At 45.5% G+C, this 288,358-nt stretch overlaps 5 protein-coding genes across 14 annotated transcripts; 3 read left to right on the top strand and 2 right to left on the bottom strand.

The window, feature by feature from the left end:
• The first annotated feature begins 449 nt into the window (after positions 1 to 449).
• Positions 450 to 77,758, top strand: LOC144720924 (CLIP-associating protein 2-like). 5 transcript variants are annotated; one of them, XM_078598093.1, is made up of 33 exons: positions 450 to 526; positions 2,714 to 2,801; positions 7,828 to 8,097; positions 8,538 to 8,623; positions 9,417 to 9,509; positions 10,958 to 11,103; positions 11,487 to 11,622; positions 12,722 to 12,792; positions 13,500 to 13,559; positions 14,005 to 14,082; positions 16,588 to 16,749; positions 16,844 to 16,887; positions 17,751 to 17,936; positions 18,498 to 18,524; positions 19,267 to 19,395; positions 20,631 to 20,813; positions 22,150 to 22,284; positions 26,078 to 26,148; positions 27,559 to 27,585; positions 27,736 to 27,950; positions 29,275 to 29,338; positions 30,444 to 30,607; positions 31,268 to 31,340; positions 32,150 to 32,296; positions 40,702 to 40,836; positions 42,284 to 42,390; positions 46,374 to 46,515; positions 49,327 to 49,645; positions 51,611 to 51,810; positions 52,587 to 52,715; positions 66,204 to 66,410; positions 69,003 to 69,119; positions 73,714 to 77,758. In XM_078598093.1, exons 2-33 carry the CDS (start codon positions 2,726 to 2,728, stop codon positions 73,795 to 73,797), a joined length of 4,083 nt encoding a protein of 1,360 aa, XP_078454219.1. In that variant the 5' UTR covers positions 450 to 526; positions 2,714 to 2,725; the 3' UTR covers positions 73,798 to 77,758. The 5 variants fall into 5 exon arrangements, with proteins under 5 accessions (XP_078454219.1, XP_078454220.1, XP_078454221.1 ...); XM_078598096.1 differs by having other exon boundaries at positions 455 to 526; positions 8,535 to 8,623; XM_078598094.1 differs by lacking the exon at positions 27,559 to 27,585 and having other exon boundaries at positions 8,535 to 8,623.
• Positions 77,759 to 83,447: 5,689 nt separating this feature from the next.
• On the top strand, positions 83,448 to 112,731 carry TFCP2L1 (transcription factor CP2 like 1). 2 transcript variants are annotated; one of them, XM_078598099.1, is made up of 15 exons: positions 83,448 to 83,837; positions 90,717 to 90,868; positions 93,811 to 93,887; positions 94,942 to 95,047; positions 96,472 to 96,578; positions 97,774 to 97,926; positions 103,436 to 103,546; positions 104,049 to 104,143; positions 104,360 to 104,429; positions 104,895 to 104,988; positions 106,074 to 106,164; positions 106,991 to 107,040; positions 107,929 to 108,071; positions 109,301 to 109,352; positions 110,168 to 112,731. In XM_078598099.1, exons 1-15 carry the CDS (start codon positions 83,773 to 83,775, stop codon positions 110,203 to 110,205), a joined length of 1,404 nt encoding a protein of 467 aa, XP_078454225.1. In that variant the 5' UTR covers positions 83,448 to 83,772; the 3' UTR covers positions 110,206 to 112,731. The 2 variants fall into 2 exon arrangements, with proteins under 2 accessions (XP_078454225.1, XP_078454224.1); XM_078598098.1 differs by having other exon boundaries at positions 107,926 to 108,071; positions 110,168 to 110,339.
• A 15,798-nt stretch (positions 112,732 to 128,529) lies between these two features.
• Positions 128,530 to 145,209, top strand: PDCD6IP (programmed cell death 6 interacting protein). The gene is made up of 18 exons (XM_078598100.1): positions 128,530 to 128,846; positions 132,693 to 132,747; positions 132,861 to 132,930; positions 133,165 to 133,292; positions 133,887 to 134,040; positions 134,990 to 135,090; positions 135,646 to 135,762; positions 136,049 to 136,271; positions 136,619 to 136,742; positions 136,896 to 137,073; positions 137,326 to 137,437; positions 137,553 to 137,722; positions 140,402 to 140,650; positions 141,806 to 141,940; positions 142,138 to 142,232; positions 142,350 to 142,458; positions 142,874 to 143,031; positions 143,407 to 145,209. The coding sequence occupies exons 1-18, from the start codon at positions 128,650 to 128,652 to the stop codon at positions 143,657 to 143,659; spliced, it is 2,628 nt and encodes an 875-aa protein (XP_078454226.1). The 5' UTR covers positions 128,530 to 128,649; the 3' UTR covers positions 143,660 to 145,209.
• Positions 145,210 to 156,716: 11,507 nt separating this feature from the next.
• On the bottom strand, positions 156,717 to 182,763 carry LOC144720928 (SH3 and cysteine-rich domain-containing protein 3-like). Its single transcript, XM_078598101.1, has 11 exons — positions 181,946 to 182,763; positions 174,950 to 175,307; positions 174,361 to 174,473; positions 171,091 to 171,172; positions 169,697 to 169,818; positions 168,035 to 168,113; positions 167,282 to 167,346; positions 166,896 to 167,101; positions 165,830 to 165,881; positions 164,662 to 164,799; positions 156,717 to 161,205 (listed from the first exon to the last, which is right to left on the bottom strand). The coding sequence occupies exons 1-11, from the start codon at positions 182,036 to 182,038 to the stop codon at positions 161,107 to 161,109; spliced, it is 1,407 nt and encodes a 468-aa protein (XP_078454227.1). The 5' UTR covers positions 182,039 to 182,763; the 3' UTR covers positions 156,717 to 161,106.
• A 7,680-nt stretch (positions 182,764 to 190,443) lies between these two features.
• Positions 190,444 to 251,216, bottom strand: LOC144720929 (R3H domain-containing protein 1-like). 5 transcript variants are annotated; one of them, XM_078598102.1, is made up of 28 exons: positions 250,399 to 251,216; positions 249,311 to 249,385; positions 234,527 to 234,634; positions 226,899 to 227,903; positions 226,168 to 226,209; positions 223,582 to 223,674; positions 222,889 to 223,009; positions 219,795 to 219,873; positions 219,445 to 219,504; positions 218,568 to 218,708; positions 217,477 to 217,588; positions 215,684 to 215,779; positions 214,782 to 214,819; positions 214,570 to 214,626; positions 213,098 to 213,339; positions 211,942 to 212,169; positions 211,036 to 211,241; positions 210,528 to 210,641; positions 209,768 to 210,025; positions 207,893 to 207,995; positions 205,574 to 205,734; positions 204,549 to 204,697; positions 202,675 to 202,781; positions 198,180 to 198,352; positions 196,842 to 196,980; positions 196,616 to 196,716; positions 196,294 to 196,366; positions 190,444 to 196,129 (listed from the first exon to the last, which is right to left on the bottom strand). In XM_078598102.1, the coding sequence occupies exons 4-28, from the start codon at positions 227,643 to 227,645 to the stop codon at positions 195,405 to 195,407; spliced, it is 4,365 nt and encodes a 1,454-aa protein (XP_078454228.1). In that variant the 5' UTR covers positions 227,646 to 227,903; positions 234,527 to 234,634; positions 249,311 to 249,385; positions 250,399 to 251,216; the 3' UTR covers positions 190,444 to 195,404. The 5 variants fall into 5 exon arrangements, with proteins under 5 accessions (XP_078454228.1, XP_078454231.1, XP_078454230.1 ...); XM_078598105.1 differs by having other exon boundaries at positions 190,444 to 196,123; positions 250,399 to 251,215; XM_078598104.1 differs by lacking the exon at positions 234,527 to 234,634.
• Positions 251,217 to 288,358: the final 37,142 nt, after the last annotated feature.

The following is a 288,358-nucleotide window of genomic DNA, read 5'->3' on the forward strand; positions in this document are numbered from 1 at the left end:
GCTGGGGAGAGAGAGGAGAGATGTGAGAGGGTAAGAGAGATGAGGAGGAGGAGGGGAGAGTCAGCTGGAGAGAGAGAGATGAGAGAGGGTAAGTGTGGAGGAGGGGAGAGTGCTCTTATTCTAGAAGGTTTGTGCCGTGCTGTGTTTGTGTGCGGAGCGCGCCGTGCTCGCTTCGCAGTGCCGGAGGAGGAGGAAGCGGAGGCGATGATGGAGCAGTGGGATGAATCCATCGCATCCTCCACAACCACCCACCCCTCACGTCCTCTCTCTCCTCCCAATGAGAGAGCCTCTCCCGCATAAAGAGGCAATTGTGACCGGCGGCTTCTGTCCCAACGCTCTCGCTTGCTCTGCTCTCGCTCGCTTGTTGGGGGGGTTTTCTTGTAAAAAAAAATAAGAATCTGGACATTTATTTATTTATTTCGTCCGCTAACCTCCCCCACCCCGGCCCCCCCACCCCACCGCCTCGACCATCTCTCGACGCAAGAAGAAGCGTCCAGCATTCATCACACAATGGCTATCGGGCAAGGTGAGTGAGCGCGAGAGAGACATTTTGTGTGGATGTTGCTTTGGGTTTTGGTGGTGGGGGGGGATTGACGGGGTTGATGGTTGTGGTGGTGGTGATGGTGGTGGTGTCGTCTGTCCGTGCATGCGGAGTGATGCGGCGGCGGTGCTGAATTGTCAACGAGACGTCGTTTGGTGCTGCCCTCGGCTGCGTCCTAATTTGCCCGATGGCAGCGGGCAGGCAGCCCCCCCGGCTCCGTGTTTCCCACCCACAACACTGCCCACCCACCCACCCCTCTCCTCCTCCTCCTCTCCCACCTCCACGCATGCTAAAATGTACAATGTTCACGGACCAATTCCTCCGTTGCTACAGCCTCAACGTAGCGAACCGGTGCCCGTGCGCGATATCGCGGCGGCGGCGGTGGCGGTCACGTTCACGCAGCCAGTGGGGAAGAAAGCCATCGTCTCTTTGCTGCTGATCTAGGGAAGGTAATGTCAAGGTTGAAAGATATTTGAGCGCACATGGACGATGGTTCAGCTACGACTGACGCAGGCATACAAGAATACAATTGTGTGTTTCATAAATCAAAGCTTGCCTTTGCCTGCTCCCCACAGCGTTTGTATTCCCAGTGCAGCGGCAGCAGCAGCAGCGAAATGTGTTTGCAACGGGAAGAGATTGCAGTACTGTACAGTGTATTTGAACCGTATCATTCTAAGCGTTTGCAGTGGCACAGTTGGTAATGTGTGTCAACGGAGGTTAAACCTGGCTTGCTTGCAAATCATTCTCATTAAATTTATTTTCTGTCGGTTAACGTGTAGCGATCGAAGCGGAATTGCCATAACGAGCATGACGTTTCCTCCCCATGCCTGCCATCGCAATTACAGCGTCCGTAATTGCGAAGAGGATTTTAAATTCCTTTTGAAGATTTGATATTTTTTTCTGAGAATGTCCCCTTCCTGACATCTTTGCATCGCAGCCTCCCAGAGGTTGGAGCTCCCCAACCGCCTGCAGACTCTTTGATTGATAGCATTGAAGTGTGGCACGGAACGAGACAATATTGTGCTGTGCTGTGGGTCAGAGATGAGTTTCGGATTTTTCAGGAAAATTAGGGATCTTAAAGTGATCATTTAACAAGCAATTCGTGCTCACAGAAAGTCGACCAATGCCACGTAACACCACTTTGGCGGGAAACGCTGACCAGATGCCATGGAAGTAACCTCGCATCCTGTTATGTCATCTTTCCGGCTCAGTGAGAAACAAAACACTTTTTGGATCATTCAAAAAATGCCATATATCTTTGCCCGAGCTTTCGGACTAATCCACAAATGTAGAACACATTCCTGGTGTGGGCTCATGTGGCCTCCTTTCATCAAGAGGGAGTCACTTGGCTCACGAGGTCTCTACCATCAATGTGCTCATGTCAGGTGTCATGCATTCCCATTACAATGCCAAGCTGAGACAAGTCTCTTCTCATAACACGCGTGTTCAGGAGCAAGGCAATGCCAGTAAGAAGGTGATAGGTTATGAACATTCAAATCTGTCCATTCAGGGAGCTTTTGGTGTTTTCATATATATAGTTGGCTGACATTTCAATCAAGTTCCTTCAGAGCCAACAGAGAGCAATAACAGAAGCATACAAGAGTCGGATATTACAATTTACACCATGGGGCTTTGAGAAGAGCGGGCAATTTTAAATGTTTACATTTTAGAGATGGATGCAGTGATTGTTTTTAGAGTTGAGGTTCCACACCGCTGGCAACGCAGAACCATTAATTGCATTTATCTCTTTGCACATAGCAATGTATTGATGTGCCGAGTGTGGAACGTACGGTGTATATCTTCCGTCAGTCAAATATGTGGGGATATCGAATTCACCTGCAGATGATGCTTGATATCCAAAGAGACACATTGACGCTTAATTTCGTCTCATGGGAAGCGGTCTAAGCGTCTGCTGATGAACTTATGTTTGACCAAATGTAGTGGGGATTTCCCCCCCCCCTTTTTTTTCAGTACTGTTAATATCTTTGGCGTTGAGCCTGTTTTTGAGTTGTTCCAGCAGCACTTGCCAAGTCGTACAGAAGAAACGCGTGGAATACTAATCGAATCGCCGAATGTGTGCCAGGTTACTGTACATTCGGCGGGAGTGCATGTGGCATTTAACAGTTTGACAGGTCGTTAAAAAAAGTGATTGCCACTTACCTGTGTTAACAGGTAAGGGCAGGAATGCCTTTGGATGATGAAATCCAATGCTGGGGAAGAACATTGGAAATTGTCATTGAAGCAGCAGTCATGTGGAAAGGTAACGAATACGCCTGGGGAGTGGAGCGATCAGCACGCTGCCCTGTAAACTCGGCAACCTGAGTTCAATTCTTCACCACAGTTGACATCCTTAGCAAGTTGTATATGAACCAGTCCCATGCATCCGCTTCACGAATCCACAATGCCAGTGTGGTGTGTGGAGACTTTCATCCAGCAGTGAAATAACGAGGGTTCTACTGGGGTGGAATTTTGGGTGGGCATTGTGCTTTGAACCCAGCGACCTGAGTCTGATTCTCAGACTCGGCTACCGCCGACGGTGACTGATATAGATGAACCGGCCAGAGGCCACCGCTTCACAAACGTGCAATGACTAATTTGAAGAAGTCGGTCAAACAACCCACGTCAAAGACCTGGTGTGTGGGTAGGTCTTCATCCAGCAGTCTATTGCCTAAGAGAATACAATAATTAATTCGTATTTTAAAGAAACAACTTTAACATAATTTCAGTTCGTGGAAGCCAGTGGGCTTAATATTCAAGTGAATCGACTGTAAAAACGTTTTTCATTGTAAGCCGCTTTTCCGCTACTTACAGGAGGTGACCTTTTTTTAGCCAAATGCCTGACATCTGGCTGCTGGAGTAAACACGCGGAAACCCATGAGTGCGTGTGGGTGTGTGTGTGCGCGTTCATGTATGTGCGCTTGTTTCAATGTGTGTGCATGTGCGTTTCTGCATCTTGGTGACCTTGATTTGCAATTTGCGGAACCGTGTCCGGGCGCCGTCCAGTCTGAGGCGGTGGTCTTATGACCAGCCTCACGCCACAGTGTATAAAGGATTGCCTTTCAAAATCCCACTTGCATTTGGGCTCTTTGTCAAAGGCCACCGAAAGCCGTACTGCAGACACTGTATTAACACAAGTTTAATAATGGAGATTAAACAAAGCAACAACGTGAAATGATGGCAAATGCCAATGTGAATTACGTATACGTATGTTGATCTTACAATTTAGATTTAAAGCTTTCGTGACTGCAGGGATTCATATTCTTGGTTCTTTCGGTAAAGTCACGTAGAAGGGAAATAAAAATTAAACAATAACATTCTCACGACGTTTCGATTGCAGCACAAGCAATCATCACCAGGTGTGAAAACCACAGCAAGAACATTTGATTGCTTGTGTTGCAATCGAAACGTCGTGATAATTGTATTGTTTTATTGTTTTGTTTTGTATTGTTTTATTTTTATTATTTCCCTTCTACGTGACTTTACCGAAAGAACCAACAATATGTTGAACTTATTTCACACCGCGTTAATGGGAGGTGCGGGGGAAGGACAACAAACTCAACTCAAAAATGTTATACAACTTTAACCTCGAAGTAAAAACCAGCCACTTCTTCTTAATACAATAATTGTGACATGTCTACAGATAAGTTACACAGTTCATGGCCCAAGACAAGGTTTAAATGATCACTCGCCACTGACGTTCGCTGCTGTCCGGTAATCGAACCGAGGTCGCCGAATTCATAGCGCATATCGCGTGAATAGCTGGCAACGCACGGTGGTCATCTTCACGGTGTAGTCAGATAACTCCGATGAACAATTCGGCATGGGAAAGCCTTCATCCAGCAGTGGAGTGACAAAGTGCTGTACGGTGCACGTCATGGCATCATCCACATGTCGTTGCGTGCCTCAGTTTGACGCACGCAAACGTGAATGTCAGTCCCTGTTATAAGGCGTCGGGTGAAATTCCTGCGATGCCAGTCTCAGCGTGTTCTTGTAAAAGGTAAAGGTGCAGCCATTACAATGTGTTGATCATGCCACTGCTAGCAGAAGAGCCTCCTCCACTAGAGAGAGAGAGACAGGCAGCTCTAGATATGTCCTCGTCTAGAGGGCATGTTTGACCAACTCTTACATGCTGGCCAAACGTCTCGGAAGAGGTGGGTATACCCACACTTTAACTCACCACACGCAACTCGTCGATCAACTAACTGCGGTGTTCCCATTTATACTGATGGGTGGATAGAGATGGAGGGGGGGGGGACTTTAATAAACTTGTCCCATTGTTGATGACCTCTGGATTGCAAGTCCATTGTCCCCACCATTACCACCGTGGTGTACTGTACTTGTATCTGCGTGTACATATAGCCACGTGTACATGGTAGTTCTATGCGCATGTGGCTGTGTATCCACGCAGTTGTGTGCTCATCTAACCGTGTTGTACCATGTGTCTTGCGTGTACATACAGCCCACGTGTACGTGCAGCTGTAACGTGGACATGTTAACTGCGCCCTTGGGGGGGTATATCCTGTGGTCACTCTGCCTGCCCACGCTTTGCTGTTGCTGAGCGTACGTGGAGTGAGAAAGCCACGGGTTTTCTACACACGACCTCCAGCTTATTCCTGGGCACGGCTGGGCCTGGCTGGTTTTAGCACGATCTGAACCAATCTCTAGCCAGGAGCGGCAAACATCGCATGGCCATTGCTTTGATATATGGCATGATCGGGTAGTAAAACCACACAGTTCTGTGGGCAGCGAGAGGACAGCGGAGGTGACAGTCTGCTGAGTGAACATATCTCGGAGGTACAGTAATCATCACGGACTGTTTTGTAATAATATTGTTAGAACACTAAAATGTTCAGTGCAATGGCTCATGCTAGAACGAGGCTGCAGCGTGAAGCTAGTTAAATATAATTAAAGCTAACGGTGCATGATATATACGGATAAAATTCAGTTTCTGGACTCCATTAAAGGGACAGATGCCCGGGTGTATAGCAAGCTTGTCGGTTTTTTGGCAACATGGACCAGACTGCAGAATTATTCATCGGTGATGCGGGAAGGCTTGAACAGTCATGTTTGAGACATGACTTCAAAGTGAAGGATAGATCTTGAAGACAGGCAGCTTCTCCAGAGAGTTCACACCTCTCGGTCATTTGAAATGGACACTGCAACGCATGCGTCTATACATCAAGTTAGGGACGATCCGTGGCTTGTGTTGTTTCCGAAACGTCGTGATTTTTTATTTTGTTTTATATTACTTTTATTAATTTAAATTTTTTACCTACGTGACTTTACCGAAAAAACCTAAGAATATAACTAGTGCCATGTTCACAACGGTGTTTTAAAGGAAAATTAAAAGATACATATTGCTATACTCAGGAATTGTTACGTCGACCTCTCTCTGTCTGAGGACACTTCACATGTCTTGAAGATAATCACAATAGCCCTAAACCAATTGCTATGAAACTTAACCACACAGCCTAACAATGCCATTGCCCAGAGCTTTTGAGAAATATGTGCAAGAAAATACTCTCAACAAAAGCATAAAAAAATACTTTATGTTGTGTACCAGTGTGATTAGCGCATATGTTAGGATGCCAGTGTGTGGGTGTTAGAATGTTATAAAATATGTGAATTTTTATATACATTTGCATGTTTACGTTTGTGTGTTTTTGTGCACACATTCCTTCTTACGTTGAATTCCCTAGAAAAATGCAGGCACCCTAAATGGATTGGCTTGCCAGTCTATTTTTAATTGCATATGCCCATTTTATTCCGTTTACTTACGTTATATAAATGTGTAAAGTCCCATTTTAAGTGACTGTAAACATTCTAGTGGTGGCTAGTTGGATCAGAGGCTCGAGAGCGGTGCTGGCATCTCTGAGATCCAGGCAGCCCCCTGTGATTAAACCAGGCTCCCACGTGTAGCGATGTGATGGTCTCTGGCCAATCACCAATGACTACACTAAAAAACTACGATACAAAATGTTGTTCTTTGCTTAATTTTACAAAATAGCAGCTCAGATAATAAACATTAGTTTTACTGTCACGTGGTAAACATCGCTCAGTGGCAGAGCAGGTGAAAAAGTACTGTACTGCCCTTTGCTGTGTTGACCAGAGGTCGTTTAAGGGGATATCAGATGCATTCCTGTAGTATATCCACTTCTGTGGCCCATTCTCTAACTGGAATACTTGCGCTGCTTTCCCTGAAATCCAAATGGATACTCCATCTCATGACATGAAGCCGATAGCACATTCGAATGAAATTTTAAAAATATCTAAACTAGATCAATACATTGACTATTTTTCTACAATGTTTAGTTTATATCTATGTATTAATAATAGTAGATTACTGTAACATAGATCAAGGTTACCACATTGCAAGACCATGAAAAAAAAATCTACATGCATATATTAATTGTTGCCAGTACTTGTATTCATGGCTCTGTCTTGTAAATAATACAGAAATACCTTACATATTCTATTTCACAGCACAGGCCTGAACTACATTCCATAGGAAATGTATTATAATTTAACCTGATTTTTTACATGAAAGGCCTTTTGGGAAATTACACCTTTAATTCGGCCCAGAGTTTTGACCCTTGAGATACGTGGAAATTGTCACCTGCTGAGAAATCCGTTTTGAATTTGATCTTTAAGTAGGTGTCTTCTTTCTCAGCAGAAACTGGTGTAATGAGGCTGCTCTAGCTCAATAACGGATCTTGCAAACTTTGCCTCTTCCTCCTTTAGTGCACAATCCATCATTTACCTATGTCTGGTTTTGTACCTTGATTATGCTAAAAAAAAATTGCAACCAAGGCACCGTGGGAAAGCAATCACCGAATTCCACTGTACCGTTTTGAGAGGTGCGCCCACCTAAATGTTCCACAGCGCGACGTTTGTTTCCACTGCACTGTGAAGAAAAATTGATTGCATATACTGTAAAGTAGGTTTTCATTGTACAATGTAATATTGAACATATAAAAAAATGTATATGCACCAAATATGAATAATTTAATTACACACTTACATTCATGAAAAATCTAAAACATTGGTCTATGACACACAGCAACCAGAGTTTTTGGGGAGGTGGGTAGTGAAGGTGGTGGGGTGTGGGGGGGTGCAGGAATGGTTCAAATATCACTGGCCACAGATGTTAGCTTTGGCTGGCCATCAAACTCACGTTGCCAAGTATTGGGGCTACTTATTTACAGTATTATGAAACAAATAAACAATTTCCAACCCCCCGCCCATTGGTTGTGCCTCTGTCTTCTGATGGTGGGTGCATTTGTCAGAGTCTGGGGTGGAGGAGGAAGATGACTCCGTGGATGGGATCCAGCCTGGCCCAGCCCAGGCCCAGGCTTTGTCTCAACAAGGCCAAGCCCAGGCTCAGGCTCAAGGCCAGGCCCAAGGCCAGGCACAGGCTCAAGTCCAAGCCCCGGGGCCTCTGCCACCCCCAAAACCACACTCCCGTGTGCCCACGGCCAAGAGAGGCCCTGGCCTGCCGGTGCTCCTCGCCCAGAGGCCGACGCCGCCACCCATCCCAGCCAAACCAGCCTCCCTAGGTAAGGTGCCGCACATGCGGATTCTGCCCCGTTTTCCTTCAGTCGTCAAAGTGCACGTTGACTACAATTAGGTTTAGTTAAAGCGGTAAGTCAGGAAAAGAACATCACAGAGTTGGTAGATCTTCTAAAGTCATCAAAGCTCTAATTCTAAAATTAAGCAAGTATTAAATGAAGTAACCCTCTGCAGGAATCTGAATTCCTATCTATCACGAGATAATGTACAAGTATTAAATATGGTAGATGGGTACAGGATCCTCAATGAATACGTGGAATCGCTCCTAAATCAGCATGATGTCCTCGTCCCAGAAAGTCAGGAAGCTTGCAGTTAGTCGCTTTGATAACATTTTGTCGTGAGCTAATCTGAAAAAGTGACTTCATCTACTGACACAATCACTTAATTCATTACACTGTGTGAAAAAACACGTGTCTATTTCCAGCAGCCGCATGTGGACCTGCAAGGGAAGGGGCTGGCAGTGTGGATCATGAGGACTTCATTCGTGGATTTGAAGACGTGCCCGTGGTGCAGGTGAGAGCCCCTTTGCCAATATTCTTTGAGGAATGGCCATGAATAGCAGCCAATAACTCAGTCAGCCCCGCCCAATTTAGAGAGCCTTACCCCCTCGATAAACAAGCCCCTGCCCCACACACTGAGCACTATCCCTGTTTCCAGATGTCGATTCTGCCCACCTAAAGATTCCGCCAACCTCGTACACTCCATAGGTAACCCTGGCCTTTGCCCACGTCACGAGTTGAGCATGAAGCAAAACGGTTTTTAAACATTAAGAGCATCATTCATGTGTTGGGGTAGAGTAGTGGTGCAGTGGTTTGCGCACTGGATTGTGGCATGGTATGACCCCCGAGTGATGGCGACGACATGGCTGGCTTCATCCAGCAGTGGATAGAATATGGGTGATGATGACTAGCATTAGTTATTTCGTTTTAAAGAGTACATTTCTCTTTTGAATGTATTCATTGCTATGGTGATGTTAAGCATCATCAAACCGTGACATGTCAGTATGGAAAAGCAGTGTAATCCTTGAGTGATAATCACAATGTATTTGTCTAGAGGCTTGGGGAGGATCTATTATAGCTCTGCAGCTTTTCAGTTATCATTGTATGTTGGCGTTAGTTCGGTGAGTGATAGCACTAATAGTAATAATAGGTCCAAATTATAGCGGGCGCAGAATTGTGCAGTGAGCCGCTAACCCAGTTTAGATGCGCGGATACAAATCAGAGGCAACACGATTGAAGTGTTCAGCTTTAAAGACTAATATTAATGAAAAAAATATGGATAATAAACGGTAATAATTATTTTACAGATCTACTCAAGTCGTGATCTGGAAGACAGCCTCAACATAATCCGCGGCACCCTTTCAGACGACAAGCACGACTGGGAGAAACGCATCGCGGCAGTAAGCACGCACTGTGCGGCCATTCACGCACACGCACATTTCCCTGCTCTGCTCTTCCAGTAGTCATGTCACATGGACAGATGTAAAAAAACATAAATGCAGTACAATCAGTTATTGATTATGCAGGGTAATGGAGGCAGGGGTGGCCTGGATGGAAAAAAAACACAGATAATGCAAAACGTGTAAATTAGGTTATAAAAACACAGTTGTCGTTTACCTATGAAGAATGGGGGGTGAAACCCTACTATGTGTCGTCTGTTTTTTATGGATTCTTTAAGTAAAACATTTGCTTTCCAACATGTTGTTGGCCAGGTGGGCACTGAGTCACAGACCCGCGAAGAGCAGAATGGCTAGTAATTAAGCCAGCGCACACGTGAACATAATCACAGTTGATCTGCAACCCAGATAATCTGCTCACAGATAAACGAGGGTTGGCTGTCGTGCATATGGCGAAGCCTGGGTAGGCCTGCACGCAACAGTGGATTATAAAATGGCTGTATATTATAACGTTTTTAGAACGTATTATATTTTAATATTTATCGACGTATAATTACAATAGAAAATATGTTTTCTATCCATAATAGAGATTTGTTTGGGTTAGATCGCGAAAATATAAATGCGTCGTTAAACCCGCCACCATTCGACACAGCCAATTAGTAAGGTTTGTCACGTAAACAAAATATGCCAATTAGTTACTAGATCAGCACACCGGTGCGTTGAACTAGTAAACCCACAACATTTACATTTAGATTCCGAAGTTTCGCCGCTAATTACAACCAGACTCATCAGGCGACAGCCAGAATTGTGGATACATCCTCCTGTTTTGATTTTTCTTGGACAGCCAGGTACCTGTAGGAGGCAATACAGGATACAGGAGAAGGTTATTGGCCTGCCTGTGGAGTCTGGAGTTTCTTATCGCGGTTTCTACAGTTTCTCCACCTGGCTTCAAGCTGCCTCCTCATCATTGGGCCTTGCTGAACAAGTTCCGGACAGGGCAATGTATCTGTGCAGCCAACCTCCACCCACCATTGGGGTCTTCGTGACAATCCAGACTGCAGCTGTGGCACTGTACAATATCGCATGCGGTTGATGACTGTCCACTGACCAAGTGCTTTGGAGGTTTACAAGAACTACACATGGTCACCGAGGACGCTATTGCTTGGCTTGGCGATTATGCACACGCTAAATGAATGAATGGAGTTTGGTTGTTATCTTCTCACCTGCGAGGATTTTTTCCAGGCACGCCAATATCCACGCATGTGAGAACATTAGCCACACATGCCATGCAGGTCCCTCTTGAAAAGAGACTTGAGACTGAGTGAGATTTTTGCTCGATCGTTTGCAGTATTCATCGTTTGTCGTGTCAGCTCACGATGCGGGATGCAAGCCTATTGCGTCTTGTGGTTGATTTGTGATCTTCGCGTTTCCTTGCTGTGGCTTCTTCACAGCTGAAGAAACTGCGATCCCTCGTGATTGCAGGGGCACCTGAATACGATTGCTTCTTTCAGCACCTGCGTCTGCTGGACAGCGCCTTTAAGCTCTCTGCCAAAGACTTGAGGTCTCAGGTGGTGCGGGAGGCCTGCATCACACTCGGGTAATAATTTACCACCCTCTCACCTGGTCCATGGCCTGCTCATTCACCCCGAGCAAACCACACGCTGATCTCACACCCGTTAACTTACCAGATATCCATCCACAGCATTGTGCTTGAAAGAGCACTGCATTGACTTCATAGCGCATTCGTGACATGTCATTTGCAGTTAATGGGTCACCCGGCTAGAGAGGCAGTTAGCTCCCCGGTGGATCTAATATAATTGTTTTTACACATGAACTAAAATCAAATTGCACGTGGCACAGTGCCAGAACACAGAGGATGTGGAAATTGACGGTGGCCTTGGAGTTTGTGCGCTATTGTTAAACTTCACCTGCCCCATCCCCCCCCACTCCCCACCGCACCATCCCACCCCGCTTGTCCAGGCACCTGGCCACGGTGCTGAGGAACAAGTTTGACCATGCAGCCGAGGCCATAATTCCGACCTTGTTCAACCTGGTCCCCAACTGCGCCAGGATTATTGCCACCTCTGGAGTGGCTGCTATTCGTCTCATCATTCGGGTGAGGCTGTGTGTCCTTTGCGTGTGTGTATGCATGTGTACGTGTGTTATAACGTGAGGAGCAGGAGCCTAGTGGTGAGCGTACTGTGCTATAAACCCGGAGACCCGAGTTCGTTCCTGATCACAACCAACATCTGTGACGAATAAATGAACTGGTTTTGGGCCTCCCCTAGGTGGACTCAGCCTTAAATGAGTACCGGTGCTGTCTACAAACATTAACATTGGGAGACAAAAGCGGCTTGGCGAGGTTCTGGCCATACCACTCCGTCGTGTCTCTAGAGGTGCTTGCTAAAAGCACTCACCTTAAAATCCTGCTTTCGGCTGCACGGCAGATCTTGACTTGAATTATATTGTGTTCGTCTTCTTGGTTCTTTTGGTAAAGTCACGTAGAAGGGAAATAATAAAATAATGTTATATTTTATTACGTTTTATTTTTATTATTTTATTATATCCCTTCAACGTGACTTTACCGAAAGAACCAAGAAGATGAATCCCTGCAGTCACAAAAGCTTTAAATCGAAATTATATTGAGTTGTTGGGTTTGTTTTGAGCGATCTATCAATGGCACGTTGCTAATTGTTTCATGCAAGTTGGGGAAATTCGTGTTTTGAAAGGAGCCATACAGATAAACAAGATGACGGCTTTCATTTGTCTGTACTGCAGGCTCATGTCACAAGTAAAATACATGCTTACAATTAATACAATTTATATTTATATAGCTTTGCAATGCAACCACATCTTAAGATGCTGTAGAAAAACACTGGGGCACGTGCATCACGGGGAAAGGAGGCATATATAAAGACAGAGAGACAGTCAGTCACAGATAAGAGGAGGAATGCCTTGAGCCTGGACTTTAAGAGGGATTGCACAGGGAATAACACTTACTGAATTAAAACTCCAACCTGTGAATGCCAGCGAAGATCTTAGTGGGCGCAGGAGGGCAGTAATGCACCGTGTAAGGATCTGTGCTTTTGAGAATTGGTGATAAAAGGTTTTATGAGAGTCTGTCAGTAGTGCTGCAGCAAACCTGATTGATGACGGAGCTGATTAAGCTGATGCAGGAGCCAGCTGCAGATAACGTCAACTGTTTCTACCCACAGCACACTCACGTGCCTCGGCTTATCCCGCTCATTACTGGAAACTGCACCTCCAAGTCAGTTGCAGTGCGCAGGTAATCACGCGAGCAGTCACTGCATTTATTTCTAGATTTTGAATCTCTGTCAATTAAATTATTGGATCAACAGAGAATCGAAGCGCCTGTGCTAAATCATTATTGTGTTAATGGTAATGACATGGTAATTATATATTCGAAGTGTCATTGAAGTCATTAATTTAATTTAGTAATGATTGCATTGTCTGTGGTGAGTAACTGGTAAAGTGTGTAAACATCAGTATTGGGGAGACGAAGGCAGCCAGGTCTCGTGCAGGCCACAAAACCTTCCTGTGCGCCATGCTGGTCTTAAATATATACTTACGAACAGTAAAGTCACGTAGAAGGGAAGTAATAAAATAATAATAATAAAACAATAAAATAATTCTCACGACGTTTCGGCCACAACACAAGCAGCCGTCCTCAGGTGAAGACCAGGTCTGTCGGGGAGACAGCGTCTGACATTCAGACGTCTGACATTCAGACGCTGTCTCCCCGACAGACCTGGTCTTCACCTGAGGACGGCTGTTTGCGTTGTGGCCGAAACGTCGTGAGAATTATTTTATTGTTTTATTTTTATTATTTTATTACTTCCCTTCTACGTGACTTTACCGAAAGAACCAAGAAGATGAATCCCTGCAGTCGCGAAAGCTTTAAATCGAAAAATTACGAACAGTACTTGCCTGGATAGACTAGAAGACGAATTCTCGTTTTTGTGTTGCATGCAGGCGATGTTATGAGTTTCTAAACCTCCTGCTACATGAGTGGCAGTCGCACATCCTGGAGAGGTGAGGCAGTAGCGGAGATGCAGCTCATCATTGAGCACCCAACTAATTTCCACACCACTGAGAGTGGAGTGTCACATCAGCTGTGCCTTGCTAGTATGCAGTCCACGAGCTATGCAGACGAGCAGCTAAAAAATAAACTGTATTTGTGGCCTTTTTATTTCAGACCAGCTCACATTTTTTGTTTTAAAATTAGCCAACCAACAGGCAGCAGCGAAACACATTCGGTTTTTTTCATGCAGTTATTTTTTGTGTTGCTCGTTTGCGTAAGGCTGACAGCTTTTGTACATGCAATGCACATCGTTGTGTATCACGGATAAGAGGAGTTCTACTGTACGATAATGATATTTAATCTACACAACCACTTGCTACTAACTCAAGTGCCGAGCCGACTGTTAATGTGCCACTGGTTGTTTAAGGGTTTCACTCACTGTGAGTCTTCCTTCAGGCATGTTGCCGTTCTGGTGGAAACGATTAAGAAAGGCATTCCTGATGCAGATGCTGAAGCCAGAGTGGAAGCTAGGAGGTGAACACTTTCTCTTTTGTGTGTGTGTGTCCTCATCTTTCCTGTTGTGTGTGAGTACGGTCTGCCCAATGTGCCTTTGTGTTTTGGGAGTTTTGCGTGAGCTTGCTTCTTTGTGTGTCTGAGCCGGTGTATTCCTTTTGAGGCTACTCGAAATCCACCTAGCCTGGCACAAGTGCTGTGGTGACATAAAGGTCACTTCGTGGCGAATGGCTGCTGTTCTTGTTGGTGCATGCATGCACAGAAATGTATTTCTTTGTACGGCTGTACAGTTTTTTTGTCGGTCCACTGCTGGATGAAGACCTCACCACGTCTTGCGGATTGTGGGGGTTATTTATCTCTACTATTCTTTGGCCAGTGTGGGTTGGTGAAGGTGGATAGCGTAGATGTGGAAGCATAGCAATGCAGTAAACAAATATATATTTCTGCACTGCCCTCTACTGCCCACCACGTAGCTCTGTAACCATAAGACATCCTGTTTGTTCATGGTGGTCAGCCACATGAGCACTGCCTAGGCTCAAGCCTGCATAGCTTTTGTTATCTGATGAGGTCAGGCACATTTCAGGCAATTTTGTCATGGAAGTATTTCTCTCCTTGTCAGCAAATACATGCAAGGGAGTTGGATGTAGGCCAGAAGAGTAAAATTGCTGGCCTGTTGATTATTTGATGGTTTGTTTACTTTGTGCGAAGATGAAATGTGTGTTTAGGCCCCTTTTATTTCGTGGAGGGATGGCTTTTAACTGTTAACGTTATGGGCAAGTTGGCAGCTGAAAAAGTTCTTCAGAATCTTTCAGACAGTGACCATAAAAATTGTATACATGCTGGCATAGTGGAATTTTATCCATATATTCTTAACCCTTTATTTTTCGAACAAAGTGCCTTGGAAAATTAACATTTTAAAGCCACTATACTGCAATGCATGTGTTCAGTGTGGCTATATAGGCATTGGGGTTGGTGAATTTTCCTAGGATGGAAACACTGGCAATCTGCTGTCCCAGTGCAGTGCTCGGGCTTGTATTGTATCTTGTGTACACAATCATCATCTACTGTTGTCTATCCAATTCATGATGAAGGCCTCCCCATGTCGTTTCCATTCCTCATGGCCAAGTGCTGCTACCAAATATCTCGCTCCTGCATATGAATCAATCTCATCACTCCATCTCCACAGTGGTGGTCATCCTCTTAGACAATGTCTCTCCTTTGGCTTCCATTACATCACCAGTCTCATCCATCGAACATCATCCCATTTAGCAATTTGTTCTATCCAAGCTGAGTTAATTTCCTTTAATTATAAATATGATGTCTCTGATTTGCGTTGGTTCCACAGTCCAATCGTTTCTCTTTCCAAGCGTGCATCTCTCCAACCTTTGTGCATTTTTCAGTTGTTGTGAATTTTTTATTGCTCTGTGTCTGTGTTCCCAATTGGTGTGTTATATGCACAATGTGTAGTAAATACATGCCTTGCTGCGTGGGAAAGAATTTAGAATTTAAAAATTACTAAGGATTTTTTTTTTGTCATCGATGTGCATATACCCTAAATGCATCTGATCCATCTTCATGATAATTTTAGTGCAGCTGGCTACACTTTAAAATGTCTTCTTTTGATATTACGTGTAATGCTCAATTCAAACTCCACAATGGGTTGGTTTTGTGAGTACACTTTGGTGCCAAGTACTGTATTGTCTTCAGCACAAGTTGGCAGCCCATTTCTTTAAAACCACGTAGAGGGCTTTTTAAAATGCAATTCTCTTTCAACCGTAATCGCCTCATCTCATGCGAGACTTCCAGCTCGCCCGAGTGCCTCAGGACCAGTGGACGAGACTGTATAGAGCTTGCGAGCGACCGCATATACTTTGCCCACATGAACCTTCATGTGCATGAACCTTTACTCCCGTGACCCTTCGAGAGCATGAACCTTCACCTGCGTGAACCATCACAGCTTGAACCTTTGCCCGCAAGAACCGTCGCCCACATGAATAAATAAAAACAGCAGCATGAACCTAATAAAAACATGTGATTACATTTATTGTTGTAGTCAACGATCACTATGAGTGTATGAAAATCATCAAGCATGACGATTAATAGGACTGCTGCCCACCAAAGATAAAAGCTTGATAGACTATGACGAGACAAAATTAATTAGTCTGAATAAAGATGTAGGCTAAGATAATTTCTTACGGTGGATGTGCACTAAGGAAGGTAATTGGCTATATATATACTGAATTCACTAATTGGATAACATAATATATCAGGGAGGGGGATGGGGAGAAATTGGCGTGCCCACACACCAACTTTAAATCCATAAAAGTGGACAACATTGTTAACTGCTTTAGCTAACTAGCCTAGGAGAATGAATAAATGGAATCCACAAACCAAGCCTTGACTAAAACTCCGCAGGCTGTTGTCGACTAGACCTAAGACTATGATTAAAATGAAAAATTCAGACTAAATTAACACTGACCGCACGAGGCCCTGTGCACGCGTGTTCCTCTCCTCGCCTGGCTGCAGGGCCTACTGGGGACTGTACGGCCACTTTCCAGCGGAGGCCGAGGCTCTGCACGCGACGCTGGCGTTCAGCTACCAGAAGGCTCTCCTGAGCGAGCACGGCGGTGGGGCGAGCTCTCTCAACCGCTCCGACCACTCCACCTCATCGTCGCAGGAGAGCCTCAAGTACGGCGTCCTTGCTGGACAGGACGCCTCTGTTTATGTTCTACATGGAGGTGCTTATCTTGTCACCGATTATCTCATTTATTTCCCGTTACAGCCGAGCGCCACCTGCCAAGAGCTCCGTGACTCCTAAAATCAAAGGTACCGCCGCTTTCGCAATAACATTCTCAGATTTGAGGTCCAGCATGTAGCTTAAGCATTAAACACAGAAGATGTGTGGGTGGCTCATAGGCTAGAAGACTGGTATAATATTTTTTTTATATTTCACCTACAAAATATCCGTTGAGATGGATCGTCTTATTTCCAACGCTTTCCAGAGTGTTGACTTATTTACAAGCATTTAAAAGCTACCACCATGACCCTGAGTTTAAATCGAAGTTTCAGCCATCTGCGGTTAAACCAGATTCTTAAGTGGTACTGCGGTGATCGTCTCAGCCTGGCCATCAATGACTGCACGAAAAAAACACAATGTTAAACTAATCACAAACACCTCCTTGGATTCGAACACATGATCTCCGCAGCACCAGCTCAGCAATCTGTCCTCGATGACCACTCGGCAAGCTCTGCCAATTATACAAAAATTGTTTCACGTGACAAAGTCTCCTGGTCATAGTCCTTTAATTGCAAAGGAGATCCAAACTTAAGTTTTTTTCTAGATTTGAAGCTTTCGTGACTGCAAGTATTCATATTCTTAGGGTTTTTCGGTAAAGTCACGTAGGTAACAAATCTAAATTAATAAAATAAAAATCACGACGTTTCGATGTAATCATTGATTACAGCAAGTGTGCTGTGACGGTTCCACCTGAAGACGGAAGCTTGTGTTGCCTCCGAAACGTCGTGATTTTTATTTTAATTTTACTTTTATTAATTTAGATTTTTTACCTACGTGACTTTATCGAAAAAACCTAAGAATATTAAGTTTTTTTCTCACGTCTTATATCCAGTCCTGCCTGTGTCTAGTACAGTACTGAATCCTGTCCACATTGCTTGTATCCCTCACCCAGGAGTCGTGTCCCGGGCCTACTGCAGATCGACGCCGCTGCCTCCTCCTCTCCCCGTGACTCTGCAGCGCTCCCGCAGCGACGTGGACGTCAACGCGGCCGCTGGGGCCAAAAGTCGCGCAAGCGGCGGGAACACGAAGAGGCTGACCGTGGCCGCGAGCCTCGCCCTGGGCTCCACCACTTCGCTCGGTGGGACACGCACCACGGTCGCCCCGTGTCACCATTAAAATACTGCTGGGGGCAGGAGCTGTTGTCGAGTGCCTCTATTAAGGGCAAGCACGACGCATGCCACGCATCTGAGTACAATGCGGTTGAGTGCGATACTCCGTGATGCCAACTCGTCAAAGCGTAAAGTCATCAAACGAACCTGAAATAAGTCACGAGATAGACCTTAAATTGGCCTAAAGACTCACTTGACAATTGACCAAATATTAACCATGGTAAATGATGTTTTAGCACGCTCTGTCACTTCTGCTACTGCAAAGGCCTCTTCGTACGTTTTTTTCCGCGTGTTTATTCGGCAACGCTGAGGTGTGTGTGTTCATGTGTCATCCACCACTGGCCGTCAGTGAGGAAAAGGTTCCCTGCCCCTGGCCTTCCTGGACACTGAGGGCATGCAAAACTTACGTTCGGCTTGTGCTCTGAACAAATGTAGTGTTGACAATAATCATTGACGTTAAAGACTGAAGATTAGCAGACCTTTGTGGTAAACTGATTCCGTCTCGTTGTGTCTGTTCCTTTACCGGGCAGCGGACAGCACGGAGGATGATCCTGGAGGTAAGCCGAGGCTGCTGTAATACTCGTCGTCTCTTACTCATATATACCTACCAGCCATGATCAATCCACTGCTGATTGAATACTTTTCCAAGCTGTTGCCATTCCCTCACTGTTCTGCGATCTGCCTAGCATCTGTCCATTAGCTGATTTCACTGCTCGATCTCCGTGGTGGTGTTCGTCCTCTCAGATGATGTTTACTCAAAAAGCATATATCTTTTTGAATATTTTTTTTTCATTGTTTCACGGTTGTTTCAGATTGTTAGCCACGAAAAGTATATTTTGCATTTGTTTGCACTGCACATGGGTAACTCCAATACAAGAACATGCAGTACAACGTCGCACATCTGACTCTCGGAGAACTGAGGTGTAGGTGGGCATGTGAAAAGATCAGATGTGTGAACATCTGTAGAAAATTACACGTTACACCACCATGCACAATTTGGTTACCTCGTCAAAAATAAAGCGCAGACTGCTTTAAACGTAGTAAAATGCTCAACTGCGCTGTAGAAGGGACAGCACCTTCGCGAGACTAAGAACACATCACTCCACGTGAAAAGGGCACATTTGTGAAAATGCCATGAAAGTGGCGATTGCACCGTGAGCAAATACCGCACTAGTTGGTGGCGGTTAATTGGTCAGGGTGGACACGTGACGGTCAGCTTTGCGGCGTTGTACTGCGTTGTTATTATGGGAGAGGAGTCTGGCTTCAGAGCTGCCTGCCGAACCGCGTCTGTGTTTCTAGGTCACGCGCGCTCGCGTCACACGGCACCGGAGAGCTTCTTTGGACTCTCGAGCGGTGGAGGAGGAGGCACGGTAGCCGCTTTAAGCGAAGTCAAAGACCGCAGCCGCGCCAAGGGATCGCAGTCCCAGCGTGAGTCCTAATATCCCAGCTAGTGGCGGCAGTAGGCATAGGCAAACAAATGAAATGCTGAGGGCCCCAAGCGACTCAAGGGGTGGCGGGGGGGGGCAGATTGGTGGAAATATGAGTGAAGCAAACATGAATTCGAATTCAAATCCTCATGAACTTGACAAAAAGAATTAACATACGAATGTTATTGACATTATTTTGTATCTGACTCTTCTGTCGCGTAACTCCATCGATGTCTCCTGTCCTCATCTCTCGTTTCACGAGAATACTTATCTGTTTCACCTTTATCGCTCTTCTCTCATCTCAATATAACGCTATCGTTGGCCTACATTTCTATTGTCGGACTACTCTATCTCGTGTCTACGTGTTTTCTGTCATCTGACTAGGAGTTTCTAAGTTGAAAGGGGGGAACCCCCAAAATAGTTTATGGTTAGGGTCGCAAATCGACCACCAGCACCTCTGCTCCCAGCCTTGACGTCAAATACACTTGTGCACCTGCGCACACACATCTGTTTTTAAATATTTTACAACAATCTTTCTGTAAGGGTATTCATATGTGCAAAAAGTGATTTCTAAGCAGCAAAATGCATGATTTGACCAGAGCATCGGATCTCCCATCATGCCTTGTATATCGTATAACATCACCATATTGTGTGTTTCAGGCAGACAGCCTTATTTTAGATCACCACTCAAAAGTCAAATGTGCAGCCATAATTTTTTGCTGTCAATAAATCACCATTTTTTGTGCATTTACACTTATCCAGCCTGTACACACTTTTCTGCGCGATGGATTTTTCACAGAAAGTGTTACAATTGGTTTACAATCTTTCTGTGTTTGCAAACAATTCCACGGTTTCTTCAAAAGATATCGTTAACCCACGTGTACATGTTATTATTGCTATTTATCTTCTTGGTTCTTTCGGTAAAGTCACGTAGAAGGGAAATAATAAAATAATAAAAATAAAACATTAAAATAATTCTCACGACGTTTCGGCCACAACGCAAGCAGACCTGGTCTTCACCTGAGGACGGCTGCTTGCGTTGTGGCCGAAACGTCGTGAGAATTATTTTATTATGTTTTATTTTTATTAGTTTATTATTTCCCTTCTACGTGACTTTACCGAAATAACCAAGAAGATGAATCCCTGCAGTCACGAAAGCTTTAAATCGAAATGTATTGCTATTTACTCGTGTGTGTGCACGCGTGTGTGCATGCGTGTGCTTGGTCGATGCAACAGCTGGAAGCAGGTCGGGTTCCCCGGGGAAGACGCTGAGCGTGGCGCCATCCCCCTACGGCTGCCTGAGTCTGTCGCCGTCGAGCGGCGCTCCCCTCGCCGTGTCTCCCACGCAGTACAAGGCCAGCCGCGTGCCACGCAGCCAGGGCTGCAGCCGGGAAACGAGCCCCACTCGCCTCTCGCTCGGTGAGCACGTGGGCTCGCTCGCACGCACGCACGCACGCTCGCACGGATTTGCGCATGCAGCACGTGCGCAAGGACATGCACTCACACGGATGCATGCATTCATGCGTGCGCCGACAAGCGCCCGGATGAACGCGGGAACGCACATGCATGGATGCTATGTATTTAACAATTTCCATGCTAGTGATTCAATGAATTGTCATGATTCGTGAAAATGAATTATCCTGATAATTATATCAATGATCTGTTTTTTTTTTTATTTAGGGAGTATATTGTTGTTTTGGCTCTAGGAGCCACAGGAGTTTCCATGGATGATTCTCACGTGCACAATTTGAAGCATGTATCGTGACCATAAGGATCGGTCGAGTTTAATCGACGAAAAGATAAATCATCATGCGCCTCATGGATGTATACTCTTAGGATGGGACCACAAACTCTGTATTGCCATCGCTGTGAAATTTGAGTTTGTAACCTTTTAATATTCTTAGGTATATGTTTTTTTAAAGTTGTGCATGGATTGAAATTTCATCATGAGAAATGACATGTGGCATTAAACACAAACAAATATTCCTGCCTATTCATACATTTATTTAAATGTTATAGTCAAACTGGATTGTGCTGCTTGTGATGCAGTGGAAATCCCTGCTCCTTTCTGTCATCATATTGTTTTTAAATAATCCTTTTAATTTTCTGACCCGGTCTCTTCAGTGCGACTCATAAATCCATGCGAAGGTGAAGCCTCATCACACGAGAAATGCCTTCCACTCCCACACTCAACTTGCTTCGACCCATCCCATCACACACAGTAAATCAGCCACAGCCAGGCCTCGTACGAATTGAAAGTGTAAATGGGCATCGTATTAAATCTTTTGTATAAATCACAGTGTAGATGTGGCCTTCTTATGCAGACCATCATGACCATTAACTCAAAGGCTTTCTTTTATCATTGCATTAAAAAGCAAAGCAATTCATTTATAGCTTTAGAGCACTCACTAATTATTCACACTGTATAATAGATGCATGCAACAGGATCGTTAATTCAACTTAAAATGTGTATTTACACATCTGTAAATGCAGACACTCAATCCACTGTTGACCACAACATTGCCTCCCAGCAGCCAGCTATCTTAATTTGATCTGGCTTTCTCTGCGTCAGTGACCCATAAAATATCTCTGCAACATGCACACTACATCCAGTATACATATTGCTATGTGTGTGGCTCCCACTACAGTCAACTAGAAATATTCAGTGACAAATGATGCCCTGCCCAGCACTAACCCTCTTGTCTCACCTCGCCTTCTCCATTCTCCTCCCCATTGGCGCACACGCTCATGCTAGCGCGGTGCGGCGGCGGCGGTGGCGGTGGTGGTGGCGGCGGTAGCGGCAGTCGAATCCCGCGGCCGAGCGTGAGCCAGGGCTGCAGCCGGGACAGCAGCCGGGACACGAGCCCAGCCCGCGGCCTGCCCTCGCTCGGTAAGCCAACCCCATTCCGTGTCGCTGCCGTGCACCCCCACAGTGCCAGACGCTCACGGTGACAGCTGCCATGTGAGGCATCGGGCTCCTGTTCTCTCGCTGTCTTTGCGCCGAGTGGTGTCACTGTTGTATTTTCTGCACTCACATAACCACTGCAGACAAGTTCTATTGGAACTGTCACTTGTTTTCAAAATCCTCGCACTGTGTGCGGCGCCGATCGTGCGGGTACTGATTTTCGCCATTGGTCAGAACATCTGTGGAGAACTGCAGGGTCACCAACTCCAAGTACAGGCGCATAAGGAAACCCATCAGTAACACTATCAATGTATGTATGTTGAACTTCTTTCGCACCATACTTAGCCAACCGTACCAATCGGAGGGGTGGATAGTGAGCGGTTCTAGGATTAGTGGCAGCCGAGGATTGAGGACATTGTGAAGGTGAATGATCCCTGTAACCACAGGAACACCTTTCACGATGGCTGTGGCTACTAGCGACGTGTTGAACTCCAGTCAAACCGCGAGCTGGAACATATTTAACGAGATGTTAATTTTTGCCAGTGACCAAGGTAGCCTTTACCTATAACTGACTGTCCCTCCCCAAATATTGTTATTACAATACAATGAGTCAGATCCTCATTGTATTGTAATAACAATATTTGACTTGACTTCCACGGGTGAGAACATATTATGTAATTGGTATATTGTGGTGGTTTTCAAATGAATGCTATAAAATTAGATGCGTTTTATCAATCCAATGTTCACGCAAAGCCATCAGCTGTGGCAGATACTGGGAGTGCGTGCGTGCAGTGGCAACATTCAGCTGCTTCTCACTTGCTGACTGCTGCCCCCTAGTGGCCGTTTTACAGATAAACATTTCCGAAGGTAAAATCCAATCCAACCGGCCAAAGCTGATGGGCACATTCAGCCAGAAAGGCTGTCGAGGTAAAGCCTGCCTGGCACGAGATATCATGGGGAAATTTGTAAATGCAATTCAATACAGTTTGGATTTATATAGCATCCAAGTAATGCCTGCATCTCAAGGCGCTGTACAAAGGTTGGGAGGGACATCTCGGGGGTTGACTGGAAATGGACGGACAGTTAACAACCCTCCGTAACCCCGGGGGAATTGGAGGGAAGGGGCGTTGGCCCGGATAAAACAAAAACAAGGTTTTGTATTGTCACTGCTTAAAATGGGGCGTGAAGAAGTAGAACGTGTTGTCAGTATCTAGTGCTCAAAGTTAATCAGATGACTTGCCGACATGTTTGTGGGCATGTTGGCACCGAGTCACTGGCCATCAGTGAGTGAGGAGCAGCTAGTAACTAAACCAGCATGAGCAAAGATATATATTGTTTTTGCCAGTACGCCAAATTGAAGGCTTAAGGTGCAATTGAAGACGCTCTCATGGATAGGAGACAGTCATAGGCAGGGAACAGAGACAAATTTAGAAACTTGCCAGGGGTTGGGACAGTCCTAAGATGGCAAATGTTATAAGTAGAGACCTACATTAAATTATTAAAAAATACCTCATTAAATATTATACTGGTAGGAACCTCCTGGTTACACCAGCCCACAGGGGCTTATTGCGTCCGTCCGTCGTGCATCCAAAAATGGAAGGGGTGGGGCTGAGTGGAGAGGGGCTGGGTGGGGAGCGGCTGGGTGGGGTGGGGAGGGTGGGGATGGGCTGGGTGGGGAGGGTGGGGCTGGATGGGGGGTGGGAGGGGTGGGGCTGGGTGGGGAGGGGCTGGTCACCCCGTGGTGCCCTTATAAAACTCAACGTTGAACCTACTCACACCGGCTTGTGCCCGCCCTCACAGTTGGGCATGTTTGTGGAATACACCACACCGCCGTTGACCCTGGCCACTGACCGAGCACCCCAAAGTTCCTACCAGCTCCCTCCGCAGGAATGTGTATTTGGCAAATATCGATAAAACACCGATTTCAGGGTCTCAGGAGCTTGGGGAGTTATTGCCCCCATCGCTGCCCCCCTTCCTTGAATCCACCACTGCCAGGGGAGATGAGGAATGTCTTAGACTTCAAAAGAGGCAGGGACTTGGCACGGGAGGGAATTCCCGACCGGGGGGGCAGCAGCACCAGAACAACCTTCATTGTTAATCCAAGGGGGACATGGGTTACAGGGTCGAATACGAGAATAACAAAATGTTTACCAAATTGCATGACATTTTTAATTTAAATAAAATAACGTAAACAGGTCTCACAGATAATAAAAAAAATAACAAGTTTCCACAGGAAACAGTTAAAAATATCACCAATAAAGGAAAAATAAAGCGCACAAAACAGGGAATTAAGCAACCTTCCGTTGAGCAGACACTGACTGGGAGTTGTTCTAGAAGGCACTGGGATGCTGGAGTGTTGTAGAGTGAGACGAGCGGTCAGCAGGGGAAAGTCGACGGAGGATCTTTCAGGCGGTGAGTTGATTTTGAAATTGGTCTGGGATTTTATTGGGAACCAGTGGAGGGATAGGAGCATTGGGGTGATGTGGTCTCACCTAGGGGTACAGGTGAGATTTTCGGTAGGAACATTTAGGATCATCTGGAAATTTGGACTTGAGGGATTTGGGTACACGACAAAGGACAGAGGTGCAGTATTCGAGTTGTATTGTGATGAAGGCGTGCATTTGTAGCAGCTGAGGTAAGAATACGCCGGATGCGGGAGATGTTGCAGAGATGGAGGTATTAGGGCCTCGTGGGAAGGGAATAAAAGCTGAGGATCAACGATACATTATTTTTGCCAGCGCCATGACAGCGTGCACACTCAAACTGTAGTCTTGAGTGTCAACCTTTTTTGTCAACGACGACTACTTCTCTTTGTGCAACATTTATCTGGAGGAAGTTAGAACCATTGGGAGAGCGTGAGACTGCGTCCAGGCAGGATGTGAGAGTGGGGCTTGGCGCTGGGGAGTAACGCGCGCGCTCGCTCTGTCTGCAGCCCCACGCCACCACTCCAAGTCGACGAGCGCGCTCGCCGCCGCTGAGACTTATCTCTGCGCAGGTGACGTGCGGCGCAGCCCTCCTGCCCGCACGAAGCCCCGCGGCCGCCTGCCCTGTGCCATTCCCTTCCCCCCCCCCCACCACCGCATGCATTTATTCATTCATTAGTTTGTTGAATTGTTCCCTTAATCGGTTCCTTGAAATTTAAACGCTGGGCCGAATATGAATCGGTGCTCCCTGAGATGTGTTGCAGAGCAAGCCACGGTGCGTTTTTATTGTGGTTGCTACTGTCACCCTGCCCTGCATGGCGTGCCCGGGGTGAATACCGAGCACACTGGGCCTCGTCAAGCATGGGACCTTCCCCATTATTTGATGATTTCTTCATCGGCCACACGCGGCGACACAGCTGTCGCAGCAGGAGCCAGATGCTTTTGTGCTGAGATCGGGCACGGAACGCTTGTCGCTGTCCTCCGCTTGTTCCCCAAGCAATGCCTGCGCACGACAGGAGTGAAAACATCGTGAAAAGTGCAAAACATTCACCGTATTGCGATACGGAACATCAGGTGGCAGCAACAAAGCAATCCGGTCCACGCCGTTTGAACTTCACTCCAGGTGTGGTATGTGTCGGCGATGGCTTCGCACTAGAAATTGTTTACTCTGCAACGACAGCAATGATTGTTTTGGCCATGTCTGTCGTGGAAAATCAGCAAACCCCAGACCGGATAACTTTGTCTTTGCCACCTGCGACTTTCCTGGAGAGATGCCAGTGCTTCGCTATTTTCGCCGACTGTGCTGATAAAACGTTGGTTTGTTTCCCGGCCCGCGTGTGTTTCTCTGAGTGCAGAGCGGTTTGGCTTCGTGCCGCCCGCCAGGCTCCTGGGACTGGACGTGGAGGCCGCTGTCGCCAGTTCTCTCGTAAGATGCCTGCATCCTGTCTCCACTCCAGACGTTTCTCTCTCTGATATCACAGTGTTGTTGTTATGATGATAATTATTATTCCAACACTGTATTCTGTTTTGATTACATATGATTACATTTTGATTTAAAGCTTTCGTGACTGCAGGGATTCATATTCTTGGTTCTTTCGGGAAAGACACGTAGAAGGGAAATGATAAAATTAAAAAAATATAGAACAATTAAATTCTCACGACGCTTCGACTGCAACACAAGCAATCATCATCAGGTGTGAAATCCACGTCGTGAGAATTGTATCGTTTTATATTTTAATTATTTTATAATTTCCCTTCCACGTGACTTTACCGAAAGAGCCAAGAATACATATTTCTGTTCATTGGCCTCAGACAAAATAAGACTGGCAGGGAATACCAAGTGTTGTAGCCTTGGACTGCGATGTAAACCAGGAGATGGAATCACAACATCAGATGCTTGATTCTCCGTGTGGAGCTTTGAGTGTTTCTCCTTTGTGTGCGTGGGCTTTCCCCAAGTACTTTGGTTTCGTTCCACATGCCAGACACTCATAAACAGAATCGGCCAAACATTACAATCCAGGACCCTTCAGAAAATAATGATTTCGTATTTTTCTCTCCCCCTGGATTCTTCCCCCTCGACCATCTCGTATGTATATTTTAAATGTGTTTCCCATCCCCCGAGTTTGTGTTTCAAAGCAAATTGTAAAGTGGGTGTGTGCTCCTCCTCAATAATCTGCAGCTGACTGAACACCTGCAAAGGAAAACAAACATCCAATTTAAGCCCCGTTTAATTATTCAACAAGCGTTATCTCTTAAGTAGTTTTTTTTTATGGTGGCTAGCAATTGCAGGTTAAGAACAATTCTCCACCCGGTGAAAAGATTCATTAGTGGGCATTTGCTGTTCACGCAGGGTGTGACCCCTGCAGCAGCCACTAGAGGCGCTACATTCAATACTACTGTACGGTAAAAACTATTGAGTCAAATCGCAACCCATGAAATCGTGCCTTAAAACCGCTAGAGGGGCGAGTTGTTACATGCTGACTGGATACCATGCAAGTGACCTCGAAGTAATTCATCGTGACCTCATGCATTCAAGGCAGGGGATTTTTTTTTAAATATAGAAATGTATTTAATCTGTGGCACAATCATAAATGGATATGATCATGTGAACCCATAAATGCGACCACATCACCCCAATGCTCCAATCCCTCCCCTGGCTCTCAATCCAATCCCTAATAAATTTCATGAACGCACTCTCCACATTTAAGCTTCTCCATGGACTTGCCCCTTCCTACCTCTCTTCTCTCATCCGAAGACTGGTTCTGGTATCTTGGAACCTTTGTGATGGCGCTGACCATCATTATTGTTCATTATTTATACCTTGCCTCCCATGCAGTACCTCTTGAGGAGCCAGAACAGTAAGGTATTTTTTGCAGACCAAATACAACGTTCAAAAACAATACAGTAGACACAATCTGCACAACAAACGGGAATAAACAACATTTTTAAGAACTCAACTTCGCAGGAGACCACTGTTACCGAGTGACTTCTGCCACCGCCGCATCGTCCACAGGGCATGAGTTCGGACGATGAGGGGGACGGTGATCTGTCAAGCGCCGGCTCGGAACCGTCGGGCTGCAGCTCGCGCGACATGCCGCCCTGCCAGCGCGCGCGCCCGCCGGAGAGCGTGGCGGCGCTGCTCAGCCACTGCGCCAGCGCCGACTGGGTGGAGCGCAAGGACGGGCTGCGTGGCCTGCGTGCGCTGCTCGCCTCGCGAAGACCCCTCAGGTGACCCTCCTCACCCCCCACTCTCTCCGCCCAACAGCCCAGTGCTCGCCTTCCGTCTCACAAAGTACGGTGGCTTCTTGGTTCTTTCGGTAAAGTCACGTAGAATGGAAATAATAAAATAATAAAAATAAAACATAATAAAATAATGTTTTATTTTTTTTATTTTTGGTTCTTTCGGTAAAGTCACGTAGAATGGAAATAATAAAATAAAAAAAATAAAACATAATTAAAAAAGATGTTTTATTTTTTTTATTTTATTATTTCCATTCTACGTGACTTTACCGAAAGAACCAAGAAGATGAATCCCTGCAGTCACGAAAGCTTTAAATCGAAAAGTACTGTGTGTTAACTACCTCGCGTGGTTTCGATCCCGACCCTGACACCTGCATATTTGGAGTTTGCGGTGTCTCTCTCTTCCCGTGGTTGCGTGGATTTTTGTATTGTTCCTCCGGTTTTTCCCTCCACATTTAGAAAATATTTAGAGAATTTGACTGCTGTAAATTTCCACACGATAAGCCGCTTCGTTATTATTTGCGGTCAGGTCTCTTCTCAAAAAGAGCTATATAGCTCAGTGGGCCGTACCTGGTACAATGAAAAGTTTAGTTAGTATAGCCAACGAAGAGGTTTCTCTTCTGTTTCGAGAGGTTGTGTTTGGGGGAAGGTCCCACTGACAAGGTTGTAGTCGCTTTGTTATTCAACTTTAGTTACTGCACCTGGCTAACTTAATTGACGAGCGATATCACTACTGGTCCTTTACCAACCCACACTAGCCAACGTGGTGAAGTGTTGGTCAAGCTATGCCCAATACAAAAAAGGGGTGAGGCCTTCTTCCAGCAGTGGCTTGACAAAGGGTTGTCTATCATTTGTCTATTTTTGTCCAGCTAGAAAGGTATCTTGTAATGAAGCCTCTGTCTGTTTTAAAATCCAGGGGTTTATTTTGGCGTGGGAATTTTTTGATGCATGGAGATTTTTTATTTTTACCAATTTTAGATATATTTTTTTTATTACAATGATTACAGGATGTGCAAAACTGACAAATTATTTTCTATACATGAACTCATTGCTTGTGCAAAGTTTCATTGATTCGTTGATTACAATTAATTCTCACAAATTGTGTATGGCAGAATTGAGTACAGTATTTAGTGTATATTTTGTAATGTTTTTACGTGATCCCTGGAGCAGCCATTGGGGGCGCTCCATTTAACACATTGTTGAACAATATAGACTAAATAGAAATCAAATTGTGTCCCCTGAATGGTGACAATCCATCGTGGCACACATTGCATTAAATTCATCATGTATTTCATGTTTTCCATGTGTGCAGCCAAGCAGAGCTTAGACGGCTGTGCGACACTTTCACCAGAATGTTTGCAGACCCACACGGCAAGGTGAGACCTCTCCAGGCTGCTGTCCTGTCTCCATGGTTTAGTGGAAGTTTTAGAAAGGAGAAGAAAGGTCGGGAAATATAAAGTAAATTATGGCTCAAATAATAAATCCCATCAAATAATAAAAATGAGTCTGCTGACCGGTCCATGCAAAATTTTGAGTTGTCTGCTTTACCAACCCCGCTGATGAAGCAAAGTCAAATAACCCCTGTGACCCGCATTGTGTAGGGAGGCCCATATTCATCAGTGGATTGACAAAGCGGCTATACACACACAGAGTACAGAAGACTTGGATTTCCTCCCACTGCAAAAAAAAAGATAATTTTGCCAGACATCCCACGCACATCTTCCAGAATAATTATACAGAAGCTGGACAGCACTTCCCTTAATAAATAAACGTCCCTTATTACATTTCTATAGTATGTCCAAAGGCTATACATGCGTATAAACCGGCAGCACATGGTCATGAATTTGATTAACTCTTACCTCATATTAACTTGCGATTGTGTGCATGTGTGTGTCTATTCGCGGGGAGCGGTAGTGCATACTGTGATACATTTTCTCTGACCTGGATTGAATTCATGACCAGTGCTGCCCCGATTTCGACTCAGCCTTAAATGCATACCTCATATACTGTTTGCAATGTGTAAACATAATCACTGGTAATACGAAGATGTGATGCTAGCCACACTCTGTGTATTGGTGCCATCCTTTATAATTGCTTGCCGATTGAACTTTCCCCCAACAGTCTGTAAAAAATTCTGCATAATTCGCGTACCATGTGTAAGTAAAGTGGGTGTGTACCTGTGGGGAGCGGTAGTATAGTGGAAAGCTCACCAAGCTACGAACCTGGTGAACAGCATTCGATTCCCGCTTATAGCCAACATCATTGTCGAATATCTGAACCGGTCCTGGGTTTCCGACTCAGCCTTAAACGAGTATCTGGGGAGACAAAGGTGGCCGGATATGGTACTGACCACACCATCCCGCCGTGTGCTGTGTCGGCCTTCCTATTTGCTCACCGACAGGACTTGCACAAACACCCTGTGTAGGCCACAGGGGGGGGGGATATTTGTCTTTACATGCGTATCTGTTTGCGTGTTTGCAGGTGTTCTGCGTGTTCCTGGACACGCTGGTGGACTTCGTGTCGCAGTGCCACAGCGAGCTGCACCACTGGCTTTACGTACTGCTCACGCAGCTGCTGTCACGTGCGTGTGCCAGCCTCCTGGGCTCCGTGCAGGCCAAAGTGCAACGAGGTCTTGACATTACCAGGTGCAGCATGAATTCACCGATGGCAAAATTGTCCCGTTTTTCACCTGGATGAGTGTGTAAACATTTTTTTTTTAACACATTCTTCAATAATACTGCGGCACAAAAAAATATATAACTCAATAAAACAGGCGACGTGTCAGGCAATTTCCCGTCCAAGATGTCTATTTTGTGTTTTGTTATTTGTGCTGATGCGCTTTTGCCAATGCAGTATGACATAAAAAAAAACACGTTTCATGAAATAAATTGTCCTCTTTTATTGATGCTGAGATAAAGCTCCCGTCTCGTTAACCCCCGTATTGTATTGCTGGTGAGTAATGAAATAACAATGCTCAGTTGCTTTCCAGAGGTCGCCAGTTCGATCTGCCAGCACGGGCGGTTGAAACAATGGAGCAGGTTTTTATAGATTCCCCGCTGCACAGCTGTCCCACCCGGCAGTATAAATGGGGGACACCACTATTAGTCGATTGGCATGTCTTGTCTGGAAGGGTAAAGTGTGGATTCCCCCACCTCTCCAAAGATCAGTTGGCCCTATACCCTCCAGGTGAGCTCTCCAGAGCTCCCTTTTGTGGAGGACCCGTTCGCCAACTGTGGCATGAGCAAGAAACTGCAGGGGCAGCATGATCACCACCTTTTCACCCGTTTACTGTTGTTACGTTGCAGAGATTGCTTTCCGTTCGACCAGCAATTCAACATCATCATGAAGTGCATCGTGGATCAGAGCCAAACAGCCAAGGTGAGTAAAAATGTGAAATTCTGTGTTTGAATGTACCAACAATGTTCTCATCTATTTCAAAATAAAAATACACTACAATGCAATGTTCTTATGAAGGTAAAATATTGGATAACTTTTGGGATAGTTAAAAAAAAATACATAGTAAGAGATAAGAGCTCAAATAAGCCAGCACTGCTCAATTCCTGGATAGGAATTCAGGATTTGGCTACTGTGGTTAAACTGGATTTTCAAGTATAGCGAATTGATGGCTTATGTCTGGTCAGCATATGCTACATATGGTTTTTCTTTGATTTCAATGTATTCCAACTCTGAAAATGATAAATGTCACTTTGATCACATTCTTTACTTTGTAAATATATTTATCATCTGACTCCAGAACTATTTATTTCATGTCATCTACTGGGGCCGTTTTTTGACACAAGCCAAAATTACTGCTTGCTGCAAATTCATGATGTGGCACTGGTGGTACAATTATAATTAAATTGGCATTGAAATGTAAAAACTAAAAATTAACAAAACTAACGTCCTTGTGGGTGTGTAATCACTGACACACGATGTGTTGCATGGGCCCCGGTGCCAGAAATTAAATGAGGTCCCTACAATCCAATATCCCCCGTGTTTGTAGCCAGCGCGTGGGCCTCTTCGACCTGTGGCCCACAGTGCATCTGCACCACCCATATGCTCTACAGCTACACCACTGCGTCTCGTAGTCGTCTTATTGACCCCAGTGAAACCCGGTCTCCCTGGAGATGCTAAATGTGGAATCATTACTCCAGGGCTGTCTGGCATTTCCTGTTTGTGCGCTGCAGATGAAGTTGGCGACGATGCGGTACCTGGAGGGGCTTGCGCGGCGCATGGACCCGGAGCACTTTGCCAACTCGAGTGAGACGCGGCACGCCGTGTCCCGCGTCATCACCTGGTCAACGGAGGCCAAGAGCTCGAGCGAGACACGGAAGGTCAGTGCTGGATTCAGGCCCCCACCTGTCCCAGGAGTGTAACGTGGTTGGCATCGACCTTGATGCACATAATAAATGCACCTCTCACTGTCTAATATCCACCCCCACTCTTTGTAGGCCAGTGGGCCCCGGTGCAGTTGCACTGCCTGCACGCTTAATAGCTATGCCACTACGCCATTCTACCCTGACCCCACATGACCTTGTCACCAATTATTTCAAAAAGTCTTCACAAAGATGATACTATGGACCTGTCAAGAAAGGATTTTTTTGTACAACAGTTGCTTTATCTATGTGGATCATGCCGTGGTTCCCTTATTTACTTCCTCTCCAAATAAGCGAAAGCCTTCTAAAGGAATCATGAGATTTAGTGAGGCTAAAGGATCTGTTTTTAATTCATTGGAGCAACCCAAGTGCTGAGCGATATCTGAACAGCCCATTTGTCAATCACCTTATAAGTAACTGCCACGACCTTCCCACTCTGTGGAGGTCGTGGCAGTTACTTAACCATACTTCACCTTACTGATCAATCTGGATGGTGGAGGAGGGAAGCATAGACATTTTGGGCAGCACTGCCCTCTGCTGTCCACAATGTAGCACCGCAGCTTTACGACAACCTCAACGTGGTTCACACAAAACGCTCAACACATTCATCGATCACAGAGGCCTTAAAAAGGAAAATATCAAATAGGCGATTATTTGCACAATGGCCCTTCTTCATAGCACATAAATGTTTATCTTTGTACATGGTGGTCACCCATCCAAGCACAATCCAAGCTCAACCATGTTTGGCACATTCCAGGTGATTTGGTCATGTCTGTTATGGGGACCGCCTGCTCTTACATAAGCTGTGATGTATCACCAGAGGGCGTACAATTGCAACTTAATCGGCCGGGCCAAAGCCGTGCACTTGGGCGTTAATGGTTAACCTGTTTTGCCAACAATGGAGTTTCTATAGAATTCACAAGAGGCTTCATGCTGGCAAAACAAATAGAGCTTGCTGATAATCTTTATGAGTTTTAAACTAATTTTCTCTTATCCTTGGCTTAAAAACAGCGTTAATTTCTAAGACTTGTAATTTCTGATTATCACTAGGACAGAGTGACCTCAGTTGTTTAAACTATATTTAAGCAGGCTTTGATGATTACAGGCGAGAGCATGCAGTGGAGTGTTGATTCGCCAGCTTACCAGGTTCAAAAGGGTCCTTGAAATTAACACGCAATTGCAGCCAGCTACAAAGGCAACAAGGCCAAGATGCTTGTGACCGCGATCATGGTTGTTTAATGTAAATCCGTGCTGAGTTTGTGTTGATGCTGTCATTAAGATGATGCTGTCATTAAGCAGTCAAGGGTGGCGAGAAAGCTCAGAGAAAATCATCGTCGAGACTGCATTGCGTTTACAACCGCAATTTCGCAGTCTGCGTGAGCTCCACGCATACTGCTCCACAGAGGGTCTGGCTAATTTGCCCTCTCACTCTGTGAAAAAGTGCAAAACCACTACACTTGAGAACTCAGTTTGATTAATGGTGGCTGCCCAGATTGCATACCAACATCTCTAAGGGGGGCCACCTCAGTGCTCTCTGACCTCTGAGACACCCAGCCATCGCTTATACTGGCATTATACTGGTAGGAACCTCTTGGTTACACCAGCCCACAGGGGATTATTGTGTCCGTCCGTCCGTCGTGCAGGGAGGGGCTGGGTGGGGAGGGGAGGGTGGGGAGGGGCTGGGTGGGGATGGTGGGGCTGGGTGGGGAGGGGCTGGGTGGGGATGGTGGGGAGGGACTGGGTGGGGAGGGTGGGGCTGGGTGGGGGGGGCTGGGTGGGGAGGGGTTGGTTACCCCGTGGTGCCCTTATAAAACTTAACGTTTAACCTACTCACGCCGGCTTGTGCCCGCCCTCAGTCGGGCATATTTGCGGAATACACCACGCCGCCGTTGACCCTGGCCATTGACCGAGCAACCCAACGTTCCTACCAGCTCCCTCCGCAGGAATGTGTTTAGAGACCGCACATAGACATCTTGCCTATCTGTTATGTATCCTGACAAAATATACATTTTGTAGACAGAGTGGCATTCGGTGTACATAAAAACACTAAATTGATTATTTAGTCATTTAATTAACCATGCACACACGAGTTCATAAAAAGTTGCTTTAATTGCTGGACGACATTTAATCATCTCTTGTATTTTTGACCATAACCATCGTTACTAACAAATAACCAGATCCTCACCTTCATTATGATCACTCGTAACAGCAGTACAAAGTCGCACAGTTTGAACATTCCAACAAATTCTTTTTAAAACCTTTAATACATTTTTATTGCATGTTCCACACTTCAAGCACTTACTACCAAGCCTATTTTATCAGTGCCAGGGTGGCTTTAACACATTTTGTGTCGGAACACACGTAAAAACGCGAGGCTATCGCAACTTAATTTAAGACTGTTTAGCGAGAGTGCCCATAGTGGGCTGTAAAGATTACGGCGCCGTTTATGGGCTGCCGAGATTGTTGGCGCGTAAACCCGAGTCCCCTTCACCGTGACCTCTCCCTACAGGGCTGTCGTGAGTTCTTCGTGCTCACGCAGCTATTGCCACCATAGCAGTCATTTGCCAAAGCATTAGACGTTATTGCAGTTAAACATTAAACTTAACACTGTGCCGCGTTTTATGAGAAGGGTACGGAGTCAGTCTTTACGTTGGGTAGCCTATTATTTCACACGTGATTTGAATATGGACCCGGTATATTCTGATTTAGTAAGAATTTTTTTATAATATGATTTGTTTGTCCAGAAAAGCATCACTGAGTGTCAAGACTGTTTTTACGCAGATCCTATATTGAGATGTTGAGCCAATTATTTGTTTCTGTGTCGTTATGTGGAGGTGGTCAGGTGGTTCAGATGTCAGAGCGCTGAGCTGGCGCCACGCTGGCGAGGTGTTAACGACCTCGCCTGGTATAGAGGAAGTCGTGGGTTTGATTCTGACCCTGACACCTGCTGTATATTTGGAGTTTGCATGTTTTCCCCGTGGTCGCGTGTATTTTTCTCTGGGTCCTCCGGTTTTTCTTTCCGCATTTAGAAGCATGCGTTTAGAGTATTTGGCTGTTATTCATTTTCACGTGGTAAACCACTTATTTGAGCTACATTTGTGGCCAGGTCGCTTCTGAAAAAGAGCCATATAGCTCATAACAAAACTGAGATCCTGAATTAGAATCTATGCAGCTGCAATCATGTTATGCGATAAAGCCAGGTTCTCAAATGTATTGATTTAATGTTTTCAACCCAGTCGCCAATGACTAAACAATACAACCATGGCATATCATTCGGTTCTGCACTTAATTTGCATACTTTTTTCTGTCTTCCATCAGGTGAGGTCAATTGAAAGAATCGCAGATGTGGCCCTGTGATATCCACTTTTGTGGGAAATTTCAAATATGAATGGTTTTACTGCTCTGTAAAATATCAGAATGAATACTTAATCTCATGACATGACACCGAAAGCACAATGGGGATAAAGTTTTTTGTAAAAAAAGACTGTTTTAGTTCAGCTGTCATAATATAAAAAAAAAATTTGGGATGGGAGGAAAACTGAAATACCCATTGAAACCCCATTTATACAAGGGGATAACACTTAAAGGTTAAACAGCTAAAATTAACTTCCAGGGCACCTGACCCAGCCTTGGGTTGATGTGTGAAACCCACTGTTCTCATAGCTGCTTTAACAAAAAATGTCTCATGACCTTTGCATCTGGGCCTAAACTGAACTTCCCCTACATTAAGTAAATTGGAAAAATTGTGTGGCCTGCTCAGTGAGCTGTGAATCTCATTACTGGAGGCTTTTAATTTCTGATTTTTGAAATTTTATTATTTAGGACTCCTTTGAAGCCCATACGTGGGACACAGCCTCATAAATCCCGTAATGGACACAGTCGGTGGTTATTGATTAGCCGTTAAGTAGCTAATGTAAGCCCAGCATGCAGCTGTGAGTTTTCGTGTAGCTCACTGAAGGCATGAAACGTTGAGTCTTGTCGACTTGTAATTGACTCAAAAGAAACAGAAGACTAATTTTGCATATGTCTGCTGTCTGATTTTAAAAATAATAATGATTTACACTTTTAAGTGCCTTTCACCCAGAGATCACAAGGTGCTGTGAACAGTGAATGTGGTTAGAACCTAGGGCCCAATTCCCATCTTAACAAAGCAGCTGAAACATAATTTTTTTTGATTTGCTGCATTGTTGGTGATGGGGACATTGGCAGGTTTATAGGAAAATCTAGTAAGCATAAACACACTCGTCAATATTATAATCTGATGCAACTTACATGTTTTTTTATATTTTAACATTGCCATATTCTCCTCTGAAGAAGGGCATTACCTGAAACATTACATTATCATACTTATATAGAGTTATTAGCTAGTTTTTACATAACTGTGATATAACACTTAAGTTTTTCATTTATATAGTATGAGCTTAGATTTGTTTGTTTATTTTGTGGAATGTAATATATGAACATAGATTCATTAATTAGGTGGAAGATGAATATAAAAAAACTCATGCTACGAGCAATTAGGCACTTAATAATGCAGTACTTGAAAGTAAGTAGTGGAGTTTTGCACTGATTATTTAAAAGTGGGAGAAGTTCATGAAGGTTTATGGGTATGAGATGGAGAGATATGACAGTCAGAACACGTGCAGCTCACTTGATCACGTGGTTTTTTCAGTCATATTTAAAGATCTATCAGAATTACTTTCCGATGTGTTGTTGGATTGTACAGCATGTTGTTCATTTCCTTTAGAAGCTCCTAATACCTTTGAGATCCCTTTTGAAAAGCGCTATATGAATGTAATTATTTTTATGCTGAGCATTGCCGCTGTACAAAAACACACAGAGAGCTGTAAATCACATTTGCAGAAACATACACATTCGCTATTAGAAGTGTTTTGGTGCTAGGGTCATTTGGAAAAATTTATGCTTTGATATATATGCATGGTTTTCAGCTATTAGAAGCGTCATGATGCTCGGGTCATTTGGAGAAAAAAAAGCATGCTTTGATATATGCATGTGTGGTTTAACACTGCGGGCAGAAATAAAATGGCCAAAACACAGCACACTGGGTGATTTTCCCCATTGATGGTGATTGAGACAATTGGGCGCGTTCTCACTCACAGACACTAACTTCAGACGAACAGGAGCAATCGCCAACACGTGAATCTGCCACACACGTTCGATAGTGCTCGATGGGATTTATTTGGTAAAACATCTCTCCTTGGAAAAATGTCCACCTCTACGTGGCGCACTCGTGACGTAAGCTATTAATCAGAGGCAAGGGCAGTTGGAGGGGAGGGGAGTTCTACCCTGTTATGAATGCAGTGTTAGCAGTAAATACTGCTGAATCAACGTGTAGGAGCTTGCCAAGTGCCAAGCAAATATAAATGCCGTTCCTCTCGAGTTACTTTTGTTATCACACAAGCAAATTCGACAACGAGCACTGTGGGACATACACTCCAGCTGACAGGCCAGCTGGGTTACCTGCGTAAGGAAGTCTCTTATCAAGCTCGACAATTTTATATTGACAGCCCTTTTCCAATCTGCTGCTGGATGAAGGCCTCCCCACACCATGTCGGTCATGGAGGTTTTTTTTTTATCATACCTCACCAAGCTGGCTCGTGCAGGTTGGTGACAAATTGGGGTGGACAGCAGTAGTTCAGATTTCACTTGAGAATGACGTCAGCCGTGGCCGGGAATCCTACTCAAGTTCCTGGGTTCCAGTGTGCTACAATTGTATGTCTAAATAAAGCGTTATATGTCTCAAGCATCATCATCCTCATATAACCATTGCTTTTATTTGCTCCTACAGCTCAAAATATGAAGCACATGATGCATTTTGGAGGTCATGATTATAATCCGCAATAATAATAATAACTTGCAGCTCTTTGTCAATCATCTTTGAGAGTGTTTGTCTGCTATACATTTCCACATGACAAGCCACTTCATTGAGCTATCATTTGTGACCAGGTCGCTTCTGAAAAAGTGCTATACAGTACAGCTCAGTGGGCCTTATCTGGTAAAATAAATAAATAAAATAGTTTAACTACTACATGAAGACCTCCCGATGGCAGTGTTGGTCTCATGGGGGTTGTTTGACTATACTTCACCAAGGTCAGCTCAGATATCATCGCTGGTTCTCCCTTCGCTGGGAATCGTGCTCAGGTGACTGGGTCCATAGTACAGTCTGCTATAACCACTGTGACCCAACTCAAACTCAATATTTGTTCATCTTAACTGGTATTATTTGAAACCGTTTAAAGGTTTTTTTTCTGTATTAATTAAATTCAAAATAAATACTGTGCTGGTTATTCAAATCCTTTTTTGCGTAGGATGGTGTTATGATCGAAAGCCTTGTTGGGGTAATGTGATCCAGGGTTTGTGTTGGTGGCTGACATAAATTTAGTTAATGGTTAGCTAACTCTAGTTAAGCTCACTAACATGTCACTGTTATTGCATTGATACTACTCTACACGTGCTTAGCTTGATATAAGTCAATTTGCGTTTGCAAACAAAAATTCAAAGTAATGATAGTTTAGTACAGTTGGTATTTGAGTCAATCTTAATGTGCAGGGCCATCACATGGGCGCTATGTTTCACAGATAAGGTCTGCAGTGGGTTCACAGTCGGGGGGCAATGTCACTTTGTGGAATCACAATTGAGTAATTTGCAAGTTATTTTTAAAATGCTGTCGGTACACAATCGCCTACTATTTTTCAAACAATGTCACGGAATCTTTAACGTTGACTGTGAAGCAGACGGCGTGTACATTACGGTTAATACTCCTGCGGTATTAACCAGGGCAGCCTGCCGGATTTGAATATTGAACCTTCACACAATAGCGTCTAAGGGTAATTATACAGTACGCACTCAAGGTGATTTTTACGAGGCAAAATTTGAATCTCGATTAGTGAGAAAAAAAAATTACTTTAAAAGTTGATGTCACTGTTGTGTAACTACCGCACTAGGTCATACATCACTCTAGTTTACCTGTAAGTCACCATAATATGTATTTCTCTCGTTACTAACACTCGTGTTGGGCAGCCAGAGACGCATGGCCTAAGTGCAGATATTTAAGGGCTATTTTTGTGTCATTTTAAACAATACTTTGAGTAGGATTAAACACCGAGCTTCATCTTAACACCTGTTTTATTGCCAGAAAGGGTATAACCCCTATTCTTCTATTGTGATATACTTCGATTTAACGCTTTCGTGACTGCAGGGATTCATCTTCTTGGTTCTTTCGGTAAAGTCACGTAGAATGGAAATAATAAAATAATAAAAGTTAAACATAATAAGATACAATTCTCACGACGTTTCGGCCACAACGCACACAGCCGTCCTGCTTGCGTTGAGGACGGCTGCTTGCGTTGTGGCCGAAACGTCGTGAGAATTATTTTATTATGTTTTATTTTTATTATTTTATTATTTCCCTTGTACGTGACTTTACCGAAAGAACCAAGAAGTTGTGATATACTGGCAAGGGAGGTCCCACGATTCATGCCTTCTCTGTGACCTAAAACCAATTCTAATATTTTCTTCAAATCATGGAAAACTCGTCAGACAGGTGCTAGTGTGACCAAAGGCGGCGCGTATCTTCCTTCACGATTAGCTTGTAACGTGACATTACCATGCTGCATGTATAATGCACACAGCCTTGTTTGAGACCACCAACTGAAAAGATTCTCAATTGTGGGCACATTATTTTCGACAGCAGTTGGACAATGAGACAACGGAAACCGGTTAATCATTATCATCGGTACAGCATCGCCTGAATTGCCTCCTACTACTGCCTAGCGCCTCTACAACCTCTACACTTGACCATCTCTGCTGAGTGGTTGTGGGTACTGTAAACCTCTCAATGTATTATCGTGGAAGTGGCTTTATGTAATTTTATATGAAAAGAAACTCATCACATTACATCACTCCTATGATACGATTCATCCCTAAAGGTGGAACCTTAACATAGGCCTAACATCAAGTTTTTAAATTAGACAGCTAGATAGCTTTCATATAAGCCAGGTAAGAACTGGTTGACACCAAATGGCTCTTTTGCAATGGAAAATGCTTAGTAAAACAAGTGAGTTTCAACAATCATCATCATCGGCCATGATCAATCCACTGCTATCATCTCACAGCCCCACAATTCAGCAATACATCCAGCATCTGCACGCGAGCTGATTTTCAAAAAGCAGTTCTAAAGAAATGAGTTTTCAATCTAGATTTAAAAGTGCATAGCTCCAGTGGCTTCCTAATATTGGAAGTAGAGCGTTCTGGCCGGCCATAGAAGCGCATCTGAAAGCACGCGATGCAGTGGAGATGAGATAACGCAAACGATGATACCGCGTGTCGGGGCGTGTGTGCAGGTGGCACAGGCGGTGCTCATCGCTCTCTTTGAGCTCAACACGGCCGAGTTCACCATGCTGCTCGGAGCGCTGCCCCGGACCTTCCAGGAGGGAGCAACGCGCCTCCTACACTCGCACCTGCACGCGCTGGGCGCGGTACAGCCTGCACGCCGCGACACGCGGCCCTCGCTGTGCTCACCTTGCACACTCTGTACATTTGTGCTCTGTTCAACAATAGTATTAATACAAATGACAAATTGTAACGTGCACAATTTCGCAAACGGACTAGAGTCGGATCACGACTTGGAGGTGTTGCCAAACGACCCACTTTGGTTGGGAGAGTCCCGGTTCCAGAAAGACCATCCTGGCATCTTGAAACATTGAGATTTTGTCCAAGTTGAAATCTTCTGGCCTCATGCTGAATTCATTATATGGGCAAAGGGCAGGGTTACCTGGGAAGTGGGAGGGGTTGACAGGCGAGTAGACCGGGTCTATGAACAGTAGCCGGGACCAACGTCAGAAAGACTGAAGCCGTTCACCTTATGGGTGGTGCTAGTGTTGAAGTGGGTGTGGTTATCCAAGCTCACCACGTTTTCTGGTTGAGCCTCTCATACATCATTGGAACCTCATTTGCCAGTAAAAAATATGATAATTGGTTTTTTACCCTTCTATCTGGTAACAAAACTGACGCTGTCGCCTCAACAGACCTGGTTTTCACCTGAGGACGGCTGCTTGTGTTGTGACCGAAACGTCGTGAGAATTATTTTATTATGTTTTATTTTTATTATTTTATTACTTCCCTTCTACGTGACTTTACCGAAAGAACCAAGAAGATGAATCCCTGCAGTCACGAAAGCTTTAAATCGAAATAAAACTGACACTTTTTTTTATAAGGAGTCATGTTTGCATAGACCACAATACCTGCAGTCATAATGCAAACAAAAAACATAACTCTGATAATGTGCACTGGCAAATGAGGTTCCAATGGTGTAAATGCTTACCCCGAGCTCTCATACTCTGATGGTGCATTGTCTTTGAGTTGTGCACCTTTTGGCGTCATCTGGTCCAACCCATGTGAGACTAGGCTCTAAGGAAAGCTGTCTCGGGTGTGGACCAATCAACTTTAAGGACAGTGCACATTATCAGAGTTATGTTTTTTGTTTGCATTATGACTGCAGGTATTGTGGTCTATGCAAACATGACTCCTTGTCAAAAAAAGGTGTCAGTTTTGTTGCCAGATAGATAGGTAAAAACCCAATTATCACCTCTCATGCATGTTGTAGTTTAGCCCTCTGTGCTGTGCTGGCTCTGCCTGATCAACCTCCCCATGAGGCATGTCCAGCAACCAGATCTCCACTGCCACAGTGCACTGTGGTGTTAAGCCCCTCAAGGAAAGTGCAAAGTAAAAAAAAACTGTTCTTATTTTGAACATATACCCACTCAGGCTGTGTGTATCTGCGGCCCAGGTGGATCGTTGCATAATGAGACCGTGAGACACGGCGATGGTTTGGCGAGGCTTTATCCAACAGCGGATTGATCATGGCTGGCGATGAGGTATGACGACGGCCCAGGTGTCGTAGCGTTGCTTGTCGTTGTGTCGCAGAGTGGAGCTGGCGGCGTGCTCACCGTGGTGAGCCTTAACCCCGCGCTGGCGTTGGCGAGCCCGACCTCATCACCCACCGTGTCCTCACATGGCACCTTCTCGCCCAGGTGAGCCCCCCCCCCACCCCCACCGGCACCAGCCCCCCCTTCCTCACAAAAAACCCGGCCCCTCCATAGCCCCTCCCCCTGCCACCCCCTAGCACTCTCAGAGTGCCAGGGGCTCTTTGACTGATGGCCTTAATCTAAGTTGTCTTATGGTTGTTGTTGTTGTTTGACTTGCATCCCACTGGGATTTTTGCACACAGCGTTGGTGTACTGTGTTTTTTTCTGCAATATTTTGCTGTCTTTTCTTGGATTTTCTGTTTGCACTTAGTCACATATTCACTTTAATATGTTTTTTGTTCATGTTTTTGTTTTTTGTTTGTTGCGGTTGCACCCGATTCAAGAGCCGAATGGCTCACAGGGCTATACCTAATAAATGAACTTGAACTTGATGCTCAGCGGTGCAACGTTGAACATTATAATCTGAATTAATGAGAATTTATTTTCAACATCGTACTCTTGGTAGGAAAAACATTTGCTCCCTTCAAAATGTTTAGCTCTGCGTGCCAATGCTGACTCCCACCTGCCAGTACATTTCCATCCAATGTCCCTTCCAACTGCACAGCAGTCCTCTTTGCTGTTTTTTCATTTTAAGTTTTAATTTCATTTGCATCTGGTACGACAGAGTGGAACGAAGTGTTATATTTTATTTGAATTTGGCACAAAGATGGGTAGTTAATTACACATTGCAGAATTTGGCATGCGGAAGTCTTAAACGGTGCAGAGATATTTGTGTATGTGTGTGTGTGCACCCCTTTTGTCAATCCACTGCTGGATGAGGGGTTTCTCCATGCCATGTGGGTCGTTGAGGTTATTTGACCATATTTCTCCACGGGGGCCAGTATGAGTGGGGGCATAGAGATGAGCGCCCACTGCTATTTGCTTCAAGGGCATTTACAGCAGTCGAGCAGAATTACACTCAAATTGAAAAATAATCTGCTTCGTGGAGTAAAACAGTGTCATCACTATTTGTTTGTAAGAAGGTGTGTACTGATTACAGATCATCAGACATTAACAACCATTTTTATCCCTGAGAAAGGAGTTCCCCCCCATGGCAGCATCTCGTATGGCAAAGTGGGAACTTAACACTTTCCAGGCTCAAACCTGCTTAGCTTCTGTGATATGAACTTCATCATCATCTATTGAGATCTGATGAGTTTAGGTGCATTCTAGGTGATTATGTCATTGGCAGATATATTTATCTGACTAAATGATAAGTCCGGTGTCATCGATGTTGAATCATTCATTCATTCATATAAAGTGTTTTGTCAGTGTAAGTAAGTGAGCAAGGTCATGCTTTTGCACTAACATTATGGGGTGCCATGGTGGCGATGTTTTCTTCCTCGCCTGGTATACAGGAGGTCGTGTGTTCGACCCTGACACCTGTATATTTGGACCTTTTCCCCGTGGTCGGGTTGAATTTTCTCAGAGTCCTCTGTTTTTTCCCCTCCACATTCAGAAACATGCGTTTAGAGTATTTGGCTGCTATACATTTCCACATGATAAGCAACTTTGTTGAGCTATATCATTTGTGGCCAGGTCGCTTCTGAGTAAGGCCCACTGAGCTGATAGCTCAGTGGGCCTTACTTGGTAAAATAAAAAAAATTGTAAAAATACAATTACACATCCGTGGTGAAAACCGAACAGAAAATGGAATACAACATACACATAAACAACATCTTCATCATCAGCCATGCCCATCTCCATCACCAGCCCGCACTGACCTGCGTGGTGAAGTATGGTAAAATAATCCCCCCACCCTCCAGACTGGTACAACTCATCCATAAACAGGGTGCCTCTTGTAAATCGGTACAGGGATTCGTAAGATAGATAAAACGACAGGATACTGCTATCCAACAATCGGCCCATTCACTTGCTCAGAAAACTGCCATACCTGTTTCACTTGTATCGTCTCCATCTGTCATGAGTCACAAGTGATAATCGTAATGATAGTAGCAGCAGTGTTGTCAAAACTGAGCGTTTGTAAACAACGTCGAGGTTAATGAAGATCACGCCCCTGATTGCTTCAAAAACAAACGCTCGCTCAGCAGAGATCTTTGCAGAGGGGGAGGATACTGCGGAGCGGTGGTCCCGGATGATTAGAGCGCAGACATCTTCAGGCTCGGGAGATAATTTGTCACGCAGGTATTGGGCCTGCTAAGCACAACATAATGCATCTGGAGATGATTGCATCTTCCAACGGTGAGTCGTTCGTTCGAGATATCTCAGACGTTCACAACATCGCCCCTGCAGCCCCAAAATGGTTTACTAACGTCGACATCGAACGTTGCCAATGACTATGTCGTATGAAAGAAGAAGCATTTACAGTGAACTGCCTGCTATCCGTGGCCCTGTTACCTTCAATCGCTATTACCCGAGATCACGATTGATCTGGGATGAATTCCATTACCTGCTTATGCATTCTTCCTATAAATTGAAAACTCATGTTCTAGATTGAATACTAATTTCTTCAGAACTGTTTTTTTGTTTTTAGTTTGTTGTCCTTCCCTCCTGCACATCGATTATCCGGGTTTGCTACGGTATGAAAGAAGTTCACCATGCATACATTATCCACGTCTTGTCACAGACCAGAGGGGTGACATACAAGTGGTGGCAAATTCATCCCGTCCTTCCTCATTTATCCATGTACAAGTGACCCAGAAGTTGCGTCCCAGGAGTGCTAAATTCATCCCGTTATCCACGGATATCCATGAATCACTCTGCAGATATCACGTGTTATTTTATTGGAGATGTGCAGTTAATTGCATCCGTCAGTAGTGTGTCGACGCAGAGAAGGGAAGCTTCGATGTGTGTGGATAGAATTTTATTTATGAGGTCATGAGTAAGACGCAACATGTGTGTTTTACTTGATAAATGGTAGATAGGAGTGGAACGACACATTGATGTGTTTACATTTTACCGTGCGAGCTTTGTGTATGTTTACCAGCATCATTGTCATGGTGGTAAAAAACACAATTATTTGCTGCAGTGTTGTTACTGCAGTCTATTTTTGCCTGCATACGTGACACGGATCCTTTGACCCAGTCACCCAGAATGACCCCTATCTTGTCAGATCTCGTAAGCAAAGCAGAATTGGGCCTGGAGAGTCGTGCTTGTACAGGGGACCGAAGTGCATAACAGCTAAGTGGTGGGTAGTAAATAAAAATCCATTGCTCTACTTTATTTCTATGCTCCCCATGACTATGATCCTTGCCTTCACCAACCCTCACTGACCAAAGTGGTGAAGTATGGCCATATAATCACCTCGACCCCCGCGGCGTGTGGAGACCCTCATCCAGCAGTGGATTAGAAAAGAGCTGTAAATATCCATGTATACGTAACGCAAGTGGAAATTGGCATCTCTACTTATCAAGGCTTCCGTGGGTGTATTTTTGGGCCAAAATTAGCAACATAGCCTGTATGGTGCATAAAATATCAATAAAATGCATGAAAAACCAATGAGACATGCTGGTTTCTGGCTCTTACTCCCTCTTCTGTACCTCTGGAGCTGCCACCGCATTCACTTGCAATTTCCGTGGCAAGGATTGCCACTCGAGGATTGGCCTACTAAGTCATTCTAGGCGCTGCAAAACCTGCGGCTGACCTCGTAAAGTGCAAAATAATTGTCTCTCGAGACACACATGCCTATTGGGACTCATGTGCAGTGGAATCTTAACCCTAACAGGTTCTTCCTGAAACCAAACCTTTAGACTCGGTAAGGCTGTCCCGGCTAAATAATTGACCTTGTTGCCTGTCTTGAAACTGCCTTAATCAGGGATTAATTTATCAACTTAGCCTGCCAATCGTCGGTCCGTATTTACTCACCCAGTGCACTACATCCAGCATACCTTTAACTTTGACTGTGGCTACTCGTCGCTCGCCACTTCCCCAAGTCTACCGTCGACCGAGCAAATATTTGGTGAGAAATGATACCTCTGCACCGTAATGCTGTCTGCGTGCACGTGCGCCTGTCTGCACGCGCGCGGCAGCTTGATGCCGGATCTGGAGGCGGAGTCGGCGCCACGGGAAGATGACGAGGCGGCGCTGCGCAGCGTTGCCGAAGCTGCCCGTCAGCTCAGCTACCACGTCCTTGAGCCAGCGAGCCGGCTGATGCGCAAGGACAGCGACGCTGTGAGAACCGCACGGCAGCCGCACTGCAAGCGCGTCGATGTCCACCCCAACCATAAGCACCACTCGCCACACGAGCACCGCAACCACCAGAGATTCATATTCTTAGGTTTTTTCGCTAAAGTCACGTATATAATAATAATAATCACCTCTACATAACAAAAGGCTCAGTCCCATTTACACGCACCTTTACATCATCCGCACCCAGTTTACACAACAAAGGCTCATTCCTAACAGCGTGCTTCAGCCGCACCGAACCTCACAAAAATAATATTCAGGGCCTACTTTGGCTCCTCCCACACTCAACCAGTATATATACAAGGACTGTTTTCTTGGAATTTCTCTCACTTGATACAGCAATCGTGCTGTGACGGTTCCACCTGAAGACGGAAGCTTCTGTTGCCTCCGAAACGTCGTGATTTTTATTTTATTTTTTATTTTACTTTTATTAATTTAAATTTTTTACCTATGTGACTTTACCGAAAAAACATAAGAATATGAATCCCTGCAGTCACGAAAGCTTCAAATCTAGAATCAGAGATTAATTTCAGCTGGGTCTGTCTGGTGGGAGACCCAGAAAATATTCCACACTCGGCACACCACATCTAGTCTACCTCTTCAATGAGAAATGCATACTCTTTGGTTCTTTCGGTAAAGTCACGTAGGTATAAAATAAAATAAAATATTTGAATATTTGTTTAATAAAATAAAATAGTTTCTAACTACGTGACTTTACCGAAAGAAACAAAGAGTATGGATTCCTGCAGTCACGAAAGCTTCAAATCAAGAATGAGAAATGTATCCTGAATTACAATGCACACACCTACCCATCAGCACCACCTTTCATTCCTGAATGAGCAAACTTCTTATAATTTGACTGTCACACTGGCATGGAATGTATTGCTCTTGCGTGCATTGTCATGGGATGGTTTGTGTCTGCTTTCATTAGTGGATGATGAACTTAAACCATAATGTTCCTGCAGCAATTTGTTTTGGATTATAACTGTGATTTCTGCACTCAAAGGCAAACACTCTGCTCTCAAGGAAACCCAATTTCTCTTTATTGAGATGCTGGTATGTTTATCGATTAATAGCCATTTTGTTATGCATTTGAAAATCAATGGGTTAGCCATCATTACAAGCTAAACACTTAGTGGTTTCCTGATAAAATATGCCCGAGTCATTGTGGTGGATATTCCTCGTTCCTATGGCAGCAGTAAGTCTGTCCATAGAACACCACTCGTTAATTTACCACAAAGTTGTGATCCTAATTTGAAAAATCTGGAAAGGATGAACGGCTTTGGCCCCTGAATGACATTTGAACCTCTCACACCTTACCGTGAGTCACACAGTCTCATCGTTCCACCACCTGCCTGAATTTATCTAGAGCAGTATGGATTTCTGAATTAATGCGGAGTGAATAACAAAAAAACCAGAACAATCTAGTGGTTGCAGTGTTCCTTGGAACATCTCTACTGAAGTCACTACCACTGGAGTCAGCTCATGGGGATGATACATCCTGTCTCGGCTCCGTGACTCGACGAGGGATTTAGCAAGAATCCACCATAATCCAGGGCAAATATGGTTTGACCTGGCAAGCTTTTAGTTTGTGTGCATCGCGAGATTAATTGCGGCGATACATGGACACTGTTGCCAGCGAGCACAGTGGAAGAATGTCGGTTGGCGCTTATCTCCTGCGCGATGCGTTTCGCGAGCGCGCGTGTGCCGTGCGCTCTTTTGGCACGCAGACGAGGAGTGATGAATCGTGCGCGAGGGCGTGGCCCCGATCGTCGGGACAACACGTGCCACGCGCCTCGCGTCCCCCTCCCGGTGACATCGCGGCTTTAAGGGGTCACGCTTGAAAACCTGAGGGCTCGCATCGCGAGGTTTTAACAGTCTCCCCGAGTAAAATTTCGATTTAAAGCTTTCGTGACTGCAGGGATTCATCTTCTTGGTTTTTTCGGTAAAGTCACGTAGAAGGGAAATAAAAAAAACATAATAAAATATAATTATTCTTTTATTATAAAATATTATTATTTTATTATGTTTTATTTTTATTATTTTACTATTTCCCTTCTACGTGACTTTACCGAAAGAACCAAGAAGAAGTCTCCCCGAGCCTCCTCCCCTTGTGTAGAGCTCCATGCATTGGAAAATTACACCGCTTCATGCCAAATATGCGGTTGCATTCCCATTGACGCACGCACGCACGGTAATGCTAGGGGAGTTGCCACCACGTTTGATGCTAGTTCGCTGCATTTGTGGCCTTGTTGTTCCGCCGCTGCGTGCGGCAGTGTAAATCATTGATGCCGAAGTGCAGGTTAAGCATTTACGATTCGCTCGAGCCGTGTCTGTGCGTGCAATTTAATTTAGTAATGTTCATGCCATTGCAATTAAGGAACTTTTTGGTCTTGCATTAGAGGGTTTACTTTAGATTGTTTCATTATATACACCGTATTACCTCGTAGTCACCCTCCCACTCCACGCATGACACTTTTGTAAAATTCCAAGGAACCTTTTTGTCGTGTTACTGGGTTGGAGCACATGGTGTTTCGCACGATGTCTGATGTTTTGGTCCACACTCTTCTTCAGGTGCTAAAAGGAACAGCTCATGGTTCTCCTTCGAATATATAGTGTTGCCGGCTGTTTGCTGGTGTCTGGTGTAGGCTACCTGAACGATGCCAAACAACACGCGGTACATCCTGAATATACATCAGAGAGCTGCACAGCAGCATGACTCTGTAAACCTAAAGGAAATGCTGGCTTTAGTGCTGCTGCTGCTGCTGCGTGTGTCTCACGATGCTGCGAGCGCAGGCATCTCGTGACAACGGCCTCGCCGCCTCCCTCACGGACGTGCGGGGGCCCGGCTCAGCCGATCGTGCCGACAGTCCGTCCCCCGTAGCGGCCCAGCCGAGAGCGGCACCCGTGGTGGCGGCGGCTGCGGCAACTGCGAGAGGGACGGCGACGAGCGGAACCGCCGCCGCACCGCCCACGCAGGACGACGCCACCGCCAGCGCCGTCAACGCCACCGCCAGCGCCGCTTCCAGTGCTACCAGCATCGCCACGGCTACGGGCACCGTGAACGGCGCGTCGCCGCGCGATCACGCGCGCACGACGTGCGCCACCGAGCCCGGTACCCGCCCGCTCGCCGACACTTAGCCACGCGATAACCATCGCCAACGGCTAATCTCCGTGTTTTGTAATTGTGAGCGTGGCAGCACTTCCTTTTAACAAACTCCTGATTGAATGAGTCGGCCGAGAAGAGAGATCGCTGATTTCAATCAGGTCCGGCTTGTTGAATAAAGAAAAACCGCCGGGCGTTCATTGTTCAAAGCCATTCGTGGTTACCGTTCCGTAAAAATACAGTGGCAATAAAGTGCACTTGTAATTTAAAGAGGTTAACTATCGAATGTCATGTCGCCATTTTAAACAAATATAGACGTAATAAATTCAGTAGAAACTATGCGCAATGCTGTGGCTGGCATGTGACATGCAAATGAGTACATTTCCATCAAGGATTTTTTTTCTTCTCCTCTTGCGCAATCCCTCTACCTGGCTCCATTGCCTCCGCTCTGCTAGGCGGTGCCACGTGCCTCTATTCCTGCCCTCATAAACACAAGCCCATTGTTTGTTGTGAAAATAAGTGCCACCCACCCACCATCACCCAGCTGCCTTGTGGGGGCCCTCCTGCATAGGGGCTGAGCCCGGTGCTGGTCGGGTTTGGGGGTGAGGGGTGATGGGGGAGGGGGGTGCTGGCCATACAGCTTGCCAAACACACGTGTCAATTGGCGAGATAAAGTGGAACGCTTTTTTTTTCACGCGCTCCAGTGAGCGAGCTTACGTGCTCACTCATGGGTGCGGAGCAATATGTTTTTCAATGCCACTGACCCATTCAGGACAAAAGGGCCAGACCTGACTAAAAATATTTTCTACAGTGTTTATACTAAATATTTGTTGATGTTAAAAAGTTCAGCGCCGCTCAAAAGAACTTTGGCTTTCACGGGTCGGTAAAAAAAATAATAACAGCATGTTATAGGGCCAATTTTAAGTTTTCCAGTGGTATTTTGAGATGAAACAAGGAAGTACCGTCACCCCGAATGCCCTTGTTCACTTTCACCAGTTTTCACTTTTTGGCTTTTAGACAAGATACACAGATAATTTCTGACACAGTGTGTACAGTTATATGGTTGAAACATTGAATGCGAAGCAATTAGTGGTTTTTTTGGCGAATGGGGGCATTTGTGTGTTGAAACAGATCAAAGGCTTAAAGTCATTGTTGTCTCCTGCTTTGACCCCTTCAACACGTGGTGGCCTGTGGGCTTGTTATGTTAATGAGCAGCTACATTTCGTTGGGTTTTTTAAGCCCTGTGAATCAGCCGAGTTTCCTTATGTGTAGCCCTCATTTATCCTTGTGGAAATATTCTATATTTGTGGTCTTGCCTCAAGTAAATTAGAGAATTGTTTGCTAGTAATGGTGTGAAGAGTTGTATTTGTTTTTTGATGCATTGGCCATTCATTGTAAAATTTTCAATTATTGTGTCCCTAATACGCTGTTGGTGTGATGCGAGTAGACAAAGTATTTATTTAGATCTGCAGAGCAGTGCACAGAAGCAGTTATCCCAGAACTATCTCAGAGACGCCTTCATGTGACCTAGGCCACAGGTCATCTGAAGGTCACCCTGCTCTGCCACTGAAAGTAATGGTTGTCGCATTACAGTCAAACTCACATTTTTTATTCTCAGAGGTGGAATTTAGCCAAGCGCAGTGCAGAAGATTTTTTACGTGAACGTATTTGTGTGTTTGCGGTCATTGGTGACCGGGATGAGACCTCACCGTACTTGAGAACTCGGTATAATCATAAGCGGCTACCTGGATTTGAACCCTGGATTTCAGTGGAGGCATCTCGGCGCTCCGACCTCTAAGCCACCTCTGTATTACTCATTCTTAACAAACCACTCTTTATTTTAAAGTGAAAAAACCCCCCAAAACAATGATCGGGTTAAATGGGGGGGTGGGGGGATGGGTGTACGCTCGGTCGTAGACACGTGCGGCGTTGGGAGTTCATGAGCGAACAACCGCGCTGTCGTCGCGATCGCAGGGGACGTGGCAGACGGGAGCGCGGCGCTGCCCGACATCCTTCGGGAGTTGTCGAGCGGGGCGGAAGGTGGCGAGCGGCAAGGCGAGCGGATGCGCGCCGCACTGCAGGACCTGTGGAGGCTGGCACACGATGGCTGGCTCACTGACAGCGGGTCCACGCCACTGCTGCTGACGCTCACCGACGCCGTCGCGGACCCTGATGTGAGTGTCTCGGAGGCACGGGGTGTGGGGGGGGGGATGTGGTGTGTGTATGGGCAGGGGGGCGGTGGGACACAAGGCGTGGGGATACGGGACACAGGGGTATGGAACATAGGGATGGCACAGGGACACAGGAATTCAGGATGCAATGATGTAGGGCATGGTGATGTGGGAGATGGAGACGTGGGGCATGTGGATACGGAGCATGGCAATAACGGGCATGGGGGAACGGGGTAGTCGAGGTACAGGAACTCCAGTCTTAGGATTTGTTGTGTGGGCCAGAGACGATGGAGAAAGTTCCAATTTGTTCCCAAGCTTGTACGTTTGAGATGGATTTGCTTCATACCAGGAATCTGAAAAAAATATAAAGGTGCGGTGGTATAATTTCTTGCCCAGGTTATTTCCGGCAGAAGGGCCTCCACCAAAGGGAGCTCTACAGTTACCCTCAAGATGGAATTTTTGGCCTACTCTTTTATGCTGGCCAGACGTCTTGGAAGACATAAGACGTGGGACTACCCACGCTTTACCCCGCCACACATGACCTACCGATTGACTGTGGTGTATCCATTTAAACTGCTGGGGTGGGTGAAGTTGATAAATGTGCTCATCGTCATGACTGCTGCGCCAGGAGATTGAACCGGCTGCCTTTTAACTGTTACATGAGTGCAGCATCCCTACAACATTAACATATTTTATCTCGGAGTGAGAATGAGAGATCCTGTGATGGGGGCATCCCGTGACGCACGCGTGCGTTCTCGCCTGTCGCTCTGTGCGAGCAGCACACAGTGCGCATGCTTGCGCTGCACGTGCTGCGGGAGATGGCGCTGAACCGGCCCGAGTCCTTCGCGAGCCATGTGGAGGTCGCCGTGATCCGGACTCTGGAGGCCCACCGTGACCCCCACAAGGAGGTGAGCTCGGTCATCTCGGCCGGAAAAAATAACACGAACAAATAAACAGCATCAGCAAGTACGGAACACTCACGGCAGGTCGGCCCAGTGATGTAGCCAGGTTGGCGTGGGCCCTGGTGGTGCAAAGAGTGCAATGGGGGGGCCCCCTGTGCAATGTTTACCTCCCATCTTCGTAGCCTGGCACCTGGGGGGCCATTCTCTCCGTGAGTCACTGATAGACATGGGCAACGCACGGACTAAAATAGAGATCCATATACTGACATAGAGACCTGTGAACTTGCAAAGAAACCAATAGGTTTCCATGCATATGGATCGCATGTGTAATATTCAATGTTTCATTTTTATCCGTGCATGGCGGGGAGGGGCGGGGGAGGTGGGGTGAATGGTCACACCTATAGCGAATACACTCGTAAACTGCAGCTTCACTTAATCTGCATCCACCGTGCAAGTTTTCTTCTGAAGCTAGTTATTTAGCAGTGGTATGATACTCGGGGTCACCTCTTCAATGTCTCGTCCCAGTGCGGTCTATCATTATCTCTCGAGAGAATGAGCAGTGCTCATGACAGTATGCGGTGGTAGGGTGAGTGATGTGGGTTTATAATGGAATGGGGTTTATAATAGAATGAGGTTCATCGGTTCACACCTGAGTTCAATTCCTGGCTGTGGCTAATATCAGTGGCTGGATTCCTCCTTCACCGAACCGCATTGGCCAGTGTGGTGAAGTATGGTTCAACAATGCCCATGCGTAACATAGCCGTTGTAGAACTTCATACACGAATGACCAAAAAAATCACGTCTCCAGAATTCCACGTGCATTTAGTCAGCAAAACCAGCATGGCGTGGAGATAGAAGTTAAACCAAATTTTAGTGTAGATGAAAAGATATTGTTTATGTGGACCTATGCGAGCACGGCTTGTCCTTGTTTGCCTTAGGGAGAGAGAGAGCGGGCAGAGAATGTGTTTGTAAAATAACGGCAAATGTCGATAAGAACTCCGTGATGTCCTCAAGTGGCTCCTGGGGTGTAATGAGGCGATAACGACAGCATTTAAATCGTTATCATGAGAACGCCCCAATCTTAGTCTCCAGCGATAAACCCGCACAATGTGTTCATATGGAACGAATTTTCACAGCAAATTAAGGTGCATTAAATGCATGATACGAATTATTGTTATAAGCTAGTCATTGGCGATGTTGTATATGTCGCTCCTTTCGTGGATCGGTGGCACAGTGGTTCGTGTACCGCACTCTCAACCCGGCCACCTGAATTTGAATCCCAGCCATGGTCAACATCAGTGGCGAGTGCAACTTTAACCACTCCTCAACTCCCCCTTCATCAATTCTTGCCTATGTCCTCTGGATCATTAAATAGGAAAGTGAAATGGTTTGGACATTAACTTCAGTCAGAATATTTATTTATACTGGAGGAATCCGATGAGCTATCAAACTCTTTTTCATATACTGTATGTCACTGCAGTAGGGGTGGGTCAGAACGTTACAACCTCAGCCTGTGGTCGAGGCTAGTGATGGATTTCAGCCAAAGGAGGGAACAAGCTTTAAAGGATGTCTGCGGCGGAGATGGAGAGATTAATCAGCTCATGTGCAGATGCCACGTGGAATGTTGCATCGTGAGACGGTGAGAGATGGCCATGGCTTGCGGAGGCTAAAATGCAGCAGTGACTAGAACAGGGCTGATAATGGTAATGATTTTTATTTGATAAAATTAGAAGTTTATTCTTCTTGGTTCTTTCGGTAAAGTCACGTAGAAGGGAGATAATAAAATAATAAAAATAAAAAATAATAAAATAATACAATTCTCACGACGTTTCGGCCACAACGCAAGCAGCCGTCCTCAGGTGAAGAACAGGTCTGTCGGAAAGAAAGTTTCGGACGCTGTCTTTCCAACAGCCCTGTTCTTCACCTGAGGACGGCTGCTTGCGTTGTGGCCAAAACGTCGTGAGAATTATATTATTTTATTATGTTTTATTTTTATTATTTTATTATCTCCCTTCTACGTGACTTTACCGAAAGAACGAAGAAGAAGAATCCCTGCAGTCACGAAAGCTTTAAATCGAAAATTAGAAGTTTATTCTTCAAGAACTCCTCTACTTCACACTAAAGCAGTGCGTTTATAAACAAGAAAATTTTAACAAAAGTAAACTCGCAAAGAAGTGCAGCTGTTGACCAAGACTCATTTGTACTCAATATTTCATTATTGTTTACTTTACTAAGCAGTTTGTGCACTGTGCAAATGCTCCTTTTGTCATGTAAGAAATGTGATAGGTTCAAATTGCTACTTGAACAGACAGTCTTATGTTTATATGTGATGGTATCTCGCGTTGTTGACATTCAGAGGAATTGAAAGATAGTCCACATTGTAATCACAAAATACTTTCACCCTTATTCTACACACACAAGTCGTCTGAAAGCGATCCTCTTGGTATGACATCCGCAAAAGCCAAATCAAAGCATTCTGCCCAAGGGCACTTTCTGAAACTGCACAAGCATCCAAAGTTTGCATTAATTTGCACTCCGCTAATCAGCGGCTATTCACCATGATGATGATCATCATCTTCAGCCACGGTTATTCCACTGCTGGATGAGGGCCTCCCGAAGCCGCCACCATCTCCCGCGTTTCCACGATATAATAATCCACCTCGCACCTGCACCCGCGCCGATTTCATTGCTCCGTCACTATTATTTCCCATCGGCCATCATTCCTTCTAGCGACGCGTCCTGCTCAAGCCTGAGTTAAGTATTTTATCGACGTATATTTTCGAGTTCAAGCATTCCTATTTTCGTCTCAATATGATTCCAAGCATGCTTGGAAAGTGGCCCTTAATATATGAATGATTCAAATTGCAATCAAAGAAAAAGCATTCCACCGAAGCTGCAGTCCTGTTCAAGATTCTGCGTTACAGTTTGACTGCGCTTAAGATTCAGCTTGGTTCGCATTACGTGCACACCTGTGTGCACCTGTGTGCACCTCAGAATGACTTAGCAATTTCACGTGTTGGAAGTGGAAAGGCATTGCAGCACACATCTCTTCCTCCACCCATCCCGTCTTTTTGGAGCATACCGTGTCAGTAAAAAATGTTATCTAATCCACTTCACCGGTACGGCATGTTCCAAAATCTAGACTTCCGCTAGTGCAGCAACACACCTGAAGTAAAATGAAAATGTTGTAAATCGGAATGGCTTTTCCCATTTAATACTAAAAATTAGGGATGCGTTTTGGACAGTCATTCCAACTCTACTCCTAGCCTCAAAATATACATCTATATAACTTCTCACAATCCAAAAATAATAAAGAATGTAAATTTTTAAACGATTAAATGATGATTAATTTAAAACGAAAACTATTAATCTTTTCAGGGAACTCACCAACAGATCTGGTGCATGTTGAAATGACTGGAAAGGTGATGTGGAGGCATTGCTTTTGCACTGTGGGGACACCGTGACGCAGTCGCGGTTGGATCACGCAGCCTCCCGGGTGTTCCATGCTTGATTTCGTTAACGCGCAAATTCGATTTCTTTACTCAAAAAGTGCACATAATATGTCAATTGCGTGAACTTGAAATATAGTAAATTGAACGTTGGTAAATCGAGGCCAGAGCACCTACAACCGCCATTCGCCTCTAAGTGGCGGTGACGTCACCATGACGTTCGTGCCAGGCTATGTGCACCTTGAGACCACGTGAAGTGTCGAATGCCCGCTGGCAGGAGGTCACGGGGCAGACCCAGGTGCTACGGGTCGACTGACTGAGATGACTGGCCGATCCACCACCTGTGCCCCCTACTGTGCCAACTTGCTGTGCTTTAGCCACCCGGCGCTCCACTCGTTGTTGTGAGCGTCGCTCCTCCCCCCTCCGTTGTTGTTGGATGGCGACTGCCTCTAACTGCCCAGTAGCAGCGTCTTTCAGGAGCCTCCTCCACTGAGGCCGATCTTGACACTGCTGGTACCAGTCATTGGCAAGTCCACTCAGCTCCACATCCTCCTGTACCACATCACTCCATCTCTACTCTAGCCCGTGCCGTGCCCGTTTAGCCCCCTTGATCCGGTCGAACAAAAGCTGTTTAGGCATGCGGTGGCTGGGCATGGGGGCTACATGACCCAGCCAACGCAGCCTTGCCTGCCGGAGGAGCTCACTGATGGGACTTTGTCCAGATCTTTCAAGGATTTGTGAGCTCCTCACACAATCCAGCCTGGTTACACCCAGCATGGATCGCAGACAGGCCAGCCTAAATGTTTCTAACCGGCAAAGATGTTACATTAGGGGGGTCCACGTTTTGCAAGCATAGAGAAGGGAGGGAATGACTGTGGCCGAGAAGACCTGAAGCTTCATACAGACCAGGTAGCTTCCACGCAGCGTTATGCAACCGATGAAAAGATAATGCCGCTCGACTGATTCAGAGTGAGACCTCTGCTATTAAACCGGAGCCGGTCATGAGCACACTGCCCAGGTATGGGAAACTGTCCACAATCTAGCAGCCTCCTGCCGTTGTTATTGAGCTGATCTGGCCCATGCCTTCCAATCACTCCAGACCAGGTGCCAGCATCATGACCAACTCGGGCATTGAAGTCACACAACAATATGACTCTATCCCGAGGGGCCACCTTAGCTAGCACCTGTGACAGGAGGTCATAGAAGGCACATGACTCATCAGCCTTGCCTGCATCCCTCCACGGATGTTCGTCTTCGGTTGGGGCATAAGTAACCACGACCACCACTCCTCGTCTCTGGTTGATGGAAAAGCGAGCCCAAAGTAGCCTGGGGCTTATAGCTTCCCACACCCCACCGCCCGTCATCAAAATCAAGTCAACCTCTCTGCACGAGCGGCGTTGGTTTCAAATCATAACATCAACTGGCCTTGCACTTCATAGCAAACACGCTCATGATTGCAGCCATCACCCATTTGTAAACGCTGTCATGCTTCATATAGGTATCACCAGGGCCTGACACCTCCAGCTCCTCTCGGATGGCGGGGGTCAATAGGAGTTGTTGTGCGAGGGGGGGGGGGCTCCCTAACAGTGATGGTCACAGCTAAGGAGAGCGAACGTGGGGGGGGGGGGCACCAAAGGGACATTTGGTGGTGCAGAGCCCAGCCCAGCAGCCCTCTAGCGCTGGCAGCTTCATTCTTTGATACATTTCATGTCTATGAGAGATCCAATTCGATGGTTTGTCTGTCTCGTGACGCGATGCCGATAGCAAAATCGGGATAAACTTGGGGTAAAGTTGTGCAACATTGAAGGAAGAAACAAAAACTCGCGTTCACCTGCTCGATCGATCTGGAACTCGCTCAATCTCGCTCAGAGTGGGGCGTGCGAGCAACAGGCCGCTGCCGAGATGTCGTAACCCCGCGGTACGTTCCACCAGTGCTGCCCCCGACGGACGTAGACCGCCCACCGCGCTGCCAGATTCCGGCACCGCTTGGGTTGTGGGTCACTCGAGGGCGGCTGACCACTCGAGACTGGGGCCGGTAGATCCCTGGACAAGATTGGGATGAGGCAGAGAGAGAGATAGAGGTGTACTGCTGCCGAAGCCACGCATCCCTTTGTGTGAAGCATGTCTTAGTAGAGATTGTTAATGTGAATGATAATGATAGGACTGTTTATCTTAAAATGTTATGTTTTGTATTTGTCCCTGTGTGTTCATGATACGTTATCAAAATGTAAAGTTGTGTAGTTGTCTTACATAAAAGCAATCACGTGAGTAAGAACTATTACTGGGAGACATTTATGCAGGAGTGTATAATACAACCATACGTCCAATAATAAAGACAATTAATAAGGATAACTGGAGAAAGTAAAATTTTGATTTAAAGCTTTCGTGACTGCAGGGATTCATATTCTTGGTTCTTTCGGTAAAGTCACGTAGAAGGGAAATAATAAAGTAATATAAATATATTATTTTATTATTTCTTTTCTACGTGGCTAGAGAAATTGGGACATGCGATGAGAAATCAAGAGCCTGAATATAAATATGTTGTGACTGGGAAAATCATCGGTACAAGATGCTGGTGAAGACATCAAATTAAGTTACGTAAGCAATTTGGACAATTGGATGCAACTGGGACGAATGCAAAGTGCTTGACCGAGCTAAACGGAAGGAAGGCCATGATCGCCAACATCTTTGAGAAAGGGCACGGCTCATAGAGAGAGAGAGAGATATCCAATAATATTGGGGGAATACAAATAATACGTTAGAAATGCGTGACATTCATTAGATACCGGATTCCAATTTGCATTCGCAATTGACTCGCGTCACCTCTCAAGTCGATCCCAAAGTCCCTCGGCGATTCGCGCAATCCCTCTGCGTGCAACCATCTCAGCGTCTTGTCACAAGCGACCCGCCATATAGAAAAAAAATTCCAGCAGGAACACGAGGTCGTAACTGGAAAAGAACAATACACGAACAAACAACTGCAGAGATAATAAACGCTATCTCAGTGAGCTGCACGTGTGCATGTCGTTCCGTGTATGTCTCCGGGTGTTGGTGTGTGTGTGTGTGTTTGTTTGGGTAATGGTTACTGCGTGTATGTATGTGGGTTGTGGCTCGTGTTTGTGTGTGCGGGTTGCGGTGCTTGCGTGTGGCTTTGCCCTGAAGCTACACGACGCCCCAGGGTCATCCTAGGCTGCTTGGCGCATGGCACACCTGCCGTCCGGCATGCTGCCTGGCTTGTGCCTGCATAATTAGTCTGCGCTATCAGCCCAGAACATCTCCACGGAACTGCATGGGGCCGGGCGAAGTCTGTCTGCTCGCGTGGGCTTCACTCTGCTTTTGAAAAAGGGGATCTTTGGCGTACCGGGTCTCCCCTGTTCCATTGAGGGCGGTGTAAGAATAATTCAGCACCGGTATTCGGAGATGAGATATGGGACTGTGAGTGCCATGGGTGTCTGGACAACCACCAACATGTTTCAGATATTGCTTAGAGACCCTTGATAAGTTTTGAACCAAAATCATGCGCTATTCAGTTGTCCTACATTTCTTTTCAATATGGAGCATTGGACAGAAGTCTTTCAAAGTGCAGGAGGGTTGTGGGGAGAACATTTGTGTCCAGGGTGTTGGGTTGAGTGGGTTATGAGCAATGAGTGGGGGAGTGGGTGAATAAGTGAGTGAGTGGGCAAGTGAGTGAGTAGGCGAGGGAGTAGGTGGGTGAATCAGTGGATGAGTGAGTCGAGTGAAATTCGAACCATCCTTGTGGAGATTTTGTCTCGTCGCGTGTGTGCACGCGCACCTATATAATCGACTGATGACAGACCCGGGGTCGGGTTTGGGCCAGTCAGGGGTCAGGTCGGCCCGGGCCAAAGTGAAGTGGCCCAAGGGTGGAGGCACGCGCCGCTCACTCTTGTCTTCTGTAAAAGCCCCGAGTGGGAGAGTGGCAGGGTATTTGTGAGGAATTTCCAAACTCAGCAGCAACAGACCTCCAGCCGCTGGTGGATTTAACCTGTCGCGGCTCGTCACGGTGCAGTGAAACGCTTGTTACACTTGATCATTGCTTCGGCTAAAAATATATTCCATCGTGACAGGTTATCCGACAGCGATGGTGTTTATGTTATTGCTGTGAAAACATGTCAGTTTCCTTAATTGAAGACACTACTTAAAAGAGATTCCTATCTGGTAAACATTGCCTCGGCAGCAGGAAAACTTTACTTTTTAAACAACACTTGGATTTGCTTTGATTGAAATGTAATATACATTGGTTATTTTCATTGTATACAATATTAACCTTATAATGCAATATGGAAAAAAAACGGTTTCAAAATAATCCAAATGGCTTAGATTTATGAAATTATATTCCTTCCTTAAAATATTTAATGTCCCTACAAAGCATGCAAGTTATGTACTTACATATTACTCCAGCATGTGCTTATGCCCTTGTTGTACATTTGGCAATCAAGAATGTTCTATGTTTCACAGATACAGTCTGTATGAGTTGTACAGTAGGGAGTGATGCTTGTATGTGTAATCCAATCGAGTAATTTGCGGTTAATGTTTTTAATTTGGCAAATTTGGACCATGACGACGGTAAATAATGGCCTCCTTTTTTCAAATGATGTCGGGGGATCTCTAACGTCCACTGTGAAGCAGGCGGCGTGCGGTATTTTACGGTTAATGCACGCAGCGCAGTAATAACCAGGGCGGCCTGCCGGATCCGAACTGCGAATCTCTGCAACAAGCAGTGAACGCGCCACCGCCGGGCCACGTCATGCCCCCGTACACATTTGACGCTGTGGAAATCGCTGTCACGAAAGCATGAAGTGCCTCGACGCATGACCTCTGCGGTCACCAAAACTCACACACCTGGGACTGCGCCCCAGGGAGAGCAGAGCTATGATATCAAATCACACACGAAAAAAAAAAATCGTCCTTGAAAAATGAAAGTGTAAGGTTTCTCTTGCTGTTTTCCACTCTGCTTGGCGAGTGAGCGAGGTAGGTTAAACAGGGGTCAATTGCAATCAAGTGTGCAATGATTTCTAATTGTATAACCATGTAAAACAATTTATATTGATTGTTATTACGCCAGCGACAACTCAATCGCTTAAAAGATGAATTTCAAACGCGATTTAAAATCCAAAGACAGCCATTGTTGTAGATGCTCATGGGACCTAGCACAACAGTGTAAAATATTAAAACCTGAATTAATGGGAGTTTTTTTTTTTTAAATGTTTTGCTTTTCTTTTGGTGACATTTGCCCTGTTTCACTCAGAGGACAGAAGAGTCTGGCTGCATCGTCACCACGGTCCCCGTGAACCCACGGCTGGTGCAGCAGGTGCTGCGAGCGGCACGCGCGCGCGGCTCACAGCGTCGAGTTCGTTTGCGGCCGTTATTATGTCCGGAGAAAAGTAATCTGTTGTTGTCGTTTGTGCCTTTTGTGGGCCGAGTCACAACATCAACAAAACATTTGTCAGAATAAACGATGAAATCTGAAAATATTGCGTGCGCAGCTGGAATGTGATCCTCGGACGTGCTGATCGCAACGCGTAGAGGCAGCGGTGCATGCGATGGGAGCTGCGGGAGGGAAACCGGTGGGGTCACCGACCCACCGTGCTTTACGAGGCCTCCTGTTCTGTCACCACCTTGGCGTCGCGTTGCCTTGCGCATCGGGAGATTCGATCCGGCCTCCGCGAGTGGACGCCGTTGAATTCCGGGGTTTTTGCGAGCAGAGAGATTTGCCGTGCTTGGACATCTGTAAGCATCTAGCAGTGGTGTCACGTGGTTGGGGAGGGATTCTGGTGCAAGGAATTAAACTGGGCTCCCATCCACAGTCTATTCTGCTGTTCCCTGTTCATGGCCTGGCACCTGGGTGCCTCTGGCACATGAGCTCCGGTCAATGGCGGAGCCAGGATTTTCAGGTAGGGGGGGCAACCCCTCCAGCAATGAAAAATGATAGAGGAGTTGTTAATAAGCAAGGACTTGTCCCTTGCTTTTTATTGGACGCGTGTGCGGCGACGGCACAGCCGTCGATCGAGGGTCGAATTCGAACCGTGTGTGATCGGCATCGCGCTCGCTGAAGGTGTTTGCCTTCAGGGAAGTCGTGTGCTGTATACGCAACTGCGCACAAGTCTGTGAGTCACTTATAATTGTTTTGCCGTTACTTAATGCCAATTATGGACTCAGACTATTGTCCTATCATCTCAGAGTCCCTGGCACATAATATGGTACACAGTGGCAATAGGAGGTCGCAAAATGCCATTTTATTACTAATATACCCCAATGATCCGATCGAAATTAGGGATTTTGATCTGATCATTGGGGGGGGCACGTACTACTCCACCCCCCCCCCTCACTGGCTCTGGCAGTGGCTCCGGTTCAGTTGCCCCCCTTGCACATTCAACCGATATTCCATTGGCCTCTACGGATGATGGGATTTACCAAACCGCGTGTGAAATGTGGAAAATGTCAATTCGCATAATGTTCCGTGTTCATTCTTGAGCTTGCCTGCCTGTTTGACATGCAGCAAAGCGATTCAGTATTCGTTTTTACAATACATTCTTACTATTCTTACTGGGTATGCTATGAAGCTCTGTCTGGTGATGGTGTCACTTAATAAAACAGAGCATTGAAGGAAGGTGAGGTGAAACCACTGAAACTCTCCTTGAGTAATGGCTTGAGATCCCTTGGATGGAGTGTGGTGTCGAACAATGAGGAGTGTGGAATGGGATCAGATTGGCTGGAGGAAGCTTGAGCCAATGGACCTGCCCTTGGTCAGAAAACCTAAGAACGATTTTTACCCTACATCATTGTAAGATAATTATCATCAGCCATGAACAATCCACTGCTGGATGAAGGTCTCCACTAACTGCCACCACTTCTCACGATTCTGCGATGCAACAATCCATCCAACACCTATGATAGAATATGTTATTCATAAAATGTATGTTTGCATGTATGTTGAACTTTTGCACCGTGCGTAGCCCACCGTGCAAATCGGTGTGGAGAGGCCCTGATCCAGCAGTGGATTGACCAAGGTCTATACAGGCTTTCAGCACCCAGAACCACACAAATTATATTTAGATGAATGTTAATTTCATACTGTACCTGGACTCAGGAATGTGGAAATGTGTGCAAGTTGCGACGGAACAAGTATTTACCCCTTTTGGAACAAGTGAGGTTTTACTCTTCCAGGACGGAATTTTGTCCCTCTGAAAACACAGTTACACCATGATCTCTCCACCGAGTAAACGGACCACCAAAGAGGAACACGGGCGAATTGTAATCCCTTCTAGATTTGAGGTTTTCATGACTGCAAGGATCCATACTCTTTGGTTCTTTCGGTAAAGTAACGTAGGTGAATTTTTTTTAAATTTATTTAAAAACATTTTTTTTCACCTACGTGACTTTACCGAAAGAACAAAGAGTATGAATTGTAATCCCCTCTGTCCCACGGTCTGCTCAAACACATCGCCTCGGTTCCAAGAGTTCTTCTGTTTTGTTTTCCTATAAAACTTCACACGAACGCTAAACGGGGGCTCACGGCTGTGCGTGATGTTGAATTTAGACTCGTTTCAAAACGCCGCATTTTCACAGGACGCATTTTCACGGAATCTTGTTTTCACCATTGCCAAATTAAACGTCCATAAACTGCACTGAGTGCCCCAAAAAGGGTACCATGATTGCATCAGCTCTGCTCGATGATATCCTGTGCGCCAGACACACGCGATGCAGTCCCGGAGCTGAGGACCCCCCCTCCCCCTCCTGATGGCTCAGTCCCCCATTCAACATTGCTTGTTGTACAAGAAAACAACGTTGGTGCATCATTTAACACCAGTGGCAACTAAGTAATGGACCGCCGTTCCTCGTATGCATAGGGGGTGAGAGCTGGTGCAGAATGCATGAAGAGCTTATTGTATATCACTCGCTTTGCATATCACTCATTCCGTTTAGCGTGTAACAATTGTTTGAAATTGACTGAGTGGTTTTATCCCCCCCCCCCCACCTTTAAATAAGGTCACACTACAGGGCTTGATGTGACGCCATGCAGCTGTAGGTCTGGGTCGGAAAAACACACTTTCCCAGTAAGTGTGACGTCTCAACAAATGTTTGTTCTAGCCTGACCGTCTCGGAGGAAAGTTGTAAAGATTTGCTTGAGTGAAAAGGAGCTCAGGCAGTTACTGCTTCTGCAAATACAAACGCAGAGCTTTCAGGGAGTCCCTTTGGAACCACAGTCGGGACATTGTGCATGCAAAGCAAACACGGGGCGGGTTTATTTTCTGGTTAATGTGTTGTCACAACAGCCTCCACTTGCACCTCTGCTTGGGTTTTAAGAACAGAGCCCCCCCCTCCCCCCCTTTGCTGTTTGTGACGCAAATGTTATACGGCCCGGCAGCTCTCCCTCCTAATGTTTGGTACCGGGTTACGTGGTTTTGAATTGCCTGGTCACCCCAGAGATCAGCCCACTGACCCGTAACGAGGGGGGTTCGAACTCAACCCCTGCTCTCCGGTGCAGTACACTTCCCCAGATAGGGCGGTCGGCTCCTCTATTTCCAATGATCTCTGCCGTCCCGCAGATGAGCAAGGACCCCCCCCTACATGTGCAGACACCCCCTCCCCCTGCCCCACACAGCCCATGCTCTCCCCCTACCCTGTTATGCTGACAAATTATTCCAGGCACTGTCATTTGCATATACTGTCCCCTGTTGCTGCTGGGTCTGAGTGCTGTGCTGTACATGGCAAGTTCCAGACAGTAGTCAATCAATGATGTAGTGAAGAATTACATTGAACTAAAGGATGTGAGGAAGACTGAGGTAAGGCAGCTGGTAAAGGAAAGACAAAGATGTAGCGAATTTAAATTGGCATTATTGTGACTCTCATGCTCACGGGGAGAAGAAGAGTCCTTCTTTCGAGAATTTGTTTTTTAATATTTGATCATTACATTTATGATAACAATTTTGTTGTTGATAATTGGTTCTTTACCCTTCTATCTGGCAACAAAACTGACACCTTTTTTTACAAGGAGTCATGTTTGCATAGACCGCAATACCTGCAGTCATAATACAAACAAAAGAACATAACTCTGATAATGTGCACTGTCCTTGAAGTTGATTGGTCCACACCCGAGACAGCTTTCCTTAGAGCCTAGTCTCATATGGGTTGGACCAGATGACGCCAAAAGGCGCACAACTCAAGGACAATGCACCATCAGAGTATGAGAGCTCGGGGCAAGCAAGCAGAGCTCTCATACTCTGATGGTGCATTGTCCTTGAGTTGTGCGCCTTTTGGCGTCATCTGGTCCAACCCATATGAGACTAGGCTCTAAGGAAAGCTGTCTCGGGTGTGGACCAATCAACTTCAAGGACAGTGCACATTATCAGAGTTATGTTCTTTTGTTTGTATTATGACTGCAGGTATTGCGGTCTATGCAAACATGACTCCTTGTAAAAAAAGGTGTCAGTTTTGTTGCCAGATAGAAGGGTAAAGAACCAATTATCATATTTTAACTGGCAAATGAGGTTCCCAATTTTGTTGTTATTTTATAATCCATAAACTATTATTGTTTCATGATGATTATTTGCGATCCATACCTGCAAAACGTGCACATTAAAGCCCCGAATGTGCACTCGTGTGGCAACACTTGTGATTGGTAAAGAAAATTACTTGAACTTCCATCCACCGCGGTAGTGCTGCGGAACTCTCCAATGTGTTTTCGGGTTGTACGGCGAGTTGTATGGCACGATGTCTGACGTTCTTCTCCACGTGCTGGAGAAAAAGGCTGTGCAACTCCATCAGCAAAGCACATGGGCAGCAAGCGACTTCACATTGTCATTCATTGGGTTATGTACAAGGTGCACATTTTCCACGACGCTGGCACTAACCCTCAATTTTTCAACTCAGCAATTGAAATTCTCCACGGGTGATTTTTAATCGATTTACGGGTCGCATTTTCCGATCACGGCCCCATGTCTCTGCATGGCCCACCTCCCCCTCGCTAAACTCCGCTCCCCATCGCATGTGTGTACACCCCCCCTCCCCCCGCCTGAACGTCCAGGTGGTGCACGCGGCGGAGGAGGCCGCCGCGGCCATGGCGTCGGCTCTTCCGCCCGAGCCGTGCCTACGGCTGCTGTGGCCATTCGTGCAGACGGCCACCTACCCCGGCAACCTCGCCGCCATCAAGATGCAGACCAAGGTGGTGGAGCGGCTCCCACAGGACGTGCTGCTGTCTCTGTTGCCCGATGTTGTGCCGGGCCTCGTGCAGGTAACCATCACGATTTAAAGCTTTCGTGACTGCAGGGATTCATCTTCTTGGTTCTTTCGGTAAAGTCACGTAGAAGGGAAATAATAGAATAATAAAAATAAAACATAATAAAATAATTCTCACGACGTTTCGGCCACAACGCAAGCAGCCGTCCTCAGGTGAAGAACAGGTCTGTCGGAAAGATGGCGTCTGAATGGGACCTGTTTTTCACCTGAGGACGGCTGCTTGCGTTGTGGCCGAAACGTCGTGAGAATTATTTTATGATGTTAATTTTGTATTATTTTATTATTTCCCTTCTACGTGACTTTACCGAAAGAACCAAGAAGAGGGTAACCATCACGTTGGGGATTCGTGTGTCAAGGGTGCTTGCGTAGACACTCTCCAAGCGAACTCAACCAGTCCAGTGCCCTGGCCGCAGTCGAACCTCGGAGACCGCCAGTGGCAGCTGGCAATGTGTAGCGCGATGCGTACTCGGCACAGGCCTGTAAGTGGGCATTAGTAGTAGTAGTAGTGATGTTGCTACGTGGAGTTATTTTCCCACTTAAGTGATATCCAAGTCATTTATTGTATTTGTCAAATGTTGACCATAATGCCGTTACACATGGCCTACTTTTTTTCCCTGAAGAATTAATCTTCAATCTGAAATAAACGTTTGGATTTATGAGAAAAAGGGTGAATCAAACGTAACCTCAAATTCAAGTCTTCGTTAACATAACAAGCTAAATACTGTTAAGAAGTCAAATTAATCTGACATCTATCTTGTCTTCGTCTCCCTTTTTTCTAATCTCAAGCCATCTTTATTTTTTTCATCTACATTTTACTTATCGGCCTATCGATATCTTTTGTCATCTCACGAGAAAATGTGCAAATTGAAAGGGAGAGTCCCCCAATTTTTGCTCAGGTTCCCCAGTGGGCGAGCGCCACCGCTGGCCGCTCATCCTGCTGCTGGCACGGAGCCACCCGTTGTTTAGAGGACGCGGCGTGTACTGTTATGGTCACCCCTCTCTCACCACACGCAGCTCACAACATTTGAATATAAGTTACACGGCACCACCGCCACCATCGTCGCAGTGTACAAAGCGGCGTAGGATTTCCACAGTCGTAAAATTCTGCAGCTTTGGGAGGTGAGTGCTATTGGGCGTATAATCTATGCTTTATGTAGCCACAAGCAGGGTCTGTTTATGGGATGGCAAGCTGGCCTGTTGAGAGACAAGTGGGTCGATGATGCAGGCTTAGCCCGGGGCTGGCTGCTGTACCACAACTTTGAAACCTACCTTCTATCTTGTTCGTGTCTGGGTCTCGCTTATAAAATGTTTTGGATATCAGCATTAGCTTTCACGTATTACTAAATGAAGAATTGGTTATTTTACGTTATTAAATCATTCATTTAGAATAACACATTAATCTAAAGATTGGCTCTCGTATGATTTTTTAAAATAAATAAATATGATGGATTGACAGTTTTTTGTGAATAGAACAATCTACCTTTATACCCATTTAATTCATATTTATACACCAAAAATTTACCAATATTACATGCTGGTTAAGCTGGCAGATTTATTCGCATATGGTTAGGCCTTCATCCAACAGCGGATTGATCATGGGTGATGATGATTTAGAAAACTGCAGCACTGTTCTGAGTAAGGTTTCATCATTAGTGGCAACACACAAAGTGGAAAGGACTTTAATGAACCCTAACCTGGCATGTATGCCTCAATTCAGGATAGGTTGCCGATTCTAAAACACTCGTGGGAAATATTAATAATTGGTAGAATATCGTAGCACCCAGAGAAAATCGAACACATGCATAGACGGAAATAACAGTCACACAGATTGGTCAGCAGCCCAGTTGTATGACCCCATCTACAATGTCGGACAACCTTCATAAATGACAATTTTAATCCACAGAGCTAAACTCGAGAAACAGGGCCTGTAATAATTACACTTGTCAACAAAAAAAAAAAAATTTTGGCCTGGACTTTTGCAGCTGTTTTAGATTAATTTGCTCTATCACATAATTTTTATGCTATCGGCATACCCCATTTTCATTGATTTTACCCGAAATTAACTCTGTCACTTATGATTGCAAGTTGTTTCGAGTCAGTGACTGCTTTAGTGTTAAAATATGGTGCTGTATTTTTAGGATAGTGTGTTTATAATATAATTTTATGTAGATATCCACATTTGTTTAATATTTTTCTTCTGCAGTTTTTATTGAAAATGCAATATTTGATATCTCAAAAACCTGATGTGATAGACAAAAACTGATGCCAGATTTGGAATCAGCACCCCAAAATTACATTAACCCCGTTGGAATACCTTATTGCAGAAAAAGTGTGTTGACCAGTGTTATTCTTCATCAACAGCTTGTCACGTTCCAGGCTCGCATTCAATAATGGTTACAACATGACGAATGTAGGCATCACGTGAACAGCACCAAAACATTACATGCTGAACTCACATTCGCTCTCCCACGTGCGCGATTCGGTGCACTCTTCGCGATTTTAACTGGGGAATTGATGTAAGGTAAGGCGCATCATGCGAGCGGTTTGCGGTCGACGTTTGCACGTGGGTGCACGTGCGCGCGCGCAGGGCTACGACAACGCCGAGACGAGCGTGCGCAAGGCGAGCGTGTTCTGCCTCGTGGCGATCTACACGGTGATCGGGGACGAGCTCACCCCACACCTGGCGCTGCTGTCCAGCAGCAAGGTGAGGCGCGGAGTGTCCTGGGGCAGGGTCCCCCATTGGGTGGCGCGGCCTCACCAGGCGGGGATATGTTGTATAGGACCCAGAGGGATGATGCATTGGTCTGACCGTGGCCAGGATTTGAACTACAAAGAAACTAAATTTCGATTTAAAGCTTTCGTGACTGCAGGGATTCATCTTCTTGGTTCTTTCGGTAAAGTCACGTAGAAGGGAAAAAAAAAATAAAAAAAAATAAAACATAATAAAATACAATTCTCACAACGTTTCGGCCACAACGTAAGCAGCCGTCCTTAGGTGAAGAACAGGTCAGACGCTGTCTTTCCGACAGACCTGTTCTTCACCTGAGGACGGCTGCTTGCGTTGTGGCCGAAACGTCGTGAGAATTATTTTATTATGTTTTATTTTTATTATTTTATTATTTCCCTTCTACGTGACTTTACCGAAAGAACCAAGAAGATAAAAAGAAACTACTTAACTATTTTTTATTTTACCAGGTAAGGCCCACTCAGCTATATAGCTCTTTTTCAGAAGTGACCTGGCTACAAATAATAGCTCAATGAAGTGGCTTATCACGTGGAAATGTATAGCAGCCAAATACTCGAAACGTGTTTCTAAATGTGGAGAGAAAAACTGGACGACTCGGATAAAAATCCATGCGACAACAGGCATAACATGCAAACTCGAAATATAGAGGCATCAGGGTCAGGATAGAACCCACGACCGCCTGTATACCAGGCGAGGTAGTTAACAGCTCGCCACCGTGGCGCGTCAACGCGTGAACCTTCCGCTTGGGAGCCCGCTGGCCTCTTAACTGAGGTAACCCTCAGCCTTATTTAAAATATAAATGGGTAAAGTGAAATGCATGTTCCTGAGTGAGCATGTAAATAAATGTTCGTTTATTTTCCAAATATCATCTGTTTTGTGCCTCTGAGGCATGAACAAAGCCTAGATCCATTATCTGTTTATAAAGCCACAGGCTGTTCTCTTCCTGTGCTAATTTGCAATGCTACTGCACCAGGTGTGTCTGCTGGTGTTGTTGGGAAATGTGTTACAAATTAACTGCAACAATCATTGCTCCTCTCTTATCACACACCCTAATTGTAGTTTAAATTAAGCACCATTGCTTACGTCTAAAATTCAGCAAATTACTGGCCTGCAAATATTTATTCTGGGTTGTTTGTTTGTAATATTTGCAAAGCCACCTTTTGGTGTTCATATAAAAAAAAAGAGAATCCTTGCCCCCCTTCTTAAGAAAGAAAGCAACTTGTTGCACTTCAGATCTCTTTCTTGAAGCCCTCGGATAAGATGGCTTATCTTGTAAGCCGCATATAAAGGCCAAAGGGTTTGTTTTGGACCACAAAGACATAATGGCAAAAGGCCCCAAAGGCTAATCCTGTAATGGGGGTGCCTTGCTCCGTCTGTTGCATTAGGGACAGGGGCGTTGCCTGGCTGGCACGTCGGCTGTGGCGAGGCTGCTTGCCCACATGCCACCCTGTCTGTCCTGATGTCTCTGGCACCGCACGGGCTTAAACTTTCCCTGTGCTGATCACAAACAACCCGAGGGAATAAAAAATAATGCAACAGTTGATTGGCTTTAGTCACGGCAAACCTAACGTTATTTTTACGTGCAGCAGTTCACAGATTTTAATGCCTGGCTGGTTTTGTTGTTTTAACTTATTTTAGTTTGTGCTTTGTGTACTAAACTTGCGAATTGAGATTTAGTTTCAAACACACGGTTGACAGAATTTGAAGAAATGTACTTTTAAGCAAATTATTTGGGCGAATAATTTTCACTCTCTGCTGGCAGGAGTTGTTGAATCTCACACTTGCAAAGTGTGTATTGCATAGAAAGCGATTACACACTCTAATGAATGAAAATACACTTTTAACACAATTGCTTTGTGGTTTTGTGCAATTAAATGATCTCTTTCCCCAGTGCAGGCTTTATAGCTATTTGTTTAAAGGGCCATCCATTCTGTTTAGAAACAATTGGAATTTAGTACCACCACGTTTTCCTCTTCAGATGTAGCTCAGATAATACTTACCAGGCCTCACAGCGCAGGTTGTCTCCTGGCCTAATGCCACCCATTTCAAGGCTCTGCCTTTCCTTCTATTGATGTCCATGTGTGCACACACACACTCACACTCCGGTGTATATTAAACAATGCCCATGAAAGGGAACGGCTCGCATGCTATCCTGGTGCAGTGTGTGCCACCACCTTCATTGCTGCAGGTGGCGGCTTGCGCTTGGTGACAGGTGCTGGTGCAAGGACTTGCCAAATGGGATAAGTTCACGGTGTTCATTAGTGTGGGGGGCAGTTGGGGGGGGGGGGGCAGTATCCAATTAACAGGATTCGTAGAATTATATTTGCAATGGGAACGCAAAGAAACGGAGACAATTGTCATCACTGCAGCTGTTGGGCCTGTCATCGAGGAGGCATTCATTTTTCTTCCACGGTGTGACATAAATCCTGACACAGCACTGCGCTGATGCTTTTGCAACAGTGCATGATGTTTCTACTTCCATGGCGAGGTGACCATCAGCACAGAGCACCTGTCTCCATTTTATTTAGACATCAACTCGGGCTGTTTATGGATGCAATAGTGGATGTGGAGCAGCTGAGTTCGTGGATGCATTTTTTTAAAATAATCCCATGCACCAATTAACATATTTATCTGACGTATTAATACACAGGGGTACAGCGGCAACGCAGTCATTAATGCACTGCACTATGAACCCGGCGAGCTGAGTTTGAGTCCAGGCCCCGGCTAATATCAGTGACGAGTGATATCTGAACGGGTCCTGGGCTCCAGCTGCTTCGCTAACCCGCACTGGCCAACAGTATGGTGAAGTATGGTCAAATTGACCTGGCTTTGGGGAGGCCTTCATGCTGCATATGGATTGGCAAAAAGCTGTAAACTATAAATGATTAATATGAATGTGATGTTTTCCATCAGGTGTGAAAATATATAATCATGTGTTGGTACATTTTCATACCTTATGAAAAGAATACAAGGTATTAAAATGTTTTATTCTCTGTTGCGGAACATTGTGACAACTCATTTCTTGAGAACTGCTTCTTGTGTTTAATTTGTCCTTCCCCCGCACCTCCGATTAGCAAGGTTGGCTTTGTATGGTGCGAAAGGTCAACATTCAAATAGACAAAAGGCCATCTCGACGCTAAAACAATGTCTTTTCCGTGTCCTATTTCATTAAACTCAGTTGGAATAAAAAAAGACATCCGATGTCATTGGCAATCAAAAGCCGTCTATTCACTGAATTGTTGCCCAAATTTCACTGATGTCAATTAATTTCATGTTGGTTGTTTTATACTTGTGTTTAAGCAATGTAAACTACTCCATTGTGTAGGGCATTTTTACGTGCACGTGTGTATAAAACACAATGCAAACATATTTACGTGAGGCCACCCCTCCCACTTGTGGTGTAGCCTATTTGTCACGTGTAAGCCGCGTTTAAATGGGGCAAAGCTAACTTCAAAGGAAAGGGCTGTTAAAGCTGTAAGGACTTTTACAGCCCATTGAAGGATCACCACATTTACACATAAAAGATTGCATTGTATGAATTGTATAAAATCAACACTGCCTAATTTAATAAATGACAGTTGTGTGTTTCACCAGTTTAAATATGTAACAGCATAAATTGCCTGGGCTGATATCTCAGAAGCTAAGCCGGATTTGCATCCACCTGTCAATACCGATTGCGTTGGTGGCCAGCAGATGGCAGTCAAGGAACTGTATTCCTAAATCTATCTGTTTGGATCTATGGCCTTTAGTCCCTTGTATGTGTGGCGTCTTCTCCAGGAAACTCAGTTTGCTTTCGCATGTCCGCTGCTTAATGAAATGAGCTCCACTAGTAAGGAGTCATGAGGCTATGAGAGCTTTTCCTGGGTAAATCAACTTGTTGTGGGAGTCTACAGTCAACAATCAGCACCATGGCTGCTGAAAATAACCGCTCAGAGAGCGCCTTTTGCTTGTATGACTTCATTATGTTCCAGAGTTCTTTACCCGCTTAAACAAACAGGTAATATAACCAACCGTTTAATGTTTGGCGCTGAGGGGTTTTTCTGTTTGCCTCTGGCGGGGTTACTTAAGTGGCATTAAGCAGTTTTATACAGATGGGAAGTGTTTATCTCGTAGCAAGAAACTGGAAATCGTTGCTTTTACAGCCGCACTTTTAAATACTGTAATAGGTGAACACTCCTTCAATGTAACGCTGAAGGTCATGTGCAGACTCCAGTCCCACCCTTTGATACGAGCAGGTAGCCATGTAAACATTCCTTCGTGTAATGAATCGACTTAAATTCACGTGCCATTTATTTTATTCCAGAATCTGTATTGTTTTAAAAATGGCAATTATTTACCCAGGAAAGCCACACTTAGTATCAAGACTATTTTTCAGGAGGAGTTCTGCATTGCGAAATTTGGCCAATCACTTAAATTCGTTTTTGCCATGAGCATGTAAAAACAATTAAATAACACCCGTGAAATTGTACAACGCTTGCGAGGTACAGGATGAAGACAAGCATCACAGGCTGCACGCATCATTGCCATTGCATTTTGTCATTTCTCTGCACAGATGAAGCTGCTGAATCTGTACATTAAGCGAGCCCAGGCAGGCTCCAGTGGAGAGAGCACGGCCGATATGCCGGGCCAGAGCTGAGCGCGTCATCGCCGCCACCATCACAAACCACCGCAAGACGCGGTGCTCTGTACAGCCGGGGGGACGGCACCTGGCATGCAACTCCCCGCTTCGTGCGCCACACTCCCCCCCGCTGTCCGCCCACCTTCTCTGCTTGAATGACGGTGCCTTCGTGCCCACTTGGGTCCCCACCGTCACCGCGAGTGTCCTCGGATAGCCAGGGATTCATTTCTCACTGCATATTTTCTTGGTCGCCAGTAGTCTGGAGTAGGTGGCACATTGACAATGGTCACGGCCACAGTTGACAGGTTTGCTGGATGTGGCGTGCCCGGTGTAGACATTTTTTCTGAGTCACCATCCCGGACAGACCCCGCTGAAGTCAGAATCAGAATCTTTATTTCGACTGGAAGAATCCGATGAGCTATGAAGCTCTTTTTCACCGATGTCCAGTAGGAGCGGGTCAAAAAGTTAAGCGCCGTGTAGAGCCATCCGTGTGGCTTTTGGCTGGCAGCGGCGCAGTAAGCGGTAGCCACAGCTGTAGTGGGAGGGATTGTGGATGCGGTGCGGTGGGTCGGGGAGTACTTTCATGTCACTGAGCCGGTGGCCAGGCTCAGATGAATTAGCTCTGTGTGTGTGGCTATCCATGTAGCAGTGGCACGGCTGTGTGGAACGCAGAGAGAATGACTGCATGTTGTGCTGGTGGGCAGGAGCTGGTCCACCCCCTTAGAAGTGTCGTGCCTGAGTGGGTTGTGGAGAGCATTGGGGTCAGGTGTCGTGAAATTTAACTGTCATGTGTTGCTCCATCAGCACACGAGTGGAAAAGTAAATTGGTCAGTGTCCAAGATCTTCATTAAGATGTGTATTTTATTCGATTATTCTCAGCACAATACATAGTTTAACTCATATCTGAGCCGCTGTCACGGTCGTTAATTAAATTATCACTTTTTTCTCCAAATGTCATAATGCACAGCATTTAGTATAATGCCACTGTATAGTGGAGCAAACCATGCCCGCGTTAATGTAATATAACATAGGCTCGCACTTTGTCATTCACACCAACTCGTTTGTTATATCTGATCTAAAATCCACCGGAGTGCTGTAAGTGTAATGTACGAGAAATTGCTGCCCACTTCGTGAACACATCTCTGGGTTATTTGGAATGCTGGCCGTTGGAATTGTCCGTTAATGTAGGAGGTTGCCGGTGCGTCGTATTTAATCTTAGTCAGAGTCACGTGAATTGACACGTCTGTGCATTTGTATCGCTTTACCACCTTTTGCCATCTTCGAGCCATGCTGCGTTGCTTGCTCTGTGTTTGGCGTCTGTGCGTGCACAGCAAACACAGAGGCTAGGCAGCGCACTCGCGTAGCCGCGTACCGTGTCGTGCCATCCCGTTCATACCACCGAGGCACCTGGTGAACGACTCTTGCCAGGGTAGCATGGGCTCATAGCACATCGATATGTTTAGGGACGATGGTGAATGTTGTAATATGCATGCTGCCACAATAACTATCGGGAGATGGAGTCATCGCTCAGTCGTGTGTGCTCTTCAGGCGGAATCCCTGTTTGAATACGTTTGCGTAGATGTTTTTCACGTAAGGTTTTCAAAAAGCACCACAAAGATTGCCCGCCGATAATTACACTCAATCATTTTGAGAATAGCAGCATCTGCTGGATATAATTTTCTAGTCTAGAAAGTGGAGAGGGATTAGGTCGTGATATTTATTGGGTTGAAGTCACAGACATGGATTTAATAGTGGCAAGAGGGGCTCAATACAAGACTGTATCCACTTCATTTTCCTGGCATTTTTCCCAATTAATGTGGGCTCTGTCTCACTGCTCCTCTTTCTCCACTCGCTCCTGTCCTGGGTCATCCTCTCCACATCCTCCACAGTCCTTCACATCCTGACTCACCACTTGGAGCCACTGCTCTCTCGGCCTACCTCTCAGTCTCTGCCCTGTTTATCACCTTTCTTCCGATGTGATTTCGCTCTCTTCCTACGGCATGTCCTAGCCACCCGAGTCAACTATCGTTCAGACGCACTGCTCTATCTGCATACTTATTCATAGTCACATTGCTGTTAAGTACGGACATTGATCAGTCCCATGGCTAATTTCAGAAGTGGCTGCACACACCTGTAATCTGGCGACTTGGAGGCACTTCGCAAACAAAAGATGCCTGTTGGATAGTACAGCAAGTAAGTTGCATATCGAACTGTGTTAAATTTGTTAGTCATTTTTACACGTGGGGTTTTTTCCACTACTTCTGTTTTCTCACACATGCAACAATAACTAAAAATAAATCGAATAGATCAAGCAGCCAAAGCAGGTGGAAAAAATGTTCAGACTCAGTGAGGCATTCCTAGATAAACAGAGAATTTACCGTACTTTATTCAAATCAATCTTGGGCCAAAACAGTAGCATTAACATTCTTGTTTTTTTGTTGTTCATGCGCCACCCTCCTTTAATGACCACGAGCCGCGCAAACTAAGGTCGTCACACCGCAGTCTGAAGTGGGGGGGGAGGATGTGTCTGGCTTAGCATCACCGTGGCACTGCGCGCCTCGATCATTCGCTGACAGCTTTTCAGATATCCACGAGGCTACTCCTGAAGCCATCCCCCGGCCCACTCACCAACCTTCACGTGAACATACAGTATCAACGCCATCGATCAACTCCCCACCATACAAAAGGAGAAAACTAAAGGACCCTCCATCGTAGCTCATCAGCCAACAACTCCCTCCACATTTCACCTCTCCATCGCAACCATAAATCAACAAAACATAGCGTTAGAGCTGAAGCGTAATTCAAGTGGAGGTGATGTCTCGGTAACATAGAGTCGGTGGTTAGTGTCTAAATGGCAATCCTGCGGGAGCTTCCGCCTGACGCAGACTCGCTACTGATGAACAATCGCGGCAGCAAGATTGTGTGTGTAGCACTGCTGGCTGGTAGCTCTCCAGTTTCCTGCCACATGTCGCGTGAAGTTGTAGTTTGACATGACGCGCGGCGTGTGTGGTGTCGCAAGTTAGAGTAGCTCGTTTGTTATTTAAAATTGACGCGGGTTCTTGTCAATGTAAAAGAAAAACGGTGTGCGTGTGTTTTTTATGTTCATAAAAAAAGAATTCTTAACTGGGCAACGCAGAAAAATACGACAAAAAAAATTGTGCCACGTTTAAAACGTCGTGCGACACCGGCTGATGTTGTCGCTGGCTGACTGGCGTGTCATGCCCTGGTTTCAGGTCGCTAATTTGAGAACTTTAATTTATAATAAAATCACAACTCACTTTTGTAAATGTTCTCTTTTTAGTGGGTGGACAGATTATAGGAAAACACGTTTTATGTATTAAAACATTGATTAAAACTTTATATATAATGCTATTAATTAGGAGTAGAGTATACAGATTTATAGATATATTAATTAATCCCTAATCCCATATACTAGATATATCTGCTAATGTAGTGATACATGTTATGGGCAAACAGGGTTATCATTGGGGAGGCAAACAACTCTACAGTTTTGCTCACGATGTTGCCCAGGGCTTAATCTTTCACGCAATGTATTGCCACAGTTTGCTACATTCCTGGGAGGTGGCACGTGATTAATAACCACAGCCATAACGAGAGCTACTGTGGATGTGGTGTGCTGCGTGCAGGAAAAAAATCCGAGTAGATGACCCGCACAGCCCTGGCTGAAATTAAGCTCTGGTGTTGCTTTGTTTTTTTAACTGGTTTACAATGAACATTGCATGATCATCTGAGAAAAGATAAAAAAAATTTGTCCTAGATAATTGGCAGATATATAAAGTATGTACATTGCAAAGTTGCACCCTGTATTGACTGTGGCAGCTGTTATCACAGAGTATATTGCTGTAGGTGGTGGGTTTGCATGGAGGAGATAATATATATCGAGTTATTCTCTGATGGATATTTAATTGAGATGTATTTCCTTAAATGTGTTTAATAAACTGTACAGATATTAAAAAAAGGTAGTTTGAAAAATGTGTCTTTCTGGGAGAGGGATGCTGGAGGTGATGATGTGTTTTGTTTATTTGCAACGAAGGTGCAAATTCTCCAATGTCTTTTCGGATTGTGCTGCGTGCTCTTTGGCACGGTGTCGGATATTTCGCAGCACGTGCCGGAAGCTTCTTCAGCAAATGAATTGAGCATCTCGCGTTGTCCCTGGATTGTACAGCACTGCCGTCAGTAAGTGATTGTGTCTGGAGTAGGCTGGCCGATGTTAAGCTCCCAGCACATTTAGCGAATTTTCGGACACCATGCTGAACGACACCTGCAACAACTCAAAAACACATACGAGGGCTGTGCAGGCACAACCGCGAAAATCAACGAGCTAAGATGCGATTTTGTTGATTTTTGTTCTACATAAAAAAACCCTCATAATTTCAACCTCAAAACAGTCCTGGAAGCAAATGTGCATCGGATCTCGTAAATTGTATCCCAGCACACGTGGTCTAATTCACTTACAACTGGAAATGTAACGGGTAACAACAAAACACTGTGAGAACGTGTAGAACTGACGTGGAAGTGAGTAAAACTCATCACAGTTCACACCGGTAATTGATAGCCTAAACCAAGTGTGATATCTTTCCTTTATGTATAGCAATGCGATCGATCTATCGGACATCAATCTCTCGTTGAAAATAATGTAAACATGCGTAGAGTAAAGATTGCCTCTCAGTCTACCATCGTTTTTATCAGCCATGTTCAATCCACTGTTAGATGCGTGCATCTCCATGCCGTCACCATCCCAAATGGTCACGCAGTGCCACAATCCATCTTGCTCCTGTGTAAGACCCAGACCTTATTGGTCCACCTCTGTGGTGGGCATCTTGTGGTTCTCTCCTTCGGCTGCCAATACTTCACCAATCTCACCCTTAATCATCATCAAGCACAATTGTCTCAAAATTAAGAATTTCTAATTATCCATGTTTCCAGATTGATGTGCTCCCTTCTCTCTGCCAGTGTACCCCCATGCTTCTTTGCAAGCTTTGGTTTTGCTTTTTTTCGTCAAACTATACATTTTTACCAACCTTGAACATACACTGCAGGTATTCACACACGTCACTGTAACACTTTTCTTCCAGTGTCCGTGTTTCTAATCCATATACAGTACAGTACCACAGTGTCCATCAAGTGCCATGGTTAAAGTTAGGGCTGGAATTCTCACGTTTGTCTGGGGCGGCGACCACAAAAAAACATTTGCGCACCTGGCACACCGCATTCCGTATTCATCTTGCTATGGCTGCAGCTACTCGGCACGTGCCACTTGCCGGTCTACCAGCGACCTGAACAAAACTATTCAGGAAAAGCGCGTGCAGTGGACACCTGAGCAATCCGTGTGCGCAGTCAAATCACTCTCGAAATCATCGCTCAACTTAATCGCCTGCAACGGGCTTTGTCAACATCTGAGCGGCTAGTTGCTCAACTGCTCGCAACTGGCAACAGAGACCTGCACACACGCGATTCAGTTGCGGCAGATCGCTCAGGTGTGGTCGACGCGCCGTACGAAACCCAGCCCTGCTTAAGGTAACGGAATCCTCAGTTCCAAACGGTAGTACACAGTACTTTTAAGTTGTTAATCTACCGTCAGATGTGCCCTCCGCCGCACGTGATGATTGGCGCCTCGTGGTGCTGCCCCCCCCACTCCACCCCCGTCGTGTGCTTGGGAGTGCCCTCGCCAACAACAATAAGTGCATCTTACAGATTAAACCAGCGACATTTGTTTCGTGCCTCGACTCTGCTGATGAGACCCAGATGGTCGAAACCCGTCGAGAGTTTGCTCGCTTGAGCATTCGGCTGGCTGCTGGTCAACTCAAGTCTGCCTACCTGGAAGGCCAAGCCAATAGGCCGATACTATGAAACAATATTTAATTTCAAAGTGAAGATGCCAAGTGGAGGCTGATGTCACGTTATGTGGCTTTAATGGGCGCTTAAAGCCACTCCCACCACCACGTGCTCGCCGATATTTTACGGTGGGAGTGGTGGCGCCGTGGTTAGCGCGTTCGCTGTGAATCCGGCCACTGGAGTTATAACCCCGCACCAGTGACATTTAAACCGGTCCTGCACCCCCCCCCCCCCACCACGATATTCCGCCTCCCTTCGCTAACCTGCACTGACCAGCGTGGTGAAGTATGGTCTAACGGCATGGGGAGGCCTCCATTTCGCAGTGAATTACCAAATCGGTGTAATGTACAGCACCACATCGATCGTGATTGATGATAACGACGAAGACTACGAATGTATCGACGAGGGTTAATGAGAGCGCTGCGTTTGATTTGTGTGATGTATCGAGTAATACGTCTGTGAAATGAATCCACGGCTGGATGTGGGCTTCCCGACACCTTGTTAGTGCGGGTCGTTTTGGGGTTATTTGACCCTTATTTAACTTTTATGAATTTTATTTTTTTACCTACGTGACTTTACCGAAAAAACCTAAGAATATACTTCCCCGCTCTTTGTCAGCCCGGGGTTGGTGAAGACGGGGAAGCACGGGTGTACAGGACAACAATAGCTTCTGCTGCACCGCCCTCTGCTGATCATCACGGAGCAAACATCGCCGAGGAACGTGCGCGCAGAGAGCTCCATCACAGAGGATGGAGCTCTCTGCGGAGAGGAATGATGTTGCGAGACGCGTGACCAGCACTCGTAGCAGTTCCAGGCACGGGGTTAGGATACCCCATGGTGGACAGTCGTGCGCAGCGACGCGGCGTCTTGTAGTAAGAGAGTGGCGAGGAGAAGAAACTGCCGTACTTGGCCCTCCCCCTCTCCAACCATTATATATACGGAGTGGTAGCTCTTGTAATCTCTCATTTACTTGATACAGCTGTCGTGGCTTTGACGGTTCCACCTGAAGACGGAAGCTTGTGTTGCCTCCGAAACGTCGTGATTTTTATTTTATTTTACTTTTATTAATTTTAGTGTTTTACCTATGTGACTTTACCGAAAAAACCTAAGAATATAACGTAGAGTCCTTTATCAATCCACTGCTGTATCAAACCTTCACCCCCTGCACCCGCACCACCTCCTACCGTGTTTGACCATACTTCACCCACGCTCGACGATGTATGTTGGTGACGAAGAATAGGGGGGGGGGGGAAGGGGGGCGGCGAGTGGGTCGCCGGGATAGGTTCAGGTGTCACTCGCCACTGATGGTGGCCGTAGCCCGCGATCGAACTGCGGTTTGCTGGGTTCAGAGCGCAGTTCGCCGCGTCTCCTACCCCGGGTCGCAAATACGAGCTCGACAAATCCGTCTCTCCGTTCCGTGTCTGCGCGCGTACACATTAAACGCACGTTAGTCTTGCGGACTTGTGAAGACGTCCACGCTTCAGGTAGCCAGCAGGATTTGTTGGATCACGAAAACTCTCGACTGACGCAAATTTTCTGGGTCTCATTTGCAGAGTTCGAGGGCGCCAAGCAATTACCGCCGGTTGACCAGGAGGCCGTTGCGAAGTGCACTCCCCCTATAAGGGGGTTGTAGCGCAAAAATACGACGATCAAGAATGTTCGATACAATAAAATAAAAATACAGCACAATGGTGCGGTATTCCCACGTGGAGACACGGAGAGGGAAGGAGATTGGTTTATGACCAAGAGTGTTCCACTTGAGGGAAGATGCGTGGCGCTGTGCTTAACGCACCGCGTTGTGAACCTGGCTACGAACATGTCGATATCCCGAGCACGGCTAACATCAATGGCGATCGAGATCCCAACCGGTTGCTGAGTAACTGTGCTCCCCACATACACCAACTGCGAACTGGCCGGCGCGGAATATTCTCGATCACACCCCCCCCCCCCCCCCACGATTGGATCGACACGCAGCCTTCATCCAGCAGTGGATTTACAAAGTGCGGTGCGTGGTGTCGAGTTCCACTCCCCGTGGGGTCGTTTGTGTAACGCGTGCTGCATGGGAAACTGCGCTCCCTCCCCGCAGAGAGCCACGAGCTAAACCCTCTCATCGCGGTCCCAGAGCCATTAAGGTGACGGTGGTCTCGTGCTAATAATACGCCGTGTCCTGGTAATTTAGCGGACTTTGTCTCTCATTGTGGGCAATAAAGATGCACATCTCGGCTTCCTACGTAAACACATACAATCACCGACATGCCACACCGCAACACACAACGCACGCGTGGATACATTTGTAAACGTGTTGTGTAATAATAATAACAACAACAAATCAACATGCTAAGATGAAGGTTTCGACTCCCCACGTTTTTCGAATGTGGATGATGGACCACGCTGCTCCGTGCGGGTTCGAGATTCAGGAGCGGCTGAGATATCCCTCGCCAGCGACGTTAGCCGTGGTCGGGGCTCGCTCGCCCCCTAGCTCCCCCCCCCCCATGCCTACAACAGCAAGTGCCAAGCCTCTGGGACCTGCTTCGTTTTCAGTGATGAGACGAGATCGGGCGCGCTCCCGGGTACATTTGTCCAGAATGACGCCGACGTTTCGACTCTCGCCCTAACGCAACAAACCGCGACGAGGGCACCGATGTTCGCGAGTTCCGGGCCCGGTTACCGTGAGTGGCGTCTGATATCTGAACCGATTCTGAGCACCATTCACCAACCTGCATCGCATGACCTGTGTGGTGAAGTATAGTCATCGCACCAACTCCTATGATCAGACAACTTCGTGGGAAGTCATTCATGCTAGCAGTGGATCGACACATGCATGGCTGTAATTTGTTATCTTTCTACACACATCGTATGTCAAATTGTGAATGTAGTTTGCGATGTTCAGCGTTTTTGAGATGCAATGTATATAAACGACGCTATCTCAGCTATAATTATGATACAGTATGTAAATACTGTATTAACTGTAGGATACACGCAGCGCAAATAGCGCCTGAAAGCCGCAGCATTGGCACACGCGCACACACCAACCAGAGGCGTTTAGTAGCGTGGAAGGCACAGGCCCCCGATACAAAGGGGATGGAATTGGGGAACTCTGTCCCCCCTCCCCTACTCGTAGGCCGGGCACCTGGGTCGCTCTGGCCCCTGGACCGATGCGGCTGCACCGCACTCACGCACAATCGCAACGGCACTGATAGCGCCGTGGCTTTGCAAAGTCCATCCCCACCCCCAACACACACACGCACACACACCCCCAACACACACACGCACACACACCCCCAACACACACACGCACACACACCCCCAACACACACACGCGCACCCACACACGAAGACACGCGCAGACGCACGCACACACACACCCCCAACACACACACGCACAGACATACAGACACACCCACACACGCACACACGCACCCACACACACACGCGCCCACCCCCAACACACACACGCGCACCCACACACGAAGACACGCGCAGACACACACACACCCCCAACACACACACCCACACACGCACACACCCACACACGCACACACCCACACACACAGACACACACACACGCAGACACACGCATACACACACACACCCACACAGACACACACACGCCCCCACCCGCGTGTCACCCGCCCCCCGCTGTGAGCGCCGCGTTTGTCCTGCAGGCGGCGGCACGCGACTCGCGGCTCCGCGGCAATCGGACTCCCAAAATCAATTTACATTTTCATTAAACAGGGAGTGTAGGTGGGTGGGTGGTGGTGGTTGGTGGGTGGGTGGTGGTTATAATCGGGGAAGGGCGCAACCACAAATAAGGGAGAAGTGCTTGTCGCGCAGGTGAGAGTGTGCGCGTTTGTTTGTGTCTACTGGAGGTGGAGGAGAGGGGGGTGCATTTTATATATAAGCGGCATCGGCTGTCTCGGGCAGTTGTGCTCAGAGCGAGCGGCCAGGTGCTGTGCGCAACCCAGAGGGTACCTTGTGGGCTGAGTTAGGGGGTGCGCGCTTCACTGCTCTGCTCGCTCGAGGCAAATCAGAAGAGGACGAGGAGCGAGCTCGTACTCGCGTCTCCCATCACCCGCAGCGCCTCCTCGCTCGATTCTCCCAAGTCCCAGCCACCCGCCACCTGCCCGCCGGGTCAAGATGCTATTTTGGCACACGCAGCCGGAGCACTATCACCAGTACACGCCTCCCAACAGCTACCTGCGGTAAGCGAGTCTCGCGGCGGGCATGGGTGGCTTGTGTTTGGGAGGAGGAGGTAGCATGGGGAATGGGCAGGTAGCGGGGAACGCACGGGGTGGGTAGAGAGAAGACGCGTGTGCTTGGGACGCGGTGCTTGTTCGGTTTATGTCCACCCAGGAGACCGCTTTAGTGCACGGTTAATGGTGAGTAGTGGAGAGGATTAGTGGGGCAAGCACGTTGTGGACAATTTTCTATGTTTAGATGATGATCATCAATTTCGCGCGAGTGAAAAGTAAAGCTCGAAGCCGTTCGATTCCCGCTCAAGGCTAACATCAAAGGCGAGTGATATCTGGTTTATACGTGGACGTTTTATAAATGCATATATTTTTTTGTCAAAGAAAAACAATTATGTCGCCGTTTGAAATGATCTCAGTGTCTCAGCATGATAATGAAATTGGAATGTATTTTGTTTGGATTAGATTATTTATGGAAATGTCATAGAAACGCGGTTTCATTATCACAGTGCTAATAATGTTCATGGGTATTGTACAGTGCCGCTGAATGTTAAATTGTTAACTAAGGCTCTGTCTGTTACCGAGGTCACCTTTGCCAAATCGAATGTATCTGAATACGCTCTTGACCTGGTTACAATACGTGTATGTGTCTGCGTGCGGGGATCGGTGGTGCAGTGATTAGCGCACTCCGCTATTAACCCGAGTACCTGAGTTCGATTCCCGACCGCCGTCCAGCATTAGCGACGAGTTATAATCTGAACCTCCATCTCTGCCAATCCGCACTGCCCGACGCGGCGTTTGGAGGCCTTTATCCAACAGCTGATTAACACAAACTTAATTTGTCAGTCCACTGCTGAATGAAGGCCTCCCTAATTAGGACTGCACATTCATATTGTGTTGTATTACACCTTAATATATTGTATAGATATTGGCCTGCATAGCTTCTCGCTAACATCACTTGCCCCAACAGTTTTTGTGTATACCTTGACTAAACTGTTACGGAAAATCAATTGTGTCCAAACTTTGGTTTCCTCCGCCGATCCCAATAACCAGCCCCACTTTAACACGATCCACTCCTCTGACCCTCACAGCCACTCTTACCCATCACAGCTACGGGGTCGGACGGCTCGTGGGTAATTGGGGGCGCCACGGTCTCGATGCTCACTCAGGAACATGCATTTCGCTTTAGCTATTTACATTTGAACTAAGACTGAGGGTTACCTGAGTTGAGAGGCCAGTGGGATGACGTGTTGGGGCGCCACGGTGGCGAGATGTTAACGACCTCGCTTGGTATACAGGAGGTCGTGGGTTCGATCCCGACCCTGACGCCTGTTGTATATTTGGAGTTTGCGTGTTCTCCCCGTAATTACGTGGAAAATTTCCGGGTCGTCCGGTTTTCCCTCCACATTTAGAATCATTCGTTTAGCGTAGTTGGCTGCAATAAATGTCCACGCAATAAGCCACTTCCTTGGGCTGTCGTTTGTGGCCAGGTCACTCCTTCCTGTGGCAGTGGGGATTTTTCTCCGGCTCCTCCAGTTTTTCCCCCACAACATCTAGAAACATGCGTTTAGAGAATTTGGCTGCTATCAATTTACACATCGATGACAAGCTACTTCGTTGAGCAATCACAGAGGTCGGCAACCAAATGAACAAGAAGGGGCATTTTTTTCGAATTCGGTAAAATAAAAACTCTTTCAAGAGCTGCAATGCACTGTGGTGGTGTGAATACGAGAACGGTGATCCTTAATAAATAACGTCACGAAGCAGTCTTTAAAGAGCCGCATGCGGCTCCGGAACCGCGGGTTACCGACCCCCTCGAGCTATCATTTGTGGCCAGGTCGCTCCTGAAAAAGAGCCATTTAGCTCATTGAGCCTTACCTGGTGAAAAAAAAATCCTCCGCGGCCAACCACTGCAGAGAGAGAGATCGAGACGAAAAAGAAGAAGGGTAGGTAGCGCGGTTTGTTGATTTACGACTCTTGATTTGTATTTATTGAGCCCGTCCGTTGCGCTGTCCTCTGCGCTACGTTTTACTGCCGAGATGTGCGGCCCGATAGCGTGGCGCCTCTCGGGGGCAGGTGAGCGAGGGGCACCAGCGGGGGGGGTTACGCCCGCGTCTCCGCACATGAAACGGAGCTGCCGTGTTCACATGGAGGATGATGGTGGTGGTGGGGTCGACTTCCCCCCCTGCGCTCATTAGCGATCTTCAAACGGGACGGGTTGATTTACACAGCCCGCAGTGAGCGTGGTGCTGAGTGCGCTTTTTGCGCATTAACATCCGAGCCGGTGATTGTCTTGAAACGCTCGCTAAAGACGTCGTCTGACGTGTCCCCCACCATCCCATCCCCCCAGTGTCCGCAGACTTCACGTGTTGTACGAAAGCCACTTCGATCGAACACCAATTGATTGTTTTAGGCCGTTCCATTTTTTGTCGCAACGAATTCGGGGCTGTCGGCTTATGCGCTTGTGTATTGGTTGAACGATTTATCCGCGGTGGCCTTAGTATCCCTTGAAAGCATGCGCTTAGATCACCTGCTTAAGCGCGGCAATAAATATTCTAATTTGGAGTTTCATCGAACATTACAAAAAAACACATTCTTTATAAAAACGCATGATACAGACAGACCACTGAAATCCACATTGTGCACGGCCCTTTTGTAAAGCCACTGGTCGCGTCGGTTATTTGAACATTCTCCAATACGCTTCGCGACTTGCTGATGGCACACTGAATGTCGAAACCGGTCCACAGTTTTGCTTGTGTTGAACCAAAATCCTGCTGATAAAAGACGCACTCCCAGCGGGCCCGCGTGGACGATGCGATGTCTAAAAAATGCGTGTCTTGTCTTTTGTCGAGGGACAGACGTGGGAAGGAGGTAAAAATAACCAAAGAGTAAGGAGCTAAACGTTCTGCTTATTCATAGGTCGAGTCTGGCGGGGAACAGTGCTTGAAGCAAACCATCCGTATGTGAAGGGTGTGTAATCGTGTCTTTATACACGTATAGCACTTAATGTTTATTGGGCGGGGGGGGGAATATCAGTGACGACAAATGGTCCATTGTTAGTCACATCGCTCTTCTCGAGGCGCCGTAATACGTTCTGAATAAACGCTTAAGTACAGCGCTCCATTCATTAAGTGGATGGATACCACATCTGACTAAAACATAGCATCAATGAAGCGCTTGGGCGCAAGAGGCTAAATCAACTCAAAGTGTAGTTGGTGTGTGCACGTGGGGACGGCGAGCGGCGCATTGCGCCATGAACTCAGCCAGAGGCCTTCATCCAGCAGTGGATTAACAGTTCTGTAAATTATTACTTGTAATGATGAAAACTATGCACGTGCAAAGTTGTACATTTTAATCACAATACAGTACATTAAGTCGTAGCAATATTACCTTTCACAATATTTTAATGTGGCTAATAACATATCTACAACTGAGCTGTCTCTAGCATGGTACATGGGGTTGCGTTTTTTTCTGGTCAAATAAAAAAAGACAAAGATCCCCCATGTAGCCTATAGAAGACCGTTGGGGAAAGTGCTGTTGGCAAGCACCTATTTAAAGCCTGCTTTGTGTCCCCAGTGCTCACGTGCTCACGCACCGCACCAGCTGCAGCACTCATTTACGGCTGAGACGACCTAAGGAAGGCCCAGGACCGTTTCAAATATTCGCCACTGCTCTTGGTCGTGAGCGGGATAATCGAATTCGGGTAGCCGTGTTCACAGTACGCGCACAGGACGCGCACACAGCCACGTGTAGTTATTCGTCTTGCTGCATAAAGGGCCGTACGCGCGTTACTCATAAATTGAGTACAACAACAACAAAATCCCCCAACTTTTCAACGAATAATTAACCTCCTCTACGCGCCGCTTATTTGTTTCGGGAAACAAATAAAATATTTGACCAACTTCATTTAACCTGAACCTTGCGTGTGGGCGCGTTAATTGGGTCATCAAAGCACCGCGCTTGGCGCACTGGTAACGCGCAGCTTGAACGCCACGAATGATTACCCCGCATCGGCCCGCGGCAGCGTGAATTCACCATGGGGGGCAAGTGGGGGGGGGGGCAACGTTGGGAAGCGGGCGACGTCCTTTAAATTGGTGTCGTCACACGTGCATCCCCTTATCAGTTGTGCCAGACGGGTAGAGGAGGTGGTGGTGGGTTGGGTGGCAGCGCGCTGAACACTGTGGCATTGGTGTCAGGAGAGAGACTGTGTGCAATTCCAGGCTGGATGCAGTGGCTGTTGCCTCCGTGCTGAGTTTACTTTTGTAAAGAGTTGAACACCGCCAGGTTCAGCCCAGGGTGACATGTAACGCTCGGCTGTCATCGTAAGAATCATAATATTTATTTATCCTGGAGGAATCCGATGAGTTATGAAGACATCTGATGAGCTATAATGAGCTGCTGCAGTAGCAGCCGTGCCATCATGATCATCATCATCAGAGCACTGTTAGTATCATCATTATTGGCTGCAGCAGTACCACCATCATCGGCAGCGTTATCATCGGCAGCGTCACCACGCATCATCATCCACCATTATACATTTTCCATCGCTATTCATCTATATTTTTTTCATCTTGTCATTTTCGTGAGTCGTCCTCATGCTTTTTACATTGTTGAAATCAAAGTCTATATAATTGTATGATTTATTAAAAAAAAACCAAGCCAAAATAAGTAAGCTAATTATCAGCTTTAATCTCAATCTCAATATTTGGCGCAAAGCAGAGGTTATGTTTGTCCCAAAACAAAACGAACATTCATTTCTTACTGATAAAATAAATTATATCTCCATGTTTAAAAGTACGACAATTAATTTATTCTGACTTCATGGCTTGTTATCCTGACTTCCTGGATCTTGTTCTGGTTATGTTTGATGTAGTTTTCAACAAATCGTCGTATCTGATTGCTAACTTTTATTGACAGGCGAGCTGAATCAATAACTATTTGGGTTAGTGTTAAATTTGTGTGTGGCACATGTGACAATTTGTTTGGCTATGTCAGGTGGTGGATGGCCTTCACGACGCAGATTTGGTAAGATAATTTCGTGGCCTAAGACAAATATATAGAAAATCATGACATTGGTTTGCGAAAGCCGATTGTGTTAACAGTGTTTGAGACTAGGCTCTAAAGGAAGCTATCTCTGGTGTGGACCAATCAGTTTTAAAGACAATGCATATAATATCAGAGCATGTTTTTTTTTGCATGTTCACCACAAGTATATGTGGTGAATGCAGACATGATTCCTTGCAAACGGTTTCTGTTTGGTGTTTTAACATCTTAATACCTGTTTTTATTGCCAGAAAGGGTAAAGCCTATTCTTATATTTTTATTCTGGCAAAGGAGGTCCCATGATGATAAGACAGTGTTTCGATTTAAAGCTTTCGTGACTGCAGGGATTCATCTTCTTGGTTCTTTCGGTAAAGTCACGTAGAAGGGAAGTAATAAAATAATAAAAATAAAACATTATGTATTTTATTATAATAATAAAAATAAAACATAATAATGTATTTTATTATGTTATATTTATATTATTTTATTATTTCCCTTCTACGTGACTTTACCGAAAGAACCAAGAAGATAAGACAGTGTTGTTCACGGGTTTGAGTTTTTAAGTTTAGTAATATGATACGTTACGCTTAATAGAAATGAAAACAAGTTAATTTGAATAGCAGTTAAGATTTCAATTAAACTTTCTCTTCTCCCCATTATCTGGAGGTTCTGGTGGCCACTTGCAGAGTAGACTTTGACATTTCGCGCAACATTTCCACTGTCAGTAAAATGTAAGCTTGTTACGATATAAGATTTTGTAAAAACGTAAAAAAAATGCGGTGCAAGGTACATTTTCACACTGATCAATCACCCTAAAGTTAAAATGCAGTTATAATACAGTTGAATTGTATAATATTCGCACAATTAGTTTTTAAACCATTACACTAAGCATTTAAGTCAACTCGTGTGCAGATTCTCGATGGATAGTTTCCTCGCAGGAATGTGGAACAGAGTGTCGACTTGTGGAGGCTGTGTTGAATGATGACGAATATTCATAATCGTCACGTATGGCTCTTGGCCAATCCACTTCTGGATCAAGGTCTCCTCCTCACCCCCTATTGGTCACTGAGGCTGTGTTGACTGAACACAACACTGGCCAGCGTGGGTTGGTAAAGAGGGAGGATCCAAGACTGGTTCAGACATCACTCACCACTGATTTTAGCCGTGGGCGGGATTCAAACTCGGGTCGTATGGTTCATGGCACGGTTGTGTGCTAACCGTTTTGCCACCGCCCGCCCGCTCCCCTAATGAACAACGTTTAAAGTAAAAAGATATTAAGTTCAAGTTCATTTATTAGGTATAGCCCTGTGAGCCATTCGGCTCTTGAATCGGGTGCAACCGCAACAAACAAAAAACAAAAACATGAACATAAGCGTCGGCATGGTGGCATCAACAGCTTTGGCCATGATACGATCTCGAAAAGTTTAATCGGATTATGTAATAGCCAGCCTGCATTGTCTGGTCATGCCGTGCGAGCGAGCGGCGTGTGGCGCTGTCCGAGGAGAGGGGATCGACGCCGCTCACCTCTGACTCCGCGCGACGAGTGACGGTGCTGACGGGCTGCGTCCGCACAGTCTGGGTCGAGATGCCCCTGCCGCCGATGGAGAGATTGCCGACATGGATTGTTGTTGTTCAAGCGTTCTGAAAAGCTGTCAGCCTGAAGCGAGCGCCGCGAAATTAAATTTCGCAACGAACAAAAAAAATGCTTAGCTCTCAGCAGTCTGCGGCAGCCACCTATGACCACGTGTGTCACCTTCCCCCCCCCACCCCCTTCACCTGCATAGCCGCGGCGGCGCGTGCATTGTTTTTAATTTTCCCACGCTCTTCTTTGTGCGTGCGCGTCTGCAGAGACGTGTTGGCGCTGCCCATCTTCAAGCAGGAGGAGAGCAACATGCCCAGCGAGCCGGACTCCAAGTCGCCGCCGCTCCAGTACGTGATGTGTGCGGCCAGTTCGCCGGCCGTGAAGCTGCACGAAGAGACGCTCACCTACCTCAACCAGGGTACGCGCTGCTGCTGCTGCTGCCCGCCGATTGACCGAACATTTCCTGCGTCGATGGTAGACTGGAGTAGGTGGTGTGTGACTGGCGGCCACGGGCACGCCGCCGAGAGGATGTGTGTACCAGCTGCGGAAGTGTTATTCCAGGTCGGCCTCCATCCCTGATTACACCCATCTTAAGGGAAGAGAGAAGCCAACCAAAAACGAATGGCCCATATCTTGTAGCTATTCAGGCCCTGGGTCCCAGGCTGTCTGAGACATTTCAACTTTCTATATGAAAAAAATATATTTTTTATAAAAAAAAAAACATTTAATCAACGAGCGTGCGGCAGCTAAATTGACTGTTGTATCACGGGACTGTGAGAGATGGCCTTCATCCAGCAGTGGATAGATCATGGCTAATGAAAAAGAATCGTGGCCAGCTGCTCCCGCATAGCACTCGACTGATGTCACTGCATCGATGTATTAGAGTGCCGTAATAATGCAATTGATTCTAACTTTAACATATTTAACATTTAAAGAAGCATCAGACGTACCTATCATTATTAGAGTTTTTAGTTTTGTTGGGTTGCATATTCCTTCCATGAACGCATATAGGCACTCGGCACAAGTAAGGCAACTGTCATATCTGTGTTTGTTGCCATATAATCTCAGTTTTTTCATGGGGTTGTTTGGCAAGATCCACGTGAAACGCTGAGCTAGAACCTTCTGTGTGACGTTGGCGTCCCTCAGTGTCCGATTTACAATTAACTTGTGCAACGTAAGTTACACACACAATGCTAATTGACCAGTCAGCCCCACCTCCTGATAACGCTGTTTGTCCACGGGGTTCCGAATGTTCAGATGCAATACAAGTGATGCAGCAGTAACCAGAGATGACCCATATTGATTTCGCTTTTAAAAAGCCTTATGTTCAGAGCAAAGGGTAGCATGAGACCAGTCCACGTTGTCATTACCTGAGCCTTTGTGCCGGACAAAGTTTTACGTGCTCTGTGCAATCCCAAAGGACACGACCCAACGATTTCAGGGCTTGAGTGTGGTCATGTTCAGTAGAGGTGGCGTTTTCCAGCACTAAAGTGCATTTTTCTGTCACAGTTTAGCAGCGCCATCAATATTACGGAGTCTGGCCAGACTGACATTTGTGCTGATTTCTGGCTCACGTGTAGACAGGTATTGGGTGCAGGGTGGTAATTAAGTCGAGTCTCAGTCCTTCTTCTCGCTGTCCTCCCCTGCAAACATGCATCAAATGCCACCTCCGTGAAGTGTTTCTAGTTTCACCGTCTCTCTCTCTCGCCCGTGCTGACAGCACAGCCTCTGGATATTGAATGCCTCTCGCGCTTTGACAGCAGATTAATAAAGCTACCTGTGATGATGTCGGTCACGGGTGTCCACGCAGTCTGCACCAGCATGTGGGCACTGCCTCGGCTGCACAGGTGGTGTACCGCGTGTGATTGTGTACGTTGTGCAAAAAAAACAACACGTGGAGTGGAATAAGTTGATGGATTCCACGACTAGAACGCAGAGAGCACCTGCATGAGCTCCGCAAGGGAAGGAGGACTCGATGGGCATGAGTGCACTTTACGAGCGCACGCTCTTAGATTTCATCGTTGGGCAATCCCGCTCGAGCGTAAAATGCTGGTACCACATAGCAACGACATCGTTAGGCACACGCTATCAGGAAGTAAAAATGATGCGTAGCGGTCGGTTAATAATTTATTTCTCTTGGCGTGTGTGTGTGATTTTTTTTTACGTTCCCCATTGCATTATGCTGCAACCACACGATGCCAACTGTGGCATCGGGTTTATGTCGTGAGTGAGATGCGCTCCCTGCGCCCCGGCGCACTCTCGCTCGTGTCGGTGGCCACGCGTCGCTTTGTTGCCGTCGGTGCCTCTCGCATATTTATTCCCAAAAGTTGGAAATCGCTCCATCTCGCGCGTCGCAGTGTTTCGGGGTTGTTAACATGGCAACCGATGCGGCCCAGTGGCGCCAGAACAGCCTGCCCTAGCAGCCGCGCTGACTTGGGTGAGCGCACCCCCGTTGTGCCTGGCTGCACGAATGAGGGATTGAACCATGGCACAGGTTTTGTTTGATCTTTGACCCGAATGACAGGGAGCACATAAATGGCAGAAGTTACATTATTGCCCGGGGTCGGCGACTTGCATTTTCTTTCCCCATGAGCAGCTATTCTGTGCCTCTTCTGTTGTCACATCCACTCTCCTCACATCTCGTTTCATAGCATCCTTCCCTCTCACCCTCGGTCTCCCTTTCCTCCTGCCACCCTGCACTGATGGCATCTCCATAGTTCTTCTAAACGCATCTTCTCTGTCTCATCTCAACACGTGCCCAAGCCATATTTTAATTCTTCTCGAAACTACTATGAATCCAACTGAGGTTCATGAAGTAAAAAAATGTAATAAAAAATATGAAGCAGGATTTATTATGTAATTTAACTTCTTTGCAACTTTGTTTTTAATGCCACATACCTATATCTCAGGCGATGTCACTGTGATATTTAACCCACAGTAATAACCAGTGACCTATGTTTCCTGCACCATTAAATCTGGACAGTACAATACAACGTAGATGAACATAGCATCTAAGTGCTACTGCACATCAAGACACCGTACGTAAACAGTGGGCAACCCCCATTAATACAGGCAATCCCAACGTGCTATGCATCAGATACTACGCTTGAAACAGATAACTGCACTGAGCCAAACGGCTGAGAAGCGGTGTTAAAACTCAACGTGAGTTTACGTTAACCACCGTCACTGCCAAGACATTTCGGAACGGTCTGTCCGCGGATGCTCAGCCCATAATACCAGTTCTCCCGCTGACGTTTTTTGACCCCTTAAAATTGTGGAAGAGCGAGCGATACCGTTCTGCCTTGTTTACGCTGTGCCATCTCTCCTGTTCCTTGCCGTGCCGTCCCTACACTTGCGTAGGGCAGTCGTACGAAGTGCGATTGCTGGACAACAGGAAGATCGGGGAGCTGGCTGAGCTCAATGGGAAGCTCGTGAAGGTAATGCTCGCAGCCACCGTCTCTCAAAAGGCACGCTGAAAACAAACCGGCAGATGCACGCCACCAGGACGCGCTGTTCTTGGGCCGCGTTTCCCACCCTCCACCCTTGCGAACCAACCACCCCCCACCGCTCCCTCCCTCCCCTATCCATCAGCCCTGGAACTGTGCCCGAGTTTGGCGTTGAACTAAAGTCCATCCTGTTTTATTTAAATATGAACGTCATTAACTGATTTGGCAACCTTTTCTTGATGGTAGCAAAGAATGCTGCACGATAACTTATGTCCCCATGTGTGATATCAGATAAGAGTAATGCATTGTGATGAATAATCCTCTTCCTTCTAATCACACCGGGTACATTGGCTACAATAACAAATAACAAAACATTGCGCTGGTTGAGAATTGCAGTCGCTGGCATCTGCTGCACCCTTCTGGATCGCTCGCAGCGAGCCCAGGACGTAAATCATGGCTCATCACACCTCCTCGCCGCCACCCGCTGTCTCCTCAGTGCGCAATCTGGGGTCTGACCGTCATCTATTATTTATACAAGAGCCTCCCACGCAGTACATCTCAATGTAGCCAGAACAAAGGAGTATCTGTGATACATTTTCAGGATGGAAGTGATTGCAGACCAGATGATAGAATGTTTAAAAAAATAATCTAGTATAGACATTATGCACAACGAATGAGAATAAAAACGAAAAGCTCGAATGTGCTTGAGATTGCCCTCTTTTTTTAATCCGCTTCAGAATCTAAATATTTATTCATACCGGAGGCATCCGATGCGCTACGAAGCTATTTTTCACAGATGTCCAGTAGGGGCGGGTAAGAAAGTTACAGCAACAATACCAAAACATGATAGTAGTACAAAGTACAACAAAGGTAAACAAATCACCCAAACACGTACAAATACCACTAGCCCATCCCCACAACACCACACTCCGGTGTGAGAGCAACCGCAGGACACTGCCCCAGTAGTGTGCACCCACCCCCAGGCATTTATCGGTGGCCTTGTATCTCACGGTTGGCGTTGCTGGGCGTGTGTGCTCATGTGCAGAGCATCGTGCGCGTCGTGTTCCACGACCGGCGGCTGCAGTACACGGAGCACCAGCAGCTGGAGGGTTGGCGCTGGAATCGCCCAGGAGACCGCATTCTTGACATTGGTAATTGCCACGGTTTTGGCAACTGTAGAACCGCCTTTACGTCAAAAAGCCGCCCACATTTCTTTTTTCGGGGCATAGGGGGTGGTGTCCCCACCCAAAAAAAAAATCGTTAACGTCATTTAAAAAATATTTATTTCAAATTGATTCAAAATATGGGTGGGGGGTTGGTGTGGCAGTTTTGTCTACCCCAATGAGATGTAAATTTCGGAATCTCCTTGACCGACTCGAGCCACTCCCACCGAGCGCTGCCATCCTTCGCCAATTCATTAATTTAGCAAAAGGGGTGAAAATAATTCCACACCTGGAGAAAAAAGGCCCAATTCCTTCTCACAGCAGCCCACCAAAAATCTGACCTGCCAGCCACCACTGGTGACCAATGGATCTCCAATTATCAGAATTAAGGCTTCACTTCTTTTAGCTCCCAAGGTGACAAATTCAAAAAAGAAATGCCATGCATATCTACCAAATCTCTTCGGAATCTCATACACGTTGACTGGGCCTGAAATTGCAAGTCAGCATTTGCTCTGCATGCCATTCAAAGAGCCCAGCAGTATTGCGCTGGTAAGCACTGCGGAACAAAAATGTGGCACGCTATCAATTTTTTTAATCTTTCCGCCGAATATCACCGCCTGAGATGCACGTGTTTCGAATAAGGGGGGTGCCCAGCCAGCATTGTGAAAAACTAACTTTTTAAAATTATTTTTTGAGGATTTTTGCAGCTAGAGAGAAAATATATCCACCCAACCCACCAGGGGTTCTAACAGCATCCTCCTGCAGTGGGATGTTATCAAGGATACCACACTTTGAGCATCTTTGTTAGAGAAGGTGGCAGGATGCAGAGCTGGCTGCCTGCTTCTGTATTACATGTGCACACTGGACCTAAAGAGGGTTGGTGTTAGAATTAGAGCAAGCCAAACCAACAAACACGTCACTCACGAACACGTCATTCTTGCACATCTTGGCAGTGTTGCCGTCTACTGCCTCCTTGGATTGGTTGACAAAACTGAACATTAAACTATAACATGCATCAAAACTATTGCCTTTTCATTATGCCATACGAAAGAAGAAGAATCTTTTTATATTTGCCCCCATCTTGTAGTGCAAGTCCATCACGAAGGCACTGTTTCACAGAGAGCCATGGTCAGCAGTTGCTTCACGGTAGGAAGCGCCGTTGCTATATTGCTTCATCCCAGTTAGGTAATTTACGTGTCATTTTCAAATGTGGACTATAACGTACACACACATGACCTGTTACAGGATCTGTAACATTCACTGTTGAAGCAGCAGACGGCACACATTTTTGGTGCACCCACACTATTAACCAGTGAATCTGTGCTAAAAACATGGTAATGTATCCCCAGCCCGTGCTGTGGCTGATAATTATTTTGTTAATTCGTTGCCGTATTTCTTCCGCACATGGTTAGACGTGCCGCTCTCCGTGGGGATTGTGGACCCACGCACGAACCCCACTCAGCTCAACACCGTCGAGTTCCTCTGGGACCCGACCAAGCGCTCATCCGCCTTCATCCAGGTAACACGGCCAGGGCAGTAGTGAGCTCGACCATTCGATAACTCTGAAATAATAATAATCATCGTAATACATACTATTTATAGCCCTTTGCCAATCCACCATGACAACCTTTACATGCCATGTCACTCGTGGGGATTGTTTGACCATGGTGGTCAGTGTGGGTTGGTGAAGGAAGGGAGCAGGTCCAGGAATGGTTGAGATATTATTCCCACGCCAACCAGTGTGGGAATGGAACTCCGGTCATAGAGTTGATAAGCGAAGTGTGCGGACTACTGTGTAAACGCTCCACTCCCCGGCAATTTACTACTATATTTACCCAAGAATGTCAGTGTATAATGTGCGTGACGTCACTCCACGTCGACCAGCTCCCCTCATTAATAATAATGAACAGGTTACGTCCTCCACATGGACACCCCTCATTAATTATCATGAGTGGGTGACGGCACTCCGAATGGACACCCCCCCCACATTAATGATAATTAGCGGCTGACGTCACTCCACAATGGGGGGGCGAGGCACCTCCTGCCTCCTCCTCAGCGTCAACTTACAACCCTCACTACAAAGACAGAACTCTCACGTCACGCGATCTCCGTAGCGCTGTTGAGACATTGAAGTAAAAAGGACGTCATGATGAACAAGGGGTTATAACCTTTCAATTTAATAAGTCTATGTCACTGCGGCCTTACAAATTTCACACGAATGGATGCAATGAATATATCACGTCGCGGTCTGCTCTTCACTTGCAAGTTTAAGATTTACTGCAATACACCCGTCCTTGGACGTGCAAAAGTCTAGTAATAATAATAATATATCTCATTCATACCGCGGTTTCTGTAAGACTACTGCAAGAATCTTTAAACTGTGCACATCCTTCATGTATCTTTGACACAACAATTTGTACAAATTAGCTTGGGCGGTACATTAATGTCACTCGTACGCTCTTATCACAAATCGTGCTCATATTTAAAATTCCTCACTGCAAATATTTATTAAAAAGTGCTGACTGAAAACCCAGACTGTGGAAGCAATTGCATGACTCAAGTCGTAATGTGATACTGGTTCGACAAATGTTAGCAACGAGTTCGGTCGTTTAGATAACTCCTTTAAGCGTTTGGCGATAAAAAAAACTGGCAAACACGGAAAACAAATAATCTGTCGGCTTTTCTCGATGTCACGTGACGTGACCTGCGTACAGGTGAACTGCATCAGCACGGAGTTCACGCCGCGCAAGCATGGCGGTGAGAAGGGGGTGCCCTTCCGAATCCAGTTCGATACGTTCAAGCAGGACGAGAGTGGGGAATACACAGAGCACCTGCACTCCGCCAGCTGCCAGGTCAAGGTCTTCAAGGTGAGGACACACCGAATCCTTAAGGCTGTGTGTGTGTGTGCTACCATAACAAAGATAGAGATCTCCCGTATAGCCTTAACATACTGTTGGGGCATGTGTCATTAACGAGGACCTATCAAGGCCGGCACGGCACACGATGTGGTGGGTGGCCAGCACCATGCCCGGCCGCCTTTGTCTCCCAAGTGATGATGTTTACACACGGCACCAGGAACTCATTTGAGGGTGAGTCGACCGAGGAGAGGCCCAGCACCAGTTCAGATAATCGTCACAGGTGTTGGCCGTGAGCAGGAATTGAACTTGGGTCGCCGGTTTCGTCGCACCACTGCTCTCCAAACAAAACACATTACACGAAAATAATAAGTTTAACCCTTTCTGAAAATAAAACAGGTGTTAAGATGTTAAAACACCAAACAGAAGCCAAGGAATCCTGTCTGCATTAACCACATATACTTGTGGTGAACACGCAAACAAAACATGCTCTCATAGTATATGATGCATTGTCTTTGAAACTGATTGGTCCTCACCAGAGACAGCTTTCTTTAGGGCCTAGTCTTAAAGTGTTCGACCAGAGAATGCCAAAAGGCGAACAGCACAAAGAGAATGTCACTATCAGGGCATTTCTAGCTCGGGGTGAGCAGCTACAATATGGGACCTGTTTTTAGACACACACATTACACACATACAGCCTCAACATAACGGGGTGTGGAAAAATCAGGAACCACACGTGTGAAGAGCAAACAGGGCTGAGACCCTGGCCGAGCGGTAATGCATTTGCCGCTTGTTACAGAGAGGTTCACGGTTTGAGCCCGGCTACCACCCTGGTTAATACTGCGGTTGAATAAAAACAAATGTTTCCGGCTGCTTCATAGTGGATGTTAAAGATCCTGTGCGATGTTATTCGAAAAGTGTGGCCATTGTGCACAGGGGTTATGGTCCAGCTTTGCTAAATATGAATTTTTTTTTGCAAATGACCTAATTGGACGTAACACACATTACAATATGGCCCCATGGTGGCAGACTTTGGTCACGTGCGAAACATAGCGCCTTTGTGATACCCTCTGTGCTATAAGAATGGCGCGAACACCTAATGTATCGAACTAATATAAATTTTAAGCAGTCACCTACACAAGCGTCTCAATCTGTGTCACATAGGATGCGTGAATGTTCCTCAACGCGTTCCACATTGACTGGAGCAGTGCTCTCAGCTCGTATTTTCACCTTTTGACATTTTATGTGTGGCTCATATGGTTTTTGACTTTTGCTGCACCCTCTCCACCAATACGTCTAAATTTGTGTTTATATTTTTTGAAAATACATTTGGGGGGAAACAAAACACACATGTAAGCATGTAAACATGTGTATGCATGCAAGAGATGTCAGTTATGATGAGCAATTGCATGTGTGCGAAGTGAATTATTTTCGTTATTGTCATCATTGCCATTTATTTATTATCGATGTCATCATCATAACAATAATACTCTTGACTTATAACGCATAATTCACACTCGCACAGCAATGCACAATACCATAGAAATCTCATAATATGAACCCATGAGAGTGGAGCATTATGAAATTAAAATATAACATGGTCTATAGCACAACAGAATTTTCGCACATTAATGGATGTCTTAAAATGAACCCAAAGTAATGCGTGTAATACCATTGGCACAAACGTTAGCCGTCGATGTTTATAAATGTTAGCAGTTGCGCGAACTCACACTTCCGTGTGGTTATTTCAACACTGTAATTTAATCCCCGAGGCTGTACAAAGCTCACATTGGTGAAATGCATCTAAAGCCCTGAGACTTTACATATCCCCGCAAGAGCATCACTCAGCTCAACTTGCTTATAGGAACTGTCATCGTGAGCATTTGTTGGGGTGCTCCTATGCAAGTTGTGTTTAAAAACCAACGCGCTCGATTAGGATTTGCAGAGACGTGAGTTGATCTGTCATACGGCCAAGAAATAACCAAAATCATGAGAACCGTGCCCATTTTTTTCCCGACTGATATTAATTTAACTGATACACTGCACACGAGAATGCACACACGCACACGCACCGAGCACACACGCGCTCACAGTGATAAGTGTTTCATCTGAATGTGCTCTTGTCGAACATGTCTGATAGAATGCTTGAAGCCCTCAATCAGAACCCTTGATTTATTTAATTTCTGCTCAGACGTACATTATTTCTCTCTCGAATATTGTGATAAGATGGCTTGGAAAGATTATGCAGTTCTTCTCTTTATTATTGTTATAACTTCTTTATGACCCAACAGGTCCACCGCCATCATTTGATCACTTACCCAGCCGGTTTTAGCCAGTTTGGGGCTGTTCTTGCCAGATGTCCTTCCGTTGTTGGCTATGGGTTCCCCACTTGTAAGGTACAGGCTCACTAGGCCTAGAAAAACAAATAACTTCTGATTGTCTTGCGATAGCTTTCACTTTTATTATTATTTATGTTGACGCTTCCCTCACCCCTGGGTCTCATTAATCTTTTTTCTGGAGGATCCTGTCAAGTTTTTTTTTGCAGTCGGGGAAAGCGATGTTTGCGATGCAGATTCCAGTTTGTAATTTGCGGGAATTTCAATATTTGCCAAGTTTGGACCATGACGTTGGCACACAAATTGGCCTACTTTAGCAAATTATGTTACGGCATTTTATAAAATCCCACTGTGAATCACACGGATCACTTTTTTTTTTACGGTGGATACATCCACAGCAATAACCAGGGTTTGTCACTGATTTATTTTGAAAAATCTAAAACTTATTCTTGTGTAGCGAGCGTACACAAATGGTTTAAAAATATATATTGTTTTGTTTAACTTCTCAAAGCACCTGGGGACAAATTTCGTTAAGTGACACTGATACTTGCAACAAGTGAACGGTGTGTGTGTTGCCCGTGGCAGTCAGATTGGGTACCTAAGGAACAATTTCTATTTTGATTTTGGTGACAGATGACGGTGGCTAACATTATAAGGACATGCAACTTCACAGACATAGTACAATTTGAACAACACTGCTATAATAACGATTTATAATTTGACAGCCCTTTGTCAATCCATTGCTGGATGGATTCCCACACATTTTGGTAAATGTGGATTATTATACTTCGCCAGACTGATACATTTTTGGTTGCTGAAGTGGGGGGTAGAGAGGGGAGGGGTAAGGTGTGAGGGGTTCCGTAGGATGAGTTCGTATATCACTTGCCATTGATGCTACTAGCTATGGCAGGGAATCGTATAAACCAGAATGCCATTCGATAACCACTGCACGACCACTGCCCTCTATTTATACAAGAAAGTAAATTGAATGCGCGTTACTTGTTTTATTTACATTCTTACTTGCCCGAGTGGATTTCGTGTTCTCTGCATCAGGTGATCATTTGCTTCGCTGAGGGTTTCTCGGAGACGTCTTTTTAGTGGCGAGGGAGAGGGTAACGCACAAAACGCTGATGTATGAAATGTGAAGCCAGTGATTGCAAGATAAGGCTTCGGTGGGGACGTTTCTCTCTGTGATCTTGTGAAGATAACCCGCGCAGTCTACACTTTAAACCGGGCTTCATGTACGGAATCCGTTTATGGTGTAAAATTATCCAGGGTCGCTTGGAGGCATGTAAAAACGCTGCAAGCCTCCAGTGTCGTTAGAGACTTCCTCTAAGGCCGCACATCCATGGCCTGCTATTTAAAAAGGATATTTCAAGCACATTTTTTTTTATTATGATTCCACCCTGCACAATTCTGTTGAGCTTGCAGGAATCACAGCTGAAAGGTCATGAGTTAATGGTCAAGAATGTGTTAGAAGGTACATGGTGGTGGTGGGCTCAGTGGGGGGGGGGTCTCAATGTTTACAACGAGTTTTAGTCATCACAGTTTTAGTATTGGTAATTTTACCAAGCTGACAATCAAGAAATATTGATGAAATACAAGACAATGAATGGAATGCGTTCGAGATGATGTCAACTGAGCAGATAGGAGTGATGAATTCGGCCAGTGTGTGGGTGCTAGGTGGATCATTGCATCGTGTAATCGTGAGAGATTGTGACGGATTAGGGAAGTCCTCATTCAGCGATGGATTGCCAAATGCCTGTCCATGTGAACTTTGAACTTTGAAAAAATGAACTTTGAACTTTCATGTAGTTCCATAAACGCAATTGCAATTTGTTGGCACACATTATTTCCATGCCAATCTCACATGATGTGTCTTCGAGGGTGGGCTAGTATGACACAACTAATTGCTGCCGAGCCTGATCATTTTCAAATTCGTGGCATTGTGCCGCTATGTAGAATCGTCAATAACGACAGTGTTGTCCCTACTTAGAAACCCCGGGTGCTGAGATTCACACTCAGACTCTCGTGTACTCGCCACACCAAACTGCCTTACCTGTGCAAGGAAACATTTTTGGCACACAAACGATGGTCATTGTCATTAAGCCTAAACGGTGCATGAGAAAAAATTTGTAATTTCCAATTGTAATCACCTAGAGATGCACTGCATGGGTGGTGCGGTATCAATAATAAATGATGATTATAATTGGTAAAATTATAATATTTTTTTTTATAAATAATTGATTATGATTATAATTGATCAAATAATACATTGCAACCTGAAGATAACTTTTTACAGTAAAGTCACTGCAATCAAAAAACACATAAACAGATGGCAGAATCGTAATTTTCAGATGTTGCAAAAGTAACGTCACAACTTCATTAAAACTCTGCGATGCTAGACGATGCTTTTTGGTTTAACACGTAGGCTTTCGCGACCAATATTATTCATAATATAGGTTTTTGGGTCAGATTGCGTTATTTATAAATGTGGCATAACTCTCCACCACCCGACACGGCCAAACAGTAAAAAATGTGTCACGTTTTTCAAAGGACAAAATAATTCACTTCTTTAGCCCACCGGTGTGTTGAAGAGAGAATCAACAGCATTTTAAAATTTGAGTAGTAAGACGTTTCGCTGGTAATTACAATCAGCTTCATTCAATTGAATAACAATTGAATGATTACCAATCTATATAATTACAATACCCTCCCCCTCTTTGCCTCGAATCACTGCACCAGATTGAATTAAATGATGACGTCACCCTACTGCTGCTCTATTTAAGACCGGGAGCAACAGGAGAGCTTCACCATTCTTACCCGATGAAGCTGATTGTAATTACCAGCGAAACGTCGTACTCAAATTTTTTTATGCTGTTGATTCTCTCTTCAACACACCGGTGGTCTAAAGAAGTGAATTATTTTGTCCTTTGAAAAACGTGACACAATTTTTACTGTTTGGCCGTGTCGGGTGGTGGAGGGTTACGACACATTTATAAATAACGTGATCTGACCCAAAACCTATATTATGAATTATGATGCTTTTTTGTTTAACGGGGGTCTCTGTATCTCGCATCACATCAAGGGGCAGTGTATTCCTTTTCGTATATTGTGGGCACTCACTTAAGTGGTTTATCGCTGCTCACAGGACAACTCTGTGTGTGTGTTTTTACTCCCCGCAGCCAAAGGGAGCCGACCGGAAACAGAAAACAGACCGGGAAAAGATGGAGAAGAGAACTCCACTCGAAAAAGAAAAATACCAGCCTTCGTTCGAGACCACCATTCTGACAGAGGTGAGCACAACGCAGTGTTATGAATTTCGCTTTCTCTCATCGCACAATAATCAGGCAAATGAACAATTCTTAGCATTTGGCTCTTAATCAGACAAATAAAATCAAACAATAATATGGGCATTCTAATGAATGTTGAGCTCGCATCGTTACATTCTTTCTTTCGCAGGTTCCCAAACTGCCTATATTTAACTGGAGCCGATTGAATCTCAAGATGAGATCTGCCTAGCCCCTGTTCCCGACACGGGTGTGTTAGTGTGTGTATGCACATGTGGGTTGTCTGTAAACACAGCCCGTAGCGTTGCGCAGTTGTTCGGGTGCAAGGTCACAAACCATGTCAGACACGCATCAGTTGAGTAACGCTTGCAAAAGTCGAAGCTTTAGCTCTTATGACATCCGTCCCAGGCCGCGAAGAACCCCTCTAAAGAAATGCATTGAAAAAGCTACGGATTCAATGTGGGGTGCTTGCGCGCGTGCTTGCGTGCATCTGTCCCGTTTCCCACAGTGCTCCCCGTGGCCCGACAACTCGTGCCTCAGCAACAGTCCCCCTGCAACGCCCAGCTTCTGCTCCAGCCAACAGAGCTACAGCCTCTCCGAAACGTGAGTCCAAAGAGCCTCCCTGCCACCCCCCCCCGCCACCCCCACATTGTGTTGCGTTTGACAGCTCTCCTTCTCACCAACGCCGAAATATGACACGAGCTAATTTTTATTTATATTGCACGGAAGCTGTTGTTGTGCTCGTACAGAGGGAGGGAAAAAATAAATGGAATACAAAAAGCAAAAGCTGGAGTTTACTTTTTGTTTTGTTTTCATTAGCTCTGGAAACTGCTCGTCGTCGTCACCCATTCACCAGGGAGATGGGCTGCTGCCGTTACCCACAGGAGAGGTGAGCCCTGGAAACTCGCACTGTGCACAACAAAGACAAAAATCGCCCGCATAGTCTTCACGGACTTTTTGAGCAAGTGTTGTTCGGGAGCACCTATGAAGGCCGGAAAGGCACATGAGGGCGTGGGTGGTCAGCAACACGCCCGACCGCCTTTGTTTCCCAAATGGCGATGTTTACCCACCACACCAGGTCCTCATTTGAGACTGAGTAGACTTAGAGGAGGCCCAGGACCCGTTCAGATAATTTCGGGAATCGAACTTGGGTCACCGGATTCGTAACCACTACACTACCGATTATCACAACACACACACACACGTGTGTATATATACATATAGCATGGTGCGGGCATGTGTTTCTTTCTTATTTGATGCTTGTTTTTGATTAAACTTCTTTGGACACAAAAAACAGCTGTTGTCTCCTGTTTGCAGATGTTAAACTTCTACTGCTCCTCCCCTTCTTCCCCAGCAACTCATTCCATCGGCCACCATTCAAGAGACCCAGCAATGGCTGCACAAGAACCGGTTTGCCAAGTTCTCTCGCCTCTTCAACAACTTTGCCGGTAACCCCTCTTCTTCAACGCTGCAAATGTAATTGTATTTCTTTGTAAATCCAGTATAAAAATAATATTTTTAATAAATTATGATTATTGATATATTTTATATCCAGGAAAGTGGCAGTATGGTGATGTATTGAATACATCTGTGAGTGTTATTGGGTGTTATTCTTTGAGTTTTATTTTCTCATGTGTGGCTGTCCTCCATGTTCTCTGGTTTTCCTCCGAGATGACAATCACTCATTAATAGAATCTGCCAAATATCCTAATGCAGGACCCTCTTTAAAATAAGAGTATTAAGACAATGTGAGGCTTTCCCAGAAAATGAAATGAAATTATTATTTTGTCAATTCAGTAGCTGTGAAAAAAATGGTGGCCACTTGCATTACACACCATGAAATGACATTTTCTCCAAGATGACGATACAATTCCTGAAAGTCCGTGAAGATGATTTATTTTCCTGCAGAAGGCAAATTGCCTGATATTTCCTGAGAAAATAGAATCTTTATTTTCACTCGGCTCATTAATATTTTTAGCCCTCGGGCCAGCATGCATGCAGTGGTGCCGAATTATATAATACCAGCACTCCCCAGTCTACACCCTATGTGGCCAACTGAGTTCACGGGAAAACGGGAGTTTATATTTAGGCTTTGTGAACAAGCCACGCCTGCTATGGGTAACGTGGGAAAAACGGTGTGAGACCACTTCACCACCGCCTGGATTCCGTCTCGGGCACAGCACGCTCAGGGTGTCTGCGCAGGGAACACAAGAAAACATTTATTTTAAAAAGCGGTACTCCTTGTCATCGCCTGCGTTGTTGCTGCCGACTGTGGACTTTAGGTGAAAAGGTCAGAGTTCTTTTTAGGAGGGTGCCGCATTATAATCTCTGTCCAATTCCATTAATGTTTGGCATGTGGGTGGAAACCAGAGTACTTGGAGAAATCCCACAACGCTGGACCTTAGATGAAAGGGTCAGAGTAAAAGTAAACCGCCTTGATATATTTCTTTCTTTCCATGTTCCCGTGCCCCCCCCCGCACACCACCACCTGCTCCACCGTGTGGCTGATGCCCTTTTGTCCCATTGCCTCCAGGTGCCGACCTGCTAAAGCTGTCAAGGGACGACCTCATTCAGATCTGCGGCCCTGCTGACGGAATTCGGCTCCACAACGCCCTCAAAGCGAGGTGTGGACGCCCCCCCCCCCCACCACTCACTAACCCCAACCAGCGCTCAGACGGCACCGCCGGCACGCGTTCCCTTTCGGAACCCTGTGGGTTTGGTGGACGGGTTTTTGTTTTGTTATTGTTGTTGTTGGTGGTGCTCCTTCCCACATGCATAGTTTGTACAAGTTCAGTGCCTTGTTGTCAATCTCCTGCTCGATGGGAGCCTCCATGCACCGCGAGGGTTGATGCGGTTGTTCGACCGTATCGCCGGTCGGTGTGGGTTGGTGAACGCAGGGAACGTGAATGTTGGAGCGTAGTACGGCACAGCAATGGATTTTTGCTGCACTGCCCTCTGTTGCCCGCAAAGTAGCTCATGCAGCCTGTAACACCCGCTATGAATGGCGATTGCCCATCCACGATGAGATGGGACACATTTCAGGTGAATTGATCGTAGGCAGTCTGTTGTTTTGGTTTCCCATAAATAAATCTAAACTTTATGCGCAGAGGAAGCAGCAGCCACAAAGTCACAGCTCGATAAAAATCAATTGAAATAAACACGGCGTGAAATATTGTAACGCTTCACGACCAATTTCATATTCACACTGGAAATGTGCGTTGTATGATATCAATCTCAAAAACCCACAAAATACAAACATCGCTGTTGAATGGCAAGTCTGACGAAGAGAACAACACTCCCACTTGCGCGTGCCCACACATACAAAGATGTTCTTACGCAGTCTGTGCAAGTGCAGGGATGTTGGAAAATTATCCATTTGCTAGTTGGTAAGGAACCTCCCGTTTCTTTTCACATCTTCACAGCTCTCCTTTCATGTGTCTCACGCGACAGGTCTGTGCGGCCACGGTTGACGATCTACGTTTGTCAGGAGTCTCAGCAAGGTGACTGATACATTTACATCCGTTTGCCAGTCCACTGGTGGACGCAGGCCTCTCCACATGTACACATGGTGATTGTTGGATCGTACTTCACCCCACTGATAAGTGTGGGTTGGTGAAGGGAGGTTCCCAGTACCGATTCAGATGTCACTCGCCACTGATGTTCATCACTGGCTGGGGGTTGAAATATTGAGCAATGTGCTAATCTCTGCACCATCGGTCCATACCAGGGAACTAATAACTGAGCATGCAATGCTAGTGTTGAGTGTTTCTATCTTATTGTAACACACAACAAATACTTAGCATTTAGAGATTAATCCTCAAACCCCCCTACTGGAATCAACGATTCAAAGGTTTAAGTTCCTTATTGTTGTCTCATTTGAAAAGTTTGTGTTCACCTAATTTGCATAGAATGTGAATAAGTTATGAATTACTAATAATTAAAATATGATTGTAAGCACAAGAATATTTTTAATGTATTAATCAATGCATAGATACACACCTAGGAAATACTGTAGTGTAAGTAAAGTAGTATACATGAATTGAAAGTCATTCAATTAAATGTGTTGCTTTGTTTATTGATGTGAATCTGAAATGTCCCGCATGGGAAAATTTTACATCCACGCATGATCTGGGTAGCGTTGTTCCCATAGTGGTATCTGAATCTGTCCGGGGCCTCCCCTAGGTTGACTGAGCCTTAAACGACTACCTTGTGCACGGGTATGAACACCGGCAGGGGGTCGACAAAGATTGGCGGGCGTGGTGCTGGTCACACCACCCCCTACTTAGTGCCATGCTGGTCCTAATAATCGACCCTTGTGAAAAGCAGTTGCCCCGGCAGTCTGTGAGGCTAAACGAAAGATCTTTATCCGTGTTCTTTTTTTCAAGCAGTGTACCATGCCATATACCTGGAGGAGCTCAATAGCCTGGAACTGACGGACAAAATTGCCACTCTCTTCACCATGGTGCCCCACCTCATCAGCAGCGTGTATCGGCAGGGACCCACGGGGATCCACGTCCTGGTTAGCAATCAGGTACGGATCGTGACGCGCACGCATGCACTCGTCTGTCCAGTCATGCTCACTCGTCCTGTTCGGTCACACGGGTGCACGCACTCAATGCCCCTTTGCTCAGCCCAGCCCCCATGCTTGGCCACACAGCGCAGACAGAAGCAGCAGCAGCTGCATTCCAAACATCAATTATCTCATTGATAAGGTGTCTCCACGCGGCATGGTGTACATCTGATTATTGGAACAGAGTGCAGGGCTTCTCTTGTGTTTCGGTAGTGTTGTGAAGGTTTTAAAAAGAACAGAATTTTGTGTTGAATGACAAGATTTTGTTATTGTGATTCTTTTGACTGGATTGCTATTTCAAGACGTTTTGTGAACGAAAACCATGTTTTGGGTATGAAGGCTTTCAAGTACTCAAGATTTGGAATGGATTGTCAAATGATAATATAATAATGAGCACTGACAAATCTAATGAGTGTTTTGTTAGCATTAATTATTGAACAAATTATTTTGCATCTTGGTGACGTCCCCTTCTGCAAGTTTGCATGTTTTATATGCAACCCACTATTCGTCTTTTGACTTTTATTTTATTTGTCACACGGATGATCACGTTTATCGAGTAACCCAGCTACTTTACAAGGGAGATTCGTCGTGCTGCGACGAATCTCCGCAGAGATTCAGTACAGGATCCTCAAGGAAAATTACCCAAATAACAAACTAGATATTTAATGTTCATGAATGAAACACACACGCTAATTCATTTTCCCAAGAAGTCAAGTGTTTCTGAAACAAGTAATATCGGATTTTTTTTCAAATGACATTCGTAATTGCGTTTATTGTTTTGGTCTCCCTTCGGTCACTGGTGCTCAGTGGGCCATTTCTGAACAATAATGGCTAATTCTAGATAATGGCTAACTGGAATCTTAATTTAGCACGTGAACGCAATAAAGGAATGATGGAAAAATGCACCATTAGGGAGATTTTTCGAAGCAAAGCGTTGCCTGGGCACGATTTTTCACTTTTTTGTGCCGTTTGCCAAGTGCGTGGTTTGAAGCCTCTGGCTCGGGTTAATAGTTCAGACGGAAGAACATTTTTATGAAAATGGTGCCTCCAGGCACTTTGTGGTTAATAAATGGCTGGTACTCATGCGTTACTCATGCTGTGAAGTTTAAAATGTATACATGTTCAATTTATAGAGATGTTGGTTATAAATGTAATAATGTTAACATAATTATATTATTCTTTTTAAACAGATGATTCAAAATTTCCAAGATGAGACCTGCTTTGCAATCGACATGGTAAAAGGTAAATTGATTTGTTTGTGTAACATGCAACATGATGAAATCGCGTTTCTTATATTTTTTGTGTGAAAAGTCAAAATGGTTTTCCACTCAGTTGCGTATGGGGTAACATCACCTCTCATTTACAGCCAGTGGAGGAAATTCCACTATCCTATGGCAGGGATAAATGTTTCCATGTGACATCCACTTTCCTCTTTATCAACCCCAAAGTGATGATGGGCTAAGCCAATGCCCCTCACCTATTTGTATTACACGCTTTTATTTAACTCACTCTGTCTGTTGTTGTATCCTCAAATCTTGTAACTCAATTTCAACCGTCTTCCCAATGTCGTATTGACTGCAAACTTGGTATAGCTATGTCATACTGATGACAATACTATATTCTATCATAAAAAAAAATATTTTAAAACAATCTTTTTTACGGCTCTAATTGTCCACGCTCAACTCAAGTTGCCTGCAAATCACCACGGGTCGCTTACGTTATGGCAAGCTGCGGGGAGCCACGCCGAGGGGTGGGGGATGTGGAAGGAGGGGAGGGGCGATGGGGGAAGGGGGCAGGGGGAGGGGCAGCTCGGACAGTACATTTCATTAAAGCGTGCTTTTTTTAAAGTTTAAAAATATTTTTATTTTTATATTTACAACATTTAGCCAGTGGTGGAAATTCCGCGAAGTCAATGGCCCTAACCGGATTTGACCTCACAACTTCATGATTGCAGACTGCATACTTCACCACTGCTCCATCCTCTGACATCATTTTTTGCCGCTCTCATTTATCCATGGCTCATGAAGCTAACTGTGGCTCCGGTGTCTTTTCTGCAGATGAAAACAGTGACTGCTACCACGTCATTTTAAAATGAAGCTATCGTCCAAGGACAACATCAGAATATAATATATACGTCATGCTTCTCATGCCTAAAACAAGAAAAATCTAGGTTGACTGTTAACATGCCAGAGATGCTAAGAGTCTCTTGGTGTGTGTGTCTTGGTGAGAGGTTGCTAGGGTTAGAGCGTGAAAGATGGAGAAATGTAAACCTGGGAGATGTCTTCGGTTCCAGCCTGCAGCAAGGACGATGCTAAGCAGAGAGGAGCTAGTAATTCCTGTCGCTATTACATTCCTTCGGATCCCATTACCTCCGACAGACCAATATGCATATGCACAAGCTTGTGTTGCCACAAGCGCCAGCTTCGGGTAGAGGAATGCCGTCCTTTCCAGTTTAATAAACACGTGCGGGACACAAAATAAAGATTGCTTTGTTGTTTGAGGACAGTAATTCTTTTCAGCAACCTACCTGTTCAATCTCTCGGCCTCCTTTCGTTTTAGATCATGGGCCCCACCCAGCACTGTGTCTGTCAATTTCAGCAATTCCACATATGTTGGATGAGTTGAGGAGGTGACGTTAGTCTGTGTATAAAGAGATACCGTAAATAATTATAGCAGTTGCTGCAGCAACATTGGCCACAACGGTCAAGTACATATTCCAACTCCTGCGTCGAACAAACCAAAGCAGTGACGGCATGGGCCCTGACGCAAGAAATGAAATGAGGCCCCCCCTGTCCAATTTCGCCCTTCTACATAGCCCAGTGCTTGGGGCTGTCCGGGTCGTGGAACCCGACGCAGTTGCACCACCTGCACACTCAATAGCTATGCCACTGAGCCAGGAACATTGTGAGTACCGTGCGTGTCTAGGTGTTGACTGCACGTGATGCACACTTTGCTCTTACACTACTTGGTATCCAGTCACACTGCATTGCCATCGCAGGGAGAGAAATGTCGTTGTGGGCACACATGGTCTGAAACACCAAGTGAGATCTATAAAAATATGTATACACACCCAGGATCTGCCTGTCTTTGCCATTACAAGTGACTGTTTTCTTGTTTGTTTTGTTCCACAAGTGTTAACCATTCAATGATAACTACGTTGGTGTAATTTACAGTTTTGGATACTGATTACGGAGTAGCAATTCATAAAGAAAAAAAAATAACTTGAAGCAAATTAGAGCATTTCACAAAAGCATTGTGACCCAGATTTTCAAGAGGTTTCCTTTTTTTGTAGCTGTTGAGAAAATGTGTTTTTGAGACCTTGTGAAGGCAGTCGTACCCCAACTCCCCTCTGCCGTATTGCACACACGTGTTTTATACTCTCGTTACATTTATGCTCCGTTTCCCTTTTGTAAAAATGCACACGTTTGTAAATATGTTTTTTTTCTATTACCATATGTATTTTTGTATAAAGTTGAGATTTAGCACATGGGGGTTGGGGGGAAGCTTTGCAAACTGCAGTTCTCTGATGCGTCATGTGTATGCTTTATGTGCAGTGTTTCATATAAAACTGGATGTCCATTGTGGGAATGTATCTTTTTGAAAGTTTTTTTTATTACATAAAGGGCTTAATTTCTCACTGAATATTTTGTCGGTCACTGGTGGGCTGGAGTAGGAGGTATGCAACGAGTAGCCGCAACCAAAGTGAGAGGCATACTGGATGTGGCGTGCCTTGTACGAATACATTTTCTTGGTCTTTGACTTGGGCAGACGCCACAGTTGAAATTAAGCCCTGAGGACACCACTTTTCTTGCTTTATGTTTTCACTTTGCTGCCTTTAAATGCCAATCTTCTTGGCGGTTATTGACTACAAATATTTTTTTTACACTTCATAATTGATTTTGGGTCAAATCGCTTGAGTCAAATGTGTGTTGTACACCCGACACGGTGAATGTAATAAAGCAACCAGTGTGTCGGAGAGCAATCTCACAAATTAAAAACATTGGGTGTGGCGTTTTCCTGATTGTGATAGTTGCAACCAGCATCGTCAGGAAGTTGCCAGCAATTTGGAGGAGGATTTACGACACACGTTTGGCTTGCGTGATGTAACCCAAACATCAATTACGAATCATATTGGTTGCAAAAGCCTACGTGTTAAATTGAACTTTTACGCTTAATTGTACAAATGAAGGCATGCTTGTTTCTGCATTAATTTGTTAATGTTGTTAGCAGTTGGTATGTTTTGTATGTTAATCTTTTCACGTCTACTCGTGTACGCAATTACATTTTTAAAGAAATATAAACATTTTGTAACGATACAAATTCTTTGAATATTTTTTCTTTTCTAGAATTATCTCTTTCTAATGTTCCACGTGGTTCACGACTGCTGTATCACGTGCTGTATCACGTGTGCCATCGGTGCATTTGTCCGTTGCTCGTTGTCTCATGCCACCTTTTTTTGTCTGTCAATTGCAAGTTTTAATTTTATGCCAAACTCACTGTGAGAGGGCCTGCTTTCATTGCATGTGCCCACTGAGCCTCTTGTTGTGAACACTGTGCTGAAATAAACCTATGTGCCTTTGTAAAAAAAAACAAGAATAAATGCACTCTTTTCCTTACAAAATTGAGCACTGCAATATTATGGTCTGTCAAACAACATCTCTACACCGATGCAATTTTTGGACAGAGATATGATGCAGTTTGTGCAGGTTTTATGGAATTTTTAAGGTAAGAATTAAAATCTTATCTTGGGTAATGAGGAACATGAGCCAAGCAACGTCTCTCGCGTGCTTAAATTAGCTGTCTCCATCACCATAATTAGGTCTAATCTAGACACTGCTGGATCAAGGCCTCAATCTACATGCAAATATTCTACAAGAAATTGAATTTCTGAGGAAGAATACTGCACGTCGTGTCTCGATGACAGGCCTTCATCAGAAGCGTTTGGGTGTCATCACTTTCAGGAGGGGGTGGATTAGCAGTGACGGACATGTGTTTACGCGATAGGATTTCTGCGCGCTAAAAACGATACAAGGAATTTATCTGCTGAACTCGGAGCATGATCCACTGCTTTGCATGAGGTGAGCCTTAAATTTGAGTAGACAGCTTCTGGATCACCTCACATCCCAACTGAACACGGCCTGCTGCACATTTCCTTGATACAATAATCCTGACACTGAGATGTCAGTACGTACCTATGTTGGTGACAAACATGCTCAAACCATTGCATGATGTGGTAAATACATTTTACCCTGTTCTTCAATGTCAGTGTGTTTTAAAAACCTTGCATGTGTATTGGATTAAATGTCAGTTAATTGATGATGCCAACATCTCTGGGAAATATTTCAATGCATTCCATGCTAGCTATCGCATGCAATTGTCACAACTAAGCAGATCTGTCAGGTTTAAGTCAGGTGTTCCGCGTGATGCAGCTCCTGATAAATTCGTAATTGTTGGCCAGGAAAACGAAAATAAGTATGTTTAGAGAATGGGGGTATTGGGAGCATTGCTAATGGAAGTGAAACTTAATGCTCCAAGACATTGCTTAAGTTAGTAAAAACTTTACAAAGATCATCTGAGTTTAGTTCAGCAAATGTCAGACTTGTCAAGACCTAATGGAGAAGCCTCTTGCAGAGTAGCAGAAACACTGATTATTGGAAATTACCCCAAAAATTTCTCTCTAAACTTATCGTTAAAATTAGCACCACAATTTAACCAATTGGGAGGGGGGGATACACTTTCCTCTGTTGTCACTGAGGATTAGACATTTTTTCCCGTAAAATGCCTGGGAAAGTAATGGGTGAAGTATTTTTACAGTAGATGGCCCTCTGTTGTCCTAACCGTGCACGCCCATGTCTGTGGGGCCCTTATGCTCGGCAATCTGCCCGCAGCCCGAAAGCTGATTATATCGCCTGTTAAACACACCCAGGACCGCGTGACATGCTCTGGGATTGGGAACGCACAAAGTCGGGGGTGGGGGGGCCTTTGAATGTGTTAAATTATAAAAGGAAAATACTTGGGAGACTGAAAGTCACAGCATGTCTTAGTGTGCCACTACATCTTTAGAAGAGTCCTCACACTTTTTATGGATGCTTTTGCCGCACACTTTCAGTGTCCATTGCTAAGATGAAGACCTTCCCAAACCACGTTGCTTATGCGGGTTGTTTGACAATAATTCATCACGCTGGTCAGGAGAGGAGACGGGTTCAGATAGTACTCACCACTGATATTAGCCGTGGCCAGGCATTTATCTTAAGTCAGAAGGTTTGTACAGCATTGCACTAACCACTGTGCCACAGTGTGTATTAATGGACAAACGTTTTGGCTAAACATTAAATTCACTTCCATTATTATATACAGTACCTTTTCAATGCCGGATGAAGACACCCCTTGTCCTCCAGTCATGGGGGTTATTTGACTACTGTTCACCACGCTGGTGACTGCGGGTTTTTGAAGGGGAGAATCAGGATAGTTGAGGTATTCACCGTTTATGTTAGGCCTGGTCGGGCATAAAACCCGGGGCATTGGGTTCATAGCAGAGTGCGTGAATTACTACGCCACCACCACTCCTTCCCTTGATTTCTATGAATGGACCAAACTACGCAGGAAGATTGGATAAGCAGTCCACTCTGGCTTTTGGTTGCATTTGCAAGTGTAATTCTTGCTTGCGCTTGACGGCTAAAATCGCTGCAAATACAAGTACAAACATTTCTTGTAGGATGTCACCCCATCTCCCCCCCCCCCCCCAAAAAAAAAAGAAAAGGCACTGAAAGTATCGCCAGCGACTGACCGCCGCCTTCTCGGCAACATCGGTGCCGGGATTGAGGGCAGTTTGTGTTCTCTGTGCGCGTGTTGGTTGCGAAAACCATAAAACGTGTGCGACCAAACGCCGCCACGGGTAGCGGCAAGCGGTGGAGTGGAAAAGGGAACAAAATTAAGCGACTGGAACGTGAGAGGTGGGGTCGTGGCTGGCAGGGGGTTGCATAAAAATGACAGGCTGCTAATGGAGCGTGACGGCTGCTGTGGCTTTCGGGGTTGATTGCGGTGCGCTGGTTCGTTCCACGCCGCCCTCCTCTTCCTCCTCCTCTTCCTCCTCAAAACCTTCGGTCGCTTTTCTGGGATGCAGTTCGGATTCACTGGGATCATTTCGCGCAAATATAAAGGCGACGGTCACCCATAGAGCCCGCGTCGTCGTCCACTCATTGACGCGTCTCCGGATAAATGCCGCGACACCTGCAAATTGAAATGGAGCTGCGGCGTCGTCGGGTGTACGTTGATTTGCAATTAAATAATTGAGTTTAGACAGCAACCTTCGATTGAAGGCAACCCCCCTCCGCGCCGTGCCGGTCAAGAAGGGGGGGCTTGGTGGATTGTGGGGGGAGGTGGGGTGCTCATAATTCGCCGTGCTGGTCAATGCGGGTTGGTGAAGGGTGGCGGGGGTGTGTGTGGGTGACAAAACTGGTTCAGAGATCACTCACCACTGATGGTAGCCATAACCAGGAAGCACATTTCAGGTCGTGGGGTTCGCAGCGTCGTGCATGAACCACGACACCACCGTGCCCCCTGTCTTTATCCCCATCTGTGGGCATGATCAATCCACTGCCGGATGAAGGTCTTACCGGAGCCAGGGCCGGATTAAGATTTTGTAGACCCCTGGGGCTACAGGTACTGTGAGGCCCCCAGTAATATTTTCAAAAGGAAAACAGAGTTAAAGAAAAAAAGAAAATGTATTTTTACAAGGCTAACAACAAATAAAATTCAGCATTCACAACTGGCCCTGATCGGAGCCATCACGCATTGATCATGCGATTTAACAAATTATCGAGCAGCTCCGCACGAGCTGATTTCATCGCCTCATTTGCATACTCGACATCATCTCAGGGACGTTTGTTCCCTTGGCTGCCACTTCATTGTTAGTTTGAATCCTCGGCCATCATCCCTTCTCGTGACGTATCATATCTAGCCTGCATATATATTAGAATCCATGCGTTCCTTTCTGTCTCTCAATGCATGCTCTAGTCGTCAATGTCCGCGTCAAGGCGGGTAATATGCACAGATAAAATAGCAATATGTAATAATGGAGGTAATAAGTACGATGTATACCTTGGTTAGTTGTTGAAGGCTTACCGATAGATCAGAATGATGAAATAAAGAGGCAGACAAGGGGATGGGTTGAATAATTGTTTGAAAACCAAGCTTGGTAATGAAACGCAAAGTGCTAACGTGCCTAAAGAAGAAAAAAATGCCGGTGTGCCTGTCTCCAAATTAGCTGAAAATCCTGCTAGTTTTGCTTGGCCAACAACTTGCATGCATTCTTTGCAGTGACCCTTTTTGCAGTCGAGAAGGCCTCTTTTTTTGTTCCTTGCACCTTGCGCGTTCTGGAACACTGCACTTTATCTTGAAGGACTTTCTGTTCTTAAACCCCCACCACAATGCACCCCTCCACCGGCCCCTGCTCTCCTCCTCAGTGCCATGTAGATGTGCAGAGATAATCTTAACAGCACCAACGCAACCGACAAGGAGCGACTGATGTGCAAATACCTCTGCGTGGTTTCAAGTGCCTGTCACTGAGCAGTGCCAGGTCTGTGCCTACAATGACGTATGAAGGCTCTGCTGCGGGCACTATAAATAACGTCTAACATTACATATCTGCAATGCTAGGGGGGGGGTAGTGGTGGCGCAATGGTTAGCGCACTGAGCTATGAATCTGGTGGTTTGCGTTTGATTTCCGGCCTTGGCTGACATCAGTGGCAAGTGATATCTGGATCGGTCATCGGCCACCCCCCAGATGATTTGACTCTGGGGGAATATCTGTGCTGTCACGGCCAAAACTGGCAGAGCGTTGCGGGGGACACAATACCTCCCTTCTCAAAGAAACACAGCTCGTAGAATTTCCAGCGTGGTGAGGGCAAGGAGTCAGCGGAGTTCTAGCTTTTCTTCCACCGGGAGTCGCTGCCAGCCCATGCCCCTGTGACCCCTTCAACACTTGTGCACACGCCTCTGTTAGCCAGTGCCAACGAGTGGTTTTTGTAATGACATTATTTAGTCCATTGTTGCGTTTAGCAATCAAATAGTGTGCTGTTTATTTAAGTGAAAGACGAGTTAATGTATACCATGAGAGCTATAAGCACACGCCAGTCTGAATGCAACCCATTCTCTCAAACAATTGGGCTTTTTTTTCTTAGGCTGTGTTGTTGAAGTTGTCAGCGTGTGCCGGTTACGTGTGTTGAGACAGTATTCCCACTGCAGGTGATTTGTTAGAATGGTTAGGCTCCACCTGTGTTGTCTTACTGCTTTTTTTAAATACACACTGTGTCAACAGATGTGAGGTGTGGAACAAATATAAGCAAGTACTTGCTAAGAAAAGCCGGGTCTGGATTCACGAATGCTAATCATAAAGAAGGCCAAATTACGTGTGTGTTTTTATGTACAGCCCTTTTAGTTCATGTTGCAATCACCTTACATGGCAAGTTTTTTTAAAATTGCCATTTGTGTTTAAATTATAAATAGAATTACTGAATCGGTATGTTCTCACATAATCTACTTTTATTAGCAATATACAGCAACTGGTATCACTAATTATGTGCCACCTCCAATTGGACCCAATTTTGCTCTGGCCCAGGGATTGTTAAGCCACTCATGCACGAAGACTTCCCCATGCCGTGTTGGTCATTGAGGTTGTTTAACCATACTTCACCACAATGGCCAATGCAGGTTGGTGAAAGTGCCCAGGACTAGTTAAAATTATAATTTTCAATTGATGTTATCTATGGCCAGGAATCAAACTCAGATCACTGTTTTTCAGAGCGCAGTGCGCCAAATGCTGCACCACCACTCCAACCTCGCATTAAACACGGTCCCTTGGATTGTATCTGCAAATACGCAATTGAATTACAAGATTCTATTTAACAAAACCAATTGAAGTTAGTGACGAGTTTGTGAAAATTTTGCATAGTTTTCATAATGTTAACACAGTGGCATATAGATATACCCTTGGCACATTCGTATAGGCAAACACCCTCACGAACAGTGAACATCATACACGCAATGCAGGGATTCATATCTCACTAATTTTTTTTCTGGATCACTGGTAGACTGGCAGACAGGTGGCACCCCCGGACTAGTAGCTACAGCCATAGCAAGAGGTAAACTGGACGTGATGTGGAAACTAAACTAAATGATACACTTTTTATTTTTTCAGGTAAGGCCCACTGAGCTATATAGCTCTTTTTTCAGAAGCGACCTGGTCAAAAACGATAGCCCAATGAAGAAGCTTATTACGTGGAAATGTATAGTAGCCAAATACTCTAAACGCATGTTTCTAAATGTGGAGGGAAAAACCAGAGCACCCAGAGAAAAATCCACGTAATTACGGGGAGAACGTGCAAACTCTAAATATGCAACAGGCGTCAGGGTCGAGATCGAACCCACGACCTCGCCACCCTCTCTGGCTTGTCCACCTGGACAGACCCGGGTGAAATTAAGCCCTGCACATAAGCACAATGTACGTGTCATGTCCTTACGTGTGCTGTTATGTGAAAGGCCGCCCTTGCTTTGGCAGAGCGATAATCATCATTTAAGCGTTTAAATACGCTCGGTCGGGGCGATTTTGTGGAGGTGGGGTTAGTTGCTGGCACTGGGAACTCTGTCAGCAGGAGCACCAAGTTGCAAGCGTCAACCACGTGTGCCGCTCCTTCTGATGACACGGGGTGGCCTACACTAACAGAGCAGCACAGCTCTCACCGTGCGCTGACATGCTGGCATGTTTTGGATTATCGCGTGTGATTGTATTTTAGATGTCACAGTGCACAAAGCCAACAGTTTTAGTATGTGGATACTGTAACATGCACTCAGATCCCTTCAGCTGACAGCTTTTAAAGTCGGACATATGTTGCCTGGATTTTGTGAAGACAGATTCAGCCGATGTCTGCAATTTATCTTCATTACCAAGACAGGCCTATTCTTTTCCTCTGGAATTTCAGGTTTCACACTTGGAATTTCTCCTTATCGCACCATCTCTCCACCAGAATTGACACTTTGGATGAATGATCCAGCACCGAGTGGATCTGCATTGCAGTATTTTGTCTACATATGCTTGCCGAACATTATATATGGTCCACAAAATTTGCTCCCAAGTTTGTCACGGAAAAGAGGAGTTATATTTCGATTTAAAGCTTTTGTTACTGCAGGGATTCATCGTCTTGGTTCTTTCGGTAAAGTCACGTAGAATGGAAATAATAAAATAATAAAAAATTAACATAATAAAATAAGTCTGACTCTGTCTACTCGACAGACCTGCTCTCCACCTGAGGACGGCTGCTTGCGTTGTGGCCGAAACGTCGTGAGAATTATTTTATTATGTTAAATTTTTATTATTTTATTACTTCCATTCTACGTCTTCTTCTTCTTCCTAGCGTTGTTCCCGCTGTGGCGCAGGGTCCGCTTTTCGGCATTGTCTTCTCCATTTGGCTCGGTCCAGGGCATCTTCAGGGTATGCGTTGACCGTCTTCATGTCTTCCTTTATTCGGTCCATCCATCGCTTCTTCGGACGCCCGCGTGGACGGCGGCCCTCTGGCTCAATACGCAAGGCAGTCTTGGCCACTGATGACTCTTCACTTCGCATCACGTGGCCGTACCACCGAAGCCTTGCCTCAAGCATCTTGTTCCATTCTACGTGACTTTACCGAAAGAACCAAGAAGAGGAGTTCTACTTTAATATTATTTCATGAAATCTATGCGACCATTGTCTACTGCGTTACCATTTGGGCCTTCTGTTTGTGCGCTTTGGTGTGTAATCAGCATTCATGTCACCTTGTTGAAATGAGAAAGAAGCAACTTAAAAAGCATGATTTTTATCCAATGTTTTGTGGGTGTCTAACATTTGTGGGTATCCAGACATCCATGACACCCACAGTGGCTGCACCTCTGCTAATCTTAATTTATGCACGGTGATGCAGAAAGGTCCTGCACACTGATTTACCTCATCTCGTATACACCGTAACGATTTTTATTGCGAGTATGCAGAGCATTAGGGATGGCAATTGCCTCCGCATGTACTTTGCCTACTTAAAATCAGTACCTGTCATCCTGAATATGACTGTGCAGGTTAACTTGCTTATGGAAACAAGATTTAAACTGCAATTCCATACGGCAGGCGGGAATGGAGGGACAAGTTTGGCAGATGGAACACACAAATGCACATCGACCAAAATAGCAACTGTGTGTGTATTAAACAATTGTCTCTATTGCCATTACAAGGTGCGATTGACAGTAGCAACAGTAAATATTGATTGCATTGTCAAACATATCAAAAGCAGTATATGTATACAACAAGTTTCATGTGATGGAGCAATGAGTTATTTTTCAACAACAAACTATTTTTTTTAAATATCACGGCCTAAAAACATACAATTTGACAAAAACTAGGTGAGACTTATGGACCCTGAAATGTTCACGACGTCATTTTTGAATGCATGTTTTTGCATAGTCATGATTAGGTTACTTCAGGTGAGTTGTCATCTCTCCAGGTGCTGAGTTAGAATGCAGTCTTCATGTGCCCAGAGGAGCTGATTTATCATGACTTGTCATGGGATGATCCTAAGTGAGTAAAAGAGACTCACGCATAAGAAAAACCAGACATTTCACTTTTGTGCTTTGGATTCACATTGCTTAAAGACATTCTGTCAAGCTCTGAGTAGTTTCAGTCAGGCAAAAAAAGCACACTATTTTGACACTCATGTTGCCAAGGTTTTTTTTCAGCATGTGCCTTAACACTCTTTGGTATTTTGGATGTCACCAGGAGGAACGGCAGTACATAATTCTGCCGAATCTGTGCATTTGTTGAATGCAGGGTGCTGAAACGATTGTTAAATATGCAGGAGTTATTTTTTTGTGAACAATGTAAAACACAATGAAACCTTCAATAAGTGTTCATGCCTATTGCAAGACAGTACATTTTTTTCTCTTGTAGCTTCCCCCTTTTTGTTTTTTTGTAAGGCAATTCGAGATGCCAACACATTTACGCACCCAAAAAAATACAAATCATTATCCCGAACGACAATCTAACAGAGTTATTGACACATACAATCGTGTGAATTTGACGTGAGGTTTAGCATAATACTTCCAGTTAAACTGTAATTCGCTTTGTGAAAAAAATCAGTCTCACAACCAGAATTCCAGCCTGTGTGACTTTTAAATTTTAAGTAAGGAAAAGAAACACCTATATTTTAATTTGTGCTAAACGTTAAGGAATGGTTGCGGCCTAACTCTGAGTGTTTGGCCTCGGGAACTCTCCTGTAACTTTGGTGCCAGTGGCAGTCAGCAGAAAAAAATGATTTCTTCATCCGTGTCATCTCACCAAAAAGGGAACGGTTTATTCTAAAAGCTATGCATGTGCCACAACAAGGGATTAACATCAGCTGGGTCTGTTCGGGTGAGTGACCCAGAAAATATTTCCACACCCGGCACACCACAAGCAGTATACCCAACACCACGGTTGTAATGTCACATGCCTACTTCAGTCTACCAGTAAATTAAGTCCTGGCTACAACATAATACTGTTTGTTTTGATTTAGCAGTTACTGCTTCCCAAGTTCTAGTGCCATTCCATCATCAGTTACGTTAAGAATTGAAACCAATAAAATTACGCATTTAGTTCATAAGCGATTAGAATATATAAAAAAAAAAGTGATATTCTGCATTAGTAACCTATTACAACGGGAGTATGTGGTATATGCTGTACAATATATTACGTGTATTCCTCAAAGTCAAAGAAAATACTTAACAAATTAGTCGTGTAGCCTTCAGGATGTAGTTTAGATTTAGCTCATTGAGACTTAGGCCTAATAATCCAGACACCAAATTCTTCTAGCCAAATTGGTGAAAATGTGAGTCTGTATTACTTCATCAACGTACAAACTAGAGTATTTACCAATGATGCAATTTTAATCAAATATTGCTTATTTCACCAATTCCTGTACGATTACTGAATCAGCAGCCTCATTTACATGATGTAATAATCATTGTGATAACTGTAGTAAAAACATAAGACCTTTCAATATTTTTCGATTTAAAGCTTTCGTGGCTGCAGGGATTCATCTTCTTGGTTCTTTCGGTAAAGTCACGTAGAATGGAAATAATTAAATAATAACAAATATTTTATTTTTTATTTCCATTCTACGTGACTTTACCGATTTACATTCATAATTTGTCAAATCCTCTTGCCTACCCTCAATCAGAAATAGCTACTGTCGAGAGAAAGAGGCATTGTTACTGTAGCTTGTAGTGGTGAGTTGGGGTCTAGAGATGCATCAATTAATGTAAATTCCTTAGGTTCACAATAAATGCATGAAATCAATTTCTCACGAATTAATTTTTAAACGTGCCCAACTTACATGATGAAATAAATAAGCAGACAATATTTTGCCTTCATATGTCTGTCTCTCCATATAAAACAAAAGTATTTCTTACTTAACCCATCGGCCGTACGGCCTTCTGGAAGTGCATAATTGTACAATTTAATTTTTGTTATCTATCTAGTTATTTTTATCCACGACGCTCAGAATTATTTTGAGTTAAACACCACTGTTTATGGTAATTCTGGGCTGCTGCGGGGCTACTTTGCCAGTAGAGGGCAGTGCAGAAATATCTATTGCCCACCAACCCGCACTGACCAGCGAAATAACCTCCTCGACCGACACGGCGTGGAGAGGCCGTCATCCAGCAGTGGATTGACAATAGGACTGTATATGTTTATAGTCGATATGACAATTTGGGATAGTGGAGAGAATAATGCAACCGTACAAACGATATCGAACGAAAAGGAAAATATTGAAATACGAAGGAGACGGGAAAATTGAAACGTAATACTCGATTATATTTATTGAAGGGGATATTGACCCTTATTCACTGCAATTCATGAGGTCTTCGCAGGACGTCCTGGCACCCCGAGCGGTTCGTCCGTCTTTGGCAGGTTCTCAAGAGCCCTCTGGTGGATGGATATGGTCATCATCACATGTGTGAAGTCGTTGCCGGGTTAACCCCACGGTGCAGTGACTTGCAATCTATCGGTAAAACAGTATATACCGAACTTGAGTAAATTCACCAAATGTCCTGGGGCCCTGGAGAACAGGGTACAAGACGACTTAATCAATTATATAAATGGCGTAGGAATGGTTCAATAAAATATTTGTCAGTAAAGGTTATAGATAAAATTCTAAAAGGTTAATTGTCAAAGTAAAAAAAAATCGATGATAACATGACATAATTAATTACAGTAATTTCCAGGTTTACATCGGGGATGCGTTCCTGAAAGGTGCGTCGAATATCTAACGACGTAAATCAAAGCAATTTTAAAAATCATAATTGATGGAATAAAGGGGATGCATTCCTCACGTCGGCACTTGCATGTTACATCCCCCCGTCCCCCCGTGCTCAATAATTCACCCAAAGGGCCGTCCATAAATGACGTCACGCGATTTTGGACGATTTTTTACCCCCCCCCCCTTCGTCACACGGCGTCACAAAAAGTCAGACCCCCCCCTCAAATATGACGTCACAATAATCTGCCCCCCCCCCCCAAAAACATATTTCCATTTTGAAAATAAAACATGCTTCAAATCGCTTTAAACTATTGTCATTGTAGTGCGTATTTAATGTGGCGCTGCACTCTGATGTTGTAGGAGTGTTGTTATAACAATTAGTGTTGTTATAAAAAATATATATTTATTTAAAGTTGCGCATTTTGATGTGACGTCACATTTATCCCCCCCCCCCTCGTCACACATCGTCACAAATGTCTGACCCCCCCCCCCCCCCTAGGTGCGTGACGTCCTTTATGGACGGCCCCCAACACCATCAAAGCGTTTAACACGGAAACCCCAATTCCATGGATAATGTCTTCTTTAGGTCTTTCGGTAAAGTCACGTAGAAGCAATCATCAGGTGATGACGATTGCTTGCGTTGCGATCGAAATGTCGTAGTTTTTTGTAAAAAATACAATTTGTTTGGGTCTTTTGGTAAAAGTCACGTAGATGGTTCAAAGAAAATAAAAAACTATGACGTTTCGATCACAACACAAGTGATCGCCATCCTGATGACGTCGTTGTTTTGTTATTTTCTTTGAACCATCTACGTGACTTTACCGAAATACCCAAACAACATGAATTCCTGCAGTCACGAAAGCTTTAAGTCAAGATTTAACCATGGATAATGCTCAATTATTACCCCAAGCGGTGCCGTAATTACAAGTTGCTCGCTGGCTGGACGATGCTGAATGGCAACAATCAGCCGTTTGATACGAAATGAATGCATCCACAAACACGACGGGCCGCATTCCTCCGAGATTCCGAACAGACGTCGCGAATTTGTTTGGCGAGTGTGGCAATGATGCCGTGCTTGCGCGCGCGTTCCATGTGTACACTACTGCATTAAAACTAAATCAACAAAATACTCATCATGAATCATATTTTGTATGTACTCTACAATACGGTACATTTCTTTATGCGCGACGCAAAGTAGTTCGTGTACAGGGTAGGTGAAGGTGATGGCTGAGGCGACGGATACGAGAAAGAACAGATGCTGTCAGCGACGTAAGTGTGGGTTGAAGCAACGTAAATCAGGCGGTATCATTAATAACGTGGTGACGGATTTGCGAAACGACGAAGAAAATATGAGACGTAAATTGGGGCATTACAAATAATATGAATAACTCAATCTAATTGTTCTGTTCATGCAATATTGCTTGGGCGGTCATGTAGCCCAGCGGTAGGTAACATGTTATCCGCTTGTTGCGGAGGATCACGGTTCTAATCCATTGGCTGCCCTGGTTATCACTGTGGGTGTTTAAAATTTACATTGACGTCATTCGCAAGAGCAGGCCATTGTTTGCCTGCGTTAGTGTCCAAATTAGAAAAATTACTTGTAAATTACTGATATGAGATTATATATAGCAACTACAGTATATCCCCTTACTGATAAAACGTGGCAGGACCCACCTGCAAAAACATCAATGACACTCAGTGGGGTTTTCCTGGTTGAGCCTCCCAGAAATATGTCAGCTTTATACTTGATAAGTGTACTCAATACTGTAATTCATGCTCTATTGGTGATTTATTGGTTGATATATTGATTGACATTTCCTTGCCTGTCTCTCGTAATATGCTAAATGTACGTGAAAATGATGAAGCTCATGAATCTGTTAAAATATTTAATTTAGATGCTGCGACATATATTATCCATATTACAGGTTTTTTTTGGGTTAGATCGCGTAAATATATAAATGTGTCGTTAAACCCGACACCACCCGACACAACCAATTAGTAAGGTTTGTCACGTAAACAGAACACGCCAATTAGTTATTAGTACAGCACACCGGTGTGTTGGAAAGCAAAGCCACAACATTTACAATCTGAGTACGATGTTTCGCTCGTAATTACAACTATTATGGTGCATATGCATATACTTCCCAACATTGGTGTTTAAGAATTGTAAAATGTTTGTTATTACATAGAAAACATACCGTACTTAAAAACTAAAAATGACATACATATCAAGACATTCATTATAAATACACCACGGGTGGAGTGGTGGCACAGTGATTAACAGACTTCAGCTGGAAACCCGGCCACAGCTAACATCATTGGCAAGCAATATCTGAACCGGTTCTGAGTCATCCCCGTTTTTAACAACCCACCCTGATCAACTTACGGTCAAACGATCAACACATGACCGACATAGCATGGGGAAGTTTTCAGTGAATTGACAAAAGCCTTTACAAATACTAAGATTCAATAGTGAAATATTCTTGTTGAATGGAAATGGTTTTGTCTGATTCAATTCAATTCCGATATATAACAAAATAAGCGCTCTTTGTTAAGTTCGCGTGTGGTTATCGCCCGAATAGTGAATTCTGAAATGGCCTGCACAGAGGAGACTGTCGGGCAGTAATACGGTAGTATGTAAATCATGTTACTTGAGTAGCTAGCACTGTTCTGAAGCCGTTGGTCTGGGTTACCAAAGCGAGCTCCAAAAATGTCAACCCCATTCGGCAAAATAGTTTCCCTCTGTGACAATACTGTCGTGTAATTTTGGAGTGAGTCATGGAACTGGCTGTACGCTATGGGAGTTGGTCCTTTCTGTGCATTTGTTTATACATAAGTGGTCCTCGTGAAATCAAAATCTAGCGGAACAACATCCAGTCAGTGGTCCAAAACCACGAAGCAATTACGTTTTTAGGTCAAGGGAAATCAGTGATCAGTGTTATCTTAAAATGGCTCTGGGTCCGTTCTTTTCGCCGATTTAAGGTGAAACAACCCGAAGACTGGCACGACTTTTGGAGGACTTTGTCCAGCAGTGAATTGACAAACGGAAAAAAGTATATTACAGTCCTGTAAATAATAAGTGTATATAAATTTTGATTTAAAGCTTTCGTGACTGCAGGGATTCATATTATTGGTTCTTTCGATAAGAGCATTTTATTGTTTTATATTTTTATTATTTTATTGTTTCCCTTCTACGTTACTTTTCAGAAAGAACCAAGAATATGTATATAAATTATGAAAGTAATGTAGTTATATATATTTGCAGGGATACCATACAGCATTCGAATACTAGTATATGATCGTAATACGATTTAATTATAACGTAACATTACACCCTAACAATTGCCATAAGATGGCATTTTAAACAAGAGTGTGTAAAACTGTTAAATACCACACGACACTGCAGGTTACACGTTTACCACGCGTGAAAACGGACGCGTTTGATTTCTGAATGAACCCGTGAACGTGTTTTGAAATATCTATTGCGAAATCCGCACTTTAGGATTTTCTTAGCCGTGTCTCTTTCTTGTTGTTATCAATTCATTGGGCTGTTGTGTAACAAAGAGGTGACGTGCATCTCTCCTCTGGGCGTTGAGCAATAGTCACATGTCTTGTGGAGTGAGGTCACAGGCGTGGGCATCGCAAACACGTGCTTCGAGACGTCACCATGCAAATGTCAACGCGCTCGGGGGTTAACGCCATCACGGTGCTATGACGTCTCTGGATATCGTAACGGTGCCATGGGAGTACCGTACAATACACGGATAGAATTCGGGTAGACTGTATTCACTTTATGCGGACTGTATTTCATTGCGCATACGTGTACGTAAATGTGCAGCCTTATTGCCAATCTACTGCTGGATGAGGTACACCCACACGCCTGTTGAGGATTGTATATTTGACCACATTACATCAAAGGCGCGGAGCATCGAAGTACAGGACAACACTCGGTTTAGATGCACTGCTCACTGCTGCCCATAACGCTGACGATACCTGTTTCTTCTATGGTATTAAAACACAAACCCTGTTTTACACGTTTGCTGAAACACCATGTGCCATCTTCCCGATATTACCCATTCATGCGGGGTCTCTGGCTACCTGCTCTTTTTCTCCACGAATTCCTTGCCTGGGCCATTTCAACATCCACTCCAAAGTTCTTCATATCTTGGTTCACCACTTAGAACCGCCTCTTTCGATTCATATCGACGCATAAAACGACCGCCACATTATCCGCCCTGACCAATGAACCGCCCACACCCAAAACTGGACAGTATTTGTCCACGGCGCAATTATAATTATAAATAAGTGTTTAGTAATCCGACCTGGAATACATTCGATTAAATCTAAAGCACAGTAAAATAATTATAGATGTTATTATTTTATTTTTATTAATTTTAATTTCATTTTTTACCTACGTGACTTTACCGAAAGAACTAAGAGTATGAACACAGTAAAATAATTTATCCGTGTTTAAAGCCGCTGTATTTTTGTATTTGTTTTCTGGTAACCTATTTGTGCATGATGATTGTGTAACTCGTCATTGTTTCTCACATTTTCCAACCTTTTTGTTGTCATATCCACCCATAAACCATACCAAGTCATTACCCAAACCTCCCATCGAGTTGGATATTCGACTTTACAGTACTACGGTGTGCACGCAATATGTACCCTATAGCATGCCTGTCAACCCATACGGTTTACCCGTATTCTTATACAGGGAAATTGAGTTTTCAGGTCCATACGACGTACAGCCGTTTCAATACGGGCAAACTAAAATGTCTTTGTTTGTGTTTCTCCCTTGTGATGGGACTTTGTAGGATGAACGTTGAGATGTCTGAATTGGTCTGTAATAAGTCAGGCACGTATAAGGGGTTGACAGGTATGCAGTCTATTCAGGATGTACAGGGGGGGGGGGTAATCATTGTCTGTGAATACTGGACATGTAAAAAAAAATCTTTGAAGCTCATCGTATTCCTCCATGAGAGTTCATGTAAATATTCGTTTTGTTTGTCTCACACACTGTGGTGAGAGAGGCGAGGCTCACTTGGGGCAGTGGCCCACTGGCTTGCCCAGCTTGTCACATCCGCCCCAAGGCCCCCCCCACTCCTCTTCCTGCCACTTCCGCATGTTAGATGAACGCTCGCTCACCATCGCTACGCTCTCGCAAAACGTACGCGTCGTCTCTTCGTCTCTAACAACAGCAACAGCAGCAGCAAGAAGCCATGGCCACGTTCGTGACGGTGCCGCTGAAGAAGTCGTACGAGCTTGACGTGGCCAAGCCGTTGTCTCGCTTCATCCTGGACACGTACGGCCCGGGCCACGACTTCGCCAAGAGCCTGGAGGAGCTGAACGCGCTGCGCAGGAGCGCGGCGTGCCGGCCCCTGGACAAGCACGAGGCCTCGCTCGACCTCCTAGAGAGGTGTGTGTGTGTTGTCTGTGTATCCAGGGTCTGTCCACTGCTGGATGAAAATGTCTCTTTATAATGAGCGCGAATTTGCCGCAGGGCCCTGGTCGCGTTTAGGAAAAGTGTTCGCTTGTTGGTGACGACGGCCTGCGTCGTCGGCAGTCTGCCAGGAGCACGCGTGTCCCCTTCGCTTGAATTGAGGCAGATTTATAATAGTCGTATCGTAGAAGAGGTGATTCTCAGGGGGATGAAGGCATCGTTAATAATCGTGAAGTGTATTCACTGGTAGAGTTGAAAGCCTCAATCGCGAAGGCCTTAATAGTGTATTGTATTAACTGATGGATGAAGGAATCGTCGTAATGTACAAGGGTTGTTTAAAAGTGTACACAAGTGACGTGTTTTCCGATATACTCTACTTTGGTATACTTTTAAAAGACACCGTGCAGTTAATTGTGTATCCACCATTGGATTAAGGGGTCCCCGATAGGACCGTCATCCATAGTCCTTGTTGGATGACGCCTTACATTCCATTCGTTGTATCCACGACTGGATGAAGAACTCTCCATCTCAGTGGTCCTCGTCTACCCACCGCTGGATGATCCTCCAATCCATCTTCTTGGTTCTTTCGGTAAAGTCACGTAGAATGGAAATAATAAAATAAATTAAACAAATTACATTTTTACGACGTTTCGGCCACAACACAAGCAGCCGTCCTCAGGTGAAGAACAGGTCTGTCTAAAAGACAGCGTCCTAATGAACACTGCTAAGCTTGGCAGCGTATTTTAAGCTGGGTGGGAGGAGAAGAGCGCCTTGACAAATGAGTTTACATATCAACAGAATAATTTAGCATTGAATAAGCTGTGTTAATGTGAGAGAATTAGCAGGATGTTAAAGTCAGAAATTAGCATGTAACTGGGAGATAAGAAGATGAATCCCTGCAGTCACAAAAGCTTTAAATCGAAAAAAGATCCTCCGATCGTCAGAAATAAATCAACATTCCAATGAATGTTCACTGGTGGATAAAAGATTCCTCCACCTCTCCAGCCATTGCCACATTACCCCACGACCCTGGCTGTGTGGAAATGTGTTCTGGTCTGGTGGATTCAAGTTCTGCTGACCCATGTACACATGTGCAGGTGTGTACATGACAAGGTAGGTGTTCATCCCTGGCTGTGTGGCAATGTGTTCTGGTCTGGTGGATTCGAGTGTTGCTGACCCATGTACACACGTGCAGGTGTGTACATGGCAAGGTAGGAGGTGGTGTTCATCCATACGTGGCTCGCCTTGACTTCATACCAATGAAGGGGAGTCATGGGCAAGCCGGGCGTGGTGATGGGGCCCCACCTTGCCCCCGGGTGCCCTGCGTGTGTAAGCAAACGTACAGATGGTTACCGGTGAAGGTGCTGCAGAATATGCAATCCGTGGCATAGTTACATATTCACACCGACAAAATAAGATACAATTCGATAGGAGACCGCAATGAGGGAGCACGTGGATGTATGCATAAACGAAAATAAGAGACGTCTTTAACTTGGCATAAGTAGGCATGTGCTAGAGAAGGGAATGTTGGCCGATGGGCTAGGCTGGTGACCGTGGTAGTGTAACCAAATCACACAAACCATGGAGATGGAGCGATGAGATCGGCTCACGTGCAGGAGTGGCATTGCGGGACATGTTTAGTGCATGGGCGATGCAAATGTTGTCAACACATGCCTACGGTTTTGACATGAAGTGTCTCATCAGCAGTCACAACTTTCTTATATCAAAGGGGGATCCTCACATTGCGATATGGGTCCTAGTTCGGCGTAAAGTTGTTCAATGCATAACAAACACAAATAATAAGTTAATGTCGTTGTGGAGAATACTCTACAGTAAGTAGTTAAAGATAGCTAAACGTCTACAGTGTAGGTGATGGCAGCGGAGAGAGCACTCGAGCGGTGACTTAAAGTCCTTCCCCGCACGGACGAAACCTTCTTTTACCGCTCCGCTATTGTTCCACGAGTTATTTTGTCCAAACGCTAAATTAAAATCCCTAATTGGACGGTTTGCGATCGTGCGATACGTGGGAGACCGAACACCGACGATTGAAGCCTGTCTTGCCTGAGCGGCTTCCGGGTAAATAAGAGCGGGGAGGCGGTAGACCCGAGCAGGCGACACCGCGGGAGGGTGGGGAGTTACGGTGTGTGGTTTCTCTATGGCGCGGTGTTCAATACTTGCATTGATTTGATCAAATAAACGACAACAAAAACACGAAAGTTAACTTTAATTTGTGAAAGCAGGTGTGTGACGTTGCGGTGGTTATACTGCATTGCAGATTTTTTTTTTAGAGACGGTGACTTGGGGGGAGGCCTTCATCCAGCAGTGTATTGATCGTGGCTAACTATGATTTTGTACAACTCTGGATTCGATCTTTGTTTCTGGCGCTGTGCAGTCTATTGTTGCACATATTAAGACGCGGGTGAGATTAATTGGATGAGTTGTGTTCAACTTTACTGTCAGCATAGTTAATAATCGAGTTTAAATAAGAGTTTTGATGGAATTTAGTTGGAATAGTTAAATGCACAGGTTGTGGTGAGTAACAGCCTACTTGTTCACATTAAAGTGGAGGCTTTGTATAATGTATTTTAGGTGTTGGGACATTAAAGCTGAAAACACAAACACATGTAGACGTCATTTCACTGCATTATTAGATCCTATCCCCCACCCCGTAGTGTGCAGGTCGTGGTGGTTATTTGACCATACTTCACCACACCGGGCACTGCGGGTTTGTCAAGGTGGGGAGTGTAGGCGTACAGTACAACTGCTTTTTCCGCACTGCGGTTCGCTGACAATGTAGCCTCCCCCTCATTAGTCTACAAGATCTGATGTGTATGCATGGTTGTCGCCGATCCAAGCACTATCCAGGAAAAAAATCTTGCTTAGTTTCTGAGATGTGATAATCGGCTGCATTCCATGTGATGTGGACCAAGGTTCTGAATACATTGACTCGCATATACTGTGTTCTTAAACACTACACAGTGCACTTGCCATTGCGGTCGAATTAGTATTTAAAGTTGACATTTAAAGACAAGGCAAACTTGATGAGATATGTTGTCATAATGTGCCATGAGTATGTCTTGTAGTGGGAAGGGTTTCATCCAGCAGTGGATAGCATGCCCTGGTGTACACTGTATGAAGTAATTTGTGGTTTGATATTGTTTAAACCAGAATTGATCATTGCATCGCAAGCCCATAGTCCAAACATTTTGTACTAAAAGTAATTGTTGGCAAAATGTCAATATTTCCGCTGCATAAAAATATGAATTGTACAACAATACACTGCGAATTACTATGGTCAATGTATATGCTGTACATTAATAAATAATGTGCTATTCTGGGCAAACCACTGCCCAATTACTCATTAACCAACACTTCATCTTAACAACTTGGAGCTGAGTCATAAAACAGAGTGACCATAGCCGTTGCTATGTCAAACCTTGTGTATGCAGGGCTGTTTATTTAGAGCTCTGTCATTAATTAATAAGTTTAATGTTATGAGGTGGCCTTGTGCAAAATTATTGTGTTCTAATTATTAAGGTTTTATGCAGAGTTGCTTCCCATCCGATCACTATCCAGGTTAAAACCTTTTGAGCTCTGATAGCAATGGCTAGCAATGGCTATGCAGTGGGAACCAGAGGGCATTACTGAAAAATCCTTTGTTATACTGAGCTGTACTCCCTCATCTGTTGTCTTTGCCTTCACCAACCCACACTGACAAGCCCACACTGAGGAAGGCCCTCGCCTAGCAGTGGATTTACAAAGCGCTATCCATGTACATTCTTTGTTCAATTGACTTTGTCTGTTGTTTTTTCTTTTTGCCAGGTATTATGATCAGCTGTGTGCCATTGAGCCAAAGTTGCCCATTAATGAAGGCCAGGTAAATAAACGCGAAACTCTTAAGCCCTTTTCTATGCCTATATTGTGTGTCACAAACACTACCCACGTGTGCTTTTGTGATAACCAGTAATGCAACCATTTCATTTGTTCCAGAACCCAATTAATTTCACATGGAGGGATGCCTTTGACAAAGGATCACTGTTTGGGGGCTCGGCAAAACTTAGTAAGTTCAATGGCGTCATAATTGTAGTACAGAAATACTAAGTATCCAGTATATTGTACATTTCAGTAACATCATTAACATTCTATTTTGTGATTGTGATGTTTATTGACAGCATGGTACATTTCGTTATGGTACTTTTAAAAAGTGGTGCCTTTATATTCGTAGCAAAGAAAATGCGGTAACTCGACACACACACAAATAAGTTTGGTTTCTAAATCTCTAAATCTTTCTCAGCCATCCCTCGGGCCAGCTATGAGAAGATATGTGTGCTGTTCAATATTGGTGCTCTCATGAGCCAGATCGCTGGTGAGCTCAACCTAGACAGTGATGATGGCATGAAAACTGCTGCCAAGTACTACCAGGTAGGTATCTCATTCTGTTTTGCAAACACTGTATTCCTCATTGTATTTCATTGCTATGTCAGCTATAACTATGATTAGTGGAAATGCTGTTCATTCTCTTCTTGGTATTCCAAGTTATATGGTTGTTCTAGCACAGTGGTTCTTAACCTTTACTGCAGCCTTGCACCCCTTTGGTTCTCAATCGTGAAAAAAAATCTTAATAAATACATAGGTTTAATGAAACAAAGTGGTTGTACTTATGTGCCCGTGCTTAATTTGTGTTTTCGATGATTTACCTTCTAAAAAATATGGCATGTCTCGCATCCCCGGGGGGGGGGGGGGTGCACCCCAGTTTAAGAACCGCTACTCTAGCATATCAAAAAAGCTGCAGTATACAGTTTGTGTTGTTTTGGCAGGAATATTGTTTTAGAAGGAAAAGAGGGGCATGATACAAGTTTGAAGTGGCTACATTTAGCCAAAGTGTTAAATGCTTATTAAAGTGTACAAAAGTATAATGCTTACATTTACATGCCTGAAACACTTTGTTAAATCTGTTTATTGTAAAATGAGTATCTCTTTCTAAATTCCTGCCCCTGCCTTATCGTCACCCATTAGCAAGCGAGCGGCTGCTTTTTGCAAATCAAGGAGTCTGTGCTGAGTGCGCTGAACCGCGAGCCAACGGTGGACATCTCCCCTGACACAGTTGGAGCGCTCAGTGTTATCATGCTGGCACAGGCCCAAGAGGTGTTCTACATGAAGGCCAGCGCTGGTGAGTCCTTTGTTCCATCTACATTGCGTTATTTTGCATTGCAGATGTATGTAATTTCAGTTGGAGTGTATTTTAATACTTAAAATCAAATCATCCTCGAATGCTCCTGATCTCAAAAGCTCTGCAGGGTTGAGCCTAGATACTTTTTGGATGGGCAACCACCATGCATAGCAGGTGTTATAGGCTGTTTAATGGACAGCAGAGGGCATTGCAGCAACATCAATTGGGGTACTGTATTTATATGCTCTCACATCTGTGCTCCCCTTCAACCTGCATTGACCAGTGTGGTGGTGTATTGTCAAATAATCCTTACTACCCACAGTGGAGGGAAGCCCTCATCCAGCAGTGGATGTAGTCAATTTGATGCGGATAACGGCTTTTGAATGCTTGAGTAAACTACAGCTGTGATAGAACAGATTTCGACTGGTATTGAAAACTGCCCAAAGCTGCTTGCCATATCCAGTGTGCATCACTCGCGTTACATAATAGCGACAAGTCATTGCATGTAATGGCTGTTGCGTTTAATCACTTGATGTATTAAAATATACGGTTGGCATACATTTGTTAATTTTATTACACCTAACATTGGGATGTCTATGACCTAGTCAAAGCACCATGGACACCATGTTTTCACAGGTAACTTTGGGATAATTACTACGTTATATGCAGCAGAGGGCAGTGCGGCAAAGTCCGTACTATGATGCTATGCTTTTTTGTCTGCTCCCCACCCTCAACCTATACTGAGCATCATGGTGAAGTATGGTCAAATAACCCCCAATGACATGCACACCATGGGAAGGCCCTCATCCAGCATTGGATTGACAAAAGGGCTATCCATGTACAATACTGTACTGGAAATGTGAACATTTGGTTTGTTCAGGTGAACACATGAAGTAGATCAGTTATAAATGGTTTGTCTGTGTGGTACCACTGATATGCATGATTGCAGACAAAATGAAGGACGTGATTGTTGCAAAACTGGGTAATCAAGCAGCTGACTATTATGGAGATGCCTTCAAGCAGTGTCAATACAAGGAGCAGCTGCCTAAGGTAATCACTCTGGGGTTATGTTTACTTTAAAGGATATATTAATCACATCTTGCACTGACTTGCACTTGAAATCTAATGTAGTGAAAACTCCTAAACTTCCAAATCCTCTTCCAAAGGCAGCACCTTTAATTTTTTTCCAAAATGGTCGTCCATATTTACTTCATTTATTTCTGGAGGCAGCAAATGGTACATTTCAGAAATTATTGAAATTTTTAACTTTTTAACAAGAACTTTGCTAAATACTAACATTTCTTGTCTTTCCTTTTGAAACTTTTTTTCAGCCTAACCAGTAACTTTTTCCCCCACTTTTGTCTCCCCCTCCCTTCCTGCTCGCTGTCCTGATGCTCTTTTCTGTTTTACATGTTTTTCTCCATGTCCCATATCACTGCGCTCGTCACGTGCTACTTGACAATGCCGCGCCTTCACTTTCACTGGGATTTTGTGTATGTCAACTTGCATGCGCTTGTCGATTTTGCATGCACTGTGGTTCTGCCTTGTGTACGGTGTGCGGCGCGTGGGGTGGTCGTGCCTGGGTGCCAGTATTTTTATTTCCAGGAGGTGCTTCCTCTTCTGGCTGCCAAGCACTGCATCTACCAGGCCACAGCCCAGCTACACCAGTCTAACGTGGCCAAACAGCAAAAGAAATTTGGAGAGGAGATCGCAAGACTCCAGGTATATTCTAACACGGCAACATTGGTAGTTTGGCAAAACATTTAATGAATGTGTAAATATGTAAGAAACATGTGTGAGTCTATTCACTATTTACTTTTATTCTATTAAACTCTGATTATAAATTTCTATAATGAATACAAAATCATTAATCTATTTACTATAAGATGTATTTCTGGATCAAATCAAATAGTCATTGCCACAAGTTTAAGGAACACATGATGCTGCAAGCAGATTTAGCCTGCTTATGAGTTTCTGAATGTCAAATGAGAGTGACCTTTCTACGCAGCACGCAACGGACCTTGTGAAAACGGTCACGTCGCGTTACGATGAGTACATTAGCGTCAAAGATCTGTCTGACAAGATCAGCCGGGCGCTAACTGCAGCCAAGAAGGACAATGACTTCATCTACCACGATCGGGTGCCAGACATTAAGGACCTGGAAGCTATTGGCAAGGCCACCCTTGTGAAGCCCCTGCAGCTCACCAGCCCCATGAGCCCCCGATTTGTTGGTAAGTCAAACAAAGCAGTTTTTTTTTCCTCTTGTCATTCTTTTTGCGGTTGATCAACAATAACTTTATGTTTATTACTGGCATCGGGCACAATTATTAACACGATTTTGAATGACTTAACTGGTATACATTCCTAGCATTGCTTGTTGTTAAATTCGTTTTTGTAATTTTTGTTTTGTCAGTTTTTTTTTTCCTCTTGTCATTCTTTTTGCGGTTGATCAACAATAACTTTATGTTTATTACTGGCATCGGGCACAATTATTAACACAATTTTGAATGACTTAACTGGTATACATTCCTAGCATTGCTTGTTGTTAAATTCGTTTTTGTAATTTTTGTTTTGTCAGACCTGTTTGAAAAGATGGTACCACTGGCTGTGAACAATGCGGTCACTACATACAACCAAAGGAAGGCTGATCTTGTCAACAGATCTGTAATGCAAATGAGGGAGGCAACCACTCTTCTCAATGGGTAACAGCTCGCATCTTTGCAACAACATTTTTGTTAAGGATCACATTTATAAAGTTGCGGTTTAATTACATTTATTTCCATGGCTGGATTATATGTATTTCGCATATGTAAATTATTGGTTGGTTAATGTTTGACTGGACTTTACACTCACAGAATCTTAGCATCGCTGAACCTGCCAGCTGCCTTAGAAGACTTGTCAGGTGACACAGTGCCACCTTCCATTCTGGAGAAGTCTGTGGCTATCGTCGAAAAAGGGGGGCTGGATAAAATTGACTACTGGATGAAGAACCTTCCTGAGTTTCTGCAACGTAATCGTGAGATTCTAAATGAGGTAATGGCCATTTATTTAGTTGATGCTTTTAGAGTTAGATTATACATACGATACTAATGGTTCCTCCACTACAGATTAAACATCTGTGATATGGTTTCTGATCAGTTCATATTAATCCTCTTTACAAACATAACATCAGTTTGACAGTGCAACGTGGGGGTATATGCTAGGCATTGTTCCATCACTTAGTCTACATCATATGAAAAACTGCTGTCATTTCCTCCAATGAATAATTTCACTTTGCTTGCCCAGGCTATGAAGATGCTGAGTGAGGAGGAGGTCACAGACAATGACCTAAGAACTAAGTTTCAGCAGAAGTGGCAGCGCACACCCTCGAATGACCTCTACAAGCCGCTGCGTGCAGGTTGACGCTGCACTGTTGCTATTTTTATTTTAAACATTGTGAAAATTAGCAATGGAAAATAATCTGCATATTACAATGAAACATTTTCATCTGGAATCCTTTTTTTTTCTTCCAGAGGGTGACAAGTACCGTCAGCTTATTGACAATGCCGTGAACGCGGATGGGGTCGTCAAGCAGAAGTATAACGAGCACCGGGACTACATCGCGATGCTCAGTCAACCACAACAGGAGCTCAACTCTGCCATTCCATCTGCCAATCCTGCAGCTTCTCTCGCAGGCAGCGAGGTAAGACAGTGATGGTCGTGTTACTGTCAATTACTATAAACTTGTTGTGCCCTCTGCCCCTGGTCATAATTATTTAGGATAAGGCTCCCTGTAAATTTTGATAACAAGCAGTGCCAGTGGCAGAGCTATCTAGTGTGCAGCCAGTGCAACTGCACCGGGGCCCGTGGGCTGGCTTAGGCAAGAGGTGACGAAGAGGGGGGTGGGGAAAGGGGTCGGGGAAGGCCATTTCAGTCCTTGCTCCAGTGCCGATGCAAACATGTTCTCCCGCCGGTTGGTGTGTACAGTGAGGGGAAAAAGTATTTGATCCTCTGCTGATTTTATATGTTTGCCCACCGACAAAGAAATGATCAGTCTATAATTTTAATGGTAGGTTTATTTGAACAGTGAGAGACAGAATAACAACAAAAAAATCCTGAAAAACGCACGTCAAAAATGTTATAAATTGATTTGCATTTTAATGAGGGAAATAAGTATTTGACCCCTCTGCAAAACATGAGTGTTAATATCCCCAGTTATTTTTATTTTTTATTTTTTAACAGTACTCTCTTCATTGTTCAGCCAGCATTGGTTAAACATGGGCATCTTCGTTCTAGCATGTATATCAGACCTCCCCTCCCCCTCTCTGTCCATTGTGTTGGCGTGTGCTGTAGTTGGCCGCTTGCGCCCAATCGCTCCATTGTGTTGACGTGTGCAGTAATTGGCAGTAATTGGCCGCTTGCGCACAATCGCTTCCACGCCGTCGCTCACCCCCCCCTCCCTCCCGATACGTTCCATTCATTGGCTACCATAGTCTGATGAGCTCCCCCTCCCTCTCCTCCCCCCTCAACTCCCTCTACGGGGAGGAATTATCAGACCTCCCCTCCCCCTCTCTGTCCATTGTGTTGGCGTGTGCTGTAGTTGGCCGCTTCCGCACAACCGCTCCATTGTGCAGTAATTGGCCGCTTGCGCACAATCGCTTCCACGCCGTCGCTCACCCCCCCTCCCTCCCGATACGTTCCATTCATTGGCTACCATAGTCTGATGAGCTCCCCCTCCCTCTCCTCCCCCCCTCAACTCGCTTTTAAGGGATTACATCTTGAATCATTGCCTCACTTGATGCAGCTAATCTGGCTGTGACGGTCCCACCTGATGACGGAGACTTGTGTTGCCTCCGAAACGTCGTGATTTTTGTTTTTTATTTTATTTTATTTTCATTAATTTTGACCTACGTGACTTTACCGAAAAAACCTAAGAAGATGACTTGGTACTTGGTGGCAAAACCCTTGTTGGCAATCGCAGAGGTCAGACGTTTCTTGTAGTTGGCCACCAGGTTTGCACACATCTCAGGAGGGATTTTGTCCCACTCCTCTTTGCAGATCTTCTCCAAGTCATTAAGGTTTTGAGGCTGACGTTTGGCAACTCGAACCTTGAGCTCCCTACACAGATTTTGTATGGGATTAAGGTCTGGAGACTGGCTAGGCCACTCCAGGACCTTAATGTGCTTCTTCTTGAGCCCCTCCTTTGTTGCCTTGGCCGTGTGTTTTGGGTCATTGTCATGCTGGAATACCCATCCACGACCCATTTTCAATGCCCTGGTTGAGGGAAGGAGGTTCTCACCCAAGATTTGATGGTACATGGCCCCGTCCATCGTCCCTTTGATGCGGTGAAGTTGTCCTGTCCCCTTAGCAGAAAAACACCCCCAAAGCATAATGTTTCCACCTCCATGTTTGACAGTGGGGATGGTGTTCTTGGGGTCATAGGCAGCATTCCTCCTCCTCCAAACACGGCGAGTTGAGTTGATGCCAAAGAGCTCCATTTTGGTCTCATCTGACCACAACACTTTCACCCAGTTGTCCTCTGAATTACTCTGATGTTCATTGGCAAACTTCAGACGGCCATGTATATGTGCTATCTTGAGCAGGGGGGGGACCTTGCGGGCGCTGCAGGATTTCAGTCCTTCACGGCGTAGTGTGTTACCAACGTGACTATGGTCCCAGCTGCCTTGAGATCATTGACAAGATCCTCCCGTGTAGTTCTGGGCTGATTCCTCACCGTTCTCATGATCATTGCAACTCCACGAGGTGAGATCTTGCATGGAGCCCCAGGCCGAGGGAGATTGACAGTTCTATTGTGTTTCTTCCATCTGCGAATAATCGCACCAACTGTTGTCACCTTATCGCCAAGCTGCTTGGCGATGGTCTTGTAGCCCATTCCAGCCTTGTGCAGGTCTACAATCTTGTCCCTGACATCCTTGGAGAGCTCTTTGGTGTTGGCCATGGTGGAGAGTTTGCAATCTAATTTATTGATTGCTTCTGTGAACAGGTGTCTTTTACAGGTAACAAGCTGAGATTAGGAGCACTCCCTTTAAGAGTGTGCTCATAATCTCAGCTCGTTACCTGTATAAAAGACACCTGGGAGCCAGAAATCTTTCTGATTGAGAGGGGGTCAAATACTTATTTCTCTCATTGAAATGCAAATCAATTTATACAATTTTTGACATGCGTTTTTCTGGATTTTGTTGTTATTCTGTGTCTCACTGTTCAAATAAACCTACCATTAAAATTATAGACTGATCATTTCTTTGTCAGTGGGCAAACGTACAAATCAGCAGGGGATCAAATACTTTTTTCCCTCACTGTATGTCAATAGAGTACCTCTTCAAGGCCAAGTGCGTTGTCTCATGTGTCATCCTCTGTGCAGACGGTGCAGATTTTGCGCTCGCTGCTGTCCGACCTGGACACCGTGAAGGGTGAACGAGAGGCCCTGGAGGGTGAGCTGCGCGCCGTCGACTCGGACATGACGGGTCGCTTCCTGGGGGCACTGGCTCAGGACGGGGCCCTCAACGAGGAGGACCTGTCGCGCACTGAGCTGGAGCGGCTGTACGGGCCGTACACGCAGCGCGTCACGGAGAGCATTCGGCGTCAGGAGGAGCTACTCAGGGACCTGCAGGTGCAGCAGCTGAAGTGGTGGCGAGAACTACTTGGGTGTTAACAATGGATCGTCGATTTTTTTCTTTCAAAAATCCTTCATGGAATCGAATGTAGAATCCAGTTTAATTTTAGTTATGGTCGAACTGATTGATATTGCAGGGAAACGTTTAATTGCATGGTAAATGTGAATATGATTGGTCACGGGGTGAAACCATGATTACAACATATAAAAAAACGTGCATCCAGTGCAGAATAGAGGCCTCGCGACAGGTAATGAGGCTTGCTAGACGATGTATGATCACGTTGGTCGGTGCAGGTTGGTTAACCAATAATAGATTGGGTATTTTAAATCGTTTCTTTTGTTTGTGATTATCATAAGATATAGTTGCAGTGGACAGCTGTAAAAAGGAATTTTAATGTTGCATTTTCCATATTTTACAATGTAAATGATCAACTTAAGTACATGCATTCTATGACTTTTAAATTATTATACATAATTCACATTCTCATGCTGCCTCTTACTGAGTTGCATTTTTTGTTGATAATATTTGCGTGGGGTCTCGCACCTGAGTGGGGTTAAAAATTCAAAATGGTGTCAGCCTGTACAGTATTTGACCAAAGTCCAAGCCATTGTTCACACTGAAAGATATTTACCATGTTTCCACAACAAACACCCTGCCTGGTGCAAGGTTTTGTTCATTGGCAGTGGTTAGCATTCTTCATTACAATTCTATTTTTTTCTCAGCTATGACATGGTCGTGCACGATGAGTCATATCTGTCTGGTGTGGGTTGTTCCAGTGGAAATTTCCCACACCTACGATTCACAAAAAGAAACTCACAACTTTACACATTTTCTGGGGCTGGTTGACTCTGGATGTCTGGTTCCGCTGCCAGGGTGGATGCCCCTGTGCCAACTCCGGCTTCTGCACATATTTTCGTTTTCAAACATGTCATTGAAGAGTATACCATTTTGTTTTTTTACAAGCCGGCATGTAGCCTTCCCTTGTATATTGTACGTTCACCTGTAGTGGCAAGCAAAAAGCAGTAACCTTGTGTCACCTTGTAACGTGCTTTCAAATGGCATAATGACCCATAAGTGCTTGTGAACAGCACTTTCCCTCACAGTCTGTGCCACGGCTGATATATTTTCGTGTTTGCTTATGCGCACTGTAGGTGCGCCACCAGGAGTTTGCTCAGCAGAAACAGGCGAGCACAGAGTCAAACTTGCGTGATGAAGTCCTCCGGAAGCTGGCTGCTGCCCATGACGGCTTCATGCAGCTCCTCGGAAACCTGGAGGAAGGAAACAAGGTGTGGATAAATAAGTGCATTTATATTTCTGTTTTGAAACAATTACTTTGGAAATGGAATTTTATTTCTCACAAATGTACTTTCAAAAAATGAAAGGATTTTTTTTTTATCTTTTCTCACACATGTACTTTTAAAAATGAAAGTAAAATGTTCATTCGCAAGGAACTAATATGACTTTTCTCTCCTTATATTTGCAGTTTTACGGTGACCTGACGGAGATATTGCTTAAATTCCAGAGCAAATGTAATGACATAGTATTTGCTCGCAAAACTGAGAGGGATGAACTGCTCAAGTGAGTTCAAAAATTTGACTTTTGTTTGACGATATATCTCTTTTTTATAACCAACCATCATGAGCCATGTTGGCATCTGTTGTATAATGTTTGTTTCTTTCATTTTTGCTTCTGTAGAGATATCCAGCAGAAGATTGCCAAAGAGCCATCTGCCCCAGTCCTGGGTGTGCCAGCCTATCAGCAATCAACTGAGATGCCCCCCCAGCCTCTACCCCGCACTACTGCGGTGCGCGTAGCTCTTTAAACAATGCATTTGTTGGTATGAAATCGAAAATGTGTGCTTAAGGCCTCGTATTTTAATAATTTTATGCATATTTGCTTATAAGCACATTTTTTCCCCATAACTCTCACTTGCATTACATTGTGAGGATGAAGCTTTGCTTCGTTGTCAGAAGATGGCAGTGCAGCAATATCCATCGTGGCTCTGTGCTGTGCACCCCAATCTATGTTGCCTGCACTGACAAGCGGCGGTGTGAAGTATGGTCGTATAACCTCGACAACCCCGCATGGCGTGGGGAGGCCCCCATCCAGTGGTGGATTGACAAAAGGTCTGTACGTGTACAGAACTGGCTACATTTTCAACATCCTATCCAATTTTTCAATGCGCTATTCTTGTTTGTGTGTGTTTTTTTTAATTGCAGCCAAGCAAGCCTCAGGCACCGCCACGTCCACCCCCTCCGGTTGTTCAACCGACTCCCAGTGCGGCCCCAGCTCCTGCTCCAGTCGCTGCAGCGAGTACACCCTCCACAGTCTCCATGGCACAGGGACCCCCGTTCGCATCCTACCCCGGCTACCCAGGGTGTGTGCACCTGCTTATTTTGACCATTTCGGCAGGAGACCACCAGATGGCCCTTGCCAAATTGCATGCTTAGTTTGCAGAATGCAAAAGCATATAGCGAGGTGTGCATTAGTCCGAATGTAAAAGTATAGCTTTATCATATAATTTGCATAAATGTAAGCAATTTTACATGCATGATGCTATGCACATATCAGGAGTGCTAAGAATCAGGTTTTGTAAATGAATTAATACTTTGTTACACACTGGTAAGAATAACACTGCTGGCAAATAATTGACTGCATTTGAGCCAGTCCTAAAACCAATCTTTACAGTTGCACATGTGTAACGAATGTTAACCTCTCTTTCTGCTTGTGTTTCTCTCTTCTTGCCCTGCAGTGCTCTGCCCATGCCAATGGGATTTAATCCTTATACAGCCTACACCCAATACGCAATGCCATCCTACGGTGCCCAACCTCAGCCAGGCCAGGCATATCCCCAGGGACAGCCACAGTACGTACAGCCCCAAATGCCTGGCTATCCGCAGGGCCAGATGCCCACATACACGCATCCATACGGATACCCTCAGCAGCCCTACCCTTACCAGCAGGCATACAATCCCAATAACCCGAATCCTTACAGCCAACAGTGAGCTCATAAATCCACATTGGCACAGGAAAGGTTGCTCCAAAGGCTTTGGTGTGGCTACGTAAATAGAGACCCAATAACGGTTTCCTTGTTTGTGTTTGACGTTAATTCGATTTTTTTGTTTTTAAACAAGCTGAGTTTTCTTTGGAACATTCAGTTGTACCTGATAGGTTTACTACGCAAGAGTATACAGTAGAAAGCATTGACTCCTGCTATTGTTTTGGTGTTATGAAACTGTGTTTTTAAGTGACCTTATTACACGTTATTAGTAAAGTTTGTTTAGGAGAATATACTTTGGATGTTACGATCAAGAGATGCTGGGATACTGTATGACTTGGCAAGCTTGCAAAATGTAGCATTTGTACTCTTCATTATAGTTATGTAATTGTATTAAGTATATATATAAACATTTCCTCTAGGCTAGTACCAAAAGAAAAGTCATGGCAGGGCCCTGTTAATTTCCCACATGTCTTTGGAAGAACTTGAACTATTAAAGCTGTCGTAACAATTGTCTCAAACAATACATCTCTTTCCTCTGAGGGTAACATGGGTTAAGATATCTTAAGCTTTGTGCAAGTTCAGATACGAGATTAGAATTGGACGACACTAGGCATTTGTTCATGAGAAAATACATTTGAAAAGTTTTGTAATTTTGCAGGTAAAAAAACAACTGGTTTCATCCTTTCTTAGTTTTTGGTCATATTAAAATTGAAGTTATCGAATCTACATTGAGTGTAAATGTTTTAGTTTATTATTTTGCTTTGAATTTGTTATGATTCCATACAAAAAGTAGTGCATAAGTAATACAATTTGTTGTTTCTATGGTAAGACTAATTTTCCTAATTGATCTGAATAATTACTACCGTATAGGTTTTTACTGATGTGTTGTATAGCTTTCTGACGTGTTCAAATTGTTAACGCATTTGTTTGGCATCATATTTGACATTTAGTTCCACATGCTGGAAACACCTCGGAGCACATGAGAGTGCTGAATGTTTAATTTCACTTTTTCAAAATATTGATAATCGGTGACCACAGAGGTCTGCATGGAGTTGCACTCTAAAACGTGTACAGTTCAATATGTGGATAACGTATGTACAGTCATTCTAAGTCAAAATGCATGGGGTAGTAATGTGCGCCCATGGTAATGCATCTCGAGTGAATCATTTAGATTCCATTTTGCTGAATGGCTTTTGGAATTCATAGTTCAGCCCAAAAGCAAGTAGACCGAGGTATTTTATGATCGCAAATAATGCTTGCGCTGGTGTGTATAAGCTTGAAAATAAAAAAGGATGTGGTGACATGTAATAATTGTTGCAAAGCATTCACATAGAGGCATGCGTGAACAAATGCAAAACAATCCATGATAACCAACATCGCACTTTAAGATGTCACATGTCTCACCATGCAGGAATGGTAAATATTGGCAGTTGGGGCGTTATCATTTTTCCCTTCTGAAACCATCACTCAATTTTAATATAGTTTACTGCTTGCTTCTGTTGTATGTGCTATCTGTATATTTGCATAATATAATAAAACATCTTAATTTTTTTACATTGGTGTGGTAGAATAAAAACACAATTATTAGTATTTCTGAATTGTGTAGTCATTGCTGTGCACCCCAGCTTGACATGTAATTAAAAGATAAAAATCTTTATCTCTTAAAGAATTCTGGTTAATAATAAGGTCCAGCTATCGTCAAAGGCGTATTCGTATCTGAGCAGTATGCTACCATTCGAGGGCACTAATTACAGCCATCCAGGAAATCTGTGACCTCTTTAATTCCATTTTCATCCTCTGAATTGATTCTCCTTGGCGATTTAAATTGGCAATGAATACCCTACTCCATGCATGTTAAATACATTTGTCATTCTTTTGTTTTAATTAACTTCTTGAGTCTGCATGCCCAAATATATATATATATATTTTTTAACTTACCTAAACTTGACTTAAAGCTTTCGTGACTGCAGGAATTCATATTTTTGGGTCTTTCGGTAAAGTCACGTAGATGGTTCAAATAAAATAACAAAACTACGACGTCATCAGGATGGCGATCACTTGTGTTGTGATCGAAACGTCATAGTTTTTTTATTTTCTTTGAACCATCTACGTGACTTTTACCGAAAGACCCAGAGAATATGCATTCTAAACTCTTTATTAGACCGAATGTCGAGATTCCCAGAAATATCTCAACGATAGAATTATTAGGGAAAAAACTCTGGTTAATGCTTCGTCACAGGCATCCGATAAACCCACGTCTAAAAAACCCAACAATAATGAGCCTTAAATGTATTGATATTCATTTAATGGATTGTTATTCAGTCCTTAATTCAAATATAATAGAATCTGCCTGGTCCGCTTTAAAAATAAAATATCAGGATATCAATTTGTATGCCCCCCCCTTAAAGCATTAGCTATATAGCGAGCAAATACTACCCTACATTTCTGATTGGGGGCCGTCCATAAATGACGTCACGCACCTGGGGGGGGGGTCAGACATTTGTGACGATGTGTGATGAGGAGGGGGGGTTTGAGAAATGTGACGCCACATAAAAATGTGCAACTTTAAATAAATATAGACAACACGTTCTACTTAATTAAATATACTTTTTAATTAATGTTTTATCCTACAACATCGGAGTGCAGCAACAACAATAAATACACACTACGATGACAATAGTTTAAAGCGATTTGAAGCATGTGATATTTTGGGGGGGGGGGCAGAGCTTTGTGACGTCATATTTGAGGAGGGGTCTGACTTTTTGTGACGCCGTGTAACGAGTGGGGGGGCCAAAAATCGTCCAAAATCGCGTGACGTCATTTATGGATGGCCCCTTACTCCATAAGTGGACTTTTTTTTAAAAAGCTAACCAAACTTCTTTAAGCAATATTTCCATAGACAATCCTGAAAAAAATGTATCTGCCATAATATTCCTTCATAACTCCATGATATTAATGGAAGTGAGATTTTTCGCAAAAATAATTGTTCTTAACGCTTTCAACAACATTTTGTACGAGCAGCGAATACCTTTTGAAACGTGCGATTTTTCATCAATTCATGTGACTCATCCTCCCATACCCAACACTCATTCGGACATCGAGATGTCGAAACAATTACAAAACCTAACCCCTAAAATACAATTGGTTCAATATCAAAAAGGTGTTGCATAATAATAATGACATTTAAAACACGCCAGATTTTATAAAGTCAACAACTTGGAGGCGCGGAGCCAAACTCAGGGGTGTTCGAACGCCTGTCCAAACAGGCCTTTAGATGTTTCTTGAAAGTTAGAATGAATTTTACGTTGTGGATGTGCAAAGGAATAGAGAGTTCCACACCAAGTGAGCGACAGCAGAGAGCCGACGTGCGGCTGTAGCAGTTCGAGACCTTGGAGTGCGAAGCAGATTTTGAGTGACGCTGTGAAAGGGTTCTACCATGAGCGTCAGAGTAGTGAGGCGAGGTGAGAAATTGACGCGTGTAATTGGATAGGTTATTTGAGTCCCCCATCCAATTATCGACCCATCTCTAATCTCTATCTTGTTTAAAATATATATATTTTTAAACTTGCTCAGAAGCAGTTGATCAACTCTAAAGAGACGCGGTTCCTCACCTGCGGTCCGCGGACCCCAGGTGGTCGGCAAGGCTACTACAGGGGGTCCGCGCAAAATAATAACATCCTCAACCAAGGCAATGGACAATTTTAAATCGCTAGTCGCACGTGGTGGTCCCAGAAATGTCTAGAGGTTGAAAAGGGGTCCACACACTCGAAAAGTTTGGGAACCGCTGTTGTAGAGAATTACGGAAAATTAACATTCTGGCTTGAGACGTAAGCAAAGCACCATTACTGCTTCACTTACAGTTTTCGACTGCACAATGACAAATAGAAACCGACAAAAGGAGCATAGGTTCAACACCTTTCATAGAATTGGCTCATGCATTTAATAGCGTAGATCATATATATATTTAACTAGGTTACTCGAGTCTGACCTTCGTGAAACCGGCACAGATTGGTCATTAATTTAGACGTTGCAAAACAATTAGTAAAACCTGACAATCTTTCCTCTGCCTTCACTTAGCAAGGGTGTCCCACGGGAATCTGTGCTCGATCCAAGTACATTTTCAAACCTGTCTAAATAATATCGCATAAAATCTGTCTAGTTTTTAAATGTGGACTGTACGTATTTGCGAGACTTGGTTAGGGGTGACTACATTTTATATTAATGACAATTTTCTAAAACATGCACAGCAGAAGCAGGTAACACGATACCTGCACATTCAAATGGTACATTCTTTCGCATGGTATTATGGCGTATTATGGGGTTTGTTATGGGAACATAACAGGGGCAGGTGGCCCTAACCCCAAACTCGCAGTACCCTAACCATGATATACAGTATACTGTACTGTATATCAAAAGCTCAGGGGCACTTTTTTCACATATATGTATATTGAAATACAACGATGATGATCTAACCAGAACCAGAAGTTATATGATCCGCAGCAGTTTCCCGGAGTTGTCATACACAGCACGGCTGGCTTTCGATCATTGAACCCGGGTTCGACTCCCAGGCTCGATGTTTTACTGCAATTGTTTTAAATGTAAAATAGATGTACAAACATCCACGTACACAGTGCAAGTAACGATAACACGTGGACTACTGTGACGTCACCAGTTGTCGAGCGGGGAGCTTGGCGAGATGGAAATACAGTAGTGGAAATTCTGGGTTCAAATCCAACTTTTTTTCACGCAATTTGTTATGATAATTAAATAATAACAAAGCAATTTCTAACACTTAAGGTTTTTTACGTACAAATCAATACATCTGAAGTAAAAATGTTGAAAACGACGATGATTTGATTAACAGAACACGTCCCAAAGTTAATTTGGTGTAGCGGACAGCACGGCTGCCTATGACTTTGAGCAGCCCGGGTTCAAATCCCAGATAAATATTTTGCTAATTCAAACATTACGACAGACGCAACGATGTAATTCCTTACCTTTACACAGCCATTTGTACGCAGTGCAATCACTACACCGCCTGGATCTCCATGCCTTTATGTGAGGACACGGGTGGCTCAAAGCGATGGGAAACCAGCCCCGGAGTCCTGCAGGTGCTCGGTTCAAATCCCGTTGAATATATTAGACAAGGCATAAACGAGATGGCAAGTGGGACATCACCGAGCGTGTATCAATAGCAACGTGCACTGCTCCAGGAGAAGATAAAACCCCAGAAAGGCGGTTGGAATGGACGTGATGCCCTATAGGGAAGTAAATATGTGCACACAAATGGCGTGTGTGTGATGGTGGAGAATTGGACACCATCGTCTGTCGGTACTCCAGGTTTCGGTGAAATAGGAGATGGAACCAAACTGGGGGAGAGACGCGTGGACCTGGAGGAGACAGAAAATATTGTTTTTTTAGGCCAATTTATTTCAACCCCTAGCGGGCGCTGCTTTGCCACTAGGGGGCCCTATTGAAAGTGCCGTTTGTTTTGCAATTACGCGCATTTAAACCGTTTTTTTAAACACATAGAAGCGGTATGCTATGCTTTTACAGAAAAATCACAGTGAAATCTGTCACTGCATCTCACAAATAACATAAACGGCAAAGTAATTTCCCACTACTGCTTGGCAATACTTTGCTAAAACTTGCCATTAAACTGCTGTGTTCATGACCAATATATGTTTTTTAACAACATACCCGCCAAAAAACAATTACCAAACCAACTAATTACAGCTGTTTAAATCTTTATTACCCATAGTACGGTTAAGTAACCACCGTGACAAGCGCACAAATTGGAAACGTCTTCATTCAGCAGTGGATCAACAAAAGGACTCCCATGTGCACAAACAACAACCAGTAAAAGAGTTACATCTGAGTGAAACATTACCAAACTAACAATATACAGTTGTATCGGTACAGCATGTCTTTAAAATTGTTCAAAGTTCCCGATCATGGGTTTAAAGAAAAACAAAAAACGCCAACCCATGATTTATCACCAAAACAAGGTTTCTAAAACGTAACACTTAACTTTAAATATGACATCCTATAATGGAAATCGCAGTGAGCAAACAACCTCAGTAACCATGAAGAAACATTTCTCTATTATCTCTCCCCTCTCATCTCTCTCCACTCCCTGTGCTCTCCTATCTCTCCACTTCCACCTCGCTCCCTCTCCCCATTGCTCTCCGTTCCACCAGCTGAGTCATCCTGTCAAAAACCCTGGTCAAGCTCCAGTCAATGGGAGGTCACTCCTATTACTCTGCTGCTCCCTCTGTCTGGCACTTCCTCTCACTGATCGTCGGCACTGCAAAGTCCCCTTCCCCTGTTCAAGGCCAGCCCTTATATGTCTCTTGCTCCCAGAATAATTACGCGGCTCTGTGTTTGTACACTGGAGATCCAGTCACACGAAAATGATTAATAAACCCAACATGTGCTGCGCTCAGGATTTTACTGTGAGTCGCCCTCTAGTGGCGCAGGGAGACGCAAGCTCCTGAGTTGGGATAGAATTGTTGGATCCATCAAAGTGGCGTTGCACAGTGACAAACGCACCTGTGGCTGCCTGCCTTGAGAGCCTGAGGTCGCCTAGCTGGAAATGCACACCGACTATAATAACCTGAGTCACTGGAGTCTGTTCAATGCTCTCGCTCGGTTTTAAATAAAACAAATATTCTCTCGCTACGGGTGCCACTCATCTGTACGGGTACAGAGGATGTACGTTTCGATTTAAAGCTATCGTGACTGCAGGGATTCATCTTCTTGGTTTTTTCGGTAAAGTCACGTAGAAGGGAAATAATAAAATAATAAAAATAAAACAAAATAATTCTCACGACGTTTCGGCCACAACGCAAGCAGCCGTCCTCAGGTGAAGAACAGGTCTGTCGGAAAGGTCTGTCGGAAAGACAGCGTCCTCAGGTGAAGAACAGGTCTGTCGGAAAGGTCTGTCGGAAAGACAGCGTCTGAATGTCTTTCCGACAGACCTGTTCTTCACCTGAGGACGGCTGCTTGCGTTGTGGCCGAAACGTGAGAATTATTTTATTATGTTTTATTTTTATTTTATTATTTCCCTTCTACGTGACTTTACCGAAAGAACCAAGAAGAGGATGTACGTATTATGAATGTAACTCAGATTTTCGTGTTCATCATTACTGTTTGTAACTGTGTCATTGTACGACGGCATTTAACGTATAGAATATAGGACGTTCTCATAAGTATCTAAACATAGACCCAGTACACACATACTTGATATTCACTGGGCTTAACTACATTCACGTACCATAAATGTTAATTAGTTTCACCGGACACACAGAGCACATCAACTTGACTTGAAGGCTGTACGGAGTTTCAAATCTGCCTGAATCAACAAGAAAACCTGCAACAAAACTTCGCAACCATCTCCCCTAATCCCTCATTCACTCGCATGTCGGCAGCAGAGCGTCACTCAACATGGATCCATCACAAGACATCCGCCGTCACGCAACTCACCCTTGACGGCTCCGAGCTCCAATTGCAGCGTCCCGGCTCCAGGTGCAGGGTCTCCAAGTGCGGGGTCTCCAGACTCCAGGTGCAGGGTCTCCAGACTCCATGTGCAGGGTCTCTAGGCTCCATGTGCAGGGTCTTTAGGCTCCAGATGCAGGGTCTCTAGGCTCCATGTGCAGGGTCTCTAGGCTCTATGTGCAGGGTCTCTAGGCTCCAGATGCAGGGTCTCTAGGCTCCATGTGCAGGGTCTCTAGGCTCCATGTGCAGGGTCTCTAGGCTCCATGTGCAGGGTCTCTAGGCTCCAGATGCAGGGTCTGAAGGCTCCGGGGGATGGATCTCTAAGCTCCAGGCGCAGGAACTCGAGGCGTCGTAGGCACACAGCTACGTGGCCATGGTTGTTTCTCTTCATTTAATTATTGGCTACCCCGCACCATTTGTATTTATATCTCACGTGTCAGTGGCCCTCCGCTTTGCAGGGACTGTTCTAATATTCACTTGCCCGCGTCACCTTCACCTGTACAGGTCCCAGAGGTGACACAATCCAGAGTCGAATTGGGTTGCGGACACTCTGCAGTCCGAGGAACTTCCCATCATCTCTGTAATCTCTCACCCGAGTCTGAACCAAGACCCCAGCGCATTGAGTCAGGTCCACCCCGTGTGGTGACGCCGTCACCTGTGTTGAGAGAGCTCACCTGGCTGGTCTTGCGGGTTCACTTCATGTGCATGGTAGGGCCACATGCGTGTGATAAACACACCCACGTGTGTGTTTGTGTACAGAGATGCGTTACACACACCTTTATCACACACGCATCTGCATCACACACACACACCTGTACCACACACACACCTGTACCACACACACTCCTGTACCACACACACACCTGTATCACACACGCATCTGCATCACACACATCTGTATTACACGCACAACACACCTGTATCACACACACATCTGTATTACACACACAACACACCTGTATTACACACACCCACCTGTATCACACAACACACCTGTATTACACACACAACAAAGACAAACATCCCCCGTGTAGCCTTTAACAGACTATTGGGGCAAGTGCTGTTAGCGAGTAGCAACTATTAGGGCCGGCACTGTAGCACACGAGGGGGGTGGGTGGCCAACACCACCCCGGCTGCCTTTGTCTCCCTAGTGGCAATTTGTACACACGGCATCAGGTACTCATTTGAGGCTGAGTCGACCTAGCGGAGGCGCGGGACCGCTTCAGATTATAATCGTCACTCGCTGTTGGCCGTGAACGGGAGTCGAACTTGGGTCGCCGGGTTCGTAGCGCAGCGTAGCGCTCACCGCGACATCGACCGCACGCCCATAAAAGTGAGGGATGGAGAATGGGCGGCACTCATCGCTAGAAGGGATGGAGGAGGTTCGGTGGTTCCCCGAGACTTACGAAGTTTCAGCAACACAACGGGGGTCGACGCCCGAGACGACGTCCACCATGGAGATGGAGCGAGGAAATCGGCTCCACGGTCTTGCAATTTGTCACATGGCCGTGAGAAGAATGCCGACGGCTTGGGAAGGAGAAATTTAATCCAGCAGTGGCTAGGTCGTGGCTGATTCGGATGCTGATGATGATGATGGGCACCAGTGTTGGTCGTGTAGTGTGGAAATTTAGATCGCGATCCATCACAAGACATGAGATAGCGATCTAACCAAGCCAAAAAAAAAACCTGTATTATGGATGATATGGTTAGGTGTTAAACTGAATGTGGAAAGTTGTCACACGAGGCGGCGCTGCACTTTGAGTCGCTTCAATTCTCGGGGCGTTTGACAGGAAGCGGACGGGGGGCGTGCGTACAATGTGGACACTTCGTTTTAAATCCTTTATATTAAGTTCACTTGCTTGCTTGCTTGCGCGCTTACGACCGTGCAAATCTTTCGGTCGTGTTTTAACCCACTTCCCGTGATCCAATCGAGCTGACAATTTGCACACAGACTCGTTGTGCGTGACAATTAATTTTCGTGAAAATTTTTTTCCAAAATGTTCCACTTTTTAGGAAAACAAAATTAAATCCTTTATATTAAGTTCACTTGCTTGCGCGCTTACGACCGTGCAAATCTTTCGGTCGTTTTTTAACACACTTCCTGTGATCCAATCGAGCTGACATTTTGCACACAGACTCGTTGTGCGTGACAATTAATTTTCGTGAAAATTTTTTTCCAAAATTTTCCACTTTTTAGGAAAATAAATTTAAATCCTTTATATTAAGTTCACTTGCTTGCGCGCTTACGACCGTGCAAATCTTTCGGTCGTTTTTTAACACACTTCCTGTGATCCAATCGAGCTGACATTTTGCACACAGACTCGTTGTGCGTGACAATTAATTTTCGTGAAAATTTTTTTCCAAAATTTTCCACTTTTTAGGAAAATAAATTTAAATCCTTTATATTAAGTTCACTTGCTTGCGCGCTTACGACCGTGCAAATCTTTCGGTCGTTTTTTAACCCACTTCCCGTGATCCAATGGAGCTGACATTTTGCACACAGACTCGTTGTGCGTGACAATTAATTTTCGTGAAGATTTCTTTTCCAAAATGTTACACTTTTTAGGAAAAAATAAATTATATTTAATTACCAATTGCTTAATGGTGGCAGGCAATCATCTGACCCATAGGTGGCAGCCATCTCAAGCCAGAGGACGAGAGGACTCTCGCCGCCACGCATATAAAGGATTTATAGTGAAAAACTTTGTTTTTACGGGTTAATTTTTTTTGTTTGGCATATTCAGCTTGAGGTTGAGAAATTGAAAGATTATATGTCTCACTTGCATCCTTTAATAATCATCTACGGAGGCTTTTATAAATCTGCGACTGGATTAAAGCTTTTTTTCCCCCATGCCGTATGGGTCCAAGTCGGTTATTTTGACGATATTCTCTGGGTCTTTCGGTAAAGTCACGTAGATAGGTTAAAAGGGGGCCCTGTTCCTGAAGACGACCGCTTGTGTTGCGATCGAAACGTCGTAGTTTTTGTTTTTTGTTATTTTCTTTACACCTATCTATGTGACTTTACCGAAAGACCCAAATGATACGAATTCCTGCAGTCAAGAAAGCTTTGTCAAGATTTACCACGCTGGTGAGTGCGGTTCGGGGTGTCTCCCCCCCCCCACACACACACATCACCAAGGTACTCATTTAAGGATGAGTCAACCTTGGTGAATCGTCGAACCGCCGGATAATATTTAATGATGATAATTTTGAGCCCTGCGGGCGATTTAATCGCGTTTTCCAGAAGGGAGGGTGTGTAACACGTGTATAGTATTTTAATTAGAAAAAAACATCGATATATCGAACACTCGATATATTTAATTAAAACATCGATGGATGCTAAAAGATCGGAACGGAAACACCAATGATGTTTTATGACCAAATTTACAATAACGAGCAATTGGAAAAAATGCCATTTTTTAAAACATCTAATTATATTATTTTAAAAAAGGCAGAAGGTTGTTTTATTGCGGGGTCAACGCTCACCACAAACTTTTGTTACTTTCCAGGACATTTATAGAAATGTCGTAAGAACAATGACCATTTTTATAGACTACAGCGGCACAAGACTCATGTTGCTAACAGCATATTCAGTTTAAACCTACCGACAGAGCATACTGCACCTGCCAATGAGATTAAAATGAATGTGTGCGACTGGGCGGAGGCATATTTCGTATAATTAGGCTTTTATTTCAGCGTGAAACCCATTGAAAGAAGATCAATTTTGTTCCGACGTTATCCGAGAGGGATCGATGTCAAAGCTGCTGGATGCTCGTGGCTACTCCGCATGTGGTTTGTAATCGAGCGCTGGAAGCAGCGAGAGTTGGCGGATCACACAAATGTTGTTGTGAAATTTCCCGCGGGCGTCCAGGAGGTGCCATACCCTGCCATACCTTGGCACGCCAGGAGCAGGCGGTACAGCAAGTTGACTCATTTCCATCTGTACGGGGATCGAGTGTTGCCCCGTCGCGCGCGTGGGGTTTCTCCGGGTACTCTGGTTACCGCCCACATGTAAAAATGCGCACACATTGGCTGAAAACATCTTTAAAAAAAACAATGCAGGACCCTCATGACAAAAGAGTAATTGGAATCAGGGTGACTTTCCTGGATAAAAAAAGCGATTATTATTCTTAGTATCGGAACTAAAACCGATGTATGAATGTTTTTTTTGTCCCATCCTTTACTTGGACAGTAAATACAATACTGTACCAGCACCTATGCTTATCTCTATGTTTGCGTGTGCTTCCCACCTGCTGGCAGGTTCTCGAGGGAACGTGTTCTTGTCGTTTCTATATTTGGAGGATGAGTGAGCACTGGGGCATACTGTATAAAATACCTGGCACCTCACCTTGCTCATCGCTGAAAGGCAATGACTGAGCGATGAATAATGCAAGTATCAGTGGCCCACTGGGCCCACGTTAAAATTCGAAAAGCGTATTATCTTATTTTTTCCTTTCGGTATATTTGCCCAGACTGCACTGCAAATGTTTCCACCTATTAATCTTTTCCGACACGAGGAAAAAAATCGATTCCTGTCATTTCCCAGAGAAGGAGGAAAATGTATGTGCCACCAGGATCAATGATATCTTGACAATTATTCCTCAAATCTATTACTGTTGGATTTTTAAAAATAACAATACTTCAAAACGTAAGGATTTTTGTTTAAGCCTAGACAAGAATTTCGTCCGGTGGAAGGGATTTATATCAAATTTACAGTGGGGTTATATGCTAATATGGAATTAAATTGCAGATTAGAAAAATCACATTCTCTAATGGATATAGCTATGGAAAAAAATGGTTATAAAATACGATTTAATGAGATTCCCATTAGCATCACATAATTGGGCCATTAACATACGATAAATGAATCTGCTTAATTGAGCGGTAAGGCGTCGAGCCGAGGAAACATTTTGATCATTAGGTGTTGGGCTATGCAGGAAATCAGACATTACTCATGCCACAAAATACATTAAAATATACATGCATTTTTAATCCGTGCATGTCCATGATTCATACGCTTGATAAACACGAAGCCCACATCTTAAAGTGGACAAGTGATTTTTTACCTACACTCAGTCACACGTGGGACATAATGGGTTGCTGTTTAGGGAACATGAAATGGCGTCCTCTAGCTTTAAGTATTCACGATGTTATTGCTTCCCCCGTATGTTTTTTTTTTAAAGGATTGAATTATGTCATATACATCTCCAGTCCTGGGTTTTGAAGTAACTTTTTTTTTAACAATGGACTTTGCACAAGAGAGGACTTCTCTAAGTCTCTGCTTCAAGGCAAGCAACAAGGTCACAAGGTCATGGTCCGAGAGCCTTTTTGGTTGAGGCCTGGCCCTCGAGGCTAAAGGCCATTGTCAAGGTGCCTTTTAGTCAATTCGTCGGTCCAATGCCACACCCTTGAGGTCAAGGTCAAGATCGGGAGCTGAGAAAATATCCTCGAGCCTCGAGGTCCTGGATGGGTCTCACCAACCTTCAGCAACCCCCCCCCCCCTCTTCAAAGTACACATCAAAACACATACAAGAGTCAACAAACACACGGCGGTGATTTTGCCATTTGTTTCAAACATCGGCCGTTTTATTTTATTGGCGCGAATCTTCACAGTGATGCCTGTGCACGGAGCCACGTGCCAGAGTGCATCCCAACTGACTTCTCAATAACCGCCCACCCCACCCCCCTTCCCAAGGTGGATTTGATTGACAGCTGAGCTCCTGCCTCAGCTCCGCGCACATGATCCACCCGATTTACGTTTCACAAGTGAGCTGGGAGCAATGTGCTCGCTCACAGACATGCAACGCAGCTGTGTCACGCCGTGGAACTGGTGCCAATTTAAAGGTGTTTTATGCAAATGAGGCAAGGGATACCCACAGTGCTGTACAAAGTGATGAACAAAATGGCCTTTGTGGAGAATTAACAGAAGGCATGTGTTACACTGCGCCGATGATTTTGTTTCATGCAAATTTACATTGAAGGTATCCCCAAGCCACCACTAACTCTCACAGTTTTGTTATGTAACAGTTCACGTAGCATCCTTACTGGAGCTGATTTCATCACTCCATCTCCTCGATGGACGTTCAATTTATTGGCTGCCACTCCATCATTATTTCTGACCATCGGCCACCGTCTCTTTCCAGCGACGTGTCCTGTCCAAACCCCCTTTACTAATCTTAAGAGTTTGAATGATGTCAGTCATCGCTGCATTGTTATTAATTTTGAGAGACATTGGCACGAATAAACAGATCAACTCACATTTGCAGTTCAATCTTGCAAGCTGCACGTGAATGTACATGCGATGACATTTGGGGGCGAGTCAATACAGCGGAATGAGACAGAGATGTCACCAGCTGGGTTTAAAATTTTAAAACGACGATGCTTGGGAATAATTCATGAGGAGCGACAACACGTTAGCTCATGTTAAATGCAGGGCCCGTCAGTGGCCCGTGTCAGAACCGCACGGTGTGAGGTACCGGTCGTGCCCTGCCCCCGTAGGTAATAACCATGGGCTTAATTTCAACCGGGTCGGTGCGGGTCAGACAGGCCCTGCACACCATGTCCAGCACGTATAACTCTCGCTATGGCTGTGGCTCGTACTAGTCACGAGTCTACTTCTCCTTTCCTACCAGTAACACAGAAAATATTCAGTGAGATACGAAGCCCTGACAATTATGTTAACACAACACATCTAGACCACAAACCGGATGCAAGTTCAAACTAGACAGAAAAAACGTGAGTTAATACACTACAGCAATAAATTAAACAATAATAAGGCAAATCGTCTCGATCTACCGGTAAATCTCTAACAGGGCTTACTCGAAGCCTGCGGTCTGCAGTCAAGACTTCACAACAAATATACGCACGGCAAGCAGGCCACATCATGAAAACGACAATTGAATAACATTTTCTTAAGACGTAAAAGACAAGTCACGGAACACGTGGCAGAGCAGCCACAGTTTACACCCTGCCCCACCATCAGCTCAGAAACAGTTTTGAATAATACCAACACATAGGTAGTGCGGTGGGAGTTTTTGCACAACCACGCACCGATTAGAAATGGCCCATGAGATGGCACAAGTCCACATCCCACGCAGGCTGCGTTGGTCACATCGCTGTGTTATTGATGGGCCATTGTGCGTAGGTCACAGCACATCCGCGTGGCCACATGTAAGAGGGCAGTGGTTGCTCCGGTGGCAGGATCAGCCCTTTGGATCTTGTGGACGACACTGAGCCCGGTTGTTCAAGACGAGTCTGTTAACACTGCTCTGCTAGAGTCGGCACAACATGCCTGTAATGTGCGATTTTATAATGCGGTGATGATGTGAATATCGCTGAACCTTTTGAGGGCAGCCCCCCTGCAGGTGTTGAGGGTGCATGGGGGTTAAGCGCAGAGTTGGAATTGAGACATATGGGCAGTTAATCAGCTCACAGCGACATCAGAGAAGGTGCGATGGCTTGGGTGGCTAAGTGGGGTGCTCTGTCAACTGATCTTGTAACGCAATGCCCACTTGTGTTCGGGCAATTGGAAGGCAGAATTGCCTGGTGGTGGGTGGGAATAAAATAAACTCAGGTCATCTACTTGGACATATAATTAGCACAGATGGATTCTATCATGGCGTAATGGTTATCACGCTGGACTTGCAATCCAGATGTTGCTGGTTCGACGTCCTGGCATAGGAGCTATCCCAATCGGCAAGTTTCTCAAATCCTCCAACCTTTGTGTACCTGGTGGTATAAATGTCTACACAGTTTGACGATAGACAGGTCACGTGGTGGGATGTGTGGGTACTCCCACCTTTTCCATGACGTCTGGGCAGTATGGAAGAGTCGGCAAAAATAACCTCCCAAAGGGCTCTCTGGAGCAGAGGTGTGAGCAGAATAGTGTCGGGCTGCACCTTTATATTTTTACTGCACCGACACATCTCGGCCTAATTAATGGCCCTGACAATGACGTGTTCATGTTCTGGAATTCCTCTGGTGCACTGTCATTAGTACAATAGAGCACGCGCAGGCTTCGATGATAAAGGGCACAGATATCGAGCGGAAACATCACCGCCAACCGCAAGTTCACATTACCATTTTGACCACGCTTCTACATTAAATTGCGAAGGTGGGTGGTAATTTTCGAATTCAAATACACTGCATATGCGCTGCATGTGTCAATGAATTGGTGGATGACAAGCGACTGAACTGATCGTGGATGACAGGATTTGTACATAAAAAAACTCCACTGGCTTGCAAGAAAAATGACATTCCAAAAGATTGCTCAAGATATTGACATAAGGGACACTGAAATAAGCTACAGGAGACGTACACAAAATGTATTTATAAATGCGCACGAAATAAAATGTTTACGCATCTAATGCGATACGTTGAGAAAGTGCCATCAAAACGCCAAATATATTGTGTGGTGACTGCACAAAGTAATTTCTGAGACCACAAGCCGAGAAAATTAATACATTTTCGGTAAAGAAATCAAGAGGAAATGAAAGTAAAATTCCAAGCGAGCGTGGCCTTTAGGTGGTCATTCCACGCAACATAAAGGAAGAATTTCAATGCGTTACGGAGGCAGCGAGGAACATTTTGTGCTAATTAAGAAGCATCCAACAAATTATTCAACAGCTACATTTTCCGAACACTTTGCATGGGGGGGGGGGGGGGAAAACATAACTATTTATACCCCGTCTGTTTTTGTGTTCTCTTTCGTATTGAGGTATGTTATTGCATGGCTGCTGTCACCAAGATAGGCGGCCTCTCTCCTTTACTGGATTCGAAATCAGGGCCACAATTATTGTTACCGTACACACTAAACGAATTCTATGTTAATTCGATACGTGTTAACCGCAAATACTTTAACATTTACTCTTACTTTTACCTTTGAAGGCTGGTCTCAATTTAAACACATCAATCCAACATTAATAGTGCAACATGTTTTTGGTTGTGACTGGAAAAGTGTTTGTCATCTCCTACAGTGAAAATCGACTGCTTTGCATACATACCCTGATCTTTAAACGTGGAATAATTTAGAGGGGGAAAGGTTTACCGCTTGGACATAGTTACAAGTCAACTCTGACCAAAACTAAACAATAATATATGCTCTGACAGGCTGAACCCGCTCACCTGCTGTTCCGAAGACGACTGTCGGTGCTACATCAGAGTATCAGTAAGTTATCGCAAAAGAGTTCAAGTCGAGGGTTGTAAAATAACACCCCTCCAGTCGACGATGACGACGATGCACACGACAACGCTGCGCCGCCTCTGCTTCACGAGTCGTCAGCTCTGCTCGGCTCGTTTTGGCGATGTTCCTCAGCCGAACTTCTGAAGTCTTAGAGGTCTGGTGAGCGTCACAAACTATGCCATGAAAGACGCCACTGCTGGGGTTGTTCGCCCCCCTCCTCCCCCAGGGGCGTCCTCTTTATGAGATGGCCATCCTGGGAAATGAATCATTTTACCGAGACCTTAATAGTCGCGGATTTTGTCAGATGCGTAATAATAATAATAACACTCGTGCAGTGCTCCCCTCTTCCCATATTGAGATATTTATTTATATTTCTTTCCATCTTTGATCCCAGTTTTATTTGTACCTCAGATGTGCCAACCACAGCCGCTGTCTCCGACGATGCAAAGTGACGCTGTTGTTTCTCAACCACCTTCTCAATTTGTCACCGATGATGGAGACATCCGTTTGGAAAGTTGTTCTCATCAAAAGCAGCTCCCACACCCACAACGCGGCCATTCGCTCTCTGGCTTCGAAGGTGACGAGAGAGTTTTACTCATCCACGACAGAGCGCCAGCTCACAGGAAGAAACGTCAGGCTGGGCTGGCGCGGAGGTGGTTGCGTTGGTGTAGCTGAGTTTGGGGGCTCGAGAAGCCATGCGGAATGGTGGCAGACGCACGCAATAGGTGTGACCGAGAGTTTGACTCTGGCTGCGATGATCAGGAGCGGTAGTGCTAGATCTCCTCCAGGAACTCTTGAGGCACCAGGCCAACTTTGCGCCCATTGGACACCTTGATGAAGCCACTTGATTCTCCACCTTTCTCCACGCACACCTGTGGAGGTAATTGAGAAATCGGGCACGACCAACGTGGCCGCCCAGACATTCATTATGCGAGTCATGCCCGGCATACACAGCAGACAGCCGATAACATTGCAAGTTAATTGCTGTTATCACAATGGGAGGAACGGATTGCTAATTAGCAAATGATTAATTTTATGGCATGGCAAAGTTAATTCGTAATCTTTTAGGGCTATTTTCTTGATAACAGTAATTAAGATTAACGAGCATCTCAACGCGAAATGGCTGTCGTTAAAAATACCTTCTTGAAAGAGAAGATACTTTTTTACAACTGGAAATTTCCATCGCGGATGCTGCACCTCTCACAGCCATCCGGAATGTTGGAGGCCAACGTACCAATCAATATTGACCATGCTCCAGGGAATAGTTGGGAGTGCAATGGGGAACCATGAAAAACACCCCTTTGATGAATGCGTGCGCTTTGTGGGTTTGAAGTTATGAAGTACCTTGCCAGGCTGAACATGAAGCCGATGCACATTTTATCTGATTAATTATGCATTTGCAAACTCACTTTTAATGTATCCTAATTATGTGCTTGGCCGAACGAGACATAAGCATTCAGTGGAAGCATCAGAAAGAAGCGACTTGCTGGTGCTCACTTGTAACGGCACTTTCATCTCGTAGGTCGTTCTTGCCTCCCGGCATTTGGATTTTTTTTTATCGACTTGTGCACGCGTCGCGTAGCCAACGTCCACACTTGCTCACTCGCTGGTCCCGCTCACTCAAATTGACAAACGCAAGTCTCCCGCTGCCTCGTGATGGTTTCATGTTCCAGATTCCAGAGCTGGGACAATCAGCCAATGCTGTTAACTGTGACTGAGCTAATGAAGTTAAAATGCTAATGTAGCCACGCCAGCCGTTTCTTTAACGCCGCTGTACACATCGCTGGCCATTATCATCTTTAGCCATGGTAAATCCACTGCTGGATGAAGGGCTCCCAAATGCCCGTTTGCAACAATCCACCTCGCACCCGCACACCAAGCTGATTTTGTCGCTCAGTCTCCATTTAGTGGACAGACTCTTGGATGCGTTCCATTCCTTGGCTGCCATTCCGTCATTATGTTTGACCATCCACCGTTCGAGCATCGTGTCGTGCCCAAGCCAACTCGCGTGACACCAGCCAACACTGTCACCTGCTCACCGAGTGTGGGCCAATGATGCAAACGTGGCCGTGTTTTGTCGCAATTTTCTTGACCTCTACTGGACATCGCTACTTGTGCAGCTCTAAATCACTACATGCGGAGGCCACTGTTGGATTGGATCTGACCACAGTTGAAGTTGAATGTCACAAACAGTTTAGTAATTTCATGCCCTTTGTTAATAGCCTGCAGGTTGGAAGGCTTCTTCCGCACTGTGTCGGTTGTGAAGGTTCGTTTGACCATACTTCACCATGCTGGTCAGTGCGGGTTGCTGAAGGGGGAGCTGAGTTCAGACATCACTTTCCAGTGATGTCAGCTGTTGCCGAACATTTACTTCAGGTGACGTTCGCAGTCGTTAATGCATTAACTTTAACCACTATGCTGCTACTCCTCCCCAACATTGGATTAGTGTCACTTTATAACACGTGTCGAGGTTTGGGTGCTATTATTAAGGCTTCTTTTGAGCCCATAATTAAGGGCAGCAAAAAATATACTAGGACGATTGTGGTTTTTTTGGAATAGCACATTTTTATACATTTGGCAAATAGTCAAATAACCCACACAACCAATTATAAAATGGTTTTCATTTCATCCTCCTATTACATTAATACTTCAAAAATGGGTATATGTGTTGGCATATTAGAATGCAGTGCTTAACAGTACATCCAGTTAGGCTAAATCCACATTTCTCGCATCTGCAGGTTCAAACTCTTCACCCTTTACAGCCACCAAGCGTGAGAAACTACAGTTGTGCTCAGGGCAAAGTCTGCTAATTTATTTGGAGCCTTCATTCGAATGCAATCAGGCTGGAGCTTGACAACAACGCCTTAGGACGATCCCATGCTGCTGCAGCCGCTGCAAAGGCCTAACGTTTACTCCCGGCTTAAAGACGATGGAGATCCCATCCGTCGCATTTACAGCAGCACATCGGCCGGATCAACTGTGCCCAACATCAGGTGCTGCCTCCCCGGCGCTTCGCGTGACCAACGGCAGCGTTCCATTCCAATCTCTCAGCGCGGACGGCGGCGCCCGTGGGGAGGAGAACACACGCCGACGGTGCCGACGTGACGAGAGACGCGGAGCGGCGATCCGATAACCCCCTCCCCTCCCACCACGCTCGCCCACTCCACTGCAGCATGAAAAAAGAGGACAAACCCACTTCGGGGGCGCACGCGGCGACGGCACAAATGGTGGCCTCGCCGCATTCCTCCCGGTTCGCGCGACGAAAGCGATTTGTCACCACGGTCGCCTCGGCCGAGCTCTTGCCGGCGTGACGGAGGCCCTCGGACGTGGCGAGGGAGCTCGTCCGAGCCGCGTGCGAACTCGACACCGCGCGACGGCGGAGCCGCGTGCCCGGTGACAGATTGTCCCCGCCGAGTCATCTCTGCCAGCATGCTCAATTTGAATAATAATGATAATATAAGCACCATCCCCACCGTAATCAGGATTTTCACGCCAGGCACAGATAATCGTGGGACGGAATAGGATAAACGTATTGTGGAGATGAGTGAATGGAGTTTTGCCCATTCTTTAGTTCGGTACAAGCACGATATGGTAGGGGTTGATCTGTATCAAATGGGGAATGCTGCAATTAAAGCAGACGAGTGAAACAGCAATTAATAGCCACAGCATTATTTACATCATTTGTATTACAATGAAGCTATGAAAAAACGGTCTTACTTTTCTTAATTCAAAATTCATGTTTTGTGGTGGGCATCTTTGGAGTCTTCAAAAGTGGAAGTGATGTCATGCCCATATGAGCATTGAGGCGGTGCTCATCTCCTTGGGCCAGTGGTGGAAATTCCGCATTCATATGGCAGGGCCAAGTCTATCCATAGAACTACACTGTTGACTTCCCCGCAAAGTGATGCTCATTCTATTGCGCCTCCCCCCACTCCCCCTCCCCCGAGGGATGATGGGTCGAGTAAACCCCTAGCCAGGATTTGAACTTGCAGCCACACTCTCGCAAGCCCCTCGCTCTATCGCCGAGCCACCCTGGCCGAGCATCCCATTTGCTCCATGCTCGCTAAACCAGGCTCGGGGCATGCGCTCTCGCCTCTGGTGGGCCTCTGGTGGGCCTCTGATGGGCCTCTGATGGGCCTCTGGTGGGCCTCTGGTGGGCCTCTGGTGGGCCTCTGGTGGGCCTCTGGTGGACCTCTGGTGGGCCTCTGGTGGGCCTCTGGTGGGCCTCTGGTGGGCCTCTGGTGGGCCTCTGGTGGGCCTCTGGTGGGCCTCTGGTGGGCCTCTGGTGGGCCTCTGGTGGGCCTCTGGTGCGCTGCTGGCCCCCTCACCTGCTCCTGCTTGAGCGTGAGCTGCCCCAGCTGCTTGTTGCCGACAAAGGTGCGCAGCGCCTGGAAGACTCGCTCCCCTGGACGGACGCGCACCACGAAGTTCGCGGGGAAGTATCCCACCCTGTCCCCGAGCTTGCCCTGGAGGGAAGGGGGCATGCCGTGCATGTACAGCGCAAAGACGAACATTTCCCATGTGGCCTTCAACAAGCTGTTGGTGAGCACCTGTGAGGATGGACACGGCGCACGAGGGGCTGGATGGTCGGCGCCACACCCGGCCGCCTTTGTCTCCCCAGTGGCGATGATTACGCATCGCACCAGGTACGCATTTAAGGCAGAGTCAACCTAGGGGAGGGCTCAGGTCCGATGAAAATATTTGACACTGTCACTGCTCGTGAGCGGGAATCGAACTTGCGGTCACCGGGGGCTCGTAGTGCAGCGTTGCTCACCACCGGATTACGGCTCGACAACAACAACAACAAACGCCGTTCACCATTAAGTGGTGGTGACGTCACCGCGGTGCTTGTGCCATGCTAGGTGCACTTTTAGGCCACGTGAAGTGTCGAAGACCTGCTGGCAAGTGGTCACGGTAACCGACCCAGATGCACGGAAACGTCATAAACGCAGAGACGCGTACACACATGTACGCACAAGTGCGCACCCACAATAACACACGCATTCATGCAAGACACATATCAGCACACGTGCCCATCCATGCACCAGCCCCAGGCATGCACGCGAAGACATGTGCACGCACGCATATGCGGGTTCACATCTATTAATGCACCGGCATTTATAAATGCACCAGCATTTATACTGTATATGGAACGCACGTGGCGGTTGGTCGGTGGTGCCACATTATAGTTTGTGGGTGCAGACAACTACAGGGTGGATCCATCTATAGATAAGCCACCGATTTCAAATGAAACCTCATAGATTTATATTCCGCAAGTGATTGCACAGTGTGAAAGTGATGGCTCGATAGCTAACAGAAGGAGAGTGATTTTACCAGTGAGTTCATGAGATTGGCGGGAGACAACTCGAGGTACTGAAATAAAATGCAGTTCTGTTTTTTTATGTAAAAACAAAATTTCTTCCTTGCAATTTATCAGTGGGGTATCTATAAACGGATCGCGCCACGTAAGAAGCGAATCGTGCTTGTGCCCGGTACCTTCCACCACTCCTCATTGGAGTCGTCCAGGATGCTCAGTCTGTCCCCCGGCCTGCGAACAACAGCGAGGATTTATACGCGGTGTTTGTTTACGCAGCGTCTAAATGCGACCACGTCTTGGAACGCTGCGCATAAACAGTGGACACATTTACTTTACAGAAAGAGGCGGTCAGTCACAGGCAGAGAGAGAGAGAGAAGGCAGATCTTGAACCTGCAGTTGCACAGTGCGGGGGAGGCGCAGTGGAAATAAGAACGCCTGGGGGAATGAACATACAGTTGGGCTTCAAACAGCTTTGCCCTTGCCATAGGAATGTGTAATTTCCACCGCTGGTTCAGGATTGGCAGTGGAGGTGAGCGCCACCTTTTTGCTCACTTTTGGGTAGGGGTAAATGTGTTATTGTGTGCTATAGATGCATAGCAATTGACACAGAGTACCGTACAGCTAAACAGAAACCTAATGGCACTTAGAGGCCAGGGTTAACCGACGCTGGTGTCGTATGGTTGAAAGCAGAGTGTCCGATGCATGATAGGACCAAGTTGTGGGAGGAAAAAGGTCGAGTATTCAAGGGGTCCATGCCAGCATGGTGCCTGCCCTTTTGCTGTCCAGTAGTTTGACAGGGCAGCTATCCCGTCCCCCCCCTCTCCATTCACCCCACCCATCCCATATATTCCATCACGCGTAACGCAAAACTGCGCGTGGCTGAACATCGGATGCTGAAGCTGCTGCCTCGTGAACCAGATGCAAAAATTGGCCAAAAATGGAAGGGGTGACATGTTGCGATGGGGAGGAAAAGCAAATAATTTTGGGGCTTGAGCTCTCGAGCCAACCAAAATACTATCGTCACCCCGAACATCAATCCAACAGACCACCAGCCGCGAAGACTGGCCCCCTTTCACTGACCATAACATACCATAACCTGCACCTGAACCTCACCTTCCCGTGTTTCAATGGGGCCCATTTTTGTACCATTTTTGTTTTGTTTTTGGCATCATGACGGTGGCGGCGTCGACACGAGCACCGAGCACGGGATGGGGGCTCCTGGGCGGGGGGACGACGGCCACTCACTCCAGAGCGAGGTCGTCTTTCTCGCGCGTGCCGAACCGGTGCAGCGCCACGAACGTGTACAGCTGGCTGAAGTCGCGGCGGGCGGCCGCGGCCGACGCCGGCACCGACGCTCGGCGCTGCCAGCGGTCCCGCTCGCCGGCTCGGGGGCACGCAGCGAGGGCGAGGTCGGCGTTATGGTGGCGCTCCGTTGCCAGCGTGTCTCCCTGCTGGCAGGAGAGATGGGACCGACGGCCGTCAGGGCGCTGGATTTGCAACGCGGTACGGTAACCACCGGGCTGCCGTTCCCCACGCGTGTGACCGCATGTACCATACTCGCGTACACATAGACGCAGGCACATTAATTTTAGAGCATAATCATGAGCGTGCAAGCTACGTCTGATACCTACTGAGAAGACTACCCTCTTGTCATCGAGACTCAGCTTTCTTAGCCGTCCCTCTGCTGTGTGGCACACTGCAACACATTGACAACAAAGACATTAATACTGTGCATTAAATATTCACTTCCACCACAGATTAAGATAGTGTTAAAAAGTGTGCGAGTCATGCCACAGTCACATCATTGGAGCACCACTTAATGTGACTTTTAAATAAACTCAACACACATCAACAACACTGCCTTCATAGAAAACATACAATCGGCGCCGTTTCAGACAATGGCCATTCTGCACTGCACATGCGACTTTAAATACTTTTCCCCACATCGCTCCACAAGAGATGGGAATGGGTGCTTCATCTCATGACACGCTACCGATGGCACGGTCGCGATGAGATTGTGAGATTATTTGTTTGTTTGTAAGATTCAGGCGGGGGGAAAAGCACCATAATCGAGTGGATCGGAGGAGAGTCACTCACCAGAGGCGTAGCTAGGGGGGGGCAGGGGGGTACATATGTCCCCGGGCGCCAAGGTAAAGGGGCGCCACAATGAGGCTTACAACGTCACATTATAACTTATTGCGGCGGGCGGGGCAACCTGAAACTACTGCACAAATCTACACCTCAACCTAAAAGTTTATATATCCCGCCACACACAGCCTACATGTCATGTAATTACATTTTGGTATGTGATTAAACGGGGGAGGCGCCAATTTTATAGTTCATCCCCGGGCGCAAAATATCCTAGCTACGCCACTGACACTCACCGCCCCGGGCCCAACTCCTCCGACCCTCGGGGCCCTCTCCGTTGGTGTCCTCGTCCTCTTCCTCAGTTTCGCACAAGTCCTTTGGGCCCATGGGTAGCGGTGGGCACGAGCAAAATGCACAGAGCGGACACAACGTGTTAACCCAACCGCGTCGCGAGCATGCCCCCCCTCTATGTCTGTGTTCCAGCCTCTTGGGCGCGAAGGTTGATATTATATCACGTACGTTTTTGTAAGATTCCCAGAACCTGCAGGGTTTGCTAAGAGACAGCAACAGGAAGATCACGTTCCTTGTCTCTGTGTGGATGTTAGCTCATCACGTGTGTGCGTGCACAATAAAAGCTCGTGAGAAGAGAAATGTATAAAAAACACCCCGTGGAGAAGAGTTTTGAGACTCAGCGAGGTTCTCCTGGGTAAGGGACATTACTAATTACTACCAATGCAATTTATTCAACCACAGAATAATAGTAACTGTAGCTTGAATTAAACATATTTAATAAAAACTATTGAAAGTTTTCAAATGTTTGATCTTAGATATGATACCAGACCACGACTGCCTAACTCTTGCGAATTATGCCACAGGGATCTTCAATGTTTGCTTTAAGCCAACGGCAAATTCATGCAATATGGATCAGTGGCGAAACTCGTGCCCCGAAATGTGCGTGTGTTAATCGATTATTTAGTGTTTAAGCATATGCTCATGTTACATTTAGACTCGTGGAACAAATGAGACAGAACGAGACAGAACGAGCCAGGAAGGAGAAAACACGAGAATCGATACAAAGGAGACGGTAAGGACGAGAGAAGGCATTGATTATAGAATTGGATTGTGTCCCTGGATCGTGACAATTAATTTCATATTGTTGGGGGGGGGGGGGTTATTGTGACTCATTACGTGCTCTCTGTACACCACGAAACTCCGAAAGGGCACGCAGAGATGAAAATAAACCAGTCCGACGGCAATGTCAACCTCGCTTAGTTCAGAGAGTGGAGGTCTGCTGGCGCATTGTTTTATTATGTTAAACACAAGCTCCTCGTTGCAAGCACAGTCAGCGACATTATCACTGTGCATATTTATCGCCAACTAACGCCTTGCCATTCTATGCTGGCAGAAAGTAAAAAAAAAGCGTAAAACATTTTTTCTTTCATTTAAATGAATGTGATGAAAGTCTGCATTCATTTAACAAGGCAGTGAGGACGTGATGAAAATAGCAAAGTGAAGAGCGAACACGAAGGGAAAAGGCCATACTACTTCGTAAGAGGGTTTGGGGGCAACCTGCTAGAGCTGGAGGACCCTAGTCAAATAACATCCGACCCCAAAACTATCCCACCAGCTGATACAAACAAGGCTTTACTCGAACTCTGGTGTAAACGAGTCGAACAGGCCAAAACACGAGCCATACTCCTACCCTAACAAGCCTTACCCATAACCCCAAAACAGTCAACCAGATGCCACCCCGAACAAACTAGCGTATAACTAGCTAACTACCGCCCAGGTATCATCCCTTCTCTTCAATACCGAGCCTAACTCTAACCCGAGCTCCACCGTGACAGAGCCTCACATTTCCCCTCCACAGCTCGGTCTGTGCACCCCGTCAGGGTGCCCCCCCCCCAGGGTGCTCCCCCCTCCCATCGCACCCCGTGCCCCCCCCCCCCGGTCCGCACCGCGCTGTCTTCGCGCGGGCTGCAGGGCGCCTCCCCCGCCGCCGCCTGCGCGCGTCTCTGCTGGGCCAGGGAGGTTCCATAGCGCAGCGCCTCGTACACGGGGTCCAGCTTGTTCCCAGACGCTGTGTCCAGAGCACACCGGAGTACATCACAGCACGCCGCGTCACACCAGAGCACACCGGAGTACATCACAGCACGCCGCGTCACACCAGAGCTCGCCAGAGTACACATCACACCAGAGTACACCATCAACACCCCACGGAGCACGCGAGAATAAACAACGCAGCATGCAACAGTATTCCAGAGTACACCACGATACGCGAGAGTACACAGCAACATGCCAGAGTACACCAGAGAAAGAACACACCACAACAACACCAAGAGCACACCACAACAAGCCAGAGTTGCACCACGACACACCTCACACTTCCGATTCGCACGATTGGCTATGTACGGTGCGAAAGAAGTTCAACGTACGTACATACAGAGCACTCCACAACACACCATCACGGCACACCATAGTACACCACGACACACCAGAGCACTCCAGAGTACACAGAGCATTGGAGGCGGGGGGCGTCTGGGGGGGCATCGAGAGAGTACATGGGGGCAGTGAGACGCAGGAGATGCAGTCGGGTTGCGGTGTTGATTTAATGGGCTGGGGGTCGGAGTAGGTGGCAGGTAAGCCAGAGTGAGAGTGAGAGATCGAGAGAGCCAGAGTGAGAGCGCGAGTGAGTGAGAGCGCGAGTGAGAGGAATTGAATGTGGGTGGTTAGAATGAGGGAATGTGTTTTATGAGAGGACTAGGATGACTGCGTCATGGTTTATGTGTAGCAGCCGTGTTCCTGTCCCGCATTCGTGTGCAATTAATAATTCAAGCGCCGTAAATTGAATTAGTGAATTTCATACATCAGTGCTTTACCACTTTTAATAGACAACCCATGTGTCATCATGCATGCGTTTATATAAGTGGACTGTTTAAACTTGGAGCCGGGCATTCTCGTGTATTACAATTAAAAGCTAAGGTGATATGCATGAAAACAGCTGCATTTGGTGGGTATATTTATGTACACACTCGCTTAATACAACAAACAATTCTTGGGTCATTTCATCAACATTCTGATGGAATGGGCTGTATTTCCAACATGGAAATCGGAGGTGTTTTTAAATGTTACTGCGCATTTGTGGCTGTATTCATCGTTATAATCGTCATAAAAGAACCGTGCAGTACATTTCCATTTCAAGGCAAGCAGAATGACAATAAGTGCACAAAACGGACTGACAAACAAAGCAACATACGTGCCCCAACTTGGCTTTTAGAATTCTGAAATCATCACAACAAGAGGGCCCAACAACTCAATTCCCAAAACTTCCCGTCGGAAATCGTAGACTCACCGAGGGGCATGACTTCTTTGATGCAGGCAAACTGCCCGTTCAGAAGCAATGGAGAGCTGGACTGCCTCCTGAACCCTTTCGGCTGGGGCACAAACACAAACGCGTACAACGATATAGCGTCTTGCGTCAAGAGCCCACACTACTCACGCGATCGCCTCCAAGGAGGTCTCAATAAATACAGGCGCTGCTGGCCACCTGCCACCGCCGCCGTCGTTACATTTGAGTGGCTGACAATTCGGCTGTCCGAGCTTATAATGTTTGCCAGCTGCCGGTCAGATTACACCGCTGACACGTGGACAGCTCGATAGCACCACGCCGTGTCTCCGTAGCGTTTGGAACGAGCACTTACAGAATGCGTTCACCGCCGTGGTGGAAAAGCCGTCTGTCCGCCACTCAGCAGCGTAGATGGGTTCGTCGCAAATAGCCGATGGGCGGGTCCCGTGTGGTGGGGTAAAGTGTTGGTCACTACCACCTCTTCTGATAAATTTTGCGAAAGTGGCAGAGTAGGCCAAATGCCCTCTAAAAGGCTCTCGAGAGCTCCCTGAAGTGAAGGCCCTTCCACCAGCAGAGGGGGTGAGCAAGTAATTTCAGGGCTGTACCCTTTACATTGTACAATTTTTTGTAATATAATAATGTATGTTAGAGTTGTTTAATATTGAGAAGTAGCATTAAATGGTGGTGCGTTGGTGCAGTGGTTACCGCACTGTGCTGTGATCTCGGTCAGTGGCGAATTACATTTGAACCACAGCCCAAGAAGCCCCCCTTTGACAACCCGCACTGACCAACTTGGTGAAGTATGGTTAAACAAACCCTCATGATTGACAGGGCATCAGGAAGCCTTGATTCAGCAGTATATACGTGAAATACCAATGTCAGAATTTTAATGAATGCAAAAACCATACGGTGCAAGTGCAGTTTGACAAAAGGCTGTGAATCAGTATTCAATCCTGGGGAAAAAACTGCATTTCAACCCAGCATAGTTGTCCGCAACAAGCGGACAGAATAAGTTGTTTCCGTTGTGAAAAATAAAATGCAATACACATACATGCGCTTGCACGTTGTGGATTATACATCATATGCAATACTTGAAGGAATGTAGTCTCACTCGCGAGGAGATGGTAGTACAGCAATGGATACTTAAATCTATCGGTGCAAATCTTTTAGTGTTACCCTTTCGTATACATGGGCTATCTCGAGGTGCTTTGATTTTCTGCCACATGCCAAAAACTCGATAATGGCATTGGCCAAACATCCCAATGCCTGACCCTGCTGCAAAAGATCCTTGAGGCTCAGTGAGAAATATTTTATTTGAAGCCAGGCAGCATCAGTGATCTTGCCTCTGATGACCTTTTGACCTGACCACCCACCATGGTACAAATACGTGTAAGACAGGAATCATCTGTACATTAACAATCTGACAACACCACTCATGTATTGGAGTTATGGGACTGTAGTTGTCACACCTTCCATTCTTACATACTGGCCAAGCAACAGACATGTGCAGTACGACACATGTTGACCAAAATTTGGAAACCTCTTCTAAGAAAAAGTAACTTGAATGTTACATCCCAAGGACCCCGTACACACACTCCATTATCTTCCAAGGTCCACAGCTCCAGGTAGGCACACTAAATATCTCACGTTCATCTTCAATCTGATCTCAATCTAATACACTTCGTGTGGTTTTAGCACCAGTGACCGATAGCTCCAGTCGAAACTTCAATCTCCGCTCTTTCTCTGCTGCTTCCTCCATGTCTAGAATCCTATCCCGGGAAGTCGTCAGGACTATGAACTCTCCCTCCCCCACTTCAAGTCGGGGCTTGAGACCTTTCCCTTCTCCGCGCATGACCGCCTGTCCCTTCTGTTCGAGGCATTTTCATTCTCACCGCATTACCATATTCTCGTCACCTCTGCCGCTCTGCCATGCAGCCTCTTAACCCTCACTCGCTCCCCTCCAAAAATAAACGTTGCCCTTTCACAAGTTGTCTCGGTGCACATGCCCTCTCGCAGTTGCCGTCAAATTCAGTGACTTTGCAGATACAAATTGCGTTGGACTGCAGCGTTTCACCTGGGATGCACCCAATTCCTTCAGATCTCAGAAGCTAAACGTTAGATGAGCCTGGATAGCACTTGGATGGGTGATCTCCGCAGGCAGCTGTGCGAATATGCTGTGTGGCTATGCTGTGCGGCTATGCTGTGTGGCTATGCTGTGGGCAGCAGAGGGCAGTGCACGAAAATCAGTTGTTGTACTGTACTTCTATGCTTCTGCATACATGCTCCTGGCCTTTACCAACCTGGCAGCAATCAGTGTGATGAAGCACCTCATGTGGGGAGGCCCTCATTCAGCAGTGGATTGACAAAAGCGCTGTACACGAATCGATATCATCATCCGTGATTAATTCACGGCTGGATGAAGGCCTCCTCACACTGGTGCCATCCATCATGGGGTGAAGGCTCATGATGGATGAAGTCTGACGACGGAATGGCAGCCAAAGGAAGGAAAACGCAAGCAAATTGGTGACCGCCGTGGAGATGGAGCGGCGAGATCGGTTCGCGTCAGAGGTCGCAAACGGGTTTTGATTCCTTACCCGTACCCGTACCCGGCCGCACCAGGGTCGCAAACGGGTACCCGTACCCTATCCGATACCTGGCCGGGTACGGGTAGCCGGGTATCGGGTAGGGTACGGGTATTGGGCACCCGATTGCGACCTCTGGTTCGCGTGCAGGAGTGAGGTGGGCGGTGGCACGTCGCACGCTCCACCGCCATGACGGACGAGCAAGCCGCCCGTGCAAGGAACGGGTGCCTCTGACCAATTCATCAGGTGTGTGCCCAATTCTCAAAAGCTCAGCATGATTTTGGCTGAATAAGTGCTTGGATGCGCAACCACCGTGCAGTGCAGGCGTCTTAGATGGCGGGGAAAGACTGGCCAGGAGAGGGTGGTGCACATGAATTCTGTTGCTTCTGTTTTCTCGTCTGTTCCCTGCCTGCAACGCACATTGACCAGTGGTGTGAAGTATGATCCAACACCCACCACGGGCAGCAGCAGGTGGCGCCGATCCAGCAGTGGACTAACAAAAGGGCTGTAGGTGGAGGACAATGTAAAATATTCAATGTGTCCTCATACCCTCCACGTGATGTTTTTGGTAAAGGTTTCATTACCCAAATCATCGTGAACAGTCACACTAGATTCCCATCTTACCAAAGTGTGAGTGTAAGGGGATCTGTTGCAGCAGTGTAGGCGTGGCGTGGGCACGAGCAAGTGCTCTTACCATCTTCCCGACGCAGCGTTGCTGGTTGACGCATGCCTGGCACCGCTGGTGCACGCTCATCTTGCAAGTCTTGCAGCGGATGCCCAGTTTGCTGACCGGCTGCACGTCCGTGCCTGTGGGGCAGCAACAGCGAGAAGAGAGAAAGGGAGACACGCCTAGTCTTTCTTAAAAATGACGTTTGTCTTTTTCCCAATTTGTATCTCGATTGCGCTCCCAAAGGCGTCATGTCAAGAAGTGAAATATGCATACGGGACCTCTCGCGTAACAGCGCAGGTAGGGAACGGTGCTGGGGAATTGCACACGGAAGTGGGTATTGCAGAGCTAGCGCTAAGATCTCTTCAAGTGACCTCTGATCCACAAAGTAGAGCATAGCACTTAGCACGTGCCCACCCATTTTCCACACGAGTGTAATGTTTGTCAGTAAAATATGATATTTAGTGAAGTGCAGAATAAGGTACTTTCAAATCGCTTTCTTTGCCTTTTCCCCAGCAGTCACAAAAGCAGTGACGCCACCCCTCACTAGAGAACCGTCCGGGGTGAACTACTTCGGCCCTGGTCTAGACCGCCGTCATTGAATAACGAAGCTCACCGACGATCATGCGGTTGCAGACGTCGCAGAAGGTCGGCTTCTTGAAGCTGTGGTCCTGGAACGAGTGCCTGCGCTCGGGGCACCCCGGCTGGATCCGCGGCGAGGTCGGAGGGCAGCGGCGTCGCGGCTCGTCGTCATCCCCGTAATCGGCTGCCCCTTGCGAGCTGCCCTCCCTGCCGGGCTCGCTGCGGGCCCTGCCCGGCCGCCGGGTCCGCACGACCGAGTCGGGCAGCAGCGGCGGCGGAATCCCAAGGGCGGGGCTCAGCACCGCCGAGCGCTGGAGCACGTTGTGGTCGCTCTGGCTGCGTCTTTGCAGCGCCTTCGACTTGAAGGACAGCGTCTTCCTCAGCCTGGCCAGCTGCACGGTCCCGAACGTGAAACGGCACACGCACGCAGGCACGTACACACAGAGAGCCTTCGAATGGCCTTAACAGACTTTTGGGGCAAGTGCTGTAGAGCGAGCACCAATGAAGGCCGGCACGGTAAACGAGGGGGGTGGGTGGCCAGCACCACACCCGGCCACCTTTGTCTCCCCAGTGGTGATGATTTTACACACTGCACCAGGTACTCATTTGAGGCTGACTCGACACAGGTTATCGCTTCACAACTGCTCCCCACACCTATATACACACACGCACAGCCAGCCCTGTAGCCACTGGTGGAGCATGTGGGGGTGGGTGGGGTGGCACGTGCCCCCCCCCCCAAATGATTCGATCAAAATCCCTAATTTCGATCGGATCATTGGGGTTTATTAGTAATAAATCGGCATTTTGCGACCCCCACTGCCACTGTGTAGCATATTATTACGTGCCAGTGACTCTATGAGATGATAGTCCATAATTGGCAACAAGTGACGGCAAAGCAGTTATAAGTGACTCAGAATTGTGCGCAGTTGCGTATACAGTACACGACTTCCCTGAAGGCATCAACACCTTCAGCGAGCGTGATGCCGATCACACAACGCGGTTCGAATTCGACCCTCGATCGCTGGCTGCGCCATCGCCGCGCACGCGTCCAATAAAAAGCAAGGGACAAGTCCTCACTTACCAACAACTCCTCTATCATGTTTCATTGCTGGAGGGGTTGCCCCCCCCCTACCTGAAAATCCATTGCCCGTAGCCTGAGTTTGTTTAAAGGCAAACAAACACCGATTTACATATCACTTGCCACAGACGTTAGCCAAAGCCAGGAATTCAACTTGGCTCAATGGATTCATAGAGCAGCGGTGTTGACCACTGCACCACCGCACGCCCCATAGTGAAGTTCACAAAATATAATTTCCATAAACATCCCCTACTGACGTTGCATAATCATAGCCACCCAGTTTCCTGTTGCTCTGGTATAGAAGAAGAGTAGTCGACTGCATACATGACCTGCTGAGATAACACCACGCTGTAGTTGTCATCGACAGGTGGAATGCTATTGCTTGAGGTCTCCGGACACAATGAATCCCTTATAACAAGGCCAGGTGACGGCACAGGTGTGCACCTGTGCACGCGTCGCTTTTAGTGAATCACGTCCACTGCTCGTTCAATACGAATTTAAATATGGATCCCCAGAGTTACTGGTGGGTGCATTTTTGCTTCACTCAACAATGGAGTGTACACACAAGAATACAAATATAAAATTAGATTTCAGTCAAAGGATGTTTAAATATGAAAACCTGTGCGTACGGGAACGGTAGTCGATGTACAAAAAATCCACCAATACAAAGTACAAACGAATAGGCGCAAGGAGGCCAGATGATGGCGGTGCAGCAATTGATGATTGGATCCGTGTGTGCAGAGCTTCGAGTATTATCTCCTCATTTGTGTTGGCTTTCTCCGGGCACTCCAGATTTTCTTCCACAAGTGAAACACTCGTGAAATAGAACTGGCCAAGCAGCCCAATGCAGTACCCTTCTGACAGAAAATCATTCGACACGTCGAGGCTATCCTAGGTAAATAAAGGGCATTGTTAAGATATGCTTTCAATCTCATTAAAAACCGGTAAGGCTGCGGTCGATAAAAGTGCCCATTAACTGCAAGGGGAATAAAGGTTAAATAAAACACATAGGGCCCTCCTCTTGCTCAACCGTCCCTCTATAAATTGCTATCAGGGTGAGATGCCCTGGCCCTTAACCGCGTTGTCAAATCATTTCAAGATAACGCCAATGAAATACCTCGCGTCGCCCCTTAGCGTGGGCGTAAAGGTGTGAAGTCAGCGCGCAACACGAATCAGCGATGTGACTGACCGTGGATGGCAAGCGTCGAGTGTGTCTGCAATCCGCCAAATTGGGTGGGGGGGGGCGGAGGATGCAAGGGTTTGGCGGATTTAGAGAGATTTGTGAAACTCCACAAGCTTCTGCACCGAGAGGTGATGCAGTCGATGGCAGAGAAACGGGACGCGGGTGCGTGACGTCACCGACTGTTTGGACCTGTGAGTGTTTTGTCCCCCCTTGTAGGGATGGAATTTGTTGCAGGTTCGCCAGTTTCCTCCCCACCTGCAGCACTGAGACTCAACTAACAGCAATTTAAAGCGGCCAAACATCCCAATGCAGGACCCTCCTGGATTGAAGTCTTCAGACTCGAGTGACACTCTCCTGGATAAGTGACATTGCCTCCGATTATCGCGGTTGGCTACGTACTGTGCGAAAGAAATTCAACGTGAATATACACATTCATGGGCGGAGTTTGGGGGGGGAGGCACGGGCGGGGGGCAACGTCCCCCCAAACTGGACATCTTTATTAATTCATTGTTAGTATTTTTCGATTTAAAGCTTTCGGGACTGCAGGGATTCATCTTCTTGGTTCTTTCGGTAAAGTCACGTAGAATGGAAATAATAAAATAATAAAAATAAAACTAAATAAAATAATTCTCACGACGTTTCGGCCACAACGCAGCCGTCCTCAGGTGGAGAACAGGTCTGTCGAGAAGACAGAGTCTGTCTTCTCGACAGACCTGAGAATTATTTTATTATGTTATATTTTTATTATTTTATTATTTCCATTCTACGTGACTTTACCGAAAGAACCAAGAATATCATTGTTAGTAGTTTACAATTAAGATGAAAAATAAATTAATTAATTCCATGCATCCAAAATATAGAAGTCAAACTCCGCCTATGTTTGCAATATCCATAGCATTGCTTGCAGGGCCCTGCTTGACTTGCAACGCTGTGAAAACTTAGTCACACTTTAAATATCCACGTGCTTCAATATTTTGTCGCATCTACTACCCTCGTATCACATTCCAGCACGTTCTTCCATCTCACTCGTGGTCTCCCTTCCCTAATTCCCTACCACGTGAAACCTTGACAGCTCCATCTGAAGATCAACTGGCATGCGTTGCTCTGAACGGACCCTCTGGTGATAATGGAGAACTTTGACACCGGTAGCAAATTATGCTGCTTTTATTTTACGGGCCACACCGATGATGAGTCTCAGAGAAGTGAAAGACAGTTCACCGTCTACTCGTTCAAACAAACACTTGGAGGCACACTGCTGCAGAAGGCTCATTGGTCGACAGACTTTGCTGGATGTCGTCTTCTTTTTCGTCCACGTGTTACCATCATTCGTTAAGATGGAGGTGTTCACAACTTTGATTACATGTAATATTCCTACTTTATTCGGGTATTGTTGCTGAAGTCGGTCTCCTTCCACCGTGTCTCCGTAGACCAATGGTAACATTCACCATGTTATAGTAATGGGTTTTTACCCTTTCAACTGGTACAAAAACTGAGACCTTTATACAAGGCATCATGTTTGCAATAACCACAACACAAGCAGTCAAAATGCAAACAAAGAGAAACAACTCTGATGATGATAATGATATGCATTGTCCTTGAAGTTGATTGGTCCACACCCGAGACAGCTTTTCTTAGAGCCTAGTCTCCATTGGTGTTGGACCAGATGACGCCAAAAGGCGCACAATCAGAGTTGTTTCTTTTTGTTTGCATTTTGACTGCTGGTGTTGTGGTTATTGCAAACATGATGCCTTGTATAGTGTGACAGTTTCACCTGAAGACGAAAGCTTGTGTTGCCTCCGAAACGTCGTGATTTTATTGTTTTTATTTTTTTATTAATTTTAATTTAATTTTTTACCTACGTGACTTTACCGAAAAACTAAGAGAATGAATCCTTGCAGTCACGAAAGCTTCAAATCTAGAATTGTATAAAGGTGTCAGTTTTTGTACCAGTTGAAAGGGTAAAAACCTATTACTATATTTTGCCACTGGTAAAGGAGGTCTCATATTGTAAATTCACCATCTTGTTACATACCAATTCGTAAATGATGCGATTGTTTGCCGTGGCGGTCTACGGAAACCGGGTCGCAAGGAGGGCGACCTAAGCAACAACTGCCGATGAAGTCACGCACGCAGTCACACGCAAATAAAGCAACAAAAGCTGCTGTCCTGGTCACAGCGAACCACGTGGAACTGCATGGTGGGACCACGTCGTGGAACCTCATCGCGGGTCTGTCCTTGGCGGCGAGTTCCTCCAAAATATTTCCTGCACTCGGCACGCCACATCAAGTATAACCCTCTGGCTTTGTCTGTGATTACTCATCACGTGTCAAATATTTCAGTCAACCGGTGAGAAATTAAGCCCTTTGGGACACGTGCGTGGGTGTTCAATCTGACGCAGGGCTCAATGCTCTGCTCAACGCGCTGTATTGTAATCGCACGCTTTCAACTATTCATTTTATATGAGGGCATAATGGTTGAAGCTACGGTTATAGAGATAACAAGAGACATTTTATTTTCGTTTTGTTTGGCTGCATCATTCTCCTCCCACTCTTCCCTTCATTGCGCTTTCCCGTGAATCTGCTGCTCCCGATTGCCGTCCCTACTGCGGCAGGGGTCATGGACCCAAATGTTCTTAACTGATCTCCGTTTGTAGCAGTTCTGTTTTCGCTACACACGAGCGAATTGTGTTACGTTTGTTTTTGTGTTTTTTTTAGCTAAAAAAATATATTAACATGTATCAAACATATAAAGGCATATTAATACGTGCTATTCAAATACGGTGTGGGCACTTCCACAAGGTAGGCAATCACAAAGTCAAATGTGCAATAATAATGTATAGAGGATGTTATTTTGCGGGTAACGTCACTTAGGGGTTCACATTTAACAATTGGTTATGGACGTTACGCTGATATGGACATTTCAACGGACCCAACAATCAATTATGAATCTTGATTTTGGTCCTGAAAGCCTACCCGTTATGTATGTATGTTGAACGTCTTTCACACCGTACGTAGCCAGCCGAACTAATCGGAATTGCGGGGAAACTAAACAGAGTTCTAAATAAATAATCAGTTATTCAAAAATGTAAGTCATGCCAAGATGACATTGTTGATGTCTGAGTCTGGTAACCAGGACCATGATGGGGATGGGACGAGGGAGCCCTCATCCAGCAGTAGATCGACAGTGGCCGATGGATGATGATGAGATATTATTTATATTGGGATTCCAGTTTGCATGTTTTCAACCTGAGTTGTACCACCAACGTGTATTTATCTGGCTGGTGAGAGTGAATACTGTGACACAAGGCCGTAATTATAATATATATTGGGGGAGGACATAAACGGGGACACATCCCCCCCCCCCAATATTCAAATATGCTCAAAATGTCCCCCCAATATATCGCTATGAAAAAAATTGCTATGCTATGTAAATAAAAACAACAATTTGCTAAACCTTGGCCACAAAATCTGGACTTGTCTTCATATAAATCATAGATTTCTGTTTATATGATTGTGGTTATGGTTGTACTTTATTGTACTGTATTAATCCCTAATCTCTGCCATTACATACAATGAAACAAGAAATGGTAAAAAAAAAGTAAAACCAGAGCAATGTATTACAATACACTATTAGACATTATTGTAAAAAATAAATGAAAAGTCCATCCCATGTGTTAATGAATTTTTTAATATTTTAGGCAGGAAATGAGTTTTCAAATTTAGATATGTTTCTGGGTTGGGACCCCCAGACACCCTGTAAGATTTGGTCCCCCCCAATGTTGACTCCATGGCTACGGCCTCGCTGTGACAACCTTCCCATTTAACACGCTCAATACCCTGCGCGTCTGCAGTGGCGTCGCTAGGGAGTGCACAGGTGGCACAACTGCACTGGAAGGGCCTAGATACTGAGTTACCAAGGAGGAGATGAAATTGGACAGGGGGCCCCATGCAATCCCTGTGGCCCATGCCGCCAGCCACGCTGCGGCCACCCACCCACACTGCGTATTTGGTTGTATAAAACACCTGAAGGTGAACTTCACAGTCATCGTCAATATCATCGGCATTCAGCATTATTTGACACCTCCGATTAGCACGGTTTGCCACGTACCGTGCGAAAGAAGGTCAGCATACATAACGCACATCGGCCACTGGCCTCCCCCCATGTCGTCGCCATCCCTAGCGATCCCGTGCTGCTACAAATCCATCTCACTCCTGGACATGAACGGATCTCATCACTACATTTATGCATTCATTTTGTCATTCCAATCACAATAATCACTTGAGGTACGATTCATAATGCGTTCTTTGGCCAGATCGCTTAAGAAAAATGTGTGTCGCATGTCCTCCTCCACACAACCACAGCCGATGAATAAAGTTGTCACGCGACGAACAAACGTGCCCATTACTGCTTCAGCACACCGGTGTTGGAAGAGAAATCCACACCATGTAAAAATCGTATTTATCACAGAGCTCTACGATAACAAATAATAATTACAGTACCACATTTTACAGAGCATAATCCGGGGATACATTTCCCATGGAATTACGTCCGGAGCTCAGCCCACGGGAACAGCTGCGTTGGAATTTAATCCTTTCGCATAATATAGTTTCATAGTAATAGATGTGAATATTTATACCAAAATATATTTTTAACGCGCGTCACATAAATCTTAAAATTACAAAAACACTTTTTTTTATGTGTATATGCGAAAACTGCCAACAACCGCCCTCACCGCTCTTCCCAGCCCGCGGCCACGGCGTGACCCTTACCGGGGACTCCGCGTGGCTGGGCTCGCTCATGGCGAGGGGCACAGGCCCCCCTGGGCTCAGGGGCTCGTTCTCTTTCTCGCGCAGAGCGCTCATGTCGGTGGTGCAGGCGAGGAGACACCGTCGGTTGATGATGCTGCCGATGCCCCCCCCCCCCGCTGCTGCTCTTCCGTCTGCCTCCTCTTTCTCCTCCTCCACCTTGTCTCTGTTCCTCCGCTGCCCTCCTCGCCTCTCTTCAACGCGCGCGGTAGCTGCTTAAAATGCCGTTGGCATGCGTGTTACGTAAATGAATTGTCCATACACATACCACAAAGGTTCCCGTGCAGTCTTTAACAAACTGTTGGAGCAAAGTGTTGTTAGCGAGCACCTATTATAGTCCGGTAAGGCGGACGAGGAGATGCTGTGGTGTGACCACCACCATCACCACCATGTCCGGCCGCCTTTGTCTCTCCGCTTGTGCTTATGCTTACATACCGCAACAGGCGCTCGTGTATTAAGGCTGAGTCGATCTAGTCGAAGCCGCAGCAACAGGTCCCGATATCAGCCGCCAATAGTCGTAGCCAGGCATCGAACTCGGGTCGCCGCTCAGTGCACGCTTCAGCCGACCAGCGCGCTCCACCAGACGCGCTCGCACGTTGGCAACGAGGTGATCCGGAATAACTTGTTGGGTGGAAATCCCAGGAGGCTGTCAGTTTGAGAAGCGGCGGAGCGCGGCGTGGAACGACTGGCGGGTGGAGGATTAGGGTGAGGATGAGCAGAATGAGGAGGGTGAGGAGGGATGCCGAGCCAGGAACAGAGCGTGAATACAGATCGTGCTCCTTGAGCAGAGTGCTGGCAGCTGGGACGAGACGCTTATTTTTTTTACAATCCTCACTTCGGAATCCGCTTGTGCTTTATATGTGCGTGTCTCCCTATCCCACTGTCGCACACCCCCCTCCACCCTACCCCGTTCTCCTCTTTATCACCCCCCTCCTCTTCGCCATCCCTACTCGCCATGCACAAAAGAATCCGCCTTCTCCACGTCCCCCGTCTCCGCTGCTCCACGCAAGCGCAACCCGCGTGTGCGCGCAACACATCGTGGTATTTGTGTGTTTGGGAGAGCGGTGGCGCAGCGCTTAGCGCACTGCGCCACCGCTCCAGAGTGACCATACGTTCGATTCACGGTCACGCTGTAACATTAGTGGCAACGCTGTATAAGACGAGTGGCGAATTTGTTTAATTATTTGCAAGTGGTGTGTCCTGGGTCTCCCCTAGATCGACTCGGACTTAAATGGGTACCTAATGGGGGTGTGAACATCGGTACAGCACGAGGCAAACAAAGGCGACCAGGAGTGGCGCTGGCCCACTCTACCCTGTCGTATGCCATGCCTGTTGGGGAGGCGGGGGGGTTGTTTTTATATATATACAACTTATGTGTATATACAAACGTGATTATATAACATAGTTATAAATAATCTCATCGTCATCCCGATCCATGTACAGATAGCCCCACACGTGTCCACTGCACCTTTCGTCATTTGTTTCCACTCTCCTCCTTGTCTTGTGCCAATATGCTCAAGTCGTGACACGTTTTGTTCTGGCACCAATCTCATAAGTGTCGTCGTCGTCGTCAAGTCATTCTCTCTTAGGTCTTCCTCTCTTTCCAGTTCCTTCCATTTTTCCGAACAACGCCACTTTTAAATTTACCTGTTGTCCATCCTACATGTGTGTCTAAATAGTGCCAGTTTCCTTCTCATCACTGTCTGCATCATCAGGTCTTTCTTCTTCTACATGCAACCTTCTTCTTATGTCCACGTTGATCACCCTTTGGGTCCAGTTTAGATGCAGTACCCTTCTGTAGCAATACATTTCGAATGCCAATATCTTGTTTCTGTCAGTCTTTTTCATTGTCCAAGTCTCGCAGGCATACAAAACTGTCCTGAACACGCATGTTATAAATAATATACGGCATACATAATATTTAACCATGTTTTATATATATCGTTAAATATATTACCATGTTTTATTGATGAAATATAATATAGTTATACTTATAATCATGCCCTCGTGAAATGGCAATTTACGTACCGATGAAAAACATATAAAGTTTTAAGTTAGTCTCATTTGCAAGAGTGACCCGGGGTATTAGTCTGCCAGTAGGTGGGTATGATTGTAGCTGTGTGTGCACATCCCAATTGACGAATTTGCGGTGTAATTTTCGACTCTACAAATCTGGACCCTGACGTCAACATCCAATGGCCTAACTCTTGCGAATGACACCAGAGGAGGTCTGTAACGTCATGCGTGGCGCGTCTTATTAAGGTTATTGCACCCGCAGTAATAACTAGTCAGGGCGGCTGCTGGATTCGAACCGCGCTGCCGCTGGGCCATACCGCGGCACACCTACAATGTGTCCTGCAACTTTGCGTAAACTAAGCTGGACAATATTTGTAAATGGATGTATTTCACCGATGGCTCTGCTCTTTATGAGGCACGAGTCGCAACCCTCGCGGGGATAAACAAATCGTACTTAAGATGTCATCGTCAATGGAACATCGTCATCAACGTCGTCAGCCACGATCAACCCACTGCTGGATGAAGGCCTCCCAAAAGCCGGCAACCATCTATCACGGCGCTACGATGTCGAACGATTCACACGTAGCTTCCTGCTACAATGGCAAGATGCGCATTATACGGGAATGCGCTTTGCATGTTTGATATTCGTAACCGGTAGAGGGCAGTGCCAGTTGTTCTTTAGCTTCAGTGTCACGCTCAACGGGAGGCAGATTTACTTGGTTCACCGATGCAGGGCATCGTCAGCTGCCCCTGCCCCGTGAGTGAAGAGGATCAAGACCGCGGGCTGCCATTTCTGGGGCCCAAATTCGAAGAAGGGAAAATATTTTGTGGAAGTTAAGAGTTGTCAGAATATTATTTGTAGACCGACAACAGTGGCCTTTGCTAATTTTCATAGCGGTGGTGGTAGGGGCGGGCTTTTGACACATTTGAAACCATCGGGGGTTTGACAGCACCATAATGATGGTGGGGGGGGGGGTGTTTTCACGCGTTGTTGTATTGTCGGGGGCCACACTAAAGGCCACCAGGGTCAGTCAGTGGCCCTTGGGGCCTTGCAATGAAGAACACGGGCATAGAACATCATCGCAATGAACGCACTGTCATTCACAATCGTTTGTATGTGAGTGAATTGATCATAATCGGCCAATTTGCCAATGTCTTTCTGCCTGAAGGCCTCCTCCTTCTCACGCCGTGTCGGTTCACGTGGGGCTATTAGACCTTCACCACGCTGATTGGCGAGTGTCAGTAGTGGAATGTGAAATGAAGGGGAGCCATTCCACGAAGAGTCACCAAGTATATGTGTATTTTTTTTCTATGAAGAAAGGCCATTGCCAGAAACGTCAACTCATATACAGGGCGCTTCAAAAAAACGTGAAAACTTCCGAGAATTTGCAACGATACCACAAGAAATGTGCCTCCGAGCTCTGGAGACCACCTGGAGAAGATCCCAGGCGCGCGTTGACAATGATGGCGAACAAGTGGAGACTCCTCTTCTTGGTTCTTTCGGTAAAGTCACGTAGAAGGGACATAATAAAATAATAAAACATGATAAAATAATTCTCACGACGTTTCGGCCACAACGCAAGCAGCCGTCCTCAGGTGAAGACCTGAGGACGCTGTCTCCCCAACAGACCTGGTCTTCACCTGAGGACGGCTGCTTGCGTTGTTGCCGAAACGTCGTGAGAATTATTTTATTGGTTTATTTTTATTATTTTATTATTTCCCTTCTACGTGACTCCCTGCAGTCACGAAAGCTTTAAATCGAAATTTAAGTGGAGACTCTTTGACTTTTTGAAGCCATTAACATCCATTTGTTATCATGCTACAGTGTATTATCCGTTCTTTTTCCCAAAAAAAACAATAGTCTCATATAAGTGTTAACGTTTTTTTGAAGCACGCTGTATTTGTTTTCCTTTTAAGGTGTGATTGACGACTACGTCGCGTTCAATGTTAGTTGTGCTTGGGCACCACTACGACGCAGCGGTGTCGTCAAATAATGTTTAATATCTCGGTCGGTCGGCGAGTGGGGTGGGGGGGCGGGGTGCTGGGAGATGGGAGGGTGGACGCGTTCCGTGGTGTTTAATGAGATGCGCATTGAGGTGGATCATTGGTTACTCCATCACAGGGTCGCGATAGATGACGGCGGCTTAGGGGAAGCCTTTATCCAGCAGTGGATTGATGATGGCTGTTGCTGATGGTGGTGTTTGGTGGTGCACGAGAGACGTAGCAATGTGGGCTCCTCAACAGGGAAACGCCGCGTGTGTCCATCTAACACGTAGGCTTTCGCGACCAATATTATTCATAATAAAGATTTTTGGGTTATATCGCTTAAGTATAAATGTGTCGTAACACTCCACCACCCGACACAGCCAATTAGTAAGGGATTTGTCACGCAAACGAAACGCCAATTAGTTACTACTTATAGAGGAAACACATACTAAATAACTGATTACTAATCTATTGGATAATTACAATACCCCTCCTCCGCCTCTGATCTCTGCACCTGATGGGTTCGGTGATGACGTCATCTGGCTCTATTTAAGACCAGAAGCAGGTGGCTGGCTTCACTATTCTGGCAAATCGCCCGATGATGTTGGATGTAATTACCAGCGAAACGTCGTACTCAAATTGTAAATGTTGTGGATTTACTCTCCAACACGCACGCGCGCGTGTGTGTGTAAATGTCTTTTATATAAATCGATTTACTGATTGCTCGATGAAACGAAAATATAATTCAAACTAACACCGTTGATAATGCTCTTCATAAAATATGTACAACAATGTATACTTGTTACCAGCATAAATTAGGCTTCAAAGCCAAATTGAAAACTCAAAGGACAAACAAGACATCTAATAACACTTCAGTATGCACAGTGTTAGTATTCAGACAGTCCTTTGTCAATCCACTGCTGAATAATGTGCCTCCCCGTGCCGTGTCGGGGTCGTTTGACCATACTTCCCCACCTCAGTGTGGGTTGGTGAAAGGGGAGAGGGATTGACAACGCTCGCCACTGATGCTAGCCGTGGCCAGGAGTCGAACTCGACATTGCCGGGTTTTACAGGCGAATTGCAAGAACCACTTCACCACCGCTCCTGCGATGACTCTTTACCAAAGGTCGCAGGCAAGGCCCTCCTGGTATCGTCTGGAGGGAGACGCTGTGAGGCTTTACTCGGTAAGTAAACGACTGCGGTGACTGGATTCATGGCCGAGTGCCCCCCCCCCACGACTCCCCATTTTTAGGCCACAAAACGACTCGAGTCCCGCGTGGCACCGCTTACAGTCAAATTCTGTCTCATAAACACATTTATAAAACTCAACTTTACGCGGGAACATGCCCCGCGGTATGAGCGCATGCACATAAACAGATCCTCATCTACAGATGTGCATTCGCTACAGATGTACATTGGCCGGACAGAGACCCTAACGAGGTGGTCCATCTGTGAAGGAAACGATTCTATAAGGAGCCAGGTAGCTGCCCATCGGCCCACGCAAAGCAATGCAAAGTTCAGATGAGAAATTCAGACCAAGCAGCTGTGAGGGAGACCAATATCAATTGGCCTGACTTACAGAGGCATATATGTAGACGGTGATCCATTTATAGCTACTGTAAGAAATTAATTTGGAACATATATAGAATAAAATACATTTATTTCAAAGCCTCTACGCATCTCATACAGATCTCAGTGCGCGTATTCACACATTTTAACGCCCTCCTCTGCACGAAATTGAGCCAGCGCGTTCACAAAACTCGAGCACATGTTGAGAAAAAATGAAGGCCATTAGAACCTGATGGGGTATCTGTAAATGGATCGCCCTGCTTGCTCACTCTCTTGCTGGCAGAATGGCCTCTACACCAGATTAAGCTCTCTAGAGCCCCATAGGAAGGTGTTTTGGCCTACTCTTCCACACTGCAGGCCAGGCACCTTTAAAGAGGAGTTGAGTACGCACAATTGACCTGCCGTTCGTCTGTGGTGTCCCCATTTATACTGCCGAGTTGGATAGACGGTGGTGTGGAGGGGAGCTGTATCAATACAAAGGTTCCCAATGTTTCAGCTGCCGTACCGGGAGAGGGAATCGAATCGGCGTCCTCTGACTTGCAAGTCCAGTGAGCTGCTCTGGCAAAATCCTGATTTACGAAGTCGGCACCTATTCTACTCCGTTTTTGTACGCGTTATCCGTGAGATATGGATCAGATCATTCAATAACCCGTGATGCCACAATCCTAAATATTACACAGAAATGTGAAACTGATGATAGAAGGGTTTGTCATAATCGACAGCTCATGGAGAGGAACTTGATTAGCAGTTTGGTCTCTTGCTCGGATAAGTGATGCTTATTTGAGTTATATGGTTATCGATCCGACCGTGTCCATTCAGTGCTCGCCGAGCTGTACCAGCTTAGTTGCCGAACGAATACATTGAGGTCGCACTCATTACCACACACACAAGTGCTTGGCACTAATGAATCACGATAGCCTGTTGATCTCGTCAATGATTGTAAACCATCACGCGAACTCCGGCCATCCTCGCTGCAGTGGCTTTTGGCGAACCATGGAACAAAGACGACGGCCGCTTCATCGCGTGGCGCTTTCAGATGCGCTTCTGCGGACGTCTGGAACGGCTCTTCCTTCCGAAATTCGGACGCCACTGGGAGCTATGCACTTTTAAATCTATGTTGAAAACTCATTTATTAGAACTGCTTTTTGTTGTGTTTAGTTTGTTATCCTTCTCCCGCCCCTCCGATTAGCACGGTTTGCCACGTACGGTGCGAGAGAAGTTCAACATGCATAAATATACATTGTATATATGCCTCCTTAATGCATGCAGGCCCCCCCCACACACGGGAGCACGGACTGTGGTGTTGTGGCACCGCTGTAATCCGGCGCCTAATTGGAATGCGCAGCGAGTCGCCCGCACTGTGCATGGCAGATGCTCTGGCGCTCGCCCGGGATGATTGTCCTACACAACACAAACGATATCTTTCCCGTGACATGTGCGCAGTACGTTTTATTTCTCGCCCTGAACACATGAAGGTGTCAGCTAAATCCTGATTTACGGAGTCGGAACCTATTCTACTCCGTTTTTGTACGCGTTATCCGTGAGATATGGATCAGATCATTCAATAACCCGTGATGCCACAATCCTAAATATTACACAGAAATGTGAAACTGATGATAGAAGGGTTTGTCATAATCGACAGCTCATGGAGAGGAACTTGATTAGCAGTTTTGTCTCTTGCTCGGATAAGTATGCTGATTTGAGTTATATGGTTTAGAGAAATACATATCTAAACGGATTTAAGAAATGCCTTTAGAAAATGTTCCCATCTCAAGGCCATGACATGTATGCCCCGATTTTTTTTATTTCATAACAATGCTGGGTGGCCTTCATCTAGCAGCCCATTGGCAGAGCTCTACATTTGTGTGACGATCTTTTGTTTGATTTATAAATGTATTGGAGAAGTGGTTCGTGCACTGCGCTCTGAACCCGACAACATCACTGGGCAGTGACATCCGAAACGGGTTTTGTCCCACCCGCCACCCCCTTTTACCAACCCGTTCTGAACATCGCGGTGAAGTATGGTCAAACGAACCCGCCATAACCGAGTGTGGGGAGGCTTTCATCCAGCAGTGGATTGACAAAGCAAATGCTATGATTCTACAATTAAATGATGGATAATGTATCGGTTTCGTGTAATTGGAGGGATTTCCAGGCACCCGTACCGCAATCGAAAACCAAGAGAGAAAACGTCAGCACGTGGAATGGTCACAAGGGGGCGGCCAAAGAGTCGGAACTTGAACCAGGGGAAGAACATCGCCTCTCGAAGTCGAGGCGATGGATTCATTTTCGGATGGACCTCCCCTATACTTGGCGGTGAAGTCTGAACGGGAAGACATTCACCAGACAGTCGCCTGGTGGTGGATAATAATGGCTTAATAATGCAGTGACCGATTGACCAATGTAAATAACAAAAAAATCTGAAGGTCTAGAAAGGTGATGTGGCACATATGCTCAATACTCTATTTGTAAATCTAAAAAACACTTTAGAATTTGGGCCCTTTTAAAAAGATGCCCTCCCCCCTAACAAAAGTTAGTCTTGAAATTGATTGCCTTTCCGCATAGGGCAGGATTAGCCTAAATTTCGAAATTTAGGCTAATCCTGCCCTGATCCTGTCCAAGTAGCCCCGTGAAAAACACTTACAAATATACACCAACCCCGCCTTCAGTTAGCCAGGTAATCTTGCTCCCGTTGAGTGTGGCGACGCCAAAGCTGACTGAAAGTAGACAAAACCCGCTGCTTATTACTCGCATGGTAATACAAGCAGAATTGGTTGATCGGCATGAAATACACACGCGACAGTACAGCAAGTAGGACAATAGCAGGCTACCCGTAGCGTGTGGTGGTCATTCCCTTTAATAATACGAGCAGAAATATTGAATCGGACATGTCGGTTTTTAAATTTTTATTCCATTGTATAATTTAAGTTTGGTTGTAATAGCAATTAAATACTGTACAAACGACACCGTTGACTAAGGAGTGAAATGAAAACAGCTACAAGCTCTCACAACGCACGTCAGCTCTATACATGACTCGCAATATACAATATACATCAGCAAAAAGGGAGAAAGAACATAACCCACGTCCCCAGTAGCGAACAAACTCGATACAAGTTAATAGAAAACGCGACTATAGTATATGGCCAGATTTTTCAAACACCTTCAACAGTGATAGGATATTTTAAAGTGCGATATAATACTGTTTTTTTTTCTCGAAAAACGAAAACAATCACTAAAACAAAAAAAAACTGCTGAAAAATAAATAACTTGTAACAACCGCTCTATGGTATATTACAATTGTGTTTGAAAGTCGCCCTTATTTTTGAATGTCCAAGACTCAAAAGCTCACGTAGATGTCCGAATAAAGATCTATTCATGCCCGACACAAAGTCCATGCCATAACTAAACCCCAAACCTTCTACCAGACCTATTGGAACATAAAGCTCTCGCTCTGTTTACACATCTGCGGTGTGTATGATTGAGTGGTGTGCGTACATTATTTAACCAGGCCGAAACCCACCGATGTTATTTATTTTGTACCGTATTCTTGAAGCTGTCTTCTTGAATCATGAAGACCTGTACACAACTCTCTTGCCAGGTCTTGGTAATGCCGGCCGAGACAAGGTACGTATGGGTTTGAAAAAATTACACTTGCCGAAACGTGTATCAAAAGGGCCACACCAAAGAAAAAGATTTATAATCTTGCCGTGTCAGTGACTATTTAGTGTACAGCCGGAACAACTGCACCACCAGGGCCCATAGGCCAGAAAGACCCAGGTGCCGAGTGATGGAGACTGGTCAAATTAGACATTGGACCAGGACCCATGCCAACCACGTAACACCACTGCGCTGACAGTACAGCATATCCAATGTATACAATGGATGCAAACGGGAGAGAGCTCATGTCCATTCGAGGTCTTGAGGCATGAGGGGGAATTTGGAGCTATGACGATTCTTGCAGCTATGCAGTTGCTGTATAGGTTCATCTTTTTTGTCAACTCAGACAATATGACGGAGCCCTATGCGCGGTGGTTCACATTGTTTGGTGTGAACCCACTGTCCGATGGTTAGAGCGAGCAAAGGGCACGATCCGTCAAGGTGTATTGACTAATGCAGCAAACAAGAGAATGGTTTGTGCTGCAGGCTGGGCATGTGAAGGATTGAAACCAAAGGCAGAAAGGTCTTATTGGTTGCCCCACATACCGAGAGATATATATGGGGCCTTGCATCTTTGAAGTGTACTATGCAGCTATACACTTGGACGGAAGCTACAAACCACACCCTTCCTCCATCTCACTCAACTATATTAGCTGCACGTTTTCATAAAAGAACAAAAAGTGAACAGAAAATAATTTCACCTGTACACTTATGTGTAGCATTAAATGTGGCACAATTGAATGTCAAAAAGCAGGGTGTGGTCATTTGTCCTGCACTCAAATGGTGCTGAATTTTCTCAATTTACAGAGCAGTCGATGGAAAGGAATAAAAAACGAAATCCTTGTAAAAAAACACAAAAAATACCCACTGTTTATGACACAGCCAAGAATTACATCATCTAAAACTGGAAATTCACTCTAAAACATAACACCAAGCAATCAAGTAATGACACTGGCGAGGAGTTTATTCAAATGGGCTGGATGTCCCATTTTTTGTTTGTTTCCTGTACAGGGAAGGAGGGGAGGAGGGGGGGGTCTCACAAAAACTCACAAATGCAGAGTAAAGCATTAATTCCCAACTAGTCAACCATTTTATGTACGTGTTTTTTTTGTCTTCTTAAAAATCAACAGCACTGCATAAACATCACCCGTCAACCGTCAAAACATTTCAACATTGTGCACAGTACATTGGTGTATAAGCGTATATGTTGATGTCCCGGTGTGTTGTCTTGCACTTTGCTGCTCGCTGCAACACTGCGCTGGAGTGCTTTGGACACTCGCGGTATATGCAAGGTGACGGTCACACCTGCCAGGTCCGTGAACCTCGCGGATATGTCAATTGTTTTTTTTTACCTGCAGCCAAAAGGGCAGCATGGAAGCACCATGGAAGGGTCTAATTTCACAGACCCGTCTTATCTGTATTTGCCAGGAGTCGCCACGGCACGGTGGCTTGCCTTGACCTTATCAATACCCTAGCCCCCATAAACCATTTTCGAGAAATGCAATACTTTTTTAGTTGGATTTTCGGTGTCATGTGATTGAATGGGGAGCATTATAGTGGAAATGTCTTTTATACACTGTACTAAAGTACTTTAATGTACATGCTGTAAGCATACTTCTCCAGGATAAAAGATTCTAATTCTCAAATATTTGAAATTTGAGGGGATGTTTTAGTGTATGTGCCAAAAGGTTATTTTGCCACAGAGGGTGATAAAATTCTGATGCATCAACTGCAGAGCAGTGGTCAAGGAATATGCTTACCAACTTGTGTGTTCCCATTTAGAGCAAGGGATGACAGATCATTTCAAAGGTGAATGGGTGGCATGGGGACACATGAACCTTCAATTTATTTCTAAATTAGAGCCAGCTGCACAGTACTTCTGGTGCAAATGACAACTAAAGCACTGGGAATGGAAAGCTATTGTTTTGATAGGTGACTTCACTGGGTGTTCTTAACACTTTCATCAACACAGGTTTATGAAATGTCGCTTAAACACAATTGACAAATTACAGACACTTTTTAATTAACGAAATCGAATTTCTGCGTGAACGAAATTCTAAATGGCACACGCGATGAGATCAAATAAGAACCACGTGGGAGGCTGCGTCACCCACCCACGACAGCGTCACGGCATCCCCACAGTGCAATAGCAACGCCTCCACATCACCTTTCCCGTCGCTCCAACATGCTGATCTTTTGGCGAGTTCCCTGCAAATTTTAATTATTTTTGTTTAAAATTATTTAAAAAATAATAATATTCGTGGCCGTTATTATTATTTTTGTATTGTAAAAAGTGATACAGGTGTGTGTATTCTTTAGGTGAGGAGTAGAATTTGAATGACTGTCCGAAACACAGTCCTAATTTTTTTTAATGAAATTATTGGGAAAAGCCATTCCAAATTCCAAAATTTAGTTTTTCGTGTTTTTGGAAGAACGTGTCCCTTTTTTAAATCTAGGGATACCTGTATTTATATATATTTTATCCCGATATGAAATTATCACCTTTAAATGCTACACAATTACAAAAATAGTGTTTTAGAAATATTAAGCAATGTTGTTTGAGTGTGATATGACTGGTTGATGAATATAATTACTATCAGAGAGGAGTGACAGTTGGATTTCAAAGAAACAAATTTGAGAATCATTTGGAGTCATTAGTCATTTGCATGGGGAGAACAAATGAATAACAGTAAAGAGAACGGAGGCCGTTACCCAGCAGTGGATTGATCATGACCGACGATGATGAAATCATAATTGTAAAGCAGCAGCATGGACCTAAACAGCTCCTCCACGTGCGTGACGAAAGGTAGCAGCAGAGAAACGTGAGTTTGTGAATTTGAGAAGACTGTGCCATGTGCAACCCAAGCACGGCTGAGTTGACGCACACTGCACGCTCATGAGTTGGACGCAAATCAGATGGCACGTGCGGAGTAAACCGCGGCGCACGGCCGGGAGACACCTCGCTCCGTTACCGCTTGCTGCTGTTGTGACACGGCAGTCACAGTCCAACGCACACGTTCCAGGAAATCCCGACTAATGAGGGAAACTGCTGGCGCACGAGATGCAGCGGCAGCAGCTAAATCAGGTGCGGCTGAATAGCAGAGCGCCCCACTCCTCGTCCTCCATTCCGGGGGATGGGTGTAGCGTGTATGCGGCGCCAGCGAGATTTATTCAAATATTTAAACCTTCACGTTTGCAGGTATTGCGGGAGAAGGTGTGCGCGTTCGTTGGCAGTGGATGCGTAGTTTGAAATAAAAACTTTGAGGGGGGCAGGCAAAATTAGCTTGTCACAACAGGTGCTTGTATCAAATGTTTACGGCTAAATCTTTGCGAGGTGAAAGAGAGAATAAAAAGAGCAATATAACTAGTGACGGCTTTGAGGATGGCTCCTTTGTAGCCTAGAAGCAATGCATCTTAAAGTTGCCAAGGGAAATGATCTGATTAGCCAGAAAGCCAAGGCAGGAGGATGAAGGGAGATATGGGTATTACCACACGGGGGCTTTATCACCGACTGCTCTGTGCTCTATTGAATGTGGAAACGAGCTCGTATGTGTGGAAATGGAAAAATTCTCAGCCCAACGCGTTAAAAAGAATAACGTTGACTTTTATGCACACATTGTGTATAGCTTCAAATATTTATCGTGCCAAAGCACCTTCAATGTGATTTTGCTGAGCTATGATTGGAGAGCGGCAATGTGGCTGCGTCGGTAGAAAATCTCCAGAGAATAATCTTCGTGACAAAAAAAACCTGGCTCGCTGGAGGAATGCAGACCGTTTCTGAAACCCAATTTGTCCATAAGAACGATACTAGATGAAATCTGTCAATTTTTTTTTTAATATGCATGTGCTTTTGCTACAAAAACATAGACAGTCAGCTTCTATCAGACAAAAATAAATAAGCGAGCTTTGTCACTTCAAGATTATACATATCCAGGAGACAAAGATTGTTTCTTTATTCCCAGACGATCTTTTTTAATGGATGAACCCTCAAAAGAGAGAAGGTAATCTACCCAAGTCACACTTGACAGCACAAGTGTGTTGGTGTTTCTCGGTGTGCGCCCCGGTGCAATTATATGAGCAAGGCCCAAGTCTGGGCCATTGAATTTTCTTTAACTGCACCCATTGCAACCAGATTCTCCCTTCCCCTCTTCCACACGACCTTCAACCCAAACCCCACCTCCCCTCCTCTCCTCCGCTAGTGAGAGCTCGCCCTCTCCAGCGTGTGCGCCTCATACCGGCGTCGAATAGGTCTCAGGCGGAAGCCGCTGCCGGTGCCATGCCCGAGCTTGGCCAGGGCAGACTGTGCCAGCTGCCGGGTGGGGAACACCGCCACCACCTTGTAGTGGGAGGCCAAGTCTTGCCGCAGCGCTGATGAACCATTGCCACGCTCCGAGGCTGGGTTGGGGAAGGCGCCACTGCCGCCGTCGAACTCTGGGAGTCCTCGGGGGTTCGTGCCCACGGTGGAGCTGAAGTCCCTGAGTTGTGTTTTCGCTTCCGCATGACCACTGTCCGATGGGCAACTCCCCTCCAAGTGGGCTTTGGGTCCGGAGGCCACATCGATCCGTGATGTCGCCACCACCGGTACCTCTCGTCGCACATCCCAGTGCGACTTCTGCTCCCCATTAGATCCCGGGGTGTGCTTCTCAGTGTCTACAGTGGAGCCGAGCTTGGCGTTGTACCTGCCTGCGCTGCAGCCTGCCAAGGAGGAGGCCGCAGCGGTCTGACCCTGCTCCATTCTGGCGTCTTGCAGCCAGTGGATCTCGCCACCCGCCGCCGCCAGCTTGCCCAGGAGAGCGTCCGCCTCCAAGCGGGAGATGCCGTGGGGCAGATCCAGCACCTCCAGCGTGGCACTCGCAGGAGGAATTAGGTCCGGCCGAGGGTAGCCTCGGTCCCCGGGACTGCACATGTCCGATACTGCACCTTGCGTGGGGGGGGGGGGGTGACCGGTGGTCAGGTTTTGGTAAAACAGTGGTTTTAGCCACTGGAGATTCTGTACTGAGTACTGTAGAGGTGTAAGGAGTTAATTTTAATTGAAGTGTAATGGTTGGCAGCTGATTGTTCAAAGTTTTAGAATTTCACATCACCTTGCTCGACCGAGCTGGTGTCCTCGGACAGTGCTTTGCGAGGATGTCTCTTTCCTCGCCCTCCGGTTTTCACCTAACACAGCGAATGAGAAATCAGGAATAAACCTCCTGTCGTCTTAAAACCAAATTGTTCAGGAACAATCAGACATTTGTGAGCAATCAGGGATTGAAATAGGCTTTTGTCACTTTGAAGCAGATATATGGAAGACCATTTTCTTGACTTCAACAAACAGAGCATTATCTTTTAAAGCAGTAATTACCAAATTCCTTAGAAAACAATAAAATACCACTCACGTCTGTGGGTCAGAGTGCCATCACCCACCTGTTGTAAGGAGACCGCCATGTGCAGGTGTGGAGGCTGCAAGCCGCACGTCTGTGGGCAGTACTGCACTGCAGGGCCTGCCAGTGGGTACCTGCCATCCCCTGAACAAATACACATTTCATTAAAACAAGTACACTGATTATATTCACCATCAGCTATTGCCAACTTGGTATGCCATAATAGATTGACATAACAACAACAACAAAAGCTTGTGTGGGCCACTCACCCTGCTTGGGAGCGATGGGACGAGACTGCACGAGGGGCAGAGGTAGGAGTCCTGGACGGATAGAGCCCAGAGCGGCCATGGGGCTCGAGTTGGGAGACTGCACCGGGGAAGCCATGGGACTGGAGAGTCGGGGACTGACCTGCTCATAGACACATCCACAGATGCAAACACACACACACAGGTTTATACATGTCTATGGCGGGGAATATACAGCCACCGACTTCATTTAATAATGGGCCGAAGCCACATGAGGCCTACCACATTGAAATAGCCTGCAAATGATATGTACCCATCATTGCAAGCATTTTGGCTGCATTAATCGAGTACTCAAGGGGAATATTTACAGCATGGCAGCATTGTTTTTGTGCGCTCAGTAAAAGTAAACACTACTTATTATGATGGAATAACCCGACTGTGTTGTGTGTTTATGTGCGAGCCCACAAAGGTAATTGAAAGTCCTCTTTGGCCCTCGGGAAGTAAGAGGTTCCTCACCCCTGATATACTCTAACATGCATCACCATACACAATCTTCCATTCGAGCCGCCGTTACCTCGATACAACCAGTCGCATTCATTAGCACCACACTCAAGTGCCTTCAATTCAAAATACCATCCTGCACACAAACATTGATTTTCCGGGGTTACATGCTTAAGGTGTGACAGAGTATGTCCCTATCATTCGGATGGTTATAACATGTGAAAATCCCATCCAGTTTTCATAAGTCTTGTGAAGGCAGGCGTTGATAGGTTTTCGTCACCATCACTTTCAGATTTTGAGATGCCTGATATAATGCGCATGATATGAAATTCCACTGGGATTAACTGCGAGAGGGGCTCTCTGTATTTCTCTATTAACTCACAAATGTCGATTTAAGAATCAATATATATTGAATTCAGCTCCAATCCCAGGTCCGAACTGAGGACTTATACACGTCTCCATGACCAACAATACAGCCCTTTCAAATTAAAGCCTCTTTTCCACTGGCAAAAGCGAGCCACACCAGGGCCAGCAAGGCTGAGTAAGTGCCAGGTTGTTTTTCCACTGCAGAAGCCACACAATACTGGTGACGTCATGCACAATGAAAGAGTCGAGATGCCTGTAGATGACAAGATTCTGTATGCTCACAGTGTACTCACTGCTCTCACGCCATTAGTCTGGCCCCTGGACCTGATTGGCCCCGATTCAGAAGTCTTGTGAGTGTACGGCTTTGCAAGGCACATGGCCAGTAGAAATACACCCATACCGTGAGGGCCTCCCACTGGCTCAGCTCAGATGTGCCAATGGAAAAGGGGTACCTATTGTCGCAGTGAGAGGCAGTGTGCGCATATGCCACTCCACCTGGTTGATGCCTTCTGTGCCGCCGTGTTCCGAAGTCCTGGGCAGCCGCTGGTCGAGGCTGAGGCCTCGGCGCTGGCCCCAGCGTGTGGGCGACGCGGCGGTGCGCGGGGGATGAGGGCTGCTGGGCAGGCTCAGCTGCATCACGAACACACCGTGGCCGCTGGGGGACAGGCCTGGCCGGCACCAGGAGACAACCCGAAGATCGAGCGTCAGAAGCTGACTACAACAACACAATCTTCTCTTACGCACACAAACAAAGTAAAAAAATGGCTATGATTCGTTACCTATTGTGCAAAACACAACCACAATTGTAGTATAAATTGCGCTGTTGACAGAGTGAAGATTATACAGGGCAACGGTTGTTTGCGTGCTGATGTCATACATGGAACTGAATTGTGGATTCTCACAAAGGCTACTTCACAAAGCTTTGGCACATTTGACCAGCGATATCTGCATAACATCCTGTGAATTAACTGGCAAATTTAAAGTAGGCAACAAATATGCCAGAAAAAGGGCAGAACAAGAGACAGTCAGTCTTATTATAAAGAAGAAGTCTACAATGGCTTGGAGATCTACTGAAAAAACTGGAAAGAGGTTTCCACAAAAACGGATGCAATGGAAACCGACACACGGAAGCTGGAAACAGGGCAGACCTAGGGCCATATAGGAAGAGACATCAGTCGGAGCCTAGGCACAATGCGATCTAACAATGACAGCAGCAGAGAAGGCGGCGAGAGATCAGTGGAGGGAACTCATGTTGACGGCACGTGCGGAAACGCACATAGCAACCTGGTGATGACAATGATGAGCATCTAAATTTAGTTCCCTGCCATGCTTTGCAGGAGGGTGAGATAATGCCAGGAAGAAGGTGAAACACGGGCAAGGAGGGATGCGAGCTGACCTACGTCATTGTCCATATAATTGCATTAACATTGTTCAAATTTGATGATTCACTTGCCGACAACATTCACCGCACAGGAAATGCCTAAGGATAGTAATTAGGGTTGTGACATCGCAGCGCAAATACGTTTTTGTCGCTGTTTTGAGCTGCGTGGTGAGGAAACAATCTTTTTCTGCAGAACAAATTCACAGCTGCACGCTTCATCAGCCACCTTGATGGGTCTTCAGCATATTAACGAGATCATCAATTGGGACCCATCTGCTGGTTATTAATGAAAGACAAATACCTCAGCATATTACCATAATTCTTCCTGTATATGTGACCAGTCAGGCACGGTTATTTACAGTGTTTTCTTGTGAGAGCAATACTGTTTACATTTTCCAAGGCCTAACCTATGCCTACAGCCTTCGGACGGCGAAACATTTTTTTTTAAAGAAATCTGAGGCTTTAGCATGTGAAATCAAGGGCTGCTGCGTATCTGTGATGAAAGCTAAAATAGCCATTCCAAAAATAGTATATGCACGCACTTTCTAAAAATACCCAAACGATTTGGTGCGGGTTGAGTCAGCGGAGCAAAAATAATTTCACATTTGAAGGGGTTAACCCCTATGCAGTGCCACACTGCTGTGTTCTTTGAAAAATGGATAGGAGTAGAACAGAGTGTTTTGTTCAAAAGCAGATCCCAAAAATACCAGTGGACCATCAGGGGCAACCACGTTATTCCCACCATTCTGCAATTTTCACCGATTATGTCACTGAAATTATTTGGCCTCTGGTAATATCCTATCAGGCGAGGCACGAGAGAGCTATTTTCATCTTCAAAAAGATGCTAATTTAGCAACTTGGGTCACTGCACAACTCTGGCAGAAGTGAATGCCCTGAGAGGGTCATTTATATATGAACACCACAGCACAAGACACGAGAATATTAATGGAATTAAAAAAGAAAAAATTCATTTGTTTGCAGCTGCAATTAAACTAAACATTAAATTAATTAGCACAGACTAAAATTAAATGGCATTAAAAATTAGGAACAGCCATTTTAATTTAACTTGGCAGCACAAACACAATCTGGGCTGGGACTCATGATTGGCAAATTTATGTTTCCAATTAACCAAGAAGAAAAAAGGGAATGCAACATCAAAATCACGTTTAATTGTTGGTATTTCTGCTGCTATGTTTGAATTAATACTGTCTGATTTAACACGTCACACGCTACCCGATTCAAATGTCATTCCTCGATTAGCACCCTCAATGGTCAAGAGACAGGTCAATGCTAAGTGTGAACATGCACATTATGTGTAGCTGATGGTTAAAACTGTGGCAGTCCGACTGTGCTAGATGGTAACGTGGCATGTGCCAATCATTACTCCCATTTCGGGCTGGATGTTATATTAGTAGGAGACTTTTTTTGATGTAGGGTGTCAAGGGAGGTGTCGAGGAAGAGAGTAGCATTGGGCTGAGTGCAAACTGCTGGAAGTAACTTCTGAATGACAGAACGTCATTAGTGTCCATAGAAAACCGCCAGCTTTGATCACGAGCCAGAATCGAGTTAAATTAAAAAAGCAAAGCGACGATTCAGCTGAAGTGAAAAAATCAAAACCAGGACCAACATTATTTAAAGTTGCTCAAGGAAATGTCAAGTTAGCCGGGAGAGCATGCGAGGTCGGGTTATGTCAGCGACGCTCTCAAACGATGACTCTTCCGCACCACCACAAAAACCCACGGGCTGGAGTGAATGGCACTGGGGTCTAATTGCATTCGCGCTTCTCCTGCCAGGAAGGTGGGATATCGTTACACGGCAGCGGAGCGAATTCTTGGCGGACACAGTTTTAATGAGGGAGGGAGGGAGGGAGGGAGAGAGGGGAGTGTGGGATGAGGCCAAGATGGGGAATGACCATGGGCCACTCGTGTCACTCAGGATGCAGCATCAGGAATGGATGAAAAAGTTTGTTCTGCTGAAGCCTAGAAATATGCAGGGTATAGCCACTTTTTTTTGTCAATCCACAGATGAATGATGATGACCTCCTTACACCGTGCGGAATAATGGAAATTATTTGACCACACTTGACAACGCTGCTCAGTGCAGGATGGTGAAGATAGAGAGCAGAGAGTGGGGACCATAGAAGTACAGTACCGTACGGTAATTTATATTGATGTACTGCCCTCTGCTGCCCACGACATAGTGCTGCAGCCCTAAGACAACCTGTTTGTGCATCATCACATTTGAAGGGTAACAAGTAAGAAATGGCCAAATTATCAGCATTTTTTGCAAAAGCGTGAATTCTACCTCCTACCAAAAATAGCATTGTTGACGTACCACAAGCGCTTAAGCACCTGTGTGATTCATACTTAATAAAACGAGAAGCTCATGCATGCTCACAGATCGCGTGCAATATGAATTGCGGCATTTAGCATCGCTTATGGTTCGTATCCCCACGCTGTCGCCATTTCTTCCACAGCCCAGCTGGGCTACCATGTCGAGTGGATGAAAACCATAATTAAATAAGCATCTGATATATATCTCTGATATACATATATATCCATGCGTGACAGTCTAATAAAATGGCAATTTCATTTGGGAACACTTGGTTCAACAGAGCTGACGCTTTCAACCAGGACACGGCGAAAGCAATGGTATTTGCTTAATACCACAATGCACACGTAACGTTGGCAAAACAAACGGCAGCGCACCAGGGAGCACACTCATGAAAGGCAATGCAACGTAAGGCTTCTCGTGTAATATCCTTTTAAGAACAAGCCGGCGCTCTTCTTTGCACAGGTCCTATGAGATAGCGGTGCAGCATAAAGCAGTGCGTTCCTTAAGGAACGCGCAATGACATTTTGTACAGCTGCCAGCAAAACGTCCCCCCCCCTCCCCCGGCCGTCCCTGAGCCACATGAATCATGCAAACTCTGTAGTGGAATTTAAGGTCAACAGAGCTTGGGACATTTGACCAATTCCCAAGTCAAAAACGAAGGGCCTGCTATTTTGCCTCTGTCCATAGTTAGTATTTTTCCCATGTGTTTTTCCATTGAATGTTGCAAAGCAAACATGGTGTTTTCTTAGAAAGTCCACGTATTCATTATTAAATAAAGTTTTCAGCAAGGAAGTGTATGTACAGCATTTAAATGATTTCACAGTTCCATCGAATGAAGGTGGCTCTAAGGGACAAAACATTACGAATGAGAGAACAGTACCGTAAAATATCAAATTCCAGCGGATTTTTTGTCGTTTACATTCTGTTTTATTTATGGCTCAAAGACACTGTTCACCCATGGTCATATGAACAGTGTTGTTTGTAACCCTCGGTGGGGGTGGGGGGGGCAAACTAGCACTCGTCTCTGCTTACCAAAACCACCTGTGACGTTCCACTCAGCGGGACAAGTCACACATAACACTGACCAAGTAGGAACAAAGGGAATTGAGTCAGCCTTGGTCAGGATTTAAACTCACAATCTCATGCCTGCAGTGCCATTGCTACTCCCCAAGCCGAGTTGTTTGTTGACTGCGCTGCTGCTGTAGCTGTGTGCATATATATAGACAAATGTTTACACGTATTGGGATCACGAGGGTGCAACAATGTGCGTCTCACCAGTGGCGTAATGCTGACCCTGTGTGGGCTGTGAACCGGCGGGGGAGGGCGTGCGGAACTGAAGCTGTTCCATGCTGGGCGGGTGCAGGTAACTCACCCCAGAGCCACTGCAGAAGAATCGATCGCAAACCCACAACCATCAGCATAGAGATCGACAGCAGCGATCACTGACCCAAAGCTTTTTCGGGTCGAGCAGCGCTCACGTATTTATTCGATGTTCCGTAACATCAGTGTTTCAATGAGTAAAGAGCTGCGTGTTATCGCTACAGAGAACATTTTTTATCACCAACGTGACAAATAGAATATTTCTCCAAGCAGACACCCTCTGCTACAATGTGCTCATCACATGAGGCCACAACAAGCCTCTTTAGGCAAGCACCTTGTAGCCTCGTGGGTTTGGGAGTTTCACAAATGTATGTGCTCCAAAGTGCTGGATTACAGACGTGCGTGTCAATGTTCGGCTAGTAATGGGCCCAATCCAGACATCGCACTTGCAGGTAGTGAGGTGGCAAAACTTTGGTGGAAGCGGGTCAGTTTCAAAGATATAATTTCAAAGCTCAGATATCTAAGACATTTATTGAAAAAATTATGGCAGAATTAATGTTTTTTAGTCATCAAAAATATTTGGTACCACTCAAGGTTTGCCATCTCGGATGGCAATAAATGTAATAGCAAATCGGAAATTTGATTTCACCTGCAATGTCTTTGATGTATAATGAATGGTAATGGCTCAGCGCATCTAGCTATGATATTTATTGAGATGGCATTTGATCAAAAAGGCTATAAAAGTTTTCATTCCTTGTATCTTCCCAGTCATTTCTTCCATACATGATTGTGATTTATTTCATGACATCATCACTATGGATGTTAAGGGATAAGCTTGTCAGCAGTTATATTTATTGTGGTGACATTTGATCAAAGAGAATTCGGGTTGTTTAATATTGTATTCCTTGTGTGCATCTTCTATACATTGCAATACATTATTTATTAAATATTTTAATAACTGAGTCATACCACTTTGAATACCATTTGCACTTGTCTTTGCAGTTGTTTTACTTAAAAAAATTAAACATGCAAGTTTCCATAAATAGATTTTATCAGATAATTATTTGAGCAGTTCTAATTTCAAACTCTATTCAATCAGCCTGCATTACATTTGCATCGATTAATTATGTGGATTATGTACCTTTGTGTCCACAAAGGTTAGGGCAGGCCGCACCGCAGCACAAACCACAAAGTACAATGTAAGCATTTACTATCGTAGTGGCCCAGAGCCAGCAAAAATGACAAGCTGCTCATTTAAATGCCATCCCTCCACTCGGTGCCCTCATTCATTTGAAAGTATTTGCGGGTGTCCTATTAGGGAATGGTTTCTGCTGGTTATTGGTTAGATTACAGTTGCACATCTGCAACTTGCTGATCTCGTCAAGGAGCATAAACTATCATGCAAACTGCGGTCATCCTCACAGTGGCTTTTGGCTGGCCATCGAACAAAGATGGTCACTGCATCGTGCGCTTTCAGATGCGCTTCTGCGGCCGTCTAAAACGCTCTTCCTTCCGATATTAGGAAGCCACTGTAGCTATGCACTTTTAAATCATCGAGATTAAAAACTAATTTCTTTACAACTGCTTTTTGCGTTTAGTTTGTTGTCCTTCCCCCACATCTCCGATTAGCAGGGTTGGCTATGTACAGTGCGAAAAAAGTTTAACATACATATATGCACGCAAGGGCCCTGCCGACAGGGTATGCATGCGTCTAGCACATGCAACTTACACAAGCGTGCACACGCGGTGCGGAGTGCACGCAAACAACGCACGTTTGCCACATTCACCACGTGACGTGCGGTGGGATTGTGCGAGTCGCGCGTCCACACCTCATGTTGTTCGGAGGTGGCGGCGGAGGCGGTGGGGGCCCCACGTTGCAGTACAGTTGCTGCCCACCCCCCATGAGCACGGGCGGCTGGTACGACTGCTGGGGGGGCGGTGCAGGTGGTGGCGGCGCCTGGGGACCACTCTGGGACATCTGAGAAGAGGAAAGGCGACGCTCCGGGGATGTTAGTCAGATCACATGAACCTGCACATTTGTGGTGGCTCCTGTCCAAATGTGGGCGGTGTCTCATTAAAGAACGGATAAATGTTTGCAATGGGCTTTAGGCTCTGAATAAATATTCAGAATAAAGATAATATATCATCACTACTCGATAATTATAATGGGCTTTGATCGTTCTTTACGCTTGTTAAAGGAAGAAACACGTCATAATTGAACTGGTTTTCTTCACATTTAGATGCATGGCTCTTTTGAGAAACCACTGCCGAATGAGGGCCTCCCTCCAAGCCTGTGTGGGTCCAGAGAGTAATTTGACCATACTTCAACACACTGGTCAGTTGCGGGTTGGTGAATTCATGCATCATAGTTGTGGAAGCATAGAAATACAGGATAACAATGGATTTGATGCACTGCCCTCGACTGCCCTCCCACGTAGCCCTGCGAGCACAATGATAACCTGTTTGTTGATGGTGGCCACCCATCCAAACTATCCAGGCTCAACCATGCTTAGCTTCTGAGATCTGATGAGATTGGGTACATTCAGAGTAATCTGGCCAAAAGCTTTTGTTCATTAATATACAGCAATGTAAATAACTGCCCCTTAAAACCATTTGCATGCTTTGAATAAGATGTATTTATGTGATTATATACATTTAATGGTATGAACCATGATAAACACTGCACAAGCTCTATAGAAATGTAACGTGTCCTACTTAAGCAGCAACCATGAGCTGGGTACAAATCGTACTGCTGAAACCAAACTCTGCCATCTGGTGGTTACGAGCGATGTCAGAGCGCTCAGGGAGCAGCAGTCACACAAACAGCACCAAGAAGCTTCTGGTGTCTCCTTACGTGGTACGAAGTCATCGGCGTGTACTGCACCATCACGCCCTGCATGGTATTTCCCATCGGCCCCTGGGCCGGACTTCCCACTGTGCCTTGCTGCCCTCCCATCAGCCCCTGGGAGTGGGGTGGCTGAATGGGTCCATAGCTTGGGCCGACAGACTGATACCCTGCGCACATACACACACACAAAGAAAAAGATCCCTGTATAGGCATACAGACTGTTGGGGCAAGTGTTGTTAGTGATGGCGCCAGCACCGTGATTGACCACCTTTGGTTCTCCAGTGCTGACGAATAGACATTAGAATATAGACTCATGTAGGATGGAATCGCCCTATGGAAGACCAAGGATAGGTTCAGTGACCACTTGACAATGGTGTCATCCATAATATAGTTTTTTTTGGTTAGATCGCGTAAATATATAAATGTGTCATTAAACCCGCCACCACCCGACACAGCCAATTAGTAAGGTTTATCACGTAAACAGAACATGCCAATTTGTTACTAGTACAGCACACCGGTGTGTTGGAGAGCCAAGCCACAACATTTACAATCTGAGTACGACATTTCGGCAGTAATTACAACTAACTTTATCAGGCGACAGCCAGATTTGTTAAACTGGTGTCAGCCTGCACCAGAAATCATATGCTGGTCGCTACTTTGAAAGCGCATTACATTAACCACTGAACCAACTCTTCGCACAATCACACACACAGGAACAAAGAAGAGGGTTTTATATTTGTTTAAGAGGCATTGCAATGATTTAGGGGGGAAATTCAATTTACCAGAACTTACACGAGAAAATATAAAATAAAACATATTGCTTCATTTGTAAATCATATAATTACTTTATTATCTTTCATCATGATCATCATCAGACATTATTAATCCACTGATCGATGAAGGTTTCTCCAAGCCATCGCTATCTCTCATGGTGCTGCGATGCACAAATCCACCTACCAGCTGATTTTATCACTCCATCTCCACAGTGGACGTAAAAAACCCAGATACGCTCCTCCCCATTGGGTGCCACTTCCGTCACCATTCTCGACCATCTAGTGACGCGTCCTGCCCAAGTCTACTTTTCTAAAAGGTGAGAATTATGTCTCTAACCTTTATACGTTCTCTCATCTTGTTTGTTTTATATCAACATGTAATGTTTCTACATCCCATCTTGAAGACGCTGTTGTTGTTGTCTGCGAGGGCAGGGGGGTTGCCAGGGAAAGAGACCGGTTCACTGTGAGACAGCCAGGGCCATTGCTCTCGGGCAGTGTGACGGCCTCCAGCCCGGACACCCACGTCGTCCATCACTGTGTGGTCGCAAGGTGTTGCACAGCACACCACGACGTCTCGAGTCTCCATCCTGCTGAATTAAACCCACCCATGCAAGTGGGGATGGGTAGGCTCAGAGATCAGAGCACCGAGCTGCCATCGCTGATATCCTATGTTTGGTTTGAATCCAGGTAGCCACATGTGTAGTGAGTCGATTGTCTAAGTCCAGTCACCAATGACTGTGCAACAAAATCAACAAATTACATTTAGTTTAGCATTTAATTTAGCTAAATTTCAGCTCTGAGAATCAAAATATCGGGTTGACTGTCATGCGAAGAACATCACTTGCATTTGGTGAACCAAATCTCCTCTCTACAGTGTGGACTAGTGGTTGCTTGAAATGACCTCAGAAGTAGTTGTGTGATGATTTTATTTTCTGTGGGCCATTCTCTAACGAAATGGGTTGCACTGCTCTACTAAAGATACAAATGAACAATTAATTTAAAGCAATGACAATGATAGCACAATTAGGATAAAGCTGGGGGAAAATTATAACATAAACTTCACCCTCTGAGTCAAAAACCTTCAAACAATTTCAGTCTAAATTTGATCCCAACAAAGGTCTCATCCGTGCCTTGTTAAATTACAGGCAAGGTGTATTTCTGCATTCCAGCCAGCATTGAGTAGAGCAATAATAACCAATCCTGGTCCTAAGCCAGCAGTGGAAAAGTCACAATTGATTTGTAAAGAGAATATTTTCCAAAGGATACCTGTGGCTACTGTCAACCGGGCCTGCAATAGTTTCATTTCAATGCAGCAGACACACGGAGAAAAATGCAATCGGTTTCCTTCACCTATCTGAACTTCAGAGAGTTTGTGTCCTCCGTGTCTTGGCTTGACAATCAAAGGGACGAGTGGGGGCCAGGATCACACCCAAACACGTTTATTATTTTATCAAAGTTGAGTAGACCTGCTGGGGAGTCATTGACGAAGCATACATTATACATACACAGAACTGCCACTCTTTGTATGAGAGGTGTGTGTGCGTTTTCTTACCAGGCTGTTGACCACGAGGAGTGCCGTATTGAACTGGGGCGACTGCCCGGTATTGCTGGCTAGATGGCTGGTACTGCGCCGGTGGGCAGAAGTAAATGGGCATCTTTCACAGACACATTCCGGGATGGCAGTCATAAGGGTCATGGCCACAGCATATTTAGCACATGTGGTCATGACGGCTAATGTTGCTGAAGGCACCGCACATTGACGTAGCACATTCCTTTGTTTCGTTCTCAGCTATAAATATCCCACTGTTGGACAAAAGACTCCACCTCCATTCAGTGTGCTCCTCTGTATAATCCAGCATTGTGGAGGCGAGGGTTGGTGTACCACACAAATGCTGTGAAACTCCCTTCCCGTGGGCGTCAAGATGTCATATCCTGCCTTGCCAGGATAAGCCGGTACAGCAAAATGTGGACTCCATCGGTTCCTTCTGTATAGGATAGAATGCTGCCCCTCAGCATGTGTGGATTTTCTGCGCGTGCTCCGATTTTCTCCCCCATGTAAACTCATAATTTGTCCGATAAAACATGAATATATAGGGGACCACAGAGCTTGGGTGAGCGGGGTTGGGGGAATTTTGTGCCGGCTCACCACCTTGCTGCTGCCTTTCTCCCGCTTGTCTGCGGTTCTTAACGCCTCCGAGTCATTCTCTCTTTTCAAGAGCGAGTGAATACTGAATGTATGTTGAATTTTCCTCGCAATGTAGGTAACCAACCATGCTAACCGGAGGTGCACGTTACAAGTTGAAATTACTATTGTTATATGTTATAATCTTGTCCCGCCATTCATAATCTGTATACCTCCTTTTGTCTATGGGCCTTCATTCTGTTGTTAATTTGGCCCAACTGTCATTTGATTTTCTCAGTTAGAGGTCCTGCCCAGCTCAATTTCTGTTTTATTTACATTGTAAATGACACCAGCTTTCTTAATTTTAAGCTACATTTTTCATTTCTAATTTTGAACATCGCCATCACGTAAAACATCTTCCTTTCCGCTCTGTTCTTTGAGACTTTGTTACTTTCTTACTTGTTCTTTAGTTAGGGAGCAGGTTCGTGTCCCCGAGGTCATTACTTGTAAAATAAAATAACCCATTAGTTTCCTTTGCAAACACAGACTGGTGATTTTCCCATCATTAAACTTTAAAAGACAGCATTTCTGAGCACATTTAAGAGGCATCAACTGCACGGTAGCAAATTATAACGATGCATTGTTGATATAGCGCTCTATACACCAGGATGTCTCAAAGCGTTTTACATCACGTCACCTCAAATATATAAAAGGGCACCCCCAGTGGCAGCTGTCCCAGTGCACACAAGGTGTTTCAGCAGCAGGACTCAAACGGGAATTAATCTGCCAATGGTGGGTCATGATTGCTATGCAAAATTTCCATTGAGTAATTTGACCACCATGCTCCACAGCACTAGGATTAAACGCACACATTGCAACAATAACAACAGCACCGCAGTGAGTGTGTTAAGCCAGATCAGGCACCCAATTGATCTACATTGTAAGAGGTTGTAGGTAGGAAAAGGTGCAGCCCTGCAATTGTTTACTCACGCCACTGCTCTAGAGAGCCTCTCTAGAGGGTATTTAGTCTAATTTCCCACTCTGGCCTGATCTCCCGGAGAAATGGTAGTACCCACACTGTACCCTACAGCACGTAACGTGCCAATCAACTGTGGTATACCCATCTATAGTACTGAGTGGATAGAGGTGGTGGTGGGGGTTAAGAAACGTACGCATTGTTTGAAATGCCATGTCGTTAGAATTACTTAGTGAACTCTGGATTGTAAGTCCAGTGTGATAAACCATTACGGTAGCATAGACCTGCTGTGCGCCTAACTAAAAAAGAAAAACAAGAACCCCCTGTACCTGGCCATGCGGCTGTGATTGCCCATACGCCTGCTGCTGCTGCTGCTGTTGCTGATGCTGCTGCGTGGCACTGTTAGCTGCAGCCGAAGGAGGCGGGAAGCCGCCGGGCTGCAGGTGCTGCCCCAGGTACGTGGGCGGTTGAGCCGAGTTCTGGGGCACAATGGCGTGGTAGACGTGGGCGTGCGACGGTTCGGAGGCATCGCCTGCCGTGGGCTGACCCAGGCTCAGCTGGCTGAAGTGAGGCCCCAGTTCCTCGGGCTGTATGGGGGTTAAAGGGGGAGCACGGGGAGGAGGAGTTAGTCCAAACTCTGCACCAGCAGCTCACGAGGAAATACAGAGGAGCCCTTTGTATGATGTCCATTGGCAATCTGTTTTTTCCTACTTAAGATGAGCGAGCAATTAGAAAGGGTGCGGTTGATTCCTTTGCCACCATCAGACCTTGTCCATGGAATTTTTCACCATTTTCAAGAAATTTTAACAATTGTATGTGTACATTTGTAAAGCATAACCAGAAAATGACTTCTGCATATGAAACAATGCATTGCAATGCTTTTCAATACAAGGCAATTATTAATATAGACACATTTTTACCATTATTTAGAATTTGTTTCCATGCGCTGTTACCATTTACCTGCAGATGTACATTATACGACGCCATCGCGCTATAATATGCCAATCAATGCATCACGCTTCAAAAATGCATACAATCACTTAGCACATGGCCTTGTGTACGCACACGCATGTGTTAGTTGCTGCGTACCACAGGGTAGGACTGCTGGGCAGACAGGACGGGCATGAGGGACTGAGGAGAGGTCGGCAGGTGGGTAGGAGCAGCAGCAGGAGGAGGGTAGGAGACCACCGAGTACTGGCCAGGCTGGTAAGAAGGCACATTGGGGTCCAAGGCAAAGACAGGGTTCACGGTCAACCAAGACAAAGATACCCCATATAGCCTTAATAGACTCTTGGGGCAAGTACTGTGAGCGAGCACCTATGAAGGCTGGTACTGCACCACACCAGGGGGTGGGGTGGCCAGCACCACGCCCGGCCGCCTTTGTTTCCCTAGTGGCAATGTTTACACATCACATCAGGTACTTATTTAAGGCTGAGTCAACCTCGGGGAGACCCAGGACTGGTTCAGACAATTATCACTTGTGTTTGCCGTGAGCCGGAATCGAATTTGGGTCGCCGGATTCATAGTGCAGCACGCTAACCCCTACACGATTGTTATAAAATAAAATGTAAAAACTCTGAAAGAGCAGCAGCCACACCTGTGTCATCATGCCACCTGAGCTGTGGGCCTGCTGCTGTGGTGGCTGCTGGTTAGGTGGGGCCACCATGTGGCCTCCCATTGGCTGGTGGGAAGGCGGCGGACCCCCCAAGTGGTTGCCCATTGGCTGCTGGTGCTGGTGTTGCTGCCCCCCGTTCGGCGGGTTGTACACGGCCAGTGTGCCGTCCGTATTCAGCAGTGGCTGCCCTGTGCACACACACACACCATACAGAGATGTTTAGCCTCATAGAACATAGGGGTAAGTGCTGTTCATGAACAACAGACGAGTGGCTGTTCTGGCAAGGCCCACATATGCCAGCAAGCCTTATCTCCCCGGTGCTGATTTTCAAACGCTGTACAGGGTAGTTATTTTAGGCGCAGTCAACCTAGGGTAGCAACTAGGTTATGTTCAGATACTGCTGGTACATATGTACAGAAATCAATAACTAAGCCAACCAAAGGACCTTAGAACACCTATTTGCAACATCATCCACAAGACCAAAATAAGTATTTTCCTCAGTCATGCAGTATTTTGTCAATCCGCTGCTTGATGAGGGACTCACCGTGCCATGTCGGTAGTCAGGGTGATTATTAGCGGTTAGTTAACCATACTTCACGTAGATGATTATTGTGGGTTGGTGGTGTCTCATAGACATTGAGGCATAGTACAGTACCACACAGAATATTGCCGCACTGCCCTGCATTGACAAAACAGCCCGGCAGGGTTGTTTTTTCTTTGACCCGAGCTGGTTTGTACCTGCACAGTGTTTTAATAGGCGACCATCAAGGGTGCAACGGGTGTTATAGGCTGTCGTGGTATTAAACAAACAACATGAGTAACAACAGAGGCAATCGCATCTTCCTTATACTATTTTACGTGGGTCCCGTGCCACAACTCGCGGCTCACCTGTTTGCGGGTTGATGAGCACGCTACCCGGTGGGATGCCCGCGTTGTCTAGCGACAGCAGGTAATAGTTGGGCCCTCCTGGGGCACCAACTGGGGCCCCCAGGGAACCGCCACCACCGGTGCCGCCGCTGCTGCTGTGTGGGCCCTGTGGTCCGCCCGAGGAGGAGGGGTGTGGCGGCCGGGCCTGGGAGCCGGAAAGGGAACCTCCACTGCTGGACGTCTCTGAGCCTGGATCACACGGAATGAAGATGGGGTGTGGGGGGGGAAGAGTCGATGCCAGGGGCTTCTGAGTGCTCTGATGCCCACAGTGCATTGAAGTCTTCACGCAGCCCCAGGGAGGCTTTGCATTGAGAAATTACTCATTGGTCAGCCATCTTTTGTAAATCTCCTGCTGGATGAGGGCCTCCCCAAGACATGCGGGGTCATGGGGGTTATTTTATCATACATCACCATGCTGGTCAGTGTCAGTTGGTGAAGGCGGGAAGCATAGACAAGGAAACATAGTACAGCACAACAATGGACATTGCTGCGCTGTCTCTCTGTTGCCCACTGTGTAGTCCTGTAAGCCCTTTGACAACCTATTGGTGGTTGACTAGCTATTGAAGCACTATCCAGGATTAACCATGCTGAGCTAAATTGAAGTGTCAAAATGTAAATTGTTGGGTAAAAGAGTCCCCATTTGTCTCAAATTAATTTTCATGAGTATCCTACTAACTCCATGGATATTTTCTCACATGCTGAATGACCCATACTGCCAATAGACGCGAGTAAACATTCAATAAAAAAAACACAGCAGTCAGTCAGGTCAGCTTATATAAATATAGGCCTGTGTGTCTCTGGAGACAATTCTTTTGCACCTTACGAGGTCAGCTGTGAGGTTTGCAGCGCCTAGAATGACTTAGTAGGCCAATTAGAGTGGCAATCCTTGCCACGGCAATTGCAAGTGAATGTGGTGGCAGCTCCAGAGGTGTTTTTTGCTTTATCTTTACGCAGCTCCCTCTTGGTCCCCAAAATTGGTGACGATAAAAAGGGGGTGAGGGGGGTAGGAGTATCATGACTTCTATCATCACTTAATATTTATATTGTGCCTCACATGCAGTACATCTTGCGGTGGTAAAACCAGGGGGACCCCTTGGTGCATTGTGCGTCCACCCACCCGTCTTGCTGAGCCTTCCAGTGTTGCTCTTGCCCCCTCCGGAGCAGCTGTCCCCACGCGCCAGAACGGAGATGCCACCAAAGCTGCTGGCCTTTGTGATGGCCGGTCGTGCCAGTCGGAAGCCGGAGCTCTCCAGGTCGGTGCTGCTCCACGGCCGCGGCTCGGCGGGCCTCAGCTCCGACTCGCCGCTGCCCCCTTGCCCGCTGCCGTTCGTCAGACGCCCGCTGTCCTTCTTGCCCCTACTGTGCACGTGGATTGTGGTAGGGCAAGCAGGTTGGGTAGTGGGTGCTAGTTGGTTCGACGATCGTACGTACCACTTAGAATTTTTCAAGCTCTGCATGAAATCGTCATTACCGTTTGGTGACTAATTGCTAGGCAAGCAACAATGAATAAATTCAGAAAAGTAAACTGATGCACTGAACCATGCATGCAGGAGTCTATTGAATTTTATTCATATTATATATGATTGGTTCATGACAATCCTACAGGCACATTGAACTCCTGCAGCCACGATAATTGTTACCTACACCAAAAGAATAGAATCGATTCTTGAATTGCGTTGTGAATCGTGGAGGGGGTGAATCAATACCTGTCTAGCCAATTAACAACCCTCGCTCCTTTTTCATTGAGTAAAATAGGTTGAGCTTGCAATCTTCACAACAGGCAGAAAGCAATGACATGCAGAGTGATGAAGACTGACATGAAAAGAGTCTGAGAAGCTTACAATTTTTTTTAAATAGAGGTGGGCTAGCACCGGTATTAAGAGGCCGAGCGATAGAGCATTTGCCGCTTGTTGAAGAGGTTCATAGTGTAAGCCTAGCGGCCTACATGGTTAACACTGCAGGTGTAGCCAAAAAATTGAGGGTTAATGATCATGTAATGTTATACGAAAAGTAGTAGGCCGTGTGTGCCAGCATAATGGTTCGAATTTGAATATCCACTTGAAAATTAGTTAATTGGGTAAAACTGCATGCCTCCCCTATTGGAAGACTATACTCATCTGTGAAACACAACAACAGAATCTTAATTTAGAATGGTGCGAATACTAAATGTACAAAACTATTACGACTATTAATAACGTTACAACATTACAGTGCACCACTTTGTGCCCTTTCAGTGCCAGGTGTTTTTTTGTTCAGGGCTCAGCGGATTTTGTCAGGTATGGCAGTGGGGCGACAGCAACGGCCGCCAATGTCAGGACCAAGTGAGGAGCAAAGCGTAAGCATCTGCCAACCATACAATCATCCCCAGTAGTTAACCCAATCCCCCCATGAGGCAACACTACATTTAGCCAAACGCGACATTTACATTGCAATAGCTGGCTCAACAGATGGCAATTGCACAGCATGCGCGGCACACAGCACACACACACACGCCATGCACATGCTACACGTGCACAGACAAGATGGTGCGTGGATCAGCTGCAAGAACAGCGCCGTCCAGCAGAGGAAACAGGGAGGCGGAGCTAGTACCTAAATATCTGCCGTCGTTTGAGAGTATTATTCGAGGAACAGCCATCTTCCTGGATTCTGTAGATGTCAGTCATTATACAAGGAAACAGATTCACTTTGTTAGAGCATAATGAATTAACGAGTCTGGAAAATGTTTGATATTTAGTAATGTTGTTACAAATAACATTAAGGTGTCCCTGATGAGGCTGTGTTCAAGTGGGGAGCAAACTCACCTGATCTCGATTTGAGGAAGTTCTTGAGAAGATAAAGACTGAAATTTGACATGAAACATTGGAATTTCCAATGAGTAAGAAGAATCATCTCTGGCATAGTTTTGAAAACAAAGTTAAATATTTGAGTGGCTGTCTACAAATTGTGCCATACACCCATAGTCCCAAACTCGTAGTGGTGCTCATGGTACCTTTATGAGCAGCTTGTTGATAAATGAAAACATTATATTGGATTTTAAATTAAACATCAATCAGTGCTCAAGGTTACTTATTAATTTAAGGAACATGGTTGTGAAACAATAATCTTTTGACACGACAGGATACACTGTGGTCTGATGTTTGCATTTTTTACAGTAAAAAATTACCTTTGACTGAAGTTTTGCGATTTGTAACCTTCTAGCACACGATGAAGCACATTTATTCCCCATCTTATACTTTTTAACACATTCAATTACTCTTTCAAAAGTATTTGCTCTGCATATTATGAATGTCTCAAACTCAGCACAGTGTTTCCATTTGTCAAGTCTATAACTGTTTTTTGTTCAAAATAGAATTTCAAACGATGTGAGTTTTGTTTCCAATAAGCGAGGCAGATTTTAATTTTCACATCGCTTTGCATTAGCATCAGCACCAAGATCTCAGCTCAAGTACAATCGTCTATATGAAAAATTACTCTGAATTACAGTGCTCTCCAATAATTACACCATGCCAGTACCGTAGCACTGTTGTCATGGGCCCTGGTGCAAGGAATTAAACGAAGTCCATGGTGCCCAATGTTACATTATGAAGCTGCAGGGGCAAAAGCTCCAGTGGAGTTGCACTGCCTGCACATTCGACAGCTTACGCCAAGGCAACAATCCTTTTATTAAGTTATCCTTATAGCACATCCTACATTCCACACTCACGTCTTGTGCAAATATCCTGTCGCGCACTCGCTGGTATTCCTCCTCGCGTTCCTCAAACGACTTACTCCGCCGCTCGTCTTGCAGCGGACGGATGCGCTGTGCAGGTGGCAGAAAAGGGTCGATCGAGTAAAAACAGACACGCTCATGAGTCCGTTAGCGTGCTCTCATGTGAATCCATGCGTGTGTGCATGATCACTCGAGTACCCGTGCACTCACTGCCAGAGCCGCTATTTGTTGTGTATTTTAAGCGTGGCATTTGAAAAATATAATGTCAAAAAATGGCGATCGATACCATAATTATGTGAACTTTAAAACCGTGGCCAGTTTGGCAAAGAAAAACTGACATCACTTGGGAAACAAGGAGCCATTGTTACAAAATCGATTACTATTACGCAGGCTCTACAAACTAAACAGAGGTTACCGAACTTATTCTGATACAAAAAGGAATTCTTGGAATGTAACTTGGCCATTTAAAGAGAATCACTGAACTTAATTAGTGACAAATTTGGGCTCAACATAAACTCAACGTGAACAGATTAGGTTCATGAAGAAGCTCCCAGGATGTGGAGCCATACACCCCAGAATTTGACAGGTGGGATGCATATCCATTGTACCACCTACTTCTTTACAAAAAATACATTTATTACTATATTGGTGATTCACAGGATAAGTATGACATATTGGCTTAAATTTTAGATCAATGGTTATATTTCCCCCATAAAGGTGCTAAATCGGCACCTTTGTGGTCCTTTTTCGAGGTCCAAACAGAAATGGACTCAATATAAAGAGTCTATACTTGGTCTAAAAGGGGCTTTCATAAGCGGGAACTTTGGCCGTTAGGCATGCGAAGTTTTAAATTATATTCGGTCTACTGTGAATACAATAGGACACATACAGAGCAGAGACCTTCTGTGCCATAAGAAATTATTAGAAGAAATTATATGGAGCCTTTGTCTCAGCCTCTTTGTGAAGAAGTCAATCGGTAACATGTCCCTTTTGCAAGAGAGAACAGGGATTGGGCCATCAAGCTTCCAGCAACCAATCCGGGAAAGAATACACATTTTCAGAGGCATACAGCCGAGGAGCGTATCTGTCCAATAATTCTTATTCAGAGATGGCCAAGTGACTTAGAGGTCAGAGCGATGAGTTGGGACCACTGAGATCTTGGGTTCAAATAGCATGCAGCTGCCAGTGATTGAACATGATTCAAAAGTATAGTGAGTTGATGTCGTGTATTGGTTTAGCCATGTTTGTTTGTTGTAGTACAGAGTTAGACTGATGGCCTTAATCTAAGTTGTCTTATGGTTGTTGTTGTTGTTTGACTTGCATCCCACTGGGATTTTTGCACAGTGTTGGTGTACGGTGTTTTTTTCTGCAATATTTTGCTGTCTTTTCTTGGATTTTCTGTTTGCACTTAGTCACATATTCACTTTAAGATGTTTTTTGTTCATGTTTTTGTTTGTTGCGGTTGCACCCGATTCAAGAGCCGAATGGCTCACAGGGCTATACCTAATACATGAACTTGAACTTAAATAAATGAACTTGTGACAAACATTACTCTTCATGGCAAAAGCGAGTGAGGTGAGCGCTGCCCCAGTATTGTGTGGAACAAGGGCCACTCGAAGGTGTTTCAGAGGTGACGCTATAATGGTCACTTCCATGGGTTTCTCTAACATGAAGGGTTGCGCTGCTCCGCAAATAAAATGAATGAATACTTTGCCTCATGGCACGATGCTGATACAGCCAATGGGGATACAACTTGGGAATGAAAAAAAAATTAAAGTTGCGCTCACCTGCATGTCATCCCTGTCCATGCTAGAGTTATCCCTCTTGAGGATGAAGCGCTTCTGTGATTCCTCAGCCCTCGCCTCATCTTTCAGATGGACTGAGAACCTCTGCTCTGGGCTGGGAAGTGGATAAAAACGGAGTGGAGTTTCAAATCCCACAAATCGTGCTCACTGCTTTCTAGCTTTCAATCTATTAAGGCGAGAAAAAACATAATTGCTGGTGTCTTTCAAGCCAGAGATAGAGCACCGGATGGGTGGAGGGGATTGGAAGGCATACAAGCAAACAATTCAATTTGTTATATAACATTATTTTGACCAAAATGAAAAACTTTGTAAATTAGTTTAACAATGCTTATTTATTTACATATCACAAATCAAGTGAGCACGCAATGGATGAGCACGTTTCCACCAATCAATTTAATTAACGAGCAAATAAAAGGTGATGAAAACATGTGCCGGACATGTTGACAGCGCTCTCTCTCTCCAGCTCCGTACGTGCATGGGGCCACAGACCTCCCCCACTGAGCGCGCATGTGCACAGCCGTGACCCGGGGATGCGGATGACAGGACAATCAATCATCAATCGATTCTTTGACTCAGTGCCGCGCGAGAGCCCAGCGGGACCCGGCTCCTCGTTCACCAAGGAGACGAGCAGATGCAAAGCACAACCGTAAACATTCTCGCAGGTGTATAAAAACAGAACACGGAACGAGCAATGGAAAAACGATAGCTTGTGCCAGGCTATGTGCACTTTAAGGTCACGTGAAGTGTCGAACACCCGCTGGCAGGAGGTCATGGGACAGACCCAGGTGCCATGGGTTGACTGAGATTACTGGCAGATGCACCACCTGTGCCCCCTACTGTGCCAACAACAATACACCCAGCACCTGCACATGAACCGATCTCATCACTCAGTCTCCACAGTGGACATCCTTTTAGGCGCATTCCCTCCTTTGTATTCCCACTCAATAGTTATTCTCAATCAACGGCCACCTTCCATTCTAGCAATGTACCCTGTCGAATCTCACTCACTTTTCTTAATACAATACATAAAAAAACATCAATGACAAAACGTGGCATCGAAAGGCGCAACCCACATGCGAGTGCCGGGCGTCTTGTTCACCACCACGGCCTTGCCCGTCTGGTCCACGTTGTGGTCCATGCCAAAGTAGGCGGCCACGCGGTGCACGAGCATCCGGTGGTACGACGTCATCGGTGGGAACTTCCTGTAGTGCTGCCTGTAGGACAGCATGGTGTGACACAGCACGCAGGGGGAAACACATGGCAGTTACCAAGCTACAGGCACAGCGAGCGCACTCTCAGCTGCCTCTTTTCCCCTAGTTTTCTCCTCTGCGCTCTATTTTTTTTTACTTAAACTGTAGCTTTTACTGTGCACGTTGACATCCAAACAGATAAACTCATTGGTACCATGTCCACACATTGCACAGCTTCCGTTTATTTCCCCCAAACTGTAATGGCATATCAGGTGGGGGACGCTCTCTATTTTTAAACTTCAGCACACACGAAGAAATTTGTGTGGATAGCTAGACAGATAAGTAGATATCAATTTGAGGCAAGTGAGTGCCCATTCATATTGTCACGTGCTGAGTAAGCACTGCTTGTCAGGATGTGTTCCACTGCTGACAAGTGTGAATACACAAAGAGCCTGATTGCCAGGAAGTGATTTGACAGCTCGCCATGGAAGCCATGCCAAGACAGCAACCATGCAAAAATGGCGAGAGGTCGCCAGAAAGGGATGGACACTATAAAAAAATAAACATAAAAGCAACCAACCGTTTTGGAATTGTGATGGGTAGGAGTGACTGATGGACTACATTCCATTTCTGTGCAATCAAATTGGACTGCCTATCGCTTGATATACTGTGTAGTGGACACTAACAGGAATATTCTTGACAGACACCATTATGCTGAGGCACGTGATGATCCAGTGTGGTTCCCAGCCACGGCACTCACTTGTTGTCCTGGACAAACTCCATCAGCTCCTGCTCCATCTTCAGCAACATCATGCGGTCTCTGCAAACCAGCCATGGTAGGCACACATGCTATCATCATTCTCACACAAGCAATCGGCGCGACTCACATTTTGCCAGGTTGTAATCTTCACCAACCCGAACTGACCAGCGTGGTGAAGTATGGTAAAACAACCTCCCCTATTAACACAATGCAACAGAGGTCTACATTCTCTAGTGGACTAATTATTATATAAATGTACATCGGGAAATGCTTTAAAAATGAAAACATTAAAGAAATACATCTTAAACCTGAATCATCAGGCTAGCAAGGAGAATACAAATGCACCTTACCTGGGATTATTTTTTAGAGTGTTTACAAGAAACTCGTGCACATCAACACCCGTGGAGTCCGTGTACTCCTGACTGGAATCTGCACACACATGAGACGTATTTACAGCTCTTTTTCATATAAGCCATGGGGACTTGTTTGACCATATTTCACCATGCTAGTTAGCACAGGTTGGTGAATGGGATGAGCCCAGGAGCAGTTAAGAGGTCACTCACCACTGATGTTAGCAATGGCCGAAAATCGAACTCAGGTTGCCATGTTGATATTGTAGTAGGCTAAAAATTGCTCCAATGCTCAAAACCAGTTCTGTTGTTTTTCTTTTAAAATACAGTATTATACCGCATCCAAAGATTGAGTGCACTTCAAGTTATAAATACCATATTTTGGCACTAATCTCCAAAGTATAACATTTTCTGCTATTATTCAAAGGTTAAAGCCCTGCTTTATAAAAATAAATTCCCAATACGTGTTGGTGTTATTCATGATAATTAAAATGGCCCATGGATGCGAGGCAGCTGTGGGCAATTAAAACCCACTCCCTGAGTGCAACATCTAAGAATACAAAAAAAAATCAAGGCAACAAAAAAAATAGAAAGGGAAAAGAATCAGAGGGACATTTGAGGTCACTGGGTTTCTTTTTTCTCTCTCTCACTTAAGCCCGCAACCGCGATGCGGTATCGTTAGCGGAGATGAGCTGTGAATTCCTGTTCTAGAAGGCACGCAGAGAGAGGCAATAACAATGCGGCGGTGTGGAAGTGCGCCAGCACAAAGCTAATTTACAGCAACCTGCGCACGTGGACCACACACACACAGCGGCAGCAGTACCAAAAAAGAAATGGTCGGAACATAATTGGCATTTTATCCCTGGTTGGGGTATTGGAACATTGTGCTCTCTTCAATGTTATCTAGATATTAACGTTTTCAATTTTGCTCGCTGGCTGATGCGGTGTTAGCATGAAACCAGTGGCAGTTATTTTTAAGCATCTGCATACAATATATACTTCAAACAGAAGTTAGGAAGATTAATTTGAGGCCTCTGACTTTATGTTCTTTGTAATTATTTCACTCACGATAATTATTTCACGTGTGTGATTTTACCCAACCCTAAATGCTTAGCTGCGTGGTAAACACTGCATTCCCAAAATCTGACATGGGAATTGGACATTGCAGATTCAGACAAGTGTGTACCTCAAAGCCGAACACAATGTACCTATATACCAAGGGTACAGAACGAGTGTAACCATCAGTCGAGTACTGAAAATGTAAAAAAAGCATTAACTCAAAAACTTTACGAGTGAATTTACAATTCATGATATAAATGACAAGAGCATAAGAAGTTAGGGTTCTCCGTTAAAGTGTTTGTGCATCTCAGCAAGGCTGAAATTTTCAGCTGGAGAAAAAACTACCATGGTTCCGGCAGCCTTCATAACACCACACAAACAGCAGCAACGTGTTTCCCTTGCATCGTTGCAGCATCACCGCATTTGACACATCAGAATTGAAACAGACACATTCGCATTTTACAAAGCTTACTAACAAACACTGCCATCTCTCAGCAATGTGGAGAGACAGGGCAGCTACTACAAGGCCAAGGTAGCAGCGTGAGAACAGCAGAAGAGACATCGCACACCGTGCGGAGGCACGAACTCGCCACCTCGATGTGTACCCTCATACACATTCATAACGTTTACCCAATGGAACATTAGCGGTCGAGAAAACACTACGCAGTTTTCTGGTCAGCGGTGGCTACTAAATGCATAACGCACCGCAGAGCTGTAGAACAGCAATCTCCTGGTTATTTGCAGTGAACATATTGCTCGGCAACACTTTTGAAAAGCGCCGACATCATAATTATCAACTCATTATATCCTACTGACTCGCCTGCAGCCAGTGCCTTATCCTAATCTCACTAAGTGGCTTATTTTGTTATTGTTTAATGAAACACATTTTTTAGGGCACAACCGAGACGAATTTAGATTTCTTAAAGTGTACCTCGCCAACATAGTAGCCATCGTCACACAATCGTCTTCTCTGCCTTTGTTTTTTTGCTCTCATTTCGTGACTAATGTGGCACTAAAAGGCCCTCCCCATCGTGCATTCTGAAGACGTGACCAAGCCAACAGAGTCAATCCTTCTGAATTATTGCACTAAGCCGTGTCCACTGTGATGTATTATACCAGCCCTGTGGTTTGATAGATGGTCATGCCTTTTGACTTTTAGAATCCTATGAATACAGAATCATTGAAAGACATCTCATTCGTGCTCTCACCTTTACCAGATCACTCATGTTCCAGCTTTGTGTTTTACTGGTGGAAATTTGTATTTAATTAAGTAAAATCGGATGTCGTTATGTACAAACACTCGTTTTTTTTATGTATCTAAATACTGGCCAAATATTTAATGAGAGCCATTGTTCTATGTTACAGATGGTCTGTCGTTTCAAAGTCAATGCATCTTACAGCTCAAACAAACACGGTGGCAATGCTCATTGCTGCTCAAAGCCCAAAGCCAGTGGTGGAAATTCCTCATTCCTTTGGTGGGAATGTCACTCCACAGAACGATCTCTGCTGACCTCTCCTATTTCATTTTCATTTCAGGGACTCATGGCTGAGTCAACCCCTGATCGGGATTTGAACTCGCAAACTTCCACTTGTGAGTCATGCACTCTAACCTCCGGGCAGCTATTTAGACAACCACAATCAAGTTGTGTAAAGCTATCGTTCATTTAAAAGTGTATTCATTGCCAAAACTTGATGTTGACTAAATCGTACTAATGCTATAAATTAAACCTTATTGAGTTAAATTTCGATTTAAAGCTTTCGTGACTGCAGGGATTCATCTTTTTGGTTCTTTTGGTAAAGTCGCGTAGAAGGGAAATAATAAAATAAGAAAAATAAAACATAATAAAATAACAAATTTCTCACGAAATTTCGGCCACAACACAAGCAGCCGTCCTCAGGTGAAGAAACAGAGCTGTCGGAAAGGGACGCTGTCTTTCCGACAGCTCTGTTCCTTATTGAGTTGTATTCTGTCCACAACACGGGTTTATGCAGGAAGAAATACCAAGCAAACCACAGGAGGGCATTTTCCACTCACCCCGCGACAAGATCCTGGGCACCTTGGGCATCTTCTCTTGTCGCTCGGCAGTCGCCCTCTCGCTGCCCCTGTCCTTGTCGCGCAAAACACTCTCCTCCTCTCTGCCCCCAGCGTGGGGTTCCTTGGATGCAGGAAGAGGCAAAGCCGTGAACACCCGTGTGGGAATCCGACTTCCCGCAAAATAGGGGCAGTATCCATCCTAATGGATCATGGGGAAACGAAGCATTCTCAATTTGTAGAGAAATTAAGGAGCATGGGCTGTCATGATCTTGTTTTGTTGTTGGCCAAAATACTTGCTCTGTGAACACATCGATCCGAGTTTTGATTCCCGATGATAACATGAAAAGCAACATGATCTTTAGCCACCCACCTTCACAAGCCCGCACTGATCAGCATGGTGAAGAAAGGTCAACCTCCATGACCGACATGGCATGGGAAGGCCTTAATCCAACAATGAATTACAAAGGACCATTAAATATTGTAATATTTTTAGTGTGAACCGCATTGGCCAAAGAATGAAATGAGCAGGCTGTGACGGATTATAATTTCTTACCTTTAACTCAATATTATCTTATGCGCTGCTAAGCCACTCTATTCAAAGCGGTGTGACCACAGGAACCGTTTCCCACTGTTCCAACAGAGTGTGGCTCTAAACCACTTCAATTTAAGAATAAGGATAAAAAGGAAAAAAACCTGGTTGTCCTGAACACCAGCATCTGAAGCCGGAGGCGGGGAAGGATCATCGCACACAGCCAGGCTTCGCACCAACTTCATCTTGGCATTCGACTGGAGGAGAGAAACGATGGAATGCTTGGCATCTGGGAGAACATTTCTTGGTTCTCAAGTTGTCACAGGCGCAGAGAATCAGATTAAGGTGATGCGTGAACAGATTAGCTTAGGCAGAGCTAACGGGCTGAACGGGAAGCGAACATGCCAGAGAGGAGTGTGAGCATGACCCGAGGTGTCTAACAATGTGCAACGGCGGCTGCTGTGTACGATGTGCAGGAGACACCAAGGTGGAGATGTGCCAGGCAAAATGCTCCACAAAAACACATGCGCTAATTTGATACGCTTACTTCCGTTGACTTGCAAGTACGGCCCATTTGTTAATCCATTGCTGGATGAGGGCCTCCACATGTCACGTAGAATGTGAGGATTATTTGACCAATACCTCATCACGTTGGTCATCGTGGGTTGGTCAGGGTGGGGAGCATAGGTTGGGGAGCATAGTACTGATTTTGCCACACTGGACTCTGCTGATAACAGAGCCCCACCGCAGGCAACAACATCTGTGTTGTGGGCCGTGTTGTGCATGGTTGTCACCCATTCAGACGACTGGCCAGGCTCATTGTCCTGCTTAGCTTCTGACATCTGATGAGATTGGGCAGATTCCTCAATGAATTGGTCAGAGGCTGTTAACATACATGGGCTCCAAATAAAAAAAATTCAGAGTCCAAAGCACTACCAGAATTTACCGTGAATGCAAACCTTATCTGAACATAATGAATATACACATCAAACATATATTGTTTCATGAGTTTAACTTATAAGCACCGATTTACAATGATCTACACAAAGGCATGTGGACAAAGAATGCCATTTGGCAGGAGGCCGAATACACACCCTGCATTGCAAAGTACAGAATGTTCTGGGAAGAGAAAAAAAAACGCCGTAATGTCTTAATTGAAGTAAGGTACGGGAATAAACCTCGATTTTAACCCTCCATTTGCAAGAACCATTGGTGCCATATAAAACAACAATTTAGGTATCATTCAGACCAGTTATGGTGTTGGCTGTTCTCAAATTCTTATTATCACGCAGAAAATGATTTAAAATTGCTCAATATAGCAACGGGAAGTATATGTTGATTTGAAGCTTTCGTGACTGCAGGAATCCACTCTTTGGTTCTTTCAGTAAAGTCACGTAGGTAGAAAATTTATAGATCACGGACGTTTCGATCGCAACACAAGCAACCGTCATCAGGTGAGACAAACACAGCAGGAGGACTGCTGCGTCAGCATCAGCAGTTCTCCTGTCTCACCTGATGACGGTTGCTTGTGTTGCGATCGAAACGTCCGTGATCTATTCATTTTCTATCTACGTGACTTTACCGAAAGAACCAAAGAGTAAGCAAGTATATGCTTCTGTATGCGTCTATGTAGTGTACATGCTGTTTGAGCATATACCTTTGCATTCATGGGTAATAAAATTATGCATATTTGTAAATCTGCATCGATCTGTCATCTGCTCCTGCAGCAGTTCTGTTCAACAGCTACAAAAATTTGCATACAAAAATAATTCATCCAAAATAATACTAAATGGTGAAAAAATTTCCACCTCTGACCGAAGAATTAAGCAGAATTATATATTTTAGTCCTTAACCATGCGTACTTTTATTTTTAGGCATCGCAGTGAGCGATAACTTGAAGATTCCACTGCAAGCCATCGCTGCTGAAGATAAACAAGATTGATCCTGCCATTGTCTGCCACCTGCGCTCTCAAAGCAATTCGCTGGAGAGGACCGGTTCGCATTCCACCACGAGCAGAGTCAATACGTGGAGAGATTGAATCCCGCCTGACGAATGGTTTAATTAGAATGTAAACAGATACACATGGGTCTGACCGCTTGCAGATTGTCGCACTGCAAAATATCAAATATCACTCTGCTGTGTTTTTTCTTTAAAATGCCGTGATTAAAACCTGTTTGAGCTCCGAAGGGTAGAGAATTCATTCGCACACTAAATGATGTTTACCTCGAAGTGCGGCATTCTGAGAGTGCACGTTTGTCAGCGTTGATTAGATTAGTATTGATGTCCTACATGGATGCCGGTGATTATGGCGGTTAAAAAAGAAAAATGGCATTGACATTTCCACACTCTCTTCTCGTGAAAACAAATATTTTACTTATCCAGCCATACATCCATCCCCCAATAAATCCATCTACACATCTATGTGTCTCCACATCTATCCCTGCTATTCATTTATTTATAGCAAGGATTGCGTTTCGGGTGTTTTTTTCTGCGTGGGCCAGGGGGCTACGCTGGTTCCTTGCCCTTCTCGCCCATGAAGCACTCCCAAGTCAACGCTGAAAACAATCACCCCAATATTTTATGAGCTCCCACTCTTGCGGAGTTCCCCATATCTCAGCCACTGTGTACCACCCACTGGTTCAGAACGGGGGGTGGGGGCGGGTACCCACAAATGCTGGTTCAAGCACCCTAAATGTTTTAAGAGGCAATTTGAAACAGACACGGGAGTGTGCGGTAGGGTTCAACTTACCTTGGTTCTTTTCCGCGTTGCTCCTTGGTTTTGTGGTCGTCTCTGTGGCAAAGAACAAAGAACACATTTAATTAAACTCGTTATCAAAAGATAACAGGCTTTGTTAGGTGCAGTTTTCAAAAAGCAGCCAATGAAGGAAATAATGAGCCTATTCATTGAAACAATAACAGGATATGAAAATGTTTAGCAAAAAAGACAGCGAGCCAAAAAAAAGATATTATTTGCTTTTCAGCATGGGAACAAAAAGGTTTAATATTTCATGATATATCACATAAGATCACTCAAGCAGCAACAATCTCATATGTACAACCCACTGTTGAATGAGGGCCTGCCAATGCCATGTGTCCTGGGTGTTATTTGACCATACTTCACCATGCTGATCAGCACTTGTTATTGAAGGTAGGGAGCATAGACAAGGGATCATAGAAGTACAGTACAACAGATTTTGCTGCACTGCTCAGCTGACCAGCACAGCTCCACAGCCACCTACAACAACCTGACTTGCATGGTGGTCACCCATCAAAGCACTACCGAGGCTCCAACTCTGCTTGACTTCTGAGATATGCGAGACCGGGCACTCTCCGGATAATATAGTCACAGGCGCCAATCTTAAACCATTTACGTAAAATATATATATGGCTGAAGTTGATCAGATTTTTGGTATTAAAATGAACAACTTTAATTCACGTGCACATCAACAGCTCATTTTGAAAAAAAACTGCAATTCGTGCCTGCTGGTCGGTCGCAGGATCCGGCTCCGCTCGGCTTGCCTCCCTGTCATCTTCGCCCCGGCTATCGTGCACCAGCAGAACAGACAGTCCGGGAGGCTGCTCCAACCCGTGCTCCCGCTCCCCATTGCCTGCCCCGGCTCGTCCCTTCGCGAAGCCGGGCACGTCGCCATGGACGAAGACGATGCTGGGCGCGTCACCACGTGGCCCGTTGTGCTCGTGAGCTATTCCAAGCCTCTCAGCTCCCGCCGTGGCCACAACTTCTGCACCGTCGCTGACGCAGCCCAGCGCTGCCGCTGATAATTCGCCCTCCTCCGTGCCGGTGGTGTCCAGCTCAATCACGATGCTCGGCATCTCCATCTCCTGCTGCTCCCGCGCCGCCACCGTCGTGGCTGCCTCCACCCTGCTGGGTTGCATGCTGAACTCCGCGATGGTCGGGTCACTGGATGTGGTATTGTCGCTCAGTGAGTTCTGCGTAGACTTAGATTGCACCATGGCACCCGGCGGCTGCTCTCTGTGCGGAGTCCGAGCAGCATTCGTCAGGCTTCTCTGTTCCACTCCAGCCGCAACCACTGTGGCCCCTTGCTCAGATTTGGCAGCACTAATTCTGGCCTTGTGGATTATCGGGATGTCATTGGTGTCTGCCAGGTGCAATTCAGGTTTTTCTAGTTTGTTGCCGGTAAACGGCCTCTCCATGTCTGTCTCAATTGATTTTCCCAATTTCTCAAACTGTACTCGGTTCATTTGCATTGATCCCTTGGTTCACAACCTCCAACGGAGTCATTGTAAAATTAAAAAATTATATCCTGACAGTTTTTCAGAATGTATTATTCGCAGACACCCTGCTTCACACTGCGCTTAAATGTGACACATTTCTACACATCCAGAAATACAATCTTGAGCATGCAAAGAGGCCTTCCATCGTTACAAGACACAGTGGAGCTGCGCTATGTCCAAAATGATTTGTATGAGACCTCAAACACTTGTTTTTCGCATGGATTCACGAAACTGAAAAATACAAGAGAGTACAAACAATTGGTTAATGAAATAGATTAAATAACGAAACATACACAAAGGGCTTAAAACAACCCAACAAGTATTGTATTTAACATTCTCTGACTATAAAAAACGGAATTGTTGTTCCGATGAATATTCATCATTACCTTCTGGTGCTGACTGTATATGCTTTAACAACAGCAGGTGTCTGGGATTAAACCTTTATATGAGTAACCCATGAAAAAAGCCACGGAAGCTTGTAAAATAAACAATTAAAAAAACCAAGGCAGCAATGAAAGCTGGTGGAGAGTTGTTTTTCCCGGAGAAATTAATCTCTGCTTTGGAGAGCAGGTTCCTGTGCAATGATGCCACAACAGTTACGCGAGTGAAAATGTCACCCACCCAACGCGGTCTGCGAATGCAATCAGGTGCTCCAAATGGTGACTTCATGCACAAATATTATGTATGTATGTATGTTGAACTTATTTAGCACCGTATGAAACCAGCCGTGCTAATCGGAGGTGCTTGGTAGAAAACGGATTATGCAGGATGAACTGCAATGATTTTCTAAAATGTGGTGCAAAACAAACCCCACTGGAGTAGATGATCACACAAAATACCGGTTTAAAACGTACGAGAATATCATCCTTCAAGACACACACACATATATATATGTACATTCCCATAGATAAGCGCGTTGCCAATGAATTTAACAATAACAACGTAGTATGAATGGGGTGCCCTTTGTTTTGCAATGACTCAAGACGCCTACAAAAGCCCCAGGCGTCAGCTGAACAATATTAGGACCAACACGAACGGCGACATCATTAGCGACGTGCACAATTACCGCCTGGAATCTCTGGGCCTCTCTTAAAGGCAACGAGGCTACGCCTTGCAAATGCCAATGGAAGCACGGAAAGAGCAACCTTCATCCATACATTTCAGCTGGGAAGGCGTAAACCCGCGAAGGTACTTAAGCGAGGATAAATATTGTACGTCCCTGCTCACTGTAGATCCGACTGCACACGTGGGTGGACATTGCGTCGCCGCGTATTGAATAATTTAATTGCGCAATTTCAGGGCATCTGCTCAGAAACGCGCTCCCTCTTGATGTTGCGGTTACTCGTGAGCACGTCTGACGATTTTGCATACAAATGAATGTAAACAGAACAGCACATCCCAGCGGCAGCATAGCATTTTCATTTTGCCATTACAAAGCAATATTCAACGTTTGCTTAACGTCTGACATCATTCCGCACAACAAATGGGACAACCCGGAAGCACATCACATAATAGAGAGAAATTCAACTTTGTTTCATTGTGCCGTCTTAATTTTGCATCAGCCTCTCAAAAGCGTGAGTATCCTCTTTCTCAGAGTGGCTGTGGGGTACACGCCATGGACAGCGCGACACATGGGGGGGGGGGGGGCAGTGCTGTCGGCCGTCGGCACAAAACCAAGAACCACAGGAACAGCCGTAGGCCTAAAATATAAATCACTATTGAACACTCGCCAAGGTCCCCCATAAGGGATTGGGTCCAGTTTATAGCAACAGAAAAAAATATATGCAGTGCATTTGATTTTCCAGAATTAAGCTGGTTTTATGAAGGCAGATGATGATTCAGACTGTATGCATACTTAGTTAAATCCCATTGCAATCCATATGCACAGTAACCACGAGTGAGGCAAAAGCAAATTGATTGATTTAGACAAACTCTGAAATTCCAGTATAAGGCTTGATTTGTTTCACCCTCCACTCCATCAAAAAATCAAAAGCCGATTTGCTTGCAATCGCACTGGCACCCGTCTAGTTGCAACATATATGAGGCAACAGATTTTGGGATTAAAGTCTTTTATATTGCAAATATCTGGAGAACATCAATTTGAGCACAAAATACCCAAAACACTGCACATTAGAACATGAGGGTCACCCCAAATTGTTTTGTAGTTCAGCAGTTCTGAATTGAACCATTACTCTTGGAAAATAATTTTCCTGGAATTTTTTTTCATGACCCATCTTATTTAAATTACATTTTTCACTCCAGAGTTATGGTTATGATTTGTACAACACGATCCGTAACATCCAGATTAATACAATGTATGATGATTAAAAGTTATTGCAAAGTCTTTTATCACAACATCATCTCATTAAATATAATTATCTATAAATAACAATATCTATGGTTGTGTTTAATTGTAAAACATCTATATTAATCTCATTTAAATTAATTTTAATGGTTTCAAGTTTGGTTCGCACTCTTTTTTTCTACAGTTTCACATCCCACGATTTTAGCCATCAAAAAATAACATAATAAGCCCCGCATATGCACTTTTACTCGATATCTTGGGACGCTAAGCCTCAGCTTATTAACCACTTGTTTAAAGCTACAGCACATTATTATATGCTACAACACTTTGGTACACACCAAGATAAGGGACTGAGAATTAGGTATCCTCTTTCGGCGGGGAAACTGAAAACCACAATAAGGCACTTACATCAGCAAAGCCTGCGTATTACTACACGCCAACAATGAGGACATGCGTGTCTGGCTGCATTCAAGTAGATGCCAGCTTTCACGACCTCCGACCTGCAACTCGATATACCTGCTGGCACCACGGCATGACAACTGTTACAAAAATAAGACATGATATGTTCGGCCATGTCGGTTCGACACTCTTTGTCATGCTCCTCCACAATGCTACGCAGAACAGGAATAGCATTGTGGTAAACACAGTAAGCAAGCGCGATTCCGCGGCATTGCTTTTGCCATGGTGGCCACGTTATGTAATGCCCGTACAACGCGGTCCCCTTTTCTAAAATAAATACCATATCTGAGCACATACGCGCAGCACCACAACATGGAAGCAATATCCTGCTACCCGCTTATCGACGTTATCCACAAACTCTAATAGGACAGCTCGTGTAACTGCCATTTATGCGTGCCCATGCGCTCACGTATTGGCCATAGATCTGCAGTGCACACAGCACACTTGCACACACAGTCATGAGCCCATCCGGTGAGGCCTATGTGTCATACACATGGGTACGCGTAGGTACATGGGCAAGTTATTGGCTGTTTTTTGCTGGGGTGACCAGAAACCTGTGAGTTTGAGCCATGTCTTGCACAGGTGCTGATAATAAGGCATTTCAAAACTGACGTAATTTTCACTGGTGGGAGGAGCAGTGGTGCAGTGGTAAGAAAAACTGCGTTATAGACCTGGTGATCCGAGTTAAATTACCGGTCACAATTAACATCAGTGGCGAATGGTATCTAAACACTGACAAGCATGAAGTATGGTCAAACAAGCAGCATGACTGACACAGCATGGGGTGGCCTTCATCCAGAAATGGATTAACCAAAGGCTGGAAATTATTTTATCATTTCCACTGATCCATGTTATAACAACAAAACACGTGCAATGCTGGAAACACATTTTCTTTTTTGTAAACTGTTCTAGGTTAATGCACCTCTCCCCCACCACCAAGATAAAACATATCCAGATTGTAGGGACAGTCCATCATTCATTCTTAAACCTCGAGCTGAGGAGGATATGCATGCGCAGCTGCTCGCGCTATTTTGCAGTGCTTCCTTCTATTAATGTCCATTCGCGTGTGATGTTAAATATATCAGAATCAATGTGCCGCATGCCGCGTGTACATTGCAGTGTGAATGCACCCGCTGTGTACTTCTCTGTAAAGCACAAGAGGCACCCGCGTGTCTGAAGCGTGCCCAGCCTTCGCCCCATGTTGCAGCCGCTGAACGGCACAATTTATTCACCGTAAACACGCATTTCGATTTTAATTAAACAAGAACTGACAAAACTGTAATAATCGCTGACAGTCAACCATCTGAAAATAGAATAGGGGTGTTCAGCAATGCTCTCGCTGTAAAATGCATTTACAAGCAGTTGGGCGATGCAAAACGAATGTAAACGCAATTCAGATCTAATAACAAATATAAATTCGGCAACACAGAGGGGAAACATTTTCCAACAAGTGATTTGCATTACAGACTTCAAAAGTAAAATTACCTCATCAACGCTCCACGCGAATATAAGACCATCAAAGAGGTTACCAAATATTCACGTGACTTGCGCAACACATTTTGCGGTGCACAAAAAATATTTCATTCGCCCGCAGCACCGCTGCGATTGCCCTCGCTCGCCGTGACTAAATTACCACGAAACGAGAGTCTCTCTCCTCTTTAGCGCTGGTGTTTTTCCTCCAACGTCAGAAGCACAGTGTCTCGGGTTGATGTCGCCTCATCGTTGTGCCGGCAAGCAGCACGACAGTCCGGGAAATGTCAGGCGCACGGCATCGACGCACGCCCGCACACTCGCTCCCCGCAAATCCAAAGCCCTCTCAACGAAAAACGGACCACGTCCGAGCCAAACCACAACACGGCGTGCAACAACGCAGGGACATGCCGGCTGACACCAGCTCCAAATATCCAGCCGCTGTTCTTATCTACAAGCGTGACACACAATACGTGGAGTCGGCTTCAAGGCGGGTTTAACCAGCGTAGCTGCGACACGTGAGTGTGTGAACCACGCTGCAGTGTCACCGAATGATAAAACGTATGGACACATTCCAGAGGGATGGGCAACATTTTTTTGAGGCAGATGCGATGAAAAAAAAGTTGCCCCAGCCTAAGCCTGAGCTTATTTCCGAACCCATTTATGTAATAAACATTGTAACATCACAGAAAAAAAAGCACATTGCCAGACCTCAAGGCCGTTCCCATAACCCCCAATACTCCCAATCCCTCCATCGGCTCCCAATCCAGTTTCACATCAAATTTAAGATTGCTCTCACCATTTATTAATATGATGACGGACGCTAGTGTTGCTTCCGAAACGTCGCGATTTAATTTATTTGTTATTTTATACCTATGTGACTTTACCGAAAGAACCAAAGAGTATGGATCATTGCAGTCACGAAAACTTCAGATATAAATTCTCTATAGGCTCGCTCACAACCTACCTCTTCCCTTCCCATCTCGCTTTACTGACTCGCCTTCACGTTCTTTCCGATCTCTCCTCAGCCCAAGGCCTCCTGGTCCAAGCCCCAAGCCAACCGCGGCTTGGTTCTCTCCTGCCTATGCCCATCTCTTCCCCTCTAGATTATATTTAGTTCGTATACTGTATAGAGACTACCATCTGTACGATACGCGTGCCACACTGTTTTTGTAGAGCGTCTTGAGATGTATAGAGATGCAGTATAAACCCGAATGGTACTGTACAGGCAGACCTCGCCGAATGTGGGGTGTTGCATTCCTGGAAAATGGCATGTTGGGAAAAACCGCATTCGACAAATAATACACCTTATGGGAATAACAGGATTGCATACCTGGGTCCAAAATGACTACCCCCTCCCTATTGTTTAACTAATTCTACATCATTTCCACCCTTGCTATTATAAATTTCCTGTGTGTACACGCTTTATTCTTCACCCCCACCCCCCATCTCCATTACTCATCCCACAACGTGGCACTCACGGCCAATGACGGCCCCTGACACTGAATTCCCAGCCTGACGCTCGCCCCTAACACTTGTCACCTGAACGTTAATGATTCGCCACCGAGGCGTCCATATGACGAACGGCCTCAACAAGTTGACGGCTAGATGCATGCTGCAAGGTGTGAACATTTGCATTGTGCGTGTTAAGTTTGTTACATTACAACATAAAAAAAATATGCAAAAGAACTCACAAAAACATGTGGTAAAGAGTTTTCAAAGTCGATTAATTAACACCTTCCAATGGATGCAGCACTCCCGGCACAAATTTTCGACGGGGAGATGAAAATGTTAGCGTCAAACCGCATATTGCCAAAACATCGCCCCTTGTGTTCCAGAAAACAGACCTCATGAGGTAAAACGTGAATAGCCGGAAGACGCTTTCAATAAAGCCACATTGGGCCAAGTTTGTCCTGTAATATGGTGATCGCCAAAAAAAATATCTTGTGAATTTTCTAAATATTTTAAATGACCACTGGGTAGGCTGATGTGGCAATGATGATAGCTGATGTTTAACCACAGCTTGCCTGATTTTTTACATCTTTGAAATGTAAATAATTTCAAGCGATGTTGCACAGCGAAAAACCCCCAATTAAGTTAGGATTTTTTTGTTGTTGCAAACCCTTCTCACCAAGTTACAGTGTTTGTTTTGTGACGTTATGAGGTTACTGCACAAGTCTGAATCCAACAGAATCGTGTACAGGTAGGAAACCACACTCCCTGGCTTGCCTGCCTGGAGCTTGCTGGGCCGATTATATATATTTAAAAAAATTCTGGATGCAAAATATCCCTCACATCACAGACAAACCGACTCCATTGGAAACCTATTCACAAGACAGCCATGACGGGCACATCAGTGGAAAATATTAAGTCGCCCCCAACAAACCGACGACCTACGCTTCAAAATAAAAAATCACAAAGCAGGCGCACGCACATCAACGAATGCATTTCCGCAAGATTTGTCTTGACGCGCGTCCTTTCCCACCGTGGTTGCACATGACTGACCTGCAGCAAACGCATCAACCACACGTCGTTCACACCTGCACTGCCGACGGTAGCATTTTCAGTCATCGTTCAAAACTCGGCCGGCGCACACGAAGGTCACTCGCTATTCGCCTACCTGGTCGGGGCAAGGTGCGGTTGCAGCGGCAGCAGTGCCGGAGGCGTGAGGTTCGTCGTGGCTTAGAGACGACGGCGCCGAGACAACGTTCGCTGTTGTGTGCAACACCTGCAGAGGCAACGCCGCGCCGGGCAAATGCACAAATCCCACACCACGTGGCACATTTTACAGAGGCGGTCCCACAGAGGTCACCGATACAGCCACAACGCAGCAGGGGGAGCAGGCAGCAACGGAAAATAAACAAATGAGGTGTGGGTCATGAAGGTTAGGTGAGCATAAAATATTACAACGAAACATGTTTTTTTTTATTCTAGACTGGCTCTCAGTCTTACGGAACAGAACAAATTCCAAGATAATAGCAAAAAATTATTAAAAATACAGCTGGAAAAAAAGATCAAAGATTTAACAAAACATCATCCTGCCAGTAATGGCTTCTCAAAATAATTGGCATTAGAAAAAAATAACCAAATCATATTTATTTTAATATTCTAATTCTTCAAAGAGCGCAGTCCGCCTATGAGAGTAAAGGTAACAGCAGAGAAGAGCCGGCGGTGAACACAGCGCACAAGTGGCGGGGGATCAAAACAGCAGTGTCGACACATGCACGCACGCCGACAGCCCTCTCCCTCCTTCCTGTTCTCCCTCCCTCGCTCCTCCCTCGCTCCTCCCTCTCCCCTCTCCTCATCCAGCCCTTCTCTCTATCGTCTCTCTGTCCCCTTCTCTTCTCTCATCCCCATCATCCCTATCCTCTCCTTCCTTCATCTCCTCTCTCTTTCCCATCCCAATCCTGTCTTCCATCCCTCTCCTCCTTGTCCTAACCCCATCCTTTCCTCTCTATCCTCCCTCTTGCTCCCCCCTCCTCATTCCTGTCCTCCCTCTCTCTTCCCTTTCCTCTCCTCCCTGTAATCCCCTCTTCTTTGCTCCCCCTACCCACCCTCTCCTCCCTCACAATTCCTCTGCTCTCTTGGAGACAGCTGTCGACGAGTGCGTGCGGCTGTCAGACACAGCACCCTATCTGCCGTCAGCTATCGGAGGCTCTGAGCGGCGTCACCTCCACTTGAGGGAGCCATTCACATTGACAGGACAGACCCGAGAACATTGAAGCCGTCCGACAATTAATTACATGCTCATGCACGCTGCGGACACACACACACATGCACATTTTATTTATAATGAACTATTCACCTAATTGATGCATAAAAATATATATATTAAATAAATTGACACGCTATATAATGCAAAATAAGATGCCGTGTGTATGTGAAATTAATTTATTTAAAATGTTAATGTAACACAGAGTTCTCTCTCCAATATAAACAGATTCCCCCCCCCCACCCTCCATCATTTTAAAAATGATTCTATAAACACACGCATACATATATGCACACATAACCATGCCTGAATATACAGACCGTAAAATGTAAAAAATACCACTTACCCAGCCATATTTTTGCAGAATACCTTCCCAATAAAAAAATAGGAAATGAGAAATTGATCAAAAAATAGACAAATGACGGTGGCACAACTAAAATTAAAACACGCCGCCACATACACAAGTGAATGCGCGTTGGAGCTTCCGAGGCGGAAGGTGGTGGCTACATTCTGGATGCGCAGAGGCAAGCGACCCGGACTACAAATCTCAAGCTATGAATGGAGCCGGCGCGTGAACGGTGTGGGGGCTTTTTTTTACTGAATGGAAGATGGCCCATGAATGAACAAGACCGCATCACACACCGCCGGCATGTATCACGGGGCTCTCTCCGCTTCCCATTTGCATGCTGAGAGGATGCGGCGCTTTTATTTTTATTATTACTGCTACTATTATTATTTCAAGCGGCAAAAAAAATATAGAAGGGCACTTATCCTGCGGATGCCTGCGTGGAGCTGCGTGCCTTATGTGCGCACGTGTGTGCTCGTTTCGTTCACGCACACAGCAGTCCAACACACAATTTTGCCACCATTTGAATCCCTGCCATGATCTTGTTTCCTACAAAATTACAGAGCATCCCATGCCGGAGATTTTCTATAAAATTAAATACCCCTTCCCCTCCCTCCCCACTCTCCCTCCCTCCCCAACGCTGTCGGCGTGCTTATAAGTGTGCATTTTACTGCATCCATGGCAGCTCAGAATCATGACTACATTTGTTTTATTGTTTCACGTTTTAAGTTGTACAATTGTATATACAACCAGGTCTATGATAGGAATATGTATCCGGTTCAAGCTGTGTTTTGTACAGCTGAGATTTGCTTCCACGTACGTGTCAGATAGGATTGTTTTTACAACGACACCTACAAAAGGGATGGATGATTTACAGTGAAAAAAAAACGTTGAATGCAAATACAGGAAATGTCCACCACTGTATCCTGTTAAGGCTTAGTGATGTAATGGCAAGCAGAAAACCAATCTATGTAAACATGCTCGCTTCAGGATGTTATTTACCAGACGACCAATGTATCCAAGTCTTTAAAAATGTACAACAGTGAACAACAGCAGCCAGTCGTACAAAAAAAAGCCACCAAGTAAAAACGGTTTAATTTATTTCAATTAAATCATCGCTGCTCACTGATGCCGCATCTGATTAATTCGCCACTTAAACGCGCGGCTTGCTACCAACAGCTGCACGTCCCCGCACAATTTATGCTTCTACAATGCAATTCGCGGGAACACAAATTTTAATCAATAACCTATCCGAAATAATGAACCATAATTTAGCGATCGTATTTACAAACTGCTGTTATCAAATAATTATTTCAAAGGGGGTGGTGGTGGTGGTAGTGATGGAGGGGGCAGGGGTGCACGCATGTAGACTTGCAAGCAAGCAAAAGAGTAGAAAAGCCACTCGATATTTTCCCCGTGATGAATGGTCTCATATTGGGGGAACGTACACGTTCCTATTTGATTGTGTTAGCATGGGAGGTGGGGGCGATGACTCACGCACGCCCACTCGCGCCCGCACTCCTCCGCACGCCCAGGATCTGTCGACAGCATCGCGGGGAGCGCATCACCCGGCAACGGGAGGCGACAACCACCGTCACTGGGGTCAGCGCTTGCCACCGGAACCCGCCGATTCTTATGCCCTTTGTCATTAATACAAGAACGGCAAGACGGTGATCCCAACACCTCAATATGGGAGGGGAAGTGGCTGGAAGGGGCGCACCCCCCCCTCCTCCTCCTAGCCCCTCACACATTTTATATTCTTCTATAGTCGAGTCAGAAAATGTTGGAACAATACAAAATTAGTACAATTAAGTAATGAGAGTTGCGGCCTTTTCCCATACATTGCGGTCAAAGGTAGAGTGATATACCTGAACTGGTCTCTACTAAACTACCAGGTAAGGCCCACTGAGCTATGTAGCTCTTTTTCAGAATCGACCTTGCCACAAATGATAGCTCAACGAAAAGTGGCTTATCACGTGGAAATGTATTGCAGCTAAGTACTCGGAACGCTTGTTTCTAAATGTGGAGGGGAAAACTGGAGGACCGGGAGAACAATTCACGTGACCACGGGGAGAAAATCCAAACTCTAAGTAAAAAAGGTGTCACAGGGTCGGGATCGAACCGACGACCTCCTGTATACCTGGCGAGGTAGTTAACATCTCACCACCGTGGCACCCAATTCTAAAGTCTGCTTCACCAACGAGCGTGGGGTATGGTCAAACAACCACCATTTGACTGTGCCGGCATGGGAAGGCCTTCAGCAGCGTATCGGCAAAGGGCTGTACATACTCATTATTATGAGTCATGCTGTGAGTGCAGAATTCATGATGGACAAATGCAGATCGGATTGTTTACTCGTTCTCTTGAGTGTTTAACATTTATGTAAAGTTGGTTGAACATTGGGGTGCTGGCAGGGTTCGAAGAAAATGCAACCCAATACTCAAACATCTCTTATTTTGAGATATGTACCAAAGTTACATGCCGGGCAATTGGGCTGACCTTTGAAGATTCGTTAATATGAAAATTTTAGTTCACTGTTACAGTCACAAATTGCATACAGCACCTACTATTTAATTATTGTGTATGACAGCAATATATTCAAGAGCTAAATGCCGATGTCGAGGTCTGCTCGCAACGAAAGGGTTTGAAGAAATAATTTGTGTCATTTTGCTATTCCTCCACTGAAGGAGAGAACACTACGTTGGTTCATTAAACGGTCCATGGTTTGGGAAGTTATGTGGGCTAGTCGCACTTGTGGTACTTACTCAAGTGAGGTAATAATGCTGTCTTCGCTTGAGGTGAAGTGAAGTTCAGTGCCATTTTTAAGTCAGATCAAATATGCAGATTCGTTCGACTGTAGGAGGTTTCTCAAGGGGCATTTATATTGAAAGGGACCCTTGCAACAAAGCCATATTCATGGCCCATCCCGTTGAAAGTGGCAAAATGATAGAGCCAGAATCAGCTCCCCCCCAGAGACCACTAGCTTCATAAACGTTGACAACCCGACAAGCGAGATGATGGTTTAAGCTCTGAGCCACTCCACCACTGATATTGAAAAATGCCCAGCATTTGTCTAATCAGTGCAATTTGATCTCAATGGCCTGTTGCACAGACATCATATTCAACTCTGAATTCTTTGCAACAGAGGCGCAGGTTGAAGGCAATCTGTGCTACACTCAGCAGTGGATTTATGAAGAATACCTCTTCATCAAAGTACTATTAGGTAGAATTAAACTGCAGCGTTCATTAAAATGTAAGAGATTTCACTGTAAACGGTATCATTTGTGTTAAGTTATTGGAAATCGCATGTAGAGTCAACTCTCTGTCAGGGGTAAATGGGAGGGAGGAGCAGCCCAGATTTAACAAAAACACGGATAACGCAAAACATACGATAATTGAAACCCATATTCATTGTTCCCCTGTGTTTGTGTGGACATGTTTGTGGTCATGTGGGCACGGAGTCAACAGTAAGGAGCAACTAATAATGAAGCATATTCTCATGTATATATTTAATTAATTGGTTAATTAGCCACCCGGATAATCCACCCATGGATAATTGTCGTTAACTAGTAACCATCGGGCGGGCTTTCCTCACATTCTAGCGGCATAAGTGTCATACTCCATGGGAGGCAAATTACGAAACCAATTTACAATTTGAGTGAAACAATCAATCTCTTCACTGTAATTTATGGGGGCCCAAATAAAAAAAACAAGCATTAATTTATTCGTTTGCCGCTTTCTACATAGGCATGGCCTCGCCAGCATACATACAACAATTACGCTTTCGTGCCCTTCTTCAAAAATATTAGATTTACACCAGCCACTTAACCACGACTCCCTGCATTGCATATTGCTCACTTGGTGAGCATATTGACGAGCTGGAATGCATCACACCAAACAGTTGCAGTGTACACATTTAAGCTCACAGCAGCTGCATTTGAAGCGACAAGACCACCTCTTTCTACCTGCCACCTTATCAGTGACAAAACGCTCTCCTGGTGATGCACGTGGCAGCAGCGGTATACATAAGCAGGAGGTTAGAGGCCTCCACCCACTCACGGCGAGACTATCACATTGTCTGCCGAAAGAGCGATCCTCTCAGCAGCCATGCGAAGGAAACGTAAAGGCAGCCTGTGCTGCCTTGGCTGAGCGACAGTGATGTATTCCAGCTCTGAATATGATGGCGGCCCCCCACTCTACCATCAACCTCTCAATCAAATGTGTATTGGCACTGGCTGCCCAAACTGAATGTGTTGTATGCTAGACAGAGGGGGGGGGGGGATATATGATGTATACACGGTCCTTCCTATTTGATGCTGCAATATATAGCAAAGCCGACTTTCGAAAAAAGTCTGCATTATAAATACAGATGATGATAAAAGAGATTTAACTTCTTAAAATATATAAAGAGTCCTGAGTCACGAATAATCATGCTGTGGGGATTAGAAGTAGGGAAGTAGTTAAAGATATGCAATGTGAACCCGGTGACCTCAGTTTTATTTCCAGCCACGGCTAGCGTAAGTGGCCAGTGAGATGTTAACCGGTTCTGGGAGTCCCCTTCACCAGCTCGTACTAACCAGCAGCGGTAATTACGGTCAAACAACCCGCATGGCCATCACAGTGCAGAGATGCCTTCATCCGATAGTGGCTTGACAAAGAGCTGTATGTATGACGAAAGAAAAAGTCACATTTATTTATTATTCTTATCATTAATCATGCTGCAAGAGCATCATTTATTCATTGAAACAACAGTGCGAGGAGAAGACATTCACAAAATAAATAAATCAGTATACAGCACATTCCCACAGCCAAATTTGAGCCATAGAGTCAGTGCAAATATCATGAGTTTTTTTTACTTGCAGTCCTGGAATTTTCATACAAATCTGTGAGTTCTGTGAATGACATATATATATCTGCGCAAGTAAATCAAACATCACAATAGGTAAAGAAGGGTCCCTTCAAAAACATGTAGATCTAAACTTGTAAATACATACATAGGTCGTGCATCAGACTGTCTGATACAAGTTTGAAGCTTCTTCATGAGAAAAAAGACTTGAAAGTTATGGAAAGACATACCACCAAAGTGCTGGCATGACATTTCTTTGATTGACAACTCATCGCAGTGTACTGGAGTGGCATCACAGAAATGTCATTCGGGTGTTAAAATGCCAAGTTTGGCCATAAAACCTATTTTTTTTGTTCGCATGAACGAATTTCCAAAATGGCCAAATGAGGACAGACAATAATGTAAAAAAGTCATTTTGTTGCATCACATCGGATCATGGGTATGCATTTATGCATCGACGAATATTGATTATTAAGCTCAAAGTACATGCATTCAATTTCATATATGTCAGAATTCATGTTTTTAGATTTGCATACGTTGCCTATAAATGTGTTCATGCCAACCTTTCAGCCACTGGAGGTGCTACCATATGCCACGCGTATTGCATAGAAAAAGATAGAGACAATACATTGACATTGGGAGTACATTTTTCAACACTAATGACCAAAAAAATTTCGCAGATTAATTAAATCTCTCCGTGTGAAAATTCAATCCAGTTAACATATTTCTTGGTTGACTGATATTTGTTTATTTGAATCGTGTCTTCATGCAATGCTAATGTACTAAACACATTGCTTGGTTAACTTACTATGGACATAACTTGTATTCTGAATTTCACTGTAAATATAGTTACGAATCATTACATCACGAGGACATTGGAAAGGGCGTCAGCTGACTTTGTCAAAATGCAAAAAAGCAGCTTTCGCACAATGAAAATGGCTCCTGTTTTGGCGAACACTTTTGGCGAAGGAAATTGACTGCAAAATGTTACTGTGGGGTCGGGGCAACACCAGTAACCTCTTACAATGGAACATTGGAAAAATATGTATCTTTCAAGAAAAAAAAACACGCATTTCTTTCATGGTATAACCCTTGGACAGCAAGCGTGTCATTGGCACATCTTGCACTGGTAGGAACCTCCTGGTTCCACCAGCCCACAGGGGATTATTGTGTCCGTCCGTCGTGCATCCAAAAATGGGAGGGGTGGGGCTGGGTGGAGAGGGAAGGGTGGGAAGGGGCTGGGTGGGGAGGGAGGGTCTGGGTGGGGAGGGGAGGGTGGGGAGGGGCTGGGTGGGGAGGGTGGGGCTGGGCGGGGAGGGTGGGGAGGGGCTGGGTGGGGAGGGTGGGGCTGGGTGGGGGGTGGGAGGGGTGGGGCTGGGTGGGGAGGGACTGGTCACCCCGTGGTGCCCTTATAAAACTCAACGTTTAACCTACTCACGCTGGCATGTGCCCACCCTCACAGTCGGACATATTTGCGGAATACACCACGCCGCCGTTGACCCTGGCCAATGACCGAGCAACCCAACGTTCCTACCAGCTCCCTCCACAGGAATGTGTTTAATCCTGGTTAAATTGTAGATGGTCCCAATTAAAGCTCTCAACATGAGCAATACAAAAGCAATAACTTGGAGAATTAAGGATAGTTTTTATTATTTGTGGTTTGAACAATCAGTGTAAATACAATATTAATTAACGGAGTATGTCTTAATTTGACAATGTTTTTCAAATTGTAATAAACACCATGTGTAATATATAACCTTATACACTGTTAAGTTATTAACAGAACCTCATTTTGCAATACTTTTTTTCTGATTTACTTTGTCTTTTCCCTGCAAATGTATGCCCGATTGTGCTATCAGCATCTCATCACGAGACAAAGAATACATTCAGAAGTCTCTCAGAGCAGTGCATAATCCCACGTCAGAAAACCGTTTTTGAGAGGGGATACCTCTTCAAGAAACCTTTTATCCACACTGGAAGAGAGCACGTCCCCCACGTGCCCCTGCCACGGAAAAAAATGTTCGGCCGCATGACAGACAAACAGATTATTTTATTTGTCAGAGCTGATATTTAGGTAAACTGAGTGCAAAAAACAACTGATTTCATGTGATCGTATTTTACTGCAAACATTGGTGGCAGGACTGCGACCATGAAGTCAAAACACTTGAGAACCCGATGTAATTATGTGATGCTGCCAAGATTTAAACCCCGAATCGCAGCAGTGCCAGCGCTCTGACCTCCGAGCCACCCGGCCACCTCATCACATGTGTCAGCGAGTTTCCAGAAGTCATTTTAGGTTCGTATCAACAACCTATAACACGGTAAATGAACACCGTTACTGGAAGACTCCCTGAGCCCCCATTAAAAACAGAAGGGGCGATACTAAAATTGTAGCTATGATAGCAACAAAGGGTAAGGGAAAGGACAGTATTCTCACAAGAAGCATACTGCCTCTGGGAGCAGTAAATAATTGATCCATTTTCCTTTTGGCCACTTACTTCTGTGCAGATGTCTAAATGGCTTAAACTGCCCAGATTAATGTGAACACTGTTATAACAATGCAATTCATACAAAGCATAAATAAACTTTCCATGCTGCATTAAAAAAAATATGTGCACGCACAATGATATCTCAGCCATATCAAGATAAATGGGGCAATATATTAAATTCAAGACCAATTACAGAATGATACCACCACACAATTGCAAACCTGTGAACATTTTCCAACCTAATTTATTTCATTGCTTAAACAACACCAAGCCACTTCAAAGCAATGATCATAGTCCAGAAACGGAACGTATTTTTCCGAATAAATTTCACTCAAAATATTAAATAAATAAAATAAAAACCCGCAATCACCAGCAGCTCCTGCAAGCGCCTTCACTCATCCTCTCATCTCAGGCACATGGCTCGCAGGCTCAGTGCCGGGCGCAAGCAGACCGGCCTCCCCTGGGCAGCTTTATGGCACGCGCAGCAAGCGAGCGGCTAAAAATAACTCGAGCAGCCAGGAAGCCGCGTGCGTGCAGACCAAACGTGCAGCGAGCGCGGCGTGCAACTCGTGCAGGAGGACGCCCGCTGGCTGGCTGGCTTACTATATTCTTAGGTTTTTTTCGGTAAAGTCACGTCGGTAAAAATTTTAAATTAATAAAAGTAAAATAAAAATAAAATAAAAATCACGACGTTTCGGAGGCAACACAAGCTTCCGTCTTCAGGTGGAACCGTCACAGCACGATAGCTGTATCTCACTTGATACAGCTATCGAAAGCTTCAAATCTAGAATGGCTGCCTTACCTCCAGCGCCACGCCGCGGTGCTCGGTCCGGAGCATCGCAGCACCGAACGGACCAGTGGAGATGAGAAAAATGCCCCATATAGTTCTTACGGTAACAAACATCATGTAGAAGGATTCCTGCACGAGTGGATTTAAGTTTAGAGAAAATTCTGCACGTAATGTTTGCTGCGGATGCAAAAGCCAACGCTTCTGATGGGCTCCGTTCCGTGGCTTGACGGCGTTTTCTAGTTCACGTTGCCAATTACACGAGGAGATCGGCGAGAGTGGCTGGCCGCATTTCGGGCACTCACCAGGTCACTGCAGTAGCCGTACCACCACTGGCCCACTCACCAAACCTCGACATGCACATATAAACCTTGCCAATCAACTCCCTCCCCCTCCACCACCCCCCATACGAAAAAAGACGGCCGTGTTTTTATCGCGGGGTCGCCACGCCACGATCGCCTGCCTGTGCGGCTCAAATTAAGGGCCGGCTCGTAGGAGACACCCTGATAGCTCAGGGATTGCACACTACAGCTGTGCTCGTGCGCTGGTGCGGCGACAGAGGCTGGGACGACGCCTCTCCTGCATACAGCAGCAGCGCTCGCTGCCATGCTAATTGGCTCTATTTTAGGAACGCTCCGTGAGTAGACTCAGAAAAGGCTTTACACGGGAGCAGAATGATAATAAATCAATCAGCGGCTGATTAATGTCTCAATCGCAAGTGTAATTTCACATTGCTTCTGCAATCGTCCTGTTTCGTTTGCATGGACATATATTTCAGGGAAGGTAGAAATGTCTTAATTTGTCCTCTTTAATTATGCCTGGATTTCATTTTGAGTTAATTTTACGTGGTTAAAAGTCGAAGCAAAACAGCAGATTTCAAGACGTAAGTGTTGCATTTTAATTTATAATTGTAAAATATAAGACTCGAAAAGGTACTTAAGCAAACTTGATAATTAGGGATACTTTAGATTATATTTTCCTGCAAGCGGTCATAATATAATACAGTATTTTGTTCAGTTCATAATACACGAGTTTATTTTTAAGATGCCTATGACCAAAGCAGCAGCAAAGTATAGGACATGAATTGGTGACCACCAAGCATCAAGAAACAGGTGGTCAAGACTGCTGTAAGCTTATGTTGTCAGCAGAAGGCAGTGCATCACAATCAATTGGTGAAGTGTGGTCAAATAACCACAGTTTACAATCATAAAAAAAAGTAAACATGTAACTACAATCCAAATTTATCAGCTACAGATCTTTTAACAAGCAACACTTATAAATGTTCACATAGAGATAAATAATGCCGTTTATTAATCAAACAATTGCCATGGATAATACATATTTAATCACGTTAATTTAATTTTGTATTGATTATATCCTAAAGGTGTCCGTCTTAAAACTGAAAACAAAATGATGGCAACCAGCTCTAATTAAACTAAATCCCATTCCGGCATAATTGGTGGTAACATATTCAATAAAGTAATCCAGAGCTAACACCAAATACTCTTCTCTGCTTTTTGCATTTCAATTCTGCACCAATTTCTATTATAACAGGATTTATTTTTTTGCATTACTTACAAACTCAATCTTTTTCAACAAACGAGGATGAACCAAAAATAGCAATGTTACTGACAGATAGATTGATGTGCATAGCAACAGCAACATCAATGCAACTATTGCGACATCACTCCCCCGTGACAGAACCAACAGAACTCAAAGCGCCAATCAGGCCATGCCGTATAACACAACCAAAATTGTAACACGACATAGAAATTGTTCACGCAAAATCCAATTAGGCAATATTGGCACATCCTCAAATTCACTGCTTTTGTCTGTCAATCATTTACCAGTGGTTATCCAGTCAGCTCCTCGCGTTTTGGAAACCAAGTGACGTGGGTTGCTGTTGCCACCACGTTTTGCGAAGAAGCTGCCTCGTCTACAGCAATTCTCCAGTGCTTCCAAACGCTGCCCTTTGGATGTGTGCATGAGTGCATGTGCACGCACGTGTGCGTTGGTGCACACGTGCGCGCGAATGCGTGTGTGGGCATGTATGCGTGTGAACACGTATGGGTTTGGTTTGTTGTCCTCCCCCGCACCTTCGATTAGCACGTTTGGCTTCGTAGGGCGCAAAAGAAGTTCAACATGTATACGTATGTGCGTATTTGTGCGGTGATGCTGCACGTCTGCAATCCAGCACGATGGATGCCGCGAGGGATGGTGGATCACACACATATTGCGAAACTCCTTTCCCAAGGGAGTCATAATAACATCCCATAGTTTGCCAGGAGAAGCCAGTACAGCAAGTGGACTATTCTCCATCTGCATGGGGAAAGAGTGTTGCTCCCTCGCAAGTGGGTTTTCTTTGGGTACTCAGGTTACTTGCCACTTGCATAAACACTCATTCATTGGCTGAAAACAGCTTTGAAAAATTCCAATGCAGCAGGACCCTCGTGAAAAAAAAGAGTCATTGGACTCAGCATGTCTTTCCAAAATAAATAAAAGTATTCATTGTTATATGTCCGTGTGCGCATGTGTTTGTGTGTACGCAAGTGTGTATGTGAGCCAGTATGCATGCGAGCCTGTGCGCATGTGTGCATGTGCAACTCGTTTGGACATGACGGCTGATAGCAAGAGCATCTGCGTCGCCGAACAACGGCCTCAATTGATGCACCCTATTTTAATGCCCTGTGCCACAATTAGGTATTTTGTCAGCTGCTGCCGTAACTTGTGCAGTGTAACGCACTTCAGGGACAGCAGCGTGTTTCTTAGTTTTATCATTCCACTGCTGGCTGGATGCTTCCCCACACCATGTTGATTGTGAAGGTTTGTTTGACTAAACTTTAACAGGTGGGTCAGTGCGGGTTGGTGAATTGGGGAAGGGTGGGAGGGGGTAAGACCAGTTCATCTCTCACCCGCCAATGATGTTAGCCATGGGGTTGTCACGCAACCCCACAGCCGCACGTACTGTGTAAAATACTTGTTTTATAGGAGGAAAATGGTGCTCTACAATATCGCCAAAGCTCATTATGCAGTAGACACCCTCATTTAAATCTGAGTGCTAGATGAAAATTGACAACGTCAAATTGAGTACCGAGAACTTACCATGCCAGTAAAACCATGGCACATGTTGATTACCAAGTAATCCGTCCAAGTGCTCAAATTCCATTCAAACAACTTGCAATGGGTTAAGGATCTTATATTGCACCTTTACTAGAAAGAAAAAAACAGCTGGCTATTTGTAGCTGCGGCATCACCACATCAAATGGAAGGCACAATACCAGCCCAAGAGCTTAACGACTCACTGTACCTAGTAACTGTCAACTGCACACATGGCTATCAGATATCATATTCACATTCCGACCATACCGCATACAATGTGGCACGAGCCATATAAAATAACTCAGGATTTGAAAAGAAAAAGGTCAATAGTGTTAATGAGACGTAAAACAGCACAAAGTCACAAAAAAATGCCCTTTTATGCATTGCTTGCGTGTCATCAAATCAAGCGAGATGCACCCAATCGTGTCAGATATTGGAAGTTAAGCAGGTTTGAATCTACTAATGTGTTTGGATGCGCCACTGTGGATCTACGTGTTGGACAGCAGCGGGCTGTAAAACCATTGTCGTGCTGCAATTCCACATTCACACATCCATGCTTCCCCATCTTCACCAAACCGGACTGAATCAGTGTGATGCAGTTTGGTAAAATAACCTCCACGACCAACATGGTATGGGGAGGCCCCTCACCCAGTAGCGGATACTTAAGATGGCCAGGGTGACTGTGTTGTACTCTGGGCCATCATGGTGGTAGTTGTTGGCAGGCGGATGTATAAATTTCGATTTAAAGCTTTCGTGACTGCAGGGATTCATATTCTTGGTTCTTTCGATAAAGTCACGTAGAAGGGAAATAATAAAATAATAAAAAATAAAACATAATAAAAAATAGGCTGATGTATAGTTTGGTGAAGTACGGTACTCGGCAATTCTTGTAAATGGACACAGGACTTTCCACCATTTCTATTTTTGTTTAGTTTGCTCCTATAATCCAATGGGGATGCGTGGGCAAGCCATTCATTAAGCCGAGTACGGAAAGCTGGAAATAAAGATCAATTAGCCACTTCAGCTGCCAGCGCTTGCGGCGCCTAACATCATTTCTCGCATATTTGTACATTTTAAGAGAAAAAAAACATCACAGCAACCTCCTGGCGCTGGCTCCAGCTCAGTAGACAAGAAGATATGTCACAAAAAGCAATACACGATGGAGCCCATAGGCAGCGTCTGCATGGCTGAATATTTATTTTTTGGAAACCAAATTAGAGTCAATGGGAGCTATTTTAACAATTCAATGAGGCAGCATCCTTATAATGACAATGCTTTTTCAATAACATTTCCACTGCGCAGAATTTCCAGCATTTTTTCACTTTACAGTAGAGTGAGAAGGGAAAAAAAACACCAATGACTGTGGCACTCTGGTTCAGAAATGCAAATCAAATTTTGGTAAATTCTAAACCGTGTAGCACAGAATGCAACAATTCCATTGTAGTCCAGACTTAACCAAGACCAGGTTCTGTGCAATATTAAGCCTGCAGTACGTGTGTATTGCATCTTTAGAATAACTCAGCATAATTGTTACTATGTAATGTGCAAGTCGATCAAGCTGAATAATAAGTGTTGAAATATACGGCCTCCAGCAACAGCAACAACGGTTATGCTTCATCATCTGGAAATGCATCCAATGCACAGTAAATGTGAATTAACCTTTTGTATCTCTGCAGCCAGTGCTGAACTCCAGGTCGTGTGGGCCACGCACAATTTCACAACCAATCTTTACTATTCACCTGTAAATGTTTACTTGCATGCATGCATGCATGTTTTTTTTTATTATTGCCACGGGAAGACTGCGTTTGACTGGTGAGGTCTAAAATCCCCATCCTTTAATTACGCACATCAATTATGGCATTTCCTCACATTAATAATGAATGCATTTTATTTTCTGCAATCAAATTTATGCGCAGGTGATGGAAGGTGATAGATAAATAAGTACATAGCACTTTCACAGCCAAAGGATATAAAATACAACTGATGAGCTGTGATACACACAGCGCTGCATATTTGAAATTACATGAATAAATGATCAGTGAGGCCCTCATCTAGTCTAACTTAACAGAGATGCAGATTTTCGGGGTAGATTTTTTACGTTAAAATCAGAATAAAACATCCTTACCGAATACAAGAACTCTGCACAGGCGCGAATTCCTTCTTGTAAATGAAATCAACACATCCAAGCCTTGACCACCAGCTAGGAAAAAGCAAACAAGCGTAATGAATAAGCTATTTAAAAATGTCAAACCTCAGCGTGACATGCAGCAATCAACCATGCGTGCAAAATATGTTTGCAATGGCACAAAAGGTTAAACAAAACCAACAATTTGAAGAAAACATGCAGCCACAATTCACAGCACTGGACATGTCACAATCCATGACAATGCAGATGCCACAAGTGGCCACAACCAATGCTAATGAAGGTGCCATAATGGAGATGAAAGAGGCCGTGCAAATATTGGTGGCAGGTCAAAATATTGCTCACGCTACTGTACGTAGCAAAAATTGTTGCAATGACGTACTGAAATAGCACTGAAGAGCCATAACCCATTGCAATTAAGGTTCCACCAGCCGTGCTGACACCTGAATTTAACAAGTCATAGCAATTAAAAGCTTATGTACACATGTGCACATATTAACTGACCAATACTTCACCATGCTGCTAAGCGCAGTTTGTGAAGACAGGGATAGTACTGTACTTTAAAGGCATTAGAGAAAAGTGAAATTGATTTAGCTACACTCCCCCTCTGCGGTTGAACGTGTACCCACGCCACAGCCTCTAACACCTGAGTTGTACATAGTGGTCCACCATCCAATCACTCTACAGTCTCATCCCTGCTTAGCTTTCTAGATATGACGAGTTGGGGTGTATTGATTGTCACGGGAGAAAATATCATCAAAACCCACTGTAATGTAGGTGCCGTAAATGAAATTTAAATTCTAATGGCAGTGCAAAAAATATAGTCCATTGCAAAGGTGGTGCCACAAAGCCACTGAGCAATGAATGTCCCACAATCCAGAGCAATGTAAATTTCACAAGCCATTCCAGTACAATGAAAATGTCACAAGCCATGGTAGTGAATGTGCCAAAATTATAATGAAGATAACACAGGGCAGTGGCAATTATGATGCCACAACCCACTGGAAATGTCACAGACCACATAAATTAAGGTGACACTCAAGTTGCACCAATCATCATGCATCGCTTACCTGGACAAAAAAAAATCAGTCTTGCTCTACTGCTGCGCTTGAGGCTTCCTTCTGCCGTGGCTCGTGGTTGTGCTGCTGCTGATTGTTGCTGCTGCAATTGTTGTGGTGATTGAAACTGTTGTTGTGGTTGACCAACACCGCTATCGTGGCCGCTCACCCACCCCAACCGCCGCGGCTGTCGATTTCAGAGGAGCCCAGCCTGCACGCGGACACCACCAACCCAAACAACTCGCAATGGCAAGTCAAGCGTCGTCGTGGTGCTGTTGGTGGCCACGACGCGACACCAGCGCCGATGCGTCGCTGCTTCTTCTTCTGCTCCTCCTCCTCCCAGTCGGCGCTGTCACCATCGTCGTCAAAATCACCATCGTAGTAATTGTGCAGCAATAAACCAGCCCACCCCTCGTCACCTCACCACAAACCACCCACCCAACCTTACTCACCTACTAACCCCCTCCTCGCTGCTGGCTCTGCGTTACATAAGCCACCCCACCATCACCACCACCCCACTTTTACACGCAGCTCAGCCCGGCCACTCCAATCATTAATTGCCCCGCCATCCCTGCTGTCCACGGCTCTCTCTCTCTCTCCTGCTCGCTGCCTGCACTCCTCCACCCTCCCTCCCCCTCCTCTCCTCCACGGGGTCTCCTCCCTGGCTGTCTCCCCGCCGATTGCCCTGCTCAGCCCAGGTGGTGACCGGCGGCCCAAATGCCTCTCTCTGCTCGTGGGGTCGCCGGTTCAGCCGGCGGCGGTGGCAGCAACGGCGCACCAAGTGGCCCGGCGTGACGTCACCCGCGCCGATTGACAAACAAACCCCCGCTGCGGTGACGTCAGACGCCGCTCCGGTCGCGAGAGCCGTTTACAAGTTTTTGACGTCACGAGCGTTAGGACTGGCGTTCCGGAACGGTGCGGTGACGTCGCCGCAGCGAGAGGGGTTGTTCGAGCGTGTGGCGATGACGTCATAGTTGCGATGCGCGCGACGCCTTCGACGTCATGTAACGCAGATATTATTCCTTGTAAAAGATTTCAGTTTGGCGTTTTAACATCTTAACACCTGTTTTGTTGCCAGAAAAACAGGGGGAAAAAACCTGTTGAGTGGACCTCTGGTGAGGAAATCGATTCCATTACTATCGATTGCCCTGCTGTGAGTGACAATTTGATTGCCACGATTTATTTCAAGTCGATTGAAAAATGGTTTTCCCTGAGATTCAGGGTAAAAGGAACGGAAGTAATATGTTAAAATAAGAGAGAGACAGAGAGAACAAACGATAAACAATACAAACGAGAAAGCACGCGCACGACACAAAGAGACTCGATTATTGATTCAATTCTCGACCCAGATCAACCGTGGCAATTCAGTGAATTAATGAGATCGTGGTCGCATTCAAAGAAGCAATAACAATTTATACTTTTCAAACAACACCAGCAGCAAACACGCACGATAAATAAGGTGTCAAATGCCCTCGGCAGTTCCTGAAGAAGCGTATTCCAGTAAACACGCCAAGGTTGGGTCAACGTTGGCACCAACGTTATAATGTGGTTGGAAAACCATTTAATTGGCCCAACGTTTGCCCAACCTTGGCGTGCTCACTGGGATGTGGGTTACTCTTGGCTATCGCGTGAGCTGGCGTCGCTAAAATTCTGGGTATCAGACGCACACAATGGGTTCACAATCGCCGTGCAGTCGATAGTCCCAGCGCCGCCGTCATCGATGGCTGCATAAAACCCACACCTGCCAACCCCTTATCAGCGCCTACCTTACTAGACCAATTCAGACATTATTGGTCACCCCTTGGCCTTTTAAATCTCAACGTTCATCCTACAAAGTCCCATCACAAGGGAGAAACACAAACAAACAGACAAAAAATATATAATTCCTCGTCACAGCCATCTCCTAGACACACTTAAGCGGTTGTGCTTTTGCTACGTTGTCCCCACCTGAAGAAGGACGCTTGTGTTGCGCCCGAAAAGTCGTGATTTAATTTAATTGTTTCCATTTATTTTATTTAAATTTTTACCTACGTGACTTTATCGAAAAAAACAGAGTATAAAAAAATATGTTGCCCGTATTGAAACGGCTGTACGCCGTATGGACCTGAAACCTCAATTTCCCTGTACAAGTGGAGTGGATTCTTCAGACGCCGTAGACGGATAGTTGAGGCAAGACTTATTTATTATAAAACCAACCTGTTAACACAACACCTTATAATAGAAAGGGTAACGGCCCTTCCACCCGCTAGCTAAGGGGATACAATTCCCCACGGAACTCGCCCTCTTCCTAAGCTAGGGTCATGGGCTAGTCTGACCTGACCGCGCCAAGGTGCAGGTCTCGACCACTGGTTGCACGGACCCGGCCCTGACAAGGACTGCGGGCTCCGAGGCTCCAGGGTCACGCCAACTGGCTCAGTCTGCCCGGCCCTGACAAGGACTGCGGGTCAGACGAGTCCAGGGTCCGAGGCTGGCCAGCCTTCTGTCTTCACTGGTTCTTTCAGTCTTCGCTGGCAGCACTGCCCAGATCCTCTCGGGCTCCTGCCTTTTATACATCTCCCCACCGAGGGGCGGGGTTCTGTGGGATCCCAGGACACCCGCAGCCCCCACCCGTTGGGAGGGGCGCGGGGGATCCAAACACCCCACAGCCCCCTCCCCCCGGGAGGGGCCCCGGGGGATCCCAGGACACCCCCTCCCCCACGCCCCGGGCTAGGGATATCGTGATTGCCCCCTACAGGTAAGCAGTGGGTGCTAGCCGGAGATGGTGTACGTTCGTCCAATAACACCATTACACAAGTGTAGTGTTGAACATGGAGGCACACACTTGGCTTGGAGGCAATACGTTTATTGCACAGCTCCAACAGGGCTAACTACATAAACGTACAAATGCTAACTAGACCCCAGCAGGGTAACAAGATTACTTTAACAGGGTAACTACATAACCGAGTCAGTCAGTAACATTCTGACTGACCCATGATGCTGAGCGAAGACCGAAGATTGAAGAGACGTAGCACCGAGGGTTGATTCCAAAGAGCAGCCAAGAACGCTCTGGGGACTGCCCCTTTATGCTCCTGAGCGTGGCCTCGTTCTGCCTTCGGCCACGCCCCCTTCGAGACCTTTCCCGAAGGATCTCGACCAAGCATCACGTGTCCCTCAAGCACCCCTAGGGCCTACTTTACTAATTCTAGATTTGAAGCTTTCGTGACTGCAAGGATTCATACTCTTAGTTCTTTCGGTAAAGTCACGTAGGTAAAATTAATAAAAATAAAACAATAAAAATCACGACGTTTCGGAGGCAACACAAGCTTCCGTCTTCAGGTGAAACCGTCACAGCAAAATATCTGTACCTGTTCACCCAGACTACCATGTCCTGACTTGCCCTCTCTCATGCCGTCACCAGGACTATGCCCCTCTAGGTCCCGTTCGCATGCAGTACTCACTCTGGCCCCAGAGAGAGTGGTCCCAGACGCACAGTAGCACTCTTATGACAGTGCCTGGCGCTAACACCATAGTGACACCCTTAACGTCACTGCACAAGAATACGGATAACCCATATGGGTTGACAGGTATGAAAACCCCACATCAAGTCGGATCTAATGTTGTTAAATTCCCGCTCTGAAATGTAAAATATCGGTTTTGACTGTCATGCAACAATCATTAGTCTCTGCAGCGGAGTTGGTGGGAAAGTGCTGCCCCCCTTACACATTTTAGCATGTAGGCTTTCACGACCATTATCATCCATAATACAGTTTTTTTTGGGTTAGATCGAGTAAATATATAGATGTGTCGTTAAACCCGCTACCACCCGACACAGCCAATAAGTAAGGTTTGTCACATAAACAGAACATGTCAATTCGTTACTAGTACAGCACACTGGTATGTTGAAGAGTTCCAGTCAACGAGTCAATTAAACTACTCGATACTCTGTGAACAAACACAGGTTTAGCCAAAGATGTCCCATGACTAGCTGAACACTGTCAAAGAACACCTAATTCTTGTGTGAAGGTGACTTCAATAAACAAAAAGATGGAGCAGCAATGGGCTCTCCTTTGTCTCCTGTGATAGTGAATTCGTACATGGAAGATTTTGAAACAAAAGCAATAGCTTTAAGCACACACTAAAACCCTCTGCGTGGTTGAGATATGTGGATGACACATTTGTGATCCAGCCACAAGGCAAAAATACACTTACCGTATTTCTAAATCATCTCAATTCGCAAAAAAACCCATCCATCCAGTTCACCATGCAAGTGGAAGGTAGCAGAACTACCATACATGACACAATGTCAGCTACATACAAAGATAACCTGATTTACAAGTTCAACCTCCTTTCCAAGAAGAAGCCAGATCCACACGTTAAAAAGTTAGACGTTGACAAGATTGTTATCAATCAGAGTAAGAGTCTAATTTCCGACAGCCTAAAATCGGTTCTAGCTAAAGGGCTGAATTTTGCAGTCACCCCTAAACACATCCCAGTTGATGATATCATTGCCCAGGTTGACGTAGCCCTTAAGGGTTTGGGATACATCACTGCAGACGTAGCAAGATCGGAAATCACTGCACGTATTAGCAACATCAGTAAGGATGAGCACATTGAGCTTTCCCAATTAAAAAAAATTAACCCGTAAAAACAAAGTTTTTCACTATAAATCCTTTATATGCGTGGCATCGGTTTAATTTTATTATTCATTTCTGTTTTTCTTGAGTAAGAGTTTCATTTTTATCACATTGGTATTTTAAATAAAATATGACATTTTTTTTTCCTAAAAGTGGAAAATTTTAGAAAAAAATTTTCACGAAAATAAATTGTCACGCACAACGAGTCTGTGTGCAAAATGTCAGCTCGATTGGATCACGGGAAGTGGGTTAAAAAACGACCGAAAGATTTGCACGGTCGTAAGCGCGCAAGCAAGCAAGCAAGTGAACTTAATATAAAGGATTTAAAAAGAGAGATGACATCGTCATCCTCTCAGCCGACAAGGGCAATGCCACAGTCATCATGGACAAAAGCACATACAATAACAAAATTCAGGACCTACTTAATGATGGTAGCTATACAACAATTTAAAGAGATCCCACCAACAGCCTCGTTACAAAAAACAACAATATCATCACCGATTAAACATCTTTTTATCCACCACCATCCTTCCCAGAAGAATTCCCTCATCAAAACTCTACACCATAGAGCACGATGTATTTTTGACCATCATCACCTAGCCAGTGAACTGAAACACGTACACCAAGCTCTCAAGATGAATGGATATTCAGACTACACAATCCGTAAAGCTATCAGCCCAACCGTTGGGAAAGAACCATCTGAGGACCCAATCAAAACCATCACCTTGCCATACATAGCAGGGGTCACCAAAAATATCTCCAAAATCATGTGTAAACACAAGATCCAGGTTCGATTCAACTCAGTACATAAAATTCGTGATCTGATCCCATCTGTGAAGGATATGATCCCTGACATGCAATACCCTGGCGTCTACAAACTAAGCTGAATCTGCTGCAATAGTTACATTGGTGAAACTAAGCGACATGTCTCGGACCGTGTTTGTTAACATAAGGCAGATCTAAAACATGGTTGGACCAATACCTCGGCCATGGCTGATCATTGATTTAATGCGGTGGGCTCCCGCGAAATTAATTTCTCGAAGACGAAGGTACTTTGCAAACCCACTGGCTATCAACAAAGATTCGTTCATGAAGCCATCCACATATACAGACACAAATTCAATTGAGAAGATGGGTATAAACTGAGCAATCATTGGAAGGACTTTATCAACCAGTTTAAGTAATAACTGGCTGTGATGTTCACATTCTACCACCTTCAGATGTTAGTTGTTATTTTCGGCTCTCTGATTTTACATTAACAGGTTACATTTCCCACACTCACACAGCCACCTCGCTCGCCGAGCTCGACTTTGCTGCTCTGTGATCACCCATTAACATGCTCATCTCTCACATTAACATAGCCACCTCCGCGCCCTCGTTGTGGAGGTCACCCTCCGATCTTACATTGACATGCTAATTTCTCACATTAACATCACTAGCCCCACCCACTTCGTTTATGACCCGTGGGTTACACCCATTTTAAACTTTTAATACAGTCTGTCTCAGCAGCTTCCCCCTCTTTTTTCTTCCTGATGACGATCGCTTGTGCTGTGGTCGAAACGTCGTAATTTTTTTTTCATTTTTTGTTATTTTCTTTGAACCTATCTACGTGACTTCACCGAAAGACCCAAAGAATATGACACGTATGTTCGAGGGCTGCTGCGAGGCGACGTCAGGAGATGGCAGCACAACAAAATGCAATGTTGTACTGTATCATGCCTTCAAAGTCTATGCTACCCACCTTCACTAAACCAAATGCTGTAACCCCAACGACCTGCTCGGTGTGGGGAGGCCCTCATCCAGCGGTGACTTGGCACAAAATACACCTACATATATTTTCCAACCAATGTTGATTTTATTTACTGAAAAAAACTGCAGCTATTCATTCAGAGAAGTGAATTGGAATCTCGGCAATAGCTCTACTAATTGCTCAATGCATTGACTGCAGTCATGCTCGCTGCAAATCGAGCACCCATTTCCTGCGGATGAGTCATTCTATTATGAGCTCCACTTTCATATGTTATTGTGTGTGGCTGAGAGGGTGCGAGGGTTTAATGTGGGTGGCTTCGGGGTCTGATGGGCAGGTGGTTCCTGTCTCACATCATAACCTACAAAAAGCCCAAGTTTGTGTTTCTCAGTTTGACATCATCTGGTTGTTGTCAATTGCAATAACGGGCATACTTACAAGCTGTCTACAGTATGTATACACTGCTGGCCGAAGGCCTCCGTTGTTGCAGAGGTGCACGGCTCGAATCCAGCGGCCGCCCTGGTTATTACTGCGGGTGTAATTACCATGATAATATTCGCACTCTGCTCCACAGTTGAATGACGTTAAAGATAATGTGATGCCATTTGCAAGAGTAGGCCATTGTCAGCCAGCGTTAGTGTCCACATTTGCCAAATTCGAAATTCCCCTCAGATGACTAAATTTGGACTATACATTGCAGACATCTCCCATTACCGGCAGACTAATGCCACATGTTACTCTTGCAAATGCGACTAATCCTGGTCTCTTGCGTTTCAATCGTGTTAAACATCGTAAACTTGAAAGTTGAATTTGGAAGGCAGAGTGAGTGTAATTTCAGCAAAACAAAGAGATTTGTGCTGCACTGCCCTCTGCTGCTAATAACTTAACTCCGCAACCTATACCACCTGCAACGTGCGGTGGTCGCTTATCCAAGCACGGATACAGAATTTAAGTGAATTCTTTGCTTACATTCTGCGCACGGTGTCAAGAGGGATCACGGGGCCACGAGGGATACAAATTCATCAAAGGCATTGATTCCGGGGTTAATGAGCTCGCTCGCGCTGTGCATCCGGCTACCCGAGTTGATTCCTGGCCATGACAACACCAACTGCATGCCCAGAGAGTGCAGCAGTAGATTGGCAAAGGGCTCTTTATCAGTATTATTAACGATGATGCTTGATAGTCACGCAGCTTTTCATCATCATCATCATATCATTTGTTTCATACTGGGTGAAAGGCGAACTATGTTAATGCCCAGCGCATTATGCAACAGCTTCAATCTATCTCGCGAGCTATGTTATTATTATACCGTAACCGTGTAGCGTATTTATAATTTGTATAACGCTGTTTGGAATTCACAGCTAAATTGCACGTCGTACTTGTTTATAGAGGCGGGTGTTCGTGGCCGCTGTGCGGACCCTGCCAAGGGCTTCGCATGGGTGGTGTTTAATTCGCACCGCAGCTCCTCCACACACTCGGAACTCGCTTCGCTGAACTTTCTCGCCACCACACAACAGTGCGCAAAAGACGACAGCTTCAGCGCATTCTCTGTGTGTGCTCATCCACACCCTCGCGTGTGCGCGCTTTGGCGAGGGTGTGGATGGAGGAGTGGGACACTATTTTGGGAGCGCAATAATTAAACGAAAAACCCCGAATACTACTGGGACCGACGGTGATTAATTAGAAGGTCCAAGCTTTGTAATCTGTCAACGCCAATTTCGTGAATAATTGACAAGGTTACGAGATCATAAAATGGATCTATCTCAAAAGACCCTCGGGGATTTTATTGTGAACATTTCCGAGCGAATAGCTTAGCATCCAAACTCGGCCGGGGACTTGCACGTGCGCATGCCCAAACCTCGTCCCCTTACCCAATAATGCCCCTCTCCACCACTCACCCACCAACCTTTCCACAAGCCAAACCATCGCTCGTAAGGCCGATGCCCTGTTACTATACATTGTGTGCAGTTGTCCTCACACTGGAATTGCAATCCAGAGGTCGCGTTCGATCTCCTGGTGCGGCAGCTGGAACGATGGCCAAGTTTCTTAAATTCCACCACCCCCGTCACCCCACCTCTGTCCACCCAGCAGTATGGATGGGCACACGTCACGCGATCGGGGTAGGTTCGCGTTTGGTAGGGTATATCGTCCTCCCACACCTCGTCCAAGACGTGTAACCAGCGTGGAAGAGTAGGCCAATTTTCTTCTCAAGAGGCGCTTTCTAGAGTGTCCTCCAGTGGAGGTGCTTTCGGCCAGCAGTGACTGCAGGTCTGCCCTTTTCACACCTTTACGTTGCAACTTAAATATGCCAAATTTTTGCGGTGCCTTTGTACAGCCTTGGCGCTCACGAAAAAAGGCAGATCAATCTGACACATTACATTTAAATCCACGTTTAACTTAATGTGCCCGCTGCCTTTCTTAACCATACAGTATTAATTTAAGCATCAAAGAACGACCAAAGAACGACACGAATCGTACCTCGCTTTAGGGGCCATCCATTTAGTACGTACGCATGGAGGGGGGAGTGGGGGGGTAACCCAAATGCGTACGCGTGCGTATGGGAAGGGGGGTCTACTGACAATGTACGCATAGGAAACGGGGGGGGGGTGAAGCCTCGATAATAATTATTTCTCAACATTGGCCTTCAAATGAGTTAGATAGTCCGGCGGTGGACTATCTGTTTGCTTAAACACGTTAATATTATTCATCCTTGATCGTTTCTGCGTGAATTAAATATCGGCCGTTCTATAGGATTCTGGGGGGGGGGGGGTGCGTCAAGCGTACGTACGCTGGTGGGGGGGGGGGTTAAAATGTCCGCGTGCGTACAGAGAGGGGGCGAGGGGTCAAGTTTTGACATATTTTTGCGTACCCACTAAATGGATGGCCCCTGAAACAGTGTGTAGCCTTGACCCGCTTTTCAGACGCTGTTGCATAAGAGCACTGCCACGTGCTCTGTACAGGTTGCTTGCAACATAAAATGATATCTGTCGAGATAATATCCTGCAAGGGCACGTTTTTTTCGTCTTCTTCTTCCAAATTTACCTCGATGTGGCATTTGTTTGTATGATGTCAAGACGAACGACGTGTCACTAATGTACACGACGCGCATGATCGTGTACGTCTCACGGGAGAGACACGCGCACATCGTTGTTGCCACGTCCTGTATGTACAGCAGACGCAAGGGTTGTACATCTTCTTAGGTTTTTTCGGTAAAGTTACCTACGTGACTTTACCTACGTGACTTTACCGAAAAAACCTAAGAATATGAATCCTTGCAGTCACGAAAGCTTCAAATCTAGGTTGTACATCTGTTGTTATTATCCGGTTGTAGGCTAGGGCGGAACGATTTTGGGGTAAATATATAATTGCGATTTTTCTGACAAATATTGCGATTAAAAATGGTTTAAGTCAAGCTTCAGTTCAATATTCACTGTGTAATAGATTTCAAACATGTGATGGAGCATTACCACGTGATACCATCAAATTATGAACATTGCTCTATATATTCTAGTGCAAGGATGAGAACTGAAAACATATGAATTGCTTCCAACATGTATTTATAAAACAAAATTAATTGAAATAGAACAATCAAACATAGAACAACTGTTAATTTTAATAAATAAAGTTAAAATAAAATAAAACAATTCCAATGAGAAAGTAATAGGAGTTTTCACATCGCAAAAATCGCAGCCTTTGTTATTTGCTAATCGCATTGTTTCAAATTGAGATTTCAATTTGAAATCGATTAATCGTTCGGGCCTACTGCAGGCGCATCCCGTGTTCTTCCAGTCTTCGCTGCTCTGTTTGTCTCTCTCTCTCTCGATCTGTTTGTTTCTTGTGTTCTCCCCCAGCTGTGCCAGCCTGGCAGTCCATCCATCATCGTGCCTAATTTAGCAATGACTCCACACATTGTGTCGCCAAAAACTGAGATGAGGACATCAGGGAGTGAGGGTTTGTGGGTGGGGGTGGTGGTGGGGGGTGTCGAGAATGGGTGGCCACGTTTTCGCTTGGGTGTCGGATAAGATTAGCCTGAGGCTAGACATGTGTTCCAGACATTGATAGCACGCGTGATTTTGTTTACAATGGAGCAGCCTGCAACGGCTCTCATTATCGTTTTTTAATCTCAATGTGTGTTTAGAGATTAGATGCAATGATTATGTGCCCATGGTGTGTTCATCTATGCTTCATAATGCATTTTAATAATAAATATCGTCTGGCATTATTGTTAAATTCATCTTTGTACTCTTACACTTTTCTCCAAAACATTAACGCTGACAAAACAGTCGTTACCATTTCTTTCATATGCTGGACGTGCCGCTAGGCACTGACAGCAAATTGTAACAGGACACTTGGATAAAGTGGTTTGCAAAAAAAAACAGGCGAAATCATTTTGTATTTGAGTTGTTAAACGATAACCGGTAACCGTTTTCAGAATCAATGACCACATTCCGAATGTCCAAACCCGTAAACCGATTACAGTTGAAATGTTGATTCGTGAATGCGTCGCTCATGGCACTTGTAAACGTGCGCACTTCACAGCGCCCTAAGCCACCACTTGGGACATTTGCCCTCGCTGGCTCAGTTGAAAGGTAAAACGTGTCTCCCTGTAATTGCAGGCCACATTGTGTCAATTGCCGCGCCGGGAAATGGAATCCAATCGGCGATCACTGGATCAGAGAGTCGCTGACACTCCCTTCTTCTCTCAGTTAAAGTGGTAAAAAATAAATAATGTTACGTTCATTCATTGGTAACTGTTCTCTAACGTTTTTTTTCATGCGGTTACCGGTAATTAAAAAAAACACTGATGTGAACAACCTTAACGCATGAACATGTATACATGAACATTGGACACACCCAATAAGCACAGCAAAAAAAAACCGACATAACATGTTTCAATTGTGAAAACTTAATTATTTTTTATTAAACTAGTAGCACAACGTAAGACAGTATAGTCATATATAGTTATGATGTGATACTAATATAATACAGCCCCTTTAAATCCACTACATGATAAGCCACTTCATTGGTCTATAATTTGTGGCAAATTGCTTCTGAAACAGAGCTTTCTATAGAGCTGAGTGGGCCTTATTTAGTAAAATAAAAATAGGTAAATAGGTAAGTGTGTGGTAGAGGGCAGGACTCGGTTCAGATATCACTCACCGTTGATGTTAGTTCGCCATGGCTAGGCATCAAACTCGGGTCACACCGGGTTTGTAAACAGTGCGTGAACCGCCACTTCGCCGCTGCCATGGTATAGGCACCATTAGAACAGCCGACTTGTTTAATCACGCCACTTGGAATGGATAAGCTCAAGACTGCTTCTATGCTGCCGAAATTATCGCCTATTGCGCCATTGCTCAAACGCCGAGCAGCACAAATGTCGTTCTGCAGAGTTGGAAGTGATCGAGAAAAGCCGACTCTAAGCCTCTTCATCACCAGGGGGCCTCCTTCACCGCACACAATTACCTGCCCACTGCCAGTTCCGCGCTCGGAGATTATGAAACATCAGTAGAGGTGGTTGGTGGGGGAGGGGAGGTAATGACGAAGATATGAAGATGTACATCAGGGAGTGTTGAAATATCAGTGTTGTGCCATCTATTTTAATTCTAGCCGTTGCTTTGATGTGACCAGCACAGCGGTGGGTGGATGGATGGCGTTGCCCCCCTCTTTTTAGTGGCACCCCGGCCAGCTCTTTACCACGATCACATCAGCTGGAGAAATATCCCACTAAAAACGGCAGCTGCAACAATATCCTGGGTGATGATGCATCACACCAGGTACGTTCTGGGGCGTATGACTCCGCTCACCAGGGCCACTCGTTTAGGTATTCGCAGCTGTTCGTCACGGCGATGAACCCTGCGTGTGTTCTCTAGGGACCCATGTATGGGAAGGTGGGAAATTGCCGTGGGTTGAATTTGATAAAAGGGTGAATCCACATGGCTCGCATCAATGCACTGGCTTGGAGCCCAGTGGGTGCTTAATTTGCCGGGATATGGGTAGGTTCGTGACAACAGCTGCTGGAGAACAAACGGAGAGCAGACGTTCATATGTTCCCCCGCACTGAAACCGTCCATCAAGAAATCACTCTCGGCAATCGTCCCCTCATTGATCATGAACGCTTCGACTGGAATATACGTGTGCGAAGAGTCCAGTGATTGACCATTGTGTGTCAATCACGCCCCACGCGCTGAATAGCTCCACGACGGAATGTTGGGAAGAGCCATTCTCAGGTTTTCGAATATCGCCTTGTTTTTTTTTTACACAATTGTGTTTCGGTTTAACCGTTTATAATTTCTCATCAAATTATTCCGTGTCGTTTATTTTTATATCTATCGTGTTACATTACATTGAGTTATAATACGGGATTTATAATTTTCGAATGTGTACTTTCTTTGTCTTAAAATATATTTAAATGTTACATTGAAAAAGTATATTCCATATCGAGATAACGGTTTTTTTTGGAACGAAGGATGTCTAATTCGCAAATGAGGATTATTAATTGTTTTACCAATGGATGTATAATCACTGTAACCTTCGAAATTAAAAACAAATTAAAATGTTACTCCCACGGAATATGTACGTGTGTAAAAAAATAATCTACAACAGAATATGTCAATTCAGGTAAATGCACAATATGTCCATGCCGGAGGGGTATGAAGGTCGTGACACCCTTTGGATGATGTCACGACATTCGCGGGATGCATGCGGGTATGGGGAGCATGGCTATTTTTGTCCGAAGGCCAGCCACTGGATGGCAGTGTTGACTTCCTCTGTGTAACAAACGACTCCCATGTAATGACGCTTTTGTCTGGAGGAAATAGCAAATCACACGTACGTGCATTATTCATCGCTGCAGCAACAGCAGCAGTAATGGCAACGCACGCCCCTTCAGGGTTAAAAATATCTCTGCTCTCACACTCATTGTTGCAAACCGCATGACAGGCACATCGTCGTGAAGTACTGTATATTTTCAGTGTGCCGAAAATATAAAGAGCCAAAGTGTTCCTGTGCTTGAATAAATATGTTGTCCTCTCGTTTTCTTGCTGGATCGAGTTCACGATTCAACGGTTGCAATTTTACATCTCAAGCATCCGTAGCAGGTGGTAACCCGGTATTCATCATGGTGTGCCTTTAACGCAAACCTTTATTTATTTAAAGGTGAAAATGAGAATACAACAAACACATTATAAACAAAACAACAGTGAGTCTCTCTAATAGTTTTAAAGTATACGGGTTCATTGAAACAGCACTTGATACATCCCATTACTGTGCACTATGGGGAGATAAGGAAGGTGTGTTGAACTTTTTTCACACCGTACGTAGTCAATCGCGCTAATCGGAGGTGTGGAAGGGGGTGGGGGCGGTTATTGCTCCTATGATGCATGGGGAGCAGTGCCCGATTAAGCTAGTGCGGGGCCTGTAGCATATGCTATAAAGGGGCCATAAATAAATAAATAAATAAATATCACATCAATATGAAAACACAATTTTTTTTACTTGCATAGTAAAGTAATCGTATTTTTTTTATTTGCTATACAGACAGATAATACGACAAATCGCTAACCTTAAACACCCAGTAGTTCATAAAAGTTTAAAGCAGTATAGCACTATAGTAATAGAGCAAGTGCAGAATCACTGAACCGGAATTGATAGCTTGAAATCATTTAGCGCGGCGCCCTTGAAATTGCGGGGCCCGTAGCATATGTAGCTACTTGTGCTAGTCGGATAATCCGGCACTGATGGGGAGGGATAGCATACTCCATTTCCAGTTACGAGTGTTGTGTAAGTTATAAAGTTGGGTGGCTGGAGGCAGAATGGATTACCGTAGATATAGAGGATTGAAATATTGAATCGGCTTATGCCCAGCAGGAAAGGAATGATAACAAAACATTTGACAGTCGCTCAGACACCTGATGTCATTTACTTGATAATTTATTCAGAAAACCCTTATTGAGTGTACAGCAATGAGATGTTTGTCCAATTTAGCTTTTTATAACTCTATAATTTCAAAAAAACTACACAGGGAAAATGAAACCATAATGACAGGTTGCTGAAATTCGGAACTGGTAATCGGTTCTGAAAACAGTTATAACCCTATAAAAATAATTGTCTCAGGAATGATAGCGTGCCACGCGATATGACATCTCCTGTGACCGTTATACAGCGATTTTGTATAAATAAAGTACCTTTCTATCTGCCGAAAAATGGATGTTGAAGATTTTAAGACATCACTCTCGAGTAGGGAAATGTGTAGGATCCATCAAAGTCAAACTATCAAGATATTAAAGTCCACTGAGACGGCCAGACACATCGTGAAAGGGAAACCACATCAGAAGAAAGGTTATGAACATGGAAGCACTAGAGCAGGAACCGAGAGGCAAGCCGAGAGAGAGGTGGTTCAAAGTGGTGAACCAGGATGGGAAAGAATTTGTAGTGGACATTGAGTTCAAGGCCTAGGCCAGCTATGAATGGTGAAAGGTAGAGCCTACATCAGTGAGGTACTAGCCGGTTATTAAGAGTTGCCCATTGTATGTTTCTTGTTTAACTATTGCAGTTATTTTGTATACAGTGTGTGTATATAATTGTGTTCATAAACTGTGTGGCTTCACAACTGTTTATCTTCGCTGTAATGTGTTTTGAGACGTGTAAACATTTAGATGCTACATCACTTACAATGGTCGTTCACATTGTATATCTGGCTTCAGCGATTTATCTTCCAGGATTATCTCACACAAGTCGTGTGTGATCCTGGGAGTGCCACTCACTGCCCCTACAGTCTGTTAAGGCTATACGGGGGGTCTTTATGCCCCTCAACTATTTACACCAACACCCGCGAGGGCGAATTCAGCACAATTGACACCGGCTGCACGTGATGGCAAGCACTTCCAGGCGGTTAGATTCTCGACCGCTTATACCTACGGATGGCTCACAGAAATAGACTCTGATTGAGCGAGCTCGTTAAATAACGGTGCCAATTTATGGTTCATGCAGGTAATCTCTATTTTAAAGCGAGTGGACATGAGCAGTGGCGTAGCGTAGTTGACATGGTCCCTGGTGTAAGGAGTAAAATACCCTCTTCATAGCCTGCCACCTGGGCACCACCGGCCCACGGGCCCTGGTGCAGTTGAATCGCGTGCACACTAGACATCAATGCCACTGGACTTGTGCAAATATACATCAAGAGAAAGAATGATGGACGAGAGAAAAGACCCGTGACGGAATGGCAGGCAAAGGTGAGAGCGCACCCAAGAAGGTGATCACTACACAGAAGAGTGATGAGATCAGTTCATGTGCAGGGGTGAGATGGATGGATTGTGTAATCGCAGGACCTTAAGGTCTGGCGCCGAACGGGGTGATGGGCTTCATCCAGCGACCATGGCTCATGGGGCTAATATCAGCTGGGTTTATCTGGGTCGACGACCCAGAGAATATGTCCACACCTGGCACATCCACTCGCTGTGTGCCTCTCGCTATGGCTGTGTGTGGCTCCTAATCGGGTGCCTATTCCAGTCTAGCAGTGACCCGTTAAATAATCAGTGAAGAAATTAAGAAATGATAATGATGATGTATGGCCGAGCACAATGAAGGTCGCACGCAAACGAGGCATGGACATGAACGGTGCACCGAGTACACATTGAACATGCCGCGCCACGTGTTGCCACGTGTTCTCACGGGCACGTGTCACGGCGCGGTTCCAAGCGGGAGAGTTGTTCGGCAGAGCTCTTAATGTCGCTCCCAGAGACTTTACATGAAAGGCGCAGGCGGCTGTCACTTGACTTTTTCGAAAGGGCATTTCAAAGGAGTGAGCAACTGCAGCCTCTGCAGAGGACATCGACTCCTCGTCTGTGTAGGACGACCAATCAAGCCGCGTATAGGTCACGCAGCTCAAATGAAACTACAGGAATACAAACTGTTTATTTTTTTTTATTCCGATTTACTTTTACCATAACCAATATTTATTTTACATATTGCACAAACGTGCATTGTCATGAGAATATATTTACTGTGGTTGTCTGCTGTTTTCACTTGCGTTTGATAAAAAAAAAATCTGGCGCTATTTAATTCTACATTTATATCCTTAGGGGGGAGGAGCAGTGGTTATCACACTGCGCTGAATTCAGTAGCCTGAGTTTCATTTCCCATCACAGCGAATACCAGCGGTGAGTGACAACTGAACCGCTCCACCCCCACTCCCCTCATTCAAGCCTTCACCAACCCGCACTGACCAGCGTAGTGAAGTATGGTCAAATAACCACCAATATAATTTTCGATTTAAAGCTTTCGTGACTGCAGGGATTCATCTTCTTGGTTCTTTCGGTAAAGTCACGTATTATTTCCCTTCTACGTGACTTTACCGAAAGAACCAAGAAGATGAACCACCAATATACGTTTACATGGCGGGAAGATGCCTTAATTCAACAGTAGGAATGACAATGGCATGCTTGTGAATGCTGGTAGATATTGTGGAAGTACATCGGATATTACAGATTGTGCCAAAAAAGAGGTAGCAGGACTTTGGTCGAACGTGTGTGCAGGGATGGGTGCGGAGCAATTACACAGACTGTCACTGGAGTGAACTCCAAGAGTCTGGCGACCAAGGGGACAGGCTTCAGACCACGTGGTGGGATGCTATTCGGGCAGATCTCGGGGGTTGCTGTGTCTCTGTTGTGCAGCAGCTGCGGGATCTGGCAGCGGAGTAGACAACGTCGGCAATGCGGTGTGGGGGCATCCAATGGTAGAGGGGGCAACCAATCTAGCAGTGGAAAATGATAGGAGTTGTTAGTAAGGAAGGACTTGTCCCTTGCTTTTAATTCGACGCATGTGCGGCGATGGCGCAGCCATCGATCGAGGGTCGAATTCGAGCCGTGTTGTGTGATCGGCATCGCGCTCGCTGAAGGTGTTGATGCTTTCAGGGGAGTCGTGTACTGTAAACGCAACTGCGCACAATTCTGAGTCACTTATAACTACTATGCCGTTACTTATTGCCAATTATGGACTCAGACTATTGTCCTATCATCTCATATAGTCCCTGGCACATAATAATATGCTACACAGTGGCAGTGGGGGTCGCAAAATGCCGATTTATTACAAATAAACCTCAATGATCCGATCGAAATTAGGGATTTTTTTTTCGAAAGGGCATTTCAAAGGAGGGATTTCGATCGGACCATTGGGGGGGCACGTGCCACCCCACCCCCCCACTGGCTCTGCCTGGCTCTGCCAGTGGGGGCATCAATGGTTTTGGTCACGATCCACTCCTCCTCGATCTTGAGAAACTCACAATACAGCACCCTAATATAGTTTTTTTTGTTAGATCGCGTTAATGTGTCATTAAACGCACTACCACCCGACACAGTCAATTAGTAACAGGGTTTGTCACGTAAACGCAACACGCCAATTCGTGACTAGTACAGCACACCGGTGTGTTGGAAAACAAATCCATAACATTTGCAATCTGAATACGACGTTTCGCCAGTAATTACAACTAGCATAATCAGGCGACAGCCAGGTTTGTGGAGACGTCCTCCTGTTTCGTTCCTTGAATAGAGGGGTAGCTGTGATGAGGTCACTTGTGAGCCCTTCACGTGCGAAGGGGGGGGGGGAAATAATGAATGAATATAATTTACAATGGGTATCCATTGCCGGTTGGGATATTCATATGGTAATCAATACACGTTATGCATGAACATTGTTCCTCTACCTCCTGTCGTTTGCGTGCAACAAAAATATAGTAGTGCCTCAATTTAACACGTAGGCTTTCGCGACCAATGTTATTCATAATATAGGTTTTTGGGTCAGATCGCGTTATTTATAAATATGTCGTAACCCTCCACCACCCGACACGGTCAAACAGTCAAAAATGTGTCACGTTTTCAAAGGACAAATGTATTGACTTCTTTAGCACACCGGTGGAGGGTTACGACACATTTATAAATAACGCGATCTGACCCAAAAACCTATATTATTAATAGTAGTGCCTGTTATTGTCTGCGTACAGGTAATACCCACGTATGGCATGCAAATGCATTTAAAGAACGAAGCTGGAGGATGTCTCTAAACATCTGGCTGTCGCCTGATGATGCTTGCTGTAATTACTGGTGAAACGTCGTACTCAGATTGTTCAATGTTGTGGATTTGCTCTGCAACACACCGGTGTGCTGTACTAGTGACGAATTGGCGTGTTCCGTTTACGTGATAAACCTTGTTACTATTTGGCTGTGTCGGGTGGTGGCGGTTTGAACGACACGTTTATATTTACGCGATCTAACCCTAAAAACCTATATTACACTGGTTCCAAATCTGATCTCAGATTTGCTCTATCACATTTCATTTTTATGCTATTGATTTTACCCGAAATTAATATTCATATTCTTAGGTTTTTTCGGTAAAGTCACGTAGGTAAAAAAATAAAATTAATAAAAGTAAAATAAAATTAAAAATTAAAAATTAAAATCACGACGTTTCGGAGGCAACACAAGCTTCCGTCTTCAGGTGGAACCGTCACAGCCCGACAGCTGTATCAAGTAAATGAGGGATTACAGGAGATACCACTCCGTATATATAATTGAAATTAACTCTGTCACTTATGATTGCAAGTTGTTGCGAGTCAGTGACTGCTTTAGTGTTAAAATATTGTGCTGTATTTTTAGGATAGTGTGTTTATAATATCATTTTATGTAGATATCCACATTTATTTAATATTTTTCTTCTGCAGTTTTTATTGAAAATGCAATATTTGATATCTAAAAAACCTGATGTGATAGACAAAAACTGATGCCAGATTTGGAATCAGCACCCTAAAATTACATCAAAACAGTTGGAGTACCTTTTGCCAGAAAAAGTGTGTTGACCAGTGTTATAGATGATATTGTTCGCGAAAGCCTAAGTGTTAAATACATCACCTCCATACTTAAGACATAAGCGATATTGTTTACGATTTATATTTTTCAACCCTATTACTTGACACTGCAAAACTTATCTCAACATGACAAGCAGTGCCACTATTTGAGCGGCTCGGCTGTGATGCGGGTTTGACTACCTCCGATGCACATTTCTCTCTCCACATATTTTCCGGTGAGTGGCTCAGTAGGCTCAGGCTCTGCACGGTCCCGCAATTTTTTTTTATCGCATTTTTTCCACGTCCTTAACTCACTCCGCCACGTGCACTTGCACGCCGGATCAACCGCGCGGCTACACGCGGGCTGCGATGAGTAAATTTCTCTGCTGAACGGTGATCGGGACCCCTCACCATCACCCCCCCCCACCTCACCAAACCCTCCCCCCCCCCCGCATAAAAATGACAGCCTGCGACACGCTCGATTTCATAATCGACGGCAGCCAATGCAACAGGACCCTAGCCCTACCACTCATCCGACGACCGCATCCTCGTCCCATTTATAGGAATGCTTTTTAATCCATTACTCTAAACATACATTGTAGCGAGTTTAACACGTAGGCTTTCGCGACCAATATTAATCATAATAAAGGGGTTTTTTTGTTGGGTTAGATCGCGTAAGTATGAACGTGTCGAAACCCTCCACCATCCGACACAGCCAGTAAGGTTTGTCGCGTAAACAACGCGCCAATTAGTTACTACTTCAGCCCACCGGTGTATTGGAGAGTAAATCCACAACATTTGCAAATTGAATACGCCGTTTCGCTGGTAATTACATCCATCATCATCGGGCGATTTGCCAGAATAGTGAAGCCATCCACCTGCTTTTGGTCTTAAATAGAGCCAGATGATGTCATCGCTGAACCCATCAGGTGCAGAGATCAGAGGCGGAGGAGGGGGTGGCTATTGTAATTATATGATAGATTAGTAATTAATTAATTAGCATGTGTTTCCTCTATAAGAAATTGTAGTTGTAAGACGTATTACTTAATAATACGCTTCCAGGCCGCACTAAGCCTGTCGCTGTCAGAGAGGTTAAACTAATTTGTATCTCTCAATTTCAATGGATTCTGGAATTAGTCTCGGGCAGTAATTATTAGTTTTACACAGAACTTCGGCGTTATCAAAATCAATTGAGTGTCCTTGTTGACAAGCATGTTCCGCAACTGCCGACAGTTGTGTTTGAGAGCATTTCATATTTCTTTGGTGTTCTTTTAGTCTTCCGCTGTTAGGTCCCATCTGTCCAACATAGCATCTGCCACATAAGCAATTCATCCGATACACACCTTCTGTTAATAACTTAGGCAATTTATCTTTATTACAAAATCCTAGTTTTTCAATTTTGTGTACCGTGCCAGCGGTAGGAAGCAACGATGGCTAACTGATGATTCCGAACAAGGTTGCAACCAGTACACAGTTGTCTCATTGCTCTACCAATGTGACCACAATTTTGAATCGTGTTAGTTGGTTGTCTAAAAGAAGGTTGTGTGAATGTATACATGCATCTTGGTGATGTCACGTGACATGCAAGGTATGATGGGACCCAGAGGTGTGGACTCGAGTCATGTGACTTGGACTCGAGTCAGACTCGAGTCATGAATTTGATGACTTGCGACTCGACTTGGACTTGCATAACAATGACTTTGTCCCACCTCTGAGATGTGGACTCGAGTCATGTGACTTGGACTCGAGTCAGACTCGAGTCATGAATTTGATGACTTGCGACTCGACTTGGACTTGCATAACAATGACTTTGTCCCACCTCTGATGGGACCGGACTAAGCTTATGGTGACGACAGTATATTTTGTCCATAATAAAGGATTTTGGATCAGATCGCGTTATTTATAAATGTGTCGTAACCCTCCACCACCCGACACGGACAAACAGTGAAAAATGTGTCACGTTTACAAAGGACAAATAGTTCACTACTTTAGCCCACCGGTGTGTTGAAGAGTGAATCAACATCATAAAAAAATGTTGCTTTCTAGAAATCACCTTTAGTGTATTTTATTACTGTTGTGTAATCATCTGCCCCAATTTCCAAAACTGGGTGCCGTGATTGTGTATCAACATTCAGGTTTGATTCACAGAAAGCCACCGCTCCTTTTTCTCATCTAAGAAAGCCACGATGAGTCTCAATACTACTTTTTATGGAGGGTCCTGCTCATCCCGTGCCCTGCCCCCGCAAACTCCGCCAATGCTGCTGGCCACCTTAAAATAACGGTGTAGAAATCAACAAACATGAAGTTCATTATCTCCAGGCGCGTGTCAACAACTTCTGAATTGCATTTAAAAATTGTGAGTGGCAAGTAGCTACGGGACCAATACTACATCATCACATTGCCTTTTCAGAAAAGTCATTGGGGCTTGAGCAGGCCACGACGCTGCAGGGGGTGATGTTGATGATGATGTCCGGTGATTGTCGCTGAATGACAGCGTGGCAGATAAAGGAGGGCGCGCACTGGCGGGGGACATCGACCATGGAGATGGAGGCGTGAAATCAACTCAAGTGCAGCAGTGTTTAGTTTGTTGTCCTCGCCCCGCACCTCCGATTAGCACGGTTGGCTACGTACGGTGCGAAGGAAGTTCTACGTACTTACTGTACATACAGCGGTGACAATAAATATCCACCGCTAGAGACGGTTTCAGATGGCGATGACTTGGGAGAAGGGAGTCCTTTATCAAGCTGTAGATAGATCATGGCTGCTGACGGTGATGTTTACTACAGAGTTGTTGGCGCTGGAGGAGGGAGTGGGGATGTGAAACTCACCCGCCCCCTAGCAGAGCAGTCGAGCCCCCATGCATCATAGGACCTTTTCTTACCGGGATCAAAATATGAAACACAAGAATATGTTTTACCCTTTCTGGCAATAAAACAGCTGTTAAGATGTTCAGACACCGAATAGATACCCTGTTGCAAGGAATCAAGTCTGCATTAACCACACGTGCTTGCCGTGCATATGCAAACAAACATGCTCCGACAATATATGGCATTGTCCTTGAAAGTGATTGGTCTACACCAGAGACAGTCTTCTTCATGGACTACTCTCACCAGAGGTGTGGACTCGAGTCATGTGACTTGGACTCGAGTCAGACTCGAGTCATGAATTTGATGACTTGCGACTCGACTTGGACTTGCATAACAATGACTGTCCCACCTATGAGATGTGGACTCGAGTCATGTGACTTGGACTCGAGTCAGACTCGAGTCATGAATTTGATGACTTGCGACTCGACTTGGACTTGCATAACAATGACTTTGTCCCACCTATGAGATGTGGACTCGAGTCATGTGACTTGGACTCGAGTCAGACTCGAGTCATGAATTTGATGACTTGCGACTCGACTTGGACTTGCATAACAATGACTTTGTCCCACCTCTGACTCTCACTAGTGTCAGACCAGGGAACGCCAAAAGGCGAACAGGACAAAGACAATGCACGTATCAGAACACTTATAAGCTCGGGGTGAGCAGCTATATCATGGGATACTTTTTTTTCCAGTATCAAAGTATGAAAATTGGGAGCGCCTCTTGTTTTCGCACGCTCGCAATCGCCAGTCGATTACTGCACCGCACATCAGACGCCTTCCGCCTCTCGCCGCCCACGCAAGAACTCGATAACTCTGCCTTCCCGAACCTGCGTGAAAGGCGCATGACCGCGCGCTTAAATAATCAGGTTGCCCTTCATTCACATTATCGCAGCGCACCAACCCCCACCCCCTCCCGTACATTTCCGACCGCAGCGAATTGCTTTCTGGTGCGGTAAGTGGTTTATTAATTACAGAGCGGGGCCGAGGAGGCTGCGTGCGCGACTGTTGCCATGAATTACCCAACGCGCGTTGGCTTTCGGTGTGGGCGAGAGCCTCCGTTTCACGAATGGCCATTGTCGAGATGTAATCACGGCTCTCACGAGGCTGCAGTGACGCCACGTGTTGTTGCGTGCGCCGTACCATGCAAGTGAGCAGCATACTTGTTCATCTTCTTCGTTAGTCTGATGGGGATGGAGATTCGCAACGTTCATTTCCTCACTCTTTGGTTATTTCGGTAAAGTCACGTGGGTATAAAATAAAATACATCACGACGTTTCGGGCGCAAGATAAGCGTCCGTCATTAGGTGGGACAGCTTTGTGGTGGGAAAGTTTTCACCACCTGATGACGGACCGCTTGTGTTGCGCCCGAAACGTCGTGGTTTATTTGATTTTCTACCTACGTGACTTTACAGAAAGAACCAAAGAGTATGAATTCCTGCAGTCACGAAAGCTTCAAATCGTTCATGTCCTCGTGTCGAGGTTGGTGTGTAAGCCAGTGTGGGTCGGCTTCAGGAGCAGGCTGGTGGACTTATCTCAAATGCTGCCACGGGGAATGATGGAAGAAGCTCACAGCGGTGTTCGGTTGTGGCCATTGGTTCGACATCTGCGACGGCATTTGTAATTTATAAGCGGCTGTAAAAAGGCAGGGGTGCTGAAGACAACGCGGGACATTCGCTAACAAGCCCTGTCTCAAATCAGCAGCTTGAATTGTGACTCACGCTCACCCAAATTGGCGCATTAAATTACGCGCGCGCGCGTGTGTGTGTGTGTGTACTTTGCATTGTGAAACAATTTAAATGCATCCGCACTGCAGCACCGCAATTGCAACCAAGCAAATTGCACGTCTTTTAATAGAAAGCGATTGTCGTATTGCGTCGCGCCCCTAGGAAACCTTCTCTTGTCACCACTCATTACGTGTCAAATGTGAACACTCACCCTGCAGGGTCATCTGTAGATTTCTATATTTAAGTAAAAAAAAAGACGTGGAATTGCGAGGTGTACGTTTTGCCAGGAGGGTTGCCGTGATTCCAGGGCCCAATTCATTTATGAGGGCATTTGGAGCAAAATGGGATGTCTGTCCATTAACTAAATCTCCAGAGGGGCAGCGGAAAATATATGTTGTCTTTTTTATTGAGAGGCGAATGACTGTTTCTTGATGTTATTATTTTAATATGAATGTTGTGAAATATGCTCTCGTCATGAAATGCTGTTGTATTTTTTTATTTTAATCCTCAACATTTTCCCATGTGACACAGATCCAACCCTCCACTATCGCGCTTGTACTGAAAAAAACAAGCAGACAATGCACCTCCTTCACTTATCTCCACGTAAAATACGTGACAATTACATTTGATATTGCTACACATCTCATCAGCCACCGCATGGGGTTTTGGGAGCGTATTATTTGGTTCAACACAAGCAAACACATTCGTGCGGAGGGAGCTGGTAGGAACGTTGGGTTGCTCGGTCAATGGCCAGGGTCAACGGCGGCGTGGTGTATTCCGCAAATATGCCCGACTGTGAGGGCGGGCACAAGCCGGCGTGAGTAGGTTAAACGTTGAGTTTTATAAGGGCACCACGGGGTGACCAGCCCCTCCCCACCCAGCCCCACCCCTCCCCACCCAGCCCCTCCCCACCCTCCCCTCCCCACCCAGCCCCTCCCCACCCTCCGCTCCCCACCCAGCCCCTCCCCACCCTCCCCTCCCCACCCAGCCCCTCCCTCCCCACCCAGCCCCTCCCCGCACGATGGACAGACGGACACAATAATCCCCTGTGGGCTGGTGTAACTAGGGGGTTCCTACCAGTATAATTTCACTGCAGTACTCACCTCGCACTACCTCCACCATAACTTGTTATTTGCATACTATTTGGGTCTTTCGGTAAAGTCACGTAGCTAGAAAAAAGACAATCACGACGTTTCGATCGCAACACAAGCAATCGTCATCAGGTGAAAAAACTATAGCAAGAGAGCCGCTGAAGCAGGGTGTTATATAGGCCTGAGATGGGTGCAGCCCAAGGGGAAGTGGGCGGGGTTATTTGCATTGAAGGACTTCCCAGCAGCAAAGGTTGTGGACGTTGTGTGTGTCTGTATGCCTGACATTAGGCGGTCGGGCGTGGTGCTGGCCAACCACCCACCAGTGGCGATTATATAAACCGGTCCTGGGCCTCCCCTCGGTCGACTCTGCCTCAAATGAGTACCTGGTGCGTTGTGTAAATATCGCCACTTGGAAGACAAAAGCGGCCAGGCGTAGTGCTGGGCACCCCTCCCCCCTCCTCCCCGTGTACCGTGTCAGCCTTCATAGGTACTCTTCGCGAGCAGCACTTGCCCCAAGAAATCTGTTAAGGCTATACGGGGGGTCTTTGTCTTTGTGTATGTGCTGTGGAGGGTGGGCCACTCGTGGGGTGGGTGGCAATCGAGACCGTTTCGCTTTTAATTGGCGCTGCCCTTTGTCTACAGCACGTGTGCCTTCGTGCTTTCGGTGGCATGATTGGAGAGTCAGCAGTTGCGATTGCTAATGCATCACTTTAACTGCATGCGGCGGGTCCACGTGCTAAACCAATTTGACAAGATTACTTGTTTAACCTTTAACACGTTTTTTTTTCAAAAACCATAAACATGGCATACATGTCAGCAATGCCACCAACCCCCCCCCCCCCACAAATAAAATCGCAGCTGTGCATTGTGATCAATTGCTCAATACGAACATCCGTGGTCACACTGATCTTCACCTCGTAGAAATGAACATGTGTAGTGTCGACGATTCAGAGACAGAGTTTCTAGGAGGCACCTTCTTTATTAACAACTTCTACGGTCTCGTCCGCACACACTCTCCACAGTAGCTCAGCCTAGCCTGTACACAACACTCGCCGTCTAACACTGACGGTGCTGAGATAGCCAACTACTATCTTGTAGCGCAACATCTAGCGGAGACGTTTAGCGACGATGGCGACGAGACGACAGCAACGACGAGACGAGTCCACTCCCAAAACCGGCAGCCTCGAGGCCCCCGCTCTCAGCTCCTTTTATGCTCCCAGTGCAGCCTGGCTCCGCCCTGACGGTGCCTCTCTTCTCGAACCCGCTAGCAGGTTCCAGGGGCCTCCCGATGGGGTCCTCTGTGACCCTTGCCCCAGTTCCTCCTCTCTGCCCACACACTGTGCACACCCTCACCGGCGTGTCTACTGTCTGTCCACCACAGTTGCCACTGCTGTCCACCAGCCGGCGCTATAACACTACACATGTAAAGCGTGCTGGCACTACTTTTACCTGCAAGCCGCAAGGAGTTACCGGGTTAGAGGAGGGCGAACGAGTTGGGCATTTGGGCACACGAAATGCCGGCGGTAAGCAAGGCCAGCGGTGGTGTTGCAGGAGTCACCGAGCAAGTCCACCACGCGTCAAGGCAATCGCACGAACCCCCACGCACAGCTTCAGAACGTATCCCCCAGTAGACACAATTAACAATTCACCCACCCTCGCGATGTCGTGAACTGTCACTATTGAAGTCGCTATCCAATTCCACAATCAATTATTGTCAATTGTATATACAGGGTGCTTTAAAAAATGTTAACACGTATATGGGACTATTTAATGGGAAAATAACAGATAATACACTGTGACATGATAACAAATGTATGTTAATAGCTTCAAAATGTCAAAGAGTCTCCACTTGTTCGCCATCATTGTCAACATGTGCCTGGAATTTTCTCCAGGTGGTCTCCAGAGCCCGGAGGTACATTTCTCGTGGCATCATTGCAAATTCTCAGAAGTGTTAACGTTTTATTGAAGCACCCTGTAAACATTTTATTGTCCCAAGGCTATGAAGTCTGGTCAAGTCGAGCGAGCTACAATATTTTGGACACGTGACCAGGATGCCTGGTGTACAGGAAGGAGCACTGGATCGTGTTTGGGGGAAGAGGAGGACCGCAACCTGAATGGACGTCAAACATCAAACACTGTGCAGGATGTGAAGCCATCTCAGTTGAAATATTCAGCGATGGGCAGAGAGAAGTTGAGAGGCAACTGCAGGGGAGCTACGGGTGAAGGCAACGGCCATGGTAAACTTGCTGACCCGCACATACTGGACATGTGTGAAAAATAACTTCATAGCTCGTCGGATTCACCCAGTCTCTAAACACATTCCTGCGGAGGGAGCTGGTAGGAACGTTGGGTTGCTCGGTCAATGGCCAGGGTCAACGGCGGCGTGGTGTATTCCGCAAATATGCCCGACTGTGAGGGCGGGCACAAGCCGGCGTGAGTAGGTTAAACGTTGAGTTTTATAAGGGCACCACGGGGTGACCAGCCCCCCCCACCCCTCCCACCCCCCACCCAGCCCCACCCTCCCAACCCAGCCCCTCCTTACCCCGCCCCACCCAGCCCCTCCCCACCCTCCCCATCCAGCCCCTCCCCACCCTCCCCTCCCCACCCAGCCCCTCCCTCCCCACCCAGCCCCTCCCTCCCCACCCAGCCCCTCCCTGCACAAAGGACACAATATATCCCCTATGGGCTGGTGTAACCAGGAGGTTCCTACCATCTTCTTGGTTTTTTCGGTAAAGTCACGTAGAAGGGAAGTAACAAAATAATAAAAATATAACATAATAAAACAATTCTTCACCTGAAGACGGCTGCTTGCGTTGTGGCCGAAACGTCGTGAGAATTGTTTTATTATGTTTTATTTTTATTATTTTGTTACTTCCCTTCTACGTGACTTTACCGAAAAAACCAAGAAGATGAATTCCTGCAGTCACGAAAGCTTTACATCGAAAGGTTCCTACCAGTATAAAGATTTTGATTCTGAAAGATTAATTGCCCCAAAGGCACAAATGCCATCGGACTAGAAGATCTAACCCCCCAAAAAATCTGTATTATGGATGATATTGGTCGCGAAAGCCGATGTGTTAAACGGAGTAGAAGAGGAAGGGTGAAAGGTGGTGTGTTGGAAACACGGAACTAAGAATGCGGCAACCAGAGTTTGATTTCTGACCACAGATAACAACAGTGGTGCGTGATTATTTGAACCAGTCCTGGTCTTCCCATGTCCACCAATCCGTGCTAACCAGTGTGGTGAAGTATGGTAAAAAATCCCCCATCATGGGAAAGATAGTGTGGGGATTTCTTCTTCCGTGCCGTAGTGGATTGACGAAGGGCTGTAAATGATTGCTATATTTGTATTATTTTACTGTCTCGCTTGCATTGTTTCTTGTTGTGTTTCTGTCTAGTTTGTACAATTGTATTCACTCCATGAACAGATATAAAATGTGAGCACAAAATTCTAATCAACGGCAATGGGAGTTTCTCTCATGCAGTATATGCACTGAGCAAAATACATTATTTTAATTGATGAATTACTGCATTGTTACTTGGCTTTCTCGAAGTCTTCCACTCCCCCCATAGGCATGATAGCATAGGTGGCCCTGGATTAAACATTAAACAGGGGGGGGAAGGGCATATCCAAATCGCACACCTTCATCGCCTTGCCCGGGGGCCACATTGCATTGGCACCGCTTGCACACTCGATACGCTATGCTACTCCTTATCTGACAATATCAACACCTGGCATCTTCATCCGATCGTAATACAATTTCTCGACATGCACCATCGCCTTCCGTCATGCACGCCTGTGGTGCACATTACAGAATAAGTAACGCAGGAGGTGGTCGAGTCGTGCAGAGGACACATTTAATCTCGGGGCATTGAGCCGGCACCGCTGAGATCATTGTGTAGAAATCAGGATGTCATCTACTCGTCATTTAATTAGGATTCTCAAGTGAAGTGAGATGATGGTGGTCGACCTTGTCATCGATGACGACGGAAAATGCATTATATCAAAGTAGTTGTGTCATTTCGTTTTGCGCACTGGCCAAACTTCCCAATATAGGATCACAGAGCTCAGGCAATTGTTGGCACCGGTTCTGGCTGCCTTCCCGCTTGCCTGCGGTTTCCCGCGGCACCGAATCATTCTCTCGCTTTGAGAGTGAACGAAAACGGTGTGTTACAAGATGAAGATTTAAATTTTAGAGTTATAGTTTAATTGCCATGCGATGAACATTTTTGCTTCGGAGCATGTGCGAGCTAGTACCTCTAGTGTGGTTAAGTGGCAATCAAAGGGACCTCGCAAGTGGCAATCAAAGGGGCCTCTATGATGCCATTTTTCAGAGACTGTTTTCTAACACGGAGTGATTCACTGTTCTTTTGAAGCCTTTTTTTCATCACACGGCGCAATGATGATAGCAGAGTTGGAATACAACCGGAAAAAGTAAAATTTGAGTACAAAAGGGGGGCATGCATTGGTTCTCGCTCTGTGCTACGAACCTGGTGATGAGTTTTATTCTAGACTGTAGCTAACGTCCGTTGCGAGTGATATCCGAGCCAGTCTTGGGCCCTCCTCCCCTTTACTAGCCCTCGCTGACCAACGCGGTAAAGTATGGTGACCGACACGGTGTGGGGAGGCCCTCATCCAGCAGTGGATTGACATAGGTCTATCACAAAAATATTGAAAATAGTAACTAAAACAGCGAGGAAGAGAGACATGGTAGGGTGGGAGATAACGCGTTGGTGTTTTCAGGTGACTCCTGGAACTGTGAAGATTCTGCGGGAGACAAAAAAAAGTTGCATACTTCGTCATTTCACCACTCACGCAAAATGCACTCCCACGCAGTTTTACGAGGATCATTTTTGCAAGCGTGGACTGTTTACACCAGCGGGTGAGGCACTTGCTGAGAACCGATAAAACAACAACAAAAACAATGTTAATAATATCATGTATTTGTCCAGGAAAGGATAGTGGATTATCCAAATACTGTAGATTTGCAGGAGGATCCTGGGCAGTGTTGAGATGTATGGCAACTTCCTGTTTAAAGAGAAGTTTTCACACGCCGGAGGAAGTCAGAGAACTTGGAGAACACTGCTCAGCCATTGCACAAAATGGTTCACGAAACCTACTTGCTGTACTGCCACCTGTCTTGTCCACCACGCAGCTTTGGCTTGAAGAGTTTCACAAATTCTACGCGATCCACCGAGCCTTTCCTCCAAAGGGCTGGATCGCGGGCAGTGGTGGCGCATCCAGCTAAACATTTCAGGGGTGGGAGGGTGGAATGTCTTTCCTCCGCAGAGCACGAAGCCAGAAATACCTTTTCATAACCCTGTTTTATTTCAGACGAAATAAAAACGACCACATATTTATACCTTGTTGTAAATTGTCATTGGTTAATTTTATATAGCGTCGTCATTCATGCGAATTGCATCTCAACATCGCTGAGAAGCCGCAGACAAGCTGGAAGGCTGCCAGGCGGTGAGCCGGCGTCGACAATTCAATATTGCAAATCTCAAAGATGATCTTTGCCAGTGGTTCTCAACCTCCCCCTTGTTGAATTTAATGTCAACCGAGTACCCCCCTTGCCTGACCCAACATTGTTCTTAGAAATAAATATATTAATTAATGAACATGAATATTTTAACCAATTGCCAATTTGTGAGGTTATCCTAACTAGCAAGTAGCTGCAAGCGAATGGAAAATTTCAACGAACGCTGTGCATGTGTAGTGACATAGAATCAGTCACGTAGCAGCATAGCGCTGGCTGCTGGCGGGGAAGGGGATCTGCAGCTACAGCAGCCCTGACTGACAGCAGGCCACGTGATAGACCAGAGAGGGATCTTGGGGAATGGTTACGGAAGGGGCACATTGAGAACCCGCTCGTAGGTTCTAGAAGAGGGCGTGGCTGTGGGCGGAGCCAGGCCTCGCTGGCAGTATAAAATGGGCCCCGGGAGGGGAGCTCGGGGCTGTCGTTTGGAGTGGGGGGATCCCCGTCGTGCTGCTGGAGTCTTCACAATCTCGGCGTCGGTGTCAGGCAGTCTACCAGCTGTCCTAACTGGGGACCGTAGTTACTAAATGTTCCAGGCAGGCCGTGTTAATAAACAGTGCCTCCTACTCTGAGTGTCTCTGAGTCAGTCACTCACATGCATGACGTTATTTGTCGTTAATAAACAAAGTGCCTCTTAATCTGAGTGTCTCTGAGTCAGTCACTCTACATGCATGACGTTATTTGTTGTTAATAAACAAAGTGCCTCTTACTCTGAGTGTCTCTGAGTCAGTCACTCCACATGCATGACGTTATTTGTTGTTAATAAACAGACTGCCTCCTACTCTGAGTGTCTCTGAGTCAGTCACTCCACATGCATGACGTTATTTGTTGTTAATAAACAAAGTGCCTCTTAATCTGAGTGTCTTTGAGTCAGTCACTCCACATGCATGACGTTATTTGTTGTTAATAAACAGACTGCCTCTTACTCTGAGTGTCTCTGAGTCAGTCACTCCACATGCATGACGTTATTTGTTGTTAATAAACAAAGTGCCTCTTAATCTGAGTGTCTTTGAGTCAGTGACTCCACATGTATGACGTTATTTGTTGTTAATAAACAGACTGCCTCCTACTCTGAGTGTCTCTGAGTCAGTCACTCCACATGCATGACGTTATTTGTTGTTAATAAGCAAAGTGCTTCTTACTCTGAGTGTCTCTGAGTCAGTCACTCCACATGTGTAATGCGGGCGTAAACGACCTTCCGGATGTGACGTCACGGGGGGGAGGAGTTACGTCACGTGGGAGAAGGGTTCGGGTCTTTAAGGGGAGAAACCGGAAGAGGAGGGGAGGTTGTTGGAGACTGGGCTAGAGTGAGGCCACGCAGGGCGAAGGCTGGGAGGAGTGACGAGATCGCCACACACACACGCAGAGCGGATTGGCACCGTCGGCCAGCGGTGACCAACCCAGGGAGCAGCGGTGAGGCTGCGGCGAGGGCAGCCGGGGAGGCTGCACGAAGAGGCAGCAGTGGGACTGTTCAGAGAGAGAGAGCAGCGGTGGGGCTGCAGCGAGGGCAGCCGGAGAGGCTGCATGAGGAGATCAGCAGCGAGGCTGCTAGAGGCTACGGGAGCGACACGGGAAGATCAGCAGCGAGGCTGCTAGAGGCTACGGGAGCGACATCAGCATCGGCGCCGAGCGGAGGGTCTCAGAGGGAGAGAGCCGTGTGGGAAAAGTAGACGAACCCGAATAAAGGACACCAAGCCAGATACCGTGGTCGAGTCTTTTATTACACTGGTGTTGGAAGTGTAACGGCATGTCGAAGCAACTAAGAAAAAATAATATTCCGACGCCATCATCTGCTTCTTCGTCCGACGACGACGACCTTCCTCCAACGATGGACCCAGCCGCGGTGGTGGAGGAGACCCGTGCTGAAGCGAGTGCGGGCCCGGGAGTTGAAGATGTCGCCGCGTTGGCGGGCCCGTCAGCACCAACGGACGCGGATTTTCGATGGGAACAGATGGCGGAGCAGCTTGAGACTCTCAAGAACGTACTGGCGCAGTTATGTCACCTCGTCACGCCGAGGACGGCGATGGGGAGAGCCGAGGGTGGTCCACAGGCCGCTGCCTTGCCTTCGCTGTCGACGCCATCAGCCACGCGGCACGAAGCCGCCATCTTGCGCGCTCCGCGGCGGTAAGCCGCCATCTTGACCACGCCGCGATTCGACGCCATTTTGAACCTACCACCGGATGAACCATCGCTTGAGGACGGCGCGCTAAGGAGTCGCAGTCGGCATCTTACTACGGTCAAAGAATTCTCCATCGGGGGCGATTGGAGCACTTTCGCCTGCAGATTTTTGGCGGCGGTACGCTCTGCTAGGTGGACCGACGCTGAGGCTTTGGAAGTTTTGCCGACTCTTCTTGATGACGAGTCGGTCAGATTCTTTCATTCCATAACGGCCGAAAAGAAGAAAACATTACGTGGAGTTTTTGACGAAATGGCGGACGCTTACGAGCCACCTGATGATGCTCATCGCCGATTTGCTCAACGACAGCGAGCGCCCGAGGAATCGCCGGTGGCATATAGGGGTGCGGTGCTGGAGTTCGCTATGGCCGCATATCCGGAGACGAAGCCTGACCTGCTCGAGGGGCGCGCCTGTTGTTTTGGTCAAGAAAAAGGACGGCAAATTGCGATTTTGTGTTGATTTCCGGAAATTGAATAAAATATCGGTGGCAGATGCGTATCCCCTGCCGCGTATGGACGACTCCCTCGATGCCTTGTCGGGGACCAAGTTCTTTTCTACGCTAGATCTCTCTTCGGGATTCTGGCAGCTTCCCCTTGACGAGCCCTCGCGGGAGAAAACTGCAGGGGTTATTTCAATTCAATTGTCTTTCGATGGGGCTGAATGCGGCCCCTGCCACATTTCAAAGGTTGATGGAGCTGGTATTGACGGGGTTGCAGTGGGAGACATGTCTCATATATTTAGACGATATTATCGTCTTCAGCCGCACATTTGATGAACATTTACTGCGGTTGGAGTCGGTGTTCACGAGGATGCGTTCCGCGAATTTGAAATTCAAACCGAAGAAATGTCACCTACTGCAACGGTCCGTCCGTTATTTGGGGCATATCGTGAGCGCTGATGGGGTGGCGACGGATCCGGACAAAACAGCGTGCGTCCGGGATTGGCCAACCCCGGCCACCGTGGGGGATGTACGTCGATTTTTGGGATTCGCCTCATATTTTCGGAGATTTGTTCCGAATTTTGCGACGATCGCGAGGCCCTTGCACCTCCTTACGGGTAAAGGACGAAAATTTGGTTGGGGACCGCCGGAAGAGGCGGCTTTTCAGGGCCTGCGCGATCTATTGGCTACGGCGCCAACGTTGGATTATCCGGATTTCGATCACCCCTTCATTCTTGATACGGACGCGAGTGACACAGGTATTGGCGCGGTGTTGTCTCAGTCTAAAGGGGGTGTGGAGCGCGTGGTGGCGTATGGTAGCCGGGTTTTGTCTCCCGCGGAAACCCGCTACTGCGTCACTCGCAGGGAACTTTTGGCTGTTGTTTTTTTTCTACGCCAATTTCGACCGTACCTGTACGGTCGTTCGTTTATTGTGCGCACGGATCATGCGGCCTTGCAGTATGCTCTTAAGATGGATCAGCCATCCGGCCAGTTGGCGCGTTGGTTGGACACGCTGCAAGAATTCTCCTTCCAAATTCACCATCGGAAGGGGGTGCGCCATGCGAATGCGGACGCACTTTCAAGATTGCCGCAGTGCTCCCCTTGCGCGTGCGCATCGGGGACGCATAGGTGTACGCCGATTCTATCTCCCCCTCAGCCGGTTGCGTTGGCCGTCGAGAGGCCGGATGCTCCGATGGAGCCGGGTCCGACTGATGGGGTTTTGAATCTGCCACGGTCTGTGTGGATTCGGGAACAAATGATGGATGAGTCGTTGTTGTCCTTACGGAAGCGGTCTGCGGTGGAGAGTGGGGGCCCGGGTACGGGTGGGGTGCCGGAAACCGCTCTCCGGGATGGTCTGCTCATGTGGAGGGAAGGATTTCAGGAACGCTGGCGTCTGGTTGTGCCAGCGTCCCTGCGATACGAGTTAATCAGGACTCTCCATTGTGACACGCTCTTACATTTGGGTGTGCAAAAGACCCTATTGACGTTGCAGCGTCATTACTTTTGGCACGGCATGGCGACAGATGTCGTCGGGCACGTGCGCGCGTGCCCCGATTGTGCCCGGCGAAAGCCACCTAAACATCCTTATGTGCCGCCTATACAGTCTATTCAGGTGTCTCGGGTTAATGAATTGGTGGCACTGGACATTTTGGGACCCTTCCCACCATCTGCGAGGGGTAATAAATATTTGCTGGTTGGGGTCAAGTACCTCTTCCGTTGGCCGATGGCCTGGCCGTTGCCCGACCAATCGACCGCGGCTATTACCGATGCCTTTCTATTCGGGTACGTTATGGACAAGGGTGCGCCGAAGAGACTCCTCACGGACCAGGGCCGAAATTTTTCTTCTAAATTATTGGCGGAAGTGTGCGCGGCTCTTGGGACTAAGAAAATACGGACATCCGTGTGGGAAAAGTAGACGAACCCGAATAAAGGACACCAAGCCAGATACCGTGGTCGAGTCTTTTATTACACATGCATGACGTTATTTATTCGTGCTCGCTGGTTACTCTTGGAAACCACATTGTTTGCGATCAATGAGTTTAGAAAGGTCCATTATATCGTTCGCGGTTATTATACGAATGGACATTTTATCGCAGCTATTTAATACTCGTACGCGATTATTCACCAATGACTCTCAAGTATGATATCATTTCACACATTGATAAATCACCTCACGTACCCCCCTGGGACATTGGCACGAGCCCCCCTGCTTGAGAACCACTGGTCTGCGCTGTAAAATGTCCCTCTGTCCTCTGAAGATGTCTACTTGGGTGTAGGTGGGAGGGAAGCCAATGCCCATTTTGTCCCCCTGGGTTAACCTTCAATTACGGGCGCGTGCACCCACCGCTACTTGCTGGCGCCAATCACGATAAGTCTTGAAGCGGGGTATGAAATTTGCAGCATTAATCATGAATCACTCAGCTCATCGGAGCGAGGGGAACGGCCTTTGGGAGCTTTCGTTAAAACGGGGGGGGAGGGGGGGTGTCGGGGTTGGGTCAGGCATTGAGGCATACAAGGGTAAGCTGGCATGGCGGCTAACACAGCTGTAGATTCCAAAGGCTAATTAGTATAAAATTATTACGATTAATTAAACCTGCTACCTTCTGATACGAGAGTGCTAATTTTCGCGTGGGTGCGATTTTTGCACCGTCTCTCCAAATAAGAATTCGTGGTTAATATTCTGCATGGTGAAGAACATTTACCAAAATAAAATAAAAACTGGATCATATATATTATTATTTGTATAATCTGTTGAAATCCGCTGACAACCACGTAGGATGTCCAGTTAATTATAGGATACACAATAGCCACGTCCATCTGTTGGTGGGACAATGTGAGCAGTTTGATGGGACGCTGATTATCACAAAAAGTGGGAGGCATCTGCTGTGCACATCAACCATCAGTTATGAAGATGACGGCAGAGAGAACAGCCACGTTACTCACTGAAGGTTTGGAAGGACATTGGATGATGAGTGTTGCGACTTTGGATTTGAGGATTGTTCGCAGCTGTAAGCACGTGGGTCAACGATGCCCCCAACCAGCGCTACCACCACCCCCACCTGTCTGGCCTGGTTTGTTTCATCACCAGCAGAGTGGAGAGTCACAACGAGACTGTTTTCAGGGCCAGGAGGACAACAGTCGCAGCCAGTTTCGATTTAAAGCTTTCGTGACTGCAGGGATTCATCTTCTTGGTTCTTTCGGTAAAGTCACGTAGCAGAGAAATAATAAAATAATAAAAATAAAACATAATAAAATAATTCTCACGACGTTTCGGCCACAACGCAAGCAGCCGTCCTCAGGTGAAGAACAGGGCTGTCGGAAAGACAGGGTCTTTCCGAAAGCTTTCGTGACTGCAGGGATTCATCTTCTTGGTTCTTTCGGTAAAGTCACGTAGAAGGGAAATAATACAATAATAAAAATAAAACGTAATAAAATAATTCTCACGACGTTTCGGCCACAACGCAAGCAGCCGTCCTCTGGTGAAGAACAGGTCTGTCGGAAAGACTGTCGGAAAGACAGCGTCGAAACATCGTGAGAATTATTTTATTATGTTTCATTTTTTATTATTTTATTATTTCCCTGCTACGTGACTTTACCGAAAGAACCAAGAAGAAGTCGCAGCCAGTGTTGCCCGTTGTAACGCCAGGAGCGTTCACATGCGTGGCACTGAAGTGACCGGGTGGTTCCGGCGTTAGAGCATGAAGCAAGTACTGGTGAGATCCTGGATTCAAATGGGTTCTCGATTGCAGTGAGTTGGTGTATCGGCATAGTCCACATTTAATTACCGCTCGAAAGCCTTCGGATTAAATTCAGTGTTTAACTTAATTTGGCTTATCCAGCTCTGAGAATTATACATTTGGTTTCATTGAACGCTCTTTGCAGATCATATAAGGGGTCTGTCTTCCTTGTGTGGATAATTAGTTAATTGAAAGAATTTGAGAAGTATTTCTGTGACGTCAACTTATAGGGATATTCCCCAACAAAAGGCACTGCTCACTGCAGGAATTCGAAACAAACATCGTATCATCTCATTGCGTGATGGCGAAAGCACAAACGGAACACAAAGATAGTCAGAGCGGAGGTGCATGTGGCCGTGGCATGGATTTGGTTCAGTATTTTGGACGCGGGAGCCACGTGACGCGGTCTACTCACTCGTCAGTGCCGCACGAGCCATATTCAATTCCACGCGGCGAATGCAACGACATCATCACTAATTAGACGTGTTTATCATCCGCACGTACAAATCAGTAGCAGCAGTGTGGTCTGCAAGTTCCGGCACCTTTTATATTTGGATTTTTCTAAATATCTATTGAAAGTTACTCACGAAAGGTCTAAACCTGCTGTGAACCTCGTCATCGCCAGCAGTACGGATTCGAGTGGGTAGCTGGCTGATATAAAACGAAGACAAAAATTTGATTGTAATAAATTGCAATAATTTATAATTGCTTACGATCTGAATGCACTCTTTAGAAGCTTCCTCTAGTGGATGCCCTAGCGCCAGCAGTGGTGCGAGCAAGAAATTGCAGGGCTGCGCCTTTTACATTTTAGGTGTTCAGGAAGGTCGACAGAGGTGGGTCCAATGAAGTTCAGCGTTTATCCGATTTTAGCATGAAGGAGACGGAGACGTGTAAACACAAATTGAACGCGGCTCGACGGAGGCGAGTAACGCCATTTGCTGAACAGACGGGGTGGAATAATGCGAGCGAGCGAGCGACTTCAGAAGCAGGGGGACCACGGTTTTGAGACGTTAACTACCTCGCCTGGTATGTAGGAGGTCGTGGGTTGGATCCCGATCCTGACGTCTTTATACATGGAGTTTGCTTGTCTCTCTCTCCCCATGGTCGCATGGATTTTTCTCCGGGTCCTCTGGTTTTTCCCCTCCAAATGTATAACCATGCGCTTAGAGTATTTGGCTGCTATAGATTTACACGCGAT

This window comes from Lampetra planeri, chromosome 10 (genome assembly GCF_965212315.1).
Source record: "Lampetra planeri chromosome 10, kcLamPlan1.2.h2, whole genome shotgun sequence".
Classification (NCBI taxonomy): Eukaryota; Metazoa; Chordata; class Hyperoartia; order Petromyzontiformes; family Petromyzontidae; genus Lampetra; species Lampetra planeri.

Coding starts and splice junctions, on each gene's coding strand:
- LOC144720924 (XM_078598096.1), top strand. CDS start 2,726: ATGCCTTTGGATGATGAAATCCAATGCTGGGGAAGAACATTGGAAATT. Junction 12,793..13,499: donor AAGTCAGTTGCAGTGCGCAG/GTAATCACGCGA, acceptor TGTTGCATGCAG/GCGATGTTATGAGTTTCTAA. Junction 17,937..18,497: donor GGGCTCCACCACTTCGCTCG/GTGGGACACGCA, acceptor TTTACCGGGCAG/CGGACAGCACGGAGGATGAT.
- TFCP2L1 (XM_078598098.1), top strand. CDS start 83,773: ATGCTATTTTGGCACACGCAGCCGGAGCACTATCACCAGTACACGCCT. Junction 90,869..93,810: donor GCTCACCTACCTCAACCAGG/GTACGCGCTGCT, acceptor ACACTTGCGTAG/GGCAGTCGTACGAAGTGCGA. Junction 95,048..96,471: donor AGACCGCATTCTTGACATTG/GTAATTGCCACG, acceptor GCACATGGTTAG/ACGTGCCGCTCTCCGTGGGG.
- PDCD6IP (XM_078598100.1), top strand. CDS start 128,650: ATGGCCACGTTCGTGACGGTGCCGCTGAAGAAGTCGTACGAGCTTGAC. Junction 142,233..142,349: donor GAGAGGGATGAACTGCTCAA/GTGAGTTCAAAA, acceptor TTGCTTCTGTAG/AGATATCCAGCAGAAGATTG. Junction 143,032..143,406: donor TCCTACCCCGGCTACCCAGG/GTGTGTGCACCT, acceptor CTTGCCCTGCAG/TGCTCTGCCCATGCCAATGG.
- LOC144720928 (XM_078598101.1), bottom strand. CDS start 182,038: ATGAGCGCTCTGCGCGAGAAAGAGAACGAGCCCCTGAGCCCAGGGGGG. Junction 174,474..174,949: donor CTGCAACCGCATGATCGTCG/GTGAGCTTCGTT, acceptor GCTGCCCCACAG/GCACGGACGTGCAGCCGGTC. Junction 164,800..165,829: donor CCAATGAGGAGTGGTGGAAG/GTACCGGGCACA, acceptor CCTTCCCTCCAG/GGCAAGCTCGGGGACAGGGT.
- LOC144720929 (XM_078598104.1), bottom strand. CDS start 227,645: ATGCAAATGAACCGAGTACAGTTTGAGAAATTGGGAAAATCAATTGAG. Junction 215,780..217,476: donor TGGACAGGGATGACATGCAG/GTGAGCGCAACT, acceptor CCACCTGCACAG/CGCATCCGTCCGCTGCAAGA. Junction 196,130..196,293: donor CACCAGCTCGGTCGAGCAAG/GTGATGTGAAAT, acceptor CCCCCACGCAAG/GTGCAGTATCGGACATGTGC.